Genomic DNA, 288,358 nt, shown 5'->3' with positions numbered 1-288,358 from the left:
CCCTGCAGCTGTCATGTCCCGCGCCGTCCTCCTACGATCCTCCGTTCCCAGCCACCTGTCTATTATTCGTCTAAATAGATGTCATCGCGTGTCATCGGGATCTTACTGCGCAGGTGCAATATGAAGTTTTTTTGTACTGTGCCTGCGCTGTAAGCTCCCGATGACATGCGCGGGAGTGAGCACGAGCAGCCGCAGTTGGATCAGATGCCGAATTAGACCGGGAACGGCGAATCGTAGAGGACGGCGTGGGACATAAGAACTGCAGGGGGCTGATAGAAGCCCCAGGTAAGTGTCGTTTTTTTTTTTTTGTTTTACCCTCACAAAACCCCTAAGGAGGAACTTCAAGCACTTTACCTGGGTCCTTTAAAACTCCTTTTCTATAATAACCATATAAGTAAGTGGAGATTAAAAATTGACTACCACAGTAAGTCTGATACTGCCATTTTTTGAAGCATGTCACAATTGGTAAACTGATTGTTAGGTGTCTTCAAAGGCTCAAGCGCAGCCATTCTCTTAGTAGGAGGCTTCGTTGGGAACACTCCTGGAACACGCATATCTGCCAACTGTTTATTCTGAATGGCTGCAATGGTCAGTACTCAAAATAAGTTATTGGGTAAACTTAAGAGGTTACGTTGTCACTTGAGTTTTCTCCAGACTTTGCACCTGGGTTCTTCAGTTAAAGGGAATGTCCGTGCTGTGTAAAAATAAAAAATCTGATTACCTGGGGCCAGGGCTGTGGAGTCGGAGTCGGGCAATTTTGGGTGCCTGGAGTCGGAGTCGGGAAAAAATGCACCGACTCCGACTCCTAATGAATTTGTAACTGTAATTAAAATAGAAAATATGATAAAATGTTCTATTTCTCAGATAATAGTCATTAAAAATAATGTATATATACACAGTATATATACAGTAATAGCTGTGCTTAGTCCACAAAAATGAAATAAACCAATCAAAATTAGTTACTTGTGCTGCTTCAAAAAAAGCAGTCCCCGTATTTTTAAGGACACATATACATATCTGATTGTGACTGTATATATGATGTGTACACAGGAACCTCTTATATATACTAAATAACATATATGCTGTAAGAATAAAGCCTGATGTGTAGCTGTGTCACTAATAGAGATGGTCAACGAGATGGAAATAATTCTGCATTGATGCTGATTTATGCAAATGTATGCACTCCCTTTGCTGATGAAATCAAATAATTTGATATGTTATTAAAATTTTGGTTTGGTGACTACAAATTAAAGGGTAACTGAGACGGATGAAAAGTAAAGTTTTTTTATACATACCTGGGGCTTCCTCCAGCCCCCTTCAGGCTAATCAGTCCCTCACTGTCCTCCACCACCCGGATCTTCTGCTATGAGTCCTGGTAATTTAGCCAGTCAGCGCTGTCCGGCCGCATGCCGCTCCCACGGCCAGGAACATTCTGCACCTGCGCAATACTGCTGCACAGGTGTAGTATGCTCCTGGCGGCGGAGTGTGTGCATGCGCACTACGCCTGACTGGCTCAAGTACCTGGACTCATAGCAGAAGATCCAGGTGGTGGAGGAGGACAACGAGGGACTGATTATCCTGAAGGCGGCTGGAGGAAGCCCCAGGTATGTATAAAACTTTAATTTTCATCTGTCTCAGGTTTACTTTGTTACACAGTAGTACTATACTCTACATATGCACTCCCCACAGAGCTGCAGGGAATCCACTGAGAATGCTGTGCACATTGAACACAGAGGTGTTGTCTGTTTACAATCTCCTCATTCCCCTGCAGAGTACCACCTGCACATCATTCTTACATGTACCCACACTTACATTGCCTAGGGCCTGATAGATGTTCTTTGTTCCGGTTTGTACCTTTTACAAGTACTCTTACCAAGGACTAGTTTTAGTCTAAAGGGAATAAATATAGTAGTCTACATATCCTTCTCACTTCAGTTGTTTTGTAAAATTCCTAAGCGTTGGCAGTTAAGAGACGAATTTCATGTTACATACTTTTAATCAACAAAATTGTAATATGCAAATTAGAGGAGTCGGAGTCGTGGAGTCGGAGTCGGTGGAATCCTAAACTGAGGAGTCGGAGTCGGTGGATTTTTGGACCGACTCCACAGCCTTGCCTGGGGCTCTCTCCAGCCCCTTGCAGCTGTCCTGTGCCCTCGCCGCAGCTCCGCTCCCCGCCAGTGGCTTGGGGTCCCCTCCGGTGCAAGAAGTTTACTGCGCTCCAGCGTGCGTCTCACGGAGTCGCACTGATGTCATCTGAGCTGTACTAACCAGGCGTACTGTACTGTACTGTAGGCGCAGTAGTTCTACGACTGCAGTACAGTCCGGATGACGTCAGTGTGACTCCGTGAGCGGCACACTGGATGGCAGTAAGATGCCGACCTGGCGAGGTTGGCAATATGCACGGGAGGGGACTGGAAGTCACCAGAGCTGAGGAGAGGGCACAGGGACGGCTGCCAGGGGCTGGAGGAAGCCCCAGGTAAGTCGATTTTTGATTTTTAAACACCTCGGACCTTCAGGGAACCTGACATGAGAAGTATATGGAGGCTGCCATATTTATTTTCTTTTAAACAATACCAGTTGCTTGGCAGCCCTGCTGATGTACAGCAAAGTGCTTGTTATCCAGAACTTGCCTCCAGTGACGTTTGACAGCTTTTCTGTACCTCCTAGCAGCTTCCAATGTGGGTCAGGTGACATGCCATGTTGCGTGCATGTGGGAAGCCACTAGGAGCCTGCTAGGAGGTACAGGAAGGCTGCTAGTCACTGGAGGCTCAGTGAGTATTTATGGGGGTAGGTTTGTGCTTTTTTTGGCCGGTTGCTGGGGACTCTGCTGTACAAACAAGCATGCAGCTAATCTTGTTAGATTTGACAAAAAAAATGTAAGATACACATGATCTGCATGCTTGTTCAGGGTCTATGTCTAAAAGTATTAATGGCGGAGGATAAGCAGTACAGGCAGGCAACTGGTTTTACTTAGAGAGTCTGAAGCCTTGAAGTGGATCCGAGATGAACTTTTACTCATTGCATAATTGTGTTCCTTTCATATAGTTTATAGGGCATTCCTCAAGCCAAATATTTTTTTTGTTTTAACCTCTTCACCACTGAGGGGTTTTACCCCTTGAACACCAGAGCAATTTTCACCTTTCAGCGCTCCTTCCATTCATTCGTCTATAACTTTATTATTACTTATCACAATGAAATGAACTACGTCTTGTTTTTTTCGCCACCAATTAGGCTTTCTTTAGGTGGGACATTATGCCAAGAATTATTTTATTCTAAATGTGTTTTAATGTGAAAATAGGAAAAAAATGTGGGGAAAAAATAATTTTTCAGTTTTCGGCCATTATAGTTTTTAAATAATGCATGCTACTGTAATTAACCACTTCCGGATTCTCGGTGCGTATATGTACGCCCCTGAATCCTGAAGTGTATTCCATGGAAACGGCCGCTCGTACGAGCGGCCGTTCCATGTCAGTTCACGGAGGGTGTCTCCGTGAACACCCTGCGAGCCGATCGGCGGCTCGCAGGGTAAATGTAAACACACGGGGAAGATCTTCCCCGGTGTTTACATGTATACGGCGCTGCTGCGCAGCAGCGCCGTAGAGGAGATCGGCGATCCCCGGCCTCTGATTGGCCGGGGATCGCCGGCATCTGATAGGCTAAAGCCTATCCCATCAGGCGCAGGACGGAAATCCGTCCTGCGCCGCTCACAGGGGGAGGGAGAGGGAGGGAAGGGGAAGGAGGCCAGGAAGCGCTGCAGAGGGGGGCTTTGAAGAGCCCCACCCTAGCAAGCGCAAGCAGCCGGCGGCGATCAGACCCCCCCAGCAGGACATCCCCCTAGTGGGGAAAAAAGGGGGGAAGTCTGATCGGCCTGGCCGCTATCTGATCGGTGCTGCGGGCTGGAGAGCCCACGCAGCACCGATCAGCAAAACATAGCGTGGTACAGAAGTGGTTAAAACCCATGAAATGTATTTGCCCATTTGTCCCGGTTATAAAACCGTTTAAATGATGTCCCTATCACAATGTTTGGCACCAATATTTTATTTGGAAATAAAGGTGCATTTTTTTCAGTTTTGCATCCATCCCTAATTACAAGCCCGTAGTTTATAAAGTAACAGTGTTATACCCTCTTGAGATAAATATTTAAAAAGTTCAGTCCCTAAGGTAACTATATGTTTTTTTGTTTTTTGTTTGTTTTTTATTGTATTTTTTTTTTTTATTACAAAAAAAAATAAAAAAAATTGGGGCGTGTGGAAGGTAAGGAGTTAATTTATTGTGTAAAACTAATGTATTTGTATATGTAAAATGCTTTAGGGTGTAGTTTTACTATTTGGCCACAAGATTTCCACAGTGAGTTTGTTTACATGCGACCTGTACGCTTACAGGAAGTACTACGAGGCTGGGAGAATCACAATGATCGCGCTGTTTCTCAAAGAAGCAGCAGATCATTGCGGGGGCTTAGATCAACGAACGGGAATGGATTTTCCCGTTCATTGATCTGCGGGCGGCGGCGTGCACGAGTGGTGGGAGCACGGACAGCGGCGGTAGCGCGGAAGGTACGGATTTCTCCATCCCTTGGTTTTTTAGGGGGGAAAAAAGGGACGGAGAAATCTGTACCGCGGAGGGTAAAGTGGTTAATACTCTAATTCCCTATAAACTATAGAAGCCACGCCCACAGGTTTTCAGAGAGCCAAGGCACTTTCAGACAGTAGCAAGGGCTCATGGGAGCTTAGTCTGGGCAGGAGGAGGGGGAGCCATTACTAGCCAGAGATTTCAGAGGCAGAGGGGAGGAGGGGGGATTAGGTTTTTTTTTTTTCTCGAGATGCAGATAAGCCTGCCTCTATGTAATGTTTACAAACAACATGGCTGCTGTCATTGTGTCACAGGAATAATCGATCATATTCTATTAAAGCTGTTTGCAGCTAGATTTGCTGTGTAAACTATCTAAACTTTAGATAAGATATATAGACAAGTTACTTGTTATAGTTAGTTTTTCATCTCGGATCCGCTTTAACAAATATCTTTTTACTTGCCAGTCAACAATATGATCATAGGTCGATGCCGGTCTGGCCCGGCAGCATCCATGGATCACGGGTTGGCGAGAGGATCAGCTGTTCCGAGGCCCACGTGCAGTGCGCAGGCATGGTGAGGCAGCACGGAGCTCTGCTGATCTGCTGCCGCTGCCCCCAGGCCATCAGCGCAACCATCCGTGCTGACCCCATCACAGCATTGAAGCCTGGGAACCAGGAATCTAGGATGGCTCCCAGCGGGAGGCCCCTGTCCCCCTCTTGTTTCCAGCCACGGAGGACGATGCCGTCACTGGCCACCCTGCCGGTCGGGAGACCTCGGCTTCACATGCTGGTTGCAGGCCAACAGCTGTTCGAGCTCCCGTGCTCTGGCTCTGTCATCGCTGCCCGACTGCTGCCCTGAGCCAGCCCCCTCCAGCCACTGCAATGACTAGGGAAGGCACCCCATCGGCAAGCCACCTCCGGAGCTGCATCAGCTGAGGCTGCCACCCATGTGGTCCAGATCTCCGCATCGGGTACAACACCGCCACCGCTACCAGGGTAGTTAGGGAGCCAGCCACCTCAAGCACACGCAGGGACACTAACCGGGGACACTGCAATCCTAAGGGGACTCCCAAGGAACCGCCTGCCCTCCACCACCGGGTCCCCCCCCCTGCTCAAAATGCCACTAGGCCGCAGCTGGGGGATAGATTTGTGCAGCCATGGGAACCTCCAGTCACACCATCAACCAGCTGGATAGCAGGACTCTTTGAACTCTGTGTCTCTCTCTAGCCTGATAATCCTTCTTCTCTCTCCCTCTCTCTCTCTTTCTCTCTCTCTCCCTCTCCTCTCCCTCTCCCCCTCTCCTCTCTCTCTCTCTCTCTCTCCCCCTCTCCTTCTCCCTCTCTTTCTCTCTCTCTTTTTCTCTCTCTCTCTCTCTCTCTCTCTCTCTCTCTCTCTCTCTCTCTCTCTCTCTCTCTCTCTCTCTCTCTCCCCCTCCCCTTCTCTCCTCCCCCCCTCTCTCTCCTTCTCTACGTACTGTCGGACATTACGGGGGCATCCGAGTTGCTGTGGAGTTGGTGAGCGCCGCCAAGGAGGCAGGCAGCTCCGCTCACACAGCACTAGGACCCCTCCAGTTTTTGTTGCTTTGTATATGCCTGTATATGCCGTGTTGCCTTGTAGATGCCTACTCTTGTATACTATGCTGCATGTGTACGCCTCTCAATCTACTGCATGTCTGATACTGTACCGTACCATCACCGACCCTGTATGTGCCAAAAATAATTCCGGGTACAACTCCCGCTGTACTTGGCGAAATAAATTGATTCTGATAGCTGAAACGCCGCATTCTCGCAGCAGAATGATGTCTTTGTACCTCCCAAATCCCCGGGGATGATAGCATCTAGGCCTGAACGATTTTAGGAAAAGATTGAATCGCACGATTTCTGTCAGAAATTGCGATTTTGATTTTATTCACGATTTTTTTCAAATCAAGCCTCATCGCTAAATTCACAATGTGCACAGTAACAATTGCAAACATGCACTGACGTTTTTTCAAATGACAAGTAAAACTAAAATTATAGCCAATGATTACAAAATCTTGACACACATACTGCTTGTAATGCTTTCAGCCTTCCGTTAGAAATCTACTTACATCAGCCAAAGCCATGGCAATAGCACAAGATGTAAACCTGAATTGATGGCAGAAGGAGTGAGCCGCGCGAGGTTGAGAGCCTGTGGGCAGAGTCTGCTATCCTCCCAGCCAATGAAATGAAGGAGCTGGAAGGAGTGAGCCAATTGAGAGCCTGCGGGCGGAGTCTGCTGGCTGCTCTGCTGATAGGCTGCTGTGCACAGGGAGAGAGAGTGAGCCGCCTCCATCGCCGCGAGTAACACCCGGTGGACGGTGCGGCGAGCTGCACACAGTGGGAGAGGGGACTGATATACTTCCCACAGAGGGGGATCAAAATTGCCACCATGCCGATCACGGAATCGCCGTTTCCGTGATCGCGATTTTGATCCTGAAACGATTTATCGTTCAGGCCTAATAGCATCCTCTAAAACCACCAGTGTTTAACCTGTGGTCCCATACACATGTGTGCAGTTTGAGAGTGCTAGCAGTTGAGGGCGGTCAGAGAATACTACCTAAAGATCCTAGGTTGTAGCAACTGCGTGTGCAGTGTCCATGGCTGTATTGTCATCCTGCTACAGTGAGTTAAAGAGAATCTGTACTCTAATATTCTTACAATAAAAAGCATACCATTCTATTCATTATTTTCTCCTGTGGCCCTCTGTGCTGTTTCTGCCACTCTCTGCTGCAATCCTGGCTTGTAATTAACAGTTTTAGGCAGTGTTTACAAACAAACTAACCAGCTTCTAATAGGCTCAGCTAAGCATAGAGTGTGAGTCATTCAGAGTATGCAGGGGGCCTGCAGAGGGTGTGTATCGCTTCTACCAATCACAAGCAGCCCTGCACATTCCACACAATCAAGCTTTAGCCCGACAAACAGGACAGAGGAAAGATACATTGATTTATTACAAAGACAGTGCAGTTAGGAAAGACTGCAGTAAGCCAGAGCAGATTAGAACAGGCATAAGAACTTATAGGATAGAAGAACAGAGGCTGAAAAATTTGTTACAGAGTCTCTTTAAAGAGTTCAGTGTGGAATAGCAATAATGAAATTTGCTAAATGCGTGGCATAGTTGTCTACTAACCACTGACATCCGGCTTGTAAATGCCTGGAAAATTGCTGTATGTGATTTTACCAGACATTTGTATAATTTCTTATGTAAATAAGATATTTCCATAAATGCTTATGTAAATCAGTGGATTCACAGCAGCTCTGTGGAGAGTGTAAATGTAGAGTACGAACACTTTAATTCCAGCGCAGGAGACTTGGGCTTAGCAGTGAGTAACTTCCGAGTTATCAGAAGACTGAACTGAAGTTACTTATAAAACACTATAATTCAGCTGGGATTTGTGCAACAGCAGGATCAGCCACAGTGTTCTCCCCAGGGCATATTAGCAGGGCGCGCCGCCCGGGTAAAATCAGCGGCCGCCCAGGTGGCTTAATTAGCTAGCCGTCTGTCCAGAGACATTTTATTATACGCGTAGCTGAAGGCTCTCTTTCTTTCCCTCCCTCCTACCCATTGGTTCCTGCCTCCAGCCAGTAAAAACAGAGGCAGCCGAGTGCTCCCCGCCCCTCATAACTCCGTCCAGCCAATAGCAGCAGCAGCAGTCACACCCGGGAGGAGAAATCATCTTTGCACGCAGAATGTCCGAGCAGTGTGCACGGCAGCGTGACGTTACACAGTGACAGCTCAGTCACTGATACAAGTCACTCCAGCACACCCGTACAGCAGAGGACCTCTAATTAACTCTTTCAGGCTCACTGGTCACCAGGCAGCCAGGTAATTAACCTACAAAAACAAACATGGAGCAGAGTGTAAATCACTTCTCCGTATTTCAGAGAGTTCGCTAAAAGAATGTGGGAAGTTAATGGGGAGAAGTGTGTATCCAGGCAAAGAAAGCGTCAACAATATATAAAAAAGTGCCAGCCTAAGCATTGTTCTCTAAAATTGACAGTCTCTGGGGGGGAGGGGAGGGCTTCTTCTAGAAATCTTATCTGGTCTCTTTCTGTGGTTACACTATCCTCCAGGCTGCTGCTTTCCCCTCCAAACATCTCCAACCACAGCTGGTTGCAGGCTACTGTGCATGCAAGGTCTCATCTGTGCACCTCTCTTGCTCATGTAGTCTGGAGCATTCTGCGTTTGTGTAGTTTAATTATGCGTGAACTGCGCAAGCACAGAATCATCCTGGCCTCTGGAGCACGATTGAGAGAGGTGTACACGTGCCCGCAGCCAGCGTCGGGGATCTTTCGGAGAGAATAGCAACACACTGGAGCAGATTGGAACTACAGCAAGGGACCTGATAGATTGCTGGAAGAAGTCCCAGCTAAGTACAGGTAGTCCCCAGGTTACGAACGGCCAACTAACGAACGACCCGCCGTTACGAACGCCCGCCGCGATGACGTCACGCAGCCCGGGGACTACCTCTTGTGCCCCCTTTTCTAATGCAGAGTATGCGCAGCAAGTCTCACTTCTTCCATGGCGGCTCCAGGCCAAGCAGCGGCATCCTCTCTCCCCTCAATATTCCTCCCGGCGGCTTCACTAGTAGCGTCACGTAATGACGCAATCAAAAAAAGAAGAGGAATGGTGAAGGGAGAGAGGACGCCGCTGATTACCCCGGAGCCGCCATGGAAGAGGTGAAACTTGTAGTGGCTTCTGCTGCGCATACTCTGCATTAGGGGGCACAAGGAGAGACAGAGGGGGGCAGAGATGACACAGATGACACTGGAAGCACAGGGGACAGAAATGGCACAGCGTCCCGACTTAAGGACGGATTCAGGTTAAGAAAGAGCCTACAGTCCCTATTTCATTCGTTAACCGAGGACTACCTGTAAATCTAACTCCCCTCCCCCAATGAGCAACGCGATAACATGTGAATCGCGGTGCTCATTTCCCACATTGCAATCATCGCACGATCGCACTCAGTTCCTGGTGGCTATATGTCATGGGTAGTGGAAATTGTAGGTTGTGTGATCACATCGCGATTGCGCTTTCTAGTGGGAAAAGGCCCTTACTTCCCCACCCGGCTACTTTTTCATACCACCCGGGTAAAAAAAATTTCTGGGGAGAACACTGAGCCATATACCGGCTGTATCCTGCGCCCAAGTCTCCTGCGCCGATTCCTCTCGTACGTTGTAGAGTATACTGCTGGGAATACACTATGAGGTTTTTTTTTTTTTTTGGCAGTTAGATATCTCGATAGATAACATCCGACAGGTCCGATCTGAGTTTGATCGATTTTGTCATAGAAGTGAATGGAAATTGATGGGAAAATCAATCGGAAAGTAAATCTGCCCTCCCCCCCCAAAAAAAAAATGTCATTGTGTATTTCCAGCATAATACTACTGTGTAACTTAATTTTGTAGTCATGGATCCCAAATTTAACAACCTATCAAATGAATTGATTTCATGAACAAAGATTACATTTGTATACAACTTTTGCATAAACCTATATAAGGTTCCTGTGTTCACATCAGTTATACAGTCACACTCGGCTATGCATATTTTGTTTTAAAAATGCGGTGACTGCTTTGCTGCAGCAGCTCGAGTCTCCTATTTTCTGATTGGCTTATTTAATTTTTGTGGACTACGCTCTATTACTGTATATACAGGCTATTTATGATGACTATCATCTTAGAAATAGAACATTTTATCATATTTTCTCTTTTAATTACAGTTTAAATTTATTAGGATTTGCAGTCGGTGCATTTTTTTTTTCCCGACTCCAACTCCAGGTACCCAAAATTGCTCAGACAATGCTGTCTTGTTCCATACATGTTTTCTGGTACAGCAGCCAAATGGCTATCTTTTTCTAATTTGTTCGGCACAAATTGCTGCCAAGTCCTGCTCTCTGCCCCTAAGAACAAGCATTTGTTTTGCCCTGTTGATGATTCTGGACGATAAAGTTTTCCTTACCATATATCGTTTTACTTTAAAGGAATACTGTAGGGGGGTCGGGGGAAAATGAGTTGAACTTACCCAGGGCTTCTAATGGTCCCCCGCAGACATCCTGTGCCTGCGCAGCCACTCACCGATACTCCGGCCCCGCCTCCAGTTCACTTCTGGAATTTCAGACTTTAAAGTCTGAAAACCACTGTGACTGTGTTGCCGTTTCCTCGCTCCCGCTGATGTCGCCATGAGCGTACTGCGCCATACCCAGTATGGTCTGTACCTGTGCAGTACGTTCCTGGTGACATCAGCGGGAGCGAGGACACGGCAACGCAGGCGCAGTGGTTTTCAGACTTTAAAGTCTGAAATTCCAATAGTGAACCGGAGGCGGGGCCAGAGCATCGGTGAGTGGCTGCGCGGGCACAGGATGTCTGCGGGGGACCATTAGAAGCCTCGGTTAAGTTCAACTCATTTCCCCCCCAACAGTATTCCTTTAAACTATATTAAAACATACCTGAACTGAAAAAACGTGAAGTTACATGTCACAAATGACCAGTGAGACATGACATTGCACATGTGTTTACGGGTTTTGGCATTTCTTTGAGAAGTCAGTTAAATCTACCAGACCAAAGGTAATGTATTTCCTTGCATCTGTTAGTTTGTTTAATTCAGAGTCAATTTAGTTTTTCCCTTGAGGAAAGAAAAACACAAAGCTTTTGCTGAAGTTGGGCATAAAGCCAGTTAGCAGACTGAACGGAAACAAAATTGGAGAAGTGATAAGTTGGCCGTAAGCTAGATTTCCTTTTTCATTTTTTGCTGTATGCTTACTAATTCCTATCCCAACTACCGCAGATGAAGCTGGAAACATGGGTGCAAATGCCGCCTTGGAAACAAGGGGCTGCCATAGGTGGCCATTGTAAAAACCTTGATTTGTGACGAGTAGAATTTTAGGTGCACCTGATTTGCGGCAGCTGAGGTAGGTTAAAGTTTAGGCAACATGGCGGAATGTGTTAGCCACCACCTGGGGGTGTTAATGGTTAGGTGATTGGTAGAGGGAGGGTTAAGGGTTAGGTATCGGTAGAGGGAGAGTTCTGTGTGAGAGTAGGGTTAGGTTAAAGCGGAATAATAACCCTGCATTTCAACTTTGCTCTAAAACATTATTTACAGCATATTATATGCAACCAGCATTTTTTTTTTTACTAGACCAGCATTGGAAGGGTTAAACACAGAGGTTTAAAGTTCCGTGGAGAGATATGCAGAAGTTCAGATTGTTACATTCTATTTAGTTAAATGTATCTATTGAGAAATGTTACACACTTTTTGGCTGTCCTCCAGCTCCTTCTCAGAGAGAGTGAGTCACATGCCACACTTAGATACATTTATGTAAACCAAATGTATCTATGTCAGCTTCGGATGCGTCTGCAGAAATCTCCAGGAACTTTAAAGCTCTGTGTAACCCTTCCAATGCTGGTCTAGTAAAAAAAAAATGCTGGTTGCATATAATATACTGTAAATAATGTTTTAGAGCAAAGTTGAAATGCAGGGTTATATTCCGCTTTAAGTCATTGTAAAGTATTGAAAAAGATTACTTGTTTCGCTATCAGAATTAACCTCTCTGCAACCACCTAACACCGATTGGCGGTAGCAGAGTGGCTCTCCTGGGCCCGCCTAACGCTGTTTGCTGTCAAGGCAGTCTCGCAAGATTAGCAGGGAACAAGCACGTGCTCGAGCGCGCGAAACAGGCTGCAACAAAGAATAAAAATGTAATTTGTATGTTTACAGTGCTGCGATCTAGAGCAGTGCTGTACAAAGGACATGCCTGCTGCCTAACTGTCCCTAAAATGGGCTACCAGTCTAATCCCAACCATAGTCCTATGCCATCTAGGCATAGTGTAGCATTCCGATCGCAGTCTAGGACCAATTTAGCAAGAGGGGGAAAAAAGGACATACACTTTTTTTTATTTTTTTTTTATTTAGGATTATTTTTTATAAAAAAAAAAATAATAATAAAGATTGTAGTAGCGATCTAATCTCCACTAAACCTATCACCAGTCCTCAAGGGCTGAGGTCCTCACACATTTTTGGCATAGCTCAAATTAATTGATGGGACAGGTGTGGTTCATCAAGTAGAGCACATTTTTTTCAGTCCATCCTAAACACTGGCACGGATCTGACCTTTGAGGAATGGAGTTAGACACCTGTAGCCTAAACCCTCGTACATGCAGTAGATGGCTCTCGGACTAGTATCTAGTGTGTATATGGTGGTCCTGATTCATTACCAAGAGTTTGAGTGCTGCACCGTCATTGTCCTTCTTATCCTATCAGCTCTGTCATTCACCACTATTCACCCTCCACCCCGCTCTATAGCAGCTGAACTTGTCATTAGCCTGTAGGCATGCAAAGTGTCTCCACGGCTCTCTACAGTCTGTACCAAACTGTCACCTGAGGGATACAGTCCTGATCCCTTTGGGTGACAGTAATTGTGTGTTTGCTCTCGATCATTGGACATGCATACTGCTGGGTAGCTGGCCTAGCTGCCTCTTCTGCCTTATGGTGGGTAGTTAAAGCGGACCTGAACTTCCTTTCTGCTCTAAAAGATGCACAACAGCATAATATTCTTTAAAGAAAAAAATTTCTTTGTTACAGCTGATAAAAATAAATCTGCACTGTTTCTACTTCCTGCTTCCATGGAAGCAGACATATTGTTAAAGGGAACTGAGCACATTCTCTTTCACTGGAATTTCTCCTGGCATAGAAGCTGCCATGTTCCCCCCCCTCCCCGTCTCACATTCCTTATTTACAGAAGTCAGAGATGCTATCTTGAGACATTGACGCACACAATGTCATTGAAGAAACAGACCCAATTACTCGCCCCCTTTGTTAATGAAAAGGTATTGTCTATGTAATGGTAATTAGCTCAATAAAACAATTAGGTTCCTGAAAGCTCTGCGGCTGGGGATGGTCGGTCAGGCCTGCTGAAACAGGCTAATTAAACTTCTTTGAATGTAAAATACAAGGTAAAATGAAAGTTTATTTTAATAATGAAACAGATTGTCGGCATGCATTTTTCATGTGCTATAGAAATTTCCTGAGTGATAAAAAGGTGCTCGGTTCACTTTAACATCCTGAGCTTTCAAATCTGTCATGGCAGTCAGGTGACATGGGGAGTGAACACATTCCAACTTGTGATTAGACACAAATGAGGGGTAATTAGACAGGCTAAACTCTCTAAATACAGGATCTTCTCAAAATTAGCATATTGTGATAAAGTTCATTAATTTCTGTAATGTACTGATAAACATTAGACTTTCATATATTTTAGATTCAAATACACACAACTGAAGTAGTTCAAGCCTTTTTATTGTTTTAATATTGAAGATTTTGGCATACAGCTCATGAAAACCCAAATTTCCTATCTCAAAAAATTAGCATATTTCATCCGACCAATAAATGAAAAGTGTTTTTAAAACAAAGTCAACCTTCAAATAATTATGTTCAGTTATGCACTCAATACTTGGTCGGGAATCCTTTTGCAGAAATGACTGCTTCAATGCGGCGTGGCCTGGAGGCAATCAGCCTGTGGCACTGCTCAGGTGTTATGGAGGCCCAGGATGCTTCGATAGCGGCCTTAAGCTCATCCAGAGGGTTGGGTCTTGCGTCTCTCAACCTTCTTTTTACAATATCCCACAGATTCTCTATGGGGTTCAGGTCAGGAGAGTTGGCAGGCCAATTGAGCACAGTAATACCATGGTCAGTAAACCATTTACCAGTGGTTTTGGCACTGTGAGCAGGTGCTAGGTTGTGCTGAAAAATGAAATCTTTATCTCCATAAAGCTTTTCAGCAGATGGAAGCATGAACCCATTTTTGAACCAGAAACAGCGGCAGAAGCGCCTCACCTGGGCTACAGAGAAGCAGCACGACCTGGCACCTGCTCAAGTGCCAAAACCACTGGTAAATGGTTACTGACCATGTTATTACTGTGCTCAATTGGCTTGCCAACTCTCCTGACCTGAACCCTATAGAGAATCCGTGGGAAATAGTGAAGAGAAAGTTGAGACCCAAGACCCAACACTCTGGATGAGCTTAAAGGAGTTATCCGGGCTAAATTAAGAAAATAAACGCTACTTACCGGGGGCTTCCTCCAGCCCCAAGCTCCCAGGACCTCCCTCGCCGCACCTCTGCGCGCAGCCGTTCGCCGGAGCTCCGTCCCGGTCCCCGGCGATGACGTCAGAGCGACATTCAGAACTACTGCACCTGCGCGGTCTGCTCCGGCCCGCGTGGCGGTGATTGACAGCGCCACTCGTGCTGGCGCAGTACAGAGCGACCTGGAGGTCGCTCTGATGTCATCGCCGGGGACCGGGACGGAGCTCTGGCGAACGAATAAAAGGCTTGAACTACTTCAGTTGTGTGTATTTGAATCTAAAATATATGAAAGTCTAATGGCGACGGAGGTCCTGGGAGCTTGGGGCTGGAGGAAGCCCCCGGTAAGTAGCGTTTATTTTCTTTATTTAGCCCGAATAACTCCTTTAAGGCCGCTATTGAAGCATCCTGGGCCTCCATAACACCTGAGCAGTGCCACAGGCTGATTTCCTCCATGCCACGCCGCATTGAAGCAGTCATTTCTGCAAAAGGATTCCCGACCAAGTATTGAGTGCATAACTGAACATAAATATTTGAAGGTTGACTTTGTTTTAAAAACACTTTTCATTTATTGGTTGGATGAAATATGCTAATTTTTTTGAGATAGGAAATTTGGGTTTTCATGAGCTGTATGCCAAAATCTTCAATATTAAAACAATAAAAAGGCTTGAACTACTTCAGTTGTGTGTATTTGAATCTAAAATATATGAAAGTCTAATGTTTATCAGTACATTACAGAAAATAATAAACTTTATCACAATATGCTAATTTTTTTAAAAGATCCTGTACATACAGGGTGCATTTCTCTGTTTTCCTTCTGTCCTGTGCAAGAGTTCAGGTACACTTTAGGCCAGAAACCCACTAGGAGCTATTTCTAATCACTAGTGATTTGAAAAAGCTCTTGCTAATGCAATGCTATGGGGGATTTTTATAAAATCAAATCACTCAAGTGGGATCACACCCATAGCATTACATTAGCAAGAGTTTTCAAATCGCAAATCGCTCCTAGTGGGTTTCTGGCCTGAAAGGAATACAAGTAGAAAGCAGCTTTTTGCAAGTTGCAGCAAGAACAATAGCAGTAGACCAAATAATTTTCAACTCGGTGGATTGTTGAGGGGCAAGCGGCTGATATTGGGGGACATCAGTACATAGGGTAGATTATCAACTGCAATGGCTATGGCTGCTCCCACACACGATTGACACCCACAGAGATCATTATTCGATTCCTTTCATTGCAAAGACAGCCTAGCGACATGTTCTGTTGCTATGATGGTAGGAGGAGAGATTATAGGCAAGGTAAGCAGGGCAACATGGTTGGCTGAGACGATCCAAAACTTTGGATCTTTTGGCAATGTGTTGGGGTGGCTGTACACATTCTCTCAGCAGAGATGGCTTGAATTCTTGTGTGTAGGCTGCTCAATTACAGAAACCAGATAGGTAAAGCGTTAAGTTGCAGCCAGTTTACAGTACAACATTTTAGTATTTTCTCTAGTCAGTGGATCTTGCTGCTGAAAAATTCTTACCGTCTGGTAGTCTGGACTAAGTGGCTTCTGAATTTCAAATTAGTCTACCCCATTCATTACTGTGATAATTTATGTGTTGCCTCTCTTCCAGTGAACTCCTATAACCTCTGCTACACCTACTATAAGCATCCCCATAAAATTACACCTATGCCATAATCCACAGTATATGAGTTTGTTTTGCACTGTGAATATCCACTGCTTTCACAAGTACAACAAATTTTCTAGTTGACTGGAAATTGTTGAGTTAGTAAAAGCAAACGTGTATGTGTGTGGGCGGGTGCATAGTGTGACTATGCAGTATTTAATCTAGTGTTGCACAACCAGAGAGCGGGTGGGTCTCTTATAAGTTGTGTGCAGTTTCATTTTGACAGAGGAGCTGACCTATATTTTGAATGTTAAGATTATGTTGGTTGGTGCACACACAAATTTTAACAGAGACACCTTAGGTTCGATAAACATCAAATCTAACAAAAATCTATTACAAACAAAAATTAGGCCTCCTCAGTTGATGATTATTTGTTCCATTGTGGGAACAGTGAGAAGAAAAGGCTCAAATTAATTAATTTAGGGGCAGATCACGCCTTATGATTTGGGCACTGCCATAGGAATTGCTGGTATTGCAGCACTGGGGCAGTCATTTGGGCAGCGGGTCAATTATGGCTATGACAGATGGTGTTAAATTGCAGCTATGGTGGGTGCCTGTGTTCTGTAATGCTACAGCGGAACTACAGGTTTCAGATTTAGCAGTGGGTCAATTGCAGCTATAGTGGTTGGGGGGGGGGGGGAGTGTTAGTTGTAGGTCGGGGTGGTTAATGCGAGAGTTAGGTTAGGGTGAGTAGTACGTCACTACAACCTCCCTCCTGCATCCTCATTTGGAGGGATGATCAGGCACAGTTCTGCTACACTTCTCCTCCCAGAAGACAGCACACCCTGGTCTACAGGGCCATGTGACTGCTGCTGTTCCCCTCCAAATAAAGTTATTCAGCAGCATTTTTAATCAATTAAACATACTGTAGGTTATATGACTGGAATTAACAAAACCTATAACTTTTACCCTCACCCCCCAAAAAATGGTTCCATTTACATTGTTGTGCTGCAGTAGTGGTATGTGATTTGGAACAATCACACCGCACCGCAGCAGAAAGTTGCACCATGCGTTATAGCTGCGGTGGGAGCATAGAAAATTAATACATGACTTATGGTGCACCGCGGTGCGTGTGTTCCTTCTTTGTTGTCCAGAGCACTTCCGTTGCATCATGCTGCACCACAAACAGTGGGGCATGTCTCAGTCTCATAGACTTTGATGGCTACTGTGGCAGGGGAGTACTGTGATGCAATATTATGCAGTAAGTGTAAAAGGGGCCTTAAAGTTAATGTGAAGTGAAATAAAAAACAAAACAAAAACAGATATTCACCTATGGAGAGGGAAGGCTCTGGGTGATCTAGATCTTTCCGCTTCCTCTTACAGTCTTTGCGTTCCAGCATTGTCACCCCCGCAAGATTTTAAACCAATTGGTCAAATACAGCTCTGAGTATCCTCTGAAGGCTTTAGGAGCCCGAGAACGCCCGAAGAAAGCTCGCTCAATACTGCGCAAGTGTGATCAGGCACTCGCGCATGTGCAGTACAGAGCTGCCCATCTTCCATTCAATTCTGCTGCCATGGGAAGACAGGTGGCTTTGTACTTAATATGCGCAAGTACTAAAAATTACTACTTTTTACTAGTGCTTTTTTCAATTCAAGTACTGAAAAGTGTTTTTTTTTTTTTTTCCAAAACTGGATGAAAAATTGTATCCTGGTAGACACCTCAGAAGAAAGGTTAATTGGCTAATGGCCAATAGTTTTCCGATTTCGCTGTCTGTAATTGGAAGTAGTGGAGTAACATATTGCTGTCATTTTTGTGTTTCAGGTAAAGCGGTATCAGTGTACATTTGAAGGCTGTTTGCGGACATACAGCACCGCAGGAAATTTACGCACCCACCAGAAAACACACCGAGGGGAATACACATTTGTCTGCAATCAAGAGGGATGTGGGAAAGCATTTCTTACCTCATACAGCCTCAAAATCCATGTGCGTGTGCACACTAAGGAGAAACCATTTGAATGTGATGTGCAGGGCTGCGAGAAAGCTTTTAACACCCTTTACAGGTAAGGATCAATAACTTATTTTATTTAGTGCCACCACTCTACCACATTCTCTTATTGGTACATGTAAATGAATACAAAGGGATTGTACAATTTCTCAAAGTATTTAAGTTACCTGATCTTACATTTTCCACATTTGTTTGTTCAGATTTTGAAAGGTATTGCTCATTTTTATCCCATGTAGACCTAGCTAGTGTCTATGCCCTGTGTTAGTGCTAGCTCACATAGTGGGGTTCAGTTGATGAACAGCATGGTTTTTTTTTTTTGTATGCTGCTATCTGGACCTCTATTTATCATTCATTCTGTAGAGGCTCTATGGCGTATAATAGGGCAGAAGGTATTCTAGTTTCACAACTGTCACCTTATGTTACCTGAAGCATGAAGCTGAGATTCCTGGCCCTCTTCCTTTTATAGCATAGTGTTATATCAATTTAGAAACCCTCCTTTTATTGTGTGGACTTGTTAATCTGATGAAAGATAACTTACAATTACTAGTTTTGTCAGAATGGTGCAGAGCTGGTTTCTGGCTAGTGCGTTACTGGTATCCAGATGATTGTGCATTGTGGTTGTGGGATATCTTTCTAGATCTGGACTCCATTTTCAAAGCTCTTTCTGAAGTCCACCACACACTATCAGATGGACTTCATTGACTGTTTACCTATGTACTACCATGCCCCACTCAGTCTATCAGATGTCAGTAGACCACTGTTACTTCTAATTGTGCTTGATAAAACACAAAGCTGTAAGAACACCAAGTACAAAGCTAGCCATGGTGGAAGATTTCTGCTGATATCAGAAAAGATAGCGATCATTTACCAGATCTACCACAAACTTGTATGGGATGTGGCCAACATTTTCTGATCATTAAAGGGGCAGTTTAGTGAAAATTATTATTTTCCATTAATCACATATCAGTTATTTAATATGGAGAGCATTCGTTTCTCCACAGATATTGTGTTAAAGTGGATAACACTTTCTGCTTTTTTATGCTACGTACACACATGCGACAACGATCGTTCGTTGAGGACGATGAACGAACTTTTAATTGACGAAAGAACGACCGAAGTAAAGTTAGTTGTAAAAAGTGTGTAACGATCACATCGTTAGAACGAACGTTACACCACGTAAAAGCACTTTATGCGCCTGCGCATAAAATTGTAAAGTTCCTTGGAGAAAAAGTGAAATGCGCATGTCCAGCCTAGTACGAACGATCGTTTCCAACGATGTACCACTTTTGCTAACGATCGTCGGTGGTAAAAATCCGCCAAGACAGAACTTTGTTTTGTAGCGATTTGCCTCGTTCGTCGTTTGCCTTAATAGTCGTTGGTTCGTTTTTTGTAACGATCGTCGTTGGTAAAGATCGGGGAACGATCGTTACAAACGACTATAGTCGCATGTGTGTACGCACCTTAAGACAGCTGAGCTGCATCATTAGCATACTAAGTGACGGACTTCACTGATAGTAGCAGACATTCCAGCTGATTTATAACGGCTGGCTCACTCACTACAGAGATCCCTGCTGTTCTCACATGTAACTAGCTAAGTAAATAAACGGGCTGCTAAGTAAGTAACTAATTAGCAGCCTGTTTTATCTATTTACTTAGCTAGTTACATGTGAGAACAGCACGGCTCTCTGTAGTGAGTGAGCCAGCCGTTATAAATCAGCTGGAATGTCTGCTACTATCAGTGAAGTCCGTCGCTTAGTATGCTAATGATGCAGCTCAGCTGTCTTAAAAAGCAGAAATAGTGTTATCATCTACTTTTTTTTTTTAACACAAGGGCCTCAATTCACTAAGATCATGCTAGAGATAATAAGGCAAGAGAAAACTTACCTCCACACGTGAGAGAGTTATCTTACCTCTTCATTCCTTAAGTTACCTCTCCTGTAGTTAATTTACCTCCTCTGTAGTTAATTTACCTCCTCTGTAGTTAATTTACCTCCTCTGTAGTTAATTTACCTCCTCTGTAGTTAATTTACCTCCTCTGTAGTTATTTTCACATGCAGCTAATTAACAGCCGATCTTTAACTCTGGAGTTATTTTAAGGATTCAAGAGTTAATTTAAAGACAGAAGAGTTAACTTTAGGCTTGCCTGAGGTAAAATGTTTCCTGAATACTACATGCCTTATCACCATGGTAACAACTCTAGAAGAGTTATTAAAGACAGGAGATAAGTTTAGTGAATTGAGGCCAAGGTCTATAGAGAAACGTATGCTCTCCTTATTAAATAACTGTTTACCTATGTACTACCATGCCCCACTCAGTCTATCAGATGTCAGTAGACCACTGCCACTTCTAATTGTACTTGATAAAACACAAAGCTGTAAGAACATACAGTACAAGGCTAGCCATGGTGGAAGATTTTCTGCTTATATCAGAAAAGATAGCGATCATTTACCAGATCTACCATAAACTTGTATGGGATGTGGCCAACATTTTCTGATCATTAAAGGGGCAGTTTTCGTGCTGTTCTCACATGTAACTAGCTAAGTAAATAAACGGGCTGCTAAGTAAGTAACTAATTTTTTTTAACACAAGGTCTATGGAGAAACAGATGCTCTCCTTATTAAATAACTGATATGTGATTAATGGAAAATAATAATTTTCACTAAACTGCTCCTTTAAATGATTGATATCATGATTGTATAATCCAATACAAAAAGTGAGGATGTCTCAGGAATGACATATCCCAAACATAAAGTGAAAAGTATGTATCTAAAGCTGTGTAACCACGGTAGGCGAAAATCAGCCGAGGTGGCTGATGATAACCTCCTCTTCACCCAACTCCCTTGTTACGTCAAACCTGTGCCGCTGCATCGACCATGGACATCCCCCCCCTCCCCCGCATAGCAACAGAACATGTTGCAGTCTCGGCTCTGCAATGTCGCCTGGCGGATCAGGTCCTGATGCCCACCAGGAAACATTCCTTGTACAAGGCTGTAAGGGGATCTGTAAGAAAAAAAGAGCTCCTGGGGGGGGGGGTACATACCTTGGGAGGGAGAAGCCTCTGGATCCTAACGAGGCTTCCCCCATCCTCCAATGTCCCTCCGTTCCAGTGTTGTAAGTCACCGGAGATCCTGCCAGGCTCCAGGATCAAAACAATCCTGTATGAGCCTCGAGCAGGCACAGTAGTGGTTTTCCTTCAGGCTTGGCCCATAAACCTGAATAGACGCTATGTAATACGTAATGATGGGGGAAAACCGCCGCTCCTCCCCTCCCAGAACATGATGCAGGGATAGTAGATTGGCGGCGAACAATGACGCAATGCTGCCCGGCGGGTCTCCATAGCAACATCCAAAAGCTGCCAGAGGAGGCTAGTGACGGTTGGTGAGTGGAGACGAGGATGGGCGTGGACGAGAGGGAAAGGACCAATCGGAAGTGCGCAATGTATCCCTATGGAAGTTTTAGTGGTGATCGGCGTTTGTTTCCCGTCCATGATAAGGCATGATATAGAAGTGGATTTATGTTGAATATACTGGTAACAGGTACAGTGATTTTGGGGCTGAACATTTGCCTGGAAATAGCAGTTTTATAAATAATGGTAAGGAATAGCGCAGCCAATAGCTATCCTATATGAGTGATAGGTCTATGGACCAGTGGGGAGACTAGAAAAGAGGGTGGGTCAGAATGGATATAGCCCACCCCCCAGGATAATATACAAGGCTAGCGAGTAGAGTAGTTGATGACTGAGTTGGAGAGCACATGCTCTCATTTTTTGTGATTGCAAAGTATTTTCTCCAATGCACCTAGCACGAAATGCTTTTTCCCTGAAGATGGCTCCATTTTTAGGGGTTAAAACATGTTGGATTTGGTGGGGAGTTTTCTTTTTTGAATATGAGAACAAATAAGCAATCTATTTCAGGTCTAGGTTCTGATCTAAAGCAAACTCACCTTATTGGTAGTACAATTGATCCAAATATAATAAACCTTGCCTTATGTCAATCATCAGCATGGAATTTTAATGAGGAATTAATAAGTTATGTTTTATATATATATTGATACTTCTCAAAGGGATCAACTCTGTGTGATGATAAAAATCAGTCTGTGTTTTGTTTTGTTGTTCCTCCAGACTTAGGTGGAAAAAGTCAAGCCTGATCGGATCTGCTTTACTGTGCATGTGTAGACATCGCATGCCAGTGAAATAGAGCAGATCGGCTCGGTTATTACTGCCTGAGCCTGAAAGAAAACCACTACTGTGCCTGTGTGAAGCTCACACAGGATTGTTTTGATCCTGGAGCCCAGCACTGCCGACAAACTTCGGTGGCTGCAAGCAGAGGACAGGGGAAGCAGCACTGTGTTATGGTGCATTTGGGATGAGTTGAATTTGGATGGGTGGTTTACAGGTCACTCTAGCCCTCAGCTGAAGTTGTGCTTGTGCAGCAGGTTGTAGAAAAAGTGGTAAGCTCCATGTATAGGCATGTGAACAACAAAAAATAAGTTCTGAATGCAGTCTGACAGACTACGGCTCTGTCGGCCTGTAGACATACATTAGACATCTATGGTTCTTGCTGGGGGTTATTCTTTCCTGCCTATGCACTTTTTAAAGCCCCAAATCAGACACAGCTCTAAAAATATCACATAACTTGGTAATTTGAGATGGTCAGTGACAATTTTGTCTGGCTTGCTTGAAAATTGTAAGCAGCTTATAGTTGGGCTAATCAAGTGCCTTTTCTGTCAATTTAGAGTTTCAAGCTGCATACAGTTTGCATTAAACATGCATGCAAACCCTGAATGTAGCATGTCGTTGACCATTTCTGTTAGTAATCATAGTTCTCAGGTGTTTTGTTTTTCTGTGTAAAATGAGGATTTTGCAGCTAAAAAAATTTCCTCATTTGATATCTTGATCACATGATTAAAAGCAGCTGAGTCATGGTGCCCATTCACGGTAAAACGTTTTTTCATCCAATCTTACCATTTCTATGTAGTATAAGGGTAAATTAAATGAATATACTCGAAGGATAATTTAGGCAGTTCCCTTGTATTACATAGAAATGGTAAGATTGGATGAAAAAAAAATTGTACCATGTATGGGCACCATAAGAGAGTCCGCTTTTATGCTGTTCTGTTACTACTGTCACCAGAATTGCATCAATACCACTGTTCAGATTGCAAGGGGAAAGGCATAGTCTGAATCTGCTTGACCAGATTTATGGCTATCTCACATTGGGTCACTTCTGGGGAGCTTTTCAGTGCTTTGCTGATTGCGATAAATAGTCAAAATCACGAAAATTTGGGAAACACAATTGCCTGTTTTTGCTTTCTGTGAACCAGTTCATACAGCATATAGCACAGACAGTACGAGGCTCTGGTGGCAGAAGCGTCAGGGCTCCTGACCAGGCATTTTACAAGGGATTTATGTGACATCAACTAATCAAGGCGTTATTGACTGATGTAACCAAGTTCTGCCACATCTAGGAAAACATTTGTGCCTGAAATAGATACTTACATTTGTTGTGCAGTTTGAACTTCTGATATGATTCTTTGTTTCTGCAGGTTGAGGGCACACAAAAGGCTTCACACCGGTGAAACATTTAATTGTGTGACAGAGGGCTGCAGCAAATATTTCACCACACACAGTGACTTAAGGAAGCACATTCGGACTCACACTAGAGAGAAACCTTTCAGGTGGGTCTTCACTACTGAAAACATGCTATCATCTACACCCTAGCAGGAATAACCGCCTCCAAACAGGCCGTAAATTTCGATCACTGCCCGAAAGTGGTTAATTAACTACTGTAAATGTATTTTCTGTAGCCATCGTGTTTTTTTCTTTTATATAGATTTGCTTTAATGTTGTGCTATATGGCAATAAAGGGTTTTTTTTTTTTTCTTTTCTTCCTTTTCCCACCAGGTGTGATCATGATGGTTGTGGGAAAGCCTTTGCTGCCAGCCATCACCTTAGAACGCATGCTAGAAAGCACACGGGTAAGTCCTGGACTGTATCTGACTTCTGGACAGTAGAAGTGTGTGAAAGCCATATACTGATTGTAATATTTACATCCACCCTGGCAGGGGAAAGACCTTTTCTCTGCAGCAGTGATGGATGTGAGAAGACGTTCAGTTCTCAGTACAGCTTGAAGAGTCACATGAAGGGACATGACCTTGCTAATTTAGACGATCCATTCCCCCATCACGAGGTATCTGAGGTATTACAGTAAATATGTACAAAGAGACGTTCTAAAAAGCATTCATTATTATGTATCACATTGTTTATATTGGCTCTACAGTCATATTTTTGTCAGGGAGCAGTTTCAAATGGTGAGCATTTATCAAGCAGATGTTCCTTGGATAATTATGGATGTGTTTGACCTGTTGGAAGTTTTTGTCTCGTTTTCCCATGCTTTGTGCTGGCAAATGCTGGAAGAAGCTGTAACTATACCACTACTACTACTTTAGCTCCTCTAATAATTTAGTAGAAATGATACAAGGGATCTTTTGGGTTGCTTACATGAAAATGAGGGAAAAAATGCTGTGGTATCTTCTGTTTTCCTTTACTAGCTATTTAAATATATTGTAATGTTAGATATTATACTCAGCCTTCTAGCCATAAAATGCAAACTGCACAATTGGAACTTTCTCCTTTCTATACTTGCTCAGCATGAAACCCATTGCTCAGACATTTCATGCTTTAATTAGGGTCACTCACAGTGTTGTGTGTTGTGTTGCAGGATGCAAACCACTGGCTCTGTCTTAGTGATTTAAGCACTTTATCAACTGATTCGGAACTTCGAGAAAATGCTAATGCGGTAAGTATATTAAAATAAACTTTCTAAAGCAAATTGTTTCTCTAAGAATCAATACACACAACGGCACCTATGCAATTCACTTTTTCTCCTTTAGTTTCCTCCAAGTTGATATTTTCACACCTTGTCAATAAAATGCATTTTAAACCCCCAGAAAGCAAGAAAACACACAAAATCAATGTAAAAGTACTTTTTCTACTACTTTTGGTACTTTTTAAGTTGTGACATGCTGAAAAGTTATTTTTAAAGAGCAGATGAAAAATTCTAGGAGAAAATCTGGGAGAAAAAGTGAATTGCATATGGACCATCATCTGTTATGTACTCCGTGAAAAGAACAATGTTTTACATCCTTACTACTAAGAAAGCTAAAATAAGTTTAAAAGTGTACCTGAGCCAAAGTTTTGGTACAAAATCACATACAGGTAGTTCCCGGTTAACAAATGAGATAAGGTCTGTAGGTTTATTCTTAACCGGAATCCATTCTTAGGTGGGAACACTGGTCCACCTCCATCCCCAGTGCCTCCTATGTTACCCCCCTTTGCTTCCAGTGTCCACCTTTGTGCCTCTCTGTTCCCTTCTGTTACCTCTCTTTGCCTTTCTGTCCCCCCTCTGTGCCTTTTGTTCCTCTTTGTCCCCTCTGTCCCCCAGTCTTGAGGAGCTCCCAACGCAGCAGCAGTGCTAGACTCGCCTATCCAGTCTGCATCCTGCAGCCTCTTGTGCACGGCACCACTTCCTGTATGTCATGTGACATGCAGGAAGCCATGCTATACACAAAAGCCAGCAGGTGGTGGAGAGAGGGCAACGGACAGTGCTGGACTCAGTTCGTAGGTGAGTCCAGCACTTCTGCTGCTGCAGGTGTTGTACCAGGACTTAGGAAGTTTGAAGCTGCTTCTTCAAACTTCCCCCAGGCGGAAATGAAGTCATTGTGACTGTGTCGGGTCATTCATGAGTAAGGGATTACTTGTACTTGCCTAAGAGGGAAATATCTGGATCCCAATGAAGCTACCCACGGCATCCTCCTGTCCTCCATAGCCATTTGCAGACCATCCAAAGATTACTGACAACAGCTTGCCAGTAATCTGATAGTGACCGCGCTCCTATTGAAGCCTCCACTCTGCGCCTGTGCAAGTACAGACTTCCTGCGCAGTAAGCCAGAGCTGCTTGTACTGGAGGGTCTATGAGCGACAACGGGGGACCAGAGGACAGTGTGGGAAGCCTCTTTAGGATCCAGAGGTTTCCCTCTGTTTAGGTAAGTATGTGTTTCTGAACCTGAACTTTTGCTTGGGTATACTTTAATCTTTACAATATGTAGAGTTGAACTGAGTAGATGGCTTGTTTTCAGCAATAGAGGAGTTCCTTTTTAAGTCTGGCACACCATTCTTTTACACACCTATTGAGGAATCCTATGTGAATCTCAAATTCAGTTTTGCCAAACACAGAGGCTTTTTTTTTTTTTTTTTTATAGAGATCCACAAAGGCCATGCTCAGAAGCACCTACTTATAGACCTACACTTATTACGGTAGCCTCCATAGAAGTGCATTTGCGCGAAATGGCCTTCAGGCTCTTCCTATCCCCCTGCAGCCACCCACACAGACAAATATAAGGAATCCAGCGCAGGAGATTTGGGCGCAGCCGGCGCCACCATAAACCGTAATAGGAATTACGGCTATAGTGGCGCACAGAGTGTAACTTCGGCGCCGTCAGAAGATGGAGCTGAAGTTACATTTAAAACACTGTATTTCAGGCCCCCAGCAATAGCTGGAAGCCGAATTACATCATTCCCCACTATCCACGTGGACCTAGAGGGGGAATAGTATTTAGCGCGGCTGGGACTTGTGCAGCAGCAGGATCAGCCATATACCGGCTGTATCCTGCACCAAAGTCTCCTGGCGGCCAGTTATCTTGTACACCGCACAAAATCCCCAGAGATGGTTTGTGAACTATGCCTGTAATATACACAGTCTTTATTACTGTTCATGCTCATGAATAAATTGCACAGCAAGCAGTGCCGACCATTTCTACTTTCCCTTTCACACCAATTATTGCATTATCTTAGGTTTCAGATTACCTCTTCAGGGATGTTATGTCATCAGCTTGCCAAAATATAGCAATAAAAATAACATTTTGTGTGTAAAAATGAGGTACTATTAAGTACTCGACTAGCTTATTTACATCATATGAGTAAATCTTCTAATCTCAAAATAGCCTTTGAATTTGTATTAGGGCTCGTTTCCACTATAGCGAATCCGCATGCGGGCACTGCATGCGGATTCGCATAGTCAATGTTAGTGGATGGGGCTGTTTCCACTTGTGCGGCGGCGGGAGCGTTTTTCGGTGCGGCAGAAATCTGCACGGCAGAGCCGTCAGATTTCGCGTGCGTGCGAATCGCCGCTAATACATTTAATAGGGAAATCGCATGCGGCTTTGTCATGCGGATTTCGCGTGCGATTTCGCATGGTTTGATATGGAGCTTTACTCAGGCAGTGACATGGCAGGCGGAAACGCAGCCGCATGCGATTTCTTCTGCGGTGGAATCCAGGCGATTCCGCACCGCAACAGTGGAAACGAGCCCTTAAATAACTTCCATATTTTTTCTCCTTTCTAGAGTCCGGGCCAAACGCTGGGCACCTTGTTACAGCAAAGTATATTTGAGTCCATGTTCCAGAGCCCAGAGAATACAGAAGATAATGAAGTTGAACAGCACGCAGGTATTAGTGAAATTCTGTATATGAAAGCATGGTATAAGTCCTGAGTTAAACTCCTCTCACCATTAACATTAAACTGTTATCCCGATCTCTTGCTCCTTCCTACATCAGTTGTTATTAATTCAAAATGTATAGCCAGTCTTTGTATTGTCTAAAGTGCACAAGTCCTTCAAAGTAGTGACTAGCGATGAGCAAAACGTTTTCCTAATATTCAAATGTACCCTGATCCAAACTTATTCCATTAGTAAACAGCTGTTGGCTTTGACTGGTTTAATAGTCTTACTTTTCTGAGCCAGTGGAAATTTGCCTGTTAGACATTTCTGTTAATCTTTAAAGGGACTCCGAGCAGTGCAAAAACTATGGAAAGATGCATATCATTTTAAAGCTTTCCAATGATATATAAACCGCCACCTTACGCCTTTCATTTTTCGCGATTGAAATTGCCGCGGCCGCGATTTCGATCGCGAAAATAGAGAAAACTAAAAGGCATAGGGCGACAATTTAGGTATCGTCAGAAAGAGGAGAAAGAGAGCTTTAAAATGATATCCATCTTTCCATAGTTACATTGTATTACAGAGGGCGACTTTTTCTCAAAGTCAGCAGCTCCATTCAGCAGAAAAAGTCACCCTGTGTAATACAATGTAACTATGGAAAGATATCCATCTTAAAGCTCTCTTTCTCTTTCTGACGACCCCTAAATCATCGCCCTACGCCTTTTAGTTTTCTCTATTTTCGCGATAGAAATCGCGGCCGCTGCAATTTCAATCGCTAAAATAGCGAAAACTAAAAGGCGTAGGGCGGCGGTTTATATATCATTGGAAAGAGAAGAAAGAGAGCTTTAACCCTCCTGGCGGTTTGTCAAAATCCGCCAGGGGGCAGCAAATACGTTTTTAAAAAAATATATTTTTTTTTTCATGTAGCGAGACTAGGTCTCGCTACATGATAGCCGCTGCTCAGCGGCATCCCCCGAGCCCCTCCGATCGCCGCCGGCGATCGGAGATCAAGAGATCCCGTTCAAAGAACGGGATCTCTTGGAGGGCTTCCCCTCCAAAGTGCTAGCTGCGTGCAGCAAAAAAAATTTATGCAAATCGGCCCAGCGGGGCCTGAGCGGTGCCTCCCGGCGGCATAGCCCGTGCTCAGCACGGGCTTACCGCCAGGGAGGTTAAAATGATATGCATCTTTCCATAGTTTCTGCACTGCTCCGGAGTCCCTTTAAAGGTGGCCACACACGATACAATAAAATGATCCAATTCTACAATAATTCAATTTAAAAAAAATCAGATTTCCTGAAAATTTGAAAGCTTTTTTTTTTTTTTTCCGAGCAAGAAATCTGATTGGCTTTCACGTTTTTTACTCAATAAAAGTTGATCGGGAATGGTGGATTTTTCTGATCAATTTTTATGAAAATTGAATGGTGTGTGGTAGATTGAGAAAATTGCATGGATGTATATATTAAAAAATTGACAGTTTCCATTCTCTTTTTTTATCATAATTGAGGAAAAATTTAACATAGGTGTGTGGGACATTGGTCAGATTTTGGAAATGTTACAATCAGATACATTTATTTCAATTCTTAAATTGAATAGATATTTAAAAAATTGTATGGTGTGTGTGTGGTCACTTTAAGAGTTATGGAAATGTGTTCCACAGCTTTCATGGCTGTCATACTTTTAAGACACTGGCCCAATACAAGCATGCACCTTAAATGTTGTCTGTTCCCTGGTTTGCCAAGCCAACACTGACAATTCCAAGTCAGCATTAACAAAACAATCCCATGGACAATGGAAATCATCATTATGATTGACTGGAAAAGATCAGTTGTTCCCACTAACAGATAAAAACCTCCTAACCAATCAGATCAGACTGATGGGATCGATTCCCCCCCCCCCCCCCCCCCCCCCAAAAAAAAAAAAAAAAAAAAAATTGGTTCTATTAATTTCAACAAGTCTGTTAGCTGGTTTTCGTCTGTTAGTAGGCACGACCAATTGTTCTCAATTATTACGGTGATCGAAAAGTTTTAATAGACTGTGGGTTTGTATTGCTAATGGCCACCTTTTTTAAATGAGTCTAGCATTACTAACCTACCTATTTCTATCAATACAGGTTGTCCTTTGAGGTGCTATTGAACATGCCTATTTGTTCTAAAGCCCAATCTACACGATATGATTCTTTGTACGATTCGATTACGATTAGATTAAATCCAACATTAATTCGATCAATTGAATCGAATCCCAATCGGACATGTCAGATTTAATTGAATCGTAAATAGAATCGTACAAAGAATCGTATCGTGTAGATTGGGCTTAAGTGTTTTCCATGTTTTTAAGTTCTGCTTTGTTCTGTCATGTCATGGCCACCACTCCCTGCGTGACCTTTATTTGTAAAGTAGCTGCAGCCTATTATAGAATTTAAATGGACAGCTAGTTAAACCTGACTGTCAAGCAGTGTACTTGTAGAATTTTTGTGTATGCCTATAAAGGAGGGCTTTTGATGTTTATGAAATGCACAGCACACCTATATTCCAGAGCATTCTATGTAATGCTGTAGCTAATTTTTATGTGTACTGCCTTCACTTGCTTGTGTATTTGACCTGAGCATTTTGAAATATTGGTATACAGTTGACCAAAAAAACTCATTTGTAATAATTTGCTGTTGTATCAGTCTGTGGAACAGAATATTTTGAATTTGTTTTTCACAGTTTAAATTGAATTTGCATATGTATCCTTTTTTACATTCTTGTTTGCATGTTTTATCACTCATTTTTGTGAGGGTTTTTTTTATGTTGTGATTGAAGGCAAGAACAGATTTTTCTGGACCCAAATTTATCGCATATAATGGAAACGGGCCCATTTAAAATTCTTTGTTATGCAAATTTGTGTGCAGCCTATCTACATGAATTCGCATTTAGTGGAAATTGGACTTTAAATGGAACCTGAAGCAAGAGGAATACGGAGGCTGCCATATTTGTTTCCTTTTAAGCAATACCAGTTTAGCTATAGACTCTGAACAAGCATGCAACAGATTAGGTATTTCTGGCATTTCTGCCAAATCTGAAATGAGTAAACTCAGATGAAGGTTTTCCTATATCTTGTTGTACTAAGAGGCTGTGCAAGCTGAAATTTGGGTCAGACGGGTGAGAGGAGGCGTGTGGGATTAAAATTTCAAAATATAAAGAAAATATCTAATCCCAATAAGATGTTGTATTTCAGCCTGGCTATAATGACAGCATTGGTGCTTCAGGGTCACTTTAAAGAGGAGCTGTTAGGTATAAGGTCTCAGAGAAAATAAACACATATATCAGTAGCTAAAGATTGGCTGTACTTACATTACATATGCATTTCACTGTCCACGTTTGGATTTCACAGAATTTGTATATAGTATATGCAGAGATAGATGCTCCTGACAGCTCATGGCAGGCTCCATGTTTTTCTGTCAAATGTGTCGTCATGTCCTGCCTGCTTCCTGATCACAGATAAGCTCCTACTTGAACAACACAGTGTGCAGTGAATATTAATGAGCCATGTGGCTAGGAACAATAGCTGACTCCTGCAGAGTACTCTGCCCCGAGATTTATCAGTGCTACACGCTGGACTGATTACAAGCTTCTGTAACGTCTCATTAGCAGCCGAGGGGAGGGCCCCAGAATGCTTTGCAGTTTAGTATGCGGCTTGCGTCCTTATGGCTCTGTAACAGACTTGCTGATAAGCACACATCAAAGGTAACTGAGATTTTTATCTTCACTAATGGCTTTTGGGCTTCCTTCTAAACTGTTTAACACAGGAGAATAGAGGTTTAAATTAGCTTCTGCAGCCTGACAGTTACTCTTTAAGCTAATAATATGCCTGTGCATTGACAGCTCTAAAATGTTATAACAATTGATGCTGAATTATTTTATGGGCACCAGCCACTTACATTACACGTCTAAGGCCTGGGATCCGCAGCAGCTCTTTTAGCCGCAGTTTGGAATTGTCAGTGGCTTCCAAATAGGTAGACTAATGTAAGTTAATGCAGGTTATTCCACAGTCACAATTGCAATTTTCCCAAATTGGGGGGGAGGGGGTCCTGCAGCAATATTTTATTTAAGAAGAATGTTGCTGAAAAACGCAGTACTTTGTGCTTTTGGAAAGTGTGGCAATTTCTGGAAGCTCCAGTGGCCTGAAAGATCTTTACTCCGGTCTTGATCTTTTCTGCAGCAGCTTGTGTTTTTATCTCTCTCATAGTGCCAAAATAAAGCTAGAAACCCACTAGGAGCAATTTCTAAGGGCTAGTGATTTGAAAAAGCTCTTGCTAATGCAATGCTATGGGGCAGTTTTATAAAATCACATCGCTCATGTGGGATCACACCCATAGCATTACATTAGCAAAAGTTTTTAAATCGCAAAGCGCTCAGAAAATCGCTCCTAGTAGGTTTCTGGCCTAAGGCCTCTTTTCCAAGGACAGTTGATAGGCAGTGAAATGCCTCTCAAACTTTCTCAACTGCTTGCTGCTGCCTGGTACCTGCTTGCTGAGCACACCGTTCAACTGTCCATGGAAAAGAGGCCTAAGGGCTCATTCACACCTAAAATCGCTAACCACTTGTGATTTGCAGTAGCGGCGGCTTCCGCCGGTGATGTTTCCGCGATTTAATACGTTTAGCGGTCCTATATGTGCTAATGGCGATCGCCCCAAAATTGCCGAAAAAATGCATGTAACATGTTAGCGATTAGCAAAAATTGTGTGAACACTGCTATAGAATAAAATAGCACTAGCGTTTTCAAAAACGCTAGCGCTTTAGCGATAAGCGGGAATCGCATGATTCCCGCTTAAGTGTGAACGAGCCCTAAAGGTGTCTCCAGCTTCGAGCAGTTCAGGTGGTCAGCCATCTAACTCTTGCTTGCATGCAGATTTAATGCAGATAACATGCAGCATGAAACAAATTAATTTCCTGTTGATTTATGATTGGCCTAATTCCAAGCTGCATACAGTTTGCATGTGGTATTATTAGCGTTTTATTGACCATCACAATTAGGAATTTTAAAGTGACGGTGAAGCGAAAAAAAGTGTGTGTGGAATTAATAGAATATTAGTAGCAAAGAAAAGTCTCATATTTTGATTTTCAGCTATATAGCTTTTTTTTTTCCTTGCATCATTCTCTAATATTTGCAGTTTACAAACTACACTCTGCATTTTAAACTAGGAAACAGAGCAGAGCTAATGACCCTTTGAACTCCCTTGCAGAAAAATCTTATCTGAAGTTGTCCTTCACTGATTCTTTGATGTATAAGTGCTTCAGAAAATAGCACTGCTCTCTGACTAAATTAGTCAGAGAGCTCAGAGAAACTCTTTTGCATAGAAAACAAGTGAAGTTTCTAAATACTTCCTGTATTGGAAACAATATGAGACTCATATCTGTGCTCCTAATGTTCTATTTCTTAGCTGTACCACACATACAAATCATATCATAAATTTATTTTCACTTCAGATTCCCTTTAATGGGGCTTGGGCTGGAGGTATAATGGCCCATCAATCAAACATTACTGTTTTCTCAAACGGAAAAAAAATATTATGTGACAAATTATAAGTAATATTTATAGTTTGCCCTATAATGATTGTATTTTGCTTTGCAGATGCACTGTTGAAATCGTGGTCTCCTGAACCGCAGACATTAGACCCAGCAGAGACTCGCGCAGCTGAACCTTCACCTCCTCTAGGCACCCCTCTGATTAACCCTCCTGTCGTGTCTGAGGCTCTTCTATCTACTACACCTGGAACAACTTCCATGCCTTTACCACAAGTCAGCATCACATGTGGGAGTCCATCAACCAGCTCTGCGTCATGTACGTCAGCACAGCCTTTGGAAGTGCCTCTCCATAATGGGGGCCAAATCTCTGCCACCCAGGACAACTTCATAACTCAACAAACCTCACAATCCTTAGTAGAAAGCTTGACTGTGGTTGCTAGACCAACCCTGCCTGTGGGAACTGCATCCGATACTGTTCTTCCAACACTGGTGCAGGCTGCAGTTTCCAGTGCCAGCACAGTTTTGAGCAACAACCCTACCATTGCCATAACACAGACTCCTAACACCACCATGCTGCAACCGAGCATAGTTATGGATGAGCAGAATCTGCAGTGGCTACTAAATGGGACAGCACAGAATCATGCCCAGTCTGTAAGTATTTCCAAGCATTTGGAATTGCACACCAGCAGTTCAGACACTTATTAGTCTGTTTCAGTTTTGCATAATTCATTTCTCACTTTGAAGATACCTTAAGAAGGTTTGACTGTGTTACTTTTCAAAATCTTTTGCTTTTAACTTGTAGTTTACCACAGATCAGTTTTCCTGCCCAAGTTTACTACTTCTTTCTACAAAGGGAAAATATAAGAATTGTGGTGATTTTGTTTCATGCAGTGAGAAACTAATCATTTTGTCTGGGAATAAAAGGAGAGTTTTTTTTATTTTTGTGTTTTTGTTTTGTTTTGTTTTTTTGGGCAGTAGGGGCTGGATAATTTGCACTCTGACTCAGGCCTGGAACCCACTAGAAAGCGCAAAACGCTATTGCAATTGCTAGCAATTTATGATAGTATTTTGCAAGCGATTTTGGGAGCAATTTCCATGCTTCAGTATTGAAAATAAAAAGAAATTTGCAGAACTCCTCTGACCTCAGGTATTTTGGCATTGGAATTATGCCTGACTGCTCCACTAATTTGAAATTGGGGTGAAAGATAGCGTGCCCAAGCTATCCAGGCCCTGAAGTGACATTAACCATTTCAGCCTCCCAGACGTGATCCTCACGTCCAGAAGGCTGTTCTGCTGCGGTGCAGCACTTCAGCGTGCTGTCCCCCGGTAGCCCTGGGATCAGTGAATGGGAACATGGTTCCCGATCACCGATCCGTGTCCCCAGCAGAAAAACCGAAGCGCTCTTACTAGAGGCTTCAGTCTTTCTGCAAATAAAATTTTCCGCGCGGCCCCTTGTGCTTTCGGTGATCGAGAAGCACAAGGAGAAAAAAATAAACTCAAGGTGGCCTTCTTGTGGCCAAATAGTAAAACTACATCTACATATTTTTTACATTACAATTTACACATATAATAACATTAAAAATTAACTGTTTATTTCCCACACCAAAATATTACCCAAATAAAATTTTTAATGGGAAAAAAAAAATACAATAAAAAATAAAAATATAAATAGTTATCTAAGGGTCTGAACTTTTTAAATATGCCTTTGAAGGGGGTATACTACGAACATTTTTTAAATTATAAGCTTGTAAATAGTGATGGATGCAAAACAGAAAAAATGCACCTTTATTTCCAAATAAAATATTGGTGCCATACATTGTGATAGGGACAACATTTTAATGGTGTCATAACCGAGACAAACGGGCAAATAAAATACATGGGTTTCAATTATGGTAGCGTGGATTATTTTAAAGCTATAATGGACGAAAACTGAGAAATAATGAATATTTTTTTTTCCATTTTTTTTTCTTATTAATCCTGTTAAAATGCATTTATAAAAAAAATAATTCTTAGCAAAATGTACCACCCAAAGAAAGGCGCTGTCAATCACCGCCACGTGGGCCGGAGCGGACTGCCCACGTGGTGGCGATTGACAGCGCCGATCACGCAGACGCAGTACGGTCGCTCTGACGTCATCTCCGGGGACCAGCGAACGGCTGCGGGCAGAGCTGCGGCGAGGGAGGTCCCTGTAGCTTGGGGCTGGAAGAAGCCCCCGGTAAGTACCACTCATTTTAGTATATGTGCCCTGATGACTCCTTTAAGAAGTGATAAAGTTATTAGCGAATGAATAGGAGTTGAAAATTGCTCTGATGCATAAGGTGAAAAATCTCCGCGGGCTGAATGGACCTCTTTGCCAGTGTTGCAGGTGCAGAGATTGCACAGCAGTAAGTGTAATCTCATTCCTGTTGAGTTTTGATGTCAGATGGTTTGCTGAGGGGGAGAGAGGCATGATTGCTAGAATATGGACAGTGAATGATTCATTATGTTGACAGGGAGGCGCTGATTATGGGAGTCTAAACTGATAAACCACTTTTGCACTGCCCTTTGCTCAATACGCAAAACTAATAGAAATGAACTGTCAAAGCTAATTCAACACATACATTGAAATGAAAATTGTATTGGCCATTACAGAAGATGAGCAGATCGGTTGCTAAATAGAAGACTTGCAGAAGGTCAAAGCATCATCCGCATGTATTTCTTAACCATACTACCCTCTAACCATGCTTATGCAAGTAGTCCTATACGTTAACAGGGTGGCAGTTTTATAGCACTACAAAGTTCTGCTGATCCAGAGGGTAAAATGACGTGGAACTTTTATGGTCTTCTTGAGTATAAATTGGTGTTTGGCAATAACTCCAATCCAGTAAAAAATAAAAAATAAAAAAAGGTGATGCTATGTAACATGCAAGTAAACGGATTGGCAAATGATTTAAACTACTGTCATAATAAACCAGGGTTAGACCCATTGTTTTTCGTACATTTTTCCCGATGACTGCGGTCTAAGGCGTGTATGACACTAAAGAATGGGATTTGCACAAAACTCTATGAACCACTGTGTGAGCAAATAATGCAGCAGTTTGAAATTTTACATGAAGCTTATTTTTAAAGACTTTAAAGATTTGTTTTTTATCATCTACAGTACATCATGTCATTAAAAGATTCAGAGAATCTGGAGAACGCTCTATATGCATAGAACAAAGCTGAATGCCATTGCTTTATAACATTGGATAACACTGATCTTTGTGCATTCAGGCAGTAGTGTATCTGCAGGCAAAAGCTAGTATTTCTCAGCAGACAAAACTGATGTATGTAACGTAAAGTACACATGCTAATCTTAACATATTACAACAGCATGGCTTTGTGCTAAAAGTCTGTGCACTAAACTGGCCTGGCTGCAGTCCAAACCTGCCACCCACTGAAACCTTTGCTACATTTTGAAATGAAAAATACAGCAGAGAATATCCCAAACTTTAGGGCAGTTGAAATACTATATTGAGTACAGTTAGAACAATGATCTGCTCTCAGGACTACAACAGTTGGTCTTCTCAGATTCCAAACATGAATGTTTATATTGTTAACCACTTAAAGAGGAACTCCAGTGAAAATAATGAAATAAAAAAGTGCTTCATTTTTACAATAATTATGTATAAATGTTTTGGTCAGTGTTTGCCCATTGTAAAATCTTTTAAATCCCTGATTTACATTCTGACATTTATCACACGGTGACGTTTTTACTGCTGGCAGGTGATGTAGCTGCTGCTTGCTTTTTTGGAAGTTGGAAACCGCTGTAAACAGCTATTTCCCACAATGCAACAAGGTTCACAGACCGGAAACTGCCAGGAGTACCATGGTCCTCAGAGTTTCTTGTGGGAGGGGCTTCACCACAATATCAGCCATACAGCGCCCCCTGATGGTGTGTTTGTGAAAAGGAATAGATTTCTCATGTAAAAGGGGGTATCAGCTACTGATTGGGATGAAGTTTCAGTTCTTGGTCACGGTTTCTCTTTAATTACCAGCAGTCTCTGTTCCCTTAAGGACCAGAGAATTTCTGGTACAAAAACCTGGCACACTGATGTTTTGCCACATGGACCCGTCGCTCTCGCCATTCGCCCCGCTCTCCCGTCGCTGAAGCCCACTTGCTGTGCTGATTTGCTCACACGTTCAGAAGCCAATGAAATCGGCTCCTGACATGCTCACAGAGCTGTGCTGTGACCCAGGCAATGACGTCTGCGGGTCCTTCCAGCGCATGTGTAGGCTCTGTCTACTCCAATTTCTTTCTCCCCTCTGCCGTACAACATTCTGTGAAAAGAACTATGATGCGCGGCATATGGGAGGAATACATTAGAGGAGACCGAGCCTACACATGCACTGTAAGGACCCACAGACGTCATTGTCCGGGTCACAGCGTGACTTTAGCGTTGCTACTGTACTATGTAATGCAATGTCTAGTAAGACTTCATGGTCTTTTTAAACCTCTTTGCAAGGCAGACTCTGCCCTGTAACTATAGGCAGGTATTACAGTTGACCATGTGCGTCTAATTCTTACAGTTGTCTCATGTGATTATCTTCTAGCTAATAACACAGTTTTGTCTTCTGTTATAGCAACAAGCTCCAAAGGTGGAGAAGGTGTACTTCACTACTACTGTTCCCCTCACAAGCACTGGCGGTACGTTGTTGTTATAAGGTTGCTGTTGTAATTCATTTATGAACTTGTCAGGGGCAAACATAGGATTTTTAAGGGGGGGGGCGGGGGGGGGGGATATTCCTGAAAGGTCCAGAAGTACTTATATCCCCCGAGTGCTTCCAAATACAGGTGGCTCCATACTGCCCATGCACAAAAGTGCGCTGGCGTATTACGGAGCTGCCTATCTTTGTAAGTACTCAAAGACACAAGTGTTTCTGAGGGCATCTGGAAGCAGCAAATTTGAACGGGGGACAGTGCTGGAACAACTCCCAGAGAGAGGAACAGGAGATAGGCTTAGTTTGGACAATTCAGTGGAATACGCCATATAGTGTCACATAGCGCAAGCGATAGCCATATGATGCAGGGATATATGCATCTGCGGAAGATGTTGGCACTATATAAATACTAAATATTAGCATCTGTAAATAAGCTTCATATCAATTCAGAGGATAGAAACAAATTTCAAGTCTCACTAACCAATTCCAGTAGAAGGGTACATATATTGTCAGGATATAGATCAGTACATCAGTTCTAAGGCTTGAAAAGGGACAAAAGAATTTGGCACCAAAAGACCTGTCCTATGTTAAAGGAACAACTAGTACCTAGTTTTTACAAAACTTTCAAAGTGATAAAAAGGGCTCATTTACACTAGGCAACGCATGCATGAACGCAATTTCATACATGCATTGCAATGTGCTAAATCGCATAGGTCGGCAGCTTCCATTCTATTAAACAAAATGAATGACAATGCATACGTCGTGTGCGATGATGTTCCCGGCTAAGTTGCAATGCAGCACGCGGGAATGCAAACTGTAGTGTGAATGGTAGACTTTCATGCTACCTGTATTGCAGGCATTATGTGTGGTGCTGTCTGTCATGACTGACCGCACATAGGCCTCGATTCATAAAGCATTCCCGCATGCGGTAATGCTGAAAACGGCTCACTTTACCGACCACATAGCAAAATCTGTATTCATAAAGTCTTTTTCCGCATGAAAAGCCGACATTCGCGAGCAGAGTGATAAATCACCGCCTTGCGCGGTGATTATCTTAACAAAAGTAACAAGTGTCAATTCATAAAGATCAGAGGAAGCGGTATGCAGACGGAAATTACCGCTTCCTCTGATGTGGCGAGAAGCGTGCGGAATACATTGCAGTGAATGGGACAGACCTCCCAAGCAGCAGCATAGAGAACACCGCACGGAGGGAAAACCAAAAGAAGACAAACGGTTGGCACTACAGTTGTCATGCATAAATCAGCTTCAGGAACATACGGCATGCACAGGAGATGCAAGATCACCTCTTCTCTGGAACCTCTTCAGCGTGCTCAAGCAGAGACATCAAATAGCAAGCAAACAAAGAAAGCAGGAAAGCTGGCACTGCTGCAAGTGTTCAATTTATTGTAGCATAGGTAAAGTGCAAACGTGCATCATCTTGCAAAATAGCATGGAGTAAAACACACACCCTTGTGAGAGGAGGCGTAGGTGGTGGTGGGTGCTGGGCACAGGATGCCTGATGGCCGTTTTGCGCTAAACAGCGCTTCTACGGAGGCTGCAACCATAATGGCCAAAGGCTTCTGGTTAAATACTATCCAGAGCCGGCGTTTGGCGTTACTTCCGGTGGCAGCGCCGCCCATACTTCCGCGTCACGTAATGACGCATAGCAGCAGCGTACATAATTCCGCATGGCGCCTGTAATGTACGCATGCGTACTGCATTATTATGCTTGCGGTGCATGCGTAAATATGGTCGCACAGGGGGAGTAAAAAGCTCCCCCTAGCGGCCAATAATGAGTAGGGCCCGACTCAGACAGACCCACACCTTAGGTTGAAAGTGGAAAGGGGAAGGGGGAGAAGCAAAAAAGAGGGGGGAGGGAGAAAAAATGCCAAGCAAGGCAGAACAGGAAGTGGATAGATGATCAGGAGAACCTGAAAAGGTGAAGATGGGTGAAAACCCTTGGTGTCAGTGCACGAAGGGACTCGGCCAGCTTCTCCTGTTTCCGCATGCCTACCGACAGCCTAACGCTAGCCTACAGCGGAATATCTCCGCACTCCTATCACAACTAGAAACATTTTTATGAATGACCACCCAGAAGGCTGAAATACCGACAGCGGTGTTTCCCCGCTCGAATTTACCTTACCGACAGCACTTTTATGAATCGAGGCCATTGTGTGAATGAGCCCTAAAGCAATACCAACTGCCATCTAAATAGTATCTTCAGCAATGAATAGACAAACAAACCCTTGCAGTTGTGCTTTGCCTTTTAACACCTAACTTTACAACACAGCATAGAAAGCAAACATATCCCCACATTTAATATTCATACCAGAAGACGCCTTTTTGTCACAAAGGTGCAATTCATGGCAGCATGCACCGGGGAGGACTGGGACCTTTTGGCCTGGGGGGAAACCAGGGCTGTAGAGTCGGAGTCGTGGAGTCAGGGCAATTTTGGGTGCCTAGAGTCGGAGTCAGGAAAAAATGCACCGACTCCGACTCCTAATGAATTTAAACTGTAATTAAAATAGAAAATATGATAAAATGTTCTATTTCTCAGATAATAGTCATCATAAATAATTTTTACATACAGTAATAGCTGTGCTTAGTCCACAAAAATGAAATAAACCAATCAAAATGAGTTACTTGTGCTGCTTCAATAAAGCAGTCCCCGTATTTTTAAAGTCAGACGTACACATCTGATTGTGACTGTGTATATGACATCGATGCTGTAAGTATAAAGCCTGATGTGTAGCCGTGTCACTAATACAGATGGTCAATGAGATGGAAATAATTCTGCGTTGATTCTGATTTATGCAAATGTACTCTTTGCTCATGAAATCAAATCATTTGATATGTTGTTAAAATTTGGTTTGGTGACTACGAATTAAATGGTACCTGAGGATGAAAAGAAAAGTTTTATACATACCTGGGGCTTCTTCCAGTCCCCTTCAGGCTAATCAGTCTTTCGCTGTCCACCTCCACCACCTGGATCTTCTGCTATGAGTCCTGGTAATTCAGCCAGTCTGGGCAGTCCGGCTGCATGCCGCTTCCACAGCCTGGAGCGTTCTGCACCTGCACAACAGTGTTGCGCAGGTGTAGTACGCTCCCGGCGGCGGAGTTTGTGCATGCGCACTACGCCAGACTGGCTCAAGTACCTGGACTCTTAGCAGAAGATCCAGGTGGCGGAGGAGGACAGCGAGGGACTGATTAGCCTGAAAGGGCTGAGGAAGCCCCAGGTATGTATAAAACTTTAATTTCATCTGTCTCAGGTTTACTTTGTTACACAGTAGTACTATACTCTACATGTGCACTCTCCACAAAGCTGCAGGGAATCCAATGAGAATGTTGAGCACATTGAACACATAGGTGTTGTCGATCACCCATAAACCTGGTTCAGATTGTGCATGAAGAATGTGTAATAGAGGAAGAATCTCCTTATTCCCCTGCAGAGTACCTGCACATCACTCTTACATGTACCCACAGTTACATTGCCTAGGGCCTGATAGATGTTCTTTGTTCCGGCCTGTACCTTTTACAAGTACTCTTACCAAGGACTAGTTTTAGTCTATGACTAAAGGGAATAAATATGGCAGTCTCCATATCCTTCTCACTTCAGTTGTCTTTTAAAATTCCTAAGCGTTGGCAGTTAAGACGTATTTCATGTTACATACTTTAAATCAACAAGATTGTAATATGCAAATTAGAGGAGTCGGTGGAATCCTAATCTGAGGAGTCTGAGTCGGTGGATTTTTGTACCGACTCCACAGCCCTGGGGGAAACGCAAACTAGAGGCGTCGTATATGCCAGTAGTCACATGGAGCACCAATGCGGAAATACAGAAAGAACACTCTAGGGACAGTGTGACAGGTAAAGTACAGGCATCGGGGGGTACATAATACATTTTGAGGGACAGCGGCCGGGGTTTACGTCGTGTCTATCATTCATGGTTATCGCATGCCGTGATTATTGAACCTGACAACCACACCTGACAAGTGAGATCTCCCAACATCTCAGACTGATACATTCAACTAATTTCCACCCCAAATTTTTTTCCAATTCGATAATATCAAAGTGGTTGGCCGATCGCCTCTCAAGTCAACAGATGTATGGCCACTTTAATTCCCCAAAACACACACACACACACCCTCCCCTTCGCCACCATCTCTACTAATCCCTCACTTTGGAAGATGGTGGCGCTATATAAATACTAAATAATAGTAATTTGCCTCACTAGGATTGCACTTGTATTTAGCTTTCCTGTATGACAAGAAGAGACCGACACCCAGCCCTAGGGGAAGAGGGAAACAAAGGTGAATGAGGGAGGACTGGTGCACACCAAGAGTGCTTCTGGGCATTTTTCAAATCGACAGTGATTTGAAAAGCGCTTGGCTAATGTTACCCTATGATGGTGTTCTCACAGCAGCGTTGTGATTTTTTTCAAAATCACAAACACACAGCATGTAGCATTGTTTTGAGCAATTCATTCAAAAATTGCTCTGAAAATCACTTCACAAAATCACTTCACAAAATCGCACTCACAAATTGCTAGCGATTGCTATTGTGAGTTTGGAGTGCACTAGCCCAGAGAGAGGAGTGCAGAGAAATTGAGAATAGCCTTAAGGCTCGTACACACGCCTGACCAAAGGCAACGACTGGTCCGTCGTCCCCTCCTGCTGGGCGTTTTTTTCCGCAGACAGTACAGCGTGTGTACAGTCTGTCGGTGGACTGATAAGGCTGTTTCTGAGCTATCTGCCCGGCGGATCATTCGTGACGCAATCAGCCGCCGGCAACAGGTTCCGCCCCCTCGCGCTGTAACCGCCGGCCGTTCGGAAGCGCCGGCGGGTTACTAGCTGACAGATCGCCGCTACAAAGTGTATAATACGCTTTGTAATGTATACAAAGCGTATTATACAGGCTACTTCCTGCCCTGGTGGTCCCCAGTGATCGAGGGACCACCAGGGCAGGCTGCAGCCACGCAGGTAAGCACCCAAGCACACTGATATGCTCCCCCCCTTCCTCTGATCGCCCACAGCACCCCTCAGACCCCCCCCCCCCCCCCCGCCCACCCCTCAGACCCCTGTTTGCACCCAATCACCCCCCTAATCACCCATCAATCACTCCCTGTCACTATCTGTCAGCGCTGTTTGTTTAGTTAGTCCCTAAACTGCCCCCCTGGGGGCTCCTGATCACCCCCCACTCAGATCCTCCACAGCCCCCCCCCCCCCCTGTGTACTGTATACATCTATCCTCCCTGTAATCACCTGTCAATCACCACCTGTCCACTGCACCTATCAGATCAGACCCTAACCTGCCTCTTACGGGCATCTGATCACCCTCCCACACCATCAGATCGCCCGCAGACCTACCCTCAGATCACCTCCAAAGTGCATTGTTTACATCTGTTCTGCCATCTAATCACCCACTGATCACCCATCAATCACCACCTGTCACTGCTACCCATCAGATTAGACCCCTATCTGCTCCTAGGGCACCCAATCACCCGCCTACACCCTCAGACCCCCAGCCCTGATCACCTTGCCAGTGCATTGCTTGCATCTATTCCCCCCTCTAATCACACCTTGACACCCATCAATCACCTCCTGTCACCACCTGTCACCCCTAGCACACCTAACCATCAGATCAGGCCCTAAATTTGCCCCGTGTGGGCTCCTGATCACTCGGCCAAACCCTCAGATCCCCCTCAGACCCCCTTCCGATCACCTCCACAGTGCATTGATTGCATCTATTTTCTCCTCTAACCAACCCCTGAGACACTCATCAATCACCTCCTGTCACCCCCCCTAGCACTCCTATCCATCAGATCAGGCCCAATACAACCTGTCATCTAAGAGGCCACCCTGCTCACGATTTTGGGCCCCTAAAATGCCAGGGTAGTATAGGAACCCCACAAATGACCCCATTTTAGAAAAAAGACACCCCAATGTATTCCGTTAGGTGTATGACCAGTTCATAGAAGATTTTATTTTTTGTCAAAAGTTAGCGGAAATTGATTTTTATTGTTTTTTTCACAAAGTGTCATTTTCCACTAACTTGTGACAAAAAATAGTCTTCTATGAACTCACCATACACCTAATGGAATACCTTGGGGTGTCTTCTTTCTAAAATGGGGTCACTTGTGGGGTTCCTATACTGCCCTGGCATTTTAGGGGCCCTAAACCGTGAGGAGTAGTCTCGAAAACAAATGCCTCAAAATGACCTGTGAATAGGACGTTGGGCTCCTAGCGCCCCTAGGCTGCAAAAAAGTGCCACACGTGGTATCGCCGTACTCAGGAGAAGTAGTATAATGTGTTTTGGGGTGTATTTTTACACATACCCATGCTGGGTGGGAGAAATCTCTCTGTAAATGGAAAATTGTGTGTAAAAAAAACACCACAAAACACATCATACTACTTCTCCTGAGTACGGCAGTACCACATGTGTGGCACTTTTTTGCAGCCTAACTGCGCTAAGGGGCCCAAAGTCCAATGAGTACCATTAGGATTTAACAGGTTATTTAGAGACATTTGGGTTCAAGACTACTCCTCACGGTTTAGGGCCCCTAAAATGCCAGAGCAGTATAGGAACCCCAGAAATGACCCCATTTTAGAAAGAAGACACCCCAAGGTATTCCGTTAGGAGTATGGTGAGTTCATAGAAGATTTTATTTTTTGTCACAAGTTAAAGTTTAGGTAGAAGCCCCAGGTAAGTGAAACTCATTTTTTTATTTTACTTGGACCCTCCCTTTAAGTGGTTAAGATCCATTGAGCAGATCGTTCAGAAACAGCCTCATAAGTCTGCCGACAGGCTGTACACACGCACTACTGTCGCTGAAATGCCCGCCCAGCAGGAGGGTCTGACGGACCCGTCGTTCACTGCCGTAGTGCGTGTACGCACCTTCACAACTTTTCTTGTGAACCTCCTAGAAAAATCTCTTGACATTTTTCAAGCAGCTAATAAGACTGAAAAGAAGTCAATTCAACTTTTGGATTGACTTCTTATCAGTCTTATCAGCTGCTTGAACAATAGCAAGAGATTTTTTTTGAGGTGTTTCCCAAGAAAAGTTGTGAAAGCCTAAAAGACCGCTGTTGAGTGTGTGTGTATGGGGCGTTACAACAACAAATGTGAATACACCAGGCACCTGACCAGCCCTAAATCACTAAATGAAATGCGGCCTGGGGGGAGATTGCTCCCCTTCCCCTGGCCAGTCCGGGCCTGGTATGGACACATCCAGCCAGCACTTGGGGAAGGGGGAAAACAAGGGTGAAGGAGGGAGAGAGGAGGAGTGGAGAGACTGAGATAGAGCAGAGAGCGTATCTGTATTGTAGTCACACATCACACAGAGGCTGTTTGCCTGTAATGTGTCTCCTGTCTCTGCCAGCCTCTCACACAAGCTGCAGGCAGCCCTCCTGAAGTTTAGGGACTGTCAAAAACTTTTCAACCTGTGAAATACCTTATGTAGCTGTCCACGTGCAGTCTTTACAATAGTGAAAGAGCTGAGTTTTTTCCACAGACCCTGCAGGAGGCAAGCCTCTGTATATTTACCAGCTTGCCCTCTTAAGCAATTTCAGAGATTTTTTTTAAAGGTACAGGAGTCTCAAGAGGGTATTCCAGACATCGGTAACCCCTGGCTAAATGCGCCAGTGCTTGTATAGCCCCCACATATTTTCCATAGCTCTTTACAGATTAAAATGAAAAACAATTAAATGTCCTTTAGTTATTTTTTATTACTTTCACACTTCATTATCAGAGTTAACAGTAATTTATTGTGCATAATCATAGTTGTATTACAACATCATATTCAAAAGGATAAATGCCTATTGGTGTTTCATACTGTGCCTGTGTGCACTTATCCCTATTTTCCCATCTCTATCATTAGCAACACCCTTTAGTCATAGGGAATATATAATTTTGTTTAGAAACCAGCCTTTTCTCCCCCAAATTATCAACTTGAACCTGAAGGTTTTGCGGTTAAGATTGGAATGGTGCTAATCAAAATGTCCTTGTAGTTATTAGAGAACGTGAGGAGGAAGGGGGAGGCCTCTTTAGGATCCAGAGGTTTCCCCCTGCCGAGGTAAGGACCTTCTAGGGGCACTTTTTTCCCTTCAGGTTCTCTTCAAGGAAATGAGTGTAGGAGTATTAAAATATTTTGGCACTTCCTGTCACTGTTGGACCGTATTCTATGCATGGTGGTTTTGCTTGTGACTTCTGCTACCAATGTAGATTTCAGCTTCCCAGATTTTAAATAAAACTTATAAATTAGAACATTTTGCCAATTATTCCACAACAGGTCTCTTAGCTGTTGCGGTATAAATGTGATGCCTACTATGTGAGCAAAGCAAAAAGGGCATTATGGAAATGTATATACACTGCTCAAAATAAGTAACCCTGTTGCTAAAGGTAATCAAACCGCCACTACAAGGATTATAAACTTAAAACTCTTTATTTTTTGTCCTTTAAAGCGGACCTGATGTAAAACAAACAAAAAAACCCCAAGAGTTTCACTCTACCTGGTGCTTCTGCCAGCCCTCTGCAGCCATCCTGTGCCCATGCTGTTTCCAAACGATCTTCCAGGCCATGGACACTTTCATTTTCGCCGACTTACAAGTTGACATCCGCTGCGCCTGCATGTCCCTGGCCACGCGCGTCCTCATACGTGCTACTGTCGCCGGGAGCATCATGCGCAGACGCAGTACGAGAAAATCTCAACTGCGCCTGCGCAGGATGTTCCCGGGAACAGGAGTGCGAACGAAGACCAGGGCTGCGCAGTGGACAGCAAAACTAAAAGTGAGCGGGGGGGGGGGGGGGGGGTTGGGGGCTTGGACCCGAGGATCATTTGGAAAAGGTGTGGGCACAGGAGTCCAGGTAAGTGAAACACTTTTTTTTTTTTTCCTCAAACTTCAGGTTCCTTTTAAGGGACACATTCTAACTTGATTTTTTTTTCTCTTATTTTCAGGAAATGCCGTACAGCAGATAGGGTTGAGCCTTCCTGTCATCATTATAAAACAAGAGGAGTCTTGCCAGTGTCAGTGTGCCTGTAGAGACTCTGTAAAGGAGCCACCTGCCAAGACTAAAAGATGTTCTGACTCAGTTTCGAAAGCAGATCCCAAGTCAACACCTCCTGACACTGTTCCCCCTCCCTCCTCCCCCTGTGAAGGCAGTAGTGGACACTTGAACCCCACAGACTTGCCACCCTGGACACCATCCTCTATGGACATTTCAGACTTCTTATCACTGCAGAGTCCGGACAATCCCTCACCCCTCGTCCCTGGGGATGCCTTGCTGCAAGGAGATGACATCAGTCTCAGTGGGTTTTCTAAGTAGGGATCAACCAAATGGGAATATTTTCATACGTCTTCATACCAAGGGGCATTCATCCCTCAGCACTGATGTCTGGTTACACTCATGCATAACTCAACAGATAGCCCAGTGTATAATCAATTTTAATAACTGGTAGATTAACAGAGTCTTTTTTTATTTTTGTAATTAGTTAAACCCTCCAGTGGAAGGAAAAGTACCACATTTTCCTTCTGGCACTGACAAGGGGTTTACCAAGCAGATACATTAACCTATTGTTTGATTGCACTATAAGACACTTTGTTTGGAAGTCTGGAATTGTAGCAGGGAAATATATAGAAATATATATGTATCTTGAAAAGGAGCCACTGGAGACTTTATTCTGTGATTGTCATGTTCAGCGGTACTGTTACAGCACATTTTAAGATGGCAGAGAGATATTAAAGAGGCTATGTCTGTTTCATTGGTTCTATGTACACAGTTTGACTATGATGCTGTAAAACTGAACTTCAGTCATTTTTTATTCCCATAGCCCTCCATGCCTCACAGCATTCAGGCTATCCTGCTCTCTCTTTGACCTGAGTAAAAGTTAACACCTAATTAAATGATGTTACATGTGTGATAATGTTTAATTTGCTGATGACAGATCTACAACATCTGACAGTATGACTGTCATATAAAGAAACAATCGGTGGCATTTATTTTATAAATTCCAGGTAACCATTTAGGTCTGGACTCAGATTCATACAGAATTTATATAGATAACAGTTCCGATTCTACTGACACTCCTATATTACAGCATTCCGCTTCTGTTCTCTAGAGTACATTTTAGCCCTTTTATGAGATTGGTCCACGACTGGCTTTGATTTGTGACAGTTTGGCTGCTAGTAACTGCAAAAGGGACATACTTTATGACCTTTTTCATTAACATCATCTTTCTAGAAAGCTCTAATTAAAATCCTTGTCCTAACTACGTAGTTTGTGTGTTACATTATTTTAATGCTTTATGATGGATTTTAAGACCAACTATGGACCTGCCACTCTGTAATGTCAAAGCTGCCGATCAGTAAAAAGCTGACCATTCCCTTAAAATGGTAAATACCTTTTAAGCAGAAATGGTCATCCTAGAGGTGGCCATACACGATGCAATGAAATAGATCCGATTTTTTTTTTCTTATTATTTTTCACACTCAAATTTTTAAAAATTGGAAAAAGTTTGTTTTATCTCCATCGGGGGAGAAAAATCAATCCCCCCCCCCCCCCCCCCTTTTTTCCCCCCTAACAATTTCTAATTTTTTTTTTTTTTCATTAGAAATCTGATCAGATGTGCTTTGAAAATTGAACGGTCTACACAGTATGTTTGATAAAAAAAAAAAATCTAATATTGAATGTGAATATTAAAATAAATGTGACTTTATAGATTGAAAAAAGAACAGTGGAAAGTCAATTAAAAGAAAGAGAAAGAGAGATTGTGTAATCTAAGATGTCCAAAGAACAAAATATATTGATTTGTGAAAAAAATAGTTTTACAAGTCACAAGGGAAAAGAATGGTATGTAATGAAATCCAAAAATGAAAGAACTCTGTGTTCTTTATCTCCCACCTATGTACATATAAACAGAGCAGTGACAGCAGAGCAGGTAGTCTGAGAAATCAATCATTCATGTATAGTACATCAGCCCAGTTTCTAGATTTATTCACTCAAGGGGAATAATCAATTGGCATCGTGGTAGCGTAGTAAGAGAACGCTCGCCTTGCGGTCCCTTGACAAATCCTGAAAAACAATCCTGAAAAACTAAATTGCCTACGCGGCCAATATTGACCTACCACAGGTGCAGTAGCGGCTCTTCATTCGGGCTAAGGTGGAAATAGCCAAGCATGATCTATCCGTTCTACTGCGCAGGCGAGAGTAGAGCGGATACGATCGGGCTTAGTTATTTCCGCCTTAGCCCAAACGAAGAGCCGCTACTGTGCCTGCGCTGGTTTGTGGTAAGTAAATATTTACCTTGATGCTGTTTGGGGGGTTGCAGCGCTGGAAAGCCAGGACAGCGGATGACATGGGAAGCCTTGTTAGGATCCAGAGGCTCCCCCCTCCCAAGGTAAGTATCCCCCAGAGGGTTTTTTTTATGTTACAGGTTTTCTGCTGGCTTATTGATAGCGGAGTTGCTACAGAAGGAAAAGGTAATGATTTCTAAGGCTCAGTCCACTGTCAAAAGTTGAGGACTTGTAACTGTTTTTTTTGTTGTTGTTTTTTTTACGTTGGACTTTTTATGCTAGAGAGAATATATGGAGTGAAAGAGCAGTAAGTTATATGAAAATATTTACATGTCATATTGGGCATGAGTCACAAAGCTTTTTCACCCGTTTTTGCTGTTTTCACCTTAGGATCTTCTCAAAAAATTTGCATATTGTGATAAAGTTCATTATTTTCTGTAATGTACTGATAACCATTAGACTTTCATATATTTTAGATTCAAATACACACAACTGAAGTAGTTCAAGCCTTTTATTGTTTTAAAGAGAATCTGTATTGTTAAAATCGCTCAAAAGTAAACATACCAGTGCGTTAGGGGACATCTCCTATTACCCTCTGTCACAATTTCGCCGCTCCTCGCCGCATTAAAAGTGGTTAAAAACAGTTTTAAAAAGTTTGTTTGTAAACAAACAAAATGGCCACCAAAACAGGAAGTAGGTTGATTCCGGCGCCCACCAGGGCAGCCACGGTCACATCGGCTCTCGGCACTGTTCTGTGTCTAGTTTTAGTTTTTAGTTAGTCTTCAGTCAGTTTTTCAGTCAGTTCTTAGTTATTAGTTAGTTTTTAGATAGTTTTTGTTCTTTCAGTTACTCCTAGTGTCCTAGGTTTAGTAGTAAGTTTAGTCTTTCAAGCCTCCACGGACAGCCACCTCCCACGTGTCGAGGAGCGCTCCACCGAGGACTCCATCGCTCCTTCAGAAGCCTCGCTGCCCCACTGCCTCACAGAGACAGTCACAGGAGATCGACCACCCGGTGTTGCCTGCTCGCCGCACCACCGAGTCACTGCCCGACATCATCCGAGTCTCCTCCCGGACTGCCAGGAGCAAGCTGCACTGCTCTTCCCAGAGCCTCTATAGCTCCCCTGGACCACCCACGTGCTGACTGGTGCCGCTCTGCCGCTTCACTGGAAGCTAGCCACGGGGAGCCCTGGAGCACTGTCATTACCCTGCCGCCTGCCATTTCGCAGGGGACAGCAGAGGCTGCCGCTATCCCCTGCAGGAGTACCCATCTCTGCCCTCACGGTCGCCGGACCATAAACTCCGCGTGTTCAGCACGTGGGAGGCCTCTGCCAATCGGCCTCTGCCATCTCCATCGCCACTGCTGCCGGGGGACCTGCACCCACGGAGGGAAGAGACTCTGCCGACTGCCATTTACCTGCACCACTGAGCTCCCTTGGCCACCCACGGAGGGAAGAGACTCTGCCGACTGCCATTCACTGCTCCCGTGCTCTGCCGGAATCCTTTTGCGGGGTCTGCCTACTCGCTGCCGGATTGTCGCCGACACACTCCCTGCTCACCTGGGACACCCAAGTGGAGGGCTGCCCGCTGTTTGCCAGCCATACCAGCACCCTAGGAAGGGGCTCACTACCTGCCCACTGCTCCAGAGTTCGGGGGGAGAAGGGGCATCCCTGCTGGACCCCTGATGAGCCAGGTCCTTGGTCCCTGCTCGATCCAGGCTCAGCTAAGGTTGCATGGTGAGACCTTTTATCTACAACCACATTATTCTCCTATTTCTGCTACAAACTGCTGCCTGTATAAATGCCACTAACTATTGCCCATTGTACTTGTCTGTGCATCTACTGTATCTATTGCCCATACAACTGCTATGGGCTACTGTCCACATAACTGCCATGATCTGGGATCCTGTGCCTGTATAACTGCTACTAATTGCCCATATAGCTGCCAATAACCTCTACTACTGCAAACCACTGCCTAGACAACCGCTGCATACTATGAACTACCGCTTGCACGTCTGCCTTGATCCTCTGCCGGCATAATTGCTACAACCTATGCTCCGTTGTCTGCAAAACTGCTGATCTATTGCCGCATGAACTGCTGATCTATTGCTGCATAATGCTACATACCTCAACCTATTGCTTGAACTATTGCTGGACTGTTGTTGTATAACTGCTATGTTCCCTGAGCTATTGCCTGCATAACTGTTGTGTTTTGATCTTCTGCCGTATATTGTGTCCCTCCTCCTTCACGTGCTGCCCTTAGCTCTGCCAGGGCACACAACTGTGCCCCGCTGCCCAACCGGTCGGCCCCTAGGAACCCAGCTGCACCTTTTCGGCTGTTAGTCAGGGCACCCCACACCTTCCCTGCCAGGGCTCCCTGTCCCTGACGTGCCCTGTACCTCCACTAAGGCCACAGCGCTCATAGCTATGGGAGGGGAGTCAGCTTCACAGAACACCACCACCCTGACTAGAGAGGAGATCCTGAAATGGGAACCCATCATTGGAAACATCCTGCCAAAGGGCGAGCCCCTGTGGGACAAAGTCACTGAACACATCAAACATCTCACGAACAGAGCCGTAGATGCCCCAAACAAATTTCGTTACAGAGGAAGAAGAGCAGGAGCACTCGTGAGACTCAAGAGGAAGGGCCTCCGCACCTCCATTCCTGCCATCCTGTTAGCGAATGTTTGCTCTCTGCCCAACAAAGTGGATGAGCTGCTCCTACTACTTAGCAGCAAATCCTCGATCGGTAGGAGCACCCCGGTCCTCTGCTTCACAGAGACCTGGCTGAGTGAATGTGTCCCCGACCTCTCCCTGAGTGTACCAGGTTACGACCTCCTCCGCGCGGACCGCGACCCTACGCTCTCTGGGAAAAAGAAAGGAGAGGGTATTTGCTTTTACATTAACACCACCTGGTGCACCAACACCTCCATTCTCGGCAAGGCCTGCACCCCGGAAGTTGAGTTTCTAGCCGTCATCTGCAGACCACAATACTCCCCAAGGGAATTCTCATCTCTTATTCTTGTCGGAGTCTACATCCCACCTGACGCTAGCACCAAGGATGCCCTGCGAGTACTCAGCGACAGCATCTCACGGTGGGAGACCGCCCACCCAGAGGCCCTCATCATCATCCTTGGTGACTTCAACAACGCGAACCTGCGCCAGGAGAAGCCCCGTTACAAGCAGCACATCACCTGCCCCACCAGGCATCACAAAACCCTGGACCACTGCTACACAGTCCACAAGGATGCATACAAGGCCAGCCAGGGTGCCCCACTGGGAAACTCCGATCACAACCTAATCCATCTGATCCCCACCTACACGAGGCTCCTTGAGACCGCTAAGCCTACTGTAAAGTCTGTCAAGAAGTGGACGGAAGAGGCCAAGTGGGAACTGCAGGCGTGCCTTGACTGCACGGACTGGTCATCCTTGGAGGCACCCACCCTTGATGAGTGGTCAGTGAATGTCACCTCCTACATTAGCTTCTGCGAAGAAATGTGCATCCCTTCTAAGACCTTCAAGGCCTACCCCAATAACAAGCCCTGGTTCAACAACAAGCTGCGCCAGCTTCGAAAACGCAAAGAGCAGGCGCACAAGTCTGGTTCCCAAGAAGAGTTCAAGGAGGCCAGGTATGCCCTGAAACGGGAACTGCGCGCTGCAAAGAGAGCCTACTCTGACAAGCTGGGTCTCCGCCTCCAATCCAACAAATCGAGGGAGGTATAGCAAGGCCTCAGAGCGGTCACTAACTTCAAACCCCCCCCCTCAACTGGTGACCCCGAGCACCCAGCTGGCTGAGGAACTGAACGAGTTCTACTGTAGGTTCGAGCGACAGCCCGAACAACTCGGGGCCTGGGGGTCGGTGACGACAGCGGTAACGACAGCGGCACCCTCCTCACTGGGAGACCAAGGCATCACTGCACCGGTTGCAGTCCAAGAAGCAGAAGTCCTCATGCTGCTTCGCAAGCTCAACCCCAGGAAGGCTTCAGGCCCGGATGGAGTGTCATCGAACTGCCTAAGAACATGTGCGGATCAGTTGGCTCCGGTGCTCACCACTCTATTCAGAAAATCACTAGCAGAAGGTACAGTCCCCTCCTGTTTCAAGAGGTCCACAATCGTACCAGTCCCAAAGAAGCCAGGTAACACAGACCTCAACAACTTCAGACCCGTGGCGTTAACACCTACCATTATGAAGGTTCTAGAACGGCTAGTCCTCGCTCACCTCAAACGCACCACTGATGCACTGCTAGACCCATTCCAATTCGCATACAGGGCCAACAGGTCCATTGAGGACGCCATAAACATCAGCCTGGCGTACATCACGGAGCACCTTGACAGGCCTGGCTCATATGCCAGAATCCTGTTCCTGGATTTCAGTTCAGCCTTCAACACGATCTGCCCAGACACCCTGGTCGATAACCTGGCGCAGCTCGGCGTCGATCCCACACTTCGCGCATGGGTCAAGAGCTTTCTTTCAGACAGGACACAACAGGTCAAGCTCGGTAACTGCTCCTCCAGCGTGAGAACTACCAATACAGGGGCACCTCAAGGGTGTGTACTGTCCCCGCTTCTGTTCTCCATGTACACCAATAACTGCACTTCCGCCTCGGACTCCATCAAGGTCATCAAATTTGCTGATGATACAACAATCATCGGTCTCATCGGCGGAAACGGAGAGCTGGAATACCGCAGGGAGATAAAGAGAATCTGCAAGTGGTGCGAGAACAACAACCTGGTCCTCAATGCAACAAAAACTGTTGAGCTGATTGTTGACTTCAGGAGGAACCCTCCCTCCCACCCACCAGTCCACATAGGCGAGACCGAAGTCTCCAGAGTATCATCGGTCCGGTTCCTTGGCACAACCTTATCCACCGATCTAAGGTGGGAACAGAACACCATCAAAATTCAGAAGAAGGCACAGCAGAGGCTATTTTTCCTGCGCCAACTTAAAAAATTTGGCATGCCTCGGGAGCTGCTGACCAGCTTCTACACCGCTACCACGGAGTCTATACTTTGCTCCTCAGTTATTGTCTGGTACGCCCGTGCAACGGCCAGTGACAGGCATAAACTGCAAAGAATCATTAGGGAGGCGGAAAGGATAATCGGATCGCCCCTGCCACCTCTCAATCTCCTCCACGCGGCTAGGATGAGGAAGAGGGCCACCAGGATCTCCTGCGACCCCGCCCACCCTGGCAGCCGCTTCTTCGAGCCCATCCGGCCGCCGCTTCCGAACCATCCCATCCAAGACCACCAGGCGCAGGAACTCTTTCTTCCCCCAGGCAGTTCTGCTGCTCAACAACACCGACCCCTGACTCTTCCGTCCTAGCCTGAATCCAGCATACTTGCCTCAGTGTTGCTCTTCCGCCTTCTCGTCTGCATTTCTAACACACAATATCTCAGAGATGCTATCGTACTGTTATGCCTGCTAGTATGTGAAACTGTAGCCGCTAATGTATTGTAAATTCTGTTAGTATGTGTAATTTGTCACCGTGTATATGTAAAATGTATAACTGTCTTTATGTACGTGTCCAAGCCGTGTGTATCACAAGCAATTCCGAGTATGGCACCACCGTACTTGGCGAATAAATCCATCTTGTATCTTGTATGTACAGTATGTCCACACATAGAAAATACATCCATACATAAGCAGGCTGTATACAGCATTCCTTTTGAATCTCAAGAGTTCATTTGTGTGTTTCTTTCCCCCATGCACTGAAGTTTCAGGCTGCTCTTTTCTTCCTGTAAACAGCTTTGCCCTTGTTTGTAATTCCTCAGTATGTGAAAGCCCAGCCAGCTCAGAGGACGATTTATCCAGCTGATTAGAGCAGCTTCTCTCTTCTCTCTTATCTAAATAACACACAGGCAGTGTGCATAGAGGGGCCAGAAAGGGTGAGTTCATAGCAGAACCACAACACTGAAGAACTTGGCAGCCTTCCAGACACAGGCCGACAAGTCTGACAGGGGAAAGATACATTGATTTATTACAGAGACTGTCATAGTAGAAAGTGCTGCAGTTAGCCAGAACACATTAGAATAGCTTTTGGAACATGTAGGTTGATAAAAAACAGGATGCAATTTTTGTTACGGAGTCTCTTTAATATTGATGATTTTGGCATACAGCTCATGAAAACCAAAAATTCCTATCTCAAAAAATTAGCATATTTCATCCGACCAATAAAAAAAAAAGTCAACCTTCAAATATTTATGTTCAGTTATGCACTCAATACTTGGTCGGGAATCCTTTTGCAGAAATGACTGCTTCAATGTGGCGTGGCATGGAGGCAATCAGCCTGTGGCACTGCTCAGGTGTTATGGAGACCCAGGATGCTTCGATAGCGGCCTTAAGCTCATCCAGAGCGTTGGGTCTTGCGTCTCTCAACTTTCTCTTCACAATATCCCACAGATTCTCTATGGGGTTCAGGTCAGGAGAGTTGGCAGGCCAATTGAACACAGTAATACCATGGTCAGTAAACCATTTACCAGTGGTTTTGGCGCTGTGAGCAGGTGCCAGGTCGTGCTGAAAAATGAAATCTTCATCTCCATAAAGCTTTTTTTGTTTTAAAAACACTTTTCATTTATTGGTCGGATGAAATATGCTAATTTTTTGAGATAGGAAATTTGGGTTTTCATGAGCTGTATGCCAAAATCTTCAATATTAAAACAATAAAAAGGCTTGAACTACTTCAGTTGTGTGTATTTGAATCTAAAATATATGAAAGTCTAATGTTTATCAGTACATTACAGAAAATAATGAACTTTATCACAATATGCAAATTTTTTGAGAAGATCCTGTATGTTTTTAAACCACTTCACAGCTCCAGTACAGTATATCTACTCCCCTGCAGACTTCATCTAACCGCCCAGGGGAGTAAATATACGTACTCCCGCTGCTACCACTGCTGAAAGCGCTCCCGCTTATTTGTGCGCTCGTTCATGTTGCCATCTGCCCGCCAGCTGGTCAATGAATGGGAAAGCAATTCCTAATCATTGATCTAAGTCACCGTAGCAATTATCGGCACCTTTTATGAGAAGCTGCACGATCATTCTAATAAATAAGTTTCGCATCTTCAGTACACTTCCTGTAAGCATACATATTTTGCTTACAGGACGTATAAAGACTGAGGTCATCTTGTGGCCAAATAGTAAAACTACAACTAAAAGTATTTTTTTTTAAATGCAAAGACCTGTTTTTACATTTTAAATTAACCCCTTACCTCCCACACTTCCCAATAGTTACCAACATTTATTTTTTTTGTAAAAAAATACAATGAAATAAATTTACAATTATAAAAAAATGCATAAATAGTTTTCTTAGGGACTGAACTTTTTTAATATGTATGTCAAGATGGTATAATACTGTTACTTTATAAATTATGGGCTTTTTATTAATGATGGATGCAAAACTGAAAAAAAAATGCATCTTTATTTCCTAATAAAATATTGGCGCCAGACATTGTGATAGGGACATCATTTAAATGGTGTAATAACCGGTACAAATGGGCACATAAATTACATGGATTTTAATTATGGTAGCATGCATTATTTAAACATTATAATGGCCGAAAACTGAAAAATAAGGATTTTTTTTCCAATTTTTTTCTTATTTTTCCATTAAAAAACATTTAGAATAAAATAATTCTTGGCATAATTTACCACCCAAAGTAAGCCTAATTAGTGATAAAAAAAAACACATTTAACACATTTCATTCTGATAGAGATAAAGTTATTGGCAAATGAATGGAAGGAGCTGAAAGGTGAAAATTGCTTGGATGCTGAAGGGGTAAAACCCCTCAGTTGTGAAGTGGTTAAGCCAAAGACCCAAACTATAATTAAGGTAAGAACAGTAATATTAAAAAGAGGTTAATCAGGAACAACTTGCGTTGGGAGATTTTTATTTTTTTTTGCTTGTAAATGTGCTGAAAGGTTATTTTTATCAATTAGGCGATAAATAAGCCATTTATGAGAAGTTTTGTGAATAGAGCCTATTGTAGTTTGATTCTTAAAGTTACTTGTCTGCTCTGCTGGTTTGAGGTACTGTGCAAATGTAAAATATGCCTTTCCACTTTTTGTTTTGTAATGCATGCAGGCATTTTGTAATCCATCCCTGTAAATACTAGCCTGAATATTGAGCAAATAATGGGCATTCAAGAAGTATCCTACAACTTTTTGATTAGCCAACTCTGAATGTTCACTTATGCTCACATATCAGATACTGTAATGTAAATGGGGATTTTGAAGTACAGTAAGACAGGCCTAGTATAATACAGTATGTTACTGCAGCATCTTCCCACTTGGTTGCATACATAGTAGCATGGTCTATCTAGGTTGAAAAAGACCTACATATATAAAATTCAACCTTATGTGCCTCACTGCATCTCAATGTAGAAGAAAGAAGCCTTGAAGCAGAAATGTATCTGACTGCAACAGCCAAGCCCCTCTTAAATAATAAGGTAGAAGGTCTGAAGGTTGACAGCTCAGAGGATAAAGCGGACTTGTCAGATTTAAGCCAGGATCACGCACTGAATACATTCAGGGGGACAATCAGCACTGCTTCTTTAGCTATTTAATCCAGAGTGCGGAGGAACACATGTAAACAATCCAATACAGTGTATCTTCAAATTGTGGCATCAAAAATATTCATTCAGCATAAACATGCGTGAACATACCATTGTCTGAAGTGGTGTGGTAGCGGTGGGTGCTGGGCACAGATAGTCTTACGGCCGTTTCACGCACGATCTGTGCTTCTGCAGAGGCTGCAATGTGTGCCGTCACTTGCTGGGTTTTTTAATATTGAAAGCTCGGCATGTGGCGAAAATGGCCGCTCTAGACCGCCCACTTGGCTCCCCATGCGACCAATAGGGTGCTGGAATGCTTCTGCACTCCAGCCAGGATTGGATAGATGAGAGGGAAATCAAAATACTTCCTCTCTTAACGGAAGCCTGAGCAGTTCACACTTCATTAGGTGACTACATAGCTTATTGCTGATCAGGCTTGGATAGATGCCATCTTGTGGCCATAAACTATAATGCTGCACTTATGTGTTACTTAATGATTTCCAATGTGCAAAAAAAAGCTTATAATTATAATTAATAAATCCTTATGGAATTAATCAATTATTCATCGTATTGTAAAATGTTTAATATTAATATAACTCTAATTCAGCACTTGGCTGTTCCAGCCACTTAATGCACCTGTCACTTTAACAATAGGATGAATTATTAATGATTAATTCCATAAGGATTATAGTTTATGGCCACAAGATGGCATCTATTCCTATGTGGTTAGCCTGATCAGCAATAAGCTATGCAGTCACCTAATGAAGTGTGAACTGCTTAGGCTTCCGTTGAGAGAGGAAGTATTTTGACTTCCCTCTCATCTATCCAATCCTGGCTGGAGTGCAGAAGCGTTCCAGCACCCTATTGGTCGCATGGGGAGCCAAGTAGGCGGTCTAGAGCAGCCATTTTCGCCGCATGCTGAGCTTTCAACAGTATAAAGCCCAGCACACATTGCAGCCTCCGTAGAAGCGCAGATTTTGTGTGAAACGGCCGTAAGGCTATCTGTGCCCAGCACCCACCGCCACCACACCACCTCAGACAATGGTATGTTCATGCATGTTCACGTTGAATGAATATTTTTGATGCCACAATTTGAAGATGCACTGTCTTGTATTGTTTACATGTGTTCCACCGCACTCTGGATTAAATAGCAATAGAAGCAGTGCCGATTGTCCTCCTCTCCTTTACCGTATTGCAACTTCTAATCAGAAGTGTGGATGAAGAGGTGTGTGTTATATGCTGTATACTTTTAAATGCAGCGCAAATACTGTAGTGCTGACACTTTTCTTCTTCTTCTGTCACATACATTCAGGGGGGTTGATAGCTGCTGTACACATGCTGGATTCCCGTCAGAGGTGGTTGTTACCTGCTGCCTAGGCTGTTTCATCTAGCGTGTGTACACACTAGTCTTTGTCTATGTGTGATAAAATAAAGTTAGATATGATCTGAATTTCCCAGAGGGTGGGACGACTGATACAAATGTTATGTTCTCTGGTTGTACAGATGATGCGTTGCCAATATTTTGGGAACTCTTTGCTGAAATTGGCATTGTTGAAGTTTCGCAGAATAAAATAAAATGTTTCCAGCCATTAGCCTACAATCTGTAAGATATAGAAGCAAGGTGTTCCAAGTCTATGAATGCCAGTACAACAAATCCCAAGCTAGAAGTCTGGACTATTTAGGTATACTAAAGGATAGACAATACATCTGCATAATTCCCATATACTTTTCACAGCTTCAAGAAAATCTTTTTCAGTAAGTAGGGGGAGCTTATTCACAATAGATGATTTATAGATCTTCATTCCTGCCCTGCCTCAAAGCTTAATTCTCATGATTATCATTTTAAAGTGGATCCGAGATAAACTTTTACTCATTGCATAATTGTGTTCCTTTCATATAGTTTATAGGGCATTCCTCAAGCCAAATACCTTTTTTTTTTTTTTTTTTTTTTTTTTTTTTTTAAATCTAATTCCCTCTAAACTAAACAAGCCTCAACCACAGCTTTTCACAGTACATTGGCAGCATAGCAAGGGCTTATGGGAGCTCAGTCTGGGCAGGAGGAGAAGGAGGTTACTAGCCATTGATTTCAGAGGCAGAGGGGAGGAGGAGAGGGGACCGAATTTACACACAGGCAAGCTGATCGCATCTCCAGCCCTCAGCCTGTGATAATGTCACAAACAGAACATGGCTGCCCTAATAGTATCACAGGAATAAATAATCATAAACTTTTGAAGCTGTTTGCAGCTAGATATGCTGTGTAAACTATCTAAACTTTAGATAAGCTATATAGACAAGTTACTTGTTATAGTTATTCATCTCGGATCCGCTTTAAGTTTGATATATGAGGAATTAAAATTATAGCCGTTTGTTGGAAAATAAAAATTTATATGAAGCAGTATTGCAAGGTTGTGTGCAGGAGGCGCATGTGAGGCATGTCATGAGCAGATGTTTATCTTGTGAGCTTTGCACGCAGGGCTGATTTAGAGGGGAACTAGCAGCTCAGCACCGCACATTGGACAATGAAACACACTGATTCTGCTGCCTAACATTATTTAAAACGTAAAGGCAAACTATCAACAAAAACAGTGTCCGAGTTCAAGTCATGAGACCCCTAAGATGTCGCTGTGTAAGCAAAAAGACATTAGGGAAGATTCTGTTTCAGAGTATGATGCTCCCGATAATAGCATTTTCCGCAAGCTCATCACAAATAGATGACCTGGAGATGCATACTCGTAGGCTAGGACCCTGGGTGGATGAAGTGGCCAACATATTAAATTTCTCTTAGGAAAAATCCAACAAACAAGAGACAAGATTATCCTTAGTAGAAAAAAAAACTAGAGCACTTGGATAATGGAGGACAGAGAAACAATTTGAGACTCAGTAGGATCTGTAACAGATATTTTCGTAGCTATGCATTGGGCTATTTCAAGCACTACTCCCTGACACCCCGGAAAAACTTTTTAGATTTGGCAGCACACACCAGACACTGAAAGCTCCCAAAACAGCAGACTCCCCTGGGGACTTAATCTTGACACTTCATTGCTCTAAAATTATAAAAGCTACAAGGTAACTCGGACCAAATGGTATTGGCGATCACAAAGCACAAATGTTCCCTGATGTGTCTTCCATCACCCTGGCTAAAAGGCGATATTTGAAGCCTGTTACCACTGTACTACAAAAAAGCTATTTTATATCGCTAGGGATACCCCTTTATGCTCTGCTTCACAATCAGCAGCAAAAAGTACCAAATCCACTCCCTGCAAGAATGCCTGAATGCATTAAGAGACAATAATGTGTTGAACCTCCAAGAGGCAATTATTATAGAGCCCATGGGTCTGACTAATGGTGGCCATACATGATACAAATTTTTCATACAATCTTGCCATTTCTATGTAGTATAAGGGTAAATGAAGTGAATATACTGATAGGATAATTTATGCAGTTCCCTTATATTACATAGGAATGGTAAAATTGTATGAAAAAAATTGTACCATTAATGGCCACCATAAAAGTCCATAAAGACTGGCACACATCCAACAAAAAAATCTATAGACAAGCATTTCACTCCATCCAAGATTCCCAAGGGTTAACGTTCTCTAGATCTTCCTGGATGATACGTTTGTGGCTCCGAAAGATAACACATCTCCCAGCTTTTACATTTTTTATTTTGTTGGCTTTCCCCCTTAAGTTCTGAAGCATGGTCCCTAGGAACCTATTTGTCTTTTTCCTTGTTTTCCACCGGCCACCCCCTCCCCTGCAAGATTATACCTACATTTATAACCGGATATACAGGAGTGATCTAGGAGAGTTTAAAATTTCGTCTCTGACACTCTATTTTCACTTTTCCTTCCATGTCAATGTCGGCATACTATGGGGTTAGTCCCGCCCTGTAACCCCTCCAGGGCCTGTCCATATAAATTTTGAGCCCTCCTCTCAATGAGTGCTTTTTTTTTTTCTCATATTCCTCCAGGACTGTCAAGTTTTGTTTTGTTTGTTTTTTTTGTCTTTTTGCTTTAAACTATTTTTTTTTTTGTCATATTAGTTTATTTATTGTTTCGTTTTCTTTTGTTTTTGCCCTACTTGCTGCCTTCCTGGTAGCCAGCCACGTAGCACCTCACTGCGTGAAGCCCCTGCCATTTCGCCTTAGTCCTTAGACGGGTGTAGGCAGCCGGGCCCCTCTCTTTCTGCTGGTCTTTTGGGGGAAGGAAGAGACGTTTTGCGCTGTAAATCAGCGCTTTCAGGAGTGGGCAGCAATTAGAGGCGCACAGCGTTCCAGCCTGAAGTGACGTCACCGCCTGACTTCCGGCGCGGCGAGACTCCGGATTTAAAACCCGGCGTCTAGAGGGCCAGGTGCAGCAGACAATTTGGCACGCTAGACACAGACGTCACGCTGTCAGACTGAGACTCTGAATCATTGCAACCGGAGGTGAGCATCTGCTATAGAGATGGCAATCTTAGCCACAGTATTATATTTCAGCTTAACGTTGCAGATTGCTAATATACTGCTCTGCTCTATTCAGGTGTTGTGATTCGAGCCCTGTCTCCCGCTGGAAATTGTATTTCCTATAATTTACAGGTGTGTGGCCGTATTGTGGCTATATTGTATTATTTATACTGTAAAATCAGCATTTATTCTGCACTTACTGATGGTTCACCCTAATATTTGTCTTAGCTGATACTGGATATTATTGAAACATGGCTATGGCTGCTGCTGCCCACGTAACAGACCAGCCAGATAATTATAGGTAGGGCAGGTTTTTTCCTTTTGATTGAATAGCATATTATTGCTAAAATATGAGGTTATTCATATACTAGCAGAAATAAATATTTGTTCCCTATACAGTTACTCCCAAACTGAAGAAAATCCTTCCACTTCAAAGCACGGGTCCTCTTCAAAATCGAGTAAAGCTCGATCAAATAAAAGTCAAGATAGGGGTCCTAAGGAGGCAAAAAAGTGCTGGGCTTGTGGACAAAAGTGTATGCTGGGGAAATTGGTCTGCTCAGACTGTTTCTACTCCATACCGATTGAAGAGCAACCAATGGGAGATTTAAAGACTTTTGTTAAAGATATTGTACAGCAATCGCTGGCAGAGCATTCTAATAGATCTGCAGTAGACGCCCAGGAGTCAGAACGGTTTAGGGAGTCTGAACAACCTGAGGAAAAAGACTGTCTAGCCGTGGGGTTTGATTTCTCACTAGTAGCCCCATTCGTTAAATCAATAAGACAGGCTTTGCAATGGGAAGAAGAGGAGGAACCTCCTTCTAAGAGACGGTGATACTTTCCGCATCTTAAAAGGAAACCCTTAACCTTTCCTGTAATGGAAGAAATAGAGGCACTCATTCAGGATGAATGGTCCAAGCCTGAGAGAAAAGTATCTTTAACTAATCGATTCTCAAAGTTATACCAAATGGAAAGCAAACTTATTAAACAGTTGAATAGTCCACCTGTGGTAGATGCTTCGGTCATTAGACCAGCAAAACATGTTACTTTGCCTCTTGAAGATGTTTTTATTTTTTTATAGAACCTCTAGAAAGGAAGGTAGACACGGATTTAAAGAGAGCCTTCGGGGCAATGGGTTCAGTATGCAAACCGGCTATTGCACTGACGGCTGTTTCTCGTGCGCCAGAACGTGGACGGAGAATCTAGAAAGAGCTATTCAATCCAATGTAGACCACAAAACACTCATCGTAGCGCTAGAACTATTTAAGTTGGCCTCTGATTATATAAGTGAGGCTGCTATAGACATTACTAGGTGTGCAGCTCGTGGAATATTACACACAGTGACAGTTCAAAGGGCCATGTGGCTCCGCCTGTGGTCAGCGGATACAAATTCAAAGACTGCATGGTGTAAGATGACGGGAAGAATTTGTTTTGCCCCAAGATGGACTCGGCCATATCAAGGGTAACTGGGGGCAAGTCTGGGTTACTTCCCTAGGAGAGATGCCAGAGAAGAACGAGACCCAATGACAAAAGACCCTTTCAGAATAGGTACAGCGATTATAGGTCATCCAGAAGTAAGCAGTCCTTTCAGAAGAATTGCCAAAGTACCCAGTCAAATCTTTCAAAGTTCAATAAACAGAAGGGTGTCAGTACCAGTGCGCAACCCACAAAGTCTTTCTGATGGTGTGCTCACCCACCCGGAGCCGGTAGGGGGACGACTCCAAAAATGTGCACATCTGTGGGCGACAGAGATAGAGGACCCATGGGTCACAAGTACTGTAAGGTGGGGGCATTCCTTCAAAAAGGAACCCCCCTTACCACACTTCAGACCGACGTCTTTACCGACATCAACGAAAAAACTTGAGATTCTACAGCAATATGTGCAGGAACTAGTAGAAAAGAAGGCAATCATACAGGTAGAACCTGCAGAGAGATTTCTAAGACTTTACTCCCCCCTATTCTTCGTAAACAAAAAATCAGGACAATTGCGACCAGTCTTAGACCTACGCTTCTTAAATGATCACATATAGCAGGAAAGATTCAAGATGGAATATTTACAGACAATCATCCCAACAATCCAACTGAACGATTGGATGATGGCAATAGACTTGGCGGATGCCTACCTGCATGTACCAATCAACAAGTCGTTCCAGAAATACCTCAGATTTTTTGTGGGAGATGCGCATTACCAGTTAAGGGTATTGCCGTTCGGCATCTGCACTGCCCCAAGGACGTTTACCAAAATCTTGATCCCGATTATTGCCTTACTCAGACGCCGAGAGCTGCATACTCACCATTACCTGGATGACATTCTCGTAGTAGCATCGTCCGAAAGCGACTCTGTTACAGCACAAAGAGATACTGTTGGAAACATTGCAACGTTTCTGGTGGCTCATCAACTGGAAGAAGAGCAAACTCAAACCAACAATGAAGATCGTGTTCTTGGGGGCAGAGATAGATACAAGACGCAATGATGTGCTGTCGGACAAGTTGGAAACCATAGTAGCGAAACTCTCAATAGTGCAGACGGCTGCATCAATTTAAGTGAGGCAATGCCTGGCAATATTGGGGACGTTCACAGCTACCATTTCCATGGTAAGATGGGCAAGATGGAACATGCGCAGCTTTCAGAAGGGGTTTTTGGACCAATAGAATGGTTCAAATTACCAGCAGCAGATCGAAATTCTTCCCAGAATGAGGGAAGAACTCCTTTGGTGGAAAAACAAGACGAATCTCCTCAACCATCACAAACTAGTATCGGCAACACCGGTTGTCATAACAACGGACGCAAGCCGTTGGGGTTGGGGAGCTCATCTGGAGTCCAGTTACGCCTAGGGCAGATGGTCCACAGATCCGGTGGAGACCCTGGCGAACATTTTGGAAATCGGGGCAGCATACAAAGCACTAGTACACTTTGCTCCCCATATCAAAGACAGAGGAGTATTATTGAAAATAGACACTACAGCAGCAGCGTACCTTCAGAACCAGGGAGGTACCCGCAGCAGGACACTACTGAGAGAAGTGGAACCAATAATGGCATGGTCACAAGGCAACCTACAGTACCTTCAGGCGGTCCACATACCAGGTGTGAGGAACCAAGTAGCGGACTACGAGTGGGGCCTCAAGGATGAGGTCTTCGAGATAATTTGCAGAACATGGGGAATACCGCAAATAGATCTCATGGCGACACCAACGAATTCCAAGTGCAAGAAGTTATTTTCGAGGTACAAGTACCAGCAGGCGGCAGGTTGGGATGCACTATCAATCCCATGGAATTTCATCCTAGTTTATATCTTTCCCCCTGTGCTGATGATTTACAGAGTCCTAAAAAAGAACCAACTGGAAAAACTGTAGTATTGGCGGTCATTCCGTACTAGCCACGCAAACTGTGGTTTCCCCTTACCGAACATACCAGACTTACTGTCATAGAACAGGATTCTGCATCCACATCCAGAGCTCCTCAGTTTGATGGCATGGAGACTGAAAGGAGTAAACTAGCAACTTTAGGATGTTCTGAAGATGTCATCGGGACACTACTTAAAGCAAGGAAGGGTACAACAAATTTCACATATAGAACCTGGAATAAATTTCTGAACTTTCTCAGGGAAAAGAACTTACAGATGGAAGGAGTTCACGTGACTACTATTCTAGCTTTTCTGCAGAGGGGAGTAGATTTAGGTCTCAGCCTAAGCACTTTAAAGACTCCAATATCTGCAATATCTGCACTCACACATAAAAGATGGGCGATGGAACCACTTGTGGTGCAATTTATTCAGGCCGTAACCAAGATAAGGCCCCCAAAGAGGAACTGGTATCCCATTAGTGCTTAAGGCTCTATCCAGACAACCTTTTGAGCCAATGGAGGAGTGTTTCGGAGCTACAGCCCCTGAGTTGTGATTCTCCTTACACTCAATTTTTTCCGGACAGAGTATCACTAAGGTCAATAGATCAGTTTATACCGAAAGTGGCAAGTACCTATCACTTCAATCAAGAGTGGAATCTACCATTTTTTCATGATGCCACAGCTGAGAGGCCAGATGGTCTTAACCTCCTTAGCGGTATGCCCAACACTGTGTCGGGCATGCCGCTGCAGAGGTTTTTCTACCGATCAGGACCTGGCAGAATTGATCTGTTAGTTTACTGTATATGTGTCATTTAGATACTAGCTAGCACTACGCTTAACCACATCCTAATTATTTTTCTGTTTGTTTTTTTTCAGAGTACCGTTATTGCTCTACTAGTTGTAGCTAATAAAGCTTTATTTTCACAGCAAACATATGTCCCTCCTGTTAATGTTCAAGTATAGTTATAGCCCCGTAGTATGCTAACATTGACATGGAAGGTAAATGGAAAATTGCATACTCACCTAACGGTAATTTTCCTTTCCTTCCAATGTCCATGTCAGCATACGAAGGGACCACCCATTAATTCTGTCTGTTCTTGGGACTAGTGAAAATAAAAAAAAGCACTCATTGAGGGGCGGGCTCAAAATTTATATGGACAGGTCCTGGAGGGGTTACAGGGCAGGACTAACCCCGTAGTATGCTGACATTGACATTGGAAAGAAAGGAAAATTACCGTTAGGCGACTATACAATTATCCGTTTTTCCCCTCACTCCCCCTCTTAGGTCAAGTTTTTGGTCCTCCTCACTTACTTCAGTACGTATGAAATCGCCGAAGGAAGACTTGGGCGCAGGATATAGCCGATATATATGGCTTACCCTGCTCCTGCACAAGTCCCGGCGGCGTTAATTACTTTTCCCCCTCCAGGTCCATGTGGATGGTAGGGTATGATGTAATTCAACTTCCAGCTATTGCTGGCGGCTGAATTACAGTGTTTTAAAAGTATCTTCTGACGGCGCTGAAGTTACTCACTGTGCGCCGCTATAGTTGTAATTCCTATTACGGTCTATGGTGGAGCCGGCTGCGCCCAAATCTCCTAGGACTTACTTCTATTGAGGAATCACAAAATTGCCTCTTTTCTATTTTTCTTTATTATTAGACTCAACGGTTCTAAGTTTAAGCAACATCCTTTACAGGGAGGTCCTAGACCAGTGATATGATATGGTATAAATAAGGGGTCCCCAAACATTTTGGGTCGAGGGCCGGGTCAACATACTTCAGACTGCTGGGGGGCTGGAGTATACATAGGATGATGTAGAAGTCTTTGTGGGCCAGACAGTGAAGCATACCCAGATGACAACCTGCAGTCCAATTGGACAGCAGTGTCACCTGATGTGGAATGTGGTTGGAAACCAGCGAATAACTGCTTTCTGGCTTCCATGTGGATGTCTGGCTATTCTATATGCGGACCACCAATATTTAAAGATGCAGATGACCGCATCTATAAGTAATACATTTTGTGTGTGGGGGGCCGGTAAAAAAAGCCTCAGGGGGCCGCATTCGGCCCGTGGGCCTTAGTTTGAGGACCACTGGTATAAATTGTATGCCTTTGTTTATATTATTACATGCATATTTTGCAAGCCTTTTGACAATGTATATGCCCCATTAAGCTTCCTCTTGTCTATCTCAATCATGTAAGGGGCCAAATTGTTTATTAAGATTTAACATTTATTAAACCGTCAAAGTGGCATAACTATAGTGACTGTAGGGGAAGGGGGGGGGCGGCTCCTCCTAGCTCCTGCCCCTATGCAGAGCAGCGCAGTTGAGCAGTTTAAAGGCTGCCCTAAACCTGGCAGATACACGCTCTATGCTGCATACCTCTGGCTCTGAATGCATGTTACATGATCGGGAGCTGGAGGTATGGAGTCATAGAAAGTGCAGCAGCTGGGAAGAACAGAAGAGACATGACACATCACTGGAGCAGGTATTACAGGGGAGAGGGTGCTGGGGGGGGGGGGGGGTATTTGGATCCAAGGGTAGGGGACACATGCTAATGTTGCAGGGGGGGTCCCATGGGTTACTGCAGCACCCAGACTCAAACTGACAATGTTTCACCAGAAATACCGTCATCTTCTGGATGGGAAGGCAGTGTACTATTGTTCTTTTAATGCTTACAATGATGCACATATGAAGCTCCTGAGGGCCCCATAAAAAGGCAAGGAGGGCCACATTTGGCCCGCGGGCCTTGTGTTTGACACCTGTGCTCTAACCAAAATGAATTCCTGTCCTCTATTCTCAGGTTGTTCTCAAGTCTGAGCTAATAATACTGCACTAATAGACAAAAGGCGCCCCCTCCGCCAGCCCATTGCTACCTTCCCCTTTTCTTGTTTTGTGGAACACTGCGCCGATACTGAAATTTGAGAAATTCAACCCAACTAACCTACCACATGGGAATCTTGCCCTTAACACAACCCAGATACAGTATCTTGACCATGTGTATAGACTTTTACGGAAACCTTTACAGCAATAACATATCCTTGACTCCAGAATGTATTTTAAAGCCAATGGGTACCACTTTAAAAATAAAAAAAGTCAGATACTTACCTAAGGAGAGGGAAGGCTCGGTCCTAATGAGCCTTCCCTCTCCTCTCCCGGTGCCCTCGGTGCTGCGCTGGCTCCCCCTTTCGCATCCACCGCCGCAGGGACTTCGGAGGTCTTGGGGAGCACCTGGGCTTCCGAAGACGGGCCGCTCTATACTACGCATGCGCGAGTGCGTCATAGAGGGCGCTCGCGCATGCGTAGTATGGAGCGGCCCGTCTTCGGGAGCCCGAGTGCTCCCGAAGGCTTCCGAAAGCTCCCTTCGGCTGCGGAAGTGGCAGTATTTGACCGAAGTGGTCGAATACTGCTACGGGGGATCCTGCGCGGGACCGGGCACCGGGAGAGGAGAGGGAAGGCTCATTAGGACCGAGCTTTCCCTCTCCTTAGGTGAGTATCTGACTTTTTGATTTTTATAGTGGTAAACATTCACTTTAACAGTCTTGAAATCTGTAACCCTTCCTAAATTGAGAAAAGAACATCTAGATCTCGTAAATAAACCCATTTAATACCCAAAGCATAATAAATATGAAAATCTAATAAGGGTCCACGACCTGATGGCCTACCTTCCTCCTACTTCTGTAGGTACAACTGCACAATTGTAGATACCGGTACTTTTCCACAAGAGCAGGTGTTCACATTTTAAGGGAGTCTGACCAGGCTACTATTTTGGTAATCCCTAAAAACTACCAGCCGATTTCACTGATAAATATACATCATACATTTCTAAATAAAATTGTGGCCGGCAGGCTCAACTCCTTGCCTTGTAGGAATCCTGCCTTTTAGACAAGGCCTTGATAAGCTCAGAAAAATTATCAGTTTGCACTGATGAGGACCAAAAGTCTGAAACAGGCTGTCTGCATGTGGGGTTGATGTGCCTCTGAAAACGTTAAAGCTATAGGCTAGCTAGACACCAGTGGTTCTGGATGCTAGCCTGGCTTTCAGGGGCAAAAAGAGATAATTTGCATATTCAGTAGCGGTGCATTGTGGGTAACCACAGATGTTCACTCAATGCTGAATTATTGTAAATTCCTTCTGTTTTAAGTAGGCAAACCAACCCTATGTATTATTGTCAAACACATAAACTTCCTCTGATTTTGGTTGCGATCAATATAGAGAAGGCATTTGATTTTCTTAATTATTTTATTTTAAGTATTTATATAGTGCTGACATATTACACAGCGCTGTACAGAGTATACAGTATATTGTCTTGTCACTAACTGTCCATCAGAAGGGCTCACAATCTAGTCCCTACCATAGTCATATGTCTATGTATGTGTCGTGTAGTGTAGGTATTATGATTGTTATTATCTCTACAAAGTACTGAAACATGGCATTCAGGCTAGGTTCACATGTGTTCCATTGTAAAACACGCATTATGAGTGTGAATTGCATCGGAGACTTAACGTGATCTGTTACGATGCAGTACTGTAACCAGCCCTATTGAACTGTATGGACAGTGAGCTGACTTGTAGATTATTCTGCAAAGCAACTGTGCACTGTAAATTAATCCTGAGGCCTTGTTCACATCATATGTGCTGCCGTGTGAATTTCGGCACCGTGTATTGTGTGCGACGCGGAAAAACGGCAGAAGTGTATAGACAGCACTTCTGCCATTCAGATCATATGTGCAGCGCAGCAGTGCAATGTGTTATCACGCTGCTGCATGCATTTTTTCGGCCAAGTTCAGCGCTAACCAATTCACTGTTGTGTATGAGATCAGCAGCGCAGATGGTGTGCAATCGTGCGCATTACATTCCGATCACGCGGCCATTCTGCGTTAATGATGTGAACCAGGCCCTGTTCACAGTCGTCAGTTGCACTGCATAATAATTCTGCATGTGAACTCACTTCCAATATAATTCTATTGGCCTATTCACAGTACTGCACTGTAACTGTTTGCGTTATTCTAACTTGCTGCATGCAGGCTTTGTTCAGTCTCCATTGCAGTTCAGTCATTATAACGCATTATAACTATGGCAACTGACCACTGTGAACCTAGCCTCACAGATATCCTACACTGTTTATACTAAAATACACCACACTTCAATTCGATTCTGACCAATTCACTTTACAAAGGGGAACCAGGCAAGATAGGCCATTATCACCTGCCTTATTTGCATTGCCCTTTAATCCCCTACTGTCAATAATAGGAAATATTCTCTCTTTTCAAGGTATCAACATAGAGAAGTAGAGAATGCAAATGCAACAAACTTCTTGTTGACAAGTACAGATCTCCATATCTCTATCCCAAACATCACTAAACTTTTACACAAATATGGCCTGGCCTGGCCTCTGGGTTATGTTGGGACTGAGACAAACTTAAACGGAACCTCGAGACTAAAATCTACTCAGCAGCACTGAAATCTCAGCAGCACTGAAAAGGCTTGGTGTTTCTTTAACAGTTTCACAGTATCAGAACTTTTTTCTTACCCAAGCCTCATTTTTAGCTGCGCAGAAGAAAACTAACTGGGCATTTTTTCCCCTGATGCTATGCAAACCATGATTTCTGATTATGTTGTTCTCCTTCTGCTGTTTGGTGCAAATGTTTTTTTTTTTAACTTTGAATTTGAGATTTGAAGCTGAGTGTGCGCAGCTGGGAGGGGTGATGAGCACACAGGACAGTTGAAACTGTGTCTCATGCTCCCTGTCACCTCCTTTCAACCAAAAAGTTAGCTGCCCCCATGAAATCACAAACATTTGCCTGTTCTTTTAAAACGGTGGGTAAGAGATTATATTATCTATTTTAATTAACATAACTAATGTAACTTAATGACAGTATGTTTGTTTAGGCTGAAGTTCCCCTTTAAGCTTTACTTATGAATATGCCTTAGGCCCCGTTCACACCTAAAATCGTAAACTGCTAGAGATTACCGCAAGCGTTTTGTGGGAGTGATTTTGCAGCGATTAATGTGCAAAAACCACTGGATAGAGTAGCGTTTTGGGAGTGATCAGGATTAGCGGTTCTATACATGCTAATCGCGATCGCTGAAGAATCTCTGCCAAAATGCTGCAGGTAACGCATTTGCTTTTATCGCTAATTGCAAAATACCCGCGATCGCGGCAGTGAGAACACTGCCATAGGATTACATGTGCTAAGCGGTTTTAAAAACTGCTAGTGGTTTGCGGTGAGCGGGATTACCGCTCAGATGTAAACAGGGCCTTAAAGTAAACCGAATATGAGTCAAAACAAAGTTTTATACATACCTGTGGTTTCCTCCAGCCTCTTCAGGCTGATCGGTCCCTCGCTGTCCTCCTCCGCCACCTGGATCCTCTACTATAGGACCTGGTAATTTCCCAAGTGTGGGCTTACTGCATATATGCCCGCCCCATCGCGCTCCCATCACCAGGAGTGTTCTGCGCAGGTACAGAACGCTCCTGGCTGCGGGAGCGCACACGGGACAGACTGCGCCTGTACCAACTTGGGAAATTACCGGGATCCATAGTAAAGGATCCAGGCGGCGGAGGAGGAGGACGGCAAAGGACTGATCAGCCTGAAGGGGGCTGGAGGATGCCCTGGGTATGTATTAAAACGTTTTCTTTGGCTCATCTCAGGTACCCTTTAAGGTAGCCATTAACAATACAATTCTCTGGAAAATTGATCGCCCGATTTGATTGTAATGTTGATCGGAAACAAAAGTTCAGGCTCACTAACGGAAGGAAAGCTGCTATCCAATTTGATCAGATTTGTACTGCACTTGTGCAGAACGCTCCCAGCTGGAGCACAACCCCGTGGTTACGCAGAGGTCGCCGATCTAGCCAGGTCTGCGGCTGCTACGGAGGAACCCCGGGCCACTGGCTGGGAGCGGAGCTGCGGCCGGGAAAAAAAGGCTTCCAGGGGCTGAAGGAAGCCCCAGGTAGGGAACATTTTTCTTTTTTTTTATTGCCGGCTGTATCCTTTAAAACCTTCCTGACGGTTACGTTCGGGGTAAGCCGCGCAGGAGGTTCTCCGACCCTGCTGGGCCGATTTGCTTATTTTTTTTGTTGCTAGCACTTTGCTAGCTGCGTCAGCACACCGATCGCCGCCCCCCCCCCCCCCCCCGCGCTCGATCGCCGCTATCCGTCGCACCGCGTGGCCCCCCTCCCCCCAGACCCCATGCGCTGCCTGGCCAATCAGTGCCAGGCAGCGCTGAGGGGTGGATCGGGACTCCCAATGATGTCACGACGTTCTTTGAACGGGATTTCCTGATCGGAGATCGCAGAAGGCCATCGAAGCGGGCGGGGGGATGCCGCTGAGCAGCGGCTATCATGTAGCGAGCCCTGAGCTGGTTCCATGATTTAAAAAAACAAAACAAAAAAAAAACTGCGGCGTTGCCTCCTGGCGGAATTCATTAGACCCGCCAGGAGGGTTAAAGGATATGTCCAGGCAGATTAAAAAAATCAAAATCCACTTACCTGGGGCTTCCTCCAGCCCCTGGCAGCTGTCCTGTGCCCTCCTCCAGGGGCGCTTCTAGGCATAGGCAGTACAGGCCATTGCCTGGAGTGCCATTGGTCCTGGGGGGCGCAGTGTTGCTGGATTAAGCCCCACCCCTGGACTAAGCCCCACCATGTGGGTGTTCTATTACTTGCTTCTGCTGCATCTGCGTAAGTTGCAGGTAGCTGTCACCTCTGTGCCTTGTGCATCCTTCTCTCCCCCTTTGTGCCTCATTCTGTCCATTTTGTGCCTCCTTCTGTCTCCTTGTGCCTCCTTCAGTCCCTTGTGCCATGTCTGATCTCGTTTGTCCTTCTGTCTCCCTTTGTGCCTTCTTCTGTCACCATGTGCCTCCTTCAGTCCCCTTATGCCACCTCTGCCTCCTTCTGTGCCTCCTTCTGTCCCCCTGTGCCTCCTTTTTGTCCCATTTGCCTTTATTTGCCCCCTTGTGCTACCTCTGCCCCCTGTTTCTCCTTCAGTACCACTCTGCCTCCTTCCGTCTACATTTGTACCACCTTCTGACTCCATGTGCCACCTCTGTGCCCCTTTTTGCCTTCTTCTGTCTCCCTGTGGCTCCTCCTGTCTCCCTGTGCCTCCTTACATCCCCCTCTGCCGTCTTCTGTTCCCCTTTTGTGCCTCGTCCTGTCCCCCTTTGTGCATACTTCTGTGCCCCTTTGTGCCTCCTACTGTCTCCCCGTGCTTCCTTCTGCCCCTCTTTGTGCTTTTTTTCTGTCCCTCATTGTGCCTCTTTCTGTCCCCTTTGTGCCTCTTTCTGTCCCCTTTGTTCCTCTTTCAGTACGCTTTGTGCCTCCTTCTGTCCCCTTTTTGTCTCCTTCAGTCCCCTTGTGACTTCTTTCTTCCTGTGTCTCCTTTTGTCCCCCTTTGTGTCTCAATCTGTCCCCATTGTGCCAACTCCTGCCTCACTTTGTGCCTCCTTCAGTCCCCTGTGCCTCCTTCTGTCCTTCTTTGTGCCTCCTTCTGGCCCTCCTGCCTTCTTCTGTCCCCTTGTACCTCTCGCTGCCCCTCTGTGTACATTCTTCTGTTCTCCTGTGCCTTCTTCTGCCCTCCTTTGTTTCTCATTCTACCCCCATTGTTCCTCCTTTTGTCCCTCATTGTGCCTCATTCTGTCCCCTTGTGCCTCCTTCTGGCCTTCATTGTGAGTTTTTCTGACTCTTGTGCCGCTTACTGTCCCCCTGTGCCTCCCTATGTCCCCCATGTGCCTTCTTCCTTACATGTATTTTCTTTCTTACATGTGTTTTCTGGGGAAACGCTGCTGCAATAAGTGTCATTTCTGGTGAAACGCTGTCGCATTACAATTATCTTCAGGTGAAACATTGCCGCATTACGGTTATTTCCTGGTGAAATGCTGCCGCTTTATGATTATTTTCATGGGGGGGGGGCGCCACATGTTTTCTCGCCTGGAGTGACAAAATGGCTAGAGGCGCCCCTGCCCTCCTCGCAGCTCCTGTGGCTCCCGGTGTCCGCTGCAGAAGCCAACCTCGCCAGGTCGGCTTTGTGTGCGCTCCATGGTCTGGCAGTCTGGCCGACGTCATCAGGACTGTACTGCGCAATAGTTCTGTGCCTGCACGGTGCAGTCCTGATGACATCAGCCAGACCACATGACCTGCGCGGTGGAGCGCACAAGAAGCCGACCTGGCGAGTGCAGCGAAGGACACTGGAGCTGAGACTAGGGCACAGACGGCTGCCAGGGGCTAGAGGTAGCCCCAGGTAAGTGGATTTTTGTTTTTTGATCTGCCTGGTCGTATCCTTTAAGTAGAGTGACCAGACGCGTCCTGGATTCGGGGTCCGCTGTCCCAGGCAGCATGAGGTCCCAGGAAACGTGCCGCTTTTAGCTGCGGGATGTCCCGGCCTCGGGACTCTGGCCACTGTAACTGCATGAACTAGCAGCGGCGTCTATAGACGCCATGCCAGTTCATTGCCCGCAGACCCGCTCCAGCCTCCTTAGTCCTCCGGTGTTCCAACACCGGCAGGCGAGCAGGGTAAGATGGCTGCCGAAGTCCTGTACTGGAGACTATTTGTGTTTCCAGTACAGGGCTTTGGGCGCCATCTTGCCGTAGCCCTGCTCTACCTGTCAGCGCGGGAGAATGTAGGAGGAGGAGCAAGACGGTCCCAGGAGCAGTGCGCCAGAGGCCGGCCAGGAGTGAGAGGAGACTTCTGCCAGGTGAGTAATTTTTTTTTTTCTCCAGGTGAAATGTGCCCCCATTGCATTTATTTTGTGCTGTAATGTGCCCCCATTGCGTTTTTATTTTGTGCTGAAATGTGTCCCATTGCGTTTATTTTGTGCTGAAATGTGCCCCCATTACATTTATTTTCTAGTGTCTGGGGTAACTGGGTAACTGTTGCTGCATTTCTTATTTAATGGTCATAGTTGGCTATGTTTGCTGCTTTGGGGTTACGGTATACTATTAAATCGCATCACACAGTTTCTGCACACCCATGATGCGAACCTGTGTTTGACCACATCATGGCGTAAACACTGCTTTCTTATGCCTCACTGTTACATCATTATGTTAGCTCTGCCCATACAATGTCATGGCCATGCCCATTTTTCGGCGCGGCGCAGCCCGGTTTTTGGCGCCGCGCGGATCTCCCCATTTTTTGGCGCTGCCCCCCCCCCTGTCCCGGGTTGAACCGACAAAAATCTAAGTACAGCTTTTACAGTGAGCAAAAACTGATTAGAACATATATAAATATTGTATAGAAAAAAAAAATGTATTATGTTATTTTCAGTACGGTTCCTCGTTAACGTTTCTCTGCATTACATGATCCTTCTCATAAGCCCAGCCATTCCAATGGAAGCTCAAGCATCCCCTATGTGTGTTTCCTCATAGTACATAGCCCCTCACACTATTGAGTCCGACATTCCTTTGTTAGATAGTACAAGGTATGTTGTGCTCACATTACTACAGTGACGACGCGTTCTAATACACCAGCGGTTTTAATATGACGCTCTCCATTCAAACTCAAATCAAACCCGCAGCACTGAGAAGTGAGAAGCCTGTGTGTGAAGTGTGAGTGTCATGATGAGCCCCTCCCTCTCTGAGTGAGCTGCAGATGACACTCTGTGAGGCGCCGCCGTGAAGCCGGAAGTGTTGTAGCACACACGTGGTTGTTCTAGGAAAGGCAGGTTCCTATGAGGCTTGTTGGCCGTCTCCAGTGTGCGGCAGCCGGGATTGCACGTCATTTTCCGGCTAGGGAGATGGCTTGCAGGGTCATGAAGCTGCCAACCGGAGCCATGGGATGTAGGAATGGTCCGGACAGGGATGTGAAGGGTGAGACACTGAGGGCGGAGCGTGTTCAGTTTTATGTTATGCTTGAGGCTGACAGGGCCGGGTATATCGAATGGGATTGATATGGCTTTATATAACGTTTCTACAGGTTTCAGGAGAACAACAGAGTAATCACGTGACCTGACAGCAGCTGGGGTTTATTTTATATGTATATAGCTGTAGTTTCTGTTCTCCAGTTAGAAGGGATACATCATTGTGTATGGTTAGGTAGCATTCAATTATAGGAGTAGTTGTAAGGTCTCTTTATTAAGAATTTTTTAAAATGGTACACTTGCTTAGGTTTTGCATGTAATTTCAGTTTGTGTGATTTACAGGCTGCTTACAATAAACTGCACTAATCTACTTTAGGGGACCCAGAAGGAAACCGCGTAGGGAACAGTTCTCCAATCACAGAACCCTCTTACAGCACAAAGCGTTGTGGATGGCCAAATAGTGTGGTATAGTTTACTGCAACCTATTGGAAACCAAGCAATTTGAGTGGGTGCCATCCACCCAATCGGTTTAGTTGAATTTCCCTATAAGGTTTCCTGCTGGGTCCCCTAAAGTAGACTAGAGTCAGGCATCTTTTACATTGCAAATCACAATTCTGATTTTCACTGGATTCTCCCAACTCAAGAAAAATGCTGAATGCAGTATTTTTTTTTATTGCATCAAAAGTTGGAATTGGAGGTAAAATTGCTTTGGAATCGCGTGTAGTATAAGTTTTTGAGCATCAGCACTGTGGTGATGCAATATTGCATAAGGTCTAGTTTTCTCTCCCGAGACCCTACAAAGTAGTGTGCCACTAAAGCTGGCCATAGATTTGAGAGTGTCCCAATATGATTATCAGCCAGTATTCGCTAATTAGTGTATTAACCTGAGTGGATTTTTGACGTTAGTATGGTTGAGGTGAAAGTCCTTAGGGAAATTCTGTTAACATGATTGGTTACAGACCACCCTCTCAAACTGCTAGGCATCAGATAGGTTGTACAAATAAAACGTCCACACTATTTGGCCAATCCTAATTGGAATCATAACTGAAGTAAGAATAATGAAGGCTGCCATATTTTTCCTTCTAAGCAATACCAGTTCTCTGGCAGCCCTGTTTGGCTGCAGTAGTGTCTGAATAACACCAGAAACAAGCATGCAGCTAATCTTGTCAGATCTGGCAGAACTGTCAGAAACACCTGATCTGCATCTGCTTGTTTAGGGTCTATGGCTAAAAGTATTAGAGGCAGAGGATTAGCAGGATAGCGAGGTAACTGAATTGCTTAAAAGGAAATAACTATGGCAGCTTCTATATTCCTTTCACTTGGAGAACTGTTCCCTATGGACTTTCACGCTGGCTCACCTTAAGAACCTAAACTGAGAAGGATATGGATTTTTCCTTTTAAAATAATGGTACTTATCCGTTAGCCGGGCGCATCCGGCAGGTGGCGCTAATTACTATTCCCCCTCCAGGCCGACGTGGATAGTAGGGAAAGATGTAACTCTGGTGGAGTTTTGTCGCCACCTGCCGGATGCGCCCGGCTAACGGATAAGTACCAAAATAATACCAGTTGCCTGACTCTCCTGCTGATTCTGTGTCTCTAATACTTTTAGCCACAGCCCCTGAACAAGCATGCAGATCAGGTGCTCTGACTGAAGTAGACTGGATTACCTGCATGCTTGTTTCAGATACTACTGCAGCAAAGAGATCAGCAGGACCGACAAGCAACTGGTATTGTTTAACCTCCTTGCCGGCTATCCCGAGCTCAGCTCGGGGTAACCTGCGCAGGAGGATTTCTCAGGCCCCGCTGGGCCGATTTGCATAATTTTTTTTATTGCACGCAGCTAGCACTTTGCTAGCTGCGTGCATATTCCGATCGCCGCCGATTCGCCGCTACCCGCCGTGCCGCCCCCCCCTCCAGACCCCTTACGCAGCCTGGCCAATCAGTGGCTGAGGGGTGGATCGGGATTCCCTCTGATTCCCTCTGATTCCCTCTGGATCGGGATTCCCTCTGGCCAATGATTCGCTTAATGGTGGATCGGGATTCCCTCTGACGTCCCGACGTCCATGTCATCCCGCCCTGTCGCCATGGCGACCGGGGAAGCCCAGCAGGAAATCCCGTTCTGAACAGGATTTCCTGCTTACTCTGATCACCGGAGGCAATCGGAGTGGGTGGGGGGATGCCGCTGCGCTGCGGCTATCATGTAGCGAGCCCTGGGGAAAAAAAGTGCTGTGCTGCCCCCTTGCCGCGGGAATTGGACCAGCAAGGGGGTTAAAAGCAAACAGACATATTCTTCTTAGTTTAGGTTCCCTTTAACCATACTACCTTGCCACAAAAGCCTGCTACACACATCCAACTTTGACCGGCCAATTTTACCACTTCCACGTAGTATGCAAGCTTACTTGCTGAATCGTCAGTCTGTTACTTCATGGAGGTGATAAAATTGGTCAGTGATTGCCTCATCAAAATTGGATGTGTGTATGCACCCTAAGTGATGGATTCATTGAAGCACTATGCTGGAGTTTGACCTGCAATTTAGCTGTGCTGGCCAGTGAAATGGTCGTGCATTCTGACTATAGAGCAGTTTAACCACTTGCCGACCGCACGCTTATACCGTGCGTCGGCAAAGTGGCAGCTGCAGGACCAGCGACGCAGTATTCCGTCGCCAGCTGCAGCCTAATTAATCAGGAAGCAGCCGCTCGTACGAGCGGCTGCTTCCTGTCAATTCACGGCGGGGGGCTCCGTGAATAGCCTGCGGGCCGCCGATGGCGGCTCGCAGGCTAAATGTAAACACAAGCGGAAATAATCCGCTTTGTTTACATTTGTACGGCGCTGCTGCGCAGCAGCGCCGTAAGGCAGATCGGCGATCCCCGGCCAATCAGCGGCCGGGGATGGCCGCCATGTGACAGGGGACGTCCTGTCACTGGCTGCACAGGACGGATAGCGTCCTGTGCAGCCCAGATCTCCCGGGGGTGGCAGGTAGGAGAGGGAGGGGGAGGATTTCGCCGCGGAGGGGGGCTTTGAGGTGCCCCCCCCCGCAAAATGCCAGCCAGGAGGAGCGATCAGACCCCCCCTGCACATCATCCCCCTAGTGGGGAAAAAAGGGGGGCGATCTGATCGCTCTGAGTGCCCTTTGATCTGTGCTGGGGGCTGCAGAGCCCACCCAGCACAGATCACCTAAAACAGTGCTGGTCCTTAAGGGGGGGTAAAGGGTGGGTCCTCAAGTGGTTAATTCACCACAGTAACTGGAAGCCAAGATTTGAGACAGACCTTTCCATGGGGTTATTCATCTTTGGAAAGCTAATTATTAAGTGTCTGCCAGCTTATTAATTAAGCAGCTGTCAGGTGACTGACTAGCCCTCCAATTTTGATAAGCCCAGTGCAACTTTACACATGTGCTCAGCTGTACGGTACAATAAATTTATGCTTTCACTTAGACCCATTCATATATGTCCTCTGTGGTTCTATCAGTGCAGCACTGTACATTTTTCTGATCAGTGGATGTGCTGGAAATCAGTAGATGAATGACACACATTGACACAGAGGGAACAACTGAATGGCTTGGTGGAATACACTGTGCTTCTCTATTGTATGTGTCATCAAAATGCACATACGTTAAACATCCAATAACTCATTTCTACAATGTATGTTGTAGGAAGCTTACAAGTTGGAATTAAGATAAGATCTGTACCTAGTTGTACAATAAAGCGCTTCTAAATACCATATGATCTGTTAAGCTGGGTACACACTGAACAATTTTCAGTTAGATTGACAAATCTATTAGATAATCGGATTTTGATCGATTTTGGGTATGTATCAACGCTAAATAGATTGGAAACAATTTGGACATCTACACACGATGCAGTTTCTTATCAGATCATCAGTCGTATTGATGGAAAATTGTACCGTGTGTATGTGGCTGTATTTGACTTTTTTTTTGTTGATGATCAGTTAGTATATGGCCTATGTTCATTCATGTAGTATATGGCAGGATCTATTATCATTTACTACAGTGTGTAAGGTTAGTACTTGATAACATTTAATAAACAAGGCTGCTGAACAGCCTGTTCTGACTTTTTGGTGAAGGAAGAAGGGTGGATGAGTGGAAGGCATATTTGGCTTGATTCATCACTGCTAAAGTTAAAATCTCATAGTGTATGCTGCGCGCTGTACTGCTGCGTAGCATGCGCGGGTAGCTAATGCGTGCTCCTTTTAAATAACGGCTGCTCATTTAATCCTGCCCTGAGCCCCGTTGGGTTCAGTGGCTTTATAGGATGCGATCCCCGCACTTTGATTGGCCCAATAGGCTGCCTGTCAAGCTACGCAGGACTACCACGCTTAGCGTGTGTTCTGACATTTTAACTTGTGCTGCTCAATTTAATGCAGAGCAGCTTAATGAATTGAGCCCATTGTGAACAATGATAGAAGAAAATTTACAGATCCATCCTAGTGGACCACTAATGATGTCATCAATGATACTACATTTTTACCCAAAACAATAATTAACATGCATTTCCAGGAAAAAAAATGTAGTGCATGTGATTGGATCCAGTGTAAGGCCTCGTTCACATCTGCTGCGCTGAAAAACGTGTGAAAGTGCGTGGTAAAAAACGCGCGTGCTTTAGTGCATGTTTCTGTGCGTTGCGCTGCGCTTCTTTAAAACACGTTCTGCTTACTGTAGCAGCAGCAGTTGTCAATAAAACTTTGTTTTTGTATGTAAAGGTATTTTTTTCTTCAATTAGGGGTAAAAAACGCATGCGCTTCTATGTGCTTGTACGCGCTTCTGTGCGCTAAACAAGCGCACCCATTTACTTGCATTGATGTGCGCTTTACAGCTCAGCACACAGAAATGCATGAAACACTACGTTTTTGTAACGCTGCTCAGCGCAGCGCATAGATGTGAACCAGCTACATTTAGTTACAGGGGAAAATCAATACCTTGCTGATCGCACAGGGCAGTGCGCTGTGAAAAGCACACAGAAACTGCCATGATGTGAACGAGGCCTAAAGGTCCGTACACATAGCCAATCACTGACCAACTTTACCATCTCCATGTACTATGAGGGTTATCAGATTTTGAATACTATGAGCAGATTTTGTAGGTTAGCTCTCATACTACGTGGAGGTGGTAAAATCGGCCAGTGATTGGCCAGTCAAAATTGAAGGTGTGTACCTGGCTTTAGAAAGGGAGGGAAAAGTCGAGTGCTTACATAAATCTGCACATTGTCGCTATCAGCCCGATCCAATTCATTTTTTTCCTAAGTTTTCTCCTGGATGATATCAAATTTTATCAAAAATGCCTTTTAAGCCACTAGCAAGCTAGAAGGTACTCGTTTTGGCAGTGCTTTTTCACCTACTTTTTAGGACTTTTTCAATTGCAGAGTGCTGGAAAGTTAATTTTAAACAGGGGTGAACAATTACCTCCTAGGAGGAAACTTAGAAGAAAAAGTGAATTGGATCAGGCCCTACAACTTTTATTCCTTTATAGTTCTGGGGATGAGAGGGGTAGAGGTACCCTTGTTGCATGTGACAATTGCAATTGAGTATATTCAATTCTAATGCTTCTCACAAATTTGATTTAGAGGGCTGAATTTTGTGTAAAACAGCTACTGGGTCTGTTTAGGTTGATTACTGCATGAAAAAAGGAAAACAAACCAACCAACCAAAAAAAACTTTATGCTGGATTAATTTGGTTCTAACTGAAATTAAGGCTGCAGTGTGTTGTCAATCCAGAGATGGGTATTTTCTAATGAAAGTTTGGGATTGCAGCTCATCACTGGTGAATCTTTAGCTCACATCCAGCTGAAATTTGATATAAACATTTTAGCAGGCATTTCTCTGCAGAGTCTGAACAACAGTTTGCTTCTCGTGTGACGTGGTTTAGCAAATCTGCAAAGTGGCACCAGCTATCTGCGTTCAGACGGATGTACGCTCCAAGTTCCTAAATATCTCTGAGCTTCTTCTGATTAGATTCACATTTAAACTTAAAGCTTGCAAATACTTGAATTGTTTTAGGACCAATTTACATTGTGTATGTTTTCCCGCATGCAACCTCGGATAGGGGAAAAACAGTTTTTTTGAAATCCATAGACTGCCAATCAGTTCGCATACTGGGAAAAACTGGGATGGCATAAAGCAAAAGATCAGAACATATGCGAATTTCTGTAGTGGTCTGTGATACCGCTGGAGGGATTTGGATGTGTCTCGCACCACAGCTGTGGCAGCTAGGCACGAACTCTGTAGAGCATAAAGGCCACATCAGCAAACTAGTTTCACGTTTATAGGTACTCTAAGGCCCTCCTTCTCATGGGAGGCTGAAGGCGATGAATTCACTTGCCTGTCAGCTGCTCCGATGCACTGACCAGGAATTTGCTGGCGCAGTCTAGTACCCAAAACTCTATCCCATACTCCAGATGTGGCCTCACAAGTGAGTTATACAGAGGTAGAAGTATACTAGCATCTCAAGTTTTTATTTCCTATTTTATGCATCCCAGAATTTTATTTGCTTTTACTGCTGCTTGGGTCCCCGGTTCTAATCCCAGCCAGGTCAACATCTGCAAGGAGATTGTATGTTCTCCCTGTGTCTGCATGGGGTTCCTCCGGGTACTCTGGTTTCCTCCCACATCCCCAAAAACATACAGATAGGTTAATCGGCTTTCCCCAAAATTGGCCCTAGACTACGATACACACACTACATTAGACATACGACTATGGTAGGGATTAGAATGTGAGCCCCTCTGAGGGACAGTTATTGACAAGACTATATACTTTGTACAGCGCTGCGGAAGATGTCGGCGCTATATAAATACTAAATAATAATAATATAATTGAATACGATTATTTAACTTATCAACTAGTATTCCCAAATCCTTCTCCAAGTCTGTATGCCGCTTATTTTATATGGTGCTCTACCATTGGTACATCCAAGGTGCATGACTTTACATTTATCAACAATAGTTTTCATCTGTCATGTGCCTACCCATATGGCCGTGTTGTCAAGATGCTGTTGTAATACTGTATGTCAGGATTTGTTTGTGTTGGTAACTCTGCATAATTTTGTATCATCTGCAAAGATGACATTACTCTGTATCCTGTCTACTAAATTATTAACCACTTCGCATCCAGACCTTCTTTTCCCCTTATGGACCAGAGCAGTTTTGACGCTTTAGCCATGTCCCTATTTAAACAGCCATAACTTTATCCCTACTTACGACACCTAAATGATCTAGGTATCATTTTTTCAGGACATACTAGACTTTCATAGCGAGGTATTTTGACCCAAGAAAAAAAATTCTATGCATTTTAATGGGAAAAAGAGGGGGGAAATGAAAAATTGCATTAATCCTTAGGTTTCACCAATTCTAGTAAAAAATAAAAAAATGCTACAGTAGATAACAAACATGCGACCAGTATTACGTCCCCCAAGGATAGATAGCCAGGCGTGTCCCCAGTATCAGCCCCCCCAGTATAGCCAGATGTGCCCCCCAATATCAGCCCCCAGTATAGCCAGATCTGTCCCCCGTATTTGCTAGCCCCCCATATAGACAGATGCGCCCCCTGGAATAGGGCCCACCATTATAGCAAGATGTGTCCCCAGGATCAGTGTTCCCCATTGTAGCCAGATATGCCCCCAGGATTAGTGCCCCCTTCCCATTATAGCCAAATGTGCCCGCAGTGTTAGGTTATGGCCCCCAGGACCATTAGATGTGCCCCCCATTATTAATTCCCCACCCCCTGTTAGCCTGATGGGCTCCAAAATACATTTCAACCCCCCCTCCCTTTCGGAACACTACCCCCACCCTCCGTTATGGGTAGCCAGATGTGCCCCCCCCCCCCCTTACTACTCTGCCCCCTCCGTGGCCAGATCAATAAAAAAAAAATGCCCCTGCAAGCAGAATATCTCACCTTACCTGGTTCCTGCGATCATCCTTCAACCCCAGCTTCCATTCACATGCGCTGCACTCAGCCCTCTGATACCGAACACCGGGTCCCGGCTTGATGACTTCATCAAGCCGGGACTCGTCATCAAGCCGGGACCCGGATGTTCGGCATCACAGGGCTCAGTGCACCGCGGTGAATGGAAGCTGGGGCTGAAAGATGATTGCAGGAACCAGGTAAGGTGAGATATCCTTGCAGGGGCATTTTTTTTTTTTTAATCGATCTGGCGCAGAGGGGGAGAGATGAAGGATCACTGCTGTTTTCTACAGCGGTGATCGTTCATCCGTGGGGGGGGTCACTAATTGGCTACAAGGGAACATTTTCCCTTTCACCTATTAGTAAGGCAGCTGACAGTACGGGGGGGGTTGTGTGCGCTCCGAAGCGCACCCGATCGTGCGGCTGCAAGCAAGTCAGTATATCTACGTCATGGTGGCTTGGAGGGTGCCACAGATGACGTAGATATACAGGTCCTTCTAAAAAAATTAGCATATTGTGATAAAGTTCATTATTTTCTGTAATGTACTGATAAACGTTAGACTTTCATATATTTTAGATTCCTTACACACAACTAAAGTAGTTCAAGCCTTTTATTGTTTTAATATTGATGATTTTGGCATACAGCTCATGAAAACCCAAAGTTCCTATCTCAAAAAATTAGCATATCATGAAAAGGTTCTCTAAACAAGCTATTAACCTAATCATCTGAATCAACTAAAGCTGAGTACACACGTACGATAACGATCGTTCAAAAACGAACGATAACGACAATCGGAACGATAATCGTGCGTTCAAAAAGTGTGAACGATCGTTTTTGTGAACGATAACGATCGTTATCGTTCAATCGGACCGATCCAACCCGGCGGATTTTTTCGAAAGATAATCGTTCAATCGTTGCAGTGTGTACAAAGATCGTCCGATAACGCATGTTCTTATTGCCTGTCATAACGTCACTTCCGTTTGCGCACGCATTTTTTAATCGTTCGTCGTTCAGTACTTTATACTTATATCGTTCACGTGTGTACACAATCGTTCATTACGAACGATCTTTTCCGTCTAATTTGAATATCGTGTAAACGTCACGAATCGTTCGTAACGAACGATCTTTATCGGACGTGTATACGAACCTTTACTCTAAACCTGAGGCTTTTAAAAACTCCCAGCCTGGTTCATTACTCAAAACCGCAATCCTGGCCAAGACTGCCGACCTGACTGCTGTCCAGAAGGCCATCATTGACACCCTCAAGCAAGAGGGTAAGACACAAAGAAATTTCTGAACGAATAGGCTGTTCCCAGAGTGCTGTATCAAGGCACCTCAGTGGGAAGTCTGTGGGAAGGAAAAAGTGTGGCAGAAAACGCTGCACAACGAGAAGAGGTGACCAGACCCTGAGGAAGATTGTGGAGAAGGACCGATTCCAGACCTTGGGGGAACCTGCGGAAGCAGTGGACTGAGTCTGGAGTAGAAACCTCCAGAGCCACCATGTACAGGTATGTGCAGAAAATGGGCTACAGGTGCTGCATTCCCCAGGTCAAGCCACTTTTGAACTAGAAACAGCGGCAGAAGCGCATAACCTGGGCAACAGAGAAGAAGCACTGGACTGTTGCTCAGTGGTCCAAAGTACTTTTTTCGGATGAAAGCAACTTTTGCATGTCATTCGGAAATCAAGGTGCCAGAGTCTGGAGGAAGGGTGGGGAGAGGGAAATGCCAAAATGCCTGAAGTCCAGTGTCAAGTACCCACAGTCAGTGATGGTCTGGGGTGCCATGTCAGCTGCTGGTGTTGGTCCACTGTGTTTTATCAAGGGCAGGGTCAATGCAGCTAGCTTTCAGGAGATTTTGGAGCACTTCATGCTTCCATCTGCTGAAAAGCTTTATGGAGATGATTTCATTTTTCAGCACGACCTGGCACCTGCTCACAGTGCCAAAACCACTGACCATGGTATTACTGTGCTCAATTGGTGTGCCAACTCTCCTGACCTGAACCCCATAGAGAATCTGTGTGATATTGTGAAGAGAAAGTTGAGATGCAAGACCCAACACTCTAGATGAGCTTAACCTTTTCGGGACCGGCCGCCTACCCCCCCCCCCCCTTAAGGACCAGGCATTTTGCCCGGGAGGGGAGTGCGCGCGTTGGGGGGATCAGGCGGACGGATCCCGTCTGGCTGGCTGGATTTGTGTCCCCCCATAGTGGCCTGTGCCCCCCCTTCTGCAAGCAGCCTTCACTCACCTTCCAGGCTCCAGCGATGAGCCGCACGGGACCCTCTTCTCCGGCCGGCATCTCCGTTCTGTCTGACGATCAGTTCCGGGTTGCAGCTTCATGACGTCATCAAGCCGGGACCCAGGGCTGACGTCAGACGGAGCGGAGATGCCCCGGCCAGAGTGGAGGGGGGCGCCAATCGTCGCGGGAACGGCAGGGTGGTGAGTGGATCCTCTTCTTTTCCCCCCTGCCGCCGCAGCTGTCAAACTGATCACTATGATCGGACGTCTATCGTAGTGATCATGTGATCAGCAGCCATACGCGATGGCTGCTGATCACTCGGGGGAGATGTCGGCTGTCATATGACAGCTTAATCTCCCCCTCCGGGTGCGCACGATCGCGTCGGGAGCGGAAACTGCGGGCCGGCGTAGATTCTACGCCGCATCAGGCTAGAACAGCCACAAGTGCGGCGTAGAATCTAATGCACGCGGTCCCGAAAAGGTTAAGATCGCTATCGAAGCATCCTGGGCCTCCATAACACCTGAGCAGTGTCACAGGCTGATTGCCTCCATGCCACGCCGCACTGAAGCAGTCATTTCTGCAAAAGGATTCCCGACCAAGTATTGCATGCATAACTGAACATAATTATTTCAAGGTTGACTTTTTTTTGTTTAAAAAACACTTTTCTTTTATTGGTCGGTTGAAATATGCAAATTTTTTGAGATAGGGATTTTGGGTTTTCATGAGCTGTGTGCCAAAATCATCAATATTAAAACAATAAAAGGCTTGAACTACTTCAGTTGTGTGTAATGAATCTAAAATATAAAAGTCTAATGTTTGTCAATACATTACAGAAAATAATGAACTTTATCACAATATGCTAATTTTTTTTTAGAAGGACCTGTACTGTAGCAGTGGACAAAGTGGTTAGTAAATAAATTAAAAAGAATTGGACCAAGTACTGACCCCTGTGGTACCCCACTGCTAGCAGGTTCCCATTTTTAGTATTTTCCTTTTTACCCACCACGCTTTGCCCTCCTCAACCAGTTCTCTATCCATATATACACACATTTTCTCTTATTCCCTGTATCCTCCACTTCTGCACCAGGCTATCATGGGAGAATATTGTCAAATACTTTGCAAAGTCCAACTATATTACATCAGTGTTCTCCCCAGGATCAAACAGGTGGGCGGGCAGCCCGGGTCAAATCAATTACCGCCCGCCTGGTTCCCTGCTGTCATCACCTGTGCCCGAATGTCAGGACGCACCGGGCTCGCTCACAAAAATAAACCAGCAGCGCTGTCCTGTATCTACTCCGCTCTATGCACAAGCTCTCGCGCTTCCCGGCGAGCTCGTGCACCAATTTGCTGAGCGGCAGTAAGAGGCTGTCCTGAAAGTATATGCTGTTCTATGCACGAGATCTCGCGCTTCCCGGCGATCTCGTGCCCTGATTGGTACGGCGGCAGTAAGAGGCGGGGAGACAGTGCGAGGCAAAGCCGACATCCCACAGGAGCGCATTACAGGCTGTCTAGGACACTGGACTGTAAGTAAGCGCTGGGGCAGCTGACTGCACATGGTTGCGGCTGACTTTAAAAACTTAATGTTATTTAATATGCTGCACGATATTACCGGTGGGGGCGAGGGGTGTCAGCCTGTGGTATTGAAGACAGTGTGCAGGGGCTATATATGATCATTATATATGGCTCCTGCACACTACAAGGGGTTGATTCATCAAAGGCTATAGCGCGAGCAACCTCCTGTTGCTCGCGCTAATAAATCAACACAACTTTTTTGTTTCCCTGCACACTACGAGTGTAGTGTAGCGTGCGTGCGTCCGTAACTAAGCAACGGCCGCAGCTTACGAAAGCCGTGCGGTAGTGATGTATTGCTACCGCGATGCTGCACTAGCTTGGCCACTACTATGTTAACTACCACTCCTGTGCAGTTTTTGTAAGTACCGGCCGTTGTTTAGTTACGCACGCTACGCTAACACTAGAGTGCGTAGCGAGCAGGGAAACAAATTAAGTTGTGCTGATTTATTAGCGCGACCAACAGGAGGTTGCTTGCGCTCTTTCCTTTGATGAATCAACCCTAAAGTGTCATTAAATAACAAAGCAAATTCTACAGAGGTAACCTTTAGGCCCTGTTCACACAGGGATTTCAGCAACGCGTTCAGGAGGCAGTCACGCACGACATCAGAAAATGCATAGGCTGCACTGTCTGATGTTCACACACACACTGCATGCATTCCGGACCAGTGCGGTCCGAGAACACATGCTACACGCATTTTTCAACAAAACGCGCGGCTGACCCATTCACTGTGAATGGGATCAGCCACGCAACACATACAAAAGCAGATGGCGTGCGTTTGTACAAAACGCACGGCCATCCGTGTTTGCTGATGTGAATGGGGCCTTAGTCCACACAGGAAATCTGTGCCGCCCCACCCGGCTACTTTTTCATGCCACCCGGCTGGAAAAAAATCCTGGGGAGAACACTGTACATTTATTGCTTTCCAAAAATCTACATTTTCATTCACCACTTCATAGAAGCGTAGTATGTTTGTGAAACAGGACCTGTCGCTAGTAAAACCATGCTGTCAAACTGTGCTACATACAGGTAATTTTGTATAGCACCGCTTAGGATACTGTCAAACTATTTACATGCAACTGGTAGTAATGGTAACATTGTTGTGCGCTGTCTGCACACACCAATATTACCACACTTAAAGAGAAACTCCGACCAAGAATGGAACTTAATCCCAATCAGTAGCTGATACCCCCTTTTACATGAGAAATCTATTCCTTTTCACAAACAGACCATCAGGGGGTGCTGTATGACTGATATTGTGGTGAAACCCCTCCCACAAGAAGCTCTGAGTACCGAGGTACTTCTGGCAGTTTCCTGTCTGTGAACCTTGTTACATTGTGGGAAATAGCTGTTTACAGCGGTTTCCAACTGCCAAAACAGCATACAGCAGCTACATCACCTGCCAGCAGTAAAAAGGTCAGCATGTGATAAATGTCAGAAAATAAATCAGGGATTTAAAAGATTTTACAATGGGCAAACACTGACTAAATCATTTATACATGATTATTGTAAAAATGAAGCACGTTTTTAACTACATTATTTTCACTAGAGTTCCTCTTTAAGTGCAACTACCCCAAGGTTTCTTACTTGTTCCAGAGTGGGGCTTTAAGAGCATTTTTTTTTTTTCCCCTTCAGGTTGGAAAGAAATCCTCAATACGTCTGCTGGTATTCTACAACAAGGTGGAGTCATTGGTGTACCCACTGATACAATTTATGGTATTGCTTGCTTAGCACAGAGCTCTCAATCTGTTGGCAACATTTACAATGTAAAAGGACGGAATGGAACAAAACCTTTAGCTATATGTGTTGGGGACATTGAGGATATTTACAAGTGAGTACTTCAAACTGTATTACTTTTAATAAATACATTTTGTACATGATTTCATTGAATGAGTTGTTGTTGTTGTTGTTGTTATTATGCTTGAAGACTAGTTACATTGGCAAAGCAAAAAATATATTTTAACAAGATTTGAAGTCATCATATTGCACCTGTGTATACTACTGGTACAGCATATGCTTAGCAGGGAAGAAAGAAACTTGGTGCTCATTAGCAGCAGAAGTTTTGGTGCCCCATAAGCCCCCAGAAAAAAATATCGGTAAGAGTATGACATTTGGGCACCAACGGCAGCTGTTACATAGCGGGTGCCGTCCACAATTAAAAATGCGGCTACAAATAGCGGGTGCTTCATACTCTTACTGATATTTTGTATTGGCCATTGTGTGTGTGTGTGTGTGTGTGTGTGTGTGTGTGTGTAAGGTTTAGCATCTATTAGGAGGGTGTTAATGTTAAAGGATTGGGGGGTAGAATCAATTAAGGTTAGGCATCGGGTGGATTTAGGGTTAGGCATCAGCAGAGAGAGGAATCTTGATGAGAATAGGGTTAGGTCTAATTTTAGTAAAATATCAATTTACAGATATTTTACTACAGTATTGTAATTTCCATTTTCATGTATGCAGTCAGGAGGGCTCGGGTAACACAGACAGCATGTACTAGCATCAAATGCTGTATTACCTTGTAATGTATAATTTTGCTTATGCACAGGTATTGAGCTGGGGAGTAACAAATATACAGATGCTAGAATTTTGCCAGGCAAATCATTTGTTTGCTTAGCAGCATATACTGTCATATGGACAGGGAAGAGAGGAGAGGCGCATACTGTAGTGTCTTATGGAGAATAGGAAGTAGAAGCAGGATGCTTCTCGCAACACCCAAGGATAAAGCAACTGGCTGAAAAGTTGCTTGTCACCCATGTTTACATGAGTGCAGAACATGGGAAATGCCTGTGCGGCCATCAGACAGCTGAGAGGATCATGTCATCTGTACATTCTATGTCTTTACACAGCTTTCAGCTTTAGCGGGCTAGGACATCAGCAGGATTTTATAACCAGATTAGTAAAGCTGTTAATATTAAGTAGTAGGTTGTAGGTTGTTCATGCAAAGTCTAATCCAGCTTTTATTGTAAAAGCTGTCCTGAACACACATTCTAGAATTGATTGTTTAACAGTCCACTGGCTTTATTTGTTAAGCAGGGGACGTGTGGTTTCTGCACATCATGTGTGTTTGCATGCAGGAAAACCCATGTTTTTTTTTCCCCAGCAGCTAATGTAATTGATAGAAAAAAAACTATCAAAATTATGCAGAAATATCCTGCAGGATGTCAGTTGTCTTTTTCTGTGTGGGAACTAGCCCATTGATTAACCATTTCAGCCCCCGGGTATTTTTCACCTTCTGGACGAGAGGAATTTTCACCTATCAGCACTCCTCCCATTTATTCCCCAATAACTTTATCACTACTTATCACAACAAAATTATCTATACTTTTTTTTCGCCACCAATTAGGATTTCTTTGGGTGGTACATTATGCGAAGAATTATTTTATTTTAAATGCAATTTAATGGGAATAATAAGAAACAAATTGAAGAAAAAATCATCATTTTTCAGTTTTCAGCCATTATAGTTTTAAAATAATTCATGCTACCATAATTAAAATCCACACATTTTATTTGGCCATTTGTCCCGGTTATTGCAACGTTAAAATTATTTCCCTAGTACAATGTATGGTGGCAATATTTTATTTGGAAATAAAGGTCCATTTTTTTCAGCTTTACATCCATCGCTCATTTTAAGCCCATTATTTAATAATTATATGCCCTCTTGTCATAGATATTATTTTTTTTCCCCTTAAAGGGAACCAGAGAGGAACTTTAATACAATGTATCACTACATTGTAACTAGTGGCGGGGAGTTTATGAATGGAAACATTGTTTCCATTCATAAGTTTAACGCTCGGCGGCACAAACCAGCGGAAATCACCAGCAGGAGCTAGCGCAGCTACTCTATGTAAAGAATAAACACTGTTTTTGAACAAAAACAGTGTTTATTCTCGGCGGACATGCTCGGATTGGCACAGGGAAGTTTTGTCCCCTGCAGCCAATCCCTCCTGCTAGCAGCAGCAGCGCGATCGCAGGCATCGCCTGCAGACCCCCCAAACTGCAGGGACGTGACTAGCGGGTCCCTGCGGCTCTAGCTGCTGCCGCTGCGGACGTGAAGCTCACGTCCGCGCTGCTGAAATGGTTGAAGCGGGTCCGAAATGAAAAACTAACTATAACAAGTAACTTGTCTATATATCTTATCTAAAGTTTAGATAGTTTACACAGCAAATCTAGCTGCAAACAGCTTCAATAGAATACGATTATTTCTTCCTGTGACAGCAGCCATGTTGTTTGTAAACATTACACACATGCAAGCTTATCTGCATCTTCAGCACTCAGCCTGTGAAAAAAACCTAACCCCCCCCCTCTTCCTCCCCTCTGCCTCCCCTCTGCCTCTGAAATCTCTGGCTAGTAATATCTCCCCCTCTTCCTGCCCAGACTGAGCTCCCATGAGCCCTTGCTACTGTCAGAAAATGCCAAGGCTCTCTGAAAAGCTGTGGGCAAGGCTTGTTTAGTCTATAGGGAATTAGAGTATTAAAACAAAGTATTTGGCTTGAGGAATGCCCTATAAACAATAGGAAAGGAACACAATTATGCAATGAGTAAAATTTCATCTCTGATCTACTTTAACATGAAATTGCACATGAAAACTGTCAAGTGTGTCCCCCGCCTGACAGTTGCTGGTATACTTGTATCATAATGGAGTTGAGGTTTTGATGTTTAGGCGATCCTTGGTATACTTCATCTTTACTAAAGAAGCAATGAGATCAGTTCTGGTATTCAGGTGATGGAAAGTGGGTGGGGACAGTATACACACACTGTCACCCCCAGGGATAGGGGCTTCTTCTCTTGGGCAACCATTTTGGTTTTGAGTGCTGTAGCCTGGCAACATGTTCTGTCACTATGGAGTGGAAAGGAGGGATCACCCAGCAGATTGAGTGAGATGATTTGGCAGTACAAATCCTTCATCAACACATTGGACAGCTGTAACACCATATTACTGATATTACTGTGTAATATCAGTGCCCAGTTTAATATAAACAATATTGCTTTTTTTAACCTCTTCCGGACCGCGCTGATTGAAATTTACGCCATTTGGCAGCTGTTATTCCTGCCAGGGCGTAGAGATCAGTCCCTCCCGCCAATCACGCCGCTGCATCCCCCTAGCCTGGTTTTGCCGTCGGTATGACAGCAGAGCTCCCCGAGCCGTTTAGGAGCCAATTTCATTGGCTCCTGACACCGTGATCACTGTGAGCCAATCACATTGACTCACATTGATGGCAGGGTCAGGAGCCAATGAAATCCTCTCCTGACCAGCTTAGGGAGCTTTGCTGTCATAGGAACGGCAGAGCGAGGGGGCTACAGCAACAAGACATCGTCGTGAATAGCGGTAGCGGCAGGTGAGTGCATCGTGACGTTAAAATGCACCGTTTTTTTTGTTTTTTGTTTTTTTTTACAACAGTCAGATACTGCTGGTATGGAAGGGGTTAACCTTAATTTTCAAACAAACTATATAGTTTTCATTAACCAGTTATCCCATGTACATTATGACCCCTATGTTACAAATTTGTGTCTCTAAAAGACTGAGCTATACTTTTCTCTCAAAGTTTATATATTAAGTTTTGACTCCACAATGGTCGACTTTTTCGATTCTGAACTAAGTTAACGCCCAAACAATTTGCTTATCTGTATAGCACAAATATATAGACATTAGTGTCTGCCAGATATGGTAAATTTTATACAACCTTTGTTTTCATCAGGTTTAAACTGTTAAGATAAGGGGTTAGGGTTTGCTGCCCATGGGGAGGTTTAGGGCCAGGCTCCACCAGGGATTTAAGTTAGTTGCCGGGGGTAAAAGTTAGTTGCCCATGCAGGGGTTAAGGTTAGGCATCGCTGGGGGAGGATCTCTGTGTGAAAGGCTAGGCCATAGTATATTGCTAAGTATTACCAATATTTTACTATGTGTGAAGGGAAGAGGCGCCCCCAAAAGATAGGTGTATGGGTGTAGAAACAGTATATAAAAATGGCTTACCTCTGTAAAGAAGGGGGTAACCCAAAATAATAGAATATTAGGAACTAGATGATAACCTGTTTAGCGGATTGCAGTCCGCTTCCTCAGATCAGTACAAATAGTGTCTTAAAATCAGTGTTTTTCAAGCAGGGAGCGTCTATATGGATATGTATGATCTTATAGGCTCTCCCTGCTTGAAAAACGCTGGTTTTAAGACACTATTTGTACTGATCTGAGGAAGAGGACTGCGATCTGCAAAACGCATTATCAATCATCCGGTTTTTAATAAATATATTATTATTTTGGGTTACCCCCTTCTTTACTGATGTAAGCCATTTTTATATACTGTTTCTATACCCATACACCTATCTTTTTGGGGAGCCTCTCCCCCCCCCCCCCCCCCCCCCAGTGATTCTGACTGAAGTCTGACTGCATTAGCCACATGGTTGTTTCAGGTGTATGATTCAGACACTACTGCAGCCTAAAAGATCAGTAGGGCACCAGGCAACTGGTATTCTGTAAAAGGAAATAAATCTAGCAGCCTCAGTTCAGGTATGGAGAGGGGAAGAGAGGGAGAATGAGGTGGTTTCCCACATACTAGAAAAATGCTTCATGACCTGTCACTTTTTTTCTCCTTAAACGATTGTCTGCAAGGCAATGATTGATTTCCTTACATATATTACTGTCACATGATCTGGTCTTAAAGGGAACCCGAGATGAGTCATATGGAGGCTGTCATATTTATTTCCTTTTAAACAATACCAGTTGCCTGGCAGTCATCCTGATCCTGTGTCTCTAATACTTTAAGCCATAGACCCTAAACAAGCATACAGCAGATCAGGTACTCTGACTCAGCTTTTACTGGAATAGCCATATGCTTGTTCCAGGGTTTTAACCTAGACCAGGCATGGGCAAACTTGGCCCTCCAGCTGTTGAGGAACTACAAGTCCCACAATGCATTGCAGGACTCTGACGGCCACAGTCATGACTCATAAAGGCAAATGCATTGTGGAATTTGTAGTTCCTCAACAGCTGGAGGGCCAAGTTTGTGAATGCCTGACCTAGACGCTACTTATGCCAGAAGATTAACAGGGCTGCCAGGAAACTGGCATTGTTTACAAGGAAATAAATAGGGCTGTCTCCATATCCCTCTCACCTCGGATTCCCTCTAATAAATATTAGGCTAATCTCTACCCAATGGTTTGTAAAAGGATTAGGGGTTAGAATTAAATCCGTTCTGTGTGTTTGTGAATGCTCATTACTATTGATTTGCATAACGGCAGCAGATGTATTTCTGTGATCTTTGCAGATACTGTCAGGTTAAAGTTTCAGACCAGTTACTTCGTGATTTGTTACCAGGACCAGTTACTCTTGTAATGGAACGGTCTGATGGTCTTAACAAGGAGCTCAATCCCTTTACTTCCGTGAGTATTTAATTGCAGAAAACAAACTGTATTTACCAGGCCATCTTCCAGCACTGTGAATCTGCTCACCAATAGTGATCAGCTCCAATTTCACATTCCAGTAAGTTTACAGCTATGCCATAATTACGCAAAAATCAAGATTACCCACAAAATCAATTACATTCAGAATCATAATTGTGAAAATTCACAAAAGCAAAATTACCTATCACGATTAGAACTACTCACCAGACAAGAAGCACCTTGATTTCTTCTGCATTTACTAATCTTTGTCTCCTATGCTCTGGCAGATCCATCTCCTTTTTTATCCTTTTGTGGGTAAATAGTTGGCTGCATGAGGACCTCTGCTTTTACATGCAGCATTGGCCATGGGATCGTATGGATTGTAGGCACTCCTGTCCTTTTTTATGTGTTAAGTTCCCTTAAAGAACACCTAAACTGAGGGCTATGTAGGCTTCCATATTTATCTCCTTTAAGGCTATTTTCACACCAAGACGTTGCGTTTTAGGGGACGTTATGGTCGCATAACGTGCCCCTAACGCAATGCCTGGTGCTCTTGGATGTGGACGTCAGAGTGAGCCGCGTTGTGCAGCTCACTCTGGCGTCCGTGATGCGTACTCTTGGACGCATGCGGCATCACGTGGCCCCGCCAGCCAATCACCGCACAGAGCGGCGCTCCAGGAAGTAAACACTGCACGTCACACCGTGCAGTGAATATTAATTAGACCACCTCCTCTAACACTACTGAGCATGTGCAAACAGTCTAACGTGGCTTAGCCGCTTACAACGTACAGCACGAAGCACTTTCAACGTACGTGCTGCGTTACAATGTAACACAACGTGGACACTGTGAACAGTCCATTGATTTTTCATTACTGTGCGGTGGGCTGCGTTACAGGCTGCACTAACATGCTCCTGTAACTTCTCACTGTGAAAGCAGCCTTAAACCAAAGAAGTTGTCTTGCAGTTCTTCTGATCTCTTTTGCTGTCACACACCTGAAACAAGCATGCAGCCTGCAACTGAAGTTCGACTAGATTAAGTGTGACTTCAGTCAAAAACTTCTGTAAATTAGAGGCAGAGGATCAGCAGGACAGCCTGGCAACTGCACCCCAGTGAGGTATCAGAATCAGAATCATTTATTTCGCCAAGTACAACGGGGGTTGTACCCGGAATTATTTTTGGCACATACAGGGTCGGTGATGGTACAGTAAAAATACAGTGGAAATACAGAGTAGTCATTATATACATTACACTTACACCTTACATTACTTTGGATACAGAGGTCCGTCTGAGTGCTATGTCGGGTGGAGCTGCCACAACCTGTGCGACGCTACCCTGCAGCAGATTACAGATGCCCCCTGCATGTCTTGGTATGTGCAGGTGAAGAGAGGAGAAAAAGAGAAAGTAGAAGCGATCAGAGAGAGACAGAGTACGAGAGTCCCCTTGGGTGGGAACGACAGTCCTGGGTGGGAACGACAGTCCTGGCTGGAAACGACAGTCCTGGCTGTAGCCGTGGCTCATACCAGTGTCCATGCTTGCAAAATTTAGCCCCCGCTTTTCGGCCTGGACCAGTGCAGATGGTCAGCTTGTAAAAATTGAAGACCAAGCGGCAGCTGTCAGCGGAGGGTTGTAGTCCTGGCCTGATGGAAATTCTGCTGCGGCTGCATGAGTGGGCCAGGATTGCGGTGCAGAGTAGGCCTAGCAGCTGTGCCTGGAGTCATATGGTGATCAGCTAAGGCTGGTAGCTGCTGCAGTGGATTGGCAGCTGATGACACTTGCTGTGACTAACTTTTTTTTGCCCCAAGCTTATGGCCTGGATACTGGAGTGGTCGGTCTGATGGCCAGGGATCTAAAAGGACTGTGGCTGGAGTTGGGGGGATCCAGCCTGGAGGAGGAGAGCAGAATGCCTCACCAGACAGCAGGGATTCATGGCTGCAGCGCATGCTGGCACGGCTGACAAGGTCCCAGTGGCAGGGCCGCTCCAGATGGAGGAGAGCAGGACCTCAGAGGCCATGCTGGGCCGCTGCTGAGCGGATCCAGGGCTGTGCCGTGCCTCTGATGTGCTTGAGACACAGGGCACGTGGGCCTCGATCCACTGTGGCCTGTGTAGTAGAGTGGATCCGGGCATCACTGGCTGAAAATTAGGGCCAGGGGATTAGACACGACCTGTTCTGGCGGCACAGAGCATCCCCAACGGCACGGACCAGCAAAGGAGGAAGGAAATCTGTGCGGTAGTGTCGGCGGTGAACCAGCTTCAGTCGGCGTGGAGTTCCCAGGCAGCGGCGGAAAAGATCTGCAGCGGCCGGGTCGTCAGTCGAGCCCGATCACGCAGAGAGCCACACCTCAGTGCGAGTGCCATGGCGCCAGAGCGTCTCTCATTCTCACGATGGTGCGGGGAGCTGGAGTGAGATCACCTTTGGCGGTGTCCGGTCTCCCTGGGCAGAGGCGGGATGGAGGTATAATGAAGTGTTACAAATGCAGAGCTTTAAAGAGGAACTCTGTGTGAGGCACTGAGATGAGATACAGTGGTGTGAAAAACTATTTGCCCCCTTCCTGATTTCCTATTCTTTTGCATGTTTGTCACACTTAAATGTTTCTGCTCATCAAAAACCGTTAACTATTAGTCAGAGATAACATAATTGAACACAAAATGCAGTTTTAAATGATTATTTTTATTATTTAGTGAGAAAAAAAACTCAAAACCTACATGGCCCTGTGTGAAAAAGAAATTGCCCCCTGAACCTAATAACTGGTTGGGCCACCCTTAGCAGCAATAACTGCAATCAAGCGTTTGCGATAATTTGCAACGAGTTTTTTACAGCGCTCTGGAAGCATTTTGGCCCACTCATCTTTGCTGAATTGTTGTAATTCAGCTTTATTTGAGGGTTTTCTAGCATGAACCGCCTTTTTAAGGTCATGCCACAACATCTCAATAGGATTCAGGTCAGGACTTTGACTAAGCCACTCCAAAGTCTTCATTTTGTTTTTCTTCAGCCATTCAGAGGTGGATTTGCTGGTGTGTTTTGGGTCATCGTCCTGCTGCAGCACCCAAGATCGCTTCAGCTTGAGTTGACGAACAGATGGCCGGACATTCTCCTTGAGGATTTATTGGTAGACAGTAGAATTCATGGTTCCATCTATCACAGCAAGCCTTCCAGGTCCTGAAGCAAAACAACCCCAGACCATCACACTACCACCACCATATTTTACTGTTGGTATGATGTTCTTTTGCTGAAATGCTGTGTTACTTCTACGCCAGATGTAACGTGTCCCACGCACCTTCCAGAAAGTTCAACTTTTGTCTCGTCGGTCCACAAGGTATTTTCCCAAAAGTCTTGGCAATCATTGAGATGTTTTTTAGCAAAATTGAGATGAGCCTTAATGTTCTTTTTGCTTAAAAGTGGTTTGCGCTTTGGATATCTGCCATGCAGGCCGTTTTTGCCCAGTCTTTCTTATGGTGGAGTCGTGAACACTGACCTTAATTGAGGCAAGTGAGGCCTGCAGTTCTTTAGATGTTGTCCTGGGGTCTTTTGTGGCCTCTCGGATAAGTTTTCTCTGCGCTCTTGGGTTAATTTTGGTCGGCTGGCCACTCCTGGGAAGGTTTATCACTGTTCCATGTTTTTGCCATTTGTGGGTAATGGCTCTCACTGTGGTTCGCTGGAGTCCCAAAGCTTTAGAAATGGCTTTATAACCTTTACCAGACTGATAGATCTCAATTACAGTACTTTTGTTCTCATTTGCTCCTGAATTTCTTTGGATCTTGGCATGATGTCTAGCTTTTGAGGTGTTTTTGGTGTCAGATAGCTCCTATTTAAGTGATTTCTTGATTGAAACAGGTGTGGCAGTAATCAGGCCTGGAGGTGACCACAGAAATTGAACTCAGGTGTGATAAACCACAGTTAAAGAGGAACTGTAACGACAAAACGGCCCCTGGGGGGTACTCACCTCGGGTGGGGGAAGCCTCAGGATGTTAATGAGGCTTCCCACGCCGTCCTGCGTCCCTCGGGGGTCTCGCTGTAGCCCTCCGTACAGCGGTGACGCAATATTTACCTTTCTGGCTCCTGCGCAGGCGCTCTGATGGCTGTCGGCGCCGAAGTAGGCAGAAATACCCGATCGCCGTCGGGTCTGCTCTACTGCGCAGGCGCAAGTTTCCGGCGCCTGCGCAGTAGAGCGGACCCGACGGAGATCGGGTATTTCCGTCTATTTCCGTGCCGAAAGTCGCCACAGCGCCCCCGCTGGAGCCAGCAAAGGTAAATATTGAACTGACAGTCGGCACAGTCGCCGGCTGTTCGGAGGGCTGCGGCGAGACCCCCGTGGGACAGAGGACGGCGTGGGAAGCCTCATTAGGATCCCGAGGCTTCCCCCACCCGAGGTGAGTACCCCCCAGGGGATGTTTTTCATGTTACAGAGTCTCTTTAAGTTATTTTTTAACAAGGGGGGCAATCACTTTTTCACACAGTGCCATGTAGATTTTGAGTTTTTTTTCTCACTAAATAATAAAAACCATCATTTAAAACTGCATTTTGTGTTCAATTATGTTATCTTTGACTAATAGTTAACATTTTTTGATGAGCAGAAACATTTAAGTGTGACAAACATGCAAAAGAATAAGAAATCAGGAAGGGGGCAAATACGGTAGTTTTTCACACCACTGTACATAGAGGGGATGTAACTTGATTTACAGAGAGTACTGACTTATGAGGCAGGAAGTGCAGAGAGAAATTTTTAACCACTTCACCTCGAAGGGTTTTTCCCCTTAACCTCTTGACGACCAGCTAACGCCGATTGGCGTAAACTGGTCGTCTGCAAGTTTCCATGGAAACGGCCGCTCGTTCGAGCGGCCTTTCCATGTCCATTCATGGAGGCTGTCTCCGTGAACAGCCGGAGAGCCGCCGATCGCGGCTCTCCGGCAAAATGTAAACACGCGGGGAAGAAATCCCCGCTGTTTACATCATACGGCGCTGCTGCGCAGCAGCGCCGTAAGCCAGATCGGCGATCCCCGGCCTCTGATTGGCCGAGGATCGCCGGCATATGATAGGCTGAAGCCTATCCTTCAATGCGCAGGACGGATAACCGTCCTGCGCAGGCCATGGAGGGAGAGGGAGGGACGGGAAGCCAGGGAGCGCCGAAAACGCTGCGGAGGGGGGCTTTGAAGAGCCCCCCCCGCAAAGCGCAGAGAGCCGGCGGCGATCAGACCCCCCCCAGCAGGACATCCCCCTAGTGGGGAAAAAAGGGGGTAAGTCTGATTGCCCTGGCTAAAACCTGATCTGTGCTGCGGGCTGGAGAGCCTACGCAGCACAGATCAGCCAGAAAGCCACTGGTTGGCAAGTGGTTAAAAAAAAAAGCGCATTTTTCCCCTGTCAGCGCTCCTTCCATTAATTTGCCTATAACTTTATCACTACTTATTACAACAAAACAATCTAGATCTTGTTTGTTTTGCCACCAATTAGACTTTCTTTGGGGGGTACTTTTTGCTAAGAATTATTTTATTCTAAAAGTGTTTTATCAGGAAAAAAATAAGAAAAACATGAACAAAATTAATAATTTTCGGTCGTTATAGTTTTAAAATAATACATGCTACCATGATTAAAACTCAAACATTTTATTTGCCCATTTTTGTCCCGGTTATTGCAACTTTTAAAATCTTTCCCTAGTACAATGTATGGCGGCAATATTTTTTTATTTGGAAATAAGTAATAGTAATATACCGTCTTGACATGCATATTAAAAAAAAAAAAAAAGTTCAGTCCCTAAGGTAACTTTGTTTTTTTTATTTTGAATTTTTTTTTATTTGGTAACTATTGATGACTCTGGGAGGTCAGGGGTTAATTTAAAATACAAAAATTAAGTCAACATGGGTCTTTTATTGAAAAAAAAATTGTAGATGTAATTTTACTATTTGCCCACAATATTTGGCTCTGTCTCATAGACGGCTGCGGTCATTCACACGGGGACTTATGTCAATGAATGGGAACTGCGTGGCGTGGAGGAATTTAGTTGTTACGTCCCTGCACAGAGTTATGGCATTTTGCAGGGACATAGTTACTTGTCCCGGGGGAGGGGAAGTGGTTAATGCCTGGTGTGTATATTTGTGCCAATCAGCATGCATAGTGAGTGACTGTGGTGTTTTTCTGAAAGTCTGCACTTCAACGGCATTTGTGTATTGATTTAAAATTCATTGTGATAATGCATATAACCAAACAGTACGGTCATATGGAAGAATTAACATTATAAAGAATTTTATTTTGACACCTGTTCCATCTTATTTCAGCTAGTTGGAGTTCGTATTCCTGACCATGCATTCATAAGACAGCTGGCACAGATCTGCTTGGAGCCACTTGCACTGACCAGTGCCAACATCAGTACGCTGGAAAGCACATTGACAGTAGAGGTAGAACACTGTTATTTGAAGCCTTCCATGTACAAAGATAAGGCCATCTTCACTGTTAACTTTATCCCCAACTGAGGCCTCCAAAATTCTCATAATACTTATGTGGACCTCTAATGCTCCAGTGATGATCTGCTAGGTCTCCCATTAGCTTTGGCTTTTAGTTCTGGAAGGGAGCATGGTGCTCCAGCCAATCTTTCCCACCCTCTCCATTCATTTGTTTAAGAATCACCCCATCCCTTATAATATGTTGGTGGGGGTGTGACAAGAAGAGGGTCCCTAGGTAAAGTGCCATGACTCAATTACATCAAATCTGGGCATCAACCCTACTACTATAGATTATTTGTGAGTAATTTGACTCTCACCATGCCCTTGTTTAAACGTTGTAACTCGTAAGATTTTAGATTGATATGTCAGGGTTTTCAGTTCTATCTTTTTAAGCCATTATTGGTATACTGTAATTGTAATTGAATCTTTTTGGAATGTGCTGTCACTTTGTTGGGGAGGTCTTTCTCTGTTTGGAAAAATAAAAAGGAGGGGGGGGGTTGCTTTTTTTGTTGAAGAAGGCAGAATTGGGACAGGGTTCTCGTACCCAATATAAGCAGGAGGGTCCTGGCTGACTGGTTAGTGGTGGTGTCATGCAACCATAGAGTAAGATGGTCTAGCAGCGTCCAGCGGATGTTGGCAGCTTATTCCACTTGGCACACATCCAGTGGTTGTATTAATACAGGTGACGCTAATCCTCTTCAAAGCATCTTGGTGTATGGGTTGGTTTGTCGAACACTAGGAATCCAGCGCAGGAGATTTGGGCGCTGCCTGCGCCACCATAGACCATAATAGGAATTACAGCTATAGCGGCACTCAGTGAGTAACTTGGGCGCCGTCAGAAGCCGGAGCCAAAATTACTTTTTAAAACTCTGTAGTTCGGTCGCCAGCAATAGCTGGCAGCTGAATTACTTGATTCCCCACCATCCACGTGGACCTGGAGGGGGAATAGTAATTAACACTGCCAGGAACTTGTGCAGAAGCAGGGTAAGCCGTATATCAGCTGTATCTTGCTCCCATGTCTCCTGGCAGTGATTTCCTTTGTACGCTGGTTTGTGGCTATATGCTGCTTGCATCTATATTAGTGCAGGCAGAATATCTCTGCTGCCATCCAGTGTTCCCCATGCTTTAGCTTCAATAACTAGGTGTGTGTGACCACATCAAATGCAGAGATTGCCTCTACACCTGAATCAAAACTACCACAGCACAGAAGCCTTCAGTGGGCTGTTTTGACTGTTCCCCTTTTGTTTTTACATTGAGTGGAGTAAGGTGATGATTTAAAGGGAACCTGAAGCAAGAGGTTTTATTTTTTTTCTTGTAAAAATACCAGTTGCCTGGCAGTCCTGCTAATCTGTTTGGCTGCAGTAGTGGCTGAGCTACAACCCTGAAATAAGCCGTGGCTAAGCTAGTTAGATTTTTGACAAAAACACCTGATCTGCATGCCTGTTTAAGGTCTATGGCTAAATGCAGAGGATCAGCAAGATAGCCAGGCCACTGGTATTGTTTAAAAGGAAATAAATATGGCAGCCTCCATATCTCTCTCACTTCAGGTTCCCTTTTAGGACTATGCTAGGCATTCATTTTTCTCCACTAAATATTTAGAGCTAATACTTGAGATGCTAATTAATCCCCACCTCTAGGCGATATCCGTATGTCTATAAATTCTACCTTAGAAAATGTTGCCTATTCCTGCAATGGGTTGTCTTCTAAATCGCATTGCGGTGGAATTCTGGAGGGCATACTGCATTTTCCCACAACACACACCGAATCTCTCTAAAATCTATTTGGACTGTGGCTTCGCAGCAGCACAGGTGCTACATCTGAGCCGGAAGCGGACGTGGCACCCAGTAGAAAATAGGTTCTAAGGAATGTTTTGCTTTATTTTAACCACATAAGGACCACGCTTGGTTTGCTTGATCTGTGCTGCGTGGGCTCTCCAGCCTGCAGCACAGATCGTGTTGCAGCCAGGGCGATCAGACTTCCTCCCCTTTTTTCCCCACTAGGGGGATGTCCTGCTGGGGGGGGGGGGGGGGGGTCTGATCGCCGCCGCTCTGTGTGGCCGAGCGGGGGGAGGCTCCTCAAAGCCCCCCTCCGCAGTGATTCTCAGCCTCCCTGTCTTTCCCTCCCTCCTTCCTATGGGCGGCAGAGGACGACGATCTGTCCTGCGCCGCCTCTGATAAGCTTCGGCCAATCAGAGGCCGGGGATCGCCGATCTGCTTTACGGCAGCGCCGTATGATGTAAACACAGGGGATTTCTAGCCTGCGAGCCGCGATCGGAGGCTCGCAGGCTGTCCAGGGAGACCCCCTCTGTGAACTGACATGGAAAGGCCGCTTGTTCGTGGCCGTTTCCATGTAAAACCACTTACGACCTGCCACCGCCTATCGGCGTTAGGCGGTCGTTAAGTGGTTTTTAAACCTCAAAAATGTAAACCCATTTATCTGTTACAAGTTGTTTGAATGGAATAGATTTTCAGAGTTAGAGATTCAGTGACTTGTTGTTCCTGATGCTTTACGGTCACCGTGGACCTAAGGGATGCTTATTGCTCCCTTTCAATTATTTCTGGACTAATATGCCAGTGCCTGGCACCAACACCCCACAACATGTTTCCTTGACTTTCATTCTTAACCGTTAGAATGATATTCCCCATAAGTGGTTCCTGCTTTCTTTCAGGTATGGGAGTTAAGGCATACACTCTGTAATGTTTTAAATGTTAGATTTAACCTCCCTGGCGGTTTGTTAAAATCCGGCGCCAGGGGGCAGCAAATACCTTTATTTTAATTTTTTTTTTTCATGTAGCGAGACAATGTCTCGCTACATGATAGCCGCTGCTGAGCGGCATCCCCCCAGCCCCTCCGATCGCCGCCGGCGAACGGAGATCAAGAGATCCCGTTCAAAGAACGGGATCTTTTGGAGGGCTTCCCCCGTCGCCATGGCGACAGGGCGGGATGACGTCATCGACGTCGTGACGTCAAAGGGGAATCCGATCCACCCCACGGCGCTGCCTGGCACTAATTGGCCAGGCAGCGCACGGGGTCTAGGGGGGGCGGCTGCGGCGACGGGTATAGTGGCGGATCGGCGGGCAGCGGCGGCGATCGGAGGTTACACGCAGCTAGCAAAGTGCTAGCTGCGTGTAACAAAAAAAAATTATGCAAATCGGCCCAGCGGGGCCTGAGCGGTGCCTCCCGGCGGCATAGCTCAGCTCGGGCTTACCGCCAGGGAGGTTAATATAGATATTCTATCCTACAAAAATCCTTTCAAAATCTAGGGCATCCCGAATTGCTGTTTGAACTTATTGTTTACATATGGTGCTTGCAGGAAACACAGATGGACGCCAAACAGTTTGTGAAAACGCATGATCAATAGAATGTGGTACACTAAAGTTACATTTCAAGGGATATCATAACGTGTATGAAGGCTTATCTATGGGATATTTCAGTTTAATAAAGAAAAAAATCAAACTTGCTGGAGTTCCTTATTTTGTTTTTTTCTTCTAGGTTCGCTTTTATTATAGGTTATTGACTTTTTGCTGAGGGAGCTTAAAGCGGAATATAACCTTGCATTTCAACTTTGCTCTAAATATTATTTACAGCATATTATATGCAACCAGCATTTTTTTTTTACTAGACCAGCATTCATGGAGAGAACTGCTGAAGTTTAGATAGATACATTTCAGTAAACAAAATGTAGCAAGTGAGGAATGTTACACACTCTTTGGCTGTCCTCCAGCTCCTGCACAGTCAGAGAGAGAGTGAGTCACATTCCACAGTTTTGCTTAAATGTATCTATGTAAGCTTCGGATGCGGCCGCAGTTCTCTCCAGGAACTTTAAAGCTCTGTGTAACCCTTCCAATGCTGGTCTAATGAAAAAAAAATGCTGGTTGCATATAATATGCTGTAAATAATGTTTTAGAGCAAAGTTGAAATGCAGGGTTATATTCCGCAACAAAGCAGAGCCTGAAAATCTTTCACTGGGATTCTGATTAACCACACATTTATGTATTTTGGGCCCAAGATACAATACCAATATTACAGTACTTGCTAGATGGTGAGGAAGGTCTTTTGTATCAGGGCAATTTGTGTGCCTTTTTGCTAGCAGTTATTGAGGTGTTGTACTTTTAAGTTGAATATTTCTTCTTTTTAGCTAGTTTTGTTGAAGTAAAGCCATAAGTGACTAGTGATTTATCTCCTGATTACTGTTTTTTTTTGTTTTTGTTTCCAGGAATTCAAAGATATATGGCCTTTGCTTTCTTTAGTAGTGGATGGGGGACCTATTGGAGACCAACACAGTCCAGAATGCCGGTTGGGATCAACAGTGGTTGATCTATCTGTGCCTGGAAAGTTTACAGTCATCCGGCCAGGATGGTAAATTCATTCCTGTTTTAGAAAATGTTCAGATAAGACCGTTTTAGTCTTGGGCCACTTGTTAATGTGTCATGAATTTTTTCTACAAGTCTGTGTGGCCAAAGCAAGGAGTGATTCACAGGATGTACTTTCCAGTTCAGACATCTAATAGCTGTTGAGTGTGGTGTAGCACAGGCTCCAAATGTATTACTTAGCGTTCATTTAATAGCTACAGCAGCTTCATTAAAAAAACAAAACACTTTGTGAACTGGGGACTACCTGTAGTCAAACGAGATAGGGTTTGCAGGTTTGTGCTTAACCTGAATCTGTCCATAAGACAAAACAATGTGCCATCGCTGTCCTCTGTACCTCCTCTATGCCCATTTTTTTTTAAATAGATTTTCTCAAACTGCAAGGTTCAAAATAAATTAAAATGCGCTTGTTCCCACAGAATCAGATTTCACATTTTCAGTCTGTTCGTATCTTTTATAAGTTGGGTGTTCGTAAGTCGGGACTACCTGTATATAAATACAAAGTACAACCGTACAGCCTAGCTAAACCACACCCACTTTTATAAAATTCATAAGATGTTTCCTGTATCAAATTCAGCCTACATTATAATAAACATGCAAACACAACCTCAAAATCGCAAAACACAACCTAAAAAATACTGGGTGGGGGGATGTAGTTGTGTATTTGCGAATCTGGGAGAGGTTCTCTCAGGAGCTTCTGATGACCATACATTTGATCTTTTATCCCCTTAACCTAGTAAAAATCAGTGTTAAAGAGACACTGAGGCGAAAAAAAAAAAATTATGATGTAATGATTTGTATGTGTAGTACAGCTAAAAAATAAAGCATTAGGAGCAGAGACCTAAGTCTAATGTTGTTTCCAGTACAGGAAGAGATAAACTCCAGTAGTTATCTATGCAAATTGCCATTGAGCTCCACGACTTTTCAAAGTCACAGAGAGCTCTGTGTTCTGAAGGCTGTTATCTTAACTGTATTGTTTTTTCTTTTGTAGAGAACAGTTCAGGGCAGGTCTAAAAGTTCTGCTTGCTCTGTAAGAAAAACATTTTTAGAATGCTGAGTAGTGTGTAAACTGCAAATATTAGAGAATGACGCAATGTCATAAAAAAAGCTGTATAACTGAAGATAAAGATATGAGAATATTATTTTTTTTTGCTACTAGTGTACTAGTAATGTTCTAGTAAAAATCCGTACTACACAACCAATTTATTATGTCATAATTTTTTTTCCGTTTCAGTGTCTCTTTAACTGCTTTAAGTTCCAGGACGTAGATTCTACGTCCTAATTAGTCCCCCTGTATGTTCTAGGACGTAGAATCTATGTTCTGCATTAAATCACGCTGTTTGCCGCCGATGCACATGGCCGTGCACGTCAGTCACATGAATGATCCTGTGAATGATTGTTGCTGTTAAAAAAAAAAAAAAAATTAAAGTGACATGGGCCCAATAAAATAATTTTTTTTTTTTTGTTTTTTAATACCCCCATTCATTTTTAACCCAAACTTAGCTTATTAACCCATTATTAACCCCTGCAATACCTGTGCCTTTTTATAAACGTTTAACGACCGCCGCCGATCGCTAGGGTGAAAGTTTAAGACGCCAATGCTCTGAAGATGTAATGCTTTACCGTTGCCTAGTGATGCATCTGTACAGCTCTATGCCCACTGAACTGTCGCCCTAGCGAACGCATTCGATCGCCACAGACGCGCAGACTGGGGATAACGGTCCACCACAAGCTCAGCTACAATTAAAATATGGCATATGGGGTATCATTTTAATCGGGAAGGGCCAAATAATTTGTTTGTAAATGTTTTATAACTGTGGGACGTGAGATGTGAAAATTAGGGAGGGAGCAAAAAATGAAAACCTTTTTGTTTTCTGCATTTATGCCTAATTTTTTTTCCCATAAATGGACTATAAAACAAAATAGTTTGGGGAGAAAAGTATTACCCAAAGAATGCCTAGACTGTACTGAAAAAAAACAAGATATGTATCACTAAGATGGCATAGATAATTAAAAAGTTACAGCTAAAGTGTCAAAAACGACAAGAACTTTAACCCCCCTGGCGGTATAAAAAAAATCTGGCAGGAGGGAGCGCAGCAGTTTTTTAAAAAAAAAAATTTTTTTCCTATATCATGTAGCAAGCCCAGGGCTCGCTACATGATAGCCGCTGCTCAGCGGCATCCCCCCGCCCTCTTCGATCGCCTTCGGCGATCTCCGATCAGGAAATCCCGCTCAAAGAACGGGATTTCCTGGAGGGCTTCCCCTGTCGCCATGGCGACTGGGCGGGATGACGTCACCGACGTCGGGACGTCATTGGGAGTCCCGAACCACCCCTCAGCGCTGCCTGGCACTGATTGGCCAGGCAGCGCACGGGGTCTGGGGGGGGCGTGCGGCGCGGCGATCGGTGTGCTGACGCAGCTAGCAAAGTGCTAGCTGCGTGCAGCAAAAAAAAAATTAAACAAATCGAAAACCTCCTGCCCGGCTTACCCCGCGCCAAGGGAGATTAAGTTGTAAAAACCGTGGAACGCAAAAGGGTTATGTACTTGATTTTCATCAGCTCGTGTACTGCAAAACTTTTTGCTTATGCTTGAGCCAATCATAAAGCATCTCTTCAAAATGCAGCCAATCGTGATAAGCCTTTTGCACCTGTAATGTGAGTGGCTACGATACCTCCACCGGTGGGACTTGCCACTCTCTACGCTCCTTAGTTGTACAGTGAGTAGGCCTGCTTTGATCTGCACTACAAGTGAAAGTAGCCAGCATTGCGCTCCACACGCTACAAGCAGCGTCATTGCTAACAAGGTTAGACATACCCCGGAGTGCGTACAATCCCGTGGGAGGTCTGTGATGATACCTTTATCAGTGATTGCAAAGTGGAAGTGGTAACTCTGCATCCTCTTGTTTACGTTCACATTATTCCTCATTTTTCCCAGGCTGCTTATTTGTACAGTCCTGTATATCCAGTGCCGGTGCCATTCTTGCCTTACAAATGTTATCAGGCATCAACTTGCTTGCAACCTGAAGAGAGCAGCAGACCATGGGTTTCACACTAACATGACGCATGCGATGCCCACGGTTTACTATATCCAGAGTCATGTTTACTATAACAGAAGTTTTATTATGTCTATTTACTATACCAGGCGTTGCTCCCATAGACTTATGGAAATTGTCCAGGACCTGGAGAGGTAGTTTACTATACCAGAATGTTTACTATAACACAGTTTATTATAACGACATTATACTGCATATGTAACGTATGTTGGATTGTTGCATAGTAGATTTCTTTCAGAACTGAATGCTGTGTGGGTGTGTAGTTATCTTTTAACGCTTCCAATACTGAAAGAAAACATCAGACATATCTGTGAAGCAGTGAGTTGTTTTCTAATGTTACTTACTATTTTTTCCCAATTGCTTTTTCCACTAGTGCTCTGAACTCTACCTTGGAGATCCTGAGAAACAGACATGGATTATTACCTACCTCCTGACAGTCGTCAATCAGTGGACTCTGCGTAGTTCTTGGAATACTCTAAATGGCAGGGTGTGTTATATCTGCCATCTACCAGCATGTATCAACAGCTATACTGTACCAGCACTGAGGTGCATAGGCATGCCATGTTGAAACAGACTTTACAAGCCATGGGACCTTTTTTTCCATTTAATACTTGGATCGTGATTGGATTTTAGTCTCAACTGTAAATTTCCCAGGGAAATAAGTTATTTATTTTTTATTTGATGTATTTTGCTGGATTTCATCAACTTTAGGTCAGCTGATATATGAGCTAGGAATATGCATTTTGTCACACCAGACAGATCTGCTTCTAGGCTCCATTTATGCATCCTTTAAATCTGGGTTGTACATTTTAAACTGAATTAAATGCTTTCAGTAAAAATTGAATTGGTATGGAAAAGTCTTTATTTGGATTGATTAGTCAGACAAAAGTGGAGGCAGAAGAAAACGTGGCCTCTTAAAAAGTAGCTTTTAGTTAATATTGTCAGTATAACTTTTCAATTGTAGGCAAGCTGAATTTCAGTGTCATGTGATCAGTTTGTACTTACACACATGGACATTAGTCTTCAGTTCAGATTCAGGTTTAACCCAGTTTTTCATTCACAGCTTATACCTTATATACTCACGTATAAGCATAATTTCTCAGCACAAAAAAATGTGCTGAAAAGTAACCCCCTCGGCTTATATGCGAGTCAGTGGAGCAGAACGGATGGTGGAGCGAGTTTTGTTACTGGCAGTGGAGTGTAATGATTGTGCACTAGTGATCCTGCTCTTGGCAGCTGGCTTTGTTGTGTCCTTGTCCCCCCCATCCCCTGCAACATGGTGTGCAGAGTGCACTGCTCAAGACTACCTTTTCCCGACCTTCTCAGCACCTCCTCCAATGCTGGCTTTGCCTACATGAAACCATTATGCAGATCATATACTCTGACTCTTCATCTGCTTCTTTCTTTTCAGTCCAGTGACCCAGAAAATGTTAGGAATAGAGGATCAGCAATACAGCTGCCAATTGGGTTGTTTTCAGGTCCTCAGTGGCATCCTCCTCTTCCTTCATCACAACATTTGAGATGGTCATTGAACAGTGAGATGCTAATCATTCTGGTATGCTTGCAGGTATCATGCAGATTGTATGCGGCTTGGAATTAGACCACTCAGAAGCTCTACCTGCTGGCTTGTATTGGCTCAGTTCCAAGCTGCACAAATCACAACCTGTAATCGCAACAAAAGTATTGGCCACCTGTTTTACATAGTGCACACAAACCCTTATCCCTGGAGTCGCCTGTTACACCCACAGCTTTCCTCTGAGGCAAATGGACAGAGAACATTGCACTTTACCTCTGACTCAGTGGTGACTGGACACCTGAGCAGAGGAACAGTTCTAGGAGCACATGGAACTGTGGAAGGTGACCACACAAGATCTCTGCTGATATCACTGACTTCACAACAAAATTAAGGATACTTAGAGGGCTTGGGCTTGTATCAGCTGAAACAGTAGTGTCAGCCTGCTTATGGTATTGCATGTTTTTCCCATACATTTCTTTCCTAGGCATTTGTAACTGCAGATGTCCTATTCCTCCCCGCCTCTGTAAGCTTCCTCTGATCGGAGGCAGGGAGCTGCGCTATACAGGAGGTGGGGGAGCAGCGCTGAATGACAGGGCAGAGGTAAATAACAGACTAGCGACAATCTGTGTGTCGCTAGCCTGGCTTTTTTTGTTTGTTTTTCTCTTGTTTTTCTTCTTATGGGGGACAGCAAAGCCTCGGGGGGGGGGGGGGGGGGGGGGTTCTTGGGGCTGAAGGAACGCTGCAAGGACACAGAGGCTGCTCATTATATACAGAATATGCCTCTGTGGCCTAATGGGATTTATCAAACCCACCTTGGGTTGTCTTTAAAGTAAACCCAAGGTGAAAATAAACTGATGACATAAACAACTGCATGTATCCTCCTACTCCTAAAAATGATCATTTTAGATATACCATGATTTTATTTTTAAACATTTACAAAGGGGTTTGAATGTTTTATTGTCTCTGCGTAATGACAGCATATTAAGTAGCCCAGAGTTGAAATACTTGAACCATTGGCCTCTTTCTATTTCTACCTTGCCCTCAAGTTGTATTCTGCCCGGAAAACTTTTATGGCTGTATTTTGCTTATCAGTGAGGTTTACTGTATTCCCTACAACGTACTGACAAAGAAAGAAGCTGTCACTTACATACCTGAAAATTAACTCAGGCAGAGAAAAAAAAGGATAATCGGCTTGGTTATTAATGTTTTGCACTGTACAGTACATGCATATTTGTCTCATCATACCCTATGCTGATGCACTGGCACCTGGGTTCATCCTGTTGCACAACAATGCCCATCCTTGTGATAAGTGTGCAGTAATTTCCTAACGAATGGAGGAATTGATACCACTGACTGCCCCCCCATATCATGAAAAATTATAAAATGTAAAATACAAACACATACATAAAAAGTACATTTCTCACAGTTTTCTCCTATGTTGCTGTCACTTACAATAGATAGTAGAAATCTGACAGACTTTGGACTAGCCCATCTCCTCATGGGGGATTCTCAGGGTTATATTTTATTTTCAAAAGCAGTCAGTAAACAGCAGTTGCTTAGTCCAACTGCCAGAATAATGTGCAAAGGGGTAGAAAGGATGGCCGGCATCTTTGTATAGATCCTTTCCAGGGAGTGCTTTTGTAAAGAATAAATGAAATTCTGAGAATCTCCTGTGAAGAGATGGACTTGTCAAAAACTTGTACTTCCATCAGAATTCTACTAACTACTGTAAGTGACAGCAACACAGGAGAAAAGTAATTTATAGTTCATTTTACTCTGTAAGAAACCTACTTCTTCTTTGTATGTGTTTACATGTATTTTACATTTTACATTTTTTTGTGATAGTGGTCCTTTAAAAACAGTCCATTCCTTCCAACCACAAAAGCTAGACTGTTCCCTAAAATGATAAATATACTTTACAGGTTTGTAGAGTGTTATTTCTGCAGTGTTATTATTTACTACTGAACCCCTTTACATTTTTGTTTGAGGATGCAGCAAGTAATTCAAATAAACATCAGTTGTAGATGGAATGATTTTTCCTAAATCTAGTTGACATGCATTAAACAGAGTGAGTACTTTATGTTCATAAATCCAAATGTTCATACTTTATTTTCATAAATCCAAATGTATTTTATATTTGCATAAGACATTTTGAGAGGTCTAGTTTCTTTTCTAAATTATATTTTGGTCAAAAGCGGTAATGAAACTCCCTTTTTCAATACCGTTTGGGAAAATAAATTAAGCTGGTAAATCTGCTGTGGTATAAACCGTGCTGTAGATTTTATGTCAGGCTTCCATAGCCTGTAAACAAAATGCCCTTATTTTAAACGAATATGGTGTTTTTGTTTTTTTTTTTACAATTTTCTTTTAGATACAGTATCTACAAGGAAGGTTAGTCTTTTATACAGCCTTCGTAAAAGAGATAATTGTGTATGTATTACAATCAGTAAGGGCTGGTGCACACCGAGCGGCTTTTTGGGCGTTTTCAGATCCGCTTGCGGCTGCGGATCTGCTTGGTCAATGTATCTCAATGGGGTGGTGCACACCAGAGCGGGGGGCGTTTTGCAGAAACGAAAAATGCCTGGGTGAGGCATTTTTGGATTGCGGGTGCGTTTCTGCCTCAATGTTAAGTATAGGAAAAACGCAAACCGCTCTGAAAAACGGCACTTCAGAGCGGTTTTGCAGGCGTTTTTGTTACAGAAGCTGTTCAGTAACAGCTTTACTGTAACAATATATGAAATCTACTATACTGAAAACCGCAGCAGCAATCCGCAAAACGCTAGCAAAACGCCTCATAAAAATAAAAAAAAGCGTTTAAAAATCTGCTAGCGTTTTGCGGATCTGCTAGCGGGTTTTGGTGTGCACCAGCCCTAAGAATGTATATTAACATAATCCTTATATAAAGTTTATTCTGCAAGTAAAACCAGAAAAACTCATGTCTGTCGTACAGCAATCTCACGGCCACTTTTTGTGAGAGCAGCTTTTGGGCAGGATTTTAGCAAGAAATATGGCAAGAAGCATTGCTAACCCTCATTACAGACTGCTCTGTGGGTGAAAAGTGATTAGAGATGGTGTGATGGACTAGTGGGGAGACTGAACAGTCGAGGAAGTGAGGTGTGAGGAAGATGGTGGCGAGTGGCAGATTTTAGTGACGGCTATGAAGAATTCTGAGACCACATGGCCTAATAGAGAGTCCAAAGGAGAAGGAAGGTGGATCTGGGGTGACATCCGCTACATTATGATGCACATTTTAATCTCCTACCCAAAGAAGAAAGTAGATAATGGGCATAGTGTGATAACACCTTCTCAACCTTGAAATGTACATCAGATGATGTTCTCAGAGTACCAATTACAAGGTACGGTAAATTGTGTGGTCTGGTGCTCTACAGCTCTATGTGGATAAACTGTAAAAACATCAGGTATGTATATTGTATGCTTCTCATTACCTTATTTTCAATCTTGATTACACTAGGTCGCCTCTGGGGAAAAAAATGCCCTTTTGTTTCTTTTTAAGAACATAGGAGGATCAGTGCCATGGTTGCAGCCAGGAGCACATAAAATAAACCCAGGTTACCTTTAAGTTCAAGCTGCCGGTTATTAGTCACAAGCTAAATTTTAATAACACTTAGGCACAAGTTTAATTTGTCATTATGCCCCATTGAGAAGAGCAGAAACTGCTTCTACAAGGCATTGGCAATAACTCTTGCTCATCTTTGGTACTTTGTGCCTTAGCATCTTCTCTGGAGTGTATCTGGAACCTACGAACCCTACACAGATGCTGTATTCTCTTTAGTGTAACTGTTAGTTGTTCTGTGTCCTCACATAAGCCACTGATCCTTCTCCTTGTTAAAATGTTCTGCCCACCTCCTTGTAAGAACAAGGTAGAGATCAGGCTGGTGGGGCAGGTAGTCAAGATAGAGGCGAGATGCAGTTTTCTTTGGCACAGCTTTCTCAATTTGCGTTCCTTCATGCCACTCATTGAAGGAGGTGATGGACACTATTTCTGGCCGAACTGTGAGCGCAGCCTGGAGAGCGGTCTCATAGTACTTTCCATTAACCCGATTTCTGGTGTTGTGGTTATTCCATGGTCTAATGCTGGTGTCTATATAACCAGGTCCAACACTTGGAATGAACATAAGATTGTTGGTGTCACAAAAATTCTTGATAGTTTTCCAGTTCTGGTGAGAGGATCCAAAAGAGAAGCCATTAGAGGCAAAGTATGTGTATATGCCATCAAAACCAGCCGTTAGGATGTCATGCTTATGTCCTTCTTCTACCAATAAGCCAATGAAAACCGCATCATAAGCTGTATTGCGGATTGAATGGGAACCAGTCACTGTTAGCAGGTTTGCCCAGGATTCAGGTGGTGTCAGGTAGGAATCATAAATGTAGAAGAGTGGGAGACTTTTACTGTTGCTTGTTCTGTACCTATAAAATGCTGCATGGGATCCAAAACTAAAGAGAGAATGACAGAAAAACTGTGTTACAACTTAGCAAAACCTTTAGGACAATTCTCTGGAAATGAGAGTAATAAGGATGGATGGAAAGGTAAGGAAAGTCACACGGTTGATCTACATACTTGTTCTGGATCTGTGATTTCCACACTATTAAAAGAAGAGAATCTGCACAACAAATAAGTAACTTCTTTTTCAGACAGCACTGGCACCTTCCTTATTCCTCTCCCTACGGCCCTTTTCCACCAGCGCAAACTGGCTGAATCGCAAAACCGCAAACCGCTAGCGATTTTACAATCGCTACGGTTTGCTTTTTAACATAGGAATCGCGGTAGGTCATTTCCACTACCGCGATTCGCTTTTGTCGGGAACGCGCGGCGGAGCGATAATTGCCGCGATTTTGCTATGCAGTGCATAGCATAGCAAAATCGCGGCGGCGAACGTCGGGGAATTGCCGGTAATTGCGATTCAGCAATCGCTAGCGTTCAGCGTGAATGCTAGCGATTGCAAGTGGAAAAGGGCCCTACAAGTTTCCTTAAACTGCTGTCAAGAATGCATGTTCTATAGTATCTCTAATGATAGGCTGGGAATTTCCCTGACCTGTCCCTGGTTGTTGAAGGTTTCTTCTCAACCTGCTTGCACTACTTTCTTATCTTGAATTTATATAACATTGACATATTCTGCTGTGTTTTTACAGATTTAGTCTCGCATAATCCCTACAGTAGTCCTATATCCAACATAGTCTAGGGCCAATTTAGGGGGAAGCTGTATATTTTGGGGATGTCAAAGGAAACACAAGTGCCCAAGGGAAACCCACCATAACAGGAGGAGAACGTACAAACTCCATGCAGATAACATTGTTAGAGTGCTATACAGTACACTAGTGTCACGCCCAGAGTAATTTATAAATAATACATTTGATAAAGAGTTCAGCTATTAAATACTGTGATTGAGAAGGTTAATGGGCATGAACATGGCATTACATAATTCCAATTTCAACTAACATTTACTTACTTGTCAATTATATATTTGATGTTGTCATGCAATGTGCGATCATCACGTCCTTTATATGGCTGAATATGAAAGGCCACCTGAAAACAAGGAGAAAGATGAAAATATAAAATGAACTTTGAAATTATTACAATGTACACTCATTGTTTTAAAGTAGCCAAAAAAATTATTTGGTACTTATCCGTTAGCCGGGCGCATCCGGCAGGTGGCGCTGTTGTAGCGAATTTCATTCATGCTTAGTTAACGTTAGTGCTGTGTGAATGGAAGCGCCGCAGGTGGCGCTAATTACATTGATACGGCACATAACAATAACAGTGTTAATGGGAACTAATATGTATTTCAAGTGGCCGGAACTGTTACTTAATGCAATTAAAATGAAGGCGGCGGCAATGTAACAGATGAAGCCGCCGCCTTCGTCTGTTCTTCGTCTTCTCCCCCTTTGCCCTCCTCTGGCTTTTATACAATGCTGGCAGCTGGGGGGGACATGCGTCTCCCCCCAGAGTCGTTCGTCGCAAGAAAACAAACAGGATTCCCTTCCGCGACGAACGACTCTGGGGGGAGACGCATGTCCCCGCAGGCTGCCAGCATTGTATAGAAGCCAGAGGAGGGCAAAGTGGGAGAAGAAGACGAAGAACAGACGAAGGCGGCGGCTTCATCTGTTAAATTGCCGCCGCCTTCATTTTAATTGCATTAAGTAACAGTTCCGGCCACTTGAAATACATATTAGTTCCCATTAACACTGTTATTGTTATGTGCCGTATCAATGTAATTAGCGCCACCTGCGGCGCTTCCATTCACACAGCACTACGTTAACTAAGCATGAATGAAATTCGCTACAACAGCGCCACCTGCCGGATGCGCCCGGCTAACGGATAAGTACCAATTATTTCTTGTAATATGTACTGTCACGGCAGAATCGTTAAATCGCCATCACAATCGAGATTGTACACTGGTAATTACAATTCAATCCGAGATTGTATGTGTCAGGGAAGAGCACCTGGGGTGTCTTCGGGCCAGATATCAAAAAGGTTCATTCTCCAATGACAATATGGGTTTCTGTTGCCTAGCACAAGAGCCCAAGGCACCGCCCTAGTCAGGAAGCTTGTACAGGTGTGAACACAAGACTCAAAGGACAATTTGGCTGAGCTGCTACCAGCGCAAGCCCTAGAAGTCAGGTGCATCATGTTGCCCCTGATCATCCTTGAAATGTTTCTAAAGCTTAAGTATAGTCCACCTGTGGTAAATGAAGTTGATTGGACATGATTTGGAAAGGTGCTCACCTGAGCACTTTATGTGCTGAAATTGTGCAAGTTTATGTGGTTTAGAGTGGCGCTTATACTGAACAATACTGAGATTGCCCAGCAAGCTTATGGAGAACCAGAACTCCTAGGAGTGTGTAAAGGGCTACAAAGGGTCAAAAAGTCTCTTACTTAAAACACTATGCAAAACAGAAATGTGCCTTCCTAAAGGAAACCTAAATTAAATTCTATAGCCTTTTACTTACCTGGGGCTTCTTTCAGCCTCCTGTAGTCCTCAAGGTCCCTTATCACCTAAGCCTCCTTTGTTTGCCCGCCAGTGGCTACGTTCCATGTTTGACCCAAATGCGGGTTGCAGCGACTGCACATGTGCGGTTCTATCCATGAGCCCGTGCCAATTGCGTCCTGGTGACGGCAGCGCGATTGAGACGAGCACCCGGACAGAGCTGCACATGTGCAGTCATTGCAACCTGTGTTCGGGTCATACATAAAATGGAGCCACCGGCGGGAGAGCGGAGGAGACTTAGATGACGCCAAGGGACCTTGCGGACTACAGGTGGCTGGAAGAAGCCACAGGTAAGTAAAAAGATATAGATTTTAATTAAATTCACGTTCCTTTAAAACAGAAGGTATTTGCAATTATTCAGGTTGGAGGGAGCATATGAGGTTTTCCACAATGCATCACAGCTGACTATGCAAACCATCTCTTTGTTGTCCCTGAAAGCCAACACACACCTTCAGAACCGCTGGAATACAATGATGTGTCAACTTGTTAATTGTACCGAGCCACACTAATCCAACCTGTATGCAGACTGTTTCTGACTGGTTGGTCCTCATCAGTCATGGCATGGATTAATATGGCTCTATGAGGTAGGACTTTAAACACCCAGAGTTAGGGCTTGTTCACACTAAGGGCGTTTTGAGGATTTTTTAAGCGCCGGCAATTTTGAAAATCGCCCTAAAAGCGCTTGTGCAATGATTCCCTATGAGAGTGTTCACATCTGAGCGGTTCGATTATGATCTGCTCACCAAAGAGCTGTCTGTACCATTTTTTTGGAGGCAATTTGCCTATAAAAACGCTTGAAAAAGCACTTGGTATAGCGATTTCCAGATCGCTTTAAGAAAAAATACATTGTATTTATTCTTTTCCGGGTGAAAGAGTTAACTTCCTGACTGACGTCAGTAAGTGAAAAAAAAAACAATCTCTTAGAAAAGTGCTTTATAAAAAAAAAAAAAAATCATATCGCGCAAGTAAGTGCCAGGAGGCGCTTAAAAAAAATTGTGCAAAAAAAAAATGCAAAATGCTGGCGTCAGCTTCAATTTTACATGTGAACAAGGCCTTACAGATTGCCCAGCAAGCTGATGGTGAACCAGAACTACTAGGAGTGTATAGGAGGCTACAGGGACCAAAAATGTATGATATCAAAGTCCAAAGAGTCAAATCATTGCTCATATGTTAAGCTTATGTATGCAAAGTCGTCTATTCATTTTCACTCTGCTCTTATGAAGAGATGCTGTCAATAACTCAGGATTTAAAGGACAACTGAAGTGAGAGGGATATGGAGACTGCCATATTTATTGCCTTTTGAGTAATACCTCACTCACTCTGTTTAATGCATGTCAACTAGATTTAGGAAAAATCATTCCATCTACAACTGATGTTTATTTGAATTACTTGCTGGATCCTCAAACAAAAATGTAAAGGGGTCCAGTAGTAAATAATAACACTGCAGAAATAACACTCTACAAACCTGTAAAGTATATTTATCATTTTAGGGAACAGTCTAGCTTTTGTGGTTGGAAGGAATGGACTGTTTTTAAAGGACCACTATCACAAAAAAATGTAAAATGTAAAATACATGTAAACACATACAAAGAAGAAGTAGGTTTCTTACAGAGTAAAATGAACTATAAATTACTTTTCTCCTGTGTTGCTGTCACTTACAGTAGTTAGTAGAATTCTGATGGAAGTACAAGTTTTTGACAAGTCAATCTCTTCACAGGAGATTCTCAGCATTTCATTTATTCTTTACAAAAGCACTCCCTGGAAAGGATCTATACAAAGATGCCGGCCATCCTTTCTACCCCTTTGCACATTATTCTGGCAGTTGGACTGAGCAACTGCTGTTTACTGACTGCTTTTGAAAATAAAATATAACCCTGAGAATCCCCCATGAGGAGATGGGCTAGTCCAAAGTCTGTCAGATTTCTACTATCTATTGTAAGTGACAGCAACATAGGAGAAAACTGTGAGAAATGTACTTTTTATGTATGTGTTCTCATGTATTTTACATTTTATAATTTTTCATGATATGGGGGGGCAGTCAGTGGTATCAATTCCTCCATTCGTTAGGAAATTACTGCATACTCATCACAAGGATGGGCATTGTTGTGCAACAGGATGAACCCAGGTGAACAAGGCCTTACAGATTGCCCAGCAAGCTGATGGTAAACCAGAACTACTAGGAGTGTATAGGAGGCTTAAGGGACCAAAAATGTATGATATGAAAGTCCAAAGAGTCAAATCATTTCTCATATGTTAAGCTTATGTATGCAAACTCGTCTATTTATTTCCACCCTGCTCTTATGAAGCGATAACTCAGGATCAGGATTTAAAGGACAACTGGGATATGGAGACTGTCATATTTATTGCCTTTTGAGTAAAACCAATTGCCTGGCTTGCCTGCGGATCCTCTGCCACTGATACTTTTAACCATAGACCCTGAACAAGCATGCAGCAGATCAGGTGTTTCTGACATTATTGTGAGATCTGACAAGATTAGCTGCATGCTTGTTTCTGGTGTTATTCAGGCACTACTGCAACCAGACAGACCAGCAGGGCTGCCAGGCAACTGGTATTGTTTAAAAGGAAGTAGATATGGCAGATTCTTCTCACTTCAGTTGTCCTTTTCACATGTACTGAGTTGTGTATGACATAACTTAGGACCGGTTCACACTTGTTTTAAAAACGTATTCGTTGCTCTGTTTTTGGGCCAGGACCAAAAACGGAGACACCGATACCAATGTTAAAAATAGCAGCTGTCCTTCACTCACTTTAAAAAAAAAATGAATCCGGGGATCTGTGAAGAAAAATTTAACGCAGAATCCGGACTTGTCAGGACTTCACGGACCTGGACACATGGAGGGGTAGTGAAAGGCAATGCAAAATCTGATCTCCCTCTACACAGGCAATGTTGCACACAGAAACGAAGGGCCTTCTGCCTGCTCCTCCCCTTAACCTCACCTAATGAGCTAGCGGGGAAGCAATTACCTTACTTCCTCTGCTCGCCACGTGACTTCCTGCAATGTATGCTGCAAATGGGCAGCACGGATCCGTTTTCGTTCCGGTTTTTGAAAAACGAAGCCTGGACCCCAGATTGCGTTCTGCAAGCGGGTCTAGTGTGGACCGAGCCTAACAAGACATTAAGATATACCTTTATATTGTATCGATGGGCAGCTTCAAGAACCAAGGGCACCAAGTCTTCCACCGATTCCCCATTCTCATCTGCTGTTCCAGGAGGATACCATGAAAGCACCAACACTCCTACAGCAAAGATGTAATGAACATATAATTACCTTATATTAGCACTGCTTAAAGAGTAACTGTCAGGCTGCAAAAGCTAATTTAAACCTCTATTCTCCTGTGTTAAACAGTTTAAAAGGAATCCAAAAAGGCAATACTGAAGTTAAAAATCTCTCTTACTTTGATGTTTGCTGAATAGCAATACTCTTTATTCCCAAGCTCCTAAGGAGGCCGGCAGGCCGCATAACAGATACTGCAGAGCATGCTGGGGCTGCTTCTTCTCCCTACTGCACTCCCTTGGTCCTCCCCTTCATTTCCCTATCCCGCCCTAAGGCTGCTTTCACAGTGGGAAGTTACAGGCTCATGTTACAGCAGCTTGTAACTTGCAGCCCAAATCACAGCACTAAAAAAATCAATGTGCTGTTCACAGTGCACATTTATACTGCATGAGTCCGCTATTGTTCCTAGCCACATGGCTAATTAATATTCACTGCACAGTAGTGTTGTCCGGATCATGAACGATTAGGATCTTTGATCCGGATCTTTTTTGTGAGTCGAATCATCCGAGATTCGGTTCACAGTGGATGTCTGGAAGAAACAGGAACTGCAGCTTTTCTCACTCTGCTAAAAATGATTCAAAGATTCGGTTCAAAGATCCGGATCTTTTCAATGATCCGATTCGAATCAGAGTGCCAGACAATATGCCTGTTAGACCACAGACTGGTGGGGTGTCTGAGGGCTGGAACTTGGGAGGGCTAAAGAATCATCAATCAGGAAGCAGGGTAAGGGAGGATATTACATCACATTTGGCTTCATACAAGACAGTCAAACATGGAACCTGCCATGAGCTGTCAGGAGCATCATTCTCTGCAAATACTATATAAAAATTCTGTGAAATCCAAACGTGGACAGTGAAATGCATATGTAATGTAAGTACAGCCAATATTTAGCTACTGATGTATGTGTTTTTTTATCTGAAACCCTATACCTAACAGCTCCTCTTTAACAGATTATTGAGTGTGTTCTAATGTCACATAATAACTACCAGTAGATGGACTGTGTCAAGGTACTTTGGATTCTTTAGTAACTTTCACCCAAACTGCCTGGATCTTCTTTCAAAATATAGTGTAACCCCGAAGACTAAAGGTGGCCATACACTACTTCATTTTTTCCATTGATATTAGATTGAATTTGATAGAAATCAATGCCCCAAACGATTACGATCAATCAATTTTAGGCTGAAATCGATCAATTTGGTCAACAGTGCAGCATGGAAGATTTTGCTTGATCGGTGGCAGGTTGCGAGCACGTAGTTAGCGGCATTTGATTTCGGGCCGACGGACACAGCAGAAAATCTAGACTCATCTGTCCACTGGTGCTTCGTCCTGTGTCTTCTCTCTACCACCCGGGCTTCTACCTGTCTCTTCATGACTGAGGAGCTGTGTGCTTTGTGCCAAATACTAGAGGCCTCTAGTGGTCATGTACTTCATGTGCCTTGTGCCCCTAGTGTTTGGTCTCTAGTGTTTACTCACACAGCTGCCCTGGTGTGAAGAGACAGGGAGATGTATTGGCATGGCGATGGAGAGAAGACATGGGAGGCAGCACTGGCAGACGGGAGAATTTTCACTGCCACTACACTCTGCACAGCCTGGGGAGGAGTGGGGGGGACAAAGATGGAATGATCCGGCAGGCAATTTCATGCCGAAATCTATTAGAAAATGTGTGTACAGTATATGGAGGAATTTGATCAGATAGATTCCTCTCCGATCATATAATGATCTTAGAGGGGTCTGTCTATTAGCCACCTTAAAGAGACTCTGTAACAAAATATTCAGCCTTATTTCTTCTATGCTATAAGTTCATATACCTGTTCTAATGTGCTCTGGTTTACTGCAGCCTTTTCTAGTTGCACTGTAATATATCTAATCTTCTTTTCTTTGTCAGGCAGGCAGGCTCTGGGTGTGTGCTTTGTTTATCCCTCACAGACAGGTCTATTCTCTATGCTCTAAGTTCTCTGAGTTTGTGAGGCTGAGGGGGGAAGGAGCTGATGCCTGTCACATGCTAATCCCAGACTGGAGTGCAGATAATACACTATGTAATAAAAAACTTGTAGTATACTGTAACATCACACACACACACACACACACACACACACACACACACACACCTACCTTCCTGGTTAGTGGCCATGTTTTTTGTTTGTAAACACTGCCTAAAACTGGTGATTAAAAGCCAGGATCACGACAGGGAGTGGTGGAAATGGCAAAGAGGGACCAAGGAGATCATAGTGACTCGATTGGTATGTTTTTTTTATTGTCCAAATCGGACAGTACAGATTCTCTTTAAGAGGTCAGCATATTGCAGTTTGATTACAGTTTAATTATACTGTGAATATTATCCATTGCAAAACTGTATGTTCTTCATGCATGCTGTGCACAAATAGTAGGGGGCGTATGCAGTAAAGAGTGTTAAGCACAATAAGGTGCATACAATCTTAGTGCGCAATGTATGGAGCGGAATGCAATAAATTACATGCAATGCTTTGCGCTTTACTCATCATGCATAAGACTTTACGCATGTAATTCTGCTCATTTTAGTGCATTCACTCCTATCTGTCCCTTTTAAAGTGGATGTCCAGGAAATGTTATGCATGGCTACCAGGAGCGTAACTACAAATCACTGGGCCCCCCCTGGAAAACTTTGGAAGGGGCCCCCCAGCTGTTGTTGCTGGAGAGGGAAGTGCTGATAGTAGCCCGAGGTGAGGGAGGGGGGGGGGGATCAGGCACACCTCCTCGCTGCTGTGTGTGCCTGCTGCTCCCCATCCCACTTTGCGCCAGCTCCTGCTCTCAAAAATGGCCCTGGAGGGCCCCAGAGCCAGGGCCCCTCCTCAGGCTTCTCCCCCTAAGGGCCCCCCTGAGGCTGCATCCCTTGCAGGGGCTATTGTTGCGCCCCTGATGGTTACCTTCTTTTCCCAGTCCTTTAAATATAGAACAGTAGTAGCTTACTTATAAAAATATGTTAGGAATACATAAAGCACTGTGAAGTATAGAGCTGGGATTCTTTGCTATCCTATTTTCTATCTAAAGTGCCTCCTTGTCTACCATGGGCACATTCTAGGAAGTGGTGTGGTCCAGGCTGCCCCTCACAGCCACTCCTAAAGAGTCCTATGGAGAGAACCAACAACAACAACCAGGCTCTGGATGGGTGCAGGAGGGACACCAGCAGATGAAGAAAAGTACAGCCCAACTTGTAACCACATTGACCATGGTAACTACAAGCCAAGACCGGGTATTTCTATTTTACTATATGTACTTTGGAGAATGGAGGAAGACATACATGGCTGTCTGGAAACAAGAATGGAAGGGATTGACCAAAAACTCAAACTGCAATTATTTTCCAACCAAATCATCAGTACTTCTTTGGTGCCTTCAGAATTTCTGCATAGGAGTCTACAAACTGTGACCCACCCATCTAAAATTTTGCTATTAGAAACCACAAGCAATGTTTGCCAATGCTATTTCATCTCTAGGCCAATTTTCCCCCTTGTGCAGCCTCCTCTTCCATGTGTAACATCCATGTACAGCAGCCCCCTTTATTCATATACAGCTCTCAAAAGCAGCAGCTCCCAATCCCTAGTTCCATGTGCTGATTTTCATTTGTAACCTCTCTATTCAATTTGCAGTTAAGCATCTGCTGGCCCAGACCTTTGTGACCTTTGCAAAAATCAGCCCTGAGTTGTATTTGTCTCTACATGTAAAAAAACTAAAATAAAAGCCTTGTATTGCATATTCTCAACAAGATGGAATCTTATTTTAAGTTCAGTCAATGTAAATGTATTTAACTTCACCAAAAGTGTAGCCATTATCCCTAGAACTAGTATGCAAGTAGAGACATTGGCCTCGATTTCATAAAAGGCTTTGCGATAAAAAAAAAAAATTGCCAGGAAAATACCGCATTCTGTATTTTAGACTTCTGTGTGCTAATTCATAAACATTTTCACAGGTGCGGTGGAAATGCGGGATTTTCCGAACTGAGCTGTTGGTAACATGAGGAATGTAGCTGGCTGAGTTGTTACATTAATGAGTAGCTGGTTGATTTGTTACATTTGGCTGTTCTCCGTGCAGAGACAGCATTACAATAAAAGAGGCATCCCAGCTTCAGTTTAGATGTGCATGTTTAGTTTTACTGCCTCTCCTTGCCCTGAATCTGTTCTGAATCGGTCTATTAGTCTTTCTAAACACTCTATTTAATTGCCACAGCGCAGAAGAACTTCAAGAAATTTTACACATGCCAGGCTTGATATTCACCTCCAGCAAACATACACCTGAAAATCAGGTACCCAAGAAGTTAAAAACACAGCCTGGGGTATTCAGGGAAGCCTTGTTTGTTCCGATCGCTCTGCTGCTGCCTGTGTCTCACTGCTTCTGCTGAGTCTCCATTAATCCCTGCACTTATCGCTGTCTTATCACCTCTTCATAGCAGGCCATTACCGGCCTGCTCTTATCTTTATGAATTGACATTTACTGACATTTATTGACATGTGCTGGAGGTATTCACTACACAAGGTGGTAATTTACCTCACTGCTTGGGAATTTCAGCTTTTCATGCGGTAACAGGGTTTATGAATTGACATTTTACTAAGTGCTCAGTAAAGTCAGCTGTTTTCTGCATTACCGCATGCGGTAATAGTTTATGAATCAAGGCCATTGTATGGCAGCTTCAAAATATCTTCAGGCATTAAATAGTTAATAACATGGAAACCTATGAGTATTTCATCTTACCTATAGCAGCTGTTCTGAGTTGTTTCATGTGTTCTTCTAAGACCTCTGGGTCCTTGGAACTGTATGGTCCTAATTCAGGATAGAAGCTGGACCCAATATCTTCAGGGGGGCTGTGTCTCCCTTTAGGGTAACTTGCAGATATTTTGGGATCCCAGTGAGGAACCATAACGTGATCCCAGTGGATATAGTTATTATCAAACTTTGGATTACCATACCACATGTAGTAGAAAACATGCAGATCATAGTAGACCTTAGTCTGATCTGCTGCATTTGCAGTGCCTTGGGAAATAACCTCATTGGAAACAGAGCGTCTTTCAGACTGTTCCCCAAAAGGCATAAGTTCTAGGCCAGGAGCAAGATCAGAAAAGCCATCAGTGGGCTTCAAAGTTCGCAGTCCCATCATTGTTCCAAATATGAAAAGTGTGAAAAGGAACAGAGCAATGCATGCTTTCCTACGCAGCCTCGCCATCTTCTTATCCAGTGCTGTCCTATATTGTCATTTCCATTGGTGAGCCCTGGGGAAGAAGAAAGAAATGTAAGTGTATCATTATGTATCTTTGTGTTTTATTGTGAACATTATTTTGTTTAACTGATGGCTGTAAGTTTTACTTTACTGGAATATTATTTTATTACAGATGTATAAAGTAATTCACTTAAATATTACGATATAATAAAATGGGCTGTGGCATGTGTTTAATTAACTTCTTTAAATGTCACACCTGGCATCATCTGCAACATTGTAATAAAATATGCTAGCAAGTGTAGGTAGTTATACTGACTACACTGATTAGGAAACACACATTTTCAAAGTGCAACACTCCATAAAACACTGCTTGAATAAATAACTGGCCAATCGTGCCATGGCTTACAGCACATATATATCTTACCCAATATAATTGCTGGTGTATGCGTCCCACCTGCGTCCGTGTGTGCCGCCTGGGGTAGTGCGCATGTGCGGGACCGCAGAATCAGCATTAGTATTATATATATATATTGTGAGGGTCCAGCTTCAGATGGTAAGCATCTAGCGGGAATAGAGCAGCTCAAAGCAGGTTTGTATCCAAACTTAACCAAAGTTTATTTTGAAGCAGGTTCACAAACAACAGTTTGCAGTTCAGTCATAAAATAAATCCACAAAATAAAGGTAAGGCCAACTCCAGCCGGGTGCTTACTTTCAGCATTGAGTAACACAAAATCATCGGTCCAAACACATGCAGTCACCTGCCGCAGGCTTCTCAGCAGAGCTACTTCCTGGAAACAAACAGATTCCCTTTCCATGCAGACTGACAGAACCTGCTGGGCACACCTCTCTGTCACCTCTTCCTCTACAGAGACTTAATAGCTCTGTTGTTAACCTAGACAGGCAGAAGCCCACAAATACAATGCAAAATTATCCTCAAATGGGTGGCCATGTTGCAGCACCGAGTCTCTTCACATTTGATAAAAGATAAAACTATCAAATCAGAAAATTGATCGGTTGAGTAATGTATGGGCACCCTAATGCTGGTCAGGAGCATATGCAATCACAGCTGACATTGAGAAGAACATTTTGTTCTCTGTCCAATCTGGCTCTTCCGGGTGCTGCTTGTCCTTTTTCTAATACAGGGAAGACTTGTTGCAGGATGACAGTCAGAGGTATGTGTAATTCCACATTCTCTGACATTTACCCTTACAAATTATTCTATGTTTTAGGGACAAAGCAGCAGCTTGTCCATTCAACACAGGCAGTGGCAGTGCATACTGCACCATGTCAGATTAGCTGATGTTTATGTCTCTGCACAGTGTCTGTACTATTTAGTGACTGTGCAGCCAAAGATAACAAGTATGCATTGCTTACCATTTTGAATGATCAGTATTTGTTAGCTGCGACCTCAGGCCAACAAGAAGCCAGATTGCCAGAGCTGAAAGGGGGGGATGGGGAAAAGCTCAACTGGGTCCCTGCTACTGCGCAGATGCAGACAGCTTGCGCCTGCGCGGTAATGTGGCCCTGAACTGGACCAGCTATTGCAGAAGAGAGCCAAGTGGAATGGAGCTATAGTGCGCATGTGCGAGGTTCCAATGCAATCGAAATGCAGACTTTCAGTGGGTCCCACCGTTGGAACGGAGCTGCTGAGGAGGGGAGAGGAATGTCTCTCTAGGATCCAGAGGGTTCCCCCTTGCTGATGTAAGTACCCTCTAGGAGCACAAGTTTTGGCTACAGGTTCCCGGTTTAATAATATTTGTCTTTTTAAGATTCCTTCATCGGATGCTAACATGGAATCTGAGAGGCACACATCCCTACTATGGTGTTGGTATCAACTATGGTGTTGGTATTGAATTCGTAACTTCCAGATCTTCCTGAACACCACACTCCAGCACCATTTCAGAACCGAACAAGTGGACCGAGTCAGGAGAAGTTCACTTACCCGTGCTTCACAACGCATTTCACATGACTCTGATGCTTCCTCCATCCAAGGCCGCAAGGAGGAAGTATTGGACACATGTGCCATGAAAATCAAGTAAGTGAACTAAACCTGGCCTGACAAGGCTCTTTCTGAATAGATGGAAGGAGGGTGATCTGCACCAACAATTAATAATTGTGCTTTAGGCCTTTTTAAATTAATGACTTTCATCCATCCTCACCCTTGAAAGTTAAAAAAAAAATTATTTCCGCTTAATTGTTGGGCAATGAGGAGGTGTTTATGCGTGAGAGTGACCGAGTGAAAATAAAAACCCTTTCACTCACCTGCTCACCACTGCACATAAACACCTCCTCCTTGCCCGACAATGAATCTTTACTTCCCACCAGCCTAAAACTGCCCTACATTCATACGCAGCTGCAACCTTATTTGTGCATTCCACCAATCAGAGTGCACTGTTTGTACCCTAGCAGCAATTTGTAAGATTCCTCTGTACATATTGTGTTGCCTGCATCCAATAATAATATCAACAATAATATTAGCTATTTAATTTTGGCCATTCCACATGGAAAGCAATTTGATCCCTCTAGTGATACGGAGAATCTACATCCCTCCACGACCATCAAATAGAAACAAAATACAAGTATGTGGTTGTTAATAATGAGAATGAATAAAGTGAATGTTTTATATCCTATGATCTAACTACCTCTGTGTGTATTCTTTCTAGTTGTTCATTTTGTAGGTACACTATGGTACAGAATATTATATAATAATCCAGTTTCTCTGCGTCCCTGTGTGTGTGTGTGTCCATGCGTTTGCGCTACTGCGCAAGTGCCGCACGGACAGCCTTAGGACAGGACCAGGACGGGCCAGAGGGCTGGCCAGGCGTGTGTGCACGCACGATGGGCGTGGCAGTGTGCACGCACGGTGACTGTGCGGTGATGTCGGTGGTCACAGGGGAGGGGGGTTCTGACACAGACCTAGAGCCTGTTTTTAAATGGGCTTAGGTCTACTACGGTAGTCTTAGTATAATCATACATTCTGCAGTGTGATCTATCATGTTTTATTTCTATTATATTTATGTAACCTTTTGTTTAATTTAGTGCACCCCTTTCTGTATCCTAATAGGACTAATAATGTTTCCAGTAGTTATACATATGTAACAATAATCATTATAACAAAATAACAATGTTTCCAGTAGCTTTAAATATGCGATAATAATAAAAACATAATAATGTCTCCAGCAGTTGTAGATATATAGTAACGAGATAATAATGTTTCCAGCAGTTATATTCACATGTGCTCTAAAATGCTATGAAAGCAGTAATTAAATTGATTATATGAATCAGTTATCTAATACTGCAGATTAATGTGCACACCCAGGCCCTGTGACTCCTACTTACTCAGATCCGACATCTGCTGGCTAGCTTGTATTTCAGCTAGAGGAGCTACACTTTGCTTCAGCAGATTAAATTCCAATGAATCTTTAAATAATGAGAGACACTGAAAAGTCACAGAGAGACAATGTGGGGAACACAGTGGAAGCTGACAGAGCCCATTGCATGTCCTTCTCCCGCGTCCCTTTAGAGGCTGATGTATTATTAACCTCCACCAGACACCTGCCAGTCTGTAAGAAATCCGACACTTTTCTAATATAAAGACAAAGTACAACACTGGTGTTACAGGACATTTATTGTTAAATAATTGAATAAGTTGGGTTGTTATGTATTTGTACTGCGCTGCCTTTTTCCTCCCTGCTTTAGAGAAGATCGAGCAATTAAAGGTGCGTACACACATGCGACTATAGTCGTTTGAAACGATCGTTCCCCGATTATTTCAAACGACGATCGTTTAAAAAAAAGAACATCCAACGATCATTAAGTCAAACGATGGACGAGCTAGATCATTAAAAACAAAAGATCTGCCTTGGCGGATTTTTTTAAACGACGGTCGTTTGCAAAAGTAGTACATCGTTAGAAAACGGTCGTTCGTACTAGGCTTGACATGCGCATTTCCTTATATCTCCATGGAACCTTTCATTTTTATGCTCTAGCGCAACAGTTGCTTTTCATGATGTAACGTTCGTTCTATGAATGTGTCCTGTGACACATTTATTGCTACATGATTATACCATAATTGGCATTTTAACAGGACAGAGTGTATTTTTGTACGTTTTGTCAACACTATATTATGTAAATGCTCTACCTACATACCTACAGTATGAAATCTTGTACTGTAATGTAATGTACGTAGCGTTAGTTTTACAGTGTAACGTACGTTTTGAACCGTTCGTTACGTGTGGGTGGAACTTGCTATGATGTCACTTCCAGGAACAGTATGTGACGTTGTTCTGGATCGTTCGTTAACAAACGATCAGATCGTTACACACCTTTAAAAGCTAACTTCTTTCGTCACATTAACGAACGATCGTTGTCGTATGTGTGTACGTAGCTTTAACTGTACCTCATAGGAGCTCATGATCTAATCTCTGCTATAGTGGAAAGTCTGGTGAACTTATGAGTATGTTTTTGGGTTGTGAAAGGAAATGCCCAGAGGAAACCCAAGCAAACTCAGGAGATTATTCAAGCTTTTACTCATTTCGGACTGAGCAGCTCTGGACGCTTAAAGGGAACCTGAGATGGGGAAGAATTTTATATTTTTACATAACTGGGGCTTCCTTCAGCCCCCTGGGCTATTCTGCATGTATAATGGCCCTGGAACAGGTGGAGTTGGGGTAATATGTGCATCTTACTTCTTCTCAGTAGTGGTAGATTAGTGGTTATTTTGCTCTCCGTTACCAAGTCACCTGATTTCAAAGCTAATTCTAGGCATATAAATATTAGCCAAACACACCACGCCCTTCAATCACGTGACCTCCACTACAGAGGTACACTGATCAACCCTGGAATATAATCAGAAAGCCGCACATAGTGCTAAATAACGCTTTATAAAGGGACCCTAGTCACCACTCCTTTCACTCCACCGGGTCCGCTTTAAGGGCCTTTTTTCCACTACCAGCATTATGCAAAACGATTCCGACCGCTTGCGGCTCACAAAACACTAAGTGTGGTGAGACGAATGGAAACCTATAGTGAATGATTCCATTAGTGTGATATGTTTGTGATATGATTTACTGCCAATCGATAGCACTGTTCTGCTGCATTTTTCATGCGATTGAGCTCCGGTACCTTGTATAGGAGTCCAGGAAAATCGCATAGCAACCGCTATGTGATTTTTGCACATTTTGGCAATTTAAACTATTTTCTGCTTAAAGGAGTCATCAGGCAAGTTATTAGAAAATAAGTGGTACTTACCGGGGGCTTCCTCCAGCCCCAAGTTCCCAGGACGTCCCTCGCCGCAGCTCTCAGTAGTTCGCTCTGGCCCACGTGGCGGTGATTGACAGCGCCGCTCGTGCAAGCGCAGTACAGAGCGACCTGGAAGTCGCTCTGACGTTATCGCCGGGGACCGGGATGGACCTGCGGCGAACGGCTGCAGGCAGAGCTGCGGCGAGAGACGTCCTGGGAGCTTGGGGCTGGAGGAAGCCCCCGGTAAGTACCACTTATTTTCTATTAACTTGCCTGATGACTCCTTTAAGCACTTGTGATTTAAAAAGCTCTTGTTGATGTAATGCTATGTGTGTGATCCCACTTGAGGACATTTTTTTTTAAATCCCCCATAGCATTACATTAGCAAGAGCTTTTCAAATCGCTAGAGCTTAGAAAAGTGCTGGTAATGGGTCCCAGGCCTAACGAAACTTTCCTTGACTACAATAGAAAGTCCTTGTTTAATTATGCAACATTTCAATGACTTCCATGCTTACAGAAAACAACCATGGTATAAACAGAGAAATCCTTCCTGTATCTAATGATGGAACATAGCTCTCTCTGGCACTTATCACAGTTTCAGTTGTAAACCATTGTTTGATTAATACCAGTTTTGGTTCACACATTCTAACCTTGGAACACAACATTGACATAAATTGAGAACTCCCTGTATTATAATGATTATCTGCCATTCAGTCTGGATACCAACATTTAAAGAATTGGAGGGCTTTTATTCTTTGGACTAACCCTAGTCAGGCTAGAGGCTTCTGAATAACGAGGAGGCCACCATCAGAGCGATGGAGACAAAAGACCTCTTTGATTTAATTTGGGGTTTTCCCAAAGGTTTTGAAGATTGGTGACCGTAAGCACTGACAGAATTGTCATGAAGAAGCCACGTCTGAGCTGTAATGGTATTACCAAAGCACAGGGAATTTTCTACAGGAATAGCATGAGAAAGGTAAAAGGATGTTTAGCATGCAACAGAAAATGGGCAAAGGAAGCAATACAAAATCAATATTAATTATAACTTTTAACCACTTCAATCAAAACTATTGATTCCTTTTTAGGTACACGGACTTGTGTTAGGACAGAATTATTATCTATTTTTCTTCTTAGTACCACAACTTTAACCATTTAGGATGAACTTAAAACATCAAGTTACTTGGTTAGTGCTGTAGTAGAAGGTATCTCCATTACAAGTGATCAGAATCAATACAAAAGCACCAACAGTGTTAGGATTTTATGCAAGACAAATAGAAACAGGTGCACGGGTTATCAGTATAAATGCTTGTGTCCCTCTATGTCAGGGACCAAGCTGTGCACGATTGCTCAGGGTCGATGGCTAACTTGTCTTCTATGGTACTCCGTATCTCTGGCTACAGCTGTTGGATTTCCAGGGCAGAAAAACAGATAGCAGGTCAGATTGCTGCACTAGATATTCTGCTTGGTTGTAACCACTATTTAGTGGTATGGCAGCAGCCGCAATAGCAGCACTAGTGAGCAGTCAGCTGATCCCGAGACAAGGACAGCAGCTGTATGCTAGTTTCCATATTTTATTGCAACGTGTTTTGCAGTGGTTTCTCCTCTGCTTCTTCAGGCAGTTACCAAACAATAGGTGGGTGACTGACTTATATGCAATCTGACATTCAAAATGCCCACCCTCAAATGTCATAGTAGGAATCAAACAATGGGTAGTACTTATGCTAATTCAAACAGGGCATCATGTGACATCATGAATAAACTAAACAATGGGAAGAGCTTCTGTAAAATACCAATCTATACAATAATGGATAGGTTTATTATTCATTACAAAAGCACTCCATAAAAACAACGTAAATAAAAATGCTGGTAAGCGTGTCTTCTAGCATGCCATTATTCAGGCAGCTGAACTGAGCCACTGCCATATAGGGAGTGCTTCTTTATTAAATAAAAGGAATTGAGTCAGTCCCTCATGAGGAGATGGCGTAGTCAAAAACCTGTCAGATTTTTACTGCCTACAGTAAATGATGGCGACATAGGAAAAAAGTAATTTATAGTGCATTTTACTCTGAGACAAATATATATATATATATATATATATATGTATATATATATATATATGTATATATATATATGTATATATGTATATATATATATATATATATATATATATATATATATATATATATATATATCCACTTTGTCCTCCTTGACGTATAAAAACGTCAAGGAGGACAGGCGCGCTCCCGCGGCCGATCGCGCGCGTGCACGCGCACTCCCGGCCGCGGAGTCGGTAGCCACGGAATCAATTTATCGGGCTATGGAGCCCGATCATTGATTCCTCTCCCCCGCTGAAAAAGCGACAGCTTCTCTCGGAAGCTTCGCTCTTTCTGAAGCTGTGTCTCTCTAAGCGTACATTGTACGCTTAGAGTGACGTCATGTAAAAAAAATCGAGATTGCCATCTTGTGGCCAAAAAGTAAAACTACAAGAAAATCCTCAAAAACATTACAATACACCAATCTTTCCCCAAATTAAACACTTTTATATCCCACCCTCCCAAAAATGCCCACATAAAATGTTTAATAAAAAAAAACAAAAAAAAACATTACTATAAAAAAAAAAAAAAACATAAATATTTACCTAAGGGTCTAAACTTTTTAAATATCTATGTAAAGATGAAATATTTCTCTCTATTTTTTTTTTATAAGCTTGTAAATAGTGATGTATGCAAAACGGAAAAAATGCTCTTTTATTTCCAAATAAAATATTGTCGCGATACATTGTGATAGGGACATAATTTAAATGGTGAAATAACCGTGACAAATGGGCAATAACAATACGTGGGTTTTATTAAGGAGGCATGTATTATTTTAAAACTATAATGGCCGAAAACTGACAAATAATGAATTTTTTCATTTTTTTTCTTATTTTTCCTGTTAAAATGCATTTACAGTAAAGTGGCTCTTAGCAAAATGTACCCCCCAAAGAAAGCCGAATTGGTGGCGGAAAAAACAAGATATAGATCAGTTCATTGTGATAAGTAGTGATAAAGTTATAGGCTAATGAATGGGAGGTGAACATTGCTCGGATGTATAAGCTGAAAACGACTGAGATGTTAAGTGGTTAAATATATATATGTATATATATATATATATATATATATATATATATATATATATATATATACACACATATATTTATATGTATATATATATATATATATATATATATATATATACACACATATATTTATACATATATATATATATATATATATAATATATATATATATATACACACATATATTTATACATATATATATATATATATATATATGCACACACGCATATACTGCACATGTATTTTTTAATTTTACAATGTTTTGCGATAGTGGCCCTTTAAGTAGTTCATCTCTACTGGAAAACACAGAAGAGACTGAAGCAAATGAAGGACGAATGTATTCTGTATATTAGTCACTCCGTCATTCTGATGTTTGCTTTTATTTATAAATGACCTGCTGTTACAAATATGACAGCTATAATCTGCTGGTAGTGCTTGCCTTTATCTATTTTTCATTTTTTATACACAAAGATATTTTTTCTATCATAAATAGAGGTGCCAGATGGTCTGTATGGCATACTTATGTGGTTTTGTTTTGGTGTTTGCAGAACTGGACCTTTTATCTACATGCCCACACCCAGGCATACAATGCAAGCAGACAGTGTAGCTCTTCTTCAGATAAATTATTTTGTTTGTTTGTTTTTTAAGAAAACCTAAAGAGAGATTTATATGGAGGCTGCCATGCTTTAATAATGTAAAACACTGGCAGTGTTTTTATGCGGATTCTTATTTTCTTTGAGCCAATGACCCAGAGTGAATGTGCAAGTCAGATAATGTAACTCAAGCCTGACTACACTGCTAAAATGCTTGTAGCAGGTGTGACTCCAAAATGACTGAAGCAACATTAACAGAGCAACTACCACATTTTAAATGGAGTAGCAGCCTCCATATCATTCACATTACATGCATCCTTCAACGGGCACTAAGATGAAAAACTGGAAAATGCAAAATACATGTGTACACATATGTATAACATGTACAATTGTCCCAGAGTAAAATGCACTGTAAATGACTTTCTTTCTAGGTAGCTGTCACTCTCAGTGGTTAATCTGATAGTTCTGACCTCTTACCAAGATATCTTAGAATAGTCCATCTCCAAATGGGAAATTTTCAGGGTTTTTTTTTTAACTACTTAACCTCCTTAGCGGTAACCCCGTGTGTGACACGGGGTAAGCCGCCGGAGGGTGCCGCTCAGGCCCTGCTGGGCCGATTTACATAATTTTTTTTTGCTGGACGCAGCTAGCACCCCGATCACCGCCGCCCCGCACCCGATCGCCGCTATCCGGTGCGGTGTGCGCCCCCCCAGACCCCGTGCGCTGCCTGGCCAATCAGTGCCAGGCAGCGCCGAGGGGTGGATCGGGACTCCCAATGACGTCCCGACATACGTCATCCCGCCCCGTCGCCATGGCGACGGGGGAAGCCCTCCAGGAAATCCCGTTCTTTGAACGGGATTTCCTGATCGGAGATCGCCGAAGGCGATCGAAGAGGGCGGGGGGATGCCGCTGAGCAGCGGCTATCATGTAGCGAGCCCTGGGTTTGCTACATGATTTAAACAAAAAAAATTTTTTACAAAAACTGTTGCGCTTCCCCCTTGCGGAATGTTTCATACCGCCAAGGGGGTTAAAGGGAACCTAAACCGAGAAGGATATGTATTTTGTTGTTTAAGATAATACCAGTTGCCTGACTCTCCTGCTAATCCTGTATCTCTAATACTTTCAGCCACAGCCCCTCAACAAGCATGCAGATCAGGTGCGCTGACTGAAGTCAGACTGGATTAGCTGCATGCTTGTTTCTGGTGTGTGACTCAGCCACTACTGCATCCAAAGATCAGCAGGACTGCCAAGCAACTGGTATTGTTTAGAAGGAAACATCCATATCCCTCTCAGTTAAGGTGCCTTTTAAGGACCTTAGTGATTGAAATCTACGCCCTGTTTTGATGGCTACCTGGCTGCCAGGGAGTAGATTTCAATCCACCAAAGCCGCGCGTTCTCGCCATTTTCGTCGCTCCCGACACTCTCGTCAATGTCTCCCCGCCGCAACTCACTCGCTCTGCCTTCTCTATGACGGCAGAGCCTTGTGAGCCAATGAAATAGGCTCCTGACCCTATCTATCATTGTAAGCTGCCCCCATTGGCTTACATTGATAGGCAGGGTCAGGAGCCAATAAAAGTGTCTCCTGACCGGCTCACAGGAACTCTGGTGTCATAGAGACAGCAGAGTGGGTGGCCCAGGTTCCCAACGTGCGGCAGTGATGGCGATTGCGGCAGGTATGTGCGGGTATTCGCCACTATTCCACCGTTTCTGGTACCAGCGGTCTCTGGTACTTAAGGGGGCAGAGACCGCTGGTACTTAAGTGGTTAAATTAGATTTTATTTTGTGTGATCAAATAGGTCAGCCATCAGACAGCGTGGTAGAGTTCTCTGCCAAGGAATGCTTTTAAAAGAATAAAGGAAACCTTTGGGTTCCCCATAAGGAGAAGGACTGGTCCAAAGTCTGCTAGCAAAAGGTGAAAACCATAAGATTAAAACAGTGACTTAAGTGACAGCTACATAGAAATAAAGTCATTCACAGTGCAATTTACTCTGGAACAAGTGTGCATCTTATATCTATGTATACTTATAAATTTTACATTTTACCATTTTTATCATAGTGCCCCTTTAATGATTACACAGCTATCAAGACTCTGCTTCATACAATATCAGTTCTTGCCATTGAGGATCCCCCAGTGTAATGCCACTACCATAGTAAAACAGCTGTCATGCTGCCATGCATTCTCAGTAAAGGTTCTTTCTTCTTTTACAAAAAGCTTTATTGAAAAAATTTAAACACAATTGGAATGATGATGACAATGCAAATTGAAGCAGATGAATAGCCTCAATTGTTAACAACATGTATAGGAGAGAAAGCGAGAAGAGCATACATAATAATGAGAGTATAAATAATCAAGCATGGTGATCGCAATTCAAACATCAGAAAAGTGAAGGTATCACTATAGCTTCATACAAGCCAATATACAGAGGAGAAAACGTTACTTATTCTATTAGTAACAAAACCCTTAACATTAGGTTTTCCACTTTGTGTATAAATATGTTGTGTGAGCGTACTACCAACCAACGCTCACCTTCAAAACGTAGAAAGTAAGACAAGGGAAAGAGAGTGAGAAGAGATATATTAATTGTGATTTCCAAGAGTCCCCATCATCCAAATTCAGGAAGAACAAGTAAAGGAAAGGGGAAGTATGTAAATGTAAAAAAAAATAACATCAAAACTAAGGACCTTTGTAGTACCAAACAAATGGCTAAAGCAACCTGTGTGAAAAGTAGGGACAAAAGCCTCAAGCATTGCCCTCCTATTTGCACTTCGTGAAAGCAGGCTTAAAACTTTCCTATAATTATGCAAAACATGATCCTAAATAGGACTCTTCTAGAATCCCATAGTTGTATTCTATGCATAAAAGCTACAAGCAGAATAGTTGTTATCGTCTCCGGTGGATGAGAACAGTTCTTTGAATTTTAATGCTCCCTCAGAGACAAATCTTAAACTATTCACCTCTTTTTTAATGGTTCCCTGCATTCAGATGAGTTTGTTGTGCAAAAGTTTGTTGTGCAAAAGGGGGGGGGGGGGGGGTTTCCTCTCCCCGCCACTTTCTAACCACTGCCCCCCTCCTGCGTAGTGTTGGGCGAACAGTGTTCGCCACTGTTCGGGTTCTGCAGAACATCACCCTGTTTGGGTGATGTTCGAGTTCGGCCGAACACCTGATGGTGTTCGGCCAAACTGTTCGGCCGTATGGCCGAACTAAGAGCGCATGGCCGAACGTTACCCGAATCTTCGGCTAGCGCTGTGATTGGCCGAACGGGTCACGTGGTTCGGACCCGAACGCGCTCTGATTGGCCGAACGGGTCACGTGGTTCGGGTAAATAAATACCCGATCCATGTCATTTCTCCGCCATTTGTCTGTGGGTTTAGCTTTGGGTAGGCAGGCAGGGTAGTTCTCTCTCCAGCCAGGCTAGCCAGGGTCCCCCGGTCATTGTGTCGCTGCTGGGAATAGTAGTACACCGCTCAGCCACACTATATAGCATTGTGTTTACTGCCACTCTGTGTGTCTGCTGGGAACAGTAGTACACCGCTCACCCTGTATAGCATTGTGCTCTGTGTCGCTGCTGGGAATAGTAGTACACCGCTCACCCACACTATATAGCATTGTGTTTACTGCCACTCTGTGTGTCTGCTGGGAACAGTAGTACACCGCTCACCCTGTATAGCATTGTGCTCTGTGTCGCTGCTGGGAACAGTAGTACACCGCTCAGCCACACTATATAGCATTGTGTTTACTGCCACTCTGTGTCTCTGCTGGGAACAGTAGTACACCGCTCACCCTGTATAGCATTGTGCTCTGTGTCGCTGCTGGGAATAGTAGTACACCGCTCAGCCACACTATATAGCATTGTGTTTACTGCCACTCTGTGTGTCTGCTGGGAACAGTAGTACACCGCTCACCCTGTATAGCATTGTGCTCTGTGTCGCTGCTGGGAATAGTAGTACACCGCTCACCCACACTATATAGCATTGTGTTTACTGCCACTCTGTGTCTCTGCTGGGAACAGTAGTACACCGCTCACCCTGTATAGCACTGTGCTCTGTGTCGCTGCTGGGAATAGTAGTACACCGCTCACCCACACTATATAGCATTGTGTTTACTGCCACTCTGTGTCTCTGCTGGGAACAGTAGTACACAGCTCACCCTGTATAGCATTGTGCTCTGTGTCGCTGCTGGGAATAGTAGTACACCGCTCACCCACACTATATAGCATTGTGTTTACTGCCACTCTGTGTGTCTGCTGGGAACAGTAGTACACCGCTCACCCTGTATAGCATTGTGCTCTGTGTTGCTGCTGGGAATAGTAGTACACCGCTCACCCACACTATATAGCATTGTGTTTACTGCCACTCTGTGTCGCTGCTGGGAATAGTAGTACACCGCTCACCCTGTATAGCATTGTGCTCTGTGTCGCTGCTGGGAATAGTAGTACACCACTCAGCCACACTATATAGCATTGTGTTTACTGCCACTCTGTGTGTCTGCTGGGAACAGTAGTACACCGCTCACCCTGTATAGCATTGTGCTCTGTGTCGCTGCTGGGAATAGTAGTACACCGCTCAGCCACACTATATAGCATTGTGTTTACTGCCACTCTGTGTGTCTGCTGGGAACAGTAGTACACCGCTCACCCTGTATAGAATTGTGCTCTGTGTAGCTGCTGGGAATAATAGTACACCACTCACCCACACTATATAGCATTGTGTTTACTGCCACTCTGTGTCTCTGCTGGGAATAATAGTACACCGCTCACCCACCACTGTATAGCATTGTGCTCTGTGTCGCTGCTGGGAATAGTAGTACACCGCTCACCCACCACTGTATAGCATTGTGCTCTGTGTCGCTGCTGGGAATAGTAGTACACCGCTCACCCGCCACTGTATAGCATTTCTGTACTGCCACTGTACTGCTGCCAGTCAGCGTGTACTTTTACGGATAAGTGAAATGAAGAAGAAATCCTGTGAAAGAGGGAGGGGCAAGGGAAGAGGTGTTCCCCCTGACGGTTCACGTACAGGCCACAGTGGAGCACCGAAGAAAACCCACTCAATACCGCCCATGTTGTCCAGGAAGTCAACCCTCGCAAATCCAAAAGAACAGGACCAGATACCAGATAATTAATTGGATGACCTCTCAAGCATCCAGCAGTGGGTTAAGCAGCACCAGCACATCACGCACGAGGTCCGAGTCCTCAGCCAGTTACAAGGAGTCAGTGGGCACAAAGCAGACACAACCGGCAGCGACACCACGCACACAACTACCAAATAACCAGTCTGAAGAATTTCCTCAGGACACAATGGGGTATTCGCAGGAGCTATTCCCAGCCCAACAAACTTCCACCTTTCAAAGGTCAATGGAACTGCCAGAAATTTTGTGCCCGGATTCACAACCATTGACTGTGGGAAATGCACCGCGCACTGAAATGCAAGGCGAGTCCGAGGAGGAAACCCAAATCCCAGAGCAAGTTGGGCAGGAGGGGTTTCAATTGCAGGAGGTCGGCCGAGAAGATCTTGAAGACGACGTTGGAGTGTGCTGCGCAGAGGTTGTTGTGGGGAGCTCTACTCCACGGCGGCGGCCCACAATCACATATGACGAGTTTGAGGAGATGGAAGAGGAGGAGGAGGGAATGGACAATGTTGACAGAGACCCAGATTTTGTATGTGAAGGAGAACATCGCCGTCGTAGCAGCAGCACAGATGAGTCTGTTGAAGAACCCACTGCTGCACGAGTTCGACTTGTGCCACAAGGTAGGCGGCGCGAAATTTCAGGCACCACAAGCGTGGAAGTTCAAGTGAGACAAAAAAGAGGCGCAAACAGAAATCGCCAGCAAGGCAGGTGCTCCAAAGTCTGGCCTTTCTTTGAAGACTGCAGTGAGGATGGTACCATGGTGATTTGCAAGGTGTGCAAGACCCGCCTGAGCAGGGGGAAACATATTAACAACCTCTCCACCACCAGCATGACCCGCCACATGGTATCCAAACATCCCACTCTGTGGCCGCCAGGACAGGGTACCAACAGCAACACTGCCTCCCTTGGGGTCACCAGACTCACCACCAGACCCTCCTCAGCAGCAGCAGTAGCCCTGCCATTGCGTGGTTCACAACAACATTCACAAACATCAGACGACGCTGACACTGTCACTTTCCGGAATAGTGCTCTTGAGGTCTCCCAGTCATCAAACACAACAACCAACAGCCGTTCAGTGTGCAGCCCTACGGTTCAGTTGTCTGTCTCGGAGATGCTTGAGCGCAAGAGGAAATTGCCAGCAAATGACCCCCGGGCCGTGGCACTAACAGCCAGCATAGCCAAGCTTCTGGCCTGCGAAATGCTGCCATATCGAGTGGTGGAGACAAACAGCTTCAAGGGCATGATGTCAGTGGCCATCCCACGTTACGTGGTTCCCAGCCGCTACCACTTTGCGCGCTCTGCAGTGCCTGAGTTGCATGAGCACGTGGTCAGCAAAATAACCCGAAGCTTGAAGAATGCTGTTGCCTGCAAGGTTCACCTCACCACTGACACCTGGACGAGTGCGTTCGGCCAGGGTCGATACATCTCCCTTACCGCGCACTGAGTGAACCTTGTGGAGCCTGGCAGCGATTCCTCACCTGCTACGGCGCGGGTGTTGCCCACGCCGCAAACAGCTGCACCGCCGTCCCTCCCACTGGATAACAACAGCAGCACCTACCTCTCTGACTCCTTCTCCTCCAACGCATCTCAAAGCTGTACCTCATGCGGAAACGCTAACCCAGCAGCAGTAGGATCGTGGAAGCAGTGCAGCACAGCTGTTGGCATGCGTCAGCAAGCGTTGCTGAAGCTGATCTGCCTTGGGGATAAGCAGCACACAGGGGAGGAAATTTGGAGGGGAATAAAGGAACAGACGGATTTGTGGCTGGCCCCGCTGGACCTGAAACCGGGCATGGTTGTGTGTGATAATGGGAGTAATCTCATTCGCGCTTTAAGGTTGGCTAAGCTGACACACATCCCTTGCCTGGCGCACGTGATGAACCTAGTAGTTCAGCGGTTCCTGAGGACATACCCAGGCGTGGCCGATCTTCTGTTGAAGGTGCGACGAGTGGCCAAACATTGCAGAAATTCCAGTACTGCTTCGGGGGCACTCGCCAAGATGCAGGAGCGCTTCAATCTCCCCCACCATCGCTTGCTGTGTGATGTCCCTACACGCTGGAATTCTACGCTGCACATGCTAGCCCGCTTTTGCGAGCAGAAGAGTGCAGTGGTCCAGTACATGACGGCGCAGTACCGAGGCGCATCCGGACAGCTGCCAAGCTTCTGTGGATCCGATTGGGCCAACATGTTGGACCTCTGCCAAGTCCTCCAAAATTTTGAGCAATCCACGTTGCTTGTGAGCAGTGACAACTCTTCAGTCAGCATTACCATACCACTGCTGTGTTTACTGAAGAAGTTAATGTTGAAAATCAAGGAAACAGCTGTCATGATGGAACTGGGGGAATCTGAAGGAGAAAACGATTAGCGTGATGGTACCAACATCAGGCCATCCGCCTCAGGAAACGCTGGCCCCAGCAGCAATGACGAAGAAGAGGAGGAGGAACAGCTGGAGTTGGAGCAGGAATTTCATGCCACCACTGACGAGGGCCAGAGCGGTGCACGTTGGACTTCCACAATTCAGCGCGAATGGTCAGCAGAAGCAGACCAGGAAGAAGGTGACGACTATGATGCATCACAACAACTATCACAACGCTCACAAGAGGATGATGAGGATTCTGGCAGGACTCTGGCACACATGGCTCAATTCATGCTAGACTGCATTGAACGCGACCCACGCATTGTGCGCATTCTGGACAACACCAATTACTGGGTTTATACCCTTCTGGATCCACGGTACAAACACAATGTTCCAAAACTGCTTGAAGAAAGAGTCAGACAGGTCAAAATGGAAGAATACCAGCAGGCCCTTGTGGAGACTTTAGAGAGGAGATTGACATCCTCCCCCTCCTCTAGCCAGTTGTACGCCGACAGACTGACTTCCGCAAACACAGGACGACCAGGAGGGCAGCAAACAACACAAGCCGCAGCTAGTGCCCAAAAGGGAATGGTATCGGCAGTGTGCTTGGAGTGGGAAAATGTTCTGACACCCATGCAGCAGCCCACAGAACAGCAAGCGTGCAGATCCACCTCCAACACCGATCGCCTGGAGAAGATGGTCAAGGACTACATGTCAGATGGCGTAGCTGTGTTGAACAATCCATCTGCACCCTTCAACTATTGGGTATCGAAGCTAGACACCTGGCACGAACTGGCAATGTACGCAATAGAGGTGCTGGCTTGCCCGGCAGCCAGCGTTATGTCGGAACGCTGTTTCAGTGCTGCCGGAGGCATCGTCACAGATCGGCGTATCCGCCTCTCCACAGAAAATGCAGACCGTCTGACTCAAATTAAAATGAATCAATCCTGGATTGGAAACGACTATGCAACACTACTGGACCCGAACCAAGTAACATGAACAATGACCATCTGTGATGGGTTAGCGTTTCCGGTCCCTGTTTATTGAACCTCTTATCTTTATTACATTTATGACTGCATGGCGGCAAAAAGCATGCTATCCGCACGCGTCTTGTCCTCATGCAAGGCCTGGGTTGTTGTGTCTGAAAGCGTGGCCTTCTCCTCCTGCGCCTCCTCCTGTTCCATCACGTGTGCTGCTGCTGGGTTAGCGTTGCCGGTCCCTGTTTATTGAACCTCTTATCTTTATTACATTTATGACTGCATGGCGGCAAAAAGCATGCTATCCGCACGCGTCTTGTCCTCATGCAAGGCCTGGGTTGTTGTGTCTCAAAGCATGGCCTTCTCCTCCTGCGCCTCCTCCTGTTCCATCATGTGTGCTGCTGCTGGGTTAGCGTTGCCGGTCCCTGTTTATGGAACCTCTTATCTTTATTACATTTATGACTGCATGGCGGCAAAATGCATGCTATCCGCATCGCGTCTTGTCCTCATGCAAGGCCTGGGTTGTTGTGTCTCAAATCGTGGCCTTCTCCTCCTGCGCCTCCTCCTGTTCCATCACGTGTGCTGCTGCTGGGTTAGCGTTTCCGGTCCCTGTTTATTGAACCTCTTATCTTTATTACATTTATGACTGCATGGCGGCAAAAAGCATGCTATCCGCACGCTTCTTGTCCTCATGCAAGGCCTGGGTTGTTGTGTCTCAAAGCGTGGCCTTCTCCTCCTGCGCCTCCTCCTGTTCCATCATGTGTGCTGCTGCTGGGTTAGCGTTGCCGGTCCCTGTTTATGGAACCTCTTATCTTTATTACATTTATGACTGCATGGCGGCAAAATGCATGCTATCCGCATCGCGTCTTGTCCTCATGCAAGGCCTGGGTTGTTGTGTCTCAAATCGTGGCCTTCTCCTCCTGCGCCTCCTCCTGTTCCATCACGTGTGCTGCTGCTGGGTTAGCGTTTCCGGTCCCTGTTTATTGAACCTCTTATCTTTATTACATTTATGACTGCATGGCGGCAAAAAGCATGCTATCCGCACGCTTCTTGTCTTCATGCAAGGCCTGGGTTGTTGTGTCTCAAAGCGTGGCCTTCTCCTCCTGCGCCTCCTCCTGTTCCATCACGTGTGCTGCTGCTGGGTTAGCGTTGCCGGTCCCTGTTTATGGAACCTCTTATCTTTATTACATTTATGACTGCATGGCGGCAAAATGCATGCTACCTGTGCAAAGAAAACAGACATTTCCCGCATTTAAAAGACAGTTTTCTCTTTGAAACTTTTAAATCGATTTTCTCAAAAACTATAAGCTCTTTTTGCTAAAAAATTTTTTCCTCTTGTACCCACTACCAAGGTGCACATACCCTGTAAATTTGGGGTATGTAGCATGTAAGGAGGCTTTACAAAGCACGAAAGTTCGGGTCCCCATTGACTTCCATTATGTTCGGAGTTCGGCGCGAACACCCGAACATCGCGGCCATGTTCGGCGAACGTTCGCGAACCCGAACATCCAGGTATTCGCCCAACACTACTCCTGTGCTGCACCCCCCCTCCTGCTAAAAACTGCCTTGGGCAGGCCCTCCACCACGCTTTGCCACCACGGCCCACCTGCACTTGCATCCCTTGCAGAGGCTATTGTTACGCCCCTGCCTTTAATCTGTACTCTAGCGATTAAGTCCCTATTGAAGAGAGCTAAGGGGGCCTGTTTTTCTCTCTCCTACGATTTGAATACAAAAGTGGCACAGGAGAGCAAAAATACCAGGTACTATCCTTCCTTTAACTGCAGACAGTGAGTATGCAACGTACCACTGTAGGCTCCCAATGTCATGTGACATACATCAAGAGCCTACAGGGGGATGGTGCTGCATGCTGACTGGCTGCAGTGAAGAGGAGAAGAGGAACCGGCACTGAAGTAGGTGTTTGTGCGGCACTGGAGTAGATGTTTGTGCTCCGCTGCATCATTCTGGTGTTCAGATAGGGGGAGAGGCAGAGTCATGCCCCCTTAAAGTAATTGTCAGCCAAAATATGCTGCCCCATGATATACTTACCTGGGGCTTTCTCCAGCCCCTTGCAGCTGACATGTCCCTCTCAGCATCTCCGCTCACACCCGCCAGCCCGGGGTCCCCGCCAGTGCAGAGGCCGACCTCGCAAGGACGTCCTCTAGTGTGCCTGCGCAAGCGCCGCTGTCAATCAAGTCCACGTTGTCCGCAGGGGATTTATAATGTATAATGGAGATATACACTAAGTGGAGAGGTTGGGGTGATTTTTGTTAATACTAGCCATATGTATTAGGGCATGGGTGAAGATGAAAGATTTCTGAACTGGCGGCGCTTCTTACTAAGGGAGAGATTTATGTGGGTGGGAAGGCCCCATGAAATGTTCACAGAAGGGCCCCATGCTTTGTAGTCACACTCCTGATCCCTAGCTTAGAATACAATGGAAGTCCCTGTTGCCTCAGGGCTCATTCCCAATACATCAGTTAAAATGTAGCTTTTGCATCACACACAAAATCCTCCCAAAAACTATGTGCTGTTAGTCAGTAAAGGTATTACCTGAATCAACACTTGTTGTGTTAATTTCAGCGTATAGTGCATACCAAAGGTCAAACGTGACACGTGATGTTACCAAAGGCTGTGTGTAATTGCAGCCGAAAGGTGCTTATGGCCATCAGCACTTTAGCCGCCCATGGAAAAGAGGCCTCAGTGTGCGGCTTTGGCTAAATGCTGGTGATGCAATTTTGTTGTAATTTACTGTATGTATGTGCCCATCACATCCTAAAAAAACTTAAGTTCTGATTTGTTTGAGTATCATATAAAGAGCCTCCCAATTATTAAATAGTAAGTTCAAGCTTAAATATTTAATATTTTTATTTGATGAATAAACATGTAGGTACCCATACATACAGCATTCATTAGTCAGGAGAGAGAGAGAGAGAGAGAGAGAGAGAGAGAGAGAGAGAGAGAGAGAGAGAGAGAGAGAGAGAGAGAGAGAGAGAGAGAGAGAGAGAGAGAGAGAGAGAGAGAGAGAGAGAGAGAGAGAGAGAGAGAGAGAGAGAGAGAGAGAGAGAGAGTGTGTAGGTGTGTGTGTGTGTGTGTGTGTGTGTGTGTGTGTGTGTGTGTGTGTGTGTGTGTAGGCAGGCACTGACAGAGACTACTATACCAACATACTACAGTAAGCCAAAGGCAAGAAGAGCCAAGTCAAGTCAGAAGAAATGCTAAATCACAAGTACAATCTCTCAGCTTAGCATGAGTGGTGACATGACAGGTGCACTTTAAAGCATCTCACTGTTTCTAAACCAGCTCCTGACAGATTGTAAAGCCATGAGTGGGCCCAGTGTGAAATGTGCAATTTCTGTCTCTAGATTGGCTATGCCGTTATTTAATTTGCCTTTTGATAACAAGCTTCAACAAACAAGCTGTTGGCCTTTTTCTAATGTTTATTGATAGACCTTGATCGATACATTCTTAGGTATATTTGCAGATATGATAAACAGTATTTTCATGAAAGATCTGCTTTAAAACAATGAAAGCAATCCATTCATTTAGACCCAACATATAAATGTAGTAAGACAGGAAGTTAATATATAGAATACATACCTTTAGGATGATCAGCTGCCAATGAGATGGTCAAACATGCAGATATGACAGTTTATTTGTAGATCTCAAGCTTAATGTTGCATGATGCAGATGGTGCTCATAGCGTCCAGCACAGGGGGTGTGGGTCTGCAGGTTTGCATATGTCCTGCATATATGCTACAATAGAGGGTCCTCCTTTGTCTATTCAGCTGTGGTGTTCTATAGGAGACAATTGGCATAATCAATGAGGATCTTTCGCCAGTACACTGATTACATCATTCTGAATCCCCTAAAATCTGAAATACACCCCTCTTGTAATGACCATCTTGCCTGAGAGGTGAGAGGCTAGGATGATGCAGAAGTCCTAAGCATGAGGGATGTCAGTGAGGACCACACTGCCTCTGGAATGGAGCGTAGGATGCATGCAGGCTATAGCTCTCCCAATCCTCTGCTGATTCCTCTACAATGAATATCACTGGCTAACTAGTGCCCATCTCTGCATCCAGCATAATGCATTCACAAAAGAAATGTCAATCCCCTACCACTGTCTCCCGAGGGGAGGCTTCAGCAGGTGCAGCTGTAACTTTTCACGCACTTCACATTCTGCTCACTAATACAGCAACCTTTTGTGCATGGATGTAATATACTTGACGGATTTCCTGTGCAAAATTGTATTATAAAAGGATACAAAGGAAATGGTTAAAGAATTGCTGATGGACTCCCCCTACATTCCTTGCAGTGGAACTGGCCAAGCATGAGCTGTCTGCAATGTGAATAGAAGGCAGCTCTGTTACTAGGTTGTGCAAGCTTTCAGCTAGGAGTGGGAACAATTGCAATGTCTATGTGACTGCTTGTGTGTGTGTCTGTTTCTTAGAAACAAATACAAATGTGTCTCGTCTGAAATAAGAATTTTTTTTAATAATCATTTAATATGATCCCAAGATTAATCTGTTTACAAAGCATACACTGTATTCTGGGGGCACAAGATATAAAGATAAATGACTGAGCAATTTCCAGACATTTACGCCGCTTTAGTTCATTTATTTACAATGCGTTATCATGAATGCACACAAGCTTTGCAGCTAAACTGTTCTGATCATTTCGCCAATTAACTTTTTAGCTACATTTATGTTTTTATACCTTTTTTTCACAAAATAACATGCATTTGTGTATCACTAACCTAATAAAAAGCGTGATTACCACCTTTTCCTTTATTTGAGCTTGGCCATTGAATTGAATACCTTTTCAGTCACATGGCAACTAAAAGATATATCCTCTGAGAGTTCAGCACATCAAACACGGGGCATCTTTAACAATCGGGATGTTGCCATGGCAATTATTTCTAAGGGGGGAAGAAAAAAACACTTTATGTGAGTTTAGATGACAAGAATTACAGATAACACAACATGCCTGAGCAGGTATTTTGTTTGAATGACACAACACAGCTTAATATAATAAAATAGGGTGCAAGGGCGTAGTAACATTTTGGTTGTCACCCCCTCCCCAAATTATAACGTACCTTGTTTCATAATCCCCCCTATAAACACCAGTTTTAGGCAGCCTTTGTGTTTGGTTGCCCGAAGTGCACCCCCCCCCCTTCCACAGAGGTGCCCTAAAGTATTAGGTAGCCCCCCAGTTAAGGTAGCCAGAGGAACCCCCCATATTAACCAATTGAGGACTGTAGACTTACACCCCCCTAGTGACCAGGCTATTTTTTACAATTTAACCCACTGCAGCTGTACAACTCAGGGCTGTACAACTCAGCACACAAGTGATCCCCCCCCCTTTTCTGCCCACCAACACAGCTTTCTGTTGGTGGGGTCTAGAGTTGGGCCGAACCTCCGATTTTAGGTTCGCGAACCGGGTTCGCGAACTTTCGCGGAACGTTCGGTTCGCGTTAAAGTTCGCGAACCGCAATAGACTTCAATGGGGATGCGAACTTTGAAAAAAAAAAAAAATTATGCTGGCCACAAAAGTGATGGAAAGGATGTTTCAAGGGGTCTAACACCTGGAGGGGGGCATGGCGGAGTGGGATACACGCCAAAAGTCCCCGGGAAAAATCTGGATTTGACGCAAAGCAGCGTTTTAAGGGCAGAAATCACATTGAATGCTAAATGACAGGCCTAAAGTGCTTTAAAACATCTTGCATGTGTATACATCAATCAGGTAGTGTAATTAAGGTACTGCTTCACACTGACACACCAAACTCACCGTGTAACGCACCGCAAACAGCTGTTTGTACTAGTGACGGCCGTGCTGGACTGGTGCGCACCATGGCGAGAGTGCAGGTTTTGGTGGCTTTACAGCCCATATGGTCGGCATGGCTGATGTAGCTGAATGACAGAACAGTGACTGTCCAGCTGATCAAATTTGGTCTGACCACAATGAAGCAACGACCTTATTATCTTTTGTGTGCCCCCCGAGACACTCATCTAGGCGCCGGTCATTGCTTCATTGTGATACGCAAGCCCCTTCACCACGGCAAGGTAATGATCACGAAGGGGAATGGGCGCATGTACATGCCTTTTCTTTTGTTGTTGCAGCTGCCCTCAGTGCAGCCAGAAAAATTAGGCAGTCATGTACACGCACCATAAAAATTATTACAGCGGCCGCTGCTAGCAGCGGCCTAAAAAATTCAGCAATCCGCCTGGAGTCCCGGACCCTGTTGGTGGTGGCGGAGAAGGTAGTGAAGCGGCCTGCAGGCAGACATGCTGTGTGGAGGGACTGGGAGCGACTTAGTCTTTTTGGGGCAGGCCAGGCAGCCAGTCACACGGCGTGCAGGCAGAGATGCTGTGTGTGCGGGGACTGACTTAGTCTTGGGGCGGGCAGCAGCCCTCCGGGATCCATGCCTCATTCATTTTGATAAAGGTGAGGTACTTAACACTTTTGTGACTTAGGCGACTTCTCTTCTCTGTGACAATGCCTCCAGCTGCGCTGAAGGTCCTTTCTGAGAGGACGCTTGCGGCAGGGCAGGAGAGAAGTTGGATGGCAAATTGGGACAGCTCTGGCCACAGGTCAAGCCTGCGCACCCAGTAGTTCAAGGGTTCCTCATCGCTGTTCACAGCAGTGTCTACATCCACACTTAAGGCCAGGTAGTCGGCTACCTGCCGGTCGAGGCGTTGGTGGAGGGTGGATCCGGAAGGGCTACGGCGAGGCGTTGGACTAAAGAACGTCCGCATGTCCGACATCACCATGAGATCGCTGGAGCGTCCTGTCTTTGACTGCGTGGACACGGGAGGAGGATTAGTGGCAGTGGTACCTTGCTGGCGTTGTGCTGTCACATCACCCTTAAAGGCATTGTAAAGCATAGTTGACAGCTGGTTCTGCATGTGCTGCATCCTTTCCACCTTCCGGTGAGTTGGTAACAGGTCCGCCACTTTGTGCCTGTACCGAGGGTCTAGTAGTGTGGCCACCCAGTACAGCTCATTCCCCTTGAGGTTTTTTATACGGGGGTCCCTCAACAGGCAGGACAGCATAAAAGACGACATCTGCACAAAGTCGGATCCAGTACCCTCCATCTCCTCTTGCTCTTCCTCAGTGACGTCAGGTAAGTCAACCTCCTCCCCCCAGCCGCGAACAATACCACGGGAAGGTTGAGCAGCACAAGCCCCCTGCGACGCCTGCTGCGGTTGTTCTCCTGCCGCTGTCCCCTCCTCCTCCTCCTCCCCCAAAGAAACACCTTGCTCATCATCCTCTGAGTCTGACTCGTCTTCTGCACACGACCTCTCTTCTTCCTCCTCCTCCCCCCTCTGTGCTGCCGCAGGTGTTGAGGAAACAGCTGGGTCTGATGAAAATTGGTCCCATGCCTGTTCCTGCCGTAACGGTTCCTGGTCACGCTCATTCGCAGCTTCATCCGCCACTCTACGCACAGCACGCTCCAAGAAGTACGCGTAGGGAATTAAGTCGCTGATGGTGCCCTCACTGCGGCTCACCAGGTTGGTCACCTCCTCAAACGGCCGCATGAGCCTGCATGCATTTTTCATCAGTGTCCAGTTGTCGGGCCAGAACATCCCCATCTTCCCAGACTGTTTCGTTCTACTCCAGTTGTAGAGGTACTGGGTGACGGCTTTCTTCTGTTCTAGCAGGCGGGAGAACATGAGCAGGGTCGAGTTCCAGCGAGTGGGGCTATCGCAAATGAGGCGTCTCACCGGCATGTTGTTTTTACGCTGAATTTCTGCAAATCGTGCCATGGCTGTGTAAGAGCGCCTCAAATGCCCACAGAACTTCCTGGCCTGCTTCAGGACATCCGCTAAGCCAGGGTACTTTGCCACAAATCTTTGAACCACTAGATTCATGACATGTGCCATGCAGGGTATGTGTGTCAGCTTCCCCATATGCAAAGCGGCAAGCAGATTGCTGCCGTTGTCGCACACCACGTTGCCTATCTCCAGGTGGTGCGGGGTCAGCCACTCATCCACCTGTTTCTTAAGAGCAGCCAGGAGAGCTGCTCCAGTGTGACTCTCCGCTTTGAGACAAGCCATGTCTAAGATGGCGTGACACCGTCGTACCTGGCATGCAGCATAGGCCCTGCGGAGCTGGGGCTGTGTAGCTGGAGAGGAGAACTGCCACTCAGCCAAGGAGGAGGAGGAGGACAGCGAAGAGCATGTAGCAGGAGGAGAGGAGGTGGCAGGAGGCCTGCCTGCAAGCCGTGGAGGTGTCACAATTTGGTCCGCCGCTTTCTGCTTGCCATCGTTCACCACCAGGTTCACCCAATGGGCTGTGTAGGTAATGTAGCGGCCCTGCCCGTGCTTGGCAGACCAGCCATCCGTGGTCAGGTGTACCCTTGACCCAACGCTCTTCGCAAGAGATGACACCACTTGCCTCTCAACTTCACGGTGCAGTTGGGGTATGGCCTTTCTCGAAAAATAAGTGCGGCCTGGCATCTTCCACTGCGGTGTTCCGATGGCCACAAATTTACGGAAGGCCTCAGAGTCCACCAGCCGGTATGGTAACAGCTGGCGAGCTAACAGTTCCGCCACGCCAGCTGTCAGACGCCGGGCAAGGGGGTGACTGGCCAAAAGTGGCTTCTTCCGCTCAAACATTTCCTTCACGGACACCTGACTGCTGCTGTGAGCAGAGGAGCAGGAACCGCTCAAGGGCAGAGGCGGAGTGGAGGAGGGTGCCTGTGAAGGTGCAAGGGAGAAAGCGGCAGAAGCAGATGATGCACCTGAAGGAGGAAGAGGAGAAGGAGGGTGACTTTTCTTTTGTGTGCTGCTGCTGCTTTTGCTCAGGTGGCCATCCCATTGCTGTTTGTGCCTTTTCTCCAGGTGCCTTCGTAAGGCACTTGTCCCTACGTGAGTGTTGGCCTTTCCACGGCTCAATTTTTGTTGGCAGAGCGAACAGATGGCTTTGGTCCGATCTGAGGCACACACATTAAAAAATTTCCACACCGCTGAGCCACCCTGGGATGTGGGCACTATGGGGACCTCAGCAGCTGATGCTGAAGGGCAAGTTGGCTGGCTGTACATAGGTGGCGATACATGGTGCCGGACTCTGCCACCAGCTGTTTCTGACGAAGAGCTGCCCCAGCTTCTTTCAGCAACTTCTCTCCTCCTACTACTCTCTGACTCCCCCTCTGAACTGTCCCCCTCTTCATCTCCTCTATTGGGAACATACAGAGGATCCCTATTACCGTCATCATCGTAGTCATCCTGCCCAGCTTCGCTTGCCTCAGACAAATCCAAACTTGCACCATCAGTAGGTCCTTCATCCTCCTGACACGTTACATCCATAGTGTTGCCGCGTAACTCAGACATATTAGCTGGTGAAAATTCATCTGGCTGTAACAACAATGGCTGTGCATCAGTGATTTCAACACTAAATAATTCTTGCGAAGTGTCAAATGCAGCGGAAGTGGTGCTAGTAGTAGCGCTGGTGGCTGAGCAAGATGAGGTGTTCTGTGTCGCTAAATACTCAACCACGTCCTGACAATCTTGGGAGGTGATGGGACGTGCCTTCTTCCGAGCACTGTACTGTGGGCCAGGTCCACACGAAATTACATTTACACGACCTCGCGCAGACCTGCCGGGTGGCCTTCCTCTGCCTCTGCCACTACCTCTTCCTCTTCCTCTACCTGTTTTGTCCATATTGGGTATGCACGGAGTGGTATATCACACTGCGTGCACTCACGTAGGTAGGTGGGTTCACTTAACTGCACAGGTATGCGCACTGATGCGGTGGGTTCACTGAACAGAACAGGTATACAGTGGCGGGTTCACAGAACAGGTATGCAGTGGCAGGATCACTGAACACAATAGGTATGCAGTGGCGTGTTCACTAAACAGGTATACAGTGGTGGGTCCACTGAACAGAACAGGTATACAGTGGCGGGTCCACTGAACAGAACAGGTATACAGTGGCGGGTCCACTGAACAGAACAGGTGTACAGTGGCGGGTCCACTGAACAGAACAGGTATACAGTGGCGGGTTCACAGAACAGGTATACAGTGGCGGGTCCACTGAACAGAACAGGTATACAGTGGCGGGTTCACAGAACAGGTATGCAGTGGCAGGATCACTGAACACAATAGGTATGCAGTGGCGTGTTCACTAAACAGGTATACAGTGGCGGGTCCACTGAACAGAACAGGTATACAGTGGCGGGTCCACTGAACAGAACAGGTATACAGTGGCGGGTCCACTGAACAGAACAGGTATACAGTGGCGGGTCCACTGAACAGAACAGGTATACAGTGGCGGGTTCACAGAACAGGTATACAGTGGCGGGTCCACTGAACAGAACAGGTATACAGTGGCGGGTTCACAGAACAGGTATACAGTGGCGGGTCCACTGAACAGAACAGGTATACAGTGGCGGGTTCACAGAACAGGTATGCAGTGGCAGGATCACTGAACACAATAGGTATGCAGTGGCGTGTTCACTAAACAGGTATACAGTGGCGGGTCCACTGAACAGAACAGGTATACAGTGGCGGGTCCACTGAACAGAACAGGTATACAGTGGCGGGTCCACTGAACAGAACAGGTATACAGTGGCGGGTCCACTGAACAGAACAGGTATACAGTGGCGGGTTCACAGAACAGGTATACAGTGGCGGGTCCACTGAACAGAACAGGTATACAGTGGCGGGTTCACAGAACAGGTATACAGTGGCGGGTCCACTGAACAGAACAGGTATACAGTGGCGGGTTCACAGAACAGGTATGCAGTGGCAGGATCACTGAACACAATAGGTATGCAGTGGCGTGTTCACTAAACAGGTATACAGTGGCGGGTCCACTGAACAGAACAGGTATACAGTGGCGGGTTCACAGAACAGGTATGCAGTGGCAGGTTCACTGAACACAACAGGTATGCAGTGGCAGGTTCACTGAACACAACAGGTATGCAGTGGCGGGTTCACTGAACAGGTATACAGTGGCGGGTCCACTGAACAGAACAGGTATACAGTGGCGGGTCCACTGAACAGAACAGGTATACAGTGGCGGGTCCACTGAACAGAACAGGTATACAGTGGCGGGTCCACTGAACAGAACAGGTATACAGTGGCGGGTTCACAGAACAGGTATACAGTGGCGGGTCCACTGAACAGAACAGGTATACAGTGGCGGGTTCACAGAACAGGTATGCAGTGGCGGGTCCACTGAACAGAACAGGTATACAGTGGCGGGTTCACAGAACAGGTATGCAGTGGCAGGATCACTGAACAGGTATGCAGTGGCAGGATCACTGAACAGGTATGGAGTGGCAGGATCACAGTACAGGTATGCAGTGGGCTGAGGGCTCACTGAACAGAACAGGTATGCAGTGGCAGGATCACTGAACAGGTATGGAGTGGCAGGATCACAGTACAGGTATGCAGTGGGCTGAGGGCTCACTGAACAGAACAGGTATGCAGTGGCAGGATCACTGAACAGGTATGCAGTGGCAGGATCACTGAACAGGTATGCAGTGGCAGGATCACAGTACAGGTATGCAGTGGGCTGAGGGCTCACTGAACAGAACAGGTATGCAGTGGCAGGATCACTGAACAGGTATGGAGTGGCAGGATCACAGTACAGGTATGCAGTGGGCTGAGGGCTCACTGAACAGAACAGGTATGCAGTGGCAGGATCACTGAACAGGTATGCAGTGGCAGGATCACTGAACAGGTATGCAGTGGGCTGAGGGCTCACTGAATAGAACAGGTATGCAGCCAGGAAGAAGTTAAGCCTAACTAATCTTTCCCTATATGAGAGACTGCAGCAGCTCGCCCTACTCTCACTAATGCAGGCACACGAGTGGCCGTAATGGCCGCCGCTGCCTGCCTTATATAAGGGGGGGTGGGGCTCCAGGGGCTAGTGTAGCCTAATTGGCTACACTGGGCCTGCTGACTGTGATGTAGAGGGTCAAAGTTGACCCTCAGTGCATTATGGGGCGAACCGAACTTCTTCCGCAAAAGGTTCGCGTGCGGTACCCGCACGCGAACCACCTACGTTCGCGCGAACCACGTTCGCCGGCGAACCGTTCTGCCCAACTCTAGTGGGGTCTGATCGCTCCCAGGATGATTATTAAGTGTTTTTTATTTATTTGTCTTTTTTTTATTAAATACATTTACATTTTGTTTTTAAAATTACAAGCCCTCTTCCCCCCCCCCCCCCCCCCCCGCCAAGCAATCACCGCGATCAGCTGTCATAGGCATCAGACTATGACAGCCGATCACTCCTGATACTCTGTAGGGGACAGCCGAGTGAAAAGGCAGTCCCCAGTACAGCGCTGCCCTAGATCTCCTAGTGGTGATAGCCGCTCGTAGTCTTCTAGCGGTGATCGCCACTGGGACACTGATGACGGAGCGGAGCAAAATCTCGCTCCAGGACTTGATGCCAATTGGCACTGAGTGTTCCTGGGGCTGCCACCGCATTCACGCCAATTGAAGTGGAGCGGTCTGCAACCAGTTAAGTAGCCTCCCTGGTATGGGTAACCGGACGGGTCCCCAGTACAAGGTAAACTCCAGTATGGGTAGACACAGGGGCCTGCAGCACTAGGCACCACCTGGTAGTTGATAGTGAGATGGGCTCTCAGTATAACATGGCCCCCCAGTATAGGTAGCCAGAAGTAGCTGGTATTTGTACTTGCAAGTACCAGGTTGGATCCCTGTTAGCCTTCCAAATTATCTTAATTCTTAGTGGCATACATTAAATAATGTTTTGGAAACATTCTTTAGAGATTTTGGTCCATTTTGACATGATAGCTTTACACAGTTGCAGCTGATTTGTTGACTGCACATCCAGGATGCAAATCTCTCTCCCATTCCAACATATCCCAAAGTGCTGTATTGGATTAAAGGGGCCCTACAGCGAAAAACTGTAAAATTGAAAATACGTGCAAACATATACAAATAAGAAATACATTTTTTTCCAGAGTAAAATGAGCCATAAATTAATTTTCTCCTATGTTGCTGTTGTTAATAACTGTTATAATTCACCTTTTTCCGGCACCAGCAAACTCATCATCAAGAGTTGCAAACATGACTCATCACAGCAAGCAGGAGATAGACTTTTCTCAGGCTTCTTCAATATTCACGTTATTTATTCAGGAAACAGATATACAGATAGATACAGTTCATCATATCCTAGCCACGCCAATCTTCATGTTGCGTTACAGCTTCTTGATTACCTTCCTAGTGACTGTAATCAGGTCCTCTTAGATCTATTCTAAGTTACATCTCGACTACCTATGTACAGCATACATTATATCAGATTACATAGAGAAAGGAAAATACTTAGAGGTCCCAGTCAGCATAGCAGGAATGTAGTAAGCAGAGCAGAAATCAGAATGCCCCCTGTTCGCCCGTCCCGGGTCTTTAATACCGACTAGGAAAGAGTTAAATGTGACATCATCTTCACCGTCCCCTAGACCCGACTATTGGATTAGCCCCCTCGTGGTGTCATAATACCCACCTACTCGATTAATATTCAATGTCACTTTTCCCTTACTTACTGGAATTTGGTATTTTGGTAAACATGGCCTATGTTGATTGTTCTTGTGGTGAACATATTGAGGTCAGTGTAGGCCTGTTGCCTTCTTTCAGGAACATGTTCTCAGTATCTGCGTGTATCATCTGCTTCACGCAGACACTGAGATGCTTCTGCCTGCATCCCAAGAAACTCTATTTATTTTAAAGGCATACTCTGCGGACAAGCCTTTTACATAAAACTCAGGCCAAATAACTGAGGCCTACTTAAATTATAACAGCTGTCACTTACAGTAGGTAGTAGAAATCTGACAGAAGCGACAGGTTTTGGACTAGCCCATCTCTTCATAGGGGATTCTCAGCAAGGCTTTTATTCTTTATAAAGATATTCCCTAAAAAGGATTTAAACAATGATGATGGCCAGCTTTCCTGCTCCCTACACAGTTTTTTTGGCAGTTGGACAGAGCAACTGCCATTCACTAAGTGCTATTGAAAACAAACATATCCCTGAGAATCCCCTATAAAGAGATGGCCTAGTCCAAAACCTGTCACTTCTGTCAGATTTCTACTACCTACTGTAAGTGACAGCAACATAGGAGAAAAGTTATGTATGGCTCATTTTACTCTGGAAAAAATGTACTTCTTATTTGTATATGTTTGCACATATTTTAAATTTTACAGTTTTTCGCTGTAGTGCCCCTTTAATATCTTGTGACTGTGGAGGCCATCGGAGTACAGTGAACTCGTTACCATGTTCAAGAAACCAGTTTGAGATGATGTGAGCTTTGTGACATGGTGCATCATAGCTGCTGGAGGTTGCCATCAGAAGATGGGTATACTATGATCATAAAGGGGTGAGCTATGGTCAGCTACAATACTCAGGTAGGCTGTGGAATTTAAATGATGCTCAATTGGTACGAAGTGGCCCAAAGCGTGCAAAGAGAATATCTCCCACACCATTATACCTCCAGCCTGAACTGACACAAGGTAGGAAGGATCCATGCTACCAGATTCTGACCCTGGCATCTGAATGTTGCAGCAGAAATTGAGACTCATAAGACCAGGCAACAACCCAGCAAGCAAATTAGAATAATTATTTAGTCACGTTAGTCAAACGAACATGAAGAAACTGAGGATATGAGAGGAAGATACATGCAGAAGAGTTAAAGTTATAAAGCATTCAGTTTTTATTATTTTTTATGCTTCCAGCTGATGCAAAGTGCTTATCTAATGACTTAAAGGAAACCCAAGGTGAAAATAAACTGATGAGATAAACAACTGTATCTATCCTCCTACTCCTAAAAATTACTTTCTTAGAACCCTGCAGTTTTATTTTCTGTGTATCAGCTAATAAAATAATGTTTAATGTTGCATTGTCTCATATGCTGACACATACTTTCAGTATCCCAGAAGCTAAAATATATGAACTATTGACCTTTTTTTTATCTATCCTCTGCTCACAAAAGCCGTTTTCTTTCAGAGTTTTTGTGGGCTGTTATTCCTTATCAGTGAAGGTTACACTATACAGTATAATTTCATTATAGTAAACTCTGATATAGTACACTAAATGTCCAGGTCCCAACCAAGCAACATTATAAGTATATGGAAGTAATGCCCGCTATAGTAAACTCGGATATAATAGAACTTCTGTTATAGTAAACTTTTTTTTTGCCCCTGCAGTTTTCTGTATCTGGCTATAGTAAAAAATGGGCAGGCTAGCAGCAACTTGTAGCCTACTTACTATCTGCACACTACTCTGGGACTGCATGTACCTCAAAAGCACCAACAAGCTGTTGCTTGATTATGGAGGGAGTTGCCTATCTGTGATTTGCTTGTGCATGGCTGCAACACTACAGTATTATCCAGGCCCCACAGAAATGTGGACAGAGGAGCACACAATCAGTACTGTACCTGCATTAACTGGTGAGACCTATGCTTCCTGTGCAAGCTGTGGAGTGATTATTGCATGCAAATAGATGCATACTGTGCATTTTGATGTAGCATAGACGCTGTCTGTGCTTGCTGGTTGAATCATTCTCAATTATTTACTGAATTAAGATACAAAAATATAGTATACTTTATGTGCTTAACCCTTTCCACTCGGAGTTTGTTCCTAAAGGGAGTCGTTTTTACTCTGAGTTTTTTTTTTTTTTTTTTACAGAAATGCACTCTGCCTTTTACTCTCCCATTCTTACATGGAACATAACACAGTAACATGGTATATCTTATTTTAAAGAACACATTATAACGTTTAATTTCATACCTTATTTGGACAGTTTGGTGTCTTCTATTGGCTGGTAGCAGATAAGTTGGCCAAAGTATGGTACACTTTAAAGCAATTTCCTGCGTGTAATCCTGGCCTGCGTGAGCAAGTTTCACAATAATAGGTGGTTTTTCGCCTGCCACCTGGTGTCTTCCTGTCACTGCACACTGTGCAATCTTTGGTGTTTCGATTGGGCATATTAGCAATAAAATGCTGGATACCATTTAGATGCTCCTCCATGTCCAATGAAGAAGGGCGGCCATATCTCCGCTGAGGCCTAGAGGCTCGTTGTTCGCGAATCAACTCAAGAATTAGGTTCTTGCGGTAGCTGATAAGATCCTTTGGTTCATGTGGATGCAACTGGTTGTAAATTATGAAGCTATTCACTACTGCCAGCTCCAACAACCAATAAAAGTCTTCCTCCACCACTTCAGTGACTTCCTGTTGAAAGAGTAACTACTAGTATAATGATCAAATCGGTCAACCGCTCCCATGTGTTTAGTATATTCTACGATTGCTGTGGGCTTCTCAACATTTTCAGTCACTCTACCTTTCATTCTTCTCTGCTGTGTTGTTGTAGTAGCAGGGTAGAAAGTGCTAAGCATGTGTATAATACACTTATCCTTCCATGCTAATACCATCTCTTCACTGTCAAGTTTCCAAGCACGAACTTCACAACTCTTCAGTTTCAATTTTTTTTTATTTCACTTGGTAGACCTTTACGATTGGGCATGACCGTTCCTGTTATGTGAATTTTTTCTTTTAGTAACTCTTGTGCCAATATGTGACTGGTATAAAATCGATCTGTAAATAAATGGTATCCATGTCCAGGAGTGGCTTGTTTCAGATTTGTACAAAGATGAAGGACAATGCGAGCTGAAAATGGCAAGTCGGTCCTTGGCAAGCTTTCCGTAGTTGCAGATCCATAATACGGTTCAAACGCAAAGGGGTATCCAGTCTCACAATCATCCATAGAAAACACTCATAGCCCCCACTTGCTTGGTTTCTGAGGATTGTACATCTTGTACTTTGATCTTCCTTTGAAACTAATTGTTCTTTTATCAATCCCTACATACCTATGGGGTACAAACAGACTTCTGCATCTTTCATATGCTCAGACAAGTTCCTGACCTTCCAACCCCTAGTTTGAGGGCCTTCAGGACCACTGATGGGTGGAGAAACATGTAGCATCCAATGGATCTGACAATCGCTTGTGAGAAAAAATATCTCTAAAAAAGGGGGTGTAATTGATCCACCGAGTTAAGAAAAAATCCTGGATAGATCCCCTTTCTTGCAGTGCCATCCTAAGAATTACTCCAAAGTATGCTTTTATTTCCTGCATAGTAATAGTAGTAGTAGATGGATCTGGGTGAAGGAGGTTTATTTTCTAACTTCCTTTTTGCATAATCATTTGTTTCATTAATAATTTCTTGTAATAGGGCCGGTGTTTAAAAAAAGCTCAAAAAACCCACTGATAGTTTCTGGAACATTCGCTGCAGGCAGTTGTAACCCTGCATTACACGCAGTAAAGGGAAAAGTATGCAGCAAGCAGTCACTGGTAGGAGAGAAGCTTGCCCATTTTCTGTGATCACCATCACCCTCCCCACTTTCAGCAGCTTCCCCACCTTCATCAGCCTTGTCAATATCAGTGTCATCACTGTAGCAATAATCATCATCATCAGTGACAGTATAGTCATGGTCATCACCAGAATCCTGCACATCTGATTCTGTGCTGCTGTCCTCCATAATCCGCTGTGCCACCTCAGCCGCTATCATTTTTTTTACCTGCTGCAGAGGATGCCATTGCTCCGCTCTGTAAGGAATCTGCAAGGAATCTTCAATAAATAACCTGGAACCTGCAAGGGATCTGCCAGGAATCTGCAAGAAATCTGCAAGCAAGAACCTGCAAGGGATCAGCAAGGATTGTGGAAGAAGTAATCTGCCAGGAATCTGCCAGGAAACTGCAAAAAAAAAAAAAACCTGCAGAGAAGCAGCTACAATCAGCAACAAAAATGCAGAATTGATTCTGCCACTTCCTGCCAGCGCTGATCGCGCACTTCCGGTTTAGGGAAGGGGGTACCATTTGTGTGGGCATGTTGTCTTACATGCCCACTAAACATGGGGACAGAGATCGGGCTTTGCTGGGGGCCAGATGTGCTGCAAAACCGCCGCTGAAAAAATGTCCCGCATAGCGGGACATATGTCAGGAATGGGAAATTCGCGATGTCCCGCTGTGCGGGACATATGAGTGGAATGGGTTAAAGAGAAACTCCGACCAAGAATTGAACTTTATCTCAATCAGTAGTTGATACCCCCTTTTACATGAGAAATCTATTCCTTTTCTCAAACAGACCATCAGGGGGTGCTGTATGACTGATATTGTGGTGAAACCCCTCCCACAAGAAACTGAGTACGTACTCCTGGCAGTTTCCTGTCTGTGAACCTTGCTGCATTGTGGGAAATAGCTATTTACAGCTGTTTCCAACTGCCAAAAAAGCATGCAGCAGCTACATCATCTGCCAACAGTAAAAATGTCACCGTGTAATAAATGTCAGAATGTAAATCAGAGATTTAAAAGATTTTACAATGGGCAAACACTGACTAAATCATTTATACATAATTATTGTAAAAATGAAGCAGTTTTTTATTACATTATTTTCACTGGAGTTTCTCTTTAAGTATGACAATTTCTGACATAATAAACTACTTTTCTCGGTTCCTACTTTAGTTCCGATTTACTCCTGACTTGAAGAAACTGAAACTGTCACTTGCATACATGTTAACGGTTGGTGTATCAACCCCTTTGATACAATGCAGAGTAGTCAGTTTACAGTTTATACAACTGTGTAAATTTGCTGTCCCATCAAGGTAAGGTCAAAACACAGCCATAATGTCTAAAGGCGCCAAAAGGATAAAAGGAAGCTAAATGAGCTTAAAAACCAAATTCTTGGTAAATAGAGGAGGCAGTGGTGGACTTACCTCCTCCAAGCAGACACACAGCGACTGTAGTAAACACAGTCAATATATTTTATTTATGAACTCCAAATATGCAACGCGTTTCGCAGGTTTGATCCCGCTTCATCAGGCAATAACAACGGAGCAATAGCATATGTGGTCAGTAGAAGAGCCAGGCACCTGAAGAGGTGAAGATGTGCCTGGCTCTTCTACTGACCACATATGCTATTGCTCCGTTGTTATTGCCTGATGAAGCGGGATCAAACCTGCGAAACGCGTTGCATATTTGGAGTTCATAAATAAAATATATTGACTGTGTTTACTACAGTCGCTGTGTGTCTGCTTGGAGGAGGTAAGTCCACCACTGCCTCCTCTATTTACCAAGAATTTGGTTTTTAAGCTCATTTAGCTTCCTTTTATCCTTTTGGCGCCTCTGTTCTCCTGCATAATATTGAGTCCACGCTGGGTGGAGGGTTGAACCCCCTTTTTCTCATCTACAGAGAGCGATTTCTTATTCCTGAGTGGGGTCAGGAAAATCTCCCCACCTGCCTTTACAGTGGTTGCCTAATGGTAACCCTGGTTTGTGAGTATTAATATTTACTCTATCTAGTAACCATTTACCAGTACATATTACACTATTGGGGCTCTTGGTGTTCCTTGTTTTTATAATGTCTAAACCACTTGCAACACAAAAAAGTACACCCCTAACTGAAAAATGTCAACATTCTGCCCAAAGTGTCAATATTTTGTGTGTCCAGCATTATCTTTCAGCACCGCCTTAACTCTCTTGAGCATGGAGTTTACTAGAACTCAACAGAATTCTCTTCTACTCCTCCATAGCGAAGCTGCTCCTTTACCTTCCATTTGAGGATGCCCCGCAGATGCTAAATAGGGTTTAAATCTGGAGACATGCTTTACCAGTCTGGCAACATCACCCTCAGTTTCTTTAGCAGGGCAGTGGTGGTCTTGGAGGTGTGTTTAAAGTTGTTATCATGTTGGAATACTGCTGTGTGACCCAAATTCCAATGGGAATTCATGCTCTGCTTCAGTTTGTCACAGTACATGTTAGTATTCATGGTTCCAACGATGAACTGTAGCTCCCCAGTACCAGCACCAGTACCAGCAGCATTCATGCTGGGGAGGGGAGAGAACCACAAGACACCAAGGAACAGTATAAGGGAGGAAGGGGGGCACTAGACAACAGGGAACTGTATTTAGTCAACTCCCCTATAAAGTTGCCTGTATAGGGGATGGAAGGGGGCATTAGATACCAGGGAATTATATAAGGTAGAGAGGTGACCACCACATATTGAGACCATGACTTGGTTCCAATGTTCAATTTCAGCCCACTTTGTATTTGAGTTTGATGCCCTTGACGTATAGCAACAATTATTTTGCCCTGAGGTGCCATGTAGAACGTCCAGTAACCAGTATGAGAGAGTGAGAGCGATAACACCAAATTTAACACACCTGCTCCCCATTCACATCTGAGACCTTGTAACACTAGCGAGTAACATGACCCCAGGGAGGGAAAATGTCGAACTGGGCAGAACAACATTCTTCACTTAGGGGTGTACCCACTTTTGTTGCCAGTGGTTTAGACATTAATGATTGTGTGTTCAGCTATTTGATGAAACACCAACTTTACACAGCTATACAAACAGCACTCTGACTATTTTACATTTTATCAACCTGTCATATCTGTAGTGTTGTCCCATGAAAAGATATAATAAAATACTAACAAATATGTGAGAGGTTTACTCAATTTTGTGAGATACTGTACATGAGCAGTTCAACATACTTTACTATCAAAACCAAAACATCCAGCAACACAAATGCAAACACATACAAGTGATGTGTGGTTTGAAATATATATATATATATAAGTACCGAACAATAAAAACAAGAAACACTAGGAAAAGGTCCCTACCCTTGCCAGCTGATTTGGTGTAAACAAATAGGCAAATAAAGAAAAGTATTGCAGAAAAACACTTTTTAAAGCATTAATTTTGATATTAATAGTTCATTTGAATATTCAGTACACTAGCAATATTTAATATTTGATCATAAATGTATATGTAGATAATTTAATCATATAATGAATACTATAATAATAATAATAATAATAATAATAATACTGTGATAGTATTTATCACAAAGCACATTCAAATGATCGAGCACATAACACAACCCAGCCAACATCTCTCTACTCCAGTTGCTGGCTGCGTTAAGAAATCCCAGCGGCCGCTGCTCCACAGGAAGTCAGTTGATATCCAGCCGTGGAACGCAGCGCAATATTGGCACGCTGCACTGTAGTGTGTACGTCACTGATGCGACGGAAGTGCTAACTCCATGCTGGTTGCAGATTGCTGCTGGTTATTGGAACTAATTGTCAGGAAAAATGTCTGCGGCATTCAGAAAAGCGTTGAAGTCCCGGCAGAAGAACCACAGAGAGAGGTCTCAGGTGAGAAGCATACAGTATATGGATTACAGAAAGAGCACAGGCGGTGTCACAGTGACGGGGAGCTTATGCTTAGAAGCTGCTTCTCGTTGCCATTCCGTCACTGCCTTATACGTGTGACGTGAATATTTTTACTTGACACATTTAATGGGATTTGATACTGAGTGGACTATATTACATTAAAACAGTTTATGTTCTGACAGCATAAGTGATTTTCTTTAGTAATTTATTATACATTTTGCTTTGATAGTTAAAGCAGTTAGTTATGTTGTAGGGCAAGTTGTGGTTTACTAATTGTCACTGTATATTGTAGCCTGGCTTCCGCAAGAACTTGGGTGTTTTGGAGAAAAAGAAAGACTACAAACTCCGTGCAGAGTGAGTACAAATATCTAAATGAGAGTAAACGCTGTTATAACCCCTTTACAGTAAATGCTGAAGGAAGGTAACTTTGAAGCTTTTATTAAAACATGTAATTTTTTTTGCAATAATTCAGTGCTTTATGCTTTAACGGAACATTCCACTTTTGTTAAAGGGATACTGTAGGGGGGTCAGGGGAAAATGAGTTGAACTTACCCGGGGCTTCTAACGGTCCCCCGCAGACATCCTGTGTTGGCGCAGCCACTCACCGATGCTCTGGCCCCGCCTCCGGTTCACTACTGGAATGTCAGACTTTAGAGTCTGAAAACCACTGCGCCTGCATTGCCGTGTCCTCGATCCCGATGATGTCATCAAGAGCGCACAGCGCAGGCCCAGTATGGTCTGTGTCTGCGCAGTACACTCCTAGTGACATCAGCGGGAGCGAGAATACGGGCGTGCAGGCGCAGTGGTTTTCTGACTTTAATGTCAGAAATTCCAGAAGTGAACTGGAGGTGGGGCCGGAGCATCGGTGAGTAGCTGCGCCAACACAGGATGTCTGTGGGGGACCATTAGAAGCCCTGGGTAAGTTCAGCTCATTTTCCCCCGACCCCCTACAGTATCCCTTTAAAACATGCTGGGACCTACACACGCCATTGTGAGACTTTTCTTTTTCAGTTTGCCACTTGCTATGAAAGTTTGAAGTTGCCCAGTCATTTAGATGGCAATTTTCTCAGGAATTAATTACTTTTTGGTGCACTTTTTATAGCATGGTCTATCCATTAACTCTCCTTTTCCTGCATGAGTAAGTGAACGTTGAGAGCTGGAAACATTGCAAAACTTCCTACACAACTTCAGTAATCTGCCAACTCTGATTATCAGAGGCATTTTGTAGCTATGGATCTTTTGTGATTTCTTTATTAGTCTTTAAATTGAAACCATGATAACTGAAATTATCTTAGCAAATATGGGAGGATATGGATTTTTTTTTAAATCTATGCTTTTCAATAAAAGTATTGTTTTTTCACGCTTAATGGGTGCTTAAACTTTTTTAACCTCTTTAGCGGTAAACCCAAGTCAGGCTCGGGCCAGAAATCTGCAGCTCAGAGCGGTAACCCCAAGCTGGATCCATGGGTGTGTAATGTGCAGGGCTGCCGCAGATCTATCTAGCGGTATGATTTTTAAGGTCTAAAAGTTTATGAAAAAATTGCACTACTTTTAGACAATAAAATCTGGAAGTAACCATACCGCCAGGGAGATTAAGTCTTCTGTGCACTTTAATGCTGTTCTGGATGAAAATAGACCACCTGCTTTCACAGACTTGCTTGAAAGGGATAGTGAGGTACCCAATTGAGTCTGTCAGAGATTAATGCCCCTCACAAGGTCGCCCAATTTGAAATTTCCATTAATTGCTGGCTGAAATTGATTGAGGCGGAAGATCCTGCTTGAATGGAGGCGGGCGGTAGATCGATGGCTGGTTGACAGGCCTCCCCCATATTTTGATAGTTTTCCCCAGAGGCACTCTTTCAGTTCAGAGTGCTCACAGTGGAGCAAAGTCACTTGTCTGGTCAGCATGCTCCCTTCTGTGTCCCTCTGTCTTCATCCTCACTGGCTGCCTGTTATCTGGGACCTGGCAGCACGTACAGCATGTACACCCAGTCACAGTGACAGAGATGCCACGGGGAGGGTGTCAGTAGGACACAGGAGGGAGTGTATGTAGCGCACAGAGCCCAAAAAATGGGCACGGCTATGGACCAGGATGTGGATGTGGTCACGGGTGGAGCCAAATTTACATGACATTAGCAATGGTGGGACGTTAGACTAGGGCTATAGTAAGAATTAGATTGTGAGTGCCTCCAACACAGGTGCCACCTAGTTTAGGTAGTGACAGGTGCCACCTAGTTTAGGTAGTGACAGGTGCCACCTAGTTTAGGTAGTGACAGGTGCCACCTAGTTTAGGTAGTGACAGGTGCCACCTAGTTTAGGTAGTGACAGGTGCCACCTAGTTTAGGTAGTGACAGGTGCCACCTAGTTTAGGTAGTGACAGGTGCCACCTAGTTTAGGTAGTGACAGGTGCCCCCCAGTTCAGGTAGTGACAGGGACCCCCAGTTCAGGTAGTGCAGGCACACAATACTCCGTAAACACACGGTACTCCGTAAACCCTGCGCTGCATATGCGGAAGTGATGTCACTTCCGCATATCAGTGCGGTGTCCGCGAGGTCCTACCGCCTGCATTCACTGGTCGCCGGCTGATCGGAGGTTTGACGCTGAGCTGGCTGTTCTGCCTTAGGCAGGGGCGCCTCTAGCCAGGTGAGAAGGCGCCCCTCCCCCCTCGTGGCAGACTTTCAAAACTGAGCATAGCTTGTCCCACACAAGCTTTAGAGTTTCTCTTTGTCCAAGCTTAAATCAACCGATAATTGAAAGGTAGCAATACATCAGGCAACTTACCAGCCAATCGACCATCTGATTCAATTATTATAATTGGATCAGATGAAAATCGGTGCCGCCAAGAGCATGCTCGACTGACGATTCGACCATTTTCGGGCTGAAATAGCCAAGCCACATACTAGACAGAACCCCCGGTGGTGTCCCCAATGTAAAGTGTGCTCCCAGGTGCCCTGTGCAGTATATGTTACCTGTCTGTGTCTACCAATGTCTCCGCACTGCCTCACATACACACACCCTGGGTGGTTACTGCCATATACGTGGGTGTGTGTGGTGTATACGTATGCCCTGGCAACTACGTAGGGCATATGTATGTGAGGCAGTGAAGAGACAGACACTGACGGGTAACATATATTGCACGGGGCACCCGAGGACACACTTTACGTTAGGGGGAAGTGCGGGGGTGGATGTGGGGTCACAAGGCTGATTCTCGAGAAATGTAATGCTGAAATCAATTGGGAATCAGACTGTGGCGTATGGGCAGCTGGCAGACCTCTCTCTAATCATTCGATCAGAGAGAGATCTGTCTCTTGGTGTATCTGACCGCAATCGTTAGATCTATGGGCACCCAGAGCAAAGTCCTAGATAATTGTTCTAACTTTGTGTGCCCTTGTTTATTTCTCCCCACACTGTCAGCATGTATGCTGCTATTCATTGCTTCTCTTCCCCCCCCCCCCCCCCCCCCCCCCCCCCCAGCAGGTGACAGTCAGTAGTGCTTTTATAAGGAGTGAAGATCTCCTGGCAGCAGCGCTGATGAGAGCAGGGAATGTGTGAGTCTCCTGACAGGCAGCTGTGCACTGTGAGCTGCTCAGAGCTGTGTATATCAGCATCATACTGTTCGTATGCTACATGCCAATATACACAGCTCTTGGCTCACACAGCTGCCTTGTCCTCCTCTCTCCTCTGCACTTATCAGCATTGCTGCGCTGATTCCAGTCTCCCCCCTGCAGCTCACCCTCACCTCTGCCTGCTCGTCACACAGGGGGACACAGGAGAAGCATGGTCCAATGGTCAGACAGTGGGAAGCCTAGGGACCTGAACTTCTGGCTGGCGGGGGGCAGAGTTTAAAGCGGGGCCAGTGGCAGATCCACAAGCTCTGTGGATGCTATGGTATAAGGAAGGGGCAGAGAGGTGGGGAAGAGCTGTGTCTCTATTGGCCGGGGCGGAAGGAGACTGTAGTAAGGGAACTAGGAGCTGAGCGAGCGCTGCGGGGAGATGGGGAGATAAATGATGGTAGCGGCCGGGGGGGGGGTGTGTGTTAGCTGGTGGCCAGGGGGGTCAAGTGCCCCATTTTGCTTAACGTGCAGACGCTTATGTTCCCACTGAACATGTGAGTGTACTCTGCTGCAAGTACTCTGCAATCTCGGGGGGGGGGTGGGGGGGGGGGGGGGGGAGCACTATTAAAACTTGAGGGGGAGACCAAGCGGGACCTGTCAGTAGGCTCTGGGGCTATGTGGGGACAATAGTATGCAGTGGTCCATAGCATAGATTTTTAATAGCTTTTATGCTGAGATCTATTAAAAATCTATTTGCAGTTTGCGGCAGGAGTAGATATTAATCAGCGAGGGATCTATCTTTTAGGCGCGTCTGGTGGCCATCGGTTAATGTATGGCCACCTTAATGTTGTCCCTTCACCCCCCTTGATCCTCTTTAAAATGGTGGGCTAGTGACTTATGCACTCATGCCTGTAACTGGCAGTCTTATGAGTAGATGCACTTTTCTTGTTTTTAAGGATGTTTCTTCTCTGGGTGAAGAGAATGCCCTCAAAGGAAATAGCTAGCCATTTGCCTTTAGCTGAAATTCATAGTTTTTTGCACATAAACAATTATATACATTTCTTTTTTTTTTTTTTTTACTTTGCACATAGGTTGTATGGTTCGTGTTATGCCAAGGCTGCATTTATTGGTTTTCTAACCGCCGTACTACCACTTTTTCAGATCACTTACATTTTAAAGACTGACCGCAGTCTGCTTGTTAGACTTATTTTTATTTCAACACATCAAATGTGTAATCAATATGTTTTTGTATATGTGTACAGCATGATGCTGCATTGAGTGTTATGTCGTGTTAGTTTTGAGTTTTTTTTTTTTTTTTTTTTTTTTAACTCAGGGATTATAAGAAAAAGAAAAACACACTCAATGCCTTGCGGAAGAAAGCCCTTGAAAAAAACCCAGATGAATTCTACTTTAAAATGACCTCTTCAAAACTCCAGGTAAGTGGTTCACTTTGTGTAATAAATAACTACCAGGATTTAAAGAACACAAATATGGCAATTACGCTCAGGGAAACTGAGATGAGAGGTATATGGAGACTGCCATATTTATTTCATTTTAAAAATACCAGTTTTCTGACTGTCCTGCTGATCTTCTTGGCATCAGTAGTGTGTGAATCGCACACTTGAAACAAGCATGCTGCTAATCTAGTCAGATTTCAGCCAGGACACTTGATCTTACTTTGGTTAAAAGTATTAGAGGATGGGATCAGCAGGACAACCAGTCAGTTTGAATTGTTTAAAGAAAACCTGTAACTAAAAAAAAAGTTCCCTTGGGGGGTACTCACCTCGGGTGGGGGAAGCCTCCGGATCCTATTGAGGCTTCCCCCATCCTCCTCAGTCCGACGGCGGTCTCGTTCTGGCCCTCTGAACAGCGGGGATGTAAATATTTACCTTCCCTGGCTCCATCGGGGGCGTTGTTGCGGCTCTCCTGCTCAGGGGCAAGTCTCCTGCGCCGGCGTAGTAGAGTGGACTCGACGAAGATCGGCTATTTCCGCCTATCTCAGAGCGGATAGCCGCAACAGCGCCCCCGCTGGAGCCAGGGAAGGTAAATATATGCATCCTTGTCAGGCTTGTCAAGCCAGGATTGCGGGACACTTCGGGGGAGCCAGCGCTGTATTGCCTGCAACTACAGGGGAGGGGGAAGCCTCATTGGGACCCTGAGGCTTCCCCCTCCCGAGGTGGGTACCCCCCAAAGGCATGTTTTTTTTCTTTTGTTAGTCTCTTTAAGGCACTTACCCAGCAGCCGTCTTCTTTCATCCATCCCACTGCGCGTCCAATACTGCGTTCCAAGCCGTGTCACATGATTGCAAACACTTCCTCGTTCAACCCGGAAGGTGGAAGTGTTAGTAGTCATGTGACCGCCGCAGTTTGGAATGCAGCGTGGGATGGATGAAAGAAGACGGCTGCTGGGTAAGTTTAACCCCCCCCCCTCACCCACCCACTCAGCTGCATTAATTATCAGGATGAAATCCGAAAGAGACTCATTCAGATTTCATCCGTTGCTGATAGGAAAGGATTGTTCCAAAACATATTTTTTAAATACCTACAAATCATTACAACCCAGATCCCATGGTTGCTGAAAAATGTTACTCGGTTTAAATCTTGGCCAGGACATGATCTGCATTGGTTTTGCATGTTCTCCCTGTGTACATTTGGATACCTAGATACTCCAGTTTCCGCTCCCCATCTCAAAAACATATAGTTAAGTTAACTGGCTGTCACCAAAAATTGGCCTTAGACTGTGACACATATAACTATGGTAGGGATTAGATTGTCAACAGTATGCACAGGGGTGTCTGTGGGCTTCAGGCAATGGTTAATATTGTGGGGAGTTCCTATGGCAGGAGGGGTCACCAATCCTCCCAAACATCCAGTCAGTCCACGCAATTCCCACAAGGAACTCAACCCTTAGCGGATAGTTATCCAACGATGTCCATTTATTGAAGTGTTACACGAGTATACACAGCATATCACATCCAGCACAACGTTTCGGGCGAGGTGCCCTTTGTCAAGCACTTGACAAAGGGCACCTCGCCCGAAACGTTGTGCTGGATGTGATATGCTGTGTATACTCGTGTAACACTTCAATAAATGGACATCGTTGGATAAGTATCCGCTAAGGGTTGAGTTCCTTGTGGGAATTGCGTGGACTGAAGGGATTAGATTGTGACACCTTAAAATAATGCCATGCACTATGCTTCAACCTGTTTCTTTTCTTTGTAAGGCTGGAGTCCATGTGATAAAACAGACATCTGAAGAGGTCACAGATGAACAGCTTAAAATCATGAGAACCCAGGATATAAAGTATGTGGAGCTGAAAAGGGTGGCGGAATCCAAGGTAAATTGTTACGGTTGACTGACATTTGAGTTAAGGTATATTAACTAGCAGTCCAGGTAAGGTTGGTATACCAGCAATGCTATTTGTGTTGTGATTTTAAAGAATACATGAACACGTGGGCTGCTATCTTTTATTTTTCTTAAGTAACGCTGGTTTCCTGGCTGTAATGCTGATGCAGACTGCAGTCAGAGTGGAGTCAACATTCTACAGTTGCATCCATGTTCTTGAGAACATGACAGAGAAAGACAGAGAATCTGTACATAAGCCAGGTAATTAGCATGTTGAAGAGAATGTCAGCAGTGATGCAGTAATATTCCTTTTTAGATCAGGTTCTCTTTAGAAGGAGGAAAGAGTATAAATGCTTTTGTAGAAAATACTGTAATACCGGTATGTAGCCCCACTCTACCTTATCAGGGCGAAAGGGGAGAGCAGTGGCAGAGAGTTCTCTGGATATTTATTGCAGCTTAGAATATTGAAAATCTTCATGTTAAACAGAGCTGGTTATCTTTTTAGTGAGTTAGACAGAATTGTCATGCTTAAAGAACAACTCCAGTGAAAATAATGTAATACAAAAGTGCTTAATTGTTACAATAATTATGTATAAATGATTTAGTCAATGTTTGTCCATTGAAAAATCTCCTCTCCCTGATTTACATTATGACATTTATCACATGGTGACATTTTTACTGCTGGCAAGTGATGTCACTGGCATTAGCTGCTGCTTGCTTTTTTTGGCAGTTGTAAACAGCTGTTATTTCCCACAATGCAGCAAGGCTCCCACAGTGTGATGTCAGGACCTCAGAGCTGTGAGGCGCTGACATCATTTGTGGGAGGGGTTTGACCACAAAATCAGCCATACAGAGCCCCCTGATCCGTTTGAGAAAAGGAATAGATTTCTCATGGGAAAGTGGGTATCAGCTACTGATTAGGATGAAGTTCAATTCTTGGTTATGCAGATCAAAATCCTTGCTTAAGAATTAATTTCTCTGTGTTTCACAAATTAGTCTGTCTAATTAGCTCTTATCAGCAACTGTGGCGAGATCTCTGACATACAGGTAAGCACTGAGGCTTAAAGGGACACTTAAGCCAGAAAAAAAAGTTTTACTCACCTGGGGCTTCTACCAGCCCCCTGCAGCAGTCCTGTGCCCTCGCAGCCACTCACTAATCCTCTGGTCCCCCGCTGCCAGCTAGTTTAGTTTTTGCCGTCAGGACTGGCCACGCATAGCTTTCTCCGCATTCCCGACTGTAATTAGCGCTATTGCGGGCCGCAACACGTACAGAAATACGCGTTGCCACATTACGAACGGCAACGCGTATTTTTGTACGCGTTGCGGCCCGCAATAGCGCTAATTGCAGTCGGGAATGCGGAAAAAGCTACGTGTGGCCAGTCCTGACGGGCCTGTCGGCAGAAACAAAACTAGCTGGCAGCGGGGGACCAGAGGATTAGTGAGTGGCTGCGAGGGCACAGGACTGCTGCAGGGGGCTGGTAGAAGCCCCAGGTGAGTAAAACTCATTTTTTTTTTTTCTGACTTAAGGGTCACTTTAACACTTTCAGTGCTTCTTGCAAAAGTGAAACCTAGTAAAACTTCAGGGTTTATTTTTTTCCATTAAAGGCTATCTTGCTATGACTAATCTGTTAGAGCTGTTTTAAATGTCTCACATGACATTTCTTAGATTTGTTCCTGTTTAACATTTGATATTTCCCATAATTTAAATACAGTATGTGTATCCTAATTTTGTAGTACAGAATACCCAGGTGGCTCATGGTGACCCAGGACCACTAGGAAAGTATAAGAGGCCAAAATAGACCAAAAAACCCTCTTACTAAAAAGAAATGATGAATATAATTTTGCCTTCTTTAAACAGAAGGTACAGGTAGTCCCCGACTTACAAACAGCATGGATTCTGTGTTGCCGTAGGAAGAAGTCAAAAACATTTTTTTTTAAATGGACTTACAGTTTTTGAGAAAATCTATTTAAAAAAAAAAAATCTAAGAAAAAATGGCTTTTAAACTTGTATAAGCAGGTACAGTGGGCAGAGGTGACACAGGGTGACACTGGAGGTACAGGGGGGCACAGAGGAGGTACAGGGGATAAAGATGGCACAATGTTCCGACTTAAGAACAGATTCAGTTTAAGAACAAACCTAAAGTCCCTATCTCGTTTAACCGGGGGCTACCTGTATCTGCAAAATTATAATCCTAGTTTTGTAGCTGCAGCATAATTGATCTAAGAACCTTCTTTTTTTGGGTGGCATTTACCAGTAGATTGTTCTGCTTTTCATGCCTGTATAAATTCCATGTTTGACATGTCAACTCTATGAAGTTTTCTTTCTGCCAGGAAAATATTTCTGAAGGTTAACTGTATGATGATTACCTGTGTAGTGATCCTGGGTAAGTTTTTAAATCTCTGACCTTTATGCCTGCAGAAAATTGAACGTCTTAAGTCAGAGCTCCACCTACTGGACGCTGAAGAGAAGCCCAAGAACAAACATACATTCTTTTGTGACACCAAAAAGGAAGGTATGCTTCTCATGATAATACTTACTTGTATTTTTCACTAATTTAATGTTAAAGCGGTACTGTAGTGACATATAGTAAATTAGTAAATTATTCAGGATACCTACTTTTACATGAAATATCCTGTTTTCAGCATCAGAAACACCTCCTGTATCTATATATTGCTGTATATTTGCCAAGGCTGTGGAGTCGGAGCAATTTTGGGTGCCTGGAGTCGGAGTCGGGAAAAAATGCTCCGACTCCTAATGAATTTAAACTGTAATTAAAATAGAAAATGTGATAAAATGTTCTATTTCTCAGATAATAGTCATCATAAATAATTTATATATACAGTAAAACTGTGCTCAGTCCACACAAATGAAATAAACCAATCAAAATTAGTTACTTGTGCTGCTTCAATAAAGCAGTCCCCGTATTTTTAAAGTCAGATGCACATATCTGATTGTGACTGTACAGTATATATGATGTGTACACAGGAATCTCTTATATATACTAAATAACATCTATGCTGTAAGAATAAAGCCTGATGTGTAGCTGTGTCACTAATAGAGCTGGTCAATGAGATGAAAATAATTCTGCGCTGATGCTGATTTATGCAAATGTATGCACTCTCTTTGCTCATTAAATCAAATAATTTGATATGTTGTTAAAATTTGGTTTGGTGACTACGAATTAAAGGGTACCTGAGACGGATGAAAAGAAAAGTTTTATACATACCTGATGCTTCCTCCAGCCTCCTTCAGGCCAATCAGTCCCTCGCTGTCCTCCTCCACCTGGATCTTCTGCTATGAGTCCCGGTAATTCAGCCAGTCAGCGCAGTCCGGCCACATGCCGCTCCTTCAGCCAGGAGCATTCTGCATCTGCGCAATAGTTCTGCGCAGGTGTAGTACGCTCCCGGCGGCGGAGTGTGTGCATGCGCACTACACCAGACTGGCTCAAGTATCTGGACTCATAGCAGAAGATCCAGGTGGCGGAGGAGGACAGTGAAGGACTGATTAGCCTGAAGGGGGCTGGAGGAAGCCCCAGGTATGTATAAAACTTTAATTTCATCTGTCTCAGGTTTACTTTGTTACACAGTAGTACTATACTCTACATATGCACTCCCCACAGAGCTGCAGGGAATCCACTGAGAATGTTTACATTGAACACAGAGGTGTTGTCTATCACCCATAAACTTGGTTCAGATTGTACATGAAGAATGTGTAATAGAGGAAGAATCTCCTCATTCCCCTGCAGAGTACCTGCACATCACTCTTACATGTACCCAGAGTTACATTGCCTAGGGCCTGATAGATGTTCTTGGTTCCGGTTTGTACCTTTTACAAGCACTCTTACCAAGGACTAGTTTTAGTCTATGACTAAAGGGAATAAATATGGCAGTCTACATAGCCTTCTCACTTCAGTTGTCTTTTAAAATTCCTAAGCGCTGGCAGTTTAGAGACGAATTTCATGTTACATACTTTCAATCAACAAGACTGTAATAAGCAAATTAGAGGAGGAGGTGGAATCCTAAACTGAAGAGTCGGAGTCAGTGGATTTTTGTCCCGACTCCACACCCCTGATACTTGCTATGTAGCCCCATGCTACTAGTGATGTCACAGCCTAGGCTGTTTAAATATGCATAATTCTCTTCCCAGCACATTCTGGGAGACCAGGTATTATTTTTACTGGCTTTGGACCTCTCAGGAAACAAACATTCTCAGAAAACACACATCTGGATATTAACGAAGAGAAGAAATGTATGGCAGGGACAGCTAGTGTAGTGTGTTAAAGTAGTCAAGACAGGAAATAGAGCATGTACAAGCATTCTAATAGCTTTTTGTGTAAGGAAAGGACAAATTCTGGAGATGTTTTTGAGATGGAAGTAGCAGAAGATTAACGCAGTAAATCTTTAAGTTTAAATGATCATTCAGAATCCAGAGTTACCCCCAGGCAGAGCACTTTTGGAGTCTATTGGGATGTTTTTTACATCGATGGTAACTGCAGATGGGTGTGCTGAGAAAGAAGGTGGAAATATCACAATTTTCATATTTATGTTAAAGGGAGACTGAAGTGAAAAAAAAAACTCACCTAAGAAGAGGGAAGGCTCTGGGTCCTATAGATCCTTCCTGGTCTCCTCACGGTCCCTGCGTTCCCCCGCAGGCTCTCACATTAGCAGTCTACAACCCATGGGTCGTAGACTGCTCTCTTCCGCGTTGGGCTGGCTTCAGGAGTCTTCAGAAGCACTCGGTCTTCCGAAGATGGGCCACTCCGTATGCGTGAGCAGTACAGAGCCACCAATCTTCGGAAATCTTCAGAAGCACTCGGGATTCCGAAGTCTCCCCCGGCAGGAGATTTAAATGGAGGAGCCTAAAAGTATCTGGGTTTTTTTTTTTTTTCCTTAAATTTCCCTTCATACTTGCTTTAAAGGGAAGGTTCAGGGAGGGAGGTAAAAAAAGAAAAATCAATACCCACTTACCTGGGGCTTCCTCCAGCCCGTGGCAGGCAGGAGGTGCCCTCGCCGCCGCTCCGCAGGCTCCCGGTGGCCGACCCGACCTGGCCAGGCCGGCTGCCAGGTCGGGCTCTTCTGCGCTCCAAGGCCTGGCACTTCTGCGTCCCACGCGGGCGCGCTGACGTCATCGGACGTCCACCGGGCTCTACTGCGCTGGCGGAGACCACCGGGAGCCTGCGGAGCGGCGGCGAGAGCACCTCCTGCCTGCCACGGGCTGGAGGAAGCCCCAGGTAAGTGGATATTGATTTTTATTTTTTTACCTCCCTCCCTGAACCTTCCCTTTAAGTTTGAGCAAACGGGATGACATGAATGCAGGAGCTGAGCTGGATTTGGGTGCCATTAGCATATAGGGGCTACTGGAAACCAAAAAGCCTATTAATTGTCCCATGCCATAAGTGTAGGTGCAAAATAGGACCTAGAACAGAGCTTTGCGGTACACAAACAGACAGCAGGCTGGAAAAGGAGGTAGTATTGGAGTTTTCTGTTTCAAAATTTTTATTACTTTTTCAAATTTTTAGCAGGAGAGAAAAGCATAATAAAATATACAGGTAAAGTTGTACAACAAATTACATCTTCAACAGTGTAGGAATTTACAGGAGAGTTTACAAGAAGAGTATAGGGACGCATGAGACTTGCCAATGGCCTTTTCATTCTATATTTAAAGAATTCGATTATTAGTGATCCTAAACTCAGTATTGGAGTTTTAGACAGTGAAAGAATGACCAGACAGGTAAGAGCAAATCCAATAATGTGTTAGGCTCTTCATACCCATTAGGTGGGGGTTAACCACTTAACAACCGCCTAACGCCGATAGGCGGCGGCAGGTCGTAAGTGCTTTTGCATGGAAACGGCCGCTCGAGCGGCCTTTCCGTGTCAGTTGACGGAGGGTGTCTCCGTGAACAGCCTGCGAGCCTCCGATCGTGGCTCGCAGGCTAATTGTAAACACGCGGGGAAGAAATCCCCGCTGTTTACATCATATACGTAAAGGAGATCGGCGATACCCGGCTTCTGATTGGCTGGGGATCGCCAGCATCTGATAGGCTGAAGCCTATCAGAGGAGGCGCAGGGCGCATCACCGTCCTGTGCCGCCCATAGCAAGAGGGAGGGCGGAAATCGCTGCGGAGGGGGGCTTTGAGGAGCCCCCTCCCCGCAACAGGCAGATAGCCGCTGGCGATCAGACCCCCCCCCCAGCAGGACATCCCCCTAGTGGGGAAAAAAGGGGGTGAAGTCTGGTCGCCCTGGCTGCAACGTGATCTGTGCTGTGGGCTGGAAAGCCAACGCAGTACAGATCACCAGAAAATGCCCCGGTCCTTAAAGAGAATCTGTACTCTAATATTCTTAACTAAAAAGCATACCATTCTATTCCTTATTTTCTCCTGTGCCCCTCTGTGCTGTTTCTGCCACTCCCTGCTGCAATCCTGGCTTGTAATTAACAGTTTTAGGCAGTGTTTACAAACAAACTAACCAGCTTGTAATAGGCTCACATAAACAGAGTGTGTGAGTCATACAGAGTGTGCAGAGGGTGTGTATCGCTTCTAACCAATCACAAGCAGCCCTGCACATTCCACACACAAGCTTTAGCCCGACAGACACGACAGAGGAAAGTAGATAAGATTTATTACAGAGACAGTGCAATTAGGAAAAGCTGCAGTAAGCCAGAGCACATTAGAACAGGCATAGGAACTTATAGGATAGAAGAAATAAGACTGAAAAATTTGTTACAGAGTCTCTTTAAAGAGACTCTGTAACGTCAAAAAGATCCCCTGGGGGGTACTCACCCCGGGTGGGGGAAGCCTCCGGATCCTAATGAGGCTTCCCACGCCGTCCTCTGTCCCACGGGGGTCTCGCAGCAGCCCTCCGAACAGCCGGCGACAGAGCCGACTGTCAGTTCAATATTTACCTTTGCAGGCTCCAGCGGGGGCGCTGTGGCTGCTCTCGGCTCCGAACTACACGGAAATACCCGATCTCAGTCCGGTCCGCTCTACTGCACAGGCACCGGAAACTTGCGCCTGCGCAGTAGAGCAGACGCGACGGCGATTGGGTATTTCCGTGTCGTTCGGAGCCGACAGCCGTCAGAGCGCCTGCGCGGCAGCCAGGAAGGTAAATATTGACGTCATTATTCTCGGAGGGCTGCAGCGAGACCCCTGAGGGACGGAGGACGGCGTGGGAAGCCTCATTAGGATCCAGAGGCTTCCCCCACCCGAGGTGAGTACCCCCCAGGGGATCTTTTGATGTTACAGATCCTCTTTAACCTCCTTGGCGGTAACCCCGTGTGTGCCGCTCAGGCCCTGCTGGGCCCATTTACATAATTTTTTTTTTTTTGCTGGACGCAGCTAGCACTTTGCTAGCTGCGCCAGCACACTGATCGCCGCTATCCGTTGCGGCGCCCCCCCAAGACCCCGTTGCGGCGCCCCCCAAGACCCCGTGCGCTGCCTGGCCAATCAGTGCCAGGCAGCGCCGAGGGGTGGATCGGGACTCCCAATGACGTCACGACGGCGACGGGGGAAGCCCTCCAGGAAATCTCGTTCTTTGAACGGGATTTCCTGATCGGAGATCGCCGAAGGCGATCGAAGCGGGCGGGGGGATGCCGCTGAGCAGCGGCTAACATGTAGCGAGCCCTGGGCTCGCTACATGATTTAAAAAAAAAAAAAAAAAACTGCTGCGCTGCCTCCTGGCGGAATTTTTCATACCGCCAGGAGGGTTAAAGTAGACCCAAATTAAAAATACTAGATTTCAGAAATAAAATCTATTTTCTAAATTATAATAATAAATAGCAGCCTTTTTTCAGCTGCATGAGGACAAATCGAAAATATTTTACATTTATTGGAGAAACCCCTCCCTTCCTTTCAATATGCCGGGACAAAATCGGGCAAACTGGTGGAGTAGATGGTGTCCAGCAAAGGAGGAATTGCTAATGGCTGCCACCTGTATAACCCTAGTTATGAAAAGAGAGGGGTGAAAAGCATGCACTGAAATGCTCATAGGGTTGAAGGAGTGTTTATTTATCTTTGTATGTGTCAGAGTGGTGCAACTAAATATTTTGAACTAAAAAGTTTGGTTTGGGTCCGCTTTAAAGAGAACCCGAGGTGGGTTTGAAGAATATTATCTGCATACAGAGGCTGGATCTGCCTATACAGCCCAGCCTCTGTTGCTATCCAAAACCTCCCTAAGGTCCCCCTGCACTCTGCAATCCCTCCATAAATCACAGCCACGCTGCTGACAAACAGCTTGTCAGATACTGGCAGTGTTTATCTCTATAGTGTCAGTCTGCTGCTCTCCCCGCCTCCTGCAGAACTCCAGTCCCCGCCTGCATCCCTTCCCTCCCTGCTGATTGGAGGGAAGGGACGGGGGCAGGGACCGGAGCTATGCAGGAGGCGGGGGAGCAGCTGAGACTGACACTACAGATGTAAACACAGCCTCACAGCATGGCTGTGATTTATGAGGGATTGCAGAGTGCAGGGGGAACTTAGTGAGGTTTGGGATAGCAACAGAGGCTGGGCTGTATAGGCAGATCCAGCCTCTGTATGCAGATAACATTCTTTAAACACACCTCGGGTTCTCTTTAAGTGGTTAACCCGAGGTGAAAATAAACTAATGAAATAAACAATTGTATCTATCCTCCTCCTCCTAAAAAATGACTATTTAAGATATTCCACAGTTTTATGTTTAAATCTACTTTTTACTATCCCCTGTGAATGAAGCAATATGCCTCCAATTAGGCGGCATCTTGATTCATGAAAACGGAAAGTCACAAAACGTAAAAATAAATAAATAAAAATCAAACACTTCCTGATAACTAGCAGTAGAGTGCTTAGCACCACCTAGTGGACATAAAGTAAAATAAAATTAAAGTAAAAAAAACATTACACATTTAGGCCTGGTGCACACCAGAGGAGTTTTTCTGAGCGTTTTGAGTTTTTAAATCTGCTGCAAATGTTATCCTATGTGTCTATGCACACTGGAGCAATGAGGTTTTGTAACAAAAACCCATAGCATTACATTGGGAAGAGCTTTTGAAACCTCTAGCGTTTGGGCGCTAGAGGTTTCAAAAGCACTTCCCAATGTAATGCTATGGGTTTTTTTTTTACAAAACCTCATTGCTCCAGTGTGCATAGTAGGATAACATTAGCAGCAGATTTAAAAACTCAAAACGCTCAGAAAAACTCCTCTGGTGTGCACCAGGCCTTAAAGCGGATCCGAGATGAAAAAGTAACTATAACAAATAACTTGTCTATATGTCTTATCTAAAGTTTAGTTTACACAGAAAATCTAGCTGCAAACAGCTTTAAAGGGAAGGTTCAGGGAGGGGATTAAAAAAATAAAAATAAATTTCCACTTACCTGGGGCTTCCTCCAGCCCGCGGCAGGCAGGAGGTGCCCTCGCCGCCGCTCCGCAGGCTCCCGGTGGTCTCCGGTGCCCGACCCGACCTGGCCAGGCCGGCTGCCAGGTCGGGCTCTTCTGCGCTCCATTTCCTGGCACTTCTGCGTCCCACGCCGGCGCGCTGACGTCATCGGACGTCCGCCGGGCTGTACTGCGCAGGCGCAGTAGTTCTGCGCATGCGCAGTACAGCACGGCGGCCGTCCAATGACGTCAGCGCGCCGGCGTGGGACGCAGAAGTGCCAGGAAATGGAGCGCAGAAGAGCCCGACCTGGCAGCCGGCCTGGCCAGGTCGGGTCGGGCACCGGAGACCACCGGGAGCCTGCGGAGCGGCGGCGAGGGCACCTCCTGCCTGCCGCGGGCTGGAGGAATCCCCAGGTAAGTGGAAATTTTTTTTTTTTTAAATCCCCTCCCTGAACCTTCCCTTTAAAAGTTTATGATTATTAAATGCTGTGTTACAATGAGGGCAGCCATGTTCTGTTTGTCACATTGTCACAGGCCTGAGGGCTGGAGATGCTATCAGCTTGCCTGTTTGTAAATGCAGTCCCCTCTCCTTCTCCCTCCTTCCCTCTGCCTCTGAAATCAATGGCTAGTAACCTCCTCCTCCTGCCCAGACTGAGCTCCCATAAGCCCTTGCTACAGTGCCAAGGCACAAAAGGAGCTGTGGGCGAGGCTTGTTTAGTTTATAGGGAATTAGAGTATTAAAACAAAGCAAAAAAAGTATTAGGCTTGAGGAATGCCCTATAAACTATATGATGGGAATACAATTATGCAATGAGTAAAAGTTTATCTTGGATCCACTTTAATAATGCCTGATTAACCCCACACCATCCCCCATGGCTATAAAAAAAAAAGTTAAAACTCCAGTTTAAAAAAAAAATACATAAATTAGTTACCTTAAAGAGGAACTGTCGTGAAAATCTTAACATTTAAAACACATACAAATAAGAAGTACATTTCTCCCACAGCTAATTGAGCCATAAATTACTTTTCTCCTATGTTGCTGTCACTTTCAGTAGGTAGTAGAGACAAATAGGCAAATAAAATGTGTGGGTTTTATGCAGCTTAGAACGTTTTTTAAAGCTATAATGACCAAAAACTGACAAATGATTTTTTTTTTTTAACCTTATTATTCTCATAAAAATGAATCCTATATAATAATAGGCAACTGTCCTTGCGTACAGCAGGGACAGTTGTCTCTGTGTAGCTGGGTCTGTGCTTTTTGCTACTGCGCATATGCGCAGCACGGACCCAGCCTCACACAGGCAGGACGACAGGGACGGAGCCAGGCGGACGTGTGAGCAGGCGGCTGGGTGTGCGATGGGTGCGTGCAGGCGCACGTAGACAGACCTAGCCACGTTTGTAAACGGGCTAATGTCACTAGTTTAGAATAAAATAACTTAGTAAAATGTACCACCCAAAGAAAGCCTAATTAGTGGTGAAAAACACAAAATACAGATTGTTTTGTTGTGATAAGTAGTAATAAAGTTATTGGCAAATTAATGGAAGGAGCGCTGACGGGAAAATTGTTTCTGTCCTAGAGGGGAAAACACCTGCAGGCTGAAGTGGTTAAATTACTAAAATGTTACTGTTTCACAGCACCACCCAGTTCCCAGTTGATGCTACACTGCAATAAGTACTAATTTCAAGTACCCTTTCTTTTAAATATGTTAGGAGTACTTAATAATTTTGTATGTATGCTGTCTCTAATGCTGTATTATGCATGTTTTTTTCATCTCATTGCTATAATGAACTGGGTATGTGTCCTGGATAATGGGAACCTTGGCTCTAGAATGCTGTTATTTTGGGATGCTTGTCAGTGACTTTCTTGCTTGATGCTCTCCTAAACAACCCAATTCCCCTTTCTGTAGTGGTTGGGTCTTGAGTCAGCAAAGCTATGTTTGCAGCAACAGTGCTGTTCCTATATGCATGGAAATGTGTCCTGGTTAGGAATGGTCAATGAGATGCAAATAATTCCGAGCTGATGCAGGATTATGCTTGGGCGGCATAAACTTGCATACACAATTTGTATAATCCTTCACTCGCTTGAATTTTCAGGTCATTGACTTGGATTCAGAGACAACGCTATTAGGCAGCACCAGCAATAACACACTCTAATAACAAGCTCTTTGCTTTTAGTGCGGAACTTTGATTTGGCATCACATCTAAACACATTTCCTGAACTTGTGGACAGAGTTTATAACAGACCCACGCTGGAGACCTTGCACACACAGACTGTGAAGGGACTGGAAAATGCTGGACAGTTAAAGGTAAGCCAGTTTAATACTGGATAGAACTATTCGATTTATATATAATTCTGACATTGTTTTCTTATACTCTGCTTGAACCCATACTTCTTTTTAAAATAAATAGATGGGGTAGGAGTGTAGCAGATAAGCATACACATTGTAACCTGTAAAAGAAGTCCACAGAATCAATAAAATAAAGGCTTGTACAGGAATATATTTTTAGTCACACAAATGGATTGTTCATGAAAGATTCTATGGTAGCCTGTCTGTGCAGGTGTCATCTCTCTAAAGGTAGCCATACATCTAGCAATGTATGGGCAGATTCGACCAAGAGACAGATCTCTCTCTAATCAAATCTGATGAGAGATCTGTCAGCACCCTGTACACTGCAGGCCGATTCCTAGTAAGGGCGTGCATTTGTGACGTCACACGCTCCCCTTACTAGTAAACCAAGTGGGGTGTGCGTGTATGGAGAGGGGAATGCGTCCGGAGCAGCGGAGGAAAAAGCGCAGGCTACGGACAGGTAATGTATACTTTACATGGGGCACCAGGGGGACGTTTTTCATTGGGGCGGCAGCACTGGGGGTTGCGTCGTGTTTGTTGATCGTCGCAAAATTGCACGCTGCTCCCGCCATGCACCCGATAGAGCAAGTCAGCCCAACATCTTGCAGTCCCAAAACTGTTCGCGTTGTCAGTCAGGCATTCACTGGGCGCCAACGATTTACATCCAGTTCTATTATAATAATGGAATCGGATAGTCGATCGGCCGCCAGGTCGCCTGATGCATGGCCACCTTTAGAGAAAGCTAACCCAGCTCTGCCTATTTGCTATTGTATTGCTCTGCAGAGTATTCTCAAGCTTCTGTTTTCCCGGTTTTTATCTGTCAACCACAGATAAGAGGTCATGCTTTGCATGACCGTACTGTTATCTTGTCTGTACACATTAAGGCCCTAGGAATGTGTACATTGGGTTTTGCCACCCAGTCACTTTGGCCCAGTGTGAGACTAATGCCAGCTCACCCTGCTGCTGAAATACCGGGCTGTGTTAATTACTATTCCCCCTCCAAGTTGTACACTGCTGTGCTGCCATAGACATAATAACACTATGTCTATGGTGGGGTTCAGGTCAGGCACCATGCGGGGAAGAGCGTACGCAGAAAACTGACATTCCTCGCTAGGCAAACTTATGCATTGCTGTGTAGTGTACATTGTTGTGTGTCTACGGAATTGCTTGGCTCCTTCCTTATGTTGCAGCACTGATCTCATTTTATTACATTCAATGGGATAGCACTTCATTGCATGTAGAAATCTATGTACAAGAATAAAGTCAATTCACTGCGGCGCTAGATGGACCTAGCAGCCAGGGATATGATCCAGTCCCCAGGCTCCAATAGAAATACAGTACAGGAAAGTAGTGTTATCCCGGCACTTTAAATGTAACAGTCTTACCGCTGTCCAGCGCAAATGGATAGACAATGTCCACTCCGCTCTGTTGCAATGAATCCCACACTGCCAGTCAGCCGAGAGGCTCAGGCGGGACTCGGGCAGGTTTGCGTGTGGCGGCTAAGTCAAATAGTTGCAAGCAGTCCCAGCATGCTCTCCACCACAGCGCTGCTCTCCTTCCTCCTACGTCACCTTCAGCGGCAGGCCAGCAGCTCACACTAAGGGAAATTAATAGATAGGAGAAAGTGCAGATTGCGCCAGGAGTTGGTGTCATGCAAGACACAGAAATACTCACTGGATTAAAACTTGTTTATTGGCATAGCAAACATCTTTGCCAACCCAGGGGTTTCGGCTTAAGGGCCTGCATCAGGGGGATGTGGTAAAATTGGTTAGTGATTGGCCAATTTTACCACATACATGTTGGATGAGGGTTTACCTACACATTTTTCTCGTAGTATTCAATATCAGTTGACCCTCATATTACATGGTGGTGGTAAAATTGATCAGTGATTGGCCAATAAAAATTGAAAGAGTGTACCAGGCATTACTTTTTTTCCTCCCCAAATGGTTCAAAGTGTTAAAGCAGTTGAAATGAGCTGACTTGAGCTGACTTGCAGCACTGAGTGAATTGCTGTTGTCTTTAGCCTGGTGCACACCTTCAGTTTTGATTGGTCAATCACTCACTAATTTTACCCACCTCCAGGTAGTATGAGAGTTTACCTACACAATATGTTCATAGTACCTAAAGTCTGTTGTCTCTCATACTACTTGTTGGTGGTAAAATTGAAGGTTTGTACTAGGCTTATGATAATTATCACAATCCTAGTCTTGTGCCAACTTACCCAGATATATGCAGCCCTCAGTCCTCTTGAAAAGGGATATTCAGACTAGAGGCCTGCATCGGATCGGGTACCCGCGGGTTACTGGAAATGCGGGTCGGGTAGGGCTGCACGATTTTAGAAAAAAATTGAAATTGCGGTTTTTCTCTCAAATTGCGATTTCGATTTTTTTTCACGATTTTCTTCAAATCAAGCTTTAGCACTAAATTCACATTGCCCCCACTACACTGTGCTAACACCTGATGATCCACCAATACACTATGCTAACTTGAATCTTGATGCCCCACCAATTAAACTCCACTGCACAATGCTAACCTCTGATTCCCATCAATAACACACTAAGCTAACTCCTGATGCCCACCAGCTATGCTACAATGCACTACTCTAACACCTTCTGCCCCCATTCCCATTCCCAGCTACACTACACTTAACCCCTGCAGCTACAAAGACTACTCTGCAACTGCCACGGTTAAGCCTGAAGCACTAGGCAGACAGGCTAGTTAAAGTAGTGGCTAAGCTGCATGGGCATGAAGCAGAGCCTGTGACAGCACAGCAGGACCAGGCAGATAGAGCATACACACAGACTGTATACAGGCTGTATACAGCACAGAGCACAACGTCCTGTTAAAGCCAGTCTAGCTGTCCATTTACACAGACCGCTGTAGCTGTAATCTGATCTTTGTCATTACTGGTGTCACTGCCCATATATTGCTATCTGATGGGATGTGAGGCTACGGATCCTGCCCTTTTGACCTGAAATTGCCAGCAAAGCTCCTTACAGATAAGAACTGTCTGTAAACGGACAACTATAGTGGCTTTAGCAGGACTGTGTGCTGTATACAGCCTGCGTGTGGTCTATCTCTCTCTGCCACTGTTCTCTGGTCCCTGCTGTGCAAGAGAGCCTGGGTGACTGTGCGGTGGATCGGAGAAAACCATGCGTGCTTCACCGCAGCCAAGGCAGCTAAAGGAAGAGAGAGCTGGCCGTGCATTCCTCGATTCAGTGCCTCACTCCTCCTTCTGGCCGGAAGGAGGAAGCGCACCTCAGTAACAAGCCGGAAATGTACGCGTGCAATGCTGGGTACAGCATTGAACGCGGAAATACAGCCGCAATGAAAAAAAAAATCGCCACTCTGGCGATACTGAAATCGTGATGATGCACATCGTGATTTTGATTAAAAAACGATATATCGTGCAGCCCTAGGGTCGGGTACCAGTTTTGATTTTTGACAGGTACCAGATTCAACAGAAAGCAGGTAACTGGTTCGGGTCGGGTGCGAGTCTGAAAAATTATACCCGCGCAGGCCTCTAATTCGGAAACAATGTTAAGCTCTCCATAAAACTTCCCTTTTATTAAATTTATGAAATGATGAATGCATAATCTATCCACAGCCAATATAATGTACAGCTAACCAACAAGATGTACTAAAATCTGCATCCAGCCATTACATCATATTGATGATACATCAGTCCTCAAAGTCGGAACAAGTTTCCTGTGCAAAAGTCGCTTTTTCAGAGGCCAGTGATTAACATCTATCATAAATGTATTAATGATGATTCTACATACCAGATTTCAGAGTAAATGCAGTCATCTACGCAAATAGCTTGACCGTTGATGTGTTCTACTTAGGTTGATATTGGGGATAGTCAGAGATGCTGATATTTCAAAGTTGTTACAAATGTTATGCCGATTTTATGTGTTTATGCGACTTTGAAACTGACACTCTGCTAACACTCTCTCTTGATGATATCACTCATACAAGGAACATGCATTGTATAATGTAAACAAATATCAATGGGGAATGCCCTAGTTTTTAATGGCTTAATAGATACTTAATCTAACGTCCAATCTATTATAATAATTGTATCGCTTCTGCATGTCTTAAGAAGGCATGAAAATAAGAAAAAGTTGCTATTGGTGTGAATGGAACTGTATGACAGGTGACAGGATCTTGTACTCGGCATCCTCTAGAACAGGGGTCTCAAACTCGCGGCCCGCGGGCCATTTGCGGCCCTCGATACAATATTTTGTGGCCCGTGCCGGCAAAAGCCTCCTTATAGTTTGCTTCAGTGCTCCCAAGTAATCCGCCGCATCCCCTCCGCTAAACGATGGCTGCAGAGCCCCCAAATCACCCGGCGGGGGTGGGGGGGGGCAATCCGCCAGCATTTCCTGGAAGGGGTAGAGCTTTCAGCTTCAGCTCTGCCCCTCATGACGTCAATCGCCGCACGGATCGCTGCCTCTCCCCGCCCCTCTCTGTCAAGGAAGAGTGAGAGGGGCGGGCAGAGGCGGCGATGTACCGCTTTTGACGTCAGGAGGGGCAGAGTTGAAGCTGAAAGCTCTGCCCCTTCCAGGAAATGCTGGGCGGATTGCCCTTTGGGCGATTTGGGGGTTCTGCAGCCCTCGTTTTGCGGCAAGGACACGGCGGATTACTTGTAATGGGAGCACTGAAGCGAACTATAAGGTAAAATAGGCAAAATAGTTCACTTCAGTGTGAATTTGATTTTAAAATAAAAATCAATGCAAGGGAGGGGGAGGGGGGTGGGGGGGGGTGGGGGGAGGGTCGGAGCGGGAGCTGCTGATTGTGAAATCCCTTATGCGGCCCAGCCTCCTCCTGAAATTGAGTTTGAGACCCCTGCTCTAGAAGTACTGATCTCGTACCCATCTCGGCCCCACTGAGGGACATTTATCAAGTGTCTGAGACAAAATTTCTTTTTCACACAGGGCCATGTAGGTTTGGAGTTTTATTTCTCACTAAATAATAACCATCATTTAAAACTGCATTTTGTGTTCAATTATGTTATCTTGGACTAATAGTTAACGGTTTTTGACGAGCAGGAACATTTAAGTGTGACAAACATGCAAAAGAATAAGAAATCAGGAAGGGGGCAAATAGTTTTTCACATCACTGTATATCAGACATTGCAGTGTGTGAAAATCAGTAACCCTTTACACACTCGCATGCAAATGTTCAAACCAATGCATTCACAGATTCACTCATCCAGGCACCACTGTTATCCCTACAGCTAAGTTAAAAGCCGGGGTCTTAGTTCACAAAGGAATGCATTCTCTTGCTTAGTCACCAACACTGCGCAGAAGTACTCAGGTAAACGTAGGTTTCCTAACTCTGGCCCTGTAACATGTATAGCGCAGACATACAAAAATTCATTGCATCAAACCTATCTAGGGATTAGGATCACACATCCTGACGTCCTCTCCTGGGACAGATAGCGCATCTTACCAATCGCACAAGGGAGCTAACGTAATATATCCATGCGCACCATGCACATACACCAGCATAAGTTGTGTGCATGCTGACAAAAAACACAAACTGGGGAAGGAGGGAGTGCACTAGATTAAAACCCTGGCCACAGGGGTCAGTAACAAGAAAAAAAAATACATATATCCAGGCACATCGCCTCTAGTTAGGACTTTTAAATAAGTAATTTAAGGAAAGGGAGGTGCTAAAGGGGGTGCGGCCAGAAAAATGGCACAAAACAGTAACCATTTGCACACTTGCATGCAAATGTTCAAACAAATGCATTCACAGATTCACTCATCCAGGCACCACTGTTATCCCTACAGCTAAGTTAAAAGCCGGGGTCTTAGTTCACAAAGGAATGAATTCTCTTGTTTAGTCACCTACACTGCGCAGAAGTACCCAGGTAAACGTAGGTGTCCTAACTCTGGCCCTGTAACATGCATAGTGCAGACACGCAAACATTCATATTTAAATGTCCTAACTAGAGGCGATGTGCCTGGATTTGTGTTTTTGTTTTTTTTCTTGTTACGGACCTTTGTGGCCAGGGTTTTAATCTAGTGCTGCTGTATGTGCATTGTGTGCATGGATACATTACGTTAGCTCCCTTGTGCTATTGGTATGATGTGCTATCTGTCCCAAGAGAGGACGTCAGGATGTGTGCTCCTAATCCCTAGATAGATTTGATGCAATGAATGTTTGCATGTCTGCACTATGCATGTTACAGGGCCAGAGTTAGGACACCTACGTTTACCTGGGTACTTCTGCGCAGTGTAGGTGACCAAACAAGAGAATACATTCCTTTGTGAACTAAGACCCCGACTTTTAACTTGGCTGTAGGGATAACAGTAGATATGAGTGAATGAGTGAATCTGTGAATGCATTTGTTTGAACATTTGCTATTTTTCTGGCCGCACCCCCTTTAGCACCTCCCTTTCCTTAAATTACTTATTTAAATGTCCTAACTAGAGACAATGTGCCTGAATTTATGTGTTTTTATTGCAGTGTGTGAGGGAAATTGCTGTTGCTGAGGTAACCAATACATCTGTTGTATTGATATTGGCAGGCTCTGAGTGAGGTATTCAGCAGGGGAAAGGAGCACCTCACAAATCATGTCTCGCGTGCACTGCTGCACTATCTGTAGAACTGCTATTAAGCACTTCGTAATCTGCAGCAGTTTAGGGGGTGGATTTGCTCTCTTAACCTCCTTTCCGGTTATCCCGAACACAGTTCGGGGTAACCTGCGCAGGAGGATTTCTCAGGCCCCGCTGGGCCGATTTGCATAACTTTTTTTTTCCTACACGCAGCTAGCACTTTGCTAGCTGCGTGTAGTACGCGATCGCCGCCGATTCGCCGCGCCGCCCCACCCCGCCCCAGACCCCTGCGCAGCCTGGCCAATCAGTGCCAGGCAGCGCTAAGGGGCGGATCGGGATTCCCTCTGACGTCACGACGTCCATGACGTCGGTGACGTCATCCCGCCAAGCCCTGCAGGAAATCCCGTTCTCAACGGGATTCCCTGCATACTCTGATCGCCGAAGGCCCTGGGCTCGCTACATGATTTTAAAAAAAAAAATTAAAAAAAAGTGCAGCGCTGCCTCCTTGCCGGATTTTTTAGACCGGCAAGGAGGTTAACTGTAGTGCAGCTCTAGAAATTCACGCTAAACTACCGCTATTACGTAGGATTTAAGAAGTTTCTTATCATGCAGAGCAGTCTCCATGTTGGTTAGAACTGTTTAAAGAGTAACTGTCAGGCTGCAAAAGCTAATTTAAACCTCTATTCTCCTGTGTTAAACAGTTTAGAAGGAAGCCAAAAAGGCAATACGGAAGTTAAAAATCTCTCTTACTTTTGATGTGTGCTGAACAGCAAGGCTGTTATTCCCAAGCACATAAGGACGACGACAGGCCGCATAACATACTGCAAAGCATTCTGGGGCTGCTTCTCCCCAGTGCACTACCTTGGGTCCTCCCCTTAAGTTCCCTATCACGCCCTAAGGCTGTGAGAAGTTACTGGCTCCTGTTACAGCAGCCTAAACTCACAGCACTGAAAAATCACAGGGCACAAGTTCTTAGAGTATACTGCATGAGTCCGCTATTGTTCCTAGCCACATGGCTAATTAATATTCACTACACAGTAGTGTTGTCAGATCATGAACCATTAGGATCTTTTTTTGTGAGTTGAATCATCAGGAAGCAGGGAGGACATGAGGACACATTTGGCTTCATAGGAGACAGACAAACATGGAACCTGCCATGAGCTGTCAAAAGCATCATTCTCTGCAAATACTACATAAAAATTCTGTGAAATCCAAACGTGGACAGTGAAATGCATATGTAATGTAAGTACAGCCAATATTTAGCTACTGATATGTGTTTTTTTTCTCTGAGACCCTATACCAAACAGCTCCTCTTTAAGAAGAAAAAACTGTCAGTAAGGCTTTGATAAATCTTGCTGTCCAGATGACTGGTCTCCAGTGTATGGTGGCACACCTTAATATGTGGAGCATTGCAGTCTCTTTCAGTTGTTAAGGTAGTAAAGCAGTGTGGAAATCTGACAAAATGCAGCAACTAGAACCTTTTTCTGCAATATTGCATTGCAGAGATAAATAATCTTTATTCTGTTGCTGCATTTTGGCAGCATTGTACATAGAGACTAAACGCAGTACCATGCAATAGTTGTAAATGGACCATTAATGATAAGTGCTATGTCTTTAATGGTATTAATACAGATTAATCATGTCCTCTTCTTTTTTTTTTTCTTTTTTTTTAACAGAAGTTGGCTAAGCAAAGACAGCATCAATATTCCATTTTAAACCAAAGAATAGAGCGAGAGAAAAAAATGTTTGTTGTTTCACAGAAAATACAGACTCGGAAAGATCTGCTGGTAAGTAGGTTATATTGGGAATTGATAAATGATATAACATGAGATTTGCAAAGTATAATGTGACAGTTCTTGGCATCTGTTTAAATTGTATATCTCTTCTTTGAATACTTTTTATTGAGAAAGATGTAAGTGAAAATATTTCATTGAGCATAAAGAAGTAACTGTTGTAGGTTCATTTAATGCTAATTGATATACATTGTACAAAAATAGTTAAGGTAGAAAGATAAAGGCATGGCAAAAGGCAAAATACCCAAATAAGGGCAATGTAACCTAATACAAGACATACTAAATAACCTTGTAATACAGAAGAGATAATAACCACTTTGCATGTTTTTTACCCTTTAAAGCGGATCTAAACTCAGAACTTCCTCTTTGCTCTAAAAAATAAGGCACAGCATAATAACTTTAAAGAATTTTATTTGTCATTACTTATAGAAATCTTAAATAAAACCCTGAAGTGTTAAATTCCTGCGCAACCAAGTAATTCAAAGAAGTGGGGCTCAACCAATCGTGAAATTTTTGCTAATTAATTTCCATATACCGTATATACTCGTGTATAAGCCGACCCCCAACTTTTACCTTTAAAGACTAAAAATTATTGGCTCATGTATAAGCCGGGGGTAGGAAATGGAGTAGCTACTGTTGGCTACAGGGACACAGGATAAAATGGCATTTTGCCACTTTGCATTGCTCTGTCTGCACTCCATACTGGCCATTTATACACTAGTAACAGCACACAGTTATGCAGGCAAAGCACAGGGAACGACCCGCAGGACACAGATGACTGGTCTCCAGTCGACAGCAATCCACTGTCTGCACGAGGGAGAGAGCTTAAGAAGACTGGGGACACAGCTGCAGGGCACGTTGTCACAAGAACACATTGTGTGCAAGAGGCACAAAAGTAGGGATTACTTTTTTGGCATGGTAGCTTATTCTGACAGGGACTTGCTACGCTGTCCGATTTAGCTACTTGTAGTTAAATCTGACGCGGTATTCTTTTCTGACCTGACACCGCCATCCTGTTCCATAGATGACACTGGAATCAGAGCTGGTGAGTTTTAAGTTCTCTGCTTGACATCTGGTCTCGACTCTGGAGGGGAGCAGGAGGGGAATCTATCCACCTATCGGCGGGCTGGATGTACAACGTACGTGGGCCTAATCTGGCCTGCAGGCTGTAGTTTGCCCAGCGCTGATTTAGGGAATAAAGACACAACACAGCCCTTTTCTGCTGAAGGATTTAGCTGTTGTCTGGGCGATGTCTATTTAGCAAAAAGAGGAAGTAGAATCAAGACTCGGGCAGAGAGTCTCCTGACTGGCAATGATTTCATTTGCCGATTAGCCAGATATAAGCAAGCCTGTACTGCTCTCTGCAGTGAAAGTAAATGTTTTTACAGATGGGGAATGCTTTCAAATGTTTTTATGTACCTAAGAGTAGTTACTGAAATGTAAGTTTTGGGAGTACAGTATAATCTCACTTTTTAAAATTAAACTTATAAGATTTGTTGCTGTATGTGGAGATGGAACTTGTGGAGTTCCACATTGTATAAATACTGCATTAACAGTACAGTAAGACTGTTGTATAAGGAGGCAGGAGATGCAGAGGGGCATGATATAGATGGGATATGAGGTGCACAGAGGGATGTGCTCTTATGTGGCACAATGTACAGAGAAGACTGAGCTATGATGAGGTATGAATTACAAGAAGTCCACAGGGTTACTTCTTATTTGTATGTTGAACATTCAGTTTTCAGTTGCTACTAAGGTGTTCTGAAGAATAAAATTCATGCAAGCATCTCCTGACTGTCTGCTCTAAAGTGTTTGTGACAGTTTATCGTCTTTATTATGGTTCCAGGTTTACTTCAATGATAAAATCCTCTTTGAAGTTTGTTCTTGATTTTTGTCTTGTAGTCTTTGTTGCTGTACAGGTGAAGTGGTGTTCAGATATGTAGACACTCATGGTCGCTTTATTCTTCCTTTTGATTTTAGGACAAAAGGCACAAAGTAAAAGTAAAGAAAGAAACTGTGGATTCTCCAGCCATTTACAAGTTTAAGGCACAGAGACAGCGATAACCAAATGATCTGGGAGGGGACAAAGATTCTTAATTGAAAGGATAAACGTGACTTATAGATTTACAGGCTTTTTTTTTTTCTTCCATTTTGTTGCCATCATTTCTGAAGAAAAGAAACACATTATAAAGACTATTCACAAACCTATGCAGGGAAACTAAGGTGGTCTGGAGTGGCCCTGAATACCCTGATCTACTGTTTAATTGAGCACTGCATCTCTGAAGCTGCACACACTATTACGGTTACCTGAAATGATCATTCCTAATTGTTCCAGGTAGCAGTTCAGAAATTAGTGCTCATTGTGCTCTGTTCTATGGAAAGAGAAGGGGGAAGGTTAAGTAAAGGTCATCACACTGCAGGAACATCTATTGAAAATGTCACAGGAACAATAGCAGTTGGGGATAAATATCTGTCCCACCAGATCAGAGGAGAAGATGAGCAACATCACAACATGTGCATCCTGTAGTTTTTTGGTTTGTTCAGGAGTGATCGGGAAAAATACAAAGTGCATATGTGGCTTTAATTATGGAGATTTTTTGCGATGTTTTATTCACCAGCGTGTTCTTTTCAGTAATAAACAAGTTCATGGATTGAGTGATTCATTATGCTTTTTGTAAAATGAAATATATGTAGGTTCTGTAGTATAGCAGACAAGAAAAAGTTTGGAGTGAAGGCATCACCATTAAATTAAGTGTGTGTAATTTTGCTGACAATTGAGTAGTGTGAGGGCCAACCAGACTGAATATAATTTGTAATTTGTTTCTCTATCTTTAAAATAAGCCATCAAGGGGTTAAGCTTGAGGATAGAGGATGCTGCCATAAATTAGTATAGGGAATATCAAAATTCTTATCCCTTTCCATTTAACCACTTGAGGACCATAGGCTTACACCCCCTAGTGACCAGGCTATTTTGTACAAATTAGGCCACTGCAGCTGTGTGCTGCAAGCCAATACAACTTAGCACCAGCTTTCTGTTGATGCTGCTGGGATTTTTTTTTTTTTATTATTATTAATTTATACACTTTTTTTTTTTTTTTTTTTAATTGTAAAACAGCCTACGAGAAGGATCACTTTGTGTGCCTCCCGGGGTCAGCTCAGTGACAGGGCTGTCCCCCGTACAGTGGCTGCAGTACATCGTAGTGCTGTACAACTGATTACGGGCTTTTTTCTTTTTTGTTCAACTTGCCAGTCGTGGCTAGCAGGTTGTGTAGGGAGCAGAGCTCCGTAACTAAGGTGGGGATGCGCGCGCGATCCCCGCTAATCTACACCCACCGCTCGTGACGCCTTTCAGGCCTGACACCTTCCCGACTCATATCATTTAGGGGCGGGGGGGGGGGGGGGGGGGAGAAGGAGGAATGGAGGGCATACAGCTATACTGTATGACAGTAAAGGATTAATAAACTGGAGTAAAGAATTATTTTCTTATCTGGAGCTTCCTCCTGCTTCTTGTAAACCATCAACTTCCTTGCAGTGCTCCAGGTCCACTCTATTGTACTGCCGCCAGCCCTGTAAAGTACTACTACACATCCGTGGGCCGTGCGTCCATACCTTCAAGATTAAAGAAGCGGAGTAAGCTGCGTTGAGCAGAATAATATGCGTTACAGATTACTACACAATGAATAGAGCATAATGCATTGCATTTAATGCATTCTATGTGGTTAGACCTTTCCCATGTAATTCTGCTTACTGCAGTTTATTGAATGCACCCCAAAGTGATATCAAAATAGGATATTGTTTGATATGCATGCAAAGATTCTCCAGTTTCTCCTTGCTTTTTTTTTTTTTTAAAGAGAATACGAGGTTTGTCATAATGGACCTGATTGGGGGGGGGGGGGGGGGGGGACATCCAAATTAGAAGCAGCCCTCTGGATTTTTTTCTTATTTGAAATTACTAAATGAACCTTTTCATTAGACAGGTAAGCTGGCCGCTTTGAAGATCTTGACCCTGCCTTTATAGGAGGTGTACCTAGGCTACATGGGTGTGATGGGACTCATGGGGAGGGGGGGGGGGGGGGTTTGGGTACGTAGTCAGTTTATTTTAGCAGGCTGCCGCAGTGGAGGAACATTGTGATGCAACTTTTGATCCTTTTTTTCTCTTAATTTTTTTTCTTCGATTTAAAAAGACACTAACATCAAAAAGATCCCCTGGGGGTACTCACCTCGGGTGGCGAAAGCCTCGGGATCCTGATGAGGCGTCCCACGGAGGTCTCGCTGCAGCCCTCCGAACAGCCGGCGACAGACCCGACTGTCAATTCAATATTTACCTTTGCAGGCTCCAGCGGGGACGCTGTGGCTGCTTTCGGCTCGGAACTAGACGGAAATACCCGATCTCCGTCGGGTCCGCTCTACTGCGCAGGCGCCGGAGACTTGCGCCTGCGCAGTAGAGCAGACCCGACGGCGATCGGGTATTTCCGCCTACTTCGGAGCCGACAGCCACCAGAGCGCCTGCGCAGGAGCCGGGAAGGTAAAAATTTACGTCGCTGCTGTACGGAGGGCTGCAGCGAGACCCCCTAGGGAAGGAGGACGGCGTGGGAAGCCTCATTAGGATCATGAGGCTTCCCCCACCCGAGGTGAGTACCCCCCAGGGGACATTTTGATGTTACAGATTCTCTTTAAGGACTACTTAAACATGCAGCAAAACCAGTAAACATTTGACTACAGTTTCACACTTTTTTTTTGCTGGTTTTACAGTGCGTTAAGGGCCCTTTTCGCACTACGTGTTTTTTTTTTTTTTTCTTTCTATATTTTTCCTTAGAGACTCTGTAACAATTTTCAGCCTTATTTCTTCTACCCTATGGCCTCAATTCACTAAGCTTTATCAAACACTTTATCAAATGTTTGATAATTTACCTCATGGGTAAAATCTAATTTTGAATTCATTAAGGTGTTATAGATTTATTGAACGTTTTATCGATAAAACATTTGATAAATATATAACACCTTAGTGAATTCAAAATGAGATTTTACCCATGAGGTAAATTATCAATGTTTGATAAAACTTGGTGAATTGAGGCCTATATGTTCCTATACCTGTTCTAATGTGATCTTCCTGGTTAGCGGCCATGTTTTTTGTTTTTAAACACTGCCTAAAAGTGGTGATTAAAAGCCAGGATCACGGCGGGGAGCGTCTGAAACGGCAAAGAGGGATCCAGGAGATCACAGTGACTCGATTGGTATGTGTTTTTTATTGTAAAAATCGGACAGAACAGAATCTCTTTAAAGGACAACTGAACTGAGAGGTATATGGAAGCAATACCAGTTGCCTGGCAGTCCTGCTGGTCCTCTGCCTCTAATACTTTCAGCCATACACCCTGAACAAGCATGCAGCAGAACAGATGTTTGACATTGTCAGATCTGAAAAGATTAGATGCATGCTTGTTTCTGGTGTTACTCAGACACTTCTGCAGCCAAATAGATCTGCAGGGCTGCCAGGCAACTGGTATTATTTATAAGGAAATAAATATGGCAGCCTCAATATTCTTCTCACTTCAGTTGTCCTTTAAAGGGACTCCGAGCTCTGAAAAAAAAGGAAAGTTGTACTCACCAGGGGCTTTTTCCAGCCCAGTGCTGGTCGGGAGGTCCCACGCCGGCGTCCTGGCTCCTCTCCTTCTCCCCGCTCCGGAATGGCTGGCAGGCCGCAGCCCGGGCGACACTCTCCCGAGTGTCGGGCTGCTTCTTCCGCATATGACGCGGATTACGTCACACGCCGGCCGCCTCGCGTCATCACGGCGGCCGGCGTGAAAGTACTGCGCATGCGCGCTTTGTTCGCGCATGCGCAGTACTTTCACGCCGGCCTTTATTTAGACAATATGTGCACAACAAGTAGCGTCACCAGGCTAGTGCCTGATGTACCTCTTTCTCCTGCTCTACTCCCTCACTCTACCACAGCAAACATTGGCAAACACCCTCCTTCAGTGTGACTAGTATAACCATCATTAATCTTACTTCTCACCACCCATAGTAAATGTATCCCATACAAGCCCTTGCAACCAACAATAGCAAGTGTGCCCAGTGTGGTACCCCTTCCCCCACAGAAAGCATGGCCAGAACACCTCCCCGCACACACCTAGCAAAGTGTGGCCAGTGTAATGATTCATCTCGCCTCTCTTTTAGCAAGTGTGTTCATTGTGGTACTGCTCCTCCACCCTCCATAGCAAGCATGACTGGAACCCCCCCACCCCTATAGCAAAGTGTGGCCAGTATAGCAATCCCTAACTTCTCTCTCCCCCTACAGCAAATGGGTTCAGGATAACCCCTTCCCAAGTCCATTCTCATAAAATGTCAGTAACAAGTCATGTTACTACAAAAAAGTATTATTGGTTTTGTTCACCCTGGTGAGGTTGAAGGTTCATGGGGTAAGAAAGAGGTGACACCATGAGTTTCCACACTGGGTGACACCAACCCTAATGACACCTCTGTGCACAACACAGAGAAATCTGTGTGTAAACCAGTGTGAATGTAGCTGAACACTGTAGGTCTTCACAAATCAAACCTTACTCACCGTTCTTTTTATTATTTTTTATTGTGTGAGCATTTTTAGTTTTAATTTTCTAATCTAATACCAGTTTCCTAAGTTTCAAATGACATGTATTGAGTATGCTTTTTATTTAAGAAATGCATTAATGTTTTCAAATATACTTAAGAGTTAGAGTTGAATAAAATCACTGTGCCTGTTTATATCTTTTCAATCCACTTGGTGTCAGTAGAGCAACACTAATCGTGTTTCTATGGTAAAGAAGAGAGCGTTTAGGCTTGTATGGTTTGGATATCCTGCTGTAATCAGACCGGCACTTTTTACTACAGACTTCATAGGGCAGGACTTAGGAAAGTCAAGCTTCCCCCCCACCCCAAAGCTTTATATAGGACTATTTGTGTCAACCTAGTTCCACACCAAAGTTGTGATGCTGTGTAAATTAAAACAGAATGTGATGATTTCCAAATGGTTTAAACCTACATATATTTCACTGAATATAGTACAAAGACACTGCCGCATACGGAAGGCATCGCAGGTTGCCGGGGCAGTTGAGGTTTGGGGGACTCTGACTGCGGCGCTGATCTTCGGCAGTGAATGTTCAGTCTTGAAGGTATCCAGGTTTTGACAGTGCTGTAGAAAGGACACTTCTCCCCCAGTGTTTGTGACATCTCAGTGTGAAGACGCAGTGGATGGGGTGTCATGACACCCTGGAAAGAAGAGATATAACAAAAATCGGGAGCCCAAATGGTGTAGTATGTCAGTAACACTGAAAACAATATAATGATAAAAGGGCTTCTCACAAAGGTGAGTTGCTGGGGGCAACCAACCACATGAAGCAGATATTGAACCCATCTCCACTCGGGGTGTCCCAGACTGAGACTGGTGGTGGTCGCTTCTTCTTTAAAAGACAATAATGGCTTCAAACATGGTCCATTTTTGAACCCCACCCACAACAGATGTGGGGGGGGGGGGATGGGGGTGACTAAGCACAATGAGGGTAAAGATGCGCCCAAGGGTTTATAAAACAAAGTTAAAAACAACAGTAAAATTGATAAATGAGGTGGCATACCTCAATGAGGACATTCTCATAGGAAAAATGAATTTTATTTTTGCACAGGCAGCGCGTTTCACGGGTCTAAGCTCGCTTCCTCAGGCCAATAAGAGTGACAGAGTATGTAGAGCCAGTATGGATGGAGCTTTTCATGCATACTGGCTCTACATACTTTGGAAGCGGGCTTAGACCTGTGAAACACGTTGCCTGTGCAAAAATGTAATTCTCTTTTTCTCCTATGAGTATGTCCTTATTGAGGTAAGCCACCTGATTTATAATTTTTACTGTTTTTAACTCCATTTTATAAACCCCTGTGCGCTTCTTTTCCCTCGTGATCTCAGTGTTAATGTAATGTCCTTTTGCTGATTTTGCCTGGAGAAATGAAAACTTCATGCCGGCCCATAACTCCAACACAGTGAAACTTGCTTGTGCCTTTGCCACCCCGGCTTCTCATTTAAGCATTGCAAATGCCTATTATTTGCATATGCTGAGATATTACGCTGTGATATGCCCACTCATTTTTTCTATTTCATCCTGAAAAGTGCAAAGCCATGAACTTATCAGCACCTCCTTGTATTTTGAATGTAAACTGATACTTTTTATTGATTTATGAATAGAGACCAAGTAACTTATTAGCGCGCAGTTAAAACATTTTTTAAAAATATTTGTAGTTATATGGGAGTCAGAGGCATAACTACAAATAATTGGGCCCCTAGAAAAACTCTGATGGGCCCCCCAACGTTCACACCCTTTCTCTTGCCTACCCCTGGTGAACCTCACAGCCTGGGGGACCATCTTGCAAGGGTCAAAAAATATTTGGTGCGCATGCGTATATTTGTACGCGTATGATGCATACAGGCGGCGCATTGCACTTTTAAGCATGTTTTATGATGTCCTGTCCTTGATAATGCTGCTCGAGCAGTGAAACGTCGAAAATGTAGGACATATTGTGCCAGTTTCACTACAGCTAGCAACCTTCACTGGCATAATGTCTCTTTTCACCCTGCATCAGTGGGACGCCCTGCAGCCTGTATGGGTAACTATGGTGATACATCTTGTTGCAAGTTACCACAAGAGTGGAACTGTTTATCTGCACCGATGGGCTGCCTGAGTTTGGAATCTGCATTTGAACTGTGATCAAGTTCTGACACACTTGATGTGTCCATCAAGAGTTTATGCTGTTTGCGGCATCCTACTGACATTACTGGGCTCTGCGACTGAGGGTGCCACTTTGTTGCATCGTCCAGGCTGTGGAAGCTTAGATCTTTCATCTGATGTGAGCGACTTATATCACTGGATGCTTCTTGCTGCACAGGATCTATGCTTCACTCACCAGTGTAGTGACTTTGAGATCTGCGAATGGGATCCGTTATGGTTCTAAGATTTCTAGGAATTCATCCTCTCTGTGTCTTTGATGCTCTTGCATGGATCTGTGATTCACTTGTATGCTTCACTAATCTGTGCTATGACCTTGTGATCTGCGAATGGGATCAGTGATAACCTTCTAGTTCCAGGAACTCTTTCACTGGGAATATATGCATCCTTTATTGCTTCCATTTGCATGGAACTGTGCTTCGTTTGTATGCTTCACCCACTGGCATAGTACCGGCAATTTTATAATCCTTTAGCAGGATCATTGAGAATTCTTTAAACTTCCACACTGCCTTCAAGGTGCTTTGCTTTCTATCTAGACTCAATAGCAGGGCCTGGACTTGCCAGTTACATATGGGGACAGCAGCCCCAGTTGCTTATGAGGTTGTATAGTGGCACAGTATTTTTACTCTGTGTTGTAATGTGTACTGTCATTTGTATGTTATTATATTAATATTTAGGGTAAACTAATGAAAGTTTGATATTCTCATGCACCCAAGAGCCAATTTTGTTGCTATTTTTATTCATCATAAAATAAGTGTGACCATAATCTTTACATCCATAAGAAGTGTAGCCACAAAAACACCTGATCTGAAGGCTGGACCCCTTTATCGGAGGACGGTAAGGTTAGCAGTTGAGGCCCCCTCACAGCTCTGCCCCCCCCTGCAATTGCATGGGCTGCTCCCTTGTAGTTACACCCCTAATGGGAGTGCAGTAATGCACAGGCATGGGTAGTTTTGCACATGTGGGAAGGCACCATTAATGCAGAGCCATGTATACATATTTTGCTAAAGCAGCAGAGCTTAAATTGAGCAACACAAGCTAAAATCTCCACTTGCATGAGTTGGGAGGTCTTGCCCTGGTGATTCATTCCAGCAGTGCATAGATCCTGGTTTTATTTAGAAACCAAGTTGAGTTAACTTATATTAACCTTTCACCACTGACTCTGTGTGTGTGCGTGCGTGCGTGCATGCGTGCGTGCTGCATTCTGATTGTAGAATAATTTTTGTGCAAAGGCTGCTACAAAAGTGCAATATGTATGCTGCGGGTGGGTAAATGCAGTGGGGCAGTGTATGGTATAGCACTGCTGAGTAGTGCTGTCTTTAACTCCGCACAAACTGAGTTCATGGGAATAACATTTGCTTGTGCTGTTGCTGGTATTTTTATACTTGTTATCTTTATGTTGGCTGATGTTCCTTATATGTATTTCTATGTACACATGTTCTGCATGTTTTGTTTATGTAATAAGGCACTCTTAATTCATCTGCTGGACCTAATGTAATCTGAGTGTGCTGATGTCCGCTTGTGAGATTAACACTGAACACGCGAGGTTACACTTTTTAAATACACGTCACATCCACAGCTCCAAAGCCCCTGATGAGTTGCTAAGCAATGAAACGCATTTGGGGGGGGGGGGGGTTACGGAACAACGTGTTGTGCGTGTTGACATCAGCTGGATGGGATGATGTCGGAGGGACACGCACTCCTTTGAATCAAGCTCCAGCTGAGTCCTTTCAACACGGGTGTATCTACATGATTCAGCCAGCTGGGAAGGCTGCCACCCAGTGTTTCCCTCATAAGCCGTTAGAATCTCCACCTCTAGTACTGGAGAACCTTGACCCGGCCCTGCTGATCTGTTACACCTTTTTATCATTAGGCATATTTGTTTTTTATTGTACACCAGAGATGTGCTTTAAGATTGATCTTTCCTCTTCTTTAAAGGATTGTATTTTGTATAATAAATCACCCTCAGCTCAGCCCACGCCTTTCTGCGAATGTATAGCAAAACTGGAATCCTTTATATTTTCTAGAGTAGCAAATCTTATTTGCATAGTATGATCTTCAGCTTCTTCTCTTGTTATCTTGTTGCAAAGGGTACTTCAAGAGTTGCTTAGGTATGCCAAGGAACACAGAATTTAAATACTACTGTAATCTGGACTATCGTACTGTACCCAGACAGAAGAAATCCTAGGTATCACCTTTGTTCTTTTAATTATTTTCCTTGGATACTGTGTATTATTATATTATTATAATTATTATTAGACTATTAACCACTTCACCTCGAAGGGCTTTTCCCCTTTAAAAACCAGAGCAATTTTCACCTGTCAGCGCTCCTTCCATTCATTCATCTACAACTTTATTACTACTTATTACAACAAAACAATCTATATCTTGTTTTTTTCACCACCGATTAGGCTTTCTTTAGGGGTACTTTTTGCTAAGAATTATTTTAATCTAACTCCGTTTTAACAGAAATAATAAGAAAAAAAATGGATAAAATTCATTATTCCTAAGTTTTTGCCATTATAGTTTTAAAATAATACATGCTAACGTAATTAAAACCCACTCATTTTATTTGCCCATTTGTCCCGGTTATTGCAACATTTAAAAATTTTCCCTAGTACAATTTATGGCGCCAATATTTTATTTGGAAATAAAGGTGCATTTTTTCAGTTTTGTGTCTATCCCTAATTACAAGCCCATAATGTATAAAGTATTTGTAATATATCTTCTCTAAATACAGTGGTTTGCAAAAGTATTCAGCCCCCTTGAAGTTTTCCACATTTTTTCATAATACTGCCACAAACATGAATCAATTTTATTGGAATTCCACGTGAAAGATTAATACAAAGTGGTGTACACGTGAGAAGTGGAACGAAAATCATACATGATTCCAAACATTTTTTTCCAGTAACCTCCAGGACAGGTCCACCATGAGATGACATAGGCTCCTCCCAGGAACAGGAAACGTCCAAATTAGAGCACTCTATAAATTTTAAGCCAACCCCTCCATCGCCAGTTGACGTTTCCTGTTCCAGGAAAGAGTACTCTGTCGCTCGCCGGTCCGTCTAGCCAGGTGTGCTGGGGACCGTGGTTGGCGGCGCATGGGGACCTGCCTGGAGAGGGTCGAGGTTCCGGTAGGAGGAGGAGAATATCTACCTTCTCCAAGAAACGTCATGGCTGCCCGGGTGGTGGTAGTTCCGAGGACGCGAACGGCGTCCATGATTCCCTGATGGCGGAGGCTGTGGCGCGCCGGAAGTGACGAGGAGAAGCCTGGGCCTCCGGAGGGTTGGCGAAGGTTTTTGCCCTCAATGGCGACGCTCGTTAGCGTACTTCCGCCCTTACGTGACGTCACTTCCGGAAGCGTGGGTGAAGAGACGCCGGAAGCCTGCATTGCTCGGCATTTCGTGTTGCGTGCGGAGCAGGATGGACGCTAAGCAGGAGCCAGGAAAGGTAAGGTGGCGGAAGGCTTGGGGACCTTTACGGTATGAGCCGAACGCCTTGCACCGCGTCTATGCTGAGGTCTGACTTGGTGGGTGTTTTTGCCTGGCACATTAGCGTCTGATCTGAGGTCTCTGCATAGACAGTATATATGTATATATTACGTCTGTCTGAGGTCTGTGATATTATATAGCAGTTTATTAGGCTATGTTATACTATGCTATGCTACTATATGATACTATACTATGCTATTATGCTAATATATTCTGGAGTTTGGTGGTCTCTACAATGTGTTTATGTGGACACCTTTAATGAAGTACTTGAATTAATGTGTTACATTATCCAGTAAACATTTACTCAAAGGTCCTTGGTATAGTTTATTCTGAAATACTAGTACCTTTTTATTTCCTCCTGTCTGGGGTAGGGAAGCTGCTTTCCTCACATTCTGACATGGGCACAAGGGTGTTGCTTTACGGAGGTCTTTTTAGACAGACAGGTGACACTTCTTTTGTTTATTGTGTTTTATTATAGGGCACAGAGTCTACTGACCCGTCAAGGCCTAGGAGGCGTTGCCCGCTCAGTGACACAAAACTTGCCCATACTTATAATAAGCAGTTTTGCCAACCTTGTTTTGTTAAACTAATTCAGGAACAATCAGGGGGATTAAAGGAGGAGATTATGTCAGCTGTTAAGCAGGAGATGTCTGATACAATTAAATCGTTGAAAGAAGTTTTCTCTGCTGCCATGACCCCAGCTACAGATACTAGTAATGCAGGCCCTAGTACAACAGCACCAGTAATTCCTACACCTAATAGTGATGCTACTCAGCCCGAACAGCCTGCAAAAAGTAAGAGTAAAAGTAAATCCTCCAGTAAAAGACCTATTATTTCTTCCTCTGAGGAGGAAATGGAAGGAGAGGAGGATGATGGTGATGATTCCGATGCATCTTCGGTTAAAAGTATAGAGTCAGTCAGATATAAAGAAAATTTCTAGGTTCAGGTTTCCGGCTGATGAAACTGACCAACTTATCTTGGCGATTAATAATACTTTGAAGATTGAGACAAAGAAATCTGAAGAAGTGTCACTACATGATAAATTGTACCAGGGAATGGAACCAGAGGAGGCCCTTACATTTCCTGTACATAAGTCTACAAAGAATACTATTCTTAGTCAATGGAAATACCCAGATAGAAAGTTATTCATGTCTAAGGGGTTTATTAAAAGATTTCCATTTGCAGAAACAGATGCCAAGATATGGGATCGGTGTCCTAGGCTTGACGCAGCTTTTTCTCAAGTAAATAAGGACAATGAATTAGCTTTTGAGGACCTCGGATACCTTAAGGATCCACAGGATAAAAAGGTGGAATTTGCTCTGAAGAAGGCATGGACCTCAGCAGGAGCAAATTTTCGACCAGCAGCTGCAACAACATGTGTATCGAGAGTGTTAGCAGTATGGGTTAAGAAAGTAGAAGAAAAGGTAGAAAAAGGGTCATCTAAGGAAGAAATCTTAGAATCACTTGAGGTGGTTTCAAAGGCCACAGACTACATAACTGTTGCGGCAGCAGAAAACATAAGGGTAAATGCAAGAACGACTGCCCTAATTAATTCCGCCAGACGTAATTTATGGATTAAAAATTGGGATGGAAGTCAGGCTTCTAAAGCTAGGGTATGTAACATACCTTTTGATGGGGAGCTTTTATTTGGGGCCCAGCTAGACGAAATATTAGAAAGAACTAGCGATAGAAAGAAGGGGTTTCCAAAAAAGAAGAAATATATACAGAACAAAAGATTCTTTAGAAGAAATAGGCAAGAAAACAGGGATAAACCTCAGCAAAGAAGAAAACCCTGGGCCATCAACAGAGAGGGAACGAGAGAGAATTTTCTTTTTCGGAACCCAGAAAACCAAGAAAAGAAGTGACGCCAAAGAAAGAGTTGGGGGTCGTCTAACAGGATTTTATTCCCAATGGACGAACATAACCAAAAACGATTTCATCCTCAATCTTGTAAGTCAGGGGTACAAAATTCAGTTTCGGTCGCTTCCGGGAAACAGGTTCATTTCCACTCCTCTTCCAAAAGAGAAACAAAAGCGTCAGGCTTTGCAAAGCATCATAAAAGGCATGATAGAGGAAAGAGTGGTAGTTCCGGTACCGTGCGATCAGCTTCGCAGGGATTTTTACTCGACCATATTCATGGTAAAGAAACCGACGGGGAAATTCAGGTTAGTTCTGAACCTGAAGCCATTAAACCCTTCTGTGACTTATCAAAGATTCAGGATGGAATCAATCTTCTCTATGAGAAACTTACTAACCCCCAACTGTGTAATGACGAATATAGATCTAAGAGATGCTTATTGGCACATTCCAATAAGAGAGTCGTCACAAAAATTTCTGAGGTTTGCAATAAAAGAAAAAGAATCAATTCAACACTTCCAGTTCAGAGTCCTGCCCTTCGGAATTTCATCAGCACCTCGCATCTTCACAAAAGTGATGGGAGAAGTGATAAAAGACTTACATGTAAAGGGAATCCTAGTGATTCCCTATCTAGACGACTTATTAGTAGTAGCAGACTCATATCAACAAGCGGAAGAAGACACAAAGAGAGTACTAGATCAACTACAGACTCTCGGATGGATTATAAATTGGGAAAAGTCGGTGCTACAGCCGAAGTCAAGAATACAGTTTCTAGGAGTTGTGATAGACTCAGAGAGGAGAAGACTGTATTTAACAGAAGAAAAGATGACAAAACTAAAGAAAATAATACAGGACTGTATAAGGAACCCAGTTCTGACAATAAGAGAAGTCATGAGAATACTAGGTTTTCTGACGTCAACATCTCCTGCCATCCAATGGGCACTGTTACACACAAGAGAGCTCCAGAGTTGGATGATGGGAGTCTGGAACAAAAAGCAGGAAGATTTAGAAAGGGAAGTGAGATGTCCAAACATAATACTAAACTCATTAGAGTGGTGGATGTCGGAAAAGATCCTAACCGAAGGAAGATTATGGACAATACCAGCACAAAGATGCATTACCACGGATGCAAGTCTCCTAGGATGGGGAGCCCATTTAGAGGGGAAGATATTTCAGGGTCTCTGGTCAAAGCTAATAAGAAATCAGTCATCAAATTACAGAGAGCTAAGAGCAGTGAGAGAAGTACTAGTACAGGCGGTACAGTCACTGAAGGGGCAACATGTTCAACTGAGAACAGACAATACCACGACAGTGGCCTACATAAATCGTCAGGGGGGAACAAGATCAAGAAAACTTCTAGACCTGATGATGGAAATTCTATTAATAGCGGAAGAGAACTTCCTCTCGTTCACAGCAGTCCACTTGAAGGGATCTTTGAACACCATGGCGGATTTCCTGAGCAGACACAGACTATCAAATTCGGAGATGGAGATATCCAACAAAGTCTTCAGGAATCTGGTCAAGAGATGGGGCCGACCTCAGCTCGACATCTTTGCAAACAGAGCAAATACAAAGTGCAAGAGGTTCTATTCCCTAAATCCAAGAGAGGGAGCAGAGGCGGTGGATGCGCTCAGTCAGAGATGGACATTCAGAAAGGCATATGCGTTTCCACCAATCCAGCTAATACCTCGAGTTTTGCAAAAGTTAAGGCAGACCAGAGCAACAGTGATCATGATAACTCCAGATTGGCCGGGGAGGAGCTGGTATCCGATTCTCCTGAAAATGAGACTAGAGGGTCCGATAAAATTACCTCACAGAAGGATACTATCTCAGGTAGAGAGAGGAAGTATAAGTTACATACCAAATCTAAACCTGTGTGCCTGGCTTCTGAAAGGTCTCCTTTGAGAAAGAGAGGTGTCTCAGAGAGAGTTATCAGTACCCTCCTCGACTGTAGAAAGAAGGTAACTAGGAAAATATATTTAAAGTACTGGAAGACTTTCAATTTGTGGAAAGAGTCAGGATTTTCCGGAGAGACAATACCAACCGTATTAGAATTTTTACAGGACGGTGTGGAGAAAAACATTGCCCTCAGTACCTTGAAGGTACAGGTTACAGCGATATCTACTTATTTAGATCAAAAATTAGCAAATGACCCCCTGATCATACAGTTTTTTAGATCCATAGAAAGAAGAAAACCTATAATTAATAAAAAGATTCCGAGTTGGGATCTCTCTTTGGTATTAAGGGTCTTAAAGGGAGACCAATTTGAGCCAGTATCAGAAATTCCATTAAGACAATTAACAATGAAGATTATTTTTCTAGTAGCAATTACTTCAGCCAGGAGAGTGAGTGAACTAGAAGCCTTATGCTGTGATGAACCCTTTTGTCTCATATTTAATGATAGGGTGATATTAAAAACATGTGAAGAGTTCCTTCCTAAGGTAGCTATGAATTTTCATAGATCCCAGGAGATCATATTACCCTCCTTCAACGAAGAACCAACCTTAGATGTTAGGAGGTGTCTCATTGCTTATTTGGACAGAGTAGCAGATTTTAGGAAATCAAGAGCTCTATTTATCAATTCGTCAGGAGCTACTAAAGGCATGAGGATGTCAAAAAGAACTATAGGCAAGTGGATAAGACTGTGTATAGAGGAAGCCTATAGGTTGACAGGATCTACTTTACTAGGTGCAGTTAGGGCTCATTCAACTATGGCAGCTGCTACATCATGGGCCTACAGAGCGGGTGCTACGCCAGAAGAAATTTGTAGAGCCGCTACGTGGACAAGTATGTGCACCTTTTCAAGACATTACAGGGTGAATCTGATGACTGCAAGACAACAATCCTTTGGGAGAAAGTTCTGCAGGCAGTCGGCCCACCCTAAAATTGGTAAGATTTCTTGCTCATCTTCTCATGGTGGACCTGTCCTGGAGGTTACTGGAAAAACCAGTGTTAGTTACCTGGTAACATCCTTTTTAGTAACCTCCAGGACAGGTCCGTAACCCACCCGGATAACGGGATATATGTATAGATGAATGTGTATAATAATATGAATATGCCTCTTTAACGGTTAACAGTTCTTGTAGTTGACTAGCGATGGAGGGGTTGGCTTAAAATTTATAGAGTGCTCTAATTTGGACGTTTCCTGTTCCTGGGAGGAGCCTATGTCGTCTCATGGTGGACCTGTCCTGGAGGTTACTAAAAAGGATGTTACCAGGTAACTAACACTGTTTTTTTACAAATAAATAACTGCAAAGTCTGGTGTGCGTAATTATTCAGCCTACTTTGGTCTGAGTGCAGTCAGTTGCCCATAGACATTACCTGATAAGTGCTAATGACTAAATAGAGTGCACCTGTGTGTAATCTAGTGTCAGTACAAATACAGCTGCTCTGTGACGGCCTCAGAGGTTGTCTAAGAGAATATTGGGAGCAACCACACCATGAAGTCCACACACTAGACAGGTCAGGGATAAAGTTATTGAGAAATTTAAAGCAGGCTTAGGCTACAAAAAGATTTCCAAAACTTTGAACATCCCACGGAGCACTGTTCAAGCAATCATTCAGAAATGGAAGGCGTATGGCACAACTGTAAACCTACCAAGACAAGGCTGTTCACCTGAACTCACAGGCCGAACAAGAAGAGCGCTGATCAGAAATGCAGTCAAGAGGCCCATGGTGACTCTGGACAAGCTGCAGAGATCTACAGCTCAGGTGGGGGAATCTGTCCATGGGACAACTATTAGTCGTGGACTGCACAAAGTTGGCCTTTATGGAAGAGTGGCAAGAAGAAAGCCATTGTTAACAGAAAAGCATAAGAAGTCCCGTTTACAGTTTGCCACAAGCCATGTGGGGGGCACAGCAAACATGTGGAAGAAGGTGCTCTGGTCAGATGAGACCAAAATGGAAAACTAACACTGCACTTCACTCTGAACACACCATCCCCACTGTCAAAAATGGTGGTGGCAGCATCATGCTCTGGGGGTGCTTCTCTTCAGCAGGGACAGGAAAGCTGGTCAGAGTTGATGGGAAGATGGATGGAGCCAAATACAGGGCAAACTTGGAAGAAAACCTCTTGGAGACTGCAAAAGACTTGAGACTGGGGCGGAGGTTCACCTTCAAGCAGGACAACGACCCTAAACATAAAGCCAGGGCAACAATGGAATGGTTTAAAACAAAACATGTCCATGTGTTAGAATGGCCCAGTCAAAGTCCAGATCTAAATCCAATCGAGAATCTGTGGCAAGATCTGAAAACTGCTGTTCACAAACGCTGTCCATCTAATCTGACTGAGCTGGAGCTGTTTTGCAAAGAAGAATGGGCAAGGATTTCAGTCTTTAGATGCCAACTGGTGCAAAGCTGGTAGAGACATACCCTAAAAGACAGGCAGCTTTAAATGCAGCAAAAGGTGGTTTTACAAAGTATTGACTCAGGGGGCAGAATAATTACGCACACCCCACTTTGCAGTTATTAAAAAAAATTTTTTTTTGGAATCGTATGATTTTTGTTCCACATCTCACATGTACACCACTTTGTATTGGTCTTCCACGTGGAATTCCAATGCAATTGATTCATGTTTGTGGCAGTAATATGACAAAATGTGGAAAACTTCAAGGGGGCCGAATACTTTTGCAAACCACTGTACATATTAAAAAAAAAAAAAGTTCTGTCCCTAAGGTAACTATTTTTTTTTTTTTTTTTTCAAAAAAACACATTTGGTAACTTTAGGGGAGTGTGGGTGGTCAGGGGTTAATTTAAATAGAAAAAACAAGGTAACTAGGGATCATTTACTAAAAAAAAAAAAAAAAAAAAAGCGATGTAATTTTACAATTTGGCGACAAGATGTCCTCAGTGGTGACTTCAGTTTGAGTACTATTAGTATGGAAACAGAAGGACTGCCTGGTTGGGTTTTGTGAATGGAAGAGCCGACTGAATAGACGGCTGGGGTCATTCACACGGGGACTTCGATCAATGAATGGGGACTGTGTTCCCATCCATTGATCTAGCGGCTTACGATTGTCAGTAATGAGCGGCGGTACCGAGCGTGGGGGAGGAACGTAGCTACGTCCCTGCCTAGAGTTGTGGCATTCTGCAGGGGCATAGTTACTCGTCCTGGCAGAGGGGAAGTGGTTAAATAGCCCTGCTTATGCCTCAGTTGGGAAAATCATCTCCATAGGTTTCAGCTACCACCTGTATGTGGACGACATCCAGATATATACTTACCTCCACATCCCAGATCTCTCCTCCTCCAGCAATGGCCAAGGTCTCCACCTGCCTCACATCCATTTTCTCCTGGATGGCCGCCAGGTTCCTGAAGCTTAATTTGGACAAAACTGAGCTTCTGATATTCCTGCCCTGCACAGCTGCACCCCTCCCAGATATGCATATCACTATCGACAACACTACCATCCGCCCTACCGTCCAAGCCCGCTGCCTAGGTTTTACCCAGGACTCTTCACTTTCCTTTGCACCCCACATCCAAAGTATTGCCCAATTCTGCAACTTAGGCCTCCGCAACACCTCCAGGATCCACCACTACCTGTCCCCTAACACTCATGCACACCCTTATCTACCGCTTAGACTATTGCAATTCTCTTTTGTCTGGCCTCCCCTCTAGCCGTATTGCCCCCCTCAATTGGTAATGAATGCGGCAGCCAGACTGATAAACTCTTCTCATCGCAGCTCCTTTACAACTCTCCTGTGCAAAGCCCTCCACTGGCTCCCCATCCACTTCAGGATCAATTTCAAAATTCTGTGCTTGGCCTACAAATTGGTGCACAGGATTTGCCCAACCTATAGCTCCGATCTTGTCCACAGGCACATACCAGCCCGTCTCCTCCGATCCTCCAACGACCTGTGCCTGGTCACACCACTCATATCTCACTCCCATGCACGACTGCAAGACTTCACTAGGGCTGCCTCTACTCTCTGGAACCTGCCCCCATCAGACTCGCCCCCACCTTTAATACCTTCAAACGAGCCCTCAAGACTCACCTTTTCACCTCCCTCCCTACATCAGCACCATAATACGTTCTGCTGGGCACCCTCTCAACAGATTCACCTATTGTCTCTACTCCCACCCTTTATATTGTAAGCCTCTGGCAGGTCCCTCCTTCCTGGTGTTTCCAGCTTGATTATGCAATCTTACGGTTCGTCACCCCTATTTTTACCAGACACTGAACTACTGTTATCAAAGACTTTTGCATGATCTTGTTTTTGTTATGAGCTCCTTGTATGCCCTAACTTGTATGTTAACCCATTTATCTATTGTGCAGCTTTATAAATACAATAAATAATAATAATATTAAACAGTCATTATTGGCACCTCCTGCTCATTCTCTGATTTCTATATATCATAACGGGATGCCTGGCTGCATTCAAGCAATATGCCTGTACAGTGACATTTCCTAAAACTGGCCCCTGGAACAACCACCAATGAAAGTTCTGGGAAACTGTAATTGAGTGTCCATTACAAGCCTTTAGTTATTACATTTTACAGGTAGGTTAAAGGACCTCTGTTGCATAGTAACTTTTTTTTTTTGGATGTAATGTGCTATAAAGATAGACTTTTTCAGCGATGGAAATTTCTCAGGCACAATTGGTTTTTTTCTTGTCCTGCATGTAACTCAATAGCAGAGCTTTTATTACTGCGTGTTAATTATTTTATAAGGCACTTCACGCAGTGGCATAGCTTAGAAGCTTTAGCCTCAGTGAAAGTTTTACATTGGGGCCTCCCAACCACTCTATTCATAAAAATTGATGCAGTCACCAAATCCTGCTAAGGAAAACCAGTGTCAAAGGTCCAAGAGGGGGGTGGGGAACAGTTTGTTTATGATTATTGCTATTCAAAGCATCTATAGAAGTGACTATTACCAGCACAGGACCAAAAGAGCGCTAATACTGCGGTTGAGGAAGGGCCCCAGTGCGGTCACAACCTCTGCAACCTCTATTGTTACGCCACTGTCTTCACATGAAGCTGAACAGCATGCTTGTCAGGCAGTTCAGCTTTCTGGAATCCATCCAAAAGCACCCTTTGGCTGCAATTACATGCAGCTGAATGGCAGAGTTTGGTAACACCGTGCATGTTTTTGACACATGGTGGCGATACCAGGCAGCCAAAAACCATCTCATGGTGCATCTGCTGTGCTTACATGCAATTTTATAAGTGGATTCTCAAGAAATGGGGTTTTAATATTTTAATATGAACAGTTTCTCTATTTATTCTTCATTCACAATATCTTCAAATGTTGCGGACAAGTTGTATGGATAGAAGTTCAGAGTTCCAATTCACATAAAAAGACTGCCTGACATGTGTTTCATGGCCGAAAAGCCGCTTCCTCAGAGGTACACTGTATACAAACGTCGACTATGGATCAAAGGCAAGTATACTCGCCATCTTTGTTCTAAAGAGAAACTATTCAGCGGTGCAAGTGTGCCTCTGAGGAAGCTACCGGTACTTTTTGGCCGTGAAACACGTATCAGGCAGTCTTTTTAAGTAAATTGGAACTCTTAACTTTTATCCATACAACTATTGTTACGTCACTTGTATCCATACAACTTATCTGAAACATTTGAAGATATTGTGAATGAAGAATAAATCGAGAAACTGTTCATATTAAAACCCCATTTCTTGAGAATCGATTTGTTGTAACCTGTAGGGGTGGAACAGAACTACTAATTTTTATTGGGATTATAGTAATTTCATGAATGGGCCCCTGTCCACCCCCCATGCTGAGCTTAAGCAAGCGCCCAACTAGTGAACAGGAGCAGCTGTCAAGCGGTGAATTCACTGCATTTAGCTGCTCTTGGAAAGGAGCCCTTAGTCAAGAAGCTGTGCAACAGCTGCAGCACAAACCTCCATGGTCATAGACTGCAGTCTTTGAAAAAATGATGATGCAAAGCAAAGGTGACACAGCAGCATCCCTAAAACCCATTGTAAACGCATTCACCTCTACAGCTTCAGGTCATGTGTTCATATTTTTGAAACAGGATTTATAACCAGAGAGGCAACTTTTCACAGTACAAAGGTAACGTGGGCAGTTTGTCAGCCAATAAGTCGAGTTGTATTCTTGTAACGTGGGCAGTTTGTCAGCCAATAAGTCGAGTTGTATTCTTAAAGGAACACTATCGATTAACAGGTTTTGTTTTTTTCAACTGAGATAGGAAATGTTTGGGAGGTGCTGCTAAGTACGGGTGTATACATTTGAATTCTTATACAATACAATACAATAACATTTCTATAGCGCTTTTCTCCCATAGGACTCAAAGCGCTTAGGCTCTCTCAGATTCAGTAATTAGTAGGATGAAGTATTCACACAACAAAAGTTATATTTCTGCAAATGCCAGACTGAACAGGTGGGTTTTCAGTCTGGATTTAAACACGTCCAGGGATGGGGCTGTCCTGATCTGTTGAGGTAAGGAGTTCCAAAACGTAGGGGCAGCATGACAGAAGGCTCTGGGACCAAAAGTTTCTAAGTGGACTCTGGGTATGACTAGATTATTAGAACCTGTGGATCTGAGAATGCGGGGATTGCTTCGCAGCTGTAACATATCTTTCATGTATCCAGGGCCCAGATTATTCAGGGATTTAAATGTCAGTAGGCCGATCTTGAATAGGACCCTCCATTCTATAGGTAGCCAGTGAAGGGAATGCAGGACTGGCGTTATGTGGCAGTGATGGGGTTGGTTGGTTAGCAGTCTGGCAGCAGTATTCTGTATCAGCTGTAGGCGGTACAAGGCCTTTTTTGGAAGGCCAGTGTAGAGAGCATTGCAGTAGTCCAGTCGGTATGTGATGAAGGCGTGGATTAAGGTTGGCAGATCTTCTGGGGGTATGAGGTCCTTGATTTTTGCAATGTTCTTCGGGTGAAAATAGGATGATTTCACCACAGCAGAGATTTGAGTTCTGAAGTTTAAATCCCCATCAATTAGAACTCCCAGGCTACGCACATGATCAGAGCTGCGTAGATCCTTGCCTCCTATTCCCAGTGGTGAAGACTGCAAGTTAAGTTGTTTTGTTATCATGCTCTGCCCTCCAATCAGAAGGACTTCAGTTTTGTCTGCATTTAGTTTCAGCCAGTTGTCATTCATCCATTGCTGTAGTTCACGTAAGCAGGCGTTTATAGTTAGAGTTGGGTCTGTCACACCAGGCTTGAAGGAAAGATATAGTTGGGTGTCGTCTGCATAGCAGTGGTATGTCAGGCCATGTTTTTGGATTAGTTTTCCCAACGGTAGCATGTAAATCGTGAAAAGCAGGGGAGAGAGGATTGAGCCCTGGGGCACCCCATACTTAAGTGTTACAGGGGTGGACAGGAAGGGCCCCATAGACACTTTGTGGGTTCTGCCACTCAAGAAGGATTGGAACCACTGAAGTACTATGCCATCAATGCCGCAGTATTCCTGTAGCCTGTTTATCAAGATGTCATGGTCAACTGTGTCAAAGGCTGCAGAAAGGTCTAGCAGTATGAGGATCGAGCACTCTCCTCTGTCTCTTGCCATGAGCAGGTGGTTGCATATTTGGATGAGGGCAGTTTCAGTGCTGTGGTGTTTCCTGAAGCCAGACTGGAATGGGTCATAACTGTTATTTTGTAGGATTCTGGCTTCTAGCTGGAGGTATACAGCTTTTTCAATTAGCTTTCCCAGAAAGGGGAGGTTAGAGACAGGTCTGTAGCTGGTCATTGCATCTGGGTCCAGGGAGGGTTTTTTGAGGAGAGGCCTGATGATTGCTTCCTTCAGTAAAGCAGGAAATATCCCTGATTGTAAGGAACAGTTAACAATTTTGAGGAATACCGGTACGAACAGGTCGGGGCAGTTCAACATGAACTGTGTTGGGCCAGGATCCAGGTCACAGGTAGTTAGGCGGACGTGAAGGAGGATGCTTGATGTGACTTCTTCATCAATTTCTTTGAAGTTTGACCAAGGTGTTACTTTGTCTCTGCTAATGGTCTTCGGCGCTATATTAGGCTCAGATGCTGTAAGTTGGATGGCGGACCTTATAGCGGAGACTTTGTCTGTGAAGAAATGGGCAAATTGGTCACAGAGGTCCTTTGAAGACTCGATATTAAGTTTTTGACATGCTGGGTTGCAGAGTTTTTCCACTGTGCGGAACAGTTGGGCTGGTTTGTTAACTGCATTTGCAATCTCTTGTGATAGAAAGGATGATTTTTTTCCCGTGATTACCTTTTGGTAGCTCTTCAAGTGGAAGATTAAGGCATGTTTGTCTTCTGGGGACTGAGATTTGCGCCACAGCCTCTCAAGTTTTCGGCCTTGTCTTTTCAGCTCTTTTATAGCGTTATCAAACCACTGTGCATGATGGTGTGGAGTAAGATATTTGGTGCGCAGAGGAGCAATGGTCTCAAAGGTGGAGGACACACATTTGTTGTATTTAAACACCAGAGTATCAGGGTCCAAGCTGGAGTCAGTCAATTCATCAAAGCTAAGGTTATCTTGGATATGTTGAGGTGTTAGCCCTTTTAAGCGGCGATATTTTATTTGATTCTTGACCTGGTGTTTGACGGCTGGTATTGAGAGGGAGAAGTGGATAGTGTGATGGTCTGACCAGGCAACAGGATTAATTTCCACATTGGCTATTGACAGCCCAGTATGGAATATAAGGTCCAGAGTGTGACCTTTCCTGTGAGTAGCAGAGCTGATTGGAGGAAGCCCAGTTCATGTAAGGCACGAGGTAGCTCTTTTCCAAATTGTGAGGAGGAGTCATCCACCCATGTATTGAAATCTCCAAGAACAATCCATCTGGGGTGTTCCAGTGTTAGGTTGCATAGGAGGTCTACAAGTTCCTCAAGGAAGTCTGAGTATTTTTCTGGTGGGCGGTAGATCAGCAATATGTTAATGTTTTCCTCAGCTGAAAGTTGCACCCCCAAGCATTCAAACGAGTTGGTAGGACCTACAGTAAGTAGTCTGATTTTCAAAGCTGATCTAAAGCAAAGTGCAACCCCTCCTCCCCTGCGTTCTTTCCTGTTGCAGTATATCACGGAATAGTTTGTTGGCACAGCTGCCTCCAGGGTGGGGCCAACAGGTTCAGAAAGCCAGGTTTCAGTCAGGCAGGCCAGATCAGAAGACTCTATTAGATCATGTATGATTGCGGTTTTGTTGTTTATTGATCTGACGTTGCAGAGGACAGCCTTGATGGGGCTACCCTGGGAGCTGAGGTCTGAGATTGAGGACTCCAGGAGGGAACAGTCTCCAGATGTGTGGCTGTCATCTCTGCTGGATTGTGCTGGAGCTATTAGGGTTGTTGGCTGGGTGTACTCTGTAGATTTTGTCACAAAGTTATTTTGGTTCTGCAGTGAATAACGTCTTTTCCCACGTCCCCTGGATCCTCTCTTTGTCTTTCTGTAGATTCCAACAGACTTAAGTAGAATTATTGTTGATTTGTCAATTGGATATATATTTCTTGGTTGGTATACAGCTAGAAGTGTCTGTGCTGAATATTGATGTTTACACATTAGGATGGACAAGAGACAGCTCAGGGCTCCTGCTAAGAAAGGCCCTATTTAAAGTCAAGGTGTGAACTTTCACGGCTGTGGCTGGTATCCTGCAGAGATCAAAGGGCCTGTATAGACTGAATTGTCCTTACACAGAGATGTATGGATGGACAGCATGGATTTGAAAACACAGTCCTTTGTTTAGGAGTTTGAAGATATAATATATGTAGAAAAATATAGTCTATTGAGCATAGATGCTGAAGATAATCGATGAAAGTTACTCACATCTCTTTGTTTACTGTTATCTAATTCCTTTTACGCTTTTCTGATGGCAAAACTGACAACAGAGTGAACCATGAGGGGAGGGGGAATTCCCTCACACTTTATCTGTTAGCCCTGTGTGTGTGAGAGAGAAAGCTCTGCCTGTCTCTGACTGAGCTCCCTGCAGAGAGCAGAGTAAATGTATCTTATGTACAGCATAGACATTTGCAATTGTGTGTGTGAAACCTGACACCTGACAGGCTTTTCATATAACTCTGCTTCAATATTGCTCCGTTCTAAGCATGTCAGACTGCAGAGATTCATACCTTTGCAAATGTGACATTCCAAACGTAGCTAAAATCTACCTACACCTAATGAATTAAAGCTTTTGCCTCTGATATTTAACATGAAAAGTAGGAAAATGTTTACACAGCTACTTAGACATTAACATATTTGTACATTGTCATTTTAGAACACTTGGTTTGATACTGTTACTTTAAGGTGGCCATAGATCTAGCGATTTTGCAGCCGATCATTTAATTATTATTGAATGGGATTAAAATCGTGCCGCCACAAGCATGCCTTATCAATGATTCAACCAATTTCGGACCATAATTGGTCAAATGTATTGATCAGACATACTGGGAAATTTGGGGCCCATGTGGTCGATTGGGTGCACAGCATTTATGGTGTGTGATATCGCGAGCATCGAAACCCCTAGCTGCTGTCCCTTTCAAATATTATATGTACCCACGGATGCCCCTTTGCATTGAAATACTGCACCTGTCACGCTGCCTCCTGGTGTCGCCACTGCACTTCTGCATTCGGGTCCCATTTGACTACTGGAATGTAATGCTTGGGGCATATGTGTGGTGTCACTGTGCTATAACAGTGGCAGCCACATGGGGTGCCAATGCGGAAGTACATCAGGCAGCGTGACAGGTAAAGTATCTTCATGCACGGGCATCGGGAGACACACAGAACATTTGGACATAGATCTCACCAGTTAATACAGGTACAGTACTAATTGTGTGCTCCTCTGTCCACATTTCTGTGCAGGCTGGATGATGTTGTAGTGTTGCAGCCATGCACTAGCAAGCCACAGATGACAGGCAAGTCCCTCAGTAATCAGGCAGCAGCTTACACAGGAAGCATAGTTAATCCACACAGGCCCAATGTAGTGTGCAGATAGCAAACAGGCTACAAGTGGCTGCCAGCCCGCCAACCATCCATGGCTCATGGGTTTTCGAATGAGGTATTACTCATGCACCCGCTCATTTTCCACTATAGTCGGACACAGAATACCGCAGGAGCAAAATACAGCTTTACCATAACAGAATTTCTATTATATCAAGTTTACTATACTAGATGTTACTCCCGTATACTTACAGTGGGATGCAAAAGTTTGGGCAACCTTGTTAATCGTCATGATTTTCCTGTATAAATTGTTGGTTATTGCGATTAAAAATGTCAGTTAAATATATCATATAGAAGACATATACAGTGATATTTGAGAAGTGAAATGAAGTTTTTATTGGATTTACAGAAAGTGCACAATAATTGTTTAAACAAAATTAGGCAGGTGCATGACATTTTTATTGATTCCAAAACCTTTAGAACTAATTATTGGAACTCAAATTGGTGACCCCTGACCTACATACACAGGTGAATCCAATTATGAGAAAGAGTATTTAAGGGAGTCAATTGTAAGTTTCCCTCCTCTTTTAATTTTCTTTGAAGAGTGGCAACATGGTGGTCTCAAAACAACTGAAAAAAAAGATTGTTCACCATCAGGGTTTAGGGGAAGAATACAGAGAGCTGTCTCAGAGATTTCAGCTATCTGTTTCCACAGTTAGGAACATATTGAGGAAATGGAAGACCACGGGCTCAGTTCAAGTTGAGGCTCGAAGTGGCAGACCAAGAAAAATCTCAGAAAAACAGAAGCGGCGAATGGTGAGAACAGCCAGAGTCAACCCACAGACCAGCACCAAAGACCTACAACATAATTTTGCTGCAGATGGAGTTACTGTGCATCGTTCAACCATTAGGCACACGTTACACAAGGAGATGCTGTATGCGAGAGTGATGCAGAGGAAGCCTTTTCTCCACCCACAGCACAAATAGAGCCGCTTGAGGTATGTTAAAGCACATTTGGACAAGCCAGTTTCATTTTGGAATAAGGTGCTGTGGACTGATGAAACTAAAATTGAGTTATTTGGGCACAACAAGGGCGTATGTATGGAGGAAAAATAACAGCATTCCAAGAAAAACACCTGCTACCTACAGTAAAATATGGTGGTGGTTCCATCATGCTGTGGGGCTTTGTGGCCAGTGCAGGGACTGGGAATCTTGTCAAAGTTTAGGAACGCATGGATTCCACACAGTATCCACAGATTCTGGAGACCAATGTCCAGGAATCAATGACAAAGCTGAAGCTGCGCTGGGGCTGGATCTTTCAACAAGACAACGACCCTAAACACTGCTCAAAATCCACTAAAGCATTCATGCAGAGGAACAAGTACAACGTTCTGGAATAGCCATCTCAGTCCCCAGACCTGAATATAATTGAAAATCTGTGGTGTGAGTTAAAGAGAGCTGTCCATGCTCGGAAGCCATCAAACCTGAATGACCTAGAGATGTTTTGTAAAGAGGATTGGTCCAAAATACCTTCAACCAGAATCCAGACTCTCATTGGAACCTACAGGTAGCATTTAGTGGCTGTAATTTCTGCAAAAGGAGGATCTACTAAATATTGATTTCCTTTCTTTTTTGTGGTGCCCAAATTTATGCACCTGTCTAATTTTGTTTAAACAATGATTGCAAACTTTCTGTATATCCAATAAACTTCATTTCACTTCTCAAATATCACTGTATATGTCTCCTATATGATATATTTAACTGACATTTTTTTATCGTAACAACCAACGATTTATACAGGAAAATCATGACTATTAACAAGGTTTCCCAAACTTTCGCATCCCACTGTATAATGGTGCTTGGCCGGGACCTGGACACTTCGCTTTCTATACCCGAATGTTTATTTTCTCTGAGTTTACTATGAAGAGATTGTACTGTATATATCACAACAGTGCCTCTTTTTCCGAAGCTCAGGTTCAAAATCAGACCTTACCCTGGAGAGAGGTAAGTGTCAGGATCTTATTGATGCTTTCCTCAGTGGTCTGAATCCCCCTGTTGCTGAGCATGGCCCCCCTCCACATCGAGGCTGCGCAGCTCGTCTTCGTGTATCATGGCTGTGCAGTAGCCATGTGAGTGCACCTGTGCATGCGCAGTAGCCACGTGAGCCCATGGCTCTGGCTTGCGGCGCATGCGTTTGCTGCCTTGCGGGGCTACTGCACAGCCATGATACAGGAAGACGAGCTGCGCAGCCCTGATAAGGGACATTAGAGCAGTGAGGGAAGCATCTATGGGATCCTGAGGCTTCCCTCTCTTTAGGTAATTATCTAATTTTGTACCCGAGCTTTGGCTCGGATACACTTTATTAGCCACTTTTTTTTAGCAGCACAGACCTTCAGAGCTGCAGGCTTCGGTCTTCTCAGGGAATTCAATTTGCCTCTATGAGGTTGGTGATTAGAGATGGCCTGAATGGTTCGCCGGTGAACTTCCGTGGTTCGCGTTCGCGGAGAACCGCAAACTTTTCCGGAAACTCGATTCGCCACCATAGTGCATCATTAAGGTCAACTTTGACCCTCTGCATCACAGTCAGCAGGCACATTGTAGCCATTCAGGCTACACTCCCTCCTGGAGCCCCACCCCTCCTTATAAAAGGCAGGCAGCATCAGGCATTGAACTCACTCGTGTGCCTACAGTAATTAGAGAAGGGAGAGCTGCTGTAGACTCTCATAGGGAAAGCTTAGTTCGGCCCTTGTAGGCTTCTTAGCTTGCTCCTTGCTGATTCTTATTGCTAAAAAAGCACCACTCAACAGCTCTTTTGAGAGCTGATCTTGTTCTTGTGATTTTTTTTTTTTTTTTTTTTTTTTTTCTTTTTTGTGGTCCACGTGCATTGTATGCAGCCCTGTCAGTCAGTCGCAGCTGGCCTTTGGCCCCTTGGTGGTAATTACTACTGTGCCAGGTGCAGATTTGTAATACCCATCACTGCATATACCTACTACCTGTTGTTCACTTCAGTGCACCCACCTACCTATGTGAGGGCACGCAGTGTCACTGTGCCTGTCCGGTACCTGTGTGTGTGTGTGTGTGACAGGTGCACATTTGTAATACCAGTCATTGCATAATTGTTCACAGTACCTGTGTGACCGCACGCGGTGTAATCACGCTGTGTAATATACCACTCTGAGCATACCTGTTAACTGCACCTGTGTGACAGCTGCACATTGTATTGTAATACCAGTCACTGCATACCTTTTACTGCATCTGTGACTACACATTGTATTATACCTGGCAGTCAGTGCATACCTTTCACTTGAATGGATGGCAGACTTGCCCTCCATAACAGATTCTCATTAAAGGATTTAAAATTGATTTGTCTCATATACAGCAGGGCCTCAAAAGTCCTCCTGTATTTTTATTTTTTGTCACTACCTCGGGACTTGCATGCCATGCCTGCTGCCTTCCTTGGATGTGTGGTGGTAGCCGTTTCTCAGGCTCCAATTCCGGACCTGAATCGAACCCTGACTCCCTGGCCGTACGCTTTCTTTAACAATGGTAGAGAAAGAACCATTGACAGTATGAGCAGCGATGGACTACTGCGTGCGCAGGCTTGACCTGTGGCCAGAGCTGTCACAATTTGCCATCCAACTTCTGCCTTGCCCTGCCTCAAGCGACCTGCCAGAAAGGACCTTCAGCGCAGCTGGAGGCATTGTCACTAAGAAGAGAAGTCGCCTAAGTCACAAAAGTGTTCAGTACCTCACCTTTATCAAAATGAATGAGGCATGGATCCCGGAGGGCTACTGCCAGCCCAAAGACTAAGTCAGTCCCCACACACAGCATCTCTGCCTGCACGCTGTGTGACTGCATGCCCCAAGACTAAGTCGCTCCCCACACAGCATCTCTGCCTGCAGGCCACTTGACTGCCTTCTCCGCCACCACCAACAGGGTCCAGGACTCCATGCGGATTCCTGAATTTTTAAGGCCGCTGCTAGCAGCGGCCACTATAATAATGTTTCTGGTGCATGTACATGCCTGCCTAATTTTTCTGGCTGCACTACAGCTGCAACAACACAAAAGGCATGTACATGTGTCAATTCCCCTTTGTGATCGTTACCTTGCCGCGGTGAAGGGGCTTGCGTATCGCATCGAAGCAATCCGCCGGCTATATGAGTGTCTTGGGGGGTGGCACACCACAGATAATAATGTCGTTGCTTCATTGTGTACAGACCAAATTGTTCACTGTTGTTCTATCATTGAGCATATGGGCTTTAAAACCGCCATGGCCTGCACTCACGCCATGGTGCGCACCAGTCCAGCATGGCTGTCACTACACAAACAGCTGTTTGCGGTGCGTTACACAGTGAGTTTGGTCTGTCAGTGTGAAGCAGTACTCTAATTACACTCCCTGATTGATGTATACACATGTAAGATGTTTTAAAGCACTTTAGGCCTCCAATTTAGCATTCAATGTGATTTCTGCCCTTAAAACGCTGCTTTGGGTCTAAATGTTTCTAGTTTTCAAAGTTCGCCTCCCCATTGAAGTCTATTGCGGTTTGCAAAAGTTTGCGCGAACCGAACTTTCGCGAAGTTCGCGCTCGCGGTTCGTGAACCGAATATCGGAGGTTTGGGCCATCTCTATTGGTGAGTCAAACAGCAGCATCACCCCTACCCAAACAGGCTACTGCTATCCATTTTTAGATAGCCTGCTTTGTCTTACGCCCACATTTTTAAAACAAGATTTCAGATGTGGATGCCCTGTTTTACTGATTGGGCATTTTAATATGTAATAAATCAGATGCTGTGTTTAGATCTGTGTCTGAGAATGGACTTCAAGAAGAAATCATTGGTGAATTTATAGCCACTTTATAACGCTGGATGACACAATATTTACATTGCCGTTGAAATGTAAATGGATACAGCTCATGTCGGGCTAGTCAGTCTAATGTTGTGTATTGTGTCACTCGAGGTGGACAGAATGAAGCACAAGTACACATGACAGACAGGGTACACTCTGTATACTGCACAGCACCCTCATTCGCTCAATACAATTGATTTGTGGGATCCACACTGACCTTATTAGAGGTTACTTGATAAAGGGCACGGTATAGCTCTGTATCAATACTATTGAAAGGAAGCCTGGCTGTTTCAATATTGTGCCCTCTACAAGTGTAACTGACCCTAAGGGATGTCATTATCTGTTTAATCAAGCTGTGAAGGCTCATTTTCACTTGTTAGCATTCCATATTATTAGTATTATTATTATTATTATTGTTATTATTGTTATTCTATTATGAAGATAGTGCAGTGAAAGCTATTTCAATGGTAATATTAGAAATGTATGAAGCTATGTTTACAACATTATTACTTTTTAATTAGTATGTGGCCTTTTACATACATAAAGCTCAACCCTGGCCAAACAGGTAAATATTTGTAAGTGTATACTGGCACATTCCTAATTTGCATATCTCTGCAGTACTGTGTAGTCAGCAAGGTAACACCATTATTTCCAGTATCAGATCTGCAGTTTACTGAGTCACCTGCTTTGCACAATGAGAGCACAGGCTTACCTGCAAACTATGACCATTTCCATACCCCCCTCCATATTTTACCTCCTTCCTCCCCCCCATGAACAAGAGTTGCCAATCTCCCCTCCTCTGCTCCAACACATACAACCACCATTCCTCTCCTCCCATGACAAATAAATATTGACACCCTATCCCACCCCAATCACAACATGTGTGACCAACATAATTCGGCCTGTCTTCAGGAGCACTTGGGCTCCCGAAGACTTCCGAAGCCTCCTGCAGCCGCAGAGAGCAGTTTCAGTCCCATCGGTTGGAGATCGCTAACTGGGAATCCGGCACTGGAACGTAGGGACCACAGGAAGAACGGGAAGGCTCTAGAGCACAGTTCCCCAACCCTGTCCTCAAGGCCCACCAACAGTACATGTTTTGCAGAAAACCACAAACATGCACAGGTGAGATAGTTAGTGTCTCAGCAGAGCTGATTAACTACCTCTGTGGCTTTCCACAAAACATGCCCTGTTGGTGGATCTTGAGGACAAGGTTGGGGAACACTGCAAGAAGACACAGAGCCTTCCCTCTCCTTGGGTGAGTATCTTTTTTTTTTATTATTAAGCTTCATATCTTTAAAATGTAAATATAATAAAATATTTTTATGGTAAAAATGGGGAATTAGAAGTTAATAATGGGGTATAATCGGTCATCTTATTATACAGGGAGTTTAGTCTGAATAGTGGGCATGACTTAACAATATTTTTGTAACAATTCCCATTGCATTGCAATATAATGATGTCCTTAGTATATGTCACAATTGCACATGTCTGCCTTTTCCTTGCCCCCATTAAAACATTCGTCCATTGAAAGACCCTCTATAGTCTCCCCCTTAGAGTGCCTTTTATAAAAAATGTCCTGTCATAGTGGTCCCTGTGCTATGTGACCTTTGTACTGGTACCCATGCTGTGATGCAATGCTTATGATTGCCACTGTGCTGTGCTCTCTATAGTGGCCCCTATGCAGTGTAATCACATAAGCAGGGACGTAGCAATAGGGGTTGCAGAGGTTGCGACCGCATCGGGGCCCTTGGACTAGGGGGGCCCCGAAGGGCCCTTCCTCAATTACAGTATTAGCTCTCTATTGGTCCTGTGCTCATAATAATCACTTCTATAGATTTTTTGATTAGTGGTAATCATTAACAAGCTATTTCCTATCCCCTTCTTGTACCTCTGACACTGTAGTTGCCATTGGCAGGTTTTGGTGCACCGTATCAATTGTTATGTATAGAGTGCTTGGGGGGCCCCATTGTAAAACCTGCATCGGGGCCCACAGCTCCTTAGCTACGCCACTGCACATAATGGTCCCTGCACTGGCCCCTGTGGTCCCTGCACTGTATTCCCTGGTAGTCAAGACGTCTTCCCTTCTTCCTTATAAACTTCCCTGGTAGTTTACTGGTCCCCTATCTTACATTTTCCTGGTAGTCTAGCGAGCATCTTCCTTATCTGAATCTAGAAATCAGTGGGTAAAATTGTTTAGTATATGGCTCCCTTAGACTTCAGCATGGCATTGGTCACTATCTCTACACCTTCAGTTCAGGTTTTGTTTATGTTTTGTGGCAGGATACTGTCCTGCTGGGCTAACTAGTGGTGCTCACTCTGGTGTGTTAGCTGCTGTCCATACCCCCTCATCACGTTTTTCTTGGAGATGAGCTTTTTATTCAAGTGAAGCTGTTCCCATTTGAGAGTTGTCATTGTTGGCATTTTTTGTTTAGAAGTTGTAGGCTTGGAGTTGTCATGATCATTCTTTTATTTCATTACTTAGGCCTAGTGCACACCAGAGCGTTTCCGCTGCGGTTTGCGATCCGCCTGCGGGTGCGGATCCGCTAGGGTAATGTATTTCAATGGGCTGGTGCACACCAGAGCGGGAGGCGTTTTGCAGAAACGCATACTCCCGGCTGCAGCAGATTTTGGATTGTGGGTGCGTTTCTGCCTCAATGTTAAGTATAGGAAAAACGCAAACCGCTCTGAAAAACGCCTGTTCAGAGCGGTTTTGCCGGCGTTTTTGTTACAGAAGCTGTTCAGTAACAGCTTTACTGTAACAATATATGAAATCTACTATACTGAAATCCGCTGCAGCAATCCGCAAAACGCTAGCAAAACGCCATAGAAAAATAAGAAAAAGCGTTTCAAAATCTGCTAGCATTTTGCGGATCTGCTAGCGGTTTTTGGTGTGCACCAGGCCTTTGTGAATTACTAGGAACTAGCATGCAAACATCTCAGCATGCATGCCTGATCACAGACTTGATAAGTAGTAAAGCAATACAACCAATGTGTCAGCCAGGGAACCAGCACATTGTAAAAATGTCAGCAGTTCCAATCCCCATATTTCTGTTGTGACAGGTTCATTTTAAGAGCAACTGCATCCAGGCATTATTGATGGATTTAAACACTGATCTTTCTATGCTTGTAAATGTTCTCAACATAAGCAGTTAATAAATTATGCATAAATCAATTAATCTTGCTTTATCTGAATATCTCGATAGCTATTTGATCCTGCAATGATTGTCCCCTTAGACTTTCGCTATGTCTAATATGTCTCTTCATTTCCTTCTGACGATTCTTGCCAAAAAGCCTTTGAACTGTAAATACTGAAATCAGATGTAGTAGAGTAGAGAGAGGAATTAACAGAAATCTGTGCATCCTATCTTTATTTGCCACTGGCCTTACTCTTATATTGTATGTGGAATGGACTCTCTGCATAGTCCATGTACTAACCTCTACTTTAAACCATTTTACTAAACATAACTCTTGAAGGACAACTGAAGTGAGAAGAATATGGAGGCTGCCATATTTATTTCCTTTTAAACAATACCAGTTGCCTGAAAGTCCTGCTGATCTATTTGGCTGCAGTAGCGTCTGAATTATACCAGAAAAAAACATGCAGCTAATCTTGTCAGATCTGACTATAATATCAGAAACCCCTAATCTGCATATGCTTATTTGAGGTCTATGGCTAAAAGTATTATGCCGGGAATGCACGGGACGTTTCCGCAGCTCGATTATGCCGCCGGATCGATTCCCGCTCATCCCTGCGGGCGATTCTCTTATCTTCTGCTCGTTTTCCTCATCTTTTTCTATTGTCCAGCCCATGGTATGGAGCGCGGAATCGATCCGGCGGGTGATCAGACACGGAAATTATCAATCGAGCCGCGGAAACGCACCGTGTATTCCCGGTATTAGAGGCAGAGGATCAGCAGGGTAGCCAGGTAACTGGTATTGCTTAAAAGGAAATAAATATGTCAGCCTCCATATTCTTCTCACTTCAGCTGTCCTTTAACCCCACCTCTTTCCTCTGTGCTTAAAACATGACAGCGCAACAGCTCTTTCTATGAACTTTTCATACCTACAACAAGGAGATCATCTGAGACTGATGAAGTTGAATGTACTCAGGGCGTGTTCACACTATGTACATTGTCGAGCATTACAACATAAGATTAAAATCGCTCAGCAACATGCTACAATGGTCCCATAATAGACCCCTTCACATCTATGAATTGCCTCTGTGATACATTGAGTAGCATTGTATCAACGTAAGCTGAGCCATTGCAGATGTTTTTCCCACATTAAAAATAATTGGTGAGACGGTACTGTGTGTTGGGATGAGCACATTACCAAAAGACACCAATATTATTATTATTTATTTTTTTTTGTGTGTGTGAACTAACCCTTATACTTCTGGAAACTTTCTGTATTTTAATCTGCAATATAGACCCAGATTCTTAAGTTTTTCTATTAAAAATGGAATTTAAAGTGCATGGAGAGTGTCTGTGTTTTTCTACCTCTGATTTCTTTCTTCTTGCATACTTTACTCTAATTACTCCATTGATATGCATTTGGTTGCAGAGCCATTGCGGAAAATCGCAATACGAATTCACGTCTGGTGGAAACGGCAATGTGTCCCCTATATCACAAAATGAAGCAGTATGCCCTGCAAATAACATAATTAAGTTCCCCAAATAATATTATTATGCATGCTGCAATAAGAATATTTTGTGACAAATTCAATATTAAATTTCTTGCCAGATTGCTTATTTAATTTTTTTGAAATGATTATAATTGACTTTTATTGAGAAGTCTTACTTTTGACACACATGCACAATGCTGTCAAATGTGGCATAGCTGGCTGGTTATCGCACTCTCTTGCCACTATAGGCAAGCTGTCATAAGGCAAGTGCGCTGACCCTTAAAGTGGACCTGAACTCTTGCACAGGACAGAAGGAAAACACAGAGAAAATGCACCCTGTATGTATTTACAGAGTTTAGCCTGTCTAATTCCTCCTCATTTGTGTCTAATCACACGTAATCTGATCTCTCCCCTGTGTCACATGACTGCCTATGGCAGATAAGCCCATTTGAATGCACAGGCTATAAACAATATGTCTGCTTCCATGAATCAGGAAGTAGAAACAGTGCAGATTTATTTTAGGATTTGTATCAGCTGTAAAAGGTATTACTTTTACAAGACTTTCTACCTACATATTATATCAGCTGTAACAAAGAAATGTTTTTTTGTTTAAAGATTATTATGCTGTTGTATATCTTTCAGAGCAGAGAGGTGTTCTGAGTTCAGGTCTGCTTTAAAGGAAACATCATGGAATTGAAAAAAAAAATCAGATCTACTTATGTAGGGCTTCCTCCAGCCCCTGGAAGCATATGTGCCCCTCACAGTAGGTCTGCTTCTAGACGTTCTCCCAGGGTCCCCTCTGTAGAAGCTGCCCACTTGAACAGGTTGGCGGCCTCTGCGCATGTGTAGCCAGGAGTGTTCGCTTCCGGGCACAGTAGCGTGATTGCGAGTGGCGTAGCTGTGCGCTCCAGCATACGCAAAAGGCCGATGATCTGGCTAGGTCTGCGGCTGCTACAGAGGGGACCCCAGGAGACCGTCTGGGAGCGGAGGTCCGGCGAGGGACACATAGGCTTTCAGGAGATGGAGGTAAATAGAACTGATTTTTTTTCAATTCCCTAATATTTCCGTTAATATGTCGTGAAATGTACACTTGCATAAACTAAATGTTTTCATTTCAAAGGAGAGATGCACAGCTGCAGCAGCAACTGTCCAAATCTCCAAAACTGTGATAGCTGGTACTTTTGCTTTCTACAGCTTGCTTATTGCTTAGGTGATTGTGGCAGCTCTAAGCTGAATGTATGCAATGTGCAGTCATTTGGTATAGTACATTTGGGTTACAGACAAAAATTTATTTTTGCAAGTAATCTGGTATAAAATTCAGTCATCTTGAAGGCAGGGCCGAGGCAGAGGTGAGAGAGACTCCAGCCTCAGGGCGCAGTGTAGGAGGGGGCACATAACTCACTCGGCTATCATTCCCCTATTGTGTTTGAAGCAGAAAGAAATAGGAAATGGGAATACATGGCAGTGACTGCAAGCCAGATAAGAGATTTAGGTATTGGGGGGGGGGGGGGCTGGGTTGCCTCTTAGTCTAATAGCAATCAGTGTGTGACGGCTGGGGTGGAAGGGATGGAGGGGCGCACTTTGGTGTCTCAGCCTTGAGTGGTGGAGGACCTTGTCCCAGCTCTGCTTGAAGGTGCTGAAAAGGTGCTAAACACATGGAAAATAAGTGCAAATGTTCAATAAAGTTTGAGCTTCAGTTGTAGTTCAAAGTGCCTCCAAACCAGGGGTCTAGTCCTGGGAAAAGAAGTGAGTGGACTTACTCGGAGAATAAATGGGCATGGTCAAGCACACCGTGGGCGTGGGCATGGGTGGGGCCAAATATACATGACCTTAGCAGTGATGTAAAAGGTCTGCCGAGGAAGTTTGAGCTCTGCCGTAGTGTATCCCCCAAAAATAGATGTAACCTGACAGCATTTCACCAAAAAGACACATCATCTGGTAGAAGTTCCTCCAAAATACAGATAATATGGAAGTGGTTCCACCAAAATAGACAATGTGGCAGCAGCAGTTCCACCAACATACACATAATTTGGAAGCAGTTCCCCAAAATACGCGAAACCTGGCAGCGGATCACCCAAAATACACGTAACACCCAAAGGACATATAATCTGGCAGTAGTGGTCCCCCAAACATACACAATCTGGCAGCAGTTCCCCAAAATATACGTAATCTGGCAGCAGCCGTTCCCCTAACATACACATAATTTGGTAGCTGTTCCCCAAAATACATAACAGCGGTTCCACAAAAATGCAGATAATCTGACAGCAGTTACCCCAAAATAGGTACCCCTAGGTAGCCAGGTCTATAGGTGTCCCCAGTATAAGTAGCCATGAGTATAGTAGTCCCCAGTATATGTAGCCAGAGGTATAGTTGCCTAGTATATGTAGCCAGGGGTATATGTGCCCAGTATATGTAGCCAGTGGGATATGTCCCCAGTATATGTAGTCAGGGGTATATGTGCCCAGTATATATAGCCAGGGGTATATGTGCCCAGTATATGTAGGCAGGGGTATATGTCCTCAGTATATGTAGGCAGGGGTATATGTGCCCAGTATATGTAGACAGGTGTATGTGTCCCCAGTATATGTAGGCAGGGGTATATGTGCCCAGGTAGCCAGGGGTATATGTCCCCAGTATATGTAGGCAGGGGTATATGTCCCCAGTATATGTAGGCAGGGGTATATGTGCCCAGGTTACCCAGGTGTGCCCCCACCCGGAGGGAGCAGAGCAGAGAAGGCGAGCTATGGGGACAGTGGGGATGGGCGGACATCTCCTCCCCCCCATCCCTCACCTTTGTGCTCCCCTTCCTGCCTCTCCCCTCCAGCGTTGTTAAGTGTTGGGCCCGGCGGCGAAAGTGGGCGGAGACTTACCTCGTTCCAGCCGCAAGGGACGCTCCGCTCTGTGTGCGGCTAGTCTGGTCTTCTAGCCGCACACAGAGCGGAACGTCCCTTGTGGCTGGAAGAAGGCGGAAAGTCTCCGCCCACTTTCGCCACCGGGCCCGACACTTAACAACGCAGGAAGGAGAGCACAAAGGTGAGGGATGGGGGGGGGGGAGATGTCCGCCCATCCCCACTGTCCCCATAGCTCGTCTTCTCTGCGCTGCTCCCCTCCACACAAGCCAGGGTGAACGGCGTTCACTCTGAAGAAAAAGTGGGTGGACGCTGTTCACCCGCGTCCACGCAGGACTCGACCCCTGCTCCAAACATTGTTGTATTGTGTCTAAAATGAGTCCAGTGAAGCTTTGGTGTACCAACAAAAAGGTAAAACAAAGATAGGTACAGTTTTGGGATATTTCCCTGAAAAAGGTTTAGACAGTGCTGTCCAACTTCTATGTTTTTGGCACAGCTCAAATTCATTGATTGGACAAGAAAGGTGTGCTTTATCAAGCAGAACACATTTCTCCGCCCCCTACACTACATCATTAGGGTCAACTTTGATCCTCTACATCACAGTCAGCAGACACAGGGTAGCCAATCAGGCTATACTCCCTCCTGGAGCCCCGCCCTTATAAAAGGCAGGCAGCATCAGCCTTTTCACTCACTCATGTGACTGCAGTAATTAGAGAAGGGAGAGAACCTGCTGTATAGATATAGGGAAAGCTTAGTTAAGCTCTTGTGTTAGGCTTGTTAGCTTGCTCCTTGCTGATACTTATTATTGCTAAAAAGCACTCCTCATCCTCAAATCCTCAACAGCTCTTTTGAGAGCTAATGTTGTTCTTGTGATCTATTTATGTGTGTGTGTGTGTGTGTGTGTGTGTGTGTGTGTGTGTGTGTGTGTGTGTGTGTGTGTGTGTGTGTGTGTGTGTGTGTGTGTGTGTGTGTGTGTGTGTGTCCGTCCCACAGACACTTGTGTTGCATATACAGCCCTGTCAGTCAGTTGCACCTGCTGGACCTTGACCCCTTGGTAATTCCTACTGTGCCACTGCCAGGCCCAGCACATTTAGTGACTACCTTTGTGTGCGACAGCTGCACATTTGTAATACCAATCCCTGCATATCTGTTCAGTAGTGCACCCAGGGCCGGGCCAAGGCATAGGCTGGAGAGGCTCCAGCCTCAGGGCGCAGTGTAGAAGGGGGCGCAGAATCCATTCAGCTGTCAATCCTAATTGTGTTTGAAGCAGAAATAAATAAGAAAAGGGGATACATGGCAGTGACTGCAAGCCAGATAACTAGATATTAAGGTGTTGGGGAGGTTGTGGGCCCTGTGGCGCCTCTTAGTCTAATAGCAATCAGTGTGTGATGGCTGGGGTGGCAGAGATGGAGGGGCGCACTTTGGTGTCTCAGCCTTGGGTGCTGGAGGACCTTGTCCCGGCTCTGAGTGCACCTACCTACGTGACCGCAAGCAGTGTTATATTATATACCAGTCAGTCACTGCACCTGTTCACGGTACCGCACCTACCTACGTGACCGCAAGCAGTGTTATATTATATACCAGTCAGTTGCTGCACCTGTTCATGGTAGCTGTGTGTGTGACAGCTGCACATTTGTATTACCAATCACTGTATATCTGCCTGTTCAGCACACCTACCTACGTGAGCGCACGCAGTGTTATATACCACCAGTAACTGCACCTGTTCACGGTACCTGTGTGTTTGTGACAGCTGCACATTGTATTGATACCAGTCACTGCATACCTGTTCACGGTACCTGTGTGTGTGACAGCTGCACATTTGTAATACTAGTCATTGCATAATTGTTCACAGTACCTGTGTGAACACACGCTGTTTAATATACCAGTCCATGCATACCTGTTAACTGCACCTGTGTGACAGCTGCACATTGTATTGTAATACCAGTCACTGCATACCTTTCACTGCACCTGTGTGACTGCACATTGTATTAGTCAAATCAGTGCATACCTTTTACTTCATCCGCCCCCCCCCCCCCCCCCCCCTCCCCCTGATATGGACAAAATAGGCAGAGGCAGGCCACCCGGCAGGTCTGTTCGAGGTCATGCTAGACCAAAGTACAGTGCTCAGAAGAAGGCACATCCCATCCCAACACAGAACACCTCATCTTCCGCAGCCACCAGCGCTACTACAAGAACCACATCTGCTGCATTTGACACTTCGCAGGAGTTATTTGATGGGGAATTAACTGATTCACAGCCATTATTGTTAAAACAAGATGAAGGCGCTAAGCAAGTTACACCACCTCATATGTCTGAGTTAGGCGTCACTATGGACGTAAGGTGTGAGGAGGAGGATGATGCTGTTGGTGCAGTTTTGGAGGTGTCTGATGCAAGCGAAGCTGGGGAGGATGATTATGATGATGATACTGCCATGGATGCCATGTGGGATCCTAATAGACAAGATGAACAAGGGGACAGTTCAGAGGGGGAGTCAGAGAGGAGTAGGAGGAGATGAGTTGCTGAAAGAAGCAGGGGGAGCTCGTCGTCAGAAACAGCTGGTGGCAGTTTCCGGCGCCATGTATCACCACCTATGGACAGCCAGCCAACATGCCCTTCAACGTCAGCTGCTGACGCCACCATAGTGCCATCACCGCAGGGGGCTCAGTGGTGTGGAATTTTTTTGTGACTGCCTCCGATATGAGCAATGCCATCTGTACTCTCTGCCACCAAAAAATGAGCCGTGGAAAGGTCAACACCCACGTAGGGACAACTGCCTTACGAAGGCACATGGAGAAAAGGTACAAACTGAAATGGCAAGACCACCTGAAGAAAAGCAGCACACAAAAGCAAAGCCACCATCCTGTTCCTCTTCCTCCTTCAGGTGCATCATCTTCAGCAGCTTTCTCACTTGCACCTTCACAATCACAGCCACCCTCCTCCACTCCGCCTCTCACCTTGAGCGGTTCCTGCTCCTCTGCCCACAGCAGCAGCCAGGTGTCCGTGAGGGAAATCTTTGAGTGGAAGAAGACAATGTCTGCCACTCACCCCCTTGCCCGGCGTCTGACAGCTAGTGGGGTGGAACCGTTAGCTCGCCAACTGTTACCATACCAGCTGGTGGACTCTGAGGACTTCCGAAAATTTGTGGCCATTGGAACACCGCAGTGGAAGATACCAGGCCGCAATTATTTCTCAAAAAAGGCGATACCTAAACTGTACCATGAAGTTGAAAGGCAAGTGGTGTCATCTCTGGCACACAGCGTTGGGTCAAGGATCCATCTGACCATGGATGCCTGGTCTGCCAAGCACGGTCAGGGCAGGTACATTACTTACACAGCCCATTGGGTCAACCTGGTGACCGATGGCAAGGAGGGAGTACGCGACTGTGCAGTGGACCTAGTTGTGACACCTTCACGGCTTGCAGGCAGACCTGCTGCCACCTCCTCTCCTCCTGCTACATCCTCTTCGCTGTCGTCGTCCTCCTCCTTGGCTGAGTGGCAGTTCAATTCTACTGGTGTTGCGATCTCCTCTCCAGCTACACAGCCCCAGCTCCCCAGGGCCTATGCTGCATGCCAGGTACGACGGTGTCACGCCATCTTAGACATGTCTTGCCTCAAAGCGGAGAGTCACACTGGAGCAGCTCTCCTGGCTGCTCTGAACAAACAGGTTGATCAGTGGCTGACCCCGCACCAACTGGAGATCGGCAACGTGGTGTGTGACAACGGCAGCATTTTGGCTTTGAATTTGGGAAAGTTGACACATGGTACCCTGCATGGCACATGTTCTGAATCTAATAATTCAGAGATTTGTGTCTAAGTACCCAGGCTTACAAGATGTCCTGAAGCAGTCCAGGAAGGTGTGTGGGCATTTTAGGCGGTCTTACACGGCCATGGCAGACTTTGCCGATATTCAGCAGAGAAACAAATTGCCGGTGAGACGCTTGATTTGCGACAGCTTGACTCGGTGGAATTCAACGCTCCTGATGTTCAACCGCCTGCTACAACAGGAGAAAGCTGTCAAACATTGGCCTCAATTCACTAAGATCATGCTGGAGATAATAAGGCAAGAGAAAACATACCACCACACAGTAAGAGAGTTATCTTATCTCTTCATTCCTTAAGTTACCTCCTCTGTAGTTAATTTACCTCCTCTGTAGTTATTTTCACATGCAGTTAATAAACAGCCTGTCTTTAACTCTGGAGTCATTTTAAGGATTGAAGAGTTAACTTAAAGGCAGAAGAGTTAACTTTGGGTTTGCCTGAGGTAAAATGTTTCCTGAATGCTACGTGCCTCATCACCATGGTGATAACTATAGAAACGTTATTAAAGACAGGAGATAAGCTTAGTGAATTGAGGCCATTATCTCTACAACTAAAGTCAAAGGACATGCTCTGGGGAGATGGGGATGTTCTGGCCAAAGTACTGGACACTCATGTGAAATGCCTGCAGGCTCATGCCGCCGTTTGAGGAGGTGACAAAGCTCTTGAGTCGCAGTGAAGGCGCCATCAGCGACTTGATCCCATATGCTTTCTTCCTGGAGCGTGCCGTGCGTAGAGTGGTGGATCAAGCTGTGGAGGAGCATGAACAGGAACAGGAACAGGAACAGGAGGAAGAGTTGTAGGATCAATTCTCAGCAGAACCAGATGATTCCTCAACGCCTGCGGCAGCACAGAGGGTGGAGGAGGAGGAGGAAGAGTCGTGTGGGGAAGAGGAGTCAGATGATGAGGAAGGTGTTGTTTTTTTTTGGAGGAGGAGGCGGAAGAACAAAAGCAGCAGGCGTCGCAGGGGGCTTGTGCTACTCCACTTTCCTGTGGTATTGTTTGTGGCTGGGAGGAGGAGGAGAACTTACCTGACATCACTGAGGAAGAGCAAGAGGAGATGGATAGTACGTATGCATCCAAATTTGTGCAGATGGTGTCTTTCATGCTGTCCAGCCTGTTGAGGGACCCCCGTATAAAAAAAAACTCAAGGGGAATGAGCTGTACTGGGTGGCCATGCTACTAGACCCTCGGTATAAGCACAAAGTGGCAGAGATGTTTCCAAATCATAAGAAGGCAGAAAGGATGCAGAACTTGCCGAACAGGCTGGCAAGTACAGTGCTTTTAAGGGTGATGTCACAGCACAACAGAATATAGGTATCACTGCCAGTAATCCTTCTCCCATGTCCACGCAGGCAAGGACAGGACGCTCTAGCGATCTCATGGTGATGTCGGACATGCAGACATTCTTTAGTCCAACGTCTCGCCTTAGCCCTTCCGGATCCACACTCCACCAACGCCTCGACCGGCAGGTAGCCAACTACCTGGCCTTAAGTGTGGGTGTAGACACTGTGAGCAGCGATGAATTCCTGGACTACTGCGTGCGCAGGCTTGACCTGTGGCTAGAGCTGTCACAATTTGCCATCCAACTTCTGTCTTGCCCTGCCTCAAGCGTCCTGTCTGAAAGGACCTTGAGTGCAGCTGGAGGCATTGTCATTGAGAAGAGAAGTCGCCTAGGTCACAAAAGTGTTCAGTACTTTACCTTTATTAAAATGAATAAGGCATGGATCCCGGAGGGCTACTGCCCACTCGGAGACTAAGTCAGTCCACACAGCATCGCTGCCTGCCCCAAGACTAAGTTGCTCCCCACACAGCATCTCTGCCTGCAAGCCGCTTGACTGCCTTCTCCGCCACCACCAACAGGGTTCAGGACTCCAGGCGGATTCCTTAATTTTTAAGGCCGCTGCTAGCAGCGGCCGCTATAAGAATTTTTCTGGTGTGTGTACATGATTGCCTAATTTCTCTGGCTGACCTGTAGCTGCATGTACATGTGTCAATTCCTCTTCGTGATCGTTACCTTGCTGCAGTGAAGGGGCTTGCGTATCACAATGAAGCAATGACCGACAGCTATATGAGTGTTTAGGGGGAGGGCACACCCAAGATAAGGTCGTTGCTTCATTGTGGACAGACCAAATTCGATCAGTTGGACACTCAGCCACTGTCATTCAGCTACCTCAGCCCGACCATATGGGCTTGAAAACCGCCATGGCCTGCACTCTCGCCATGGTGCGCACCAGTCCAGTATGGCCGTCACTACACAAACAGCTGTTTGCGGTGCGTTACACAGTGAGTTTGGTCTGTCAGTGTGAAGCAGTACACTAATTACACTACCTGATTGATGTATACACATGCAAGATGTTTTAAAGCACTTTAGGCCTCCAATTTAGCATGCAATGTGATTTCTGCCCTTAAAACGCTGCTGTGCGTCAAATCCAGATTTTACCCAGGGACTTTTGGCGTGGATCCCACTCCGCTATGCAAAAACTCAGATGTTAGACCCCTTGAAACATCTTTTCAATCACTTTTGTGGCCAGCATAAATGTTTCTAGGTTTCAAAGTTCGCATCCCCATTAAAGTCTATTGCGGTTTGCGAAAGTTCGCGCGAACCGAACCTTTTGCGGAAGTTCGCGTTCGAGGTTTGCAAACCGAAAATTGGAGGTTCGAGCCATCTCTAGTTTCTAATTTATTTATAGCATATCTGAGCATAAAATGGTTCCAAAAATATTTTTTCTGTTGACAATTCTGTACATAAAGAGCTTTGTATATAATACATTTTTTTCTTGCATTTACTGATGGGTAACACAATATAATACTTTCCTGCTACTAGTTTGTATATAAGGTCATAGATTTATCCAACATATAATAATGGGTAATAGGAATCAAACACAACAAAAATTGTTGCTACTAAGGCCTATTTCAAAGACTTCATAGTCTTTAACAGATACAAAGTTGACCCTGAATTTAATTACTACCAACTTTTGTAGCTAAGCCCTTCTTCCCTGTCATGAACTCACCTGCTCTGCAAGTCTACGATGGTTCTAACAGTTCAGGAAGTCAATGTAAGAGTTTGATTTCAGTGGCGTAAATAGAAATCACTGGGCCCACCTGCGAAAATTTGGATGGAGCCCCCTCCCCATAGGTACCAAACAATCGTAATGGGGCAACGTTTCACTATAAAATAATTGTAATGGGGCAGCATTTCACCATAAAATAATCATAATGCGACAATGTTTCACCATAAAATAATCGTAATGGGGCAGCATTTCACCAGAAAATAATTGTAATGTGTGCAGCATTTCACCATAAAATAATTGTAATGCGCCAATCTTTCCGTAGCCCTGCTATTCCTCTCAGCGCGGGAGATTTTTTTAAAATCAATTTTCTCAAAAACGACAAGTCCCATTTGAAAAATTTCCATGCCGTTCATATTGGCGGGTCATTCGTAAGTTTGTAAATCGGGAACTACCTGTACATGACAAAGATTAATGGCAAACATTATTTCAGCATGCTCGCCATATTTTATGTGTATATAACACACAGTGGGGTTGCTTTGCTTATTTTTCATCTTAACTTTAAGGAGAGATGATTCTGTTCCAATACATTTTTATTGAATTAACAATTGACCACAGTCTACTGACATCTAAGTCACTACATAATCTGGGCCAGGAATACATGAAAGAAATGTTGCAGCTGTGTAGTAATCCCTGCAATCTCAGATCCACATGTTCTAATAATCTAGTCATACCCTGAGTCCACCTTAAAACTTTTGGTCCCAGAGCCTTCTGTCATGCCTCTCCTACATTATGGAACTCCTTAGCTCAGCAGATCAGGACAGCTCCATCTCTGGGATGTGTTTAAATCCAGTCTGAAAACCCACCTGTTCAGTTTGGCATTTGCAAAATGTTTATCGTGTAAATACCTCATCCTACTAACAATTACTGATTCTGAGAGAGCCTAAGCGCTTAGAGTCCTATGGGAGAAAAGCGCTATAGAAATGTTATTGTTGTTATTTGAAGACCAGTAAAAACAATACAAGTGGTCATAAAGCTGATCTCTCCAGGAAGTAGAGATAATTCATGAGATAAACAGGTAAGTAGAGATAACTCATGTATTAACTCATGATTTATCTCTCCTCATTTGACTTAAGTCAGTTAAGGAGAGATTAATCAGGAGTTAGGTTAGATAAGGCGAGAGAAATCGTGAGTTAAGTAATTGAAGGGAGATAAATTGTGAGTTAATAAGTAAGGTGAGATAATTCAACAGAAAAGCTTTGTGAATCAGCTCTAGTAATTTCACTGCATTTGTAAATTGCAGCAGAAACTAGCACATAGAATTGTCAGTTTTCTGCCAGTCAATGGATTAGTGCAGGTGTTGATGAAATGACTAGCAAACCCTTCTGCTCTGTGCAACTAATTACTCATGCAAGTAGGTAAGGTTTTCTGGACAGCCTTATGGCATCCATACTACTACAAATAGAGTACTGTTGCCAAAATGCAGAGGAGAGAAATTTTAGCTTACTGTCGGTTTTGGAAATCCTGGCTAAGCTGACAATTAAAACAAAAGGATTGTACTTGTGCAGCATTATTCTGTGTTTATGGCAATAACAAAAGTGGAATGTCCCTTTTAAGTTGGCCTGTGTATAGCCCATTGGAATCCTATGACAAAATAAAGCTATACACAGGGCTCTGAGTACAATACAACAGGGGTCACTATGGCACAAATCAGAACACCCATGTGAACAAACTCTCAGAATGGCGTTTGTTACTTTACACGTGGGCTGCAGAAGTGCACAATGGTTGGAGATGTTCCACAGCTGTGCAATACACAATACAGCATTCATCTGAGATAAACACTGAAAAGGCGCACACAAAACAAATCCCATGAAACTGAGCACTGGATATAACGCAGAAATCCATCAGGAGCGGTTTAGATTCACATCAAACGATCCTGCATCCAGCTGAGTGAGGAAAGTCTCTGCTTGTATCCCAAGTGGTAGACTCTTATTAATTACAGGCAGCAGTTCAGTGTGGTGCCATCTTACACAGCTACGCTAATCTCTCTCAAGCAAGAAGGGTCAAACACAGTTTACAGCAACTGCTGGAAGTGAAATATCCCTTTACTTATGTCAGGTGTACTGCTGAGCCTGTAATTTATCGGGCATAGCCTATAAACACCTGGGCTGTCATTCTGACTGTGTAAAACCAGTATACTGTCACACAGGTTTTTACACCCCCATGTATTATCCAGCAATAAGCACAGCGGTGCCCTCCTGTGTATAAAGTCTATAAATGTGGCTATCATCCACCTAACAGAATCTGTCAAACATCTGGGCAAAAGAAACAGTATATTATGAAATCATGCATAAAAGGTGGTGTCCTTCAAGAAGACTTAATATCAAAATGATAAGCAATGTCTAATCGGGCTAATGATTTAATAAGCAAGTTAAAATATTCCTGTAAAGGTTGAACTCATTTCTGTCCCTTCCATGTCTGCAGCTTCCGTATAGGGAATCTGAGGTGAGAGGGATATGGAGGCTGCCACATGTGCTTCCTCTTAAACAGTCCTGCTGATTTCTTGTGCTGCAGTAGTGTCTGAATAACACACTTGAAATAACCAATCCTGAAGAGCTTCAGTCGGAGCACCTGATCTGCATGCTTCTTCAGGGTATATGGCTAAAAGTATTAGGTGAACAGCCAGGCATTGGCAACTTGCATTGTTTAAAAGGAAATAAATATGTCAGCCTCATATCCCTCTCAACTCAAGTTCCATTTAAAGGCTCTTAATTTTCACTTAAAGGGATACTGTAGGGGGGGTCGGGGGAAAATGAGTAGAAGTTACCCGAGGCTTCTAATGGCCCCCCACAGACATCCTGTACCCACGGAGCCACTCACCGATGCTCCGGCCTTGCCTCCAGTTCACTTCTGGAATTTCTGACATTAAAGTCAGAAAACCACTGCGCCTGCATTGCCGTGTCCTCGCTCCCGCTGATGGCACCAGGAGCATACTGCGCAGACCAAAGACCATACTGGGTTTGTGCAATACTCTCCTGGTGACATCAGCGGGAGCGAGGATGCAGCTGCGCAGGCGCAGTGGTTTTCAGACTTTAAATTCTGAAATTCCATAAGTGAACCGGAGGCGGGGCCGGAGCATCGGTGAGTGGCTCTGTGGGTACAGGATGTCTGCGTGGGCCATTAGAAGCCCTGGGTAAGTTCAACTCATTTTCCCCCGACCCCCCTACAGTATCCCTTTAATTTACCAGTAGGGAAGCGGCATGCGTTCAGTTCACTTTCTGTGGATTGGAATACTTTAAGTAGATTGGAATACTGTTTATTTAAATACACAGTTGTTTAAATGAATGAAGGCAACTGTGTATTTGTTTATGGTACGCTTACACATGCATAGCTGTTGTTACCCGACGGACCTGTAATAAGAGCACCTTTCTTTTGGGCCTAACTTTGGGAATGTAGCCTTACCACCAATCCTAAGTGCCTGATAAATTGCGATAAGCCCACGAAACGCGTTGCACCCACCTGGAGTATGTAAATAAATTATTTATATGTTGAAATAATCAACAGCATTTTGTATTTACTTTGGGGAGGTAAGTCCACCACTAACCCCCCAGTGTTCTTTTAAAAAAAAAAAACATTTAACCATTAGCTGATTCTGCAAGCATTGTTTCTTGTGCCGTAAATTAACGATTATGTAAACAATCGTTTACACGATTGCGGCAAAACCTGTAAAATCATCCATGTTTTATTTGAACATGGCGGTCGTTCAAAAACGAACAATTGCTGCAGGTGATGTGCATCATGAAACATCTTTTAACAAGTTATGTTAAACGATGTTGCATGATATCACAAAAAAAAGTTATTCAGTGAGCAAAATCGTTTGGGAAAATCGCTTAGGTACGATATATGGATTTAGAGTAATGAGTTTGAGTGCAATGTCCTGCATGTTCCTGAGAATCAAGCACCCCTGGAAGTCTACCATTCTGGTCATATAAAGTGTGTTAGGTTTGGCAAGCAGTAGCTTCCATCCCAAGCCAGATCTGATAAACATTTAAGAGCCTTCAGGTGGGCTTTAAAGTGAATTTTGATTTTTTTTTTTCTTTTAACATAGCTATCACCTTTACTGTTTTTCCTGTGTTTGACGTTGGAACATAAACCTGATGTGGAAAATATATGCGAACTACAAAATAGGATTAGTCTATTACCTTACAGTAAAAGACATCAAAATAACAATACATTATCCTCTGGCTTTCAACAAAATATTGCCTCCTAACAGATGTTCCCAATGAGAAACTGTACTGCCTTTTATTTCTTTACCTCATGCTGGGGACTTGGTAGTGCTCCCCTGCTGGCTCATCTCTAGGACTATAAGGAGATTTCAATAGGAGCTGCATGGCCACAATGTCCTGTATACCCAGGGAGAACAGCTTCAGTGGGGGTCTGAAGCCCATGTGTTGAGGGATTGAGATGCTTGGTGACAGTAGCTGTGAAACGTCAAAACAAGGTTGCAGGTGACTGAAACTGTGCTAGGTGGACTTCAGAGTTCCTACAGTATACTTTGAAAGGATCAGTGCCCTAGATCTATTATGTCTAACTACTGCCAGAATAGCCTTGGGATCTGTATATAGATGTAAATATTGCAAGCTACACCTTTAAGATAGTAAAGTTTACTTATGTTAAATTGACATGGCTGACAATGTTCAGTGAAGAGTTTCGGTGATGACTGGTGCACAATAAAGGCTCGATTCTCATTTGCGATGGATCCATTTGGTGCAGAGCTCACAGTTCCGATTCATTTTACCCCCACATTTGCGTCTGGGAGCAGGTGCTTTGCACCACAGGTGGCTATGGGCAACATGTATGCTTGTCCGAAAAAAATTAGCAAGTTTGGACAGTGCATTACGTCTCCTGCTACGAGGCAAATTAATCCTTTATTTTTAAACAAGTGGAAGCGGATTCTATTTTTATAAATAGAATCTGGTTCCAGTGCTGAGTGGAGCTTGCGACGATGTATCCAATGGGTAAGTTTTTGCAACAAGTGGGAACCGAGCCCAAAGGCATTTCGGTTTTGTGCTGACCTCAAGCGCCTCCCACTAAGGCACCCGACATCAATTAAATGTACATTTTCCCCTTGCGGCTGCTGTTGTCAATGGCCAGTTTGCATCACATGATGTAAACAGCCATCACGTGATGCAGCATGACTGATGGCAGTACTGTATCCTTACATGCACTGGAAACGTTCAAAACCACTTTAAGTTTGAATATTTTTTTAATGGACTAGTTTCCTTTTGAAAATGCAGCTATAAGTAGTAAAGTAAAAGGTGACCCTCCTTTTTTTCCTTTTGTAAGATGCCTTGAATGTCCATATATGCACATATCATCTCTCTTATAGCATTTGTGGATCTAATGGATGCACTGAAATGAGAATAAGAGAAATAATAACATTTCCATTTTGCCTTCAAGCTGAGTTAATGGGACTGGTTCTTGAAAAGTCCTCTATCTGTCCTAGCACAATATTTATTATAGCGTCTGCTGCTTTAGCAGCTATAAATCCCTAGGTCAGACGGCCGAGGTGTGCATTCATTATTTAGCTCCCTCTCATTCCCAGGGTATGTCTACGCCAGGCAGGACCCTGAGCCAGAAATAGTATGAAGCCGGCTCATCATTTACTTAAGCGCTGGCCCCCGATGTACCTTCCTAGGGAATATCTCATTTATTATGCACTGTCATTAGCTAAAGCAGCGAGAGGGGCCTTCATTAGAAGCCAGAGTTAAGGTCTTGTTGTGGATGCCTCATCAGCATCAGTGTGCTGCGTCCCTGTGAGGTTTGATACAATTTAATTAACCTAATTAAAAGCTCTGATTGCAGAGATGATTGGGGTAGCGCCAGCAGCGGATGCATATTTATAACGAGCTGGAAGGCGTGGGATGATGGCCAAATGATATGCAGTGGAGAAAACAGCCTTGGAGTGTGATGTTCAAAGACTAACATTTATTTTGGGTTAACAAAGGAGTTTCGTCATTGGGGCAATTCAGAGTGCTAAATGTGATTGAAACTTTGATTCGCAAGAATGGATTTAGTGCAGAGGAAATGCATATTTCACAGGATAAATACCACAAGAACAGGCACCCTGGTTTTATACTGGATGTGACAAATTGAATTAGATTGATGTATTAGCACTGTGTTCTATACATAAAAAGGCTTCCAGTCTGAGGTGGTAAGTGTGTAAATTGGTAGGGAAATAAACAGATTATATTCTATCTATCGATCGATCGATCGATCTATCTATCTATCTATCTATCTACCTATCTAGATCTGGCTGTCATATGGCATATTTAGACTGGATGTTGGATAGGCCATATTGGGGGTTAATACCTATTTAGTTCCCTACTTAAGCTACATACACTCTTTTGGCCACAAATGAGCATTTTGGTCAAAAGTCTAAAGCGTGCACAGGTGTCCCCCGACGTTGCCGGCCTCCCTCGTAGTGATCTGTCAGGTTGGATTAATGTTCCCCGATGTCTATTGTTCCCTGAGGGAACTTCAAAGGATGCTCCCACAGCTTGGAGCTGCTTGCACATCTCCCCTTTCCCTCCTCATAGAACAGCATACATTTATGCACAACGATTGCTTCAAAAGGGCTGCCCAAAATTATCTCTATAGATCATTTTGGAGGACACAGAATTTGAATGTATCTATATTTCAAAAGCGGAACAAAAGTTTTCCTGGAGCACTATTACAAGACATGTCTCAATTCAGTGTGAAATGTATTTATTTTTACTTGTACTATAAAGCTTTCAATGGTAGTTTCAAATGACAAATTTGGAACTTGGACTGTATACCTCCCAACCAAGTTCTAAGATGTCTCTATATTCTCTGAATCTTTTAGTGATGCTGTGGATGATTAAATTATTCACAGTTTTATCTAGGGGGACATTATTCTTGAAGGTTTTCACCCCAGTGCAATGTTTCACATAGTGGTGTATCTCTACCTACCTTTACTTCAGATAGATTGATAGATAGAGAGAGACACATGGGGCAGAGAGTATTTAATTAGCTTTTCAGTCAGATTCAGATAAGGATAGGTTTTGTCATAGAATTCTTATGCTGGGAATACACGGTTCGTTTTTTAGGTGATTAGATGGTTCGATAGATAATTTCCGACATGTCCGATCTCCCTTTCCATTCTTTCGCCGCTCGATTTCTGATAGAAGTGAATGGAAAAAGATAAGAAAAAGGAGTGGAAGATAACCTCCACCTCCACAGATGAGGTACTTGTAAAACAAAAGAAAAAACAGGGCACCGAGAGCCCAATAGTGCAATATAGTTTTAACAGAGAAAATCTGTCTAGATAGTTCGTGCAGAATTATACTCACAAAAAAGGGTCACCAGCAGGCAACCACTTGAAAGGCAGGTGGGGAGAATTGGTACCCGACCCCACTCGGGTATAAAAGTCGCTCTCTGTAGACAGGAGAAAAAAGGGGGCGTACCCCTCCACCAAGGGCGGATAAGTAATATGTATCAAACGCAGATAGAACAGAGGCGCCAAAAAGAGTAAAAACACTATTATTTAAAAACAGTAAAAAGAGGGAAGGTAAGGTGGACTTACCTCCCTCTAGCAGTGGACAACAAAACTCTGAGGTAGAGTAGAATGTATTTATTAAACAGTGTAACTCCTAAAGATGCAACGCGTTTCGCGGGCCACAGCACCGCTTCCTCAGGCTATACAGGAGTTCAAAAAATCTGTATCCAATCCAACTATTGAATGAGCGCCTCTGTCGCGCTCATTCAATACTTGGATTGGATACAGCTTTTTTGAACTCCTGTATAGCCTGAGGAAGCGGTGCTGTGGCCCGCGAAACGCGTTGCATCTTTAGGAGTTACACTGTTTAATAAATGCATTCTACTCTACCTCAGAGTTTTGTTGTCCACTGCTAGAGGGAGGTAAGTCCACCTTACCTTCCCTCTTTTTACTGTTTTTAAATAATAGTGTTTTTACTCTTTTTGGCGCCTCTGTTCTATCTGCGTTTGATACCTCCACAGATGAGGAGAGGAAACTCTATATCCTACTGGGGGAAGAGGAAAAAAACTGTGCAAATAGCAGCCCGATATATCACTGCCTGCCACCAACTGAGAGGAACATGATACCACATGGACTGTATAACCCCATACTCCCCTCCCCTATGGACTGTATGCCTATACCCCCCTCCCCTATGGACTATATATCCCATCCCCCCATACCATCCATTACATCCTCCACCCTCCTATGGACTGTATACCTATATCCTTACCTTATTCCCACAATCCCCCCTCCCCCCCACGTTAATGTTTTGTTTTGCTTTGGCAATGCTAAATGTATTTGGTCCTGCCAATAAAGCTTTTTGGATTTGGATAAGAGAATCAACTGCAGAATCGAGCGGCAAAAACAATCGAGAGGAGAACCGCACGGCACATACGAACCGTGTATTCCCAGCATTAGTTTCTGCCAAAAACGACTTGTAGCTGAAACTATGATGTGGTGAAAAATTTAATTTGAGGACTCACCTACAATGGATTCTGTCATTGCCAAGGTCAAGTCAGGTGTGATCCCACAAGACAGAAAGTTTGGTCAAGGGCACTTCTCCAACCCTATAAAGATGGCAAAACCAGAAGCCAAAATGTGTCCATCTGACAACTCTCCAAATACTTCAAGGTGTTTAGGAGTAAGGATACATAAGACAGGTACTGCAAACATTATCAAAAAGTCACTCATGGACTATCAAAAAACAAAACAAAACTAGAAACCAAAACTCCTTGCTAAAAAAAAACAGGCACCAGACCAGTACATATAGAATTTGCTTTGACAGAAGGAACTGATCAAACTGCCTCAAACACTGATTGCATGCTGTTATTTTACATTTTGAAATAAAAGAGCTTTTTATTACATTTGTGGTGCTAACTGCCTTAATAGATAAGATAAAAGTATACAAAAGAAGATGTGATTATTTTGAATAAAGCAGATATTAGTGTTTTTATTCTGAAAAAAAAAAACAAAACAAAAAAAACAAAGCGGTTTGCCATTAACCCTTTTTTTTTTTATAAATAGGTAGGGGATTTTTTTTATATGACACTTTTTACCTACTTACCTGGGAGAGGGGAGGCAGAGGGGCTCCCAGATTACACCATTGGGGCTACCACCACATGCAGGAATTTATTTATGTCCAACTCCCATAACATTGGGTAAGTGCCCTCTGCAAATATAGGAAGGCCTTATTTTCCCCTTTCAGCCTACAATACTTTAGAGACTCTGTACAAAAAAAAAAAAAAAACGCCCCTGGGGGGGTACTTACCTCGGGAGGGGGAAGCCTCTGGATCCTATCGAGGCTTCCCCTGTCCTCCTATGTCCGATGGTCTCGCTCTGGCCCACGGAATGCACAGCTGACCATTTGTCAGGCTGTGCAATATTTACCTTTCCCTGTTCCAGCGGGGGCGCTGTTGCAGCTTTTCAGACTTGCGCCTGCGCAGTAGAGCGGACCCGACTGGGATAGGCTATTTCTGCATATTTCTGAGCTGAGAGCCACTACTGCATCTGCGCTGGAGCCAGGAACGTAAATATTTAGATGGCCGCCATTCCTAGACCTGCAGCGAGACCACCATGGGACGGAGGAGGACGGAGGAAGTCTCGATAGGATCCAGAGGCTTGCCCCTACCGAGGTGACTATACAGATTCTCTTTAACCTACCAGTCTTGTGCTATGTTGTATAACCGTTTGCTACCTCTCTGTCTGTCACCTCTTGTTTACATTGTATGTATCCCTATTTATTGTCCAGCGCTGTGTAATATGTTGGCGCTTTATAAATACAATAAATAATTAAAAAAAAGGAAACAAATATGTCAGCCTCTACATCCCTTTCTCTACAGGGTCACTGTAAAATAAATGCCGGCACACTGTGAATGTATCAGCACAGCAGCCTTACCTGCTATTCAAAATGTGAGCACTACACCATTGTCAATGAAGACTACCGCATCTTGCTATTCTGTAATGCTTACCAGGGCAGTGTACCTGATATTAATCTCTCAGTACTCAATCAGCATTGTTAGAAAATGAGCAATCCCTGGTGGTTTGCGTTGAACGAATAATGTTGGAGCATGTTTGAATTCAGTGATAGCACAACACCAGTTATTGTCCGAGCAATATGCCAGTGACACTTTTTTTTAACGATTTCCATCATCCCATTGTCCCTTGTTCATTTTGAACTATGATGTATGATGGTCGAGTGTGTGTATGGAACTCTAAACCTGTGGCCAGGTCTTAGTTAATTAATGCCTGTAGATCATGCTGTGCATGCATGTATCCGTTTTTGCTTTTTGATGTTCACACCTATACCATACCTTTCCAACTTTTTGAAATAAGAAGGAGGGACACTTAAAGAGACTCCGTAACAAAAATTGCATCCTGTTTTTTATCATCCTACAAGTTCCAAAAGCTATTCTAATGTGTTCTGACTTACTGCAGCACTTTGTACTATCACTGTCTCTGTAATAAATCAATGCATCTTTCCCTTGTCAGACTTGTCAGCCTGTGTCTGGAAGGCTGCCAAGTTCTTCAGTGTTGTGGTTCTGCTATGCACTCCCCCCTCAGGGGGGGAAGAAACACACAAATGATCTCTTGAGATTCAAAAGGAAGTCTGTATACAGCCTGCTTGTGTATGGATGTATTTTCTATGTGTGGACATATTGTACATCAACCTACTTCCTGTTTTGGTGGCCATTTTGTTTGTTTACAAACAAACTTTTTAAAACTGTTTTTAACCACTTTTAATGCGGCGGGGAGCGGCGAAATTGTGACAGAGGGTAATAGGAGATGTCCCCTAATGCACTGGTATGTTTACTTTTGTGCGATTTTAACAATACAGATTCTCTTTAAGCCACACCCCTGCGACACCCCTAATCATGCTACTACCACACTTCTAATAATGCCCCCAGCACACCCTTAGTCATGCTTACCATAAAGTTTTCATAAGAAGAATATGTAGTTTTATAATTCAAATCACACTGGTCCATTCTATTGTGGTTCATTTCCTTCATCATAATATTTGAGAATAAGAAATATATCAATTTAAAGCACTGGAGTAAAGTGTAGAGTCAACAAAACACATTTTTTCAGTAGAAAAATACATATATTTGCATAGATCTGTTCATCTTTCCTTTTCCTGAAAGAGGGACAAATGATGTAGAAAGAGGGACAGAGGGACTGGGTTCCCTCCAAAATGGATCAGTTGGAAGCTATGCCTTTTACTAAAGTTTGGTCAATCAAGTGTGTAAGTTTCTTTACTTACAAACTTATCATAGTGTGAGAATTTATTTAAAGAGTATAATTATTGATAAACTAGTGAATGTGAAGAATATAATTAGTGAAAAACGTCGATAACTTTGAAAGCTATGTGACAACGGTTTTTACTGGGCAATTTTGCTGATCAAATGTGCTTGTGTTCCTTTATATACAAAGCTGAGACTACACTGACTTTGGTGTGGGCAACATCTTTGTATAAGAGGATTCCAAGTGCCAGGAGTAATGAGTCAAGTCCTGTGGGCTGCAGCGGAAGCTGGAGAAACAATAGAAACAATGAACTGTTTAGAAAGTAAAAAGAAAATGTAAATTGCTAAAAGGCACAGAACAATACAACAGACTGGGGACTTGAAAACACACCAGTTCACAAATCCAATATCAAACTCTAGCAGCACATATTGGCGCAGATTCACTAACTGCCCATTAAATTTACCAGAATTTAGTACAGGTGAGTATTACTGGCTTTTACACAAAGAACATAACGGGTTATTTGCGAAACGGGAGTAAGGCAAACAACCTACGTGTTACAAACATAACGCAAGTTGCGCTTCTTGCGCCACACTAGTTACGTAGTTTGCATAAATGTCCATAAGATAAAACTTACATGCAATCTGTGCATGTTAATTGTATTGGCAATTAGTGTATCTGCATCTTAATCACTTGAGGACAGCAGTGTTAACACCCCCCCCCCCCCTAAAGACCAAGCCATTTTTCCATAAATAGGCCACTGAAGCTTTAAAGAGACACTGAAGCGGAAAAAAATATATGATATAATGAATTGGTTGTGTACTATGAATAATTACTAGAAGATTAGCAGCAAAGAAAATATTCTCATACTTTTATTTTCAGGTATATAGTGTTTTTTCTAACATTGCATCATTTTATAATATGTGCAGATTACACAACACTCAGCATTCAAAATGAGTCTTTCAGAGCAGTCTGTGAAGTAATGACCTCTCCTCTAGCAGAGGAAAAGTAAATAGTTAACGAACAGCTGAGATAATAAAAGTCAGATAACAGCCCTCTCCACGACTAACTTAGTCGGAGAGCTTAATGGCTTGTTTGCATAGAGATAACAACTGGAGTTTCTCAACTCTTCCTGTACTGGAAACAATTAGACTGATGTATCTGATCTTAATGTTTTATTTCTTAGCTGTACTACACATACAAATCATAATATCGTAATTTTTTTTCCGCATCAGTGTCTCTTTAAGGCCTCGCTGCAGGGCTGCACATGTCAGCACACAGTGATTCCCCCCCCCCTTTTCTCCCCACCAACAGAGCTTTCTGTCGGTGGGGTCTGATCGCTCCACCAGTGTTTTTTTTCCATCAGTATTTATGTTATTTTTTACATACAATTGACTATTTTTTATATAATTTACATTCCCCCTCCCTCCCTCCCCCCGTCAGCCAATCACTGTGATCGGCTGTCATAGGCTTCAGCCTATGACAGCGGATCACCCCTGAGCCTACCAGGGGGACAGCCATGTCACACGACTGACCCCAGTACAGCGCTGCCTTAGATCGCAGCACTATACTAAGTAAAAAGAGGGCGGCATCAACCCGGGAGACTGAAGGCGGAGTGGAGTTCCGCCATCCAACCTGAGATTCACGCGCGATCTCCTGCAATCCCCACCCCCAGGACCTTACGACAATGGGCATTAGGCGGTCCTGGGGCCACACCGTCCACGCCAATTGGCTTGGAGCGGTTTTTAAGGGGTTTTAAAGGACAACCGAGGTGACGTGATGAGATAGCCATGTGTATGTACAGTGTCAAGCACACAAATTACTATGCTGTGTTCCTTTTTTTTCTTTCTCTGCCTGAAAAAGGTAAACTTCAGGTATGCAAGTGACAGTTTATGCCTGGGTCAGCACCGGGCCGGACTTACTCTGATAAGTAATTACAGCCATAAAACACTTTCCTATCAGTAAATGGCTTCTGAGGGCAGGAAAGAGATAAAGAGTCAATAATTTGCATACTTTTTAGCAACCCTGTCTGTGGTCTGTTCCAGGTGAACATTGCAGACTGACCATAACCTAAGTGCAGAGTATCCATTTCTACAGACCCCTTATAGTCTCTAGTCCACAACTTCCTAATTATATCATGCCCAAAGTAAAAAAAAAAAAAAAGAAAACTGAAGTTCTTGAATGAACGTAAAAATATAAATCATATCACAAAAATAAATAACATTTTTGGAAAAAAGAAACATCCATTGTGAAAGAAACACCTATGGTCATGGCAGAGTTGATATGGTAAAAGTAGTGGTGCACCCCATGAAAATTCAGTTGATCTTGAGATTGTTTGAGATAAAAGTGCACACCCATAGCCACGGAAATTTAGCATCTTGTGAGTATACAAAAAAAGTGATTATTAGGCTGCATTATTCCATGAATAGAATTATACTCAATGCAGTGGAGTTGTTGGTTTTAACCTTTTTGCAGACAGTGCTGATTTGGCCCCTTAAGAACAAGAGTCTTTAGTTTTTTTCTATTTTTACTCTGTGATCACTGTGATTGGTTCATGAAATTAAATTATATTGGCTCCTGACCAGCACACAGAACTCAGTTGCAACAGGTTAAAATGGATGCCTGGTGAGCTATGCTAATTTTCATGCAGAGCATCACCACATATCCAAATACTGATTCTCCTTCAACTGTTTTAGCTTGTCTTTCTTAGGTCGATATGGGGCAGATTCACTACCTGCTTATAAATTGTGCATATGCAGACAGTGCAACTTGGGTTGCATAAATATTGAGCACGTTTTTTGTATAACACGTGTGTCTGTGTGCCCCAATGTTTGTCGTTCCCATTCGAGTATTGTTATGTTGTGGGCCCCATGGTGGATGGGTGGTTAACTTTCCATCTTGCATTGCTTGAATCCAAAGCGCACATCTGATCCAAGAGACTGTCTACATGGAGAGTTCATGCTCTATTTCTATGTGTGTTTGTATGGGTTTCCTGTGGATACTGCAAGTTCCCCCCCATGAACCAAAAATATACTGGTAAAAGAATAGGATTCCCTCAATTTACAGGATCCTGCTGTAAAATGTCACTATCCTGCTTGGTGATGATAATTTTGGATCATCTGTAAAGATAGCAATATTACTTTGTATTCCTTCCACTAGGTCATTAACAAATACAGTACATTAAAAAGAATTGGTCCTAGTACTGAGCCTTGTGGGACTCCACTGCTAAGGCCTTGTTCACATCATGACATCACATCATCTGCGTCTCCATGCATAGCGTAGTGAATGGGTCATCCGCGCGTTTTGCCATAAAATGCATGCAGCATGCATTCGCGCACCGCACTGGTATGCAACGCATGCAATATGAACATCAGACAGTGCAGTCTATGCACTTCTGATGTTCGTGCGTGTCTGCCGCCTACATGCGTTGCCAAAATACGGACGATAACATGTGTAATGTGAATGAGGCCTAACAGTTTCCCATTTTGAGTATGATCTGTTTACCTCCTGTCCTATAGCTTATTATCTATCCATTTACACACATTCCCCCCTACTCCCTATAGCCTCGGCTTCTACCCCAGACTATTCTTGCAGTATTTGCTGCTGTTTGTTTCTTAATTTACTGCAAATTACCTTTCAGTTTCATCCTCTTTCCAGCTTTCATTTTTCAACCCTGTAAATAGTATTCAGTTTATGAATAATTTTTCTCTTTATTTTCCTTCCTTTGCTCACCTAAATTGATCACTATAAATATAAATAAGTGAGACCATCATATAACCTTTTCAATAAAAAAATAAAAAAACAAAACAAAACAAAAAAAAACACAAGAATAAATCCCTCCAAAATGTACCCAGATGCCACTATTGTTTTGGTGATCAGTGGGCAGTTTTCACCCAATTTTACCAAGCCAAATTGTTTTACAGGCTGAAAAATGACTGAAATAGTCCCCTACAGTGAGGAAACACCACAACGCATATTAAAGTAAATATTCTAGATGCAGTGGAGTAGATGGTTTCTGAGCTTTATTGAAGATGTTACATAAAGCTAGCAGAGCTGGTGGTGGTCCTGTGTTGGAGAAGAGCCACCAATGTGACACTTAGCACGCAGGAGAGGAAAACCCCCCTGTGGAGGAAACCTCTGGAGGGCCCATGGCTAGTGCACTGCCCCACCTCTCCGGGCATAAAGGCTGATACACACAATTCAATTTTCCCGTCAGATCAATGGGTCTATCGATAATGTTTGGCATGTCCAATCTGCTTCCGATTGAGAAACCGATCGATTTTCCAATCAGTACTGCACAAAATCAATCAGTTTCTTGATTGAGAGTATGTCCGACATGCTCATTTATTTGATGGGAAAATTGCATTGTGTGTATCAGGCATAAAGGCGGTCTTGTAGCCTTGTAGATGTTCCTCTTTCTGGCGGTGGAAGATGATCTGCTGGTGTTGCTCTGCTGTTATTCTTCTTTCATCTCTTCAGTCTTCCACGGTGATCGGATGTTGTAGTGAAGATATGTGCAGCCGCACTTCAGGGGTACAAGCTGCACAAGGTGTCTGCCACGGGGCCGGATGGCCAGCTGTGACTATGCGGGAAAAATGCCAAGTCCGGTGATTAAGTCATTGTGTGGACTGTGTATGAGTGGCTGGAGCACCATCTTCATTGGAGGAAGCACTCATACCGTCACTCGGGGCGTTGCTCCTTGAGGTGAAGGAAACAACGTTTGCAGCTGCAGCCGCAGCTACAACATACCCCAATGACTTCATGAAGTCTGATCAGAACATTCTGGTCTGATCTATGCAAGGGGGGTCTGAGCCCCACAATATGTCTGCCACAGGGCAAGAAAGCCACTCGTGACCATTCGGGAAAAAATTGTCATGTCCGGTTCTGAATGGCAAATCCAAGGAGGGAAATCCAGATGCACTCAGTATGGGTGGATGTTCCGCCATCTGCCCTAATCCAGGAAGCGCCCCTACGTCTTTGTGCATTGGACACATCACCTCCATCGGAAGATCCATTCAGTGTCATAATTGGTGGATAAGTCCGTAGCCGGTGGTTTTTGTGGACCTGTTGGAATTAAAGCTGCGAGAGCACTAACCGGAGCATACATGCAAAAAGGTGCCTGGCAATTTGGGATGAAGCCTCTAGTAGAATATTGGTACTGTTACTTTAATTCTACTATTGTGGCACTGGATAATGCAGATAGAAGAATATCAGTAATGTTACTGATATTCTACTATCGCTTTACCTAACCTAACTCTCCCGCAAATCCTCCCCCCTACCTACCCCTAATACTAACCCTCCACCTACCTAGGCCTAACACTAACCCCCCACCTACACCCAACACTAACCCCCCACCCCGTACCTATACCTAACACTAACCCTACCACCATACCTACACCTAACACTAGCCCCCTATCCTCTGCCTACGCCTAACACTAACCCCCCACCCTACCTACACCTAACACTAGCCCCCCACCCTCTGCCTACGCTTAACACTAACCCCCCACCCTACCTACACCTAACATTAACCCTCCACCTCCTACCTACACCTAACACTAACCCCCCACCCTCTACCTACACTAATTCCATCATGCCACCTACCTGGGCCTAGCACTAACTGCCCCACCCTACCAAGTGCCTTTAGAGCCCAAATTGCTGGAAAGTTGCTGTACCTGCAATTGACAATGAAGCCTATGCAGCAAAATGCCTGCTTCACTCCAAGGATGTCTTTGGCCCTCGCAGTGGCCACACAGCTCTCCGTTTATTCCATACTCACCCTGCTGCAGCCGTAGCGGCTGAAGAGGCTCCAGATGCGGGAGGCCCAAGATCGGCGGCGGCGGTTGCTGTCATCAGAGTCTGTTAACAGAACAACAGACAAGAAACACTCCGTTAGACAAAGGCCTATATTGCTGAGAACACATCAGCTGTTAAAGTAAGTCCAGCAAAATATTTATTTGTATATAAAAAGTAACAGGGAAGGGTTAAAACATATGTCAGGTTCTAATTGTTGTCTGTGCACCCAACAGGGAAGATTTCTGTGAGCGGGACTCTTACCTTGGCACTGCTGCTCCGTTGGGTGGGATGGAAGCCACGCACTCTGCAGGTCCAGAAAGTCCTGGAGGGAAATGTCCGGCGGAATCCCCACTCATCCAGAAGGTCCTGGATGCACGTCTCACGCATCCTAAAACAGAAAATAACACAAACAGGTCTTTTTTTAACATGCTTAAATTTGCATTACAAATGTGCAGATTACATGCTCAGGTACTGAGATCACATGAAGCCCTTGAGGATAGAAGGGGTTCTGTGATGTATTTTCCCTTAATGACTACATATCTCTCCAGCTTTGTTGGGGCAGTGACTCTTAAGGTGGCCATACATCAGACGACTTGGTGGCCGATCGACCATCCAATTAAATTTTTATAATCTGAATTGGATGAAAATCAGTGCTGCCAAGTGCATGCCTGACCGACAATGTGACCAATCTCTGGCCGACATTGGTCGCATTCATGGGTTGGATGTAGGACCGACTTGCTCGGGTGCGTGACGGTAACAGCGATCGATATCTGGATGAGCGGCGAACGCAATGAAAGCCCCGACGCTGTCCCCCTTAATGTGCCCCCGGTGCCCAATGTACTCTATACATGACCTGTCCGCGGCTTCTATAAACAAAAGACACATCATGTTCTTATGCATTCCAAATATTTTAACATAAATAGTACACTTCAGCGCGAATTCACTTGTGTCCACCACCGAAAACACCATAAAAATAATACGCTTACCAGATTATCACAGACCTTAACTACAGGGTCTGCAATATGGCTTAATGAGGTCAGCAGCAGGTATCTTTGCAGCCGGCCTCCTCTCCAGACAAGCCGAGCAATCTAATCCTCAATTGCAGTATTTCACCAAAAATGAGGCATGCAAAGAGACAAACGCACATCTAAGCGTATCTACAGCGATTTTAATATCTCATTTAAAAAAACATAAAAGTTTTTTAAAAGTCACTCACATCTGGGCCCTTATGACAGGGACCCACAAGGAAAAACAGCACTTAACCACTTGAGGACCTAGGGCTTTCTACCCCTTAAGGACCGGCCACTTTTTTTCCATTCAGACCACTGCAGCTTTCACGGTTTATTGCTCGCTCATACAACCTACCACCTAAATGAATTTTGGCTCCTTTTCTTGTCACTAATAAAGCTTTCTTTTAGTGCTATTTGATTGCTCCTGCGATTTTTACTTTTTATTATATTCAGCAAAAAAGACATGAATTTTGGCAAAAAAATGATTTTTTTAACTTTCTGTGCTGACAGTTTTCAAATAAAGTAAAATTTCTGTATACATGCAGCGCGAAAAATGTGGACAAACATGTTTTTGATAAAAAAAACCCATTCAGTGTATATTTATTGGTTTGGGTAAAAGTTATAGCGTTTACAAACTATGGTGCAAAAAGTGAATTTTCCCATTTTCAAGCATCTCTGACTTTTCTGACCCTCTGTCATGTTTCATGAGGGGCTAGAATTCCAGGATAGTATAAATACCCCCCAAATGACCCCATTTTGGAAAGAAGACATCCCAAAGTATTCACTGAGAGGCATAGTGAGTTCATAGAAGATATTATTTTTTGTCACAAGTAAGCGGAAAATGACACTTTGTGAAAAAAAAAAAAAAAAAAAAAGTTTCCATTTCTTCTAACTTGCGACAAAAAAAAATGAAATCTGCCACGGACTCACCATGCTCCTCTCTGAATACCTTGAAGTGTCTACTTTCCAAAATGGGGTCATTTGTGGGGTGTGTTTACTGTCCTGACATTTTGGGGGGTGCTAAATTGTAAGCACCCCTGTAAAGCCTGAAGGTGCTCATTGGACTTTGGACCCCTTAGCGCAGTTAGGGTGCAAAAAAGTGCCACACATGTGGTATTGCCGTACTCAGGAGAAGTAGTATAATGTGTTTTGGGGTGTATTTTTACACATACCCATGCTGGGTGGGAGAAATATCTCTGTAAATGACAATTTGTTAATTTTTTTTACACACAATTGTCCATTTACAGAGATCTTTCTCCCACTCAGCATGGGTATGTGTAAAAATACACCACAAAACACATTATACTACTTCTCCTGAGTACGGCGATACCACATGTGTGGCACTTTTTTGCACCCTAACTGCGCTAAAGGGCCCAAAGTCCAATGAGTACCTTTAGAATTTCACAGGTCATTTTGAGAAATTTCGTTTCAAGACTACTCCTCACGGTTTAGGGCCCCTAAAATGCCAGGGCAGTATAGGAACCCCACAAATGACCCCATTTTAGAAAGAAGACACCCCAAGGTATTCCGTTAGGAGTATAGTGAGTTCATAGAAGATTTTATTTTTTTGTCAAAAGTTAGCGGAAATTGATTTTAATTGTGTTTTTTCACAAAGTGTCATTTTCCGCTAACTTTTGACAAAAAATAAAATCTTCTATGAACTCACCATACTCCTAACGGAATACCTTGGGGTGTCTTCTTTCTAAAATGGGGTCATTTGTCGGGTTCCTATACTGCCCTGGCATTTTAGGGGCCCTAAACCGTGAGGAGTAGTCTTGAAACGAAATTTCTCAAAATGACCTGTGAAATTCTAAAGGTACTCATTGGACTTTGGGCCCTTTAGCGCAGTTAGGGTGCAAAAAAGTGCCACACATGTGGTATCGCCGTACTCGGGAGAAGTAGTACAATGTGTTTTGGGGTGTATTTTTACACATACCCATGCTGGGTGGGAGAAATACCTCTGTAAATGGACAATTGTGTGTAAAAAAATCAAAAGATTGTCATTTACAGAGGTATTTCTCCCACCTAGCATGGGTATGTGTAAAAATACACCCCAAAACACATTATACTACTTCTCCCGAGTACGGCGATACCACATGTGTGGCACTTTTTTGCACCCTAACTGCACTAAGGGGCCCAAAGTCCAATGAGTACCTTTAGGATTTCACAGGTCATTTTTGTTTCAAGACTACTCCTCACGGTTTAGGGCCCCTAAAATGCCAGGGCAGTATAGGAACCCCACTAATGACCCCATTTTAGAAACAAGACACCCCAAGGTATTCCGTTAGGAGTATGGTGAGTTCATAGAAGTTTTTATTTTTTTGTCACAAGTTAGCGGAAATTGATTTTAATAGTTTTTTTTCACAAAGTGTCATTTTCCGCTAACTTGTGACAAAAAATAAAATCTTCTATGAACTCACCATACTCCGTACGGAATACCTTTGGGTGTCTTCTTTCTAGAATGGGGTCATTTGTGGGGTTCCTATACTGCCCTGGCATTTTAGGGGCCCTAAACCGTGAGGAGTAGTCTTGAAACCAAATGTCGCAAAATGACCTGTGAAATCCTAAAGGTACTCATTGGACTTTGGGCCCCTTAGCGTACTTAGGGTGTAAAAAAGTGTCACACATGTGGTACCGCCGTACTCAGGAGAAGTAGTATAATGCGTTTTGGGGTGTATTTTTACACATACCCATGCTAAGTGGGAGAAATATCTCTGTAAATGACAATTGTTTGATTTTTTTACACACAATTGTCCATTTACATAGAAATTTCTCCCATCCAGCATGGGTATGTGTAAAAATACACCCCAAAACACATTATACTACTTTTCCTGAGTACAGCGGTACCACATGTGTGACAATTTTTTGCAGCCTAGGTGCGCTAAGGGGCCCAACGTCCTATTCACAGGTCATTTTGAAGCATTTGTTTTCTAGACTACTCCTCGCGGTTTAGGGCCTCTAAAATGCCAGGGCAGTATAGGAACCCCACAAGTGACCCCATTTTAGAAAGAAGACACCCCAAGGTATTCCGTTAGGTGTATGGCGAGTTCATAGAAGATTTTATTTTTTGTCACAAGTTAGTGAAAAATGACACTTTGTGAAAAAAAACCAATAAAAATTAATTTCCGCTAACTTTTGACAAAAAATAAAATCTTCTATGAACTCGTCATACACCTAACAGAATACCTTGGGGTGTCTTTTTTTCTAAAATGGGGTCACTTGTGGGGTTCCTATACCGCCCTGGCATTTTACAGGCCCAAAACCGTGAGTAGTCTGGAAACCAAATGTCTCAAAATGACTGTTCAGGGGTATAAGCATCTGCAAATTTTGATGACAGGTGGTCTATGAGGGGGCAAATTTTGTGGAACCGGTCATAAGCAGGGTGGCCTCTTAGATGACAGGATGTTTTGGGCCTGATCTGATGGATAGGAGTGCTAGGGGGTGACAGGAGGTGATTGATGGGTGTCTCAGGGGGTGGTTAGAGGGGAAAATAGATGCAATCAATGCACTGGGGAGGTGATCGGAAGGGGGTCTAAGGGGGATCTGAGGGATTGGCCGAGTGATCAGGAGCCCACACGGGGCAAATTGGGGCCTGATCTGATGGGTAGGTGTGCTAGGGGGTGACAGGAGGTGATTGATGGGTGTCTCAAGGTGTGATTAGAGGGGGGAATAGATGCAAGCAATGCACTGGCGAGGTGATCAGGGCTGGGGTCTGAGGGCATTCTGAGGGTGTGGGCGGGTGATTGAGTGCCCTAGGGGCAGATAGGGGTCTAATCTGATAGGTAGCAGTGACAGGGGGTGATTGATGGGTAATTAGTGGGTGTTTAGGGTAGAGAATAGATGGAAACACTGCGCTTGGGTGGTGATCTGATGTCGGATCTGCGGGCGATCTATTGGTGTGGGTGGGTGATCAGTTTGCCCGCAAGGGGCAGGTTAGGGGCTGATTGATGGGTGGCAGTGACAGCGGGTGATTGATGGGTGGAAGTGACAGGGGGTGATTGATGGGTGGCAGTGACAGGGGGTGATTGATGGGTGATTGATAGGTGATTGACAGGTAATCAGTGGGTTATTACAGGGGAGAACAGATGTAAATATTGCACTGGCGAATTGATAAGGGGGGGTCTGAGGGCAATCTGAGCGTGTAGGCGGGCGATTGGGTGCCCGCAAGGGGCAGATTAGGGTCTGATCTGATGGGTAACAGTGACAGGTGGTGATAGGGGGTGATTGATGGGTAATTAGTGGGTGTTTAGAGGAGAGAATAGATGTAAACGCTGCGCTTGGGTGGTGATCTGATGTCGGATCTGCGGGCGATCTATTGGTGTGGGTGGGTGATCAGATTGCCCGCAAGGGGCAGGTTAGGGGCTGATTGTTGGGTGGCAGTGACGGGGTGATTGATGGGTGATAGGTGATTGGCAGGTGATTGACAGGTGATCAGTGGGTTATTACAGGGAAGGACAGATGTAATTAATGCACTGGCGAATTGATAAGGGGGGGGGGTCTGAGGGCAATCTGAGCGTGTGGGCGGGTGATTGGGTGCCCGCAAGGGGCAGATTAGGGTCTGATCTGATAGGTAACAGTGACAGGTGGTGATAGGGGGTGATTGATGGGTGATTGATGGGTAATTAGTGGGTGTTTAGAGAAGATAACAGATGTAAACAATACATTTGGGAGGTAATCTGACGGCGGGTTTGCGGGCGATCTAATGGTGTGGGTGGGTGATCAGATTGCCCGCAAGGGGCAGGTTAGGGGCTGATTGATGGGTGGCAGTGACAGGGGGTGACAGGGGGTGATTGATGGGTGATAGGTGATTGGCAGGTGATTGACAGGTGATCAGTGGGTTATTACAGGGAAGAACAGATGTAATTAATGCACTGGTGAATTGATAAGGGGGGGTCAGAGGGCAATCTGAGCGTGTGGGCGGGTGATTGGGTGCCCGCAAGGGGCAGATTAGGGTCTGATCTGATAGGTAAAAGTGACAGGTGGTGATAGGGGGTGATTGATGGGTGATTGATGGGTAATTAGTGTGTGTTTAGAGGAGAGAATAGATGTAAACAATGGATTTGGGAGGTGATCTGATGTCGGATCTGCGGGCGATCTATTGGTGTGGGGGGGTGATCAGATTGCCCGCAAGGGGCAGGTTAGGGGCTGGCTGATGGGTGGCAGTGACAGGGGGTGATTGACGGGTGATTGATGGGTGATTGACAGGTGATTGACAGGTGATTGACAGGTGATTGACAGGTGATCAGGGGGATAGATGCATACAGTAAACAGGGGGGGTGGTCTGGGGGGGGGGGGTCTGGGGAGAATCTGAGGGGTGGGGGGTGATCAGGAGGGGGCAGGGAGCAGGGTGGGGGATAAAAAAAAAATAGCGTTGACAGATAGTGACAGGGAGTGATTGATGGGTGATTAGGGGGGTGATTGGGTGCAAACAGGGGTCTTAGGGGTGGGCAGGGGGGGGGTCTGATGGGTGCTGTGGGCGATCTGGGGCAGGGGGGGGGGGAAAATCAGTGTGCTTGGTGCAGACTAGGGTGGCTGCAGCCTGCCCTGGTGGTCCCTCGGACACTGGGACCACCAGGGCAGGAGGCAGCCTGTATAATACACTTTGTAAACATTACAAAGTGTATTATACACTTTGTATGCGGCGATCGCGGGGTTAACATCCCGCCGGCGCTTCCGTATGGCCGGCGGGATGTTGCGGCGGGTGAGCGGCGCCAGGCGGAGGCGGAGGATCGCGTCACTGATGACGCGATCGCTCCGCCCATGCCCCTACAAGGACCGCCGCCAATTGTCAATACGGCGGTCCTTGCGGGGTGCACTTCCCGGCCGCCAATTGTACATACGGCGGTCGGGAAGTGGTTAAAACATAGGACGCCGTCCAGCCACACGTCCGCCTGTGCGTTTGTCTCTTTGCATGCCTCATTTTTGGTGAAATACTGCAATTGAGGATTAGATTGCTCGGCTTGTCTGGAGAGGAGGCCGGCTGCAAAGATACCTGCTGCTGACCTCATTAAGCCATATTGCAGACCCTGTAGTTAAGGTCTGTGATAATCTGGTAAGCGTATTATTTTTATGGTGTTTTCGGTGGTGGACACAAGTGAATTCGCGCTGAAGTGTACTATTTATGTTAATTGAAGACGTTTTGCTGAGACGTTGGACTTTGGCTGCGATATATGTAGTGTTCCACATGTTAAGATTTGCTTGGCTGCGCTGATATTGTTTTTTTGATTATATTCCAAATATTTTACTTGCACATAGATGGGTGCTCTCCGCATGTCCAGGAGCTCTTGGTGGTCCTGCCCCACTCTCCAGATGGGCCTATTAACCTCCCTGGCGGTAAGCCCGTGCTGAGCACGGGCTATGCCGCCGGGAGGCACCGCTCAGGCCCCGCTGGGCCGATTTGCATAATTTTTTTTTTGCTGCACGCAGCTAGCACTTTGCTAGCTGCGTGCAGTGTCCGATCGCCACCGCTACCCGCCGATCCGCCGCTATCCGTCGCGCCGCAGCCGCCCTCCCCCCCAGACCCCGTGTGCTGCCTGGCCAATCAGTGCCAGGCAGTGCTGTGGGGTGGATCGGAGTCCCCCTTGACGTCATGACGTCGGTGACGTCATCCCGCCCTGTCGCCATGGCGACGGGGGAAGCCCCCCAGGAGATCCCGTTCTTTGAACGGGATCTCCTGATCTCCTGATCTCCGACTTTGTCTCGCTACATGAAAAAGAAATTTATTTTTTTTTTAAAAACCGCATTTGCTGCCCCCTGGTGGATTTTTAGCAAACCGCCAGGAGGGTTAAAAGAAAAATACTGTTAGTGCAAATAAAAAAAATCACTTGCAGGACTTAAGATCCTGAATACATTTTCAATAGAAACTCAATAGTAAGTGTAGCACTACAGACAGCTGCACAGGTTTTACCGCACATGCACAGTACTGTCACGCCGGCCACGGTGATGACAACTAGCGTCATCGTTCAGGAAGTGTCAGCCCGACACTCGGCCCCGGTGTCGCCGGTGGTGATCTCTGCGGAGGGACCAGGAGAGGAGCCAAGATGATGCCGGGGGACCTTCTGACCTACGGTGGGCTGGAGAAAGCACCAGGTAAGTTCTGATTTTGTTTTTAGGTAAAATAGTACCTTGTAGTGCTTTCTGCACTAGTTTGGGGTCCTTCAGGCCCACTACGTAAATTCCTGGCAGGTCTGGGTCTCTATTATATAACTTGTTACCCTGTAGAAACATTGTAGTACTGTGCATAGCTTTCGTAATAGCTAGCCTGCTCACCTCCTTGGCCCCACCTCCTCTTCCTGGTCCTTGTAAAGGGTGTATAGATCGCGTCACAGGATAGTGATATAGCGGCCCATGTGAAGGGTGTATAGATAGTGTCACAGGATAGTGATATAGCGGCCCATGTGAAGGGTGTATAGATAGCGTCACAGGATAGTGGTATAGCGGCCCGTGTGAAGGGTGTATAGATAGCATCACAGGATAGTGATATAGGGGCCCATGTGAAGGGTGTACGATAGCATCACAGGATAGTGATATAGCGGCCCATGTGAAGGGTGTATAGATAGCGTCACAGGATAGTGATATAGCGGCCCATGTGAAGGGTGTATGATAGCATCACAGGATAGTGATATAGCGGCCCATGTGAAGGGTGTATAGATAGCGTCACAGGATAGTGATATAGCGGCCCATGTGAAGGGTGTATGATAGCATCACAGGATAGTGATATAGCGGCCCATGTGAAGGGTGTATGATAACATCACAGGATAGTGATATAGCGGCCCATGTGAAGGGTGTATGATAGCGTCACAGGATAATGATATAGCGGCCCATGTGAAGGGTGTATGATAGCATCACAGGATAGTGATATAGCGGCCCATGTTAAGGTTGTATAGATAGCGTCACAGGATAGTGATATAGCGGCCCATGTGAAGGGTGTATAGATAGTGTCACAGGATAGTGATAAAGCGGCCCATGTGACGGGTGTATAGATAGCGTCACAGGATAGTGATATAGCGGCCCATATGAAGGGTGTATGATAACATCACAGGATAGTAATATAGCGGCCCATGTGAAGGGTGTATGATAGCGTCACAGGACGGGTATAGCGGCCCATGTGAAGGGTGTATAGATAGCGTCACAGGATAGTGATATAGCGGCCCATGTGAAGGGTGTATGATAGCGTCACAGGACGGGTATAGCGGCCCATGTGAAGGGTGTATAGATAGCGTCACAGGATAGTGATTTAGCGGCCCATGTGAAGGGTATATAGATAGTGTCACAGGATAGTGATATAGGGGCCCATGTGAAGGGTGTATAGATAGCGTCACAGGATAGTGATATAGCGGCCCATGTGAAGGGTGTATAAATAGCGTCACAGGATAGTGATACAGGGGCCCATGTGAAGGGTGTATAGATAGAGTCACATGATAGGGATATAGCGGCCTATGTGAAGGGTGTATAGATCGCGACACAGGATAGTGATATAGCGGCCCATGTGAAGGGTATATAGATAGTGTCACAGGATAGTGATATAGCGGCCCATGTGAAGGGTGTATAGATAGCGTCACAGGATAGTGATAAAGCGGCCCATGTGAAGGGTGTATAGATAGCGTCACAGGATAGGGATATAATGGCCCATGTGAAGGGTGTATAGATAGTGTCACAGGATAGTGATATAGGGGCCCATGTGAAGGGTGTATAGATAGCGTCACAGGATAGTGATAAAGCGGCCCATGTGAAGGGTGTATAGATAGTGTCACAGGATAGTGATATAGGGGCCCATGTGAAGGTTGTATGATAACATCACAGGATAGTGATATAGTGGCCCATGTGAAGGGTGTATAGATAGCATCACAGGATAGTGATATAGTGGCCCATGTGAAGGGTGTATGATAGCGTCACAGGATAGTGATATAGGGGCCCATGTGAAGGGTGTATAGATAGCGTCACAGGATAGTGATAAAGCGGCCCATGTGAAGGGTGTATAAATAGCGTCACAGGATAGTGAAATAGGGGCCCATGTGAAGGGTATATGATAGCGTCACAGGATAGTGATATAGTGGCCTATGTGAAGGGTGTATAGATAGCGTCACAGGATAGTGATACAGGGGCCCATGTGAAGGGTGTATAGATAGAGTCACATGATAGGGATATAGCGGCCTATGTGAAGGGTGTATAGATCGCGACACAGGATAGTGATATAGCGGCCCATGTGAAGGGTATATAGATAGTGTCACAGGATAGTGATATAGCGGCCCATGTGAAGGGTGTATAGATAGCGTCACAGGATAGTGATAAAGCGGCCCATGTGAAGGGTGTATAGATAGCGTCACAGGATAGGGATATAATGGCCCATGTGAAGGGTGTATAGATAGTGTCACAGGATAGTGATATAGGGGCCCATGTGAAGGGTGTATAGATAGCGTCACAGGATAGTGATAAAGCGGCCCATGTGAAGGGTGTATAGATAGTGTCACAGGATAGTGATATAGGGGCCCATGTGAAGGTTGTATGATAACATCACAGGATAGTGATATAGTGGCCCATGTGAAGGGTGTATAGATAGCATCACAGGATAGTGATATAGTGGCCCATGTGAAGGGTGTATGATAGCGTCACAGGATAGTGATATAGGGGCCCATGTGAAGGGTGTATAGATAGCGTCACAGGATAGTGATAAAGCGGCCCATGTGAAGGGTGTATAAATAGCGTCACAGGATAGTGAAATAGGGGCCCATGTGAAGGGTATATGATAGCGTCACAGGATAGTGATATAGTGGCCTATGTGAAGGGTGTATAGATAGCGTCACAGGATAGTGATATAGGGGCCCATGTGAAGGGTGTATAGATAGCGTCACAGGATAGTGATAAAGTGGCCCATGTGAAGGGTGTATAGATAGCGTCACAGGATAGTGATATAGGGGCCCATGTGAAGGGTGTATAGATAGCGTCACAGGATAGTGATAAAGTGGCCCATGTGAAGGGTGTATAGATAGCGTCACAGGATAGTGATAAAGCGGCCCATGTGAAGGGTGTATAGATAGCGTCACAGGATAGTGATATAGGGGCCCATGTGTAGGGTGTATAGATAGCGTCACAGGATAGTGATAAAGCGGCCCATGTGAAGGGTGTATAGATAGCGTCACAGGATAGTGATATAGCGGCCCATGTGAAGGGTGTATAGATAGTGTCACAGGATATGGATATAGCGGCCCATGTGAAGGGTGTATGATAGCGTCACCGGATGGGTATAGTGGCCCATGTGAAGGGTGTATAGATAGCGTCACAGGATAGTGATATAGCAGCCCATGTGAAGGGTGTATGGATAGTGTCACAGGATAGTGATATAGCGGCCCATGTGAAGGGTGTATGATAGCGTCATAGGATAGTGATAAAGCGGCCCATGTGAAGGGTGTATAGATAGCGTCACAGGATAGTGATATAGCAGCCCATGTGAAGGGTGTATAGATAGTGTCACAGGATAGTGATATAGCGGCCCATGTGAAGGGTGTATAGTGTCACAGGATAATGATATAGTGGCCCATGTGAAGGGTGTATAGATAGCGTCACAGGATAGTGATATAGCGGACCATGTGAAGGGTGTATAGATAGCGTTTTGATGATGGTTTTTAAATTTTTATTTGGTGTGCATTGGAAGAGGGGTAGTGTTATATGGCGAGTATATCCCAAACTCTATATTTTAACTGGGAAAGTTGGGGGTCATCTTATACGCCCAGCTGTCTTATGCGCCAGAATATACTGTAGTTTTAATAAAACGTTCTACTGAGGATAAAAGACACATGTTTTATTTGCCCATTTGTCCCGGTTATTGCAACTTTTAAATTATATCCCTAGTACAATGTATGGTGACAATATTTTATTTGGAAATAAAGGTGCATTTTTTCAGTTTTAAATCCATCACTATTTACAATCCCATGATTTAAAAGTACTTTACGACATATTTTGTGACATACATATTTAAAAAAATTTCAGTCTCTAATGTATGTAGGTATAATTTTACTATTTGACAATAAGATGTCCTTGCGCATTATTTTCTATTATTGTACTATGAGTACGCAAATAGGAAGAAATGCGTTACTTCGGAAGTGACGCAGGCATCTCATTGATGCCGGCGATCACGGGGATCTGAGGGGGGATGAATGAATGGGAACAATCATTAATCTAATGATCAGCAGCGGGAGTGGCGGCAACGAGCGAGTGTTTTTGTGTGCATTTTCCGTACAGGAAAACTGAGAACCAATGTTAATAAATGTGCTAGGGCCGTGTTTCTCAACATTTTAAGCATTACAGGAATGAGTCCTTAACTAGGATGTTTGGGGCATATTACAGGAGGCTATATAAAATAGAAGAAGACCCCGGGGGGAGTAGGGGGAGAATGGAGGACTATGTGGCAGCCTCGGGCATGGGAAGATTGGACCCAAGTGTGAGCAATAAATTAGAGGAAATGATCACAGGAGAGGAGTTAATAGGGGCGTTGGGGCAAATGTCAGGGGGAAAGGCGCCAGGACCTGATGGATTCTCACTAGAATATTTCAAAACATTTAAGGATATACTAGAACCCTTCTGGTTGCGAGCACTGAATTCAATAAGTGTAAAAGATAGCAAGAAAGGACAATTTGGACAGGAATCCCTAATGTCGCACATAACAGTCCTCCTGAAAGAGGGGAAAGACCCTACATCATGTTCAGGATATAGACCCATATCATTATTGAACATAGATTTAAAAGTGTTCGCAAAAATTATGGCAAATAGATTGTCACCTAGTATGAGAGATTTGATCCATTATGATCAGGTGGGGTTTGTACAGGGGAGGGAAGCAAGAGATAATGTGCTGAGATCCATAAATATAATTCAGTGGATGGAATCCTCATCTGGCCCTGCTTTATTACTATCTACAGATGCTGAGAAAGCGTTCGACAGGGTCAGATGGGGATTCATTGAAGTGGTACTGAGACAGATCGGGTTAGGGGAGAATATGCGGTCATGGATATTGGCAATGTATAAGAGCCCCGTGGCGAGGATTAAGGTCAACGGGATGTTATCCCAGCCGGTTGAGATCGCAAACGGGACCCGCCAGGGATGCCCGTTATCCCCCCTGATATTTGCCCTTACGCTGGAACCCTTCCTGAGAACGATACGAGAAAACATAGATATTTCGGGTATCAAAATAGGATCAACAGAGCAGAAGGTGGCCGCATATGCGGATGACCTTTTGTTCTATCTTTCAAAACCAAGATTAGCATTACCCAACCTCTTTAAGGCCTTTGAGGAATATGGGAGACTATCAAATCTAAAAATAAACTGGGAGAAATGTGAAGCACTGGCGATAGGAATAGAAAAAGAGGAAATGTGGAGTCTGGGAAAAAATTTCCCCTTTAAGTGGCAACAGGAATCATTAAAATATTTGGGTATTAAGTTGGCAACAAATATATCAGAAATGGTAAAGTTAAATTATATGCCACTCCTGAGTGCTTTTAAGAGGGATTTGGAAAAATGGGGTAAATTGAAACTTTCTTGGTTTGGTCGGATCAATGTATTAAAGATGAATATCATGCCGAGGCTGCTATATGTCTTCCAGGCTCTCCCTCTCCCTCTCCCAAAGGGATTTTTGAATGGGGTCCGTAGAGCTTTCCTGGGCTTTATTTGGCAATCAAGGAAGGCAAGGATAAAATTTGCGCTGCTGACCCAAACAAAGGACAGGGGGGGCCTAGCAGTGCCGGACACGCACAGGTATTATAAAGCAGCTGTTCTCACGAGAATAGTGGATTGGTGTAGAAACGGAGAACAAAAACAATGGGTTTTACTTGAGAGAGAGTTATTTGGGGGGGTTTTGGAAGCTGCGCCATGGTTGCCGTACATCCCAAAGTGTCGTTCTGCGGCGGGAACCTTAATTGAACATACATTAAAAATATTAGATAGAACCCGCAAATTAAGGGATATCTCACCCAGACCCACTCCACTGATGCCTATATTGGGAAACCAAAAATTTCAGTGGGCATGCGTAGAGGAAAATTACAGCCAGTGGAGGAAGGGTGGGGAATTGAGGATTCAAACGTTAATAACACAACAAATATGGAGGAACGAAGGGGAGGTAGCTTCACACCTGGGCATTGAGAGGGTAGATGCTTGGAGTCTGAATCAATTTAGACACTTCGTACGGACTCTGGGGAATAAAGGAGAGCTCTCTAGAGATTTAACACAATTCGAAAGAATGTGTGTGGGAAAGGGGCAAACAAAGGGGACGTTGGCAGGAGTTTACAAATGTTTAGGGGAAGATTTGGACCACTCTCAGAGATATAGGAAAATATGGGAGAGGGACATGGGCAGAGAGCTGACTCAACCCCAATGGAGTAGGATTATTAAAATGTGTCATACGGCATCAATATCCACCAGGATCCAAGAATCCGGATATAAAATAGCTATAAGGTGGTACCAAACACCGGATAAGCTAAATAAGATCTGGGGAACAGACCCAACCTGTTGGAGATGTGGACAGGAAAGGGGAGATTTGTTACACATCATGTGAAGTTGTGGAGGCTTGACTCTTTTCTGGGACGCAATAAAACAGATATTGTTGAAAGTGGCAGATATACCTATTTCTGAGGACCCTGGAATTTACTTATTACATCTTAATACAAAAAGGCTGAAAAACTATAGAGGTTCCGTGGGAATGCATGTAATAAATGCAGCTAGGATGGTGATCTGCAGGAAATGGAAAACGCAGGTGGCCCCCTCACTAGAAGAATTGATAGAAGAAATAAATTACACTCAAAAAATGGAAGAATTAACTAGCATAATATATGGAAGAGAGGAGGGAAATTGGGATAGATGGGAGGTTTTCAAAAACTCAGAGGAATATGGTGAAGTAAGAGAGAGGTTTGGAGGAGGGGCAACTGGATGAAGGGCATATGGACGGGGAAGAGTAGAAAGGGAGGAGTATTGAATAGAAAAGACATAGAGAGAGCCATAGGAGGTGGTCATGGGGAACAGGGATGGATGGACAACATATTGTCACAGGGTGGATGCTCTTTGGCATCGGGTACGTCTCTTTTATATCTTCCTTTGTGTCTATCCTCTTCTCTCCCTTTGTGAGCGGTGCCTCCCCCCCCCCCCCCCCCCCCCCTCCTGGTAGTGGGAGGTAAGGAAGGAGAATGGTAGGATAGGAGAGTGGGACTTTAGTCCCCCTCCTAGCGAGACAAAAAGGGGGACAGTGGAGGAGGGTCAGGCTCGGAGGAGATCCGAGAGGGGGGACTGGAGGGGGAGGAGGGAGGGAGGGACAGAGGTTTATGTAGGGGGATTGTTGGGGGGATATAGCAACATTGGACTAGGACTTTTTGGGGTGGGTTTCTGTTATTTATGTATCTATATGTGTCGGATATTTTATTGGTGAATAATTTTGATAAATAAAGAATATATAAAAAAAAAAAAAAAAAATGTGCTAGGGCCGTGTTTCTCAACATTTTATTGGTATGTACCCCTTTTAAAACCCTGTACTCACCAAGTACCCCCTACCATAGTAAACATTATCACAAGTACCCCTTGACAAATATATATTTAATCATCATAGTACATGATAATTGGTTCTAAACTATTTCCAAGCATGTACTATTGCTTTACTAATTTGGTGTTGTTTAAATAAGATTTATCATTTTCTAAAACTCTACATTTGTTATTGTTGGTTAAAGTGGACCCAAATTAAAAATACAAGATTTCAGAAATAAAATCTATTTTCTAAATTATAATAATAAATAGCAGCCTTTTTTCAGCTGCATGATCACAAATATAAAATATTTTACATTTATTGGAGGAACCCGTCCCTTCCTTTCAAATTGCCGGTATTTTTCCGGCAAACTGGAGGAGTAGATGGTGTCCGGCAATGGAGGAATTGCTAATGGCTGCCCCCAGTATAACCCTAGCTATGAAAAGAGAAGGGGGAAAAGCATGCACTGAAATGATCATAGGTTTGAAGGAGTGTTTATTTATCTTTGTATGTGTCAGAGTAGTGCAACCTTAATATTTTTAATTAAAAAAATGTTTGGTTTGGGTCCGCTTTAAGTATATCAAGCCTGAGTACCTCCTGGAACCATCAGAAGTACCTTGTGGGGTACGCGTACCGCACATTAAGAACCTAGGTGCTAGGGCATACTTGAATGCAGTGGCATAGCTAAAGAGCTATGGGCCCTGGTGCAAGTTTTACATGGGGCCTCCCAAGCACTAGATACATAGCAATTAATACGGCATACCAAGACCTGCCAAGGATTTCCACAGTGTCAATGGTGCAAGAAGCGGATGGGGAACAGTTTGTTAATGATTACTATTATGTAAAGCATCTATAGAAGTGATTATTACCAGCACAGGACCAATAAAGAGCTAAAATTGTGGTTGAGGGTGGGCTCCTAAGGGCCCCTCTGGCCCAAGGGCCCTGATATGGTTGCAACCTCTGCTGTATCTTACCATACAGCATTTACATCCTAAGATTAATGAAATCAAATTGGAAATCGATAAATTAAAGGAGGAGCTGGTGGCTAAGGATATTGCTGAATTTGCGCAGTTTAAAGTGAATTTAGATGAATTGATTAAAGAATCTAAGGAACTTACACTTAAAACCAAGGTCCAGAAGTTCCAGCGTGATGCGCAGGATTATGCAGCTAACCAAGTGTATACCTGGAGCCTCATCAGGAGAGCGCAACGCCAAGTGAACAGAGGTTTCAGGAGACCGGCGTTGGGAGCCCGGAGACCTGTCACTGACACTGATTCTGAGCAGGAGCAGCTAGAGGGCGCCAATCGTTTTTTCCAGGCAGGCGCCTCTGCAGACACAGGAGGAGGAGGCGTGCAAGGAGACGCGCGCACGCCACAGGCACGCGCGCAGCATGGTGGAGCAATGCCCCAGCAGAGATCGGGGATGGGAGACGTGAGAAGGAAGGATACGCGCCAGCGTCCCCCAGCACAACAGCCACCTGCAGCACGGATCACGCGGAGCCAGCGCAGATAACACATGAGGTCGTGAGTATTACAGGAGAGAGCATGGCCCGGCGTGTTGTTACTTATCCATATCAGGTTGATGTCACAAATATATTCCCTCCAGCTGCAACTATGCCGCTCACTTTGACTGGTGCAACTGCTTCCACTTCACTTGAAATTGACACGTCCATTAAAATGGAAACGGGAAGAGATTTAGTGATTAATATAACAGATAGAGACTTTGATAGGGATGAACTGTCTATCCTAAACCGTGGACTGAGTTTTGTTCCTTGTTTCCACCAAGATATTTTTGATCTAAAAGTTGATATGTACAAATTTACACGTAAGCTTAAGTGGAAGCTGTGGCATCACTTAAAGGAACCCATCAATAGTTTAAATTTATGTACACCCAACATAGACTCTGATATTCCTCCACGTTTAAAGGAACGGTGTAAAACTGACCCCCCCATTGAAAATGCCACCTTAGATGTATTCGAGACCACTGTGATGCATACGCTTACCACTAATTGGGACCGGTGTAAATATCGGTCGAAATACAACATATCGCTGAAGGAAAGAGAAGCGTTAAAGAGATTACAGACAGATGACTCTATAATTTTCAAAAAAGCGGATAAGGGGGGGTCACTTGTTATACAGAATACGGATATGTATATGGATGAATTGATGAGACAATTGGAGGATGTTAATACATACAAACGTCTGCCAGGTGATCCCTCTATGACTGTAAAGGGGGAAATTGACATTTTTTTAATGGAAGCTTTTGAGGAAGGATGCATATCCAATGAGCTCAAATCTGTGTTGTGCAGGGATCAGTTTAAAGTGCCAGTAATGTATATTTTACCAAAAGTACACAAAAGTGTTTCCCACCCACCGGGTCGCCCAATAGTCTCGGCACCGAACTCTTTGCTAGAACCACTGGGGATCTATATAGACAGTCTCCTTCAGCCCATTGTCAGTGAGAATCCGTTATGCTTGAAAGACACCACTCATTTCTTGAATCGCTTGGACGATTTGAGAACTGAAAAGATCAAATATCTAGTGAGCTTAGACGTGGTTAGTCTATATACTAGTATACCACACATGGAGGCATTGGAGTCAGTCACTAGAGCGCTGGAATTAAATACTCGGCCTGACCTGAATGTCCCTTTTGTGAAGGGATTACTTAATCTGTGTTTAAAATCGAATTATTTTCGGGTGAAACAGGATTTTTTCCTACAGATTAGGGGAGTACCAATGGGGGCCCCTTATGCACCAACACTGGCTAACATTTTTATGGCGGAGTTTGAGTCCAAATACATCTTGGACAATGCGAAGTTTAAAGATTATGGCACAGGGTATTGTCGTTTTATCGATGACCTATTTTTTTGCTGGGAAGGATCAGACACCACATTGAAGGAATTTTTTGATGAACTTAATCAATGTCATGCAAGCATTAAATTTTCCCTTGAATTTCATGCACAAATACTACATTTTCTAGATGTAAACATTCGGTTTGATGGACTGGTTTTTTCAACTGATGTATATAGGAAGATGACTGATAGGAATAATGCGTTACTTGCGACCAGCTGCCATCCTCCATCTATGATACGTGGACTTCCAAAGAGCCAATTTATACGTGCAAGGAGAATAACATCAAGTGATGCAGCGTATTACATACAAGCTAATACGCTGATAGAAAATTATAGTGCGAGAGGTTATGAGCGGGAGGCCCTGTTAAAGACTGCACAAGATGTTGGTTTGTTGGATAGGAGAGAGATTAGGAAAAAAGTGATGAGAAATCAACATACTAGGGATACTCAATTCATTTCCACGTTCGATAACCATGCACAATTAGTCAGGAGGAGTATCCTGGATAATTGGACATTGATAAAAGCTGACCCTGTGTTATCAAAAATCTTCCCCACACCACCATCTTTTGTGTATCGGAGAGGAAAAAACATTCGTGACATGTTAGTACGGGCAGATGTTAAGAAAAACACCATACAGAAAAGAACTTTTCTATCTAAAAAAATGGGAACGTTCCCATGTATGAACTGTCAAAATTGCTCTAGTATCATCAAGGGTGACCACATTAGACATCCTATGAGGGGTACCAAGATAGACATAAAAGGGAATTTTTCTTGTGTGACTGAAAATGTGATATACTTCCTGAAATGCCCCTGTGGGGTTGGGTATGTAGGACAGACTTCCAGAGCGGTTCGTGTAAGAATTAATGAACACCGTAGTAATATTAGAGTGTACAAGAAATATGTTAATAATCCTGATAAAAAAAATTGACTCCCCTATAGGGAAACATTACTACGAGTGTGGACATAATGTCAGTGATTTACGCTGGTGTGTCCTGGAAAAAGTCTACACGAAAGAAGGTGAAAATGGTGAGACTACGCTACTCAGACGAGAAAGCAGGTGGATGGATAAGTTAAGTACGCTTACACCAAATGGACTTAATGAGGATTTTAGCCTCAGATGCTTTCTGTGAACTGTCTCTTTAATTGCTAACATGTCTCTTTGAACTTACTAAGTGTGTGCCCGCCCTTGATGGGTGTGTTTTAATGTTTATATAGGTGAATGATTTCTGTGTTTGGTAACACTTGATAAAGGCCGTTGGGCCGAAACGTCGTGCTGTTTGCTACTATGGTGCTAATAAAGCCAAAGCTATAATTGCAAAAATCCAGGTTGAGACCCAGTTACCTCTTTTTTTCTGTGTGCAACCTCTGCACGCCCTATTGCTACGCCACTGCTATTTCTTTTTGTTTCTACCCCTACTGTAACTATCTATTTTGTAGAATAATAATTAGTTGACTTTCTTTCACTGAATGACAGACACACAGCACATATTTAATATTTTTGAAACCTCCATTGTTACAATTTTTACAAAGAAGCACACAGATTACAGTGTAGAAATACTGCTGCTTAGACTTTTTTTCTTGAGTTCCAGAGTAACTGCATAGACCTTTGGTACTATATCAGATAGGCATAAAATAACAGCAGTACCATTACCCTAACAAGCTGCAAGCACTGAGGATGGAGAAGCAGATGGTGAGAAAGGTGTGGACAAGAGGTGAAAGTGTCTGTGCAAATCTGAACTTCCTCTGGTCTGTGCTAAACTGTGATTGTGGTGTTTAGCAATCCTTAGTGCATGTTAATGGCATGTCAGCTAATGAAAGCTCCTTCCGTCTGGCTAGCATTCTTTGGGAGAGCCAGCTGCTTGCATGTGATTGATGACTTAATTTTAAGCTCATTGCAAAAGACACTATTGTGCAGATAACTAACTTTGATTCAACAATTTGTACGTAATTAATGAGACAAATTATGAAGGAGTATTTATTGTGTTTTCCTATTATGAAATATACTCCTGCCCATGCTTTTATGGCTTTTTAATGAACTCGAGTCGCCGTTAATTACATTATGATGTACAGAAATTAAGATACACCAAAGTGAACAAGTTACTTGAAGGTCTGTATGACAATGTACTACAAAAACAATTATTTGGTTATCTAAAAAAAAAATAAAATAAATAAAAATGTCAAATAAAAGCAAGACAATACAGGTGATTTGTAAAATAACAACTTCTTTTGAATACAGTATTAAAATGAAAATACTGCATCTGAACATGCCTATATCTTGGTAATGGTAGTAAAACACAGACTGGGGAAGTAAGAATAATTACTGAGTATGAACTAAAAGGAACGCTTGGTCATTTCCACCTTCAAAATAATGTCTCTAATAACAGTAAAAACAGAGGTGTTAGGGTTTTTATGTATACCTAAGGACTCTAAAGGTGTGCACACATTACTCTCTTTGTGGCATGGCTCTCCGGCAGATTTAATCATAATGATCGAGTCTGGCAGAGATCAATGTTGTTGTAATGTGGCCGCCCAATAGTTTTTTCTATTGATTTCTGGCCAATATTGATCAAAGTATTTGATCAGGCATGCTAAAAAGATCTTGGGGGAAAGGGCTTCTTCAAGGTCAAGTTTGATTTCCCAAACGACTGACCAGACCTTTGGCTGGTCTCCCCCATGTGTTCCCCCCTGGAATCATAGTGGAATCATAGTGAGAGTTGCAGTGTAATTTTGGCTCACATGTCCACTGCCGCACCTCCTTCTATGTCTTGTGTCTTCTATTCAATGTCACCAAGAACACCTGTACTAATGTCACATTCATGGGTTGGGTCACAGGATATATGCACCCACCAGCGACAATGGAGAAAGACATGGGGCACAGGAAGAGCCACACCAGAGGATAGAGATACACATCATCACTATTCTGAAGTGGCTGTCTATGAGCTTTTATCTGAATCCTATAGAACAGGGGTCCCCAACCACCGGGCTGCGGCCCACTGCCAGTCCATGGGCAGTTTTCAGCTGGGCCGCGGCGGGTCTGGCCTCTCGCCCCTCTCCCCCCGCGGCCGCCGCTCCTGTTACCTTATGAGCTGGATGCCGCGGCCTCTTTCACAATTTTCCGTAGCCCCTCTGCTCTTTGCAGCATCTCCTATTACAGCAGTGCGTCCTGCGGCTGCTGTAAGGAGGGAAGGAAGCAGGACAGCGGTTCCCATGGTAACGGCGACGCATATCGCCGCTACAGGAAGCCGCTGTCCTGCTTCCTTCCTTCCTCACAGCAGCCGCAAGATGCGCTGCTGTAATAAGAGATGCTGCAAAGAGCAGAGGGGCTACGGGAAATTGTGAAAGAGGCAGCGGCCGCCAGCTCGTGAGGTAACAGGAGCGGCGGCCGTGGGGGTGAGGGGCTATACGGGGGAACTATACTAGCTATACAGGGGCAACTATACTAGCTATACAGGGGCAACTATACTAGCTATACAGGGGCAACTACATTAGTTATACAGGGGCAACTATACTAGCTATACAGGGGCAACTATACTAGCTATACAGGGGCAACTATACTAGCTATACAGGGGCAACTATACTAGCTATACAGGGGCAACTATACTAGCAATACAGGGGCAACTATACTAGCAATACAGGGGCAACTATACTAGCAATACAGGGGCAACTATACTAGCTATACAGGGGCAACTATACTAGCTATACAGGGGCAACTACATTAGTTATACAGGGGCAACTATACTAGCTATACAGGGGCAACTATATAAGTTATACAGGGGCAACTATACTAGTTATACAGGGGCAACTATACTAGTTATACAGGAGCAACTACATTAGTTATACAGGGGCAACTATGCTAGCTATACTGGGGTAATGACACTGGGATACTGGGGCAACTATACCTAGATACCCTATACAGGGGCACTTATACCTGGTGGCTACCTACATATCTATACACTCCAAATGGGATCCAGGGGCGCTGCTAACCCCAACACCAACCCCCCCCGGTAACCCTGACTCCACCCCGCCACCCAAACAAATCCCCAACCTCCCCCTCCACCCCCACCGGGCCCCAGAGAGAAGTTTGGTCTGGATAGTGGTCCCCGCACTAAAAAAGGTTGGGGACCCCTGCATAGAATATCTATGGGAAGGACAGTAATATGCTGCCAGGAGAAGTCATCCTTGACCTGAAAAAGTGAAAGCAATTTGCCACTTAACAGTGGCCCAAATTACCCCGGAACAGGGGCAGAAGTGTTGCGCCCTTCCCCAAAAATATGTTAAACAGAGGTCCCTCTCCTGAGTTTTAGAGAACCCCAGGTATCCCTCCATTATCAGTAGCTAGAGGTAGCCTCCAATATGGGTAGCCAGAGGGGTATGACACTTCTCTCTTGTACTTCACTCGCACTTCAAGGGGCCTGTCATGGGTCTCCATGAGGCCCACTGCAGACCACATAATTGCTAGCCAATGAGACCACCGGGTCACCCTTGGCTACAGGTCCCACTATGGCTGCTTTGGTTATCCCTGCACCCACCTAAAGCTGTTCACGTCTTTTAGTCCTTTTTTCTTCTTGACCCATTTGCCTAGTTACACTGCATGTCGTATTTGCTGCATGTCCCCTGGATCAAAGGGGGCCCACAGGGGGCCCAGATGGCTGTTAGTAGATGGTGTATTTATGCAATGTAGAGTTTGGGCAATTAAATTAGCATTCACAGATCCAAAGCAGGAGTGGGATGGAAGGTGATTTGTTGGTTTTTCAGAATTGGTAACCGTCCCATACTCATACTGTCATAATCATTATGCATGCAAAGTGAAACTTATGAGAAAACTATCTGTAATATCCTGCACCAAACTTCCTAGTGCCTAAATGTACATCAATATATGCAAGTGTATGTTCATGGCCGCTGAATTCTATAGGTTAAGGAAGAGGCATGTGCTTTTGCTAAAGGATACACGAGAGGAAAAAAATACTGAGCTACTTATGTGGGGGCTTCCTCCAGTGCCTTGAAGTCTCTGTGTCCCTCATTGCAGCTCTGCAGGCATCCACCCTTCTGTGGCCCCCTCCATAGTGGTACTAGTGCACCAGTGCAGAACACTCCTGGCCACGCGAGCGTGGCCACAAGCAGCACATGTGCACACTCACACATGCGCAGAAGCTGCCAACCTGGCCATGGTCGGCCGCCGCTACGGAGTGTACTGTAGTGCAGAAGAGTGGCTGCAAGCAAAGCTGTGACGAAGGATACTTAGGCCCACATGCAATTAACTTTTTTTTTCCTGCGTTTTCTCCTGGGTGGTATGTTTTAACTTTTCAATAAAACCTATTATAAAGCCACCAGCAAGCAAGAAAATACTCAAAATAATGTAATGGTACTTTTTCACCTGCTTTTTTGTGCTTTTTCACTTGCAAAGGGCTGGAAAGTTATTTTAACTACTACAGGACCACAGGCTTACAGTACACTCCCCTAGTGACCAGGCGATATTTTACAATTAAGCACTGCAGCTTTAACAGTTTATAGCATGGCCATACAATTTAGCACACAAATGAATCTCACATCCTTTTCTTCCCACCAACAGAGCTTTCTGATGGTAGTATCTGATTGCTGCTGACATGTCAATTTTTTTTTTTGTATCAATTTTATTGTTATTTTTTTTTCCTCCCTCTGTCCCCCCTTCCCTCCCTCTCCCGAGATCCAATCACTACAATCGCCTCTCATAGGCATCAGCCTATGAGAGGGATTAGATTGTGAGCCACTCCAGGGAGACAGCTAAGTGACAAAGCTGTCCCCTGTACAGCCCTGCACTAGAGCGCAGCGCTGTACAAATTAAAATAGCTGTTTTTCTTTTTTAACAGCCTGCCTGCTCTGATCGAAGAGCAGTTAAACAGCAGATGAAATTTTATCTCCTAGGAGAAAACTCAGGAGAAAATGTTAATTGCATATGGGCCAGAGACTTTAAGAGGCTGGAGAAAGCCCCAAGTAAGTAGATCAGCATTTTTATTCTTCTCATGTATGTGTGCCTAGGTTGAGGATTTGCCAGGGCCCCTTCTTCCATGTGTAACATCCATGTACAGCATCCCTTTTCTTTCATGAACAGCTTGTTTGAGCATCAGTTTACCTTTTTCACATGTTGCACCCCATTTTCATCCTCCTCTTTCATATGTAGCAACCCCATGCTCAGGAGCCCCCTTGGGCTGCAGTCGCCCAATACCCGTACCTTTGTGGCCTTTCCAGAAATTCAGCCCTGCAGGATGGATATTAGTAAACTTGTAAAGCTCCGACTTCTTTCCATACTTTTCTATTTTACATGATGCCTGTTTTATAGTAAAATGCACCTCCCAATATATAATAATATAAATCTACTTTGCTATGATATCTTCTGTAGTGAAAAGTATAAACATAAGCTTGAATATCACGTCTTTTGGATGTTTATGTAAAACGATCCATTAATGACTGATACCTGGTTACTACTAGTGTCATCCTGGACACTTGCGTGGAAATGGTTCCATCTTCCACCCCCGTACTCTGCAATCTCGAGGCTGCTGAACGCTCCCTGGGGGCTGCAGAAGGAGGTGTTGAAGTTACCTGCTTTCTCACTTTCCTCTGTCTTGCAGGCGACAGAGCTGGAAATAGCACACTCTTTAAGCTGGAGGCTGAGGTTGTCTTCAGGAATTATAGATACTCCACACGCACAGTGCTGACATCTATTGAAGCAGGACAGAGCATTACCATCTGTGAACACACAAACGCTCTCCAAGATTTTGATGTGTACATAGGAAATTAAAACAAGTTTTCAACAAAATGTTTTTGCAGTTGCGCTGTGGTTGATTAATACAATGAATTATAAATGCAGCAGCTTGGATGAAAGACATCTCAAACATATTAGAGGAACGGATTTGCCTAATCTGGCTTGGAAGGTTGCCACTGTACACACTTATAGTCAAAAGAGGTCTTAAATTGTACAAAATTCTACTAGGTCTTTTATACTGAAAGGTGCTTTTTTTAAATGGTCAATAAGATGCTTGAAATTTCAAGATCATGCAATCTTTATATTACTATTATTATTTAGTATTTATTTAGTGCCAACATCTTCCACATTGCTTTACAGAATATATATATTGTCACGACTCGCTAACTGTCCCACAGAGGGGCTCACAATATTACATTTATGCAAATATACACAGATTATAATCAGACTAATCAAAAATGTAGTAACATTTGATTGGTCAGGTTCAAAACCGCATACATTTCCATAAAATTAACATGAAGGCTCCCAGCACACTGTAAATCCGTTTTGCGATTTTGATTCCGTTTCCGATTTCGATTTTCAATTTCAATTTTCCCTGAATGCTATCAACAGAAAACCGCAGAAAAAAACGCAGCATGCTGTAACGATTAAAAATCGGAATCGGATGTAAAAAACGATTAAAAATCGGAATCGCATGAAGTGTGCAGGGAGATGAAATCTGCTTTAACTTAAAATTGACAGTTTCTCATTGGCCATCTCTGTTGCTTTTACAGTATAGTGAGACTAGTGACAATGCTAAAATGCCGAAAGACCCGTGGACTTCATGAGACGGCATCCTAGGGTGAGACAACAGCACATGCCGCAATTTCCCTTATAATCTGGCCACTGCATTAATGTTGTTGTTTCTAGACAGTGTGGTTAAACACTAGCACAGGTTTCAGATTCTTAATATAAAAGGTATTGTACACTTATATAGTGGTTCAGCAAAAAAGGTTTTGCACAAGTATGGATCCATCAGTGCTGGTCAAAGTACCAGTATCAGTACAACAGTGGTTACTACTAGGCATCTTTGCCACGTATTTTGAGACTTGCCAGATCTTTTGAGTCTGCAAGTATACCCTTTCCCTTTCTTCAATGGGGAAGCTATTCAGTGACAAACTACCAACACGCCAACTCACAAGCACTGGTCAGTTGATTTGAAAAACCATAAAAAGCAATAATTACTCAGGTTGTTAATACTAAATGTTCCCATTTCAAGCTAAAAATAAAAGTTAATTTGAAGGAACTGATCCACCCTACCTAGTAATAGACCTTGTTATTGAGCTGGTAAGGCAGTAGTGTGGTGGTGATAATAATAATAATTGCAGTATTCGTATAGCGCATTTCTCCTGTCTGTCTCAAAGCACTTGCGAGGCAGCCACTAGAGTGCACTCAGTAGGCAGTAGCAGTGTTAGGGAGTCTTACCCAAAAAACTCCTAACTGAATAGGTGCAGGCTTACTGAAATAAGAAGCCAGCACAGAACCCTGGTCTCCTATGTCAGAGGCAGAGCCCTTAACCTTTACACTATCCATAAGACCCTATAGCAAAATTTTGATGGGACCCTTAGACCTAAGCTCACTAGTAAAGACTTTTCCATGCATTTGGAATAATGTTGCAATGTACAGCAATAAACAGGGTACAGTGCATAGAGTACATTAAGTTATAGTAAGTAAACACCAGTAAAATGGCTGTGCACACAGCACACTGCAAATTTAACAGTATTTACCCAAATGAGAGAACACAAGTAGCACACATAGTACAACTTGTGATATGTAGGTAACTTGCACTTTGCTAGTCAGCTCCTACTCTAAGGGAACTCCCTCCCTCTTCCCAGCAGGCTTACCACCACCTTCAACTCAATCTAGCAGGCCTTGAAGACCCATCTCTTCACCATTGCTTAACCACCATCCTAGGAGGCTCCAGCCCTCTCCCTTAGACATACACCCCTCCCCTCCTTATGTGTCCCTCCCCCACCCCTTAGATTGTAAGCCTATTTGGCAGGGCCCTCCTCCCCGTGTGCTCTTCTCCACCACCATTTGGACTAAGTGACTCATCTGCTATATTTATCCATTATGTAAGTTGCGCTAATGCAATGCGTGATACAACTTTTGCATAAATACTGGTAAAATTGCTGTGTGTTGTGTATGCACAGTAATGTTATCAGCATTTAGTGAATATAGCTAATTGGCACAGAGATGTATAGCCCTCCCCTGCAGTTTACTCTTCTGTGAGTACCACATGGATTCACCATTGCTCATATTATATACATCCTACAACCCCCTCCTTCAGCTTCACTGCTTAAGTTCATTAAAAATGTGCCTGGTAGTCACAGGACGAAGAAACACACAATTAAAAGGTTAATGAATATATTAAGGACCATCTCTGCTCCCCTCCTCCCCCACTCCTGGGCCCAATAGCAGCTGCTTTGGCTGCTATGACACTTGCTGTGCACCTGGGTACAGGGGCCCTGTGAATCCTTTTCAAGTGCTAAACATGTCAGCACTAACCTGGATTACCAGCTCCACTTCTACCTTGCCACAGACATGTATCCCTGTTTTACAAAATGCACATATTACTTAAACTGCAACCTGCTAAAAGCATCCCATGTGCTCCCTTACCAGTTTCTTGCTTCACCTTTAAAAGTAGGACAACACAACTGTGACAGGACATAAACCTCCAAGTGACCAATTAGGTTGGTGAGCTTACATTGAGTCTAGCATGTGCAAACAATCAAGTAATTGCTCAAACCAGAATATATAATGTAATATAATAAAATAAAAAAAAATCCAACGATAAGACAGGGTACTAAAAGCATTAACTCACGCACAGTTAAGATAATTTGAGCTCCATAACCAATTGTGAACCATCAAGTGAAAACCACCCAAATCCATCATCCAAGTAGCTAAAATTTGTGACTGGAAGTTTAGATGCCTGAAGAATTCAAATTGTCCTCACCCATACTGTATGTATATCAAAACAAATGGGCAAGCACCAACAACCGAAAAATACATAAACTAATTGAGTCCAGAGTTTGCAGAGAGGATCATAACTATATAGTACAACAAGGACAAGAAGATCCTATAAAGTACCGCACCACTCACAAATATCCAATTTAGAAAATCAATCAATCTTTATTAATACAAAAAATTGTATATAAAAACACTTAAAATCCAGGCACATAAGGAGGAGCGCTCAAAAGGGGTATATATGTTACGGCCAGAACCCGAAGTGTGGCCACTTCTAGTTCTGGCCGGCCACTTCGGGTTCTGGCCGGCCAATGCGCGAAGTGGCCGCAGCGCAGCGGCCAATGTTAGAAATGGAATGTTTCCTTTTAATATGAATGTAGTTTTCCTGGCCGTCTCTGGCCAAATGTAGCAAAAAAAAAACAGTTCGTTCATTGAATGAGATGAAGCCGCCCGGCTTCTGCTCCGCCTCCTCTCCTCCGCCCCTGCCTCTCTCTCTCTCTCTCTTCTCCCCGACACTGGCAGCGGGGGACATGCGTGTCCCCTCCAGAGTCATTCGTCGCGGCAGGCAATCCTGTCGTTCGTCCCTGCAGAGCGGGGGCTGGCAGAAGCAATGTCTGCAGCCTCCCCGCTCTGCTTTCCTGGCGCCACGAACGACTCTCGGGGACACGCGTGTCCCCGCCGGCTGCCCGAAGAAGATAGAGAGAGAGAGAGAGGCAGGGGCGGAGGAGAGGAGGCGGAGCAGAAGCCGGGCGGCTTCATTTCATTCAATGAACAAACTGGTTTTTTTTTGCTACATTTGGCCAGAGACGGCCAGGAAAACTACATTCATATTAAAAGGAAACATTCCATTTCTAACATTGGCCGCTGCGCTGCGGCCACTTCGCGCATTGGCCGGCCAGAACCCGAAGTGGCCGGCCAGAACTAGAAGTGGCCACACTTCGGGTTCTGGCCGTAACATATACAAATAATATTAATAATCATCCTGATTTGTATAAAAAGTATATATTATATAATCCTATAATTCCAAGGTAGCCTAAAGCCAATATGTGATTCAAAACATTTTAAGAATGCAAATACAGTCCACTATATTGATAATAATTGTACCAACACAGGACTAAAGATGTTGCCACCTGTTATAAATTTCAGAATGTAAATCGGGGTGAGGAAAGATTTAAAAGTGAGCAAACACTGACTAAATAATCTATAAATACATTTTGTAAAAAAATAAGTAATTTTATTCATTACGTTATTTTCACTGCAATTCCATCCTTAACCATAATTCTCCCTGACCTTTGTAACCCAATAAATTAGTGATACTTGGATGACCAGAGAATCATGATAACTTCTTTAGCAAGCTGAACAGCCTACTGTATTGTTCAGGGGCATAGGGGCTACGGTCGCAGCAGTGGCCTGTGCGACCGGGCCTGATGCCCCTGGGGGGCCCGCTCCTCCTCCGCACGTGCAAAGGTCCCAACAGTCACAGCGGGACCTTCACTGTGTTCGGCGGAACCTTCACTGTTCGGAAGGCATGTCCCGCTGTCCCGGGCCCGTCTCCTTGTTTCCTGCTGGGCAGAGTAATCGTCACTATTTATCCCCTGCATCAGCCATGCTCTGCACTGTTCCGGGACACGTGAACAGCTACACAGAGCCTAGAAGGACCCCGCATTTTTCTCCAGGCTGACTCTCAAGTGCCTGATTGAAATATACAAAGTTATTTTTAATCACTGGGAAAAGGGCACATGGGAGTCAGCCTACATAGCAGAGGAGAGTGGGGTCCTTCAAGCCTCCGTGTAACTTTTATTGTGCCCCAGAATACTGCAGAGTGCTGATGTGTGGAATGATGAATGGTCTCAGAATCTGGTGGCTGAAGCTTTGTAAGTCTGGGCTGCATACACCCCTCCCCCATTGTCTCTTTCCCTGTGTCCATGTCTCTCTCCCTGGCTGTCTCTCCCACTGGCTGTCTCCCCCTGTGTCCCTGTCTCTCCCCCTGTCTTTCTCTCCCCCTGGCTGTCTCTCCACCTGTGTCCCTGTCTCTCTCCCTGGCTGTCTCTCCCCCTGGTTGTCTCTCCCCCTGGCTGTCTCTCCCCTGTGTCCCTGTCTCTCTCCCTGTGTCCCTGTCTCTCTCCCTGGATGTCTCTCCCCCTGTGTCCCTGTCTCTCCCCCTGGATGTCTCTTCTCCTGGCTGTCTCTCCTCCTGGCCTGTGTCCCTGTCTCTCCCTGTGTCCCTGTCTCTCTCCCTGTGTCCCTGTCTCTCTCTCCCTGTGTCCCTGTCTCTCTCTCCCTGTGTCCTTGTCCCTCTCTCCCTGTGTCCCTGTCTCTCCCTGTGTCCCTGTCTCTCTCTCCCTGTGTCCCTGTCTCTCTCTCCCTGTGTCCTTGTCCCTCTCTCCCTGTGCCCCTGTCTCACTCTCCCTGTGTCCTTGTCTCTCTCTCCCTGTGTCCTTGTCTCTCTCTCCCCGTGTCCCTGTCTCTCTCCCCGTGTCCCTGTCTCTTCCCCCGTGTCCCTGTCTCTCTCCCCGGCTATCTATACTGAGGCACCTATCCCTGACTATCTATAGTGTAGCACCTATACCTGGCTATATATACTGTGGCACCTATCCCTGGCTATCTATACTGTGGCTCCTATCCCTGGCTATCTATACTGAGGCACCTACTCCTAGCTATCTATACTGAGGCACCTACTTCTAGCTATTTATACTGAGGCACCTATTCCTGACTACCCATACTGGGGCACCTATTCCTGGCTACCTGTACTGGGAGCACCTATTATTACTTAGTATTTACATAGCGCCAACATCTTCCGCAGCGCTGTACAGAGTATATTGTCTTGTCACTAACTGTCCCTCAGAGGAACTCACAATCTAATCCCTACCTGGCTACCTATACTGTGGCAACTATTGCTTGCTATCTATACTGTGAGCATTTATTCCTGGCTACCTATACGGAGGCACCTATTTTGGGCTACCTATACTAGGGCACTGATTCCTGGCTACCTATACTGTAGACCCCTATACCTGGCTATTTAATGTAGGGAGGGGGGGGGGGGGCAGGTCCAAATTTCGCATTGGGGCCCTGAGGTTTGTATCTACACCACTGGTATTGTTGAAATGAGCAGTGACAGAAACTGATGTTTTGATGTTGTTTCAGTGGTGAAATGTATATAATATGGATGATGCTAAAAGAGCCTGCTACAGTAGTCTGAGAATTGGAGTTGGACCTAATTGGCCAACAATGCTGACTGTGACAAAAAAAGGAAAAACAAAAACAAAAGATATCTATAGTTTTCTTTTCTCTTCTTTTTAAAGCATTAGGATCAGCCATACTATTCCAGGGAAGAAAAGCACATATATAAGTAGATCAATTCTTGATCTACTTACATAACACATGTATTGTACTGTCCACGTTTTGATTTCAGTGAATGTTATATAGTAAATGACAAGAATTCTGTTCCTGGTGGGGGCCATGTCTTTTGCCCACAGTAAAGGCTAACTCGTGATGTAATTTCTGCCCTTTACTTTTTTTCTTGTCTCCTCCAATCGCTCAGTCACCTGAGCCTTGCTTGTAAACACAAGTGATTAGGGGATCAGGTTTCAGATAAGCAGCAGGCAGGGAAATAAAGGGAAGAGGAGGAATATATTATAGATAAAAAGGACCCCCAGCATACAATTCTTTGGCACCGACTACTAAAGAGCCAGTGTTCCTAAGGTATATGATAACTCCAAATCCTAACAGCAGAAAAGGTTTTGAAAGTTTTTAATGCAGGATTAGCATCTTTATCACTTAATACACTCAGACCAGTTGCTGTTGAAATTTGATTTTTATGGTGACGATACCACTTTAAAGAGGAACTCCACTGAGAATAATGTAATAAAAAAAGTGATTCATTTTTACAAAAATCATGTATAATTGATTTAGTCAGTGTTTTCCCATTGTAAAATCTTTCCTCTCCCTGATTTACATTCTGACATTTACCACATGGTAACATTTTTACTTCTCACAGGTGATGTCAGTGGAAGGAGATGCTGCTTGCTTTTTTGGCAGTTGGAAACACCTGTTATTTCCCACAATGCAACAAGGCTCCCACAGTGTGATGTCAGCACCATGGTCCTAACATCACACTGTGGGAGGGGTTTCACCACAATATCAGCCATACAGCGCCCCCTGATGATCCGTTTATGAAAAGGAAAAGATTTCTCATGTAAAAGGGGGTATCGGCTACTGATTGGGATAAAGTTAAATTCTTGGACACTGTTTCTCTTTAAACTTGTGTGTGCTAAAGAGGCACTGCAGAGGCAATGTAGTAGAATACAGTAAATTGCTCAGGATACCCACTTTTATGGCAATTTTCCTGGTTTCAGCATCAGGAACACTTCCTATATCTATATATTGCTGTATATTGGTATGTATCTCCTCCCTCCCTGTGATGCTTAGCCTAGGTTAACAGGCACTCAATACTATTGGCTATTGGTACTGAGGCACTTGTATTGGCCTGAGGAAGCAGGATCAGACTGGTGAAACCCGTTGCCTATGCATAATAAATCGTATTGTCTTATCTGACTGTCGTCATTAAGGTGAGCCACCTCATTTTTCTCCATTTTATTTTGATTTTAACCTACTTTTATCTTTACTTGGGCTGTTTATTATGCAGAATTCTCCTTCCCCCTTAAAGCATTCTGGGAGACCAGGTATACTTTCTACTGGCTTTAGAACTTTCAGTAAACAAACATTCTGCAGAGATCACCTGAGAGGACTAAAAATGTTGCCACCTATGAAAAATTTCAGTATGTAAGTCGGGGTAAGGAAGATTATAATGGCAAACACTGATCAAATAATTTATAAATTAACACTGTAGTTTTAAAAAATATGTAATTTTATTCATTACATTATTTTCACTGCCTTTCCTCTTTCATTTGAAAGACACCAGGATGATCTGCAGAATGTATGTAAAGTTCAGCTTAGGATGAGAGTGCACAGGAACCTTGGCTTTCTTGTAGATGAATATGCAAATGTATGCATGCACCTGAGAGTTCTGCTTCTATTATTACCTTTAAAATAGCCCTGCTTTGTGGGGGGCTGGCATTTTGTTTTGCTCACAGGTATTCAGTTGCTGCTCCCAAGTGCACTTTCCACTGGTTATAAATTAAGGTCAACCGCTTACCACTTTTACAATAAGCATTGTTTATGGAATACGCTATAAAAACTAAAATAAAAACATTCCTATAGAATGAATGCTCTTTATTGCAAATAAATGAATAG

At 44.3% G+C, this 288,358-nt stretch overlaps 4 protein-coding genes across 11 annotated transcripts in view; 3 read left to right on the top strand and 1 right to left on the bottom strand.

Annotated features, from left to right (window-relative positions):
• The window catches only part of MTF1 (metal regulatory transcription factor 1), a 52,008-nt gene extending 3,789 nt beyond the window's left edge, over nt 1–48,219 (top strand). The window contains exons 2-10 of one of the 2 annotated variants that reach the window (XM_068269024.1): nt 18,089–18,327; nt 23,817–23,948; nt 24,175–24,248; nt 24,336–24,460; nt 24,992–25,069; nt 27,673–27,775; nt 33,379–33,923; nt 37,875–37,938; nt 46,906–48,219. In XM_068269024.1, the coding sequence (XP_068125125.1) occupies nt 18,089–18,327; nt 23,817–23,948; nt 24,175–24,248; nt 24,336–24,460; nt 24,992–25,069; nt 27,673–27,775; nt 33,379–33,923; nt 37,875–37,938; nt 46,906–47,273 (1,728 nt within the window). In that variant the 3' untranslated portion in view covers nt 47,274–48,219. Of the gene's footprint in view, nt 1–18,088; nt 18,328–23,816; nt 23,949–24,174; nt 24,249–24,335; nt 24,470–24,991; nt 25,070–27,672; nt 27,776–33,378; nt 33,924–37,874; nt 37,939–46,905 lie in introns of both variants that reach the window. The other variant, XM_068269023.1, reaches the window with a different exon arrangement.
• Nucleotides 48,220–76,175: 27,956 nt separating this feature from the next.
• Nucleotides 76,176–110,145, top strand: YRDC (yrdC N6-threonylcarbamoyltransferase domain containing). Its single transcript, XM_068265432.1, has 6 exons — nt 76,176–76,370; nt 89,714–89,909; nt 95,332–95,446; nt 101,716–101,835; nt 106,097–106,239; nt 109,675–110,145. The coding sequence occupies exons 1-6, from the start codon at nt 76,232–76,234 to the stop codon at nt 109,733–109,735; spliced, it is 774 nt and encodes a 257-aa protein (XP_068121533.1). The 5' UTR covers nt 76,176–76,231; the 3' UTR covers nt 109,736–110,145.
• Nucleotides 110,146–114,392: 4,247 nt separating this feature from the next.
• On the bottom strand, nt 114,393–164,620 carry MANEAL (mannosidase endo-alpha like). 6 transcript variants are annotated; one of them, XM_068269018.1, is made up of 7 exons: nt 164,559–164,620; nt 148,469–148,630; nt 147,310–147,507; nt 125,843–126,357; nt 120,973–121,082; nt 116,286–116,362; nt 114,393–115,272 (listed from the first exon to the last, which is right to left on the bottom strand). In XM_068269018.1, the coding sequence occupies exons 4-7, from the start codon at nt 126,309–126,311 to the stop codon at nt 114,636–114,638; spliced, it is 1,293 nt and encodes a 430-aa protein (XP_068125119.1). In that variant the 5' UTR covers nt 126,312–126,357; nt 147,310–147,507; nt 148,469–148,630; nt 164,559–164,620; the 3' UTR covers nt 114,393–114,635. The 6 variants fall into 6 exon arrangements, with proteins under 6 accessions (XP_068125119.1, XP_068125118.1, XP_068125122.1 ...); XM_068269017.1 differs by lacking the exon at nt 164,559–164,620 and adding an exon at nt 159,466–161,021; XM_068269021.1 differs by lacking the exon at nt 164,559–164,620 and adding an exon at nt 159,466–161,021 and having other exon boundaries at nt 148,530–148,630.
• A 129-nt stretch (nt 164,621–164,749) lies between these two features.
• Nucleotides 164,750–274,617, top strand: UTP11 (UTP11 small subunit processome component). 2 transcript variants are annotated; one of them, XM_068265430.1, is made up of 8 exons: nt 164,750–164,884; nt 165,195–165,256; nt 169,790–169,892; nt 171,679–171,792; nt 174,220–174,313; nt 183,318–183,448; nt 191,733–191,843; nt 274,300–274,617. In XM_068265430.1, the coding sequence occupies exons 1-8, from the start codon at nt 164,822–164,824 to the stop codon at nt 274,432–274,434; spliced, it is 813 nt and encodes a 270-aa protein (XP_068121531.1). In that variant the 5' UTR covers nt 164,750–164,821; the 3' UTR covers nt 274,435–274,617. The 2 variants fall into 2 exon arrangements, with proteins under 2 accessions (XP_068121531.1, XP_068121532.1); XM_068265431.1 differs by lacking the exon at nt 274,300–274,617 and adding an exon at nt 193,830–194,500.
• The last annotated feature ends 13,741 nt before the right edge of the window (nt 274,618–288,358 follow it).

The sequence above is a fragment of the Hyperolius riggenbachi genome, chromosome 2 (assembly GCF_040937935.1).
Source record: "Hyperolius riggenbachi isolate aHypRig1 chromosome 2, aHypRig1.pri, whole genome shotgun sequence".
Lineage (NCBI taxonomy): Eukaryota > Metazoa > Chordata > Amphibia > Anura > Hyperoliidae > Hyperolius > Hyperolius riggenbachi.
Note: the sequence above shows the minus strand (reverse complement) of the source record. Positions and strands in the feature narration are given on the sequence as shown.

Excerpts from the sequence above, each read along its gene's own strand:
- YRDC (XM_068265432.1), top strand. The coding sequence starts at position 76,232 with ATGAGGCTTGTTGGCCGTCTCCAGTGTGCGGCAGCCGGGATTGCACGT. Across the intron at positions 76,371-89,713 it reads TCCGGACAGGGATGTGAAGG|GTTGGAAAGAAATCCTCAAT; the intron begins GTGAGACACTGA and ends TTTCCCCTTCAG. Across the intron at positions 101,836-106,096 it reads AAAGCACATTGACAGTAGAG|GAATTCAAAGATATATGGCC; the intron begins GTAGAACACTGT and ends TTTTGTTTCCAG.
- MANEAL (XM_068269018.1), bottom strand. The coding sequence starts at position 126,311 with ATGGCGAGGCTGCGTAGGAAAGCATGCATTGCTCTGTTCCTTTTCACA. Across the intron at positions 121,083-125,842 it reads ACTCAGAACAGCTGCTATAG|GAGTGTTGGTGCTTTCATGG; the intron begins GTAAGATGAAAT and ends TCTTTGCTGTAG. Across the intron at positions 115,273-116,285 it reads ATCAAATATATAATTGACAA|TTTTGGATCCCATGCAGCAT; the intron begins GTAAGTAAATGT and ends TTCTCTCTTTAG.
- UTP11 (XM_068265430.1), top strand. The coding sequence starts at position 164,822 with ATGTCTGCGGCATTCAGAAAAGCGTTGAAGTCCCGGCAGAAGAACCAC. Across the intron at positions 174,314-183,317 it reads TTGTGACACCAAAAAGGAAG|TGCGGAACTTTGATTTGGCA; the intron begins GTATGCTTCTCA and ends CTTTGCTTTTAG. Across the intron at positions 183,449-191,732 it reads AAAATGCTGGACAGTTAAAG|AAGTTGGCTAAGCAAAGACA; the intron begins GTAAGCCAGTTT and ends TTTTTTTAACAG.